The sequence below is a fragment of the Aplidium turbinatum genome, chromosome 11, assembly GCF_918807975.1.
Source record: "Aplidium turbinatum chromosome 11, kaAplTurb1.1, whole genome shotgun sequence".
In the NCBI taxonomy this organism is placed as follows: Eukaryota; Metazoa; Chordata; class Ascidiacea; order Aplousobranchia; family Polyclinidae; genus Aplidium; species Aplidium turbinatum.
The window spans coordinates 791434-1079791 of NC_137482.1; the positions used below are offsets into that span (position 1 = coordinate 791434).

Below are 288358 nucleotides of genomic sequence, written 5' to 3' on the forward strand. Positions count from 1 at the left end.
AAGTCCAACAAAATTGTTCAAAAACGTCGCAACGAAAAGTAGCCTATGCGAACTGCCAGGTACAACCTTTCAGAGGCTTAGTCCTAGGATCAAAGTTCAAAACCAATCATAAGGATTATTTGAGACGTGACAATAATTCAATCAATGGGATTATTCAGGACAGCAAAATCCGTCATTTTTACATTAATTCAACATTACAGATTCAACGGGTTTTGCTGTCTGGGATCACTTCTGCAACTCAAGTATCGTGGCGTCAAGAAGAAGCAGGGGAACCACCATGTTCAGTCGGGGTCGAGAACTTAGCCACAACATATAAGTTTACAAAGCTGGATTGTTGGTTTATTAGACTACAATATATCGCTCCAACACTCATCGAACTTGTTCATTCCACACAGTGCGTTGTAGGCTTCAATAAATACAAAACATTTAACAGGGGTGAGCACAGTGTCTACTAACAAAGTTGTGCAAGCAAAAACTCCAACACTAAAAGAAATCGCGCCATCTTTCAACAATACGTAATAATGTACAAAACTAAACATTGATTCCCTGACGAGGGAAGTCGTCAGTCATCGAGTTGGCACAGAATCGCGACGCCGCGGTTTACCCAATGGCTCTTTGGTTTGTCGGTTAGGAGCTCCATCATCATGACGAAGTTGGTGGAATGACCTACAAAGTTTTCATTGATTCAACGTTTGTAGACGTTATCTTTCAACGTTAACCAACGTGCGAGTGGCTATCACAAAAGAAACGCGGCGATCAGCGAATTTGCTTCAAGTGAGAAACAACCTGCGGATTTTGGGAGTTGAGGTGATGCAACCGCTCCTTGCGTCGGACTACTGGGGTTATAATCATAACGCTTGGTGTAAAACTTGTGTTGTTACATGGCGCTATCAAAACAAATAGATTAACTTGTTACAAAACGCTGTAATAAATTATTTTCGCGCACATGACAACGAAAGTGTAAGGTATCGATTGAAAGTTTTCGCTGATGACTCACGTAAATGTGACGTCACGCTGATCAACGAGTGAGAAGTGACGTACCCAGGGGTAGGCGACCAAAAAGCGCTCACCTGTGGTAGACAGCGTGCCACGACGCGCGCTCGTCTTGTAGACCGGACATGTGTACGTTGCCTTGGGAACGAACTTTGAACTCTCTCCTGGCTGCAACCACATGACTGGGAGACTGTCAAATAAGTTCTTGGGTTGTGACTCCCCCATCATCATGTTGCCACGATCCCATCGCGCCCCTTCCAGAAAGAGGCCACGAATGTACACCCCTGAATAGAAGAGAATCCGAGTAAAACCTCATCATTTGTTTTCATAAGATCCAGTGTATTGGCAGCAACAAATTTAAGAATCAGATAGAGTCGGTGGAATCGAAGCGAAAGTCGGATCGAGACAAAATTTCTGGCGTTTTTGGCGAAGCAGACACAACCCACCAATCAGCTCAAAGATCGGATGAACCAACATCGTGGTATGGAACAATCACTGACTTGTGACTGTAGATAATGGTGCAGTTGCACTTTAAGCTCGTGCAGTTGCACTTTAAGCTTATACTTGTTTCACATAGGCTGCTTGTAGATGTGTGAATCATCAACGCAGGCTTGATCACCCAGGCAGACACTGCAACGCTTTCCCACTTGTTGGAGGGTGCACTATTTCATCCACTATAAGGTGCAACTAAATAAGGAGACCCCGACTGGCCACAATGAGCACGCGGCTGTTACGATTGTGGACTAGTGACGTCATCATACCGTCATCCGGCTTGTCGTCAACTTCATCTTCGTTTTCAAAGGGGAGGACTTCGAACTCGAACCCGATATGGTCGATGGGGATGGTGTACCTGGGGAATTAGTTGAAGATCAAGCTTTCCATTGAGAGACAAGTTTTATTGTAAAATATAAAAATTCAAAGCTAGCTGGTTTGAATGAAACCTTGGTTCACTTTCATGAGTTCAGTGTGTGGATGGCTGAAGGGGAAACTGCATCGGTTGGTGAACCTGGGATCTTAAAGAATCGATCCAAATGTTGATTCAACGCTAAAACATGTCTAATCAATGTTCGAGGAGATACCGTATTTACTTGATTGAAAGCCGCGCTTGATTGTAAGCCGAATGTAATAGTGTTAAAAATTTAATGTAAGCCGCCCTTGAATGTAAGCCGCAAATACTGTTTACACGCAAAGCTGAAACTGTTTACTGTTAAGTACCATAAATAAAACTGACAACTCCTTTTTTTCTTTCGAATGCACGTCATAAATGCATGTGACAATTTAAAATGCACGTCACAACTTCACAATTGTCGGCATCAGACAACGCAGTACGGCAAAACATCTATGGCAAAGTCGACAAGGAAAAAGGCAAAAAGAATGTAAGCCGCCTTTGATTGTAAGCCGCCTTTCAATTTAAGCCGCAAACATGATGGAAAAAAAAACTTTATAAGCCGCGGCTTACAATCAAGTAAATACGGTACTCACTTCCTGGCGTAGTTCTGCGAGGCGCCAGTGAGGAAGGACTGAGTGAAATAGAATCCGGATATCCAGAAGACGTGAGGAATCCCATCCCTGATCCAATCGTTGAAGAACTGGAGACGGGCGAGTAAGTCTGCAAAGCAGAGATTATGGAACTTTGGACAATGTTCTGGTCCACAGCTCCTTGAAGAACCAGTGGACTGTGACGACAGAACACACGTCACAATGAATGACGAAGATACGTGGAATGATATTAATTATCGCCTCATAATCTAACTAACCCTAACGTCTACTCGCAGCCAACACACAATAGTCTACGTCACAATAAGCGACCCCACCTGTGATGTAACTTCCCAGGGGCTTCAAGGAGGGGTAGGACTTGGAGGCCCACATGACGGGTACTTTCCCTATCAGCATGGAGGTGAAAACCTCCTCGAGCTCGGAGGACATGACAACCAGTCCCTTGATGGCTTTGCGAAGGTTCACCAGACTGGAGCGGACCACGCTGATCAGACGGTTGAACCGGATCAACTCTTGCCTGTGATAATGCCAAACCATAAGGTAATGGGTTCGATACTCGATGGCGCTTCGACTGCAACTTAATTTGTTTATTATTACTTGTCGTAAATGATTATTGCTACTTGCAATTTAAATAAAAAAATCTTTTATAAAATGCTATAATTATTATAAATAAAAATAAAACACCACTGTATGGCGCCAAAGCGCTTTTCCGAGCAGATCAATATTTGTTGAAGTACGAGATTGACTTTGGTAGCAGCAACCGACTCAGTGGCATAGTGGTTTGATTGCCAGCCTCTGAATCGGTAGACATCGGTTCGACACCGCGTCGGGTCAAACCAAAGACCTTATAAAAATAACACTAAATCTCATTCCTGCCCAACAGTGAGCGGGATTTAGGGCACAAAATGTGCTCGGCTTGAGCTGGTACTGGTTCGCTGAATGCATTGTATGCCTTGGATATTAAACCCAAAGCAAACCCTATTTCTTCAACAATGATCGTTTGTGTGGCCACGGTCATGACAATCAAGTTGGATGATAAACTTTTTAATAGAAAACCAACCGAAGCACTGTGTTCATGGACTCGTCGTATACGACCGGATACTTCTTCATCACGGACTCCATGTCGAAGTCAGGAGGAAGCTTGGTCAGAATGTCGGCCGCTAGATCATCGATGACCTCTTCTGAAGATTTTCCTCCACCTCCGGATTGCCTGGGAAGAGTCAGGAGAATTCCATCAAAGAGCTGAAGAGTCTCCTGGTTGTCTTTGGTAATATCCGCGTTCTCATGGAGCCCAAACACCTGGATGGAAAGTCACGTGACCATCTGATTTTGTCATTATTAGTGACGTAATTTCGCGTTCACTTCGAGGATAAAATAATTGCGTCGCTGAGTCACCATCTACAAATACTAGACGGGCGTGAAAGAAGAAAACTCCTCACTCACTTCTGGGTGGGGTACAAGGGGTAATTCCCTGACATAGTCCAGGTAAGACTGGTAGGGGCCGTCTGGGGGGGAGTGCACAAATGCCTGCAGTTAGCATGCTTCCTTGATTACTTCTGCACTCCTTTTGTCACGTGTACTCCGCGAGGCAGTACTCTGTTTTATTCGTATCATTTCATTCTGGCAGGCTAGCGAACAACAGCTTCTTTTGTTCTAGTTCTAGTGTTGAGTTTAACAATCTTACGTTGTGTATTTTGTTGCAGAAATTGCGATTCGATCATTTTTCTTTTGTTAATACATTTAAGAAAAATAACCGTCTTTGTTCATGATCGAATCGCAATAGGATAAGGTTAATTTAAAGAAATTTGTGGAATGGTGGTGATAACATGCGCCTTTCCCAACTGTAATTTTGAAACAGCCGACGTGCCCGAAGCGGTTGCTTGTGTGGTGCTGCAAAGTCACACGTACAGTCATGCTGCTACGACGCGCAACGCTCCAGCGCCCGTAAACCTTGGCCCGAAGCTAAATCGACCTACTGTAGATATTGGAGTTTCTCCAGAAGAATGGAGCGTGTTCACCAGAAGATGGAAGGCTTTTAAAGAAGGTTGCAGCATTCCTGATGAAGCAGCTTCAGTCCAGTAGTTCAATGTACCGGCCAAGCCCTAGGGGACAGCCTTCTCCAAGCTGACGCTGAGACAGTGAGCAAACCTGTAGATGAACTTTTGCTTGCAATGCGACAACTGGCCGTTATACCTGTCGCCACAGGGGTGTTACGGTCGGAGTTTATGGCGATGCACCAAATGCGCGACGAAAAATTTCGCGCTTTTGCAGCTCGTGCTCGAGGAAAAGCGGATATATGTGCGTTCACTACGAAATGTTCCTGCGGGCTGAAAGTTAGTTATACAGATCACATGATCCGCGACACACTACTCAGTGGAATTTCGGACAGTGAGATTCGTCGCGAAATGATGGGAATGGACAAAGTATTGTCGATTCCCATCAACGATATCATCGCCCTTGTCGAGATTAAAGAAATGGCTCGCAATGCGGTACCATCTCATGACGTTTCGGCAGTGTCGACGTTCAAGCGCAAGAAAAGCCAAAGCCCTATTCCAAGAGACCGTGGACACATCCAGGCAGCACCTTCCTCTCCCAATTTGGTCACAAAAAACTCACTGCCCTAAATGCAATAGATTATTCAATCGTTACAGAGAAGGCCCCAGAGGTTGGAACACTACGCCTTATTCCCTTTGTCTCGAATGCTTTCGGTCATCTCGTCATAAAAACAAATGGGGCGCTCCTCCTAAAGATGCATCAGTCGGAGCACTGTGTAGCACCTACTGTACCTCAAATAGGCACATTTGCCTCAACACAAACTGACATCGCAGCCCGAGACCCAATGTTCTCAACAATTCGTGGTCCTCACCACACATTCCAAAAAGGGCATTGGACACCATCCCGCATGCGAGAACATCCCACAGTTCGGGTAGACATATCTATGGATGACTCATGTCATCAAGGCAGGTACACTAGCGTGATAGCACAAGTAACAGCAATCGCAGATACTGGTGCCCAAATAAATGTATGGTCACTGAAGAACTTTGTGCAATCCGGCTTTGGACAAGAGACCCTTGTACCCGCACCAAACCTAATAGCTGCAAATCGCTCTACTATTTCCATTACAGGAGCATTTCGTGCCATCATTCGGGGTACAGCGCACGGCTGCAATGTTGAACGTCGGTGCATGATTTACATCAGTCCAGACGTTGACAAGTTATACTTATCTCATGACACACTATTGCATTTAGGTGCCCTATCCCCGAAGTTCCCAACTCTAGGGGAACATCAGATCAAGCAAGAAATGGCGCACAATCTTATCGAACCAGAAATCAACGTCGTCAGACTTGTCAACGGTGGATGCACAGTACCCAGCAAGCAACTGGAGTCGTGCACTTGCCCTCAACGTGGTGCAGTTCCAGCTCCCCCAACCAAGCTTCCGTTCCCATGCACACCTGAAAACAATGACAAGATGGCAAACTGGCTACTCCAGAGGTACGCCGCATCCACTTTCAACACTTGCCCGCACCGCGCGCTACATTGTATGGCTGGTCCTCCCATAGAAATACATGTTGACCCCAACGCGAAACCAGTGGCCGTTCATACACCAGCGTCTATCCCCTTGCATTGGCAAGAAAAAGTACACGCTGATCTCCTCCGCGACGAGGCTCTGGGAATCCTTGAAAAAGTCCCCCACGGCGAACCCACCACATGGTGTCATCGCATGGTTATCACACGCAAAAATGATGGCTCACCACGCCGTACTGTCGACCTGTCCCCCTTAAACAAATTCTGCCAGAGAGAAACCTTCGCCTCCGAAGCTCCATTCCAGCTGTCCCGTCGTGTCCCCGGAAACACTTGGAAATCGGTGACTGACGCATGGAACGGCTATCACAGTGTTCCACTGCGTCCTTCTGATCGGCATCTCACAACTTTCATCACTCCCTTTGGAAGATGGCGCTACACTAGGGCACCGCAAGGATTCCTATCCTCTGGGGATGGCTACAATCGCCGTTTCAATACCATATTAACCGATTTTGTGCGCAAAGAACGCTGTGTCGACGACACAGTGTTCTATGATAGCCAACTGGAGGAACATTGGTGGCGAACCATAAAATTCCTCACTTTAGTGGGACGGGCGGGCATTGTCCTTAACCCGGACAAGTTTCAATTTGCCCAACGCACCGTAGATTTCGCTGGATTCCGTATCTCAGAAGCAATGGTCGAGCCCCTCCCTAAATACTTGCTCGCCATCCAAGAATTTCCAGTCCCGAATAATATCACAGACATACGCAGCTGGTTCGGATTAATCAACCAAGTAGGAAACTATGCTCAACTGCGTGACCTAATGGCACCGTTCAAGCCGTTCCTTAGCCCAAAGCATAAGTTCGAATGGTCTCAGGAGCTGGATTCCGCATTTGCCGCCTCCAAATCGGCAATCGTTGATGCTATTCGCCATGGGGTAGAAATCTTTGACCCCTGCCGTCGAACATGTTTGCGCCCTGACTGGTCCAACAAAGGCATCGGATATTTCCTTCTCCAAAAACATTGCGTATGTGCTTCCACTATACCGGACTGCTGCTCATCAGGTTGGAAAGTGACTCTTGCAGGATCCCGATTCCTCTCATCGGCCGAACGACGTTATGCTCCCATAGAAGGCGAAGCCCTAGCAGTTGCGTGGGGCCTAGAACAGACAAAGTATTTTACGCAAGGCTGTGATAATTTGGTTATTGTAACGGATCATAAGCCATTGGTAAAAATATTCGGTGACCGTACGTTGGACGAAATCACTAACACTCGCCTGTTTCGTTTAAAACAGCGTACACTAATGTGGCGCTTTGATATCGCACACTTACCTGGCACAACCAACTGCGCAGCCGATGCTGCCTCACGTCACCCAGTATCATGCGATCTCATTGCTGTAGCGTCGTGTGCAGAAAATAATGTAGCAGAAATGGCGCTGGTTACTGCCATACAGGCAGATGCCGCCCATGCCTTTTGCTTGCAATGGCCTGAAATCGTTCGGGAAACAGCCGCCGATCCAAACCTTAGCAAGTTAATGGTAGCTATTGAAACGGGATTCACCTTTCCCAACACCGGCGACATTCGCCCATATCTCCCCTATCGTGACGGGTTCTTTGTTGAAGACGACGTTATTCTATATCATGATCGTATTGTTGTACCACCATCGCTTAGGCCTAGAGTACTCTCAACGTTGCATGCTGGTCATCAAGGTGTGTCGGCCATGGAACGCCGGGCACGTGCTATAGTATTTTGGCCCGGTATGACTAATGATATCCATGCTATTCGTGACTCGTGTACTTCATGTAATCGTAATGCTCCATCTCAAGCAGCTCCTCCCCCGACGCCATGTGATCCCCCAGCTACACCATTTGAGAAAATTTTTGCAGATTATTTTGACTATGGGGGCCGTCACTTTTTGGTCATTGGGGACAGATTCTCTGGGTGGTCGGATGTATTTGCCACGCCATCAGGATCGAGTGCCGCAGGAGCAGCTGCTTTGACTCAACTCTTGCGCTCGTACTTTGCCACGTTTGGTGTTCCTGAGGAAATATCTACAGATGGGGGTCCCGAATTTACGGCTGCCGTCACTGAACTCTTTCTTAAAAATTGGGGTGTGCAGCACCGCATATCGTCATCTTACTTCCCTCAATCTAATGGTCGAGCTGAGGTGGCTGTCAAAACTGTAAAACGCTTGCTCATGACTAATGTGAGCCCAAACGGAGACCTGAACAACGATTCCTTCTTACGTGCATTGTTACAGTTGCGAAACACACCTGATCCTGACTGTGACATCTCTCCAGCAGAGATCGTGTTCGGTCACCCTCTGCGCGACGCATTCGGTTTTGTAAACCGCCTAGTCAAGTTCTCCAATCGTCACATTCGTCGTACATGGCGGGATACATGGAAGGCAAAGGAAGACGCCCTTCGCCTGCGAGCTGGTCGAACCGATAAGGCGCTGTCTCAGCATACTCGTCCTTTACGTACCTTACAATGTGGAAAACGCGTATTTATCCAAAACCAAAACGGCAACTATCCTCGAAAATGGGACAAAGTGGGAATGGTTGTCGAAACGTTGCCGCATGACAAATATGTAGTGAAAGTTGACGGGTCGGGCAGAATCACAAAACGGAATCGACGTTTCTTGCGAGTAATTCCACATACTAAAGCATGTGCCGATCCCATCCCTCCTCAACCAAACATCATTGCTCACCCACAGAGCCTCCCATCATCTTCTTTTGCCCAGCCTCCTGAAACGGACTACTGCCCTCCCCACCCTCCGCATCACGAAATAGGCCCTAGCCCAGAAATTGGAGAATCTCCGATGTTGCTTCTCGATGCAGATCACAGTCCGCCCGCACTCACCTGCCCGACACCAGCCTCAAGCCCGAAGCTTTGTGAGCCACAGCACTCACCTGAACCTCCAAAGCAGCCGCTACCTTTCGATTCAGTGGAACCAACCGAACCTACAAGTGGAGTCCCTCACATTGAAAAATCGCCTGTTTTGCGCCGTTCCACGCGGTCCCGACGGCCGGCATTGGATTTAGACGCATCCTCTGGTCAATGGGTAATCAAGGGGTCGAGCTCGTAAGTCTACAGTTTCGCCTTACGAGCTGGGGGGGATGCACAAATGCCTGCAGTTAGCATGCTTCCTTGATTACTTCTGCACTCCTTTTGTCACGTGTACTCCGCGAGGCAGTACTCTGTTTTATTCGTATCATTTCATTCTGGCAGGCTAGCGAACAACAGCTTCTTTTGTTCTAGTTCTAGTGTTGAGTTTAACAATCTTACGTTGTGTATTTTGTTGCAGAAATTGCGATTCGATCATTTTTCTTTTGTTAATACATTTAAGAAAAATAACCGTCTTTGTTCAGGGAGTAGTACATCTTGCTGGGAGAGAACGAATAGGTGTCGTCTGTCACTATCTTCTCCACGTATACCTTCAACGAACAGTAGGATTAGACTTAGTAGACAATAGATACATGCAGCATTACGTCATAATGCCGCTCGCTATTGCATCTTCTTGATCTGGAAGGATCCACATGCTATGTCGATCCTACCATCTTGAACAGAAACAACTTCCACAAAGTTGTCGATCACAAGATCTCTTTAAACAATAGACAAATAAAATTGACCATTGTTACACCATAACGCACAACAGGCAGGCAGTTCGTAATGACGTAGCAATGACGTCGTGTCAGTCGTTAAGCAACGAACGTGAGGGACTTACAATTGAAAGCAGCGAGAGAAGAAGTCTCCGATCCTTGTCGTCAGTGACTCTCCCCCCGTAGTTACACTCCCCCGTGAGGTAGGTTAGCGCCACTAGCGGAAGCTCTTCGTACTCGTTCAAAAACATCTGTAAAACGATTATGACGTCATTTAAGGGCACAATGGAAGATCTGTGGTGGAATCCCCCTCATTCTTCAGGGGAGCCACACGAGTTTTTTTTCATTAATTGCAGATTAAACTTGAAAAATGTTGTCAATCTAACCTAAATGCTCAACGTTCGTCATTGACTTGAGTGTAGGGGGTTCGTGGTAAGCATGGGAAACTCCCAAATGGAGCTATTTGAAACTGAAGAACTTCTTAATGAAGAACTCATCAAACCACAATCGTTTCACCCAACCACACCCCAGTATCGCACCTGCAACTGCCTCATACTGATCCTCAAATCCGACTCATTGAACTCGTAGGGAATATTCCATCCGAGAGGACCGAACTTCCGCCTCTCTTGCATCATCGCGTGGAAGAAGCACAACCCGAACAATAACTTTCGCCATTCCTGTCGATGACGTCACAATACACAAATGATCAGTTACTCGGAAAAATGCGTTGGACAATCACTGAAGCGGAACGCACAAAAGACACAAAGAAAACAATCAAAATATAACACATTGAATATGCCTGAGCTCACAGCAACCTGGCCAGTAACACGTCGGATGGTGAGAGCCTTTGTACGAAGCTCGGAAGGGCGCCGGTTCGACACCATGCAAGAGCAGGCGGTTGTGTCAACGGCAAGTCAAACAATGGCACGCTTGAAAATCGACACGGACTAGCTTCCTTGCCTTTCCGCTCATAACCTAATTATTCACCCATGGTTACCTTGGGTTTGTTGCAGGCCTCAAAGAAAGTAGGGTCGGATATAGGGTCGTTCAGGTAGGATCGAAGAAGGTTCGCTCTCAGCCCCTTGGGGGGTTCGTTTGTCATCTTCACGCCATTCTGTGACGTCACAATCACATATATTACACATCAATGAAAGTTGAATGAATCAAGACACGGATTGCTTATTTAGGGAAAGAGCATTGCACGATGTTAACAGCCAGCAGCAAGGAAGATGGAGCCTGGTGGGAGTTGAAAAACTTTTTTAAATAATATATTTTACATATTTCCAAATAGTTTTAACAGTCAAACGTTTTCGGCTTAAATTAAGCCCTCATCAGGAATCTGAAAATATTATAAGAAATGCAATAAATTTCAACTTCTTAGAATCGTAGTAAGTCTGTACAAGGTTTATTGGTAGGTTATAGTCCATGAGGGAATATATGCACAATCACTGACAGCTACTTGTAAGATCAACTTGCTAAGCGAACAGTCTTGTATAGTGTGGCAGATGTTTTCACAAAAAGTCTTGTGAAGCCAAAATCAATATGTGATTATCACACGATGGAAGCAACATAATCCAACTGATGCACTTCTTATGTTGGGAAGGTGGTAAAAGGAATAAACTATCGCAACTTCTTTTTGTGAAAGCGGGTTAAGATAAATGAAGGATGATTGTTGCTGATGTCATAATCGTTCTTCCAGAAACGCACTACAAGCATAAGGAAGTGGTATCGCGCTATATTCCCGACCCGAAGGTCCAAGGTTCGAATCTCTGACCAGGCGTTGTAAAACAACCCACCTGTAGAATGGGCACTGGGAACTTCTCGGATGGGTAGCTGGTGAGCCACAACCGGAAGTCCTTGTGTGTGTTCTCAGGGACAATCACTTCCTCACAAATCTTCTCAAGCACCGACATCCAGCTGGTTGCTAAGTGACAGTTCTGTAAGACGACCCATGTTCCCTAGGGAGGTGAAAAGTGAATTATTAATCAAAAGAATGACACTTTTTCCTCTCAACCGACCACGTCATCATAAGAAGCTGTACATTTGTATTGTTGCATTTGTAAACGTCACAAATACCTTGAGTGTTGCGTCATCAATCATCTTCTGTGCGATGGGGCCCTGTCCCTGCCCAAGTGATATGGTACCGATGCCGTCGCCCCCAAAGCCGCGGTCGTCGGCGAACTTCAGCAAACCTGGATAATAAAAGCGAGAGTAATTTCAACTCTGGGCTACACAGCGACTCGTTTATGATGTCATAAATTCAACCACGATCCAACCAGCGACTGGTCGCTTTCAACAACGGATTGATTGATGACGTGTTTAGTTGAGTTGCAACCTCGTGGGCGAGCAACAATCTGACCTCCGCGAAACGATAAATGACGATGGGAAATCAAGGAATGCTCAGCACTCACCTGCCATGGGATCAGCGCCGGGGGAGAGCACAAAAATCAAGGGGGTGCAACATGTGGAGTCATTGTATGACCCCGCCAGGTCAAAAGTTGGGGGTTCAATAAAGACCCTCCCCATTTCGTCGACGATGTAATCCTGCACAGCTGGTACAACCTTGTCTGGCCGGATGCAGCGGAGGACCACCATGCGATCTAGTCCGGTCAACAAATTCCACTTATCAGGGAGTCTGGAGGAAACATGAGAAGAAATTGATTCAGGCTCAAATCAGATTTTTTCTACGAGAAACTTAAAAATCATGTCATTCAAACGCAAGAGATCAACACCTTATGTCAATCAACAACAAACTGAAACATATCAACGAAAAATCGCTGACTTACGGATCGGAGTGAGGAGATGCTGAGTCATAGACTGCCTGCCACTTCCGGATGTTGGACTTAAAGTGATCCATCAAACCTTTCAAGTTGGGAAGGTTGGAGGCCCGAACCACCTCGGACCAGGCCTTGTCCTGCAGCCACTCAGGGGCGGGGTTGGGAAAAGGATTTTCAAGGGCCACTCCACCAGTGAGGAAGAAACGCCACACCTCATCATCAATTCGACCTGACGTAACAAACAAGCACGTGATCAGTCATGCATGACAAGCACCGAGCGGGTGCCATGAAGGCTTCAGCAGATTTCACCGCGAAGCCATTGTGACGCAACGCCAAACTATTCATTTTATCAAAGAATTTTCCAGAAACCATTCAGTGCAGTTCCGCGGATTATGTGCATGGACAACAGGTGAGCACGAACTCATCCCGTCTTAGTAACATCTCTCACCATCCACGCAGGTCATCATCTCTATGAGTCACCATAGATCGGCAATTCATCCCGGCACCAACACGATGAGTCATCAATTTGATCTATAGATTAAGTTGCTGACTCATCAGATCTGCGGCTACCTTTGCTCGTCTGCAGGGCGACAGTGAGGACGAATGAGAAGAGAAGTTTGTCCTTCTCGAAGAGAGATCTACAGACGTTGTTGTAGATGCTGACGGTGAAGTGCTCGTTCAAGTTCTCGATCCGCTCCTCCAAGTCATCCGACTTCTGGCTGTTCTCTATCGACTGTGACGCAACAATGGAAAGATGCAAATAACGATTGATGGATCGGGATGCAAATTTGTGTATTTGGTTTTTGATTTCTTGTGACATTATTTAAATGTTTATCGAAAAATGAATGCAACAAAAATTACAACTAAAATAACAAAAGTGAATTGCAAAAAGTTTCTTCAGAAAAAAATTGATAAAAACCAAACGATTTTTTTCATTGATCAGTTATGCTTGATAACTTCTATTTTTTATTTAGAGTTAGCTCTCCAGCGTCAACGTGGTTTCCTCAATATCTTATTCAAACAGAATCGATTCTTTGCTTGATTTTGGTTGGTAATTGTACAAGTGATGAAAATGTTTGGAAAAACCTGACCACCAAGTTATCCTCCTCACCATCAGGTAGAGGTTGATGAACCACGTGAGGGAGTACTGGTACATGGGCTCGATGTTGGCGAGGTCCGAGATGCAGAAGAAGAGGACGGCAGAGTGGATGGAGACAGGTTTGTATCCGTTGCGAGTTTCATCGATCTGTTTCTCCGTCTGTGGATGCAAGTGCGAAAGTCAATACGCGGTCGATCGGAAGGATGAAGACTGAAGAGGTACAGGATTGTGCACGTATGTACAGTACAATGGGGAGATACCAAGGCTTGGGTGAATCAGTGAACGAAACAACAAAATCTAAAACAAGTCAAACAATGGACCATGACATCTCTAAGGATCCAGTTTCACTAAAAGTCATTGATATTAATGGATATGTTCCTTGTGATGGAATCGCATATTTATCACGGATCCACAGTCACATCAACTGCTTGATGACGTCAGTTAAATGACAATGTTTTTGCAATCTGCTCGGGCGCACCATGCGAGCTGTCAATGGAAAGTAAACATCACTCATCGCGACTACGACGACAGAACGATTTATTTCTGAGTTTTTTTTTTAATTTATTTTCTTTTATTATCCGCAAATTTATTATCCGCAAATTTCTCTTAACCTCTGATGCAATCTCTTGCTTGGCCGAGATCTCCTTCGATAGGGTCTTGGAGGAAGAAAGAACTTGAATGGCAGTTTCATCCTCTAGGATGTTGCCCTCCGAGGAAGACAGAACCTGAACAAAAAGATGAAGTTAACAAGGAAGAGCAAGTGAATGAGAACACGCGTGAGAGAGAACACCAATAATGACGTCACAACAGTGAGCACTCGAGCCTCCCATGAGAATTACGCAACAACTTTACATCATTTTGTCGATATGCTTTTCATGTCACCACTGATGGTTCAGTGGGCTTTGCTACTATGCTTTCCAATATCATCGCAATCAGGGGCGCACACAGGAAAGTTTATGGGGGTGTTGCATGAGGCCACGCAAAGCTATGGCAGCCTACCTTTACTGGCAGAAGCGAAAGTAGGCCGATAATGGGCCACAAACATGTAGGCCTGTCATTGTACTATAATCTGAGCTACAACACTGCCAAGTAAGCTTCACCAACGTTACGCTTTAGAGTTAAACATCGTAAATTGTGAGTTAGTGAGCAATGCAATATCTGCAACCCACTGTCCGCAAATGTTGCACGCAATGTTTGGTCGTTTTTTTTTGTGGAGTATTATGTCTTTTCATAGGAGTCAGGCTAAGATTGACCTTCAAAACCCCTCATGTATTGGTAGTTGAGACTAGCAAATATCGTGGAGGCATTCTTGCTGGAAACAAATCAGCAAGATTGTATGCAAATGAGGTGACAATATGTCATAAACAACAATATAATATAGTCATAAACAATATGTCGCGCGCGTTGTGAAAATAAGTTCAGATTAGAAGTTGGAAGACAAACTGACTTTTAATATTTTGTCTTCAATGGTTTTCAATTGGCGCTTGTTCTCTGCTCCCTCCAGGATCAACTCGTTCTTCTTCTGCTCCAATTCTGGCTTCTCCTTGGCGGCAACGATCCCGAGGAGCTGATCTTGGAGTCCGAGAGGAGTGATCATGAAGTTGACCAGGCACACCTGTGAATGGGAAGTTGTAAGAGGAGCCGGAGGATCAAACATGGTCTCTTGGAGGATTTGTGTTCGAACACTGAGTTCAAATAGAGTCCAGCCTCGCACACACAATTCCACTCAACACGACAACTACACATTGGATTGGCCCCAGAGAGGATTCGTCAACAAATCGAAATTCTATATAAATTTAAAGGAGCCATTTCAGTTCAGTTTATTGTTTTGTTGGCGATAAACAAACAAAAAGTACATACAAATTGAGTGTCTATCAGCACAACAGGATGGCAACGAAAGACCTGTAAGGTCATCTATGTCAGCTGCCACCCTAGGCGCACCTGTGGAGCCAGAACAACGTTCAAGTAAAACAACTGAATCCAGTTGTGATATTGACTTTGTATGCTTGTGATCTCAACGAAGTGAACTCCCTGGTAAACCTCTATGGTCTAAAATCCAAAACTCCTACTTTGAAAGTAACTATTTGAAACTTTAAACGATTTACAAAGCTTCGTATAGAGGACGTTTCAGTGATCGTCAATGTAGGTTTGTGACCTTCATCCTACCTTGACGGATATCTCAGGGAGGTAGTGGGGATTCCTCAGACTGGTGGTCATGTAAAATTTAAAGTCTTGGGAGTATTCAATCGTGTTGTCCCCCAGCTTAATGTACTCCACCCCCTGCTGCTTGTAAGTTTGCTTCAGAAGAACAGTCTCCAAGATGGCGTCCAACTCCTCGCCTGGGGAAGTATGAATAAATGACGTCACCGTGTTTCATATTGTTTTTAGGTCGGATGCACTAGCAGCGGATCATTTAGGTGACCGGTTCAACTAACCGTATGATAAGTTAATCGAGGATTAGTTCGCAAGAAATTCATCGGTAATCGGCAATTCTAATCAGCGGATTACGGTAAATGCTTGAGCAAAGATCAGTTGGCGGATTAAGGTGCTTGATGTATCGACTTGCTTAATCAGCAAGTGATTCATTGTTAGTGGATCCAACCTTTAAAGTGAAAATCACGGTAAACAGCAACAGCAAATGTAACGATGTTTCATTACGATTACATTACATCAGTGGATGAGTCACAGCTTTATTTCAACCCCCCACCAGCCGGTACCTAAATTCTCCAGGAGCACTGGGTATCCAAACTGGATGCAGTTCTCCAGATTCCTGATGTACGTGGGGTCAGAGAGTTTGAGGACGGTGAGCCTGTTCCCCTTCTCCATGTTCTTGATCCACTTGTTGGCCTGCCCCTGGGGGTCGATCATGAGGGGCCAGCGACGGGAATTACTCACAACAATCCCTGAGGAAACAGGTCAGTTTTAATCACGTAACTTTTTACTGTTTCGTCACAGTGCAGGTAATTAGTGACAGAATAATTCGTAGTCAATCAATTTATTTTGAAAGTCTTTGAATATGAGAAATCTTATTAATTATTGTTATCCACTGCGTGCTATCCACCATACAATGACACAACTCTGGTTTGATAACTGATTGAACGGGATGGCAGACACCTCTCACTCACTTTGGTCACGAGTTTTTATAAAGTAAAGTATTTAGACTTTAGTTCATGTGCTCCACCAAGTGTTGGAGAAATTACTCCTATCCAATTACTAGGGGGCACCAAAGCATGTCAGCAAATACAATTTCATTGGAGAAACCGAATTCACGGGTTTCCTAATCAGTAATTTGTGGCAACATACCATTGTCCACTGAAAACGAATCGACTGGCAACCCTGCAATCTGCCAGTCCCGGATCTGGACCGGATCACCAAGCGTATTGGTGAGGAGGAAGGTATCGGAACATGGGATTTCCACACCACGACAGGAGCTCTGCCAGTTGTCCACGCAGTCATTGCGGAAGTCGACGGTGAACGGGCCGAGGTAGGCCACAGTGCCTGAAAATATACAAAATTGTTAATCAACGAAACTTCATCAGTTTTGTAGGTAACAGCTACACAGTCTCCTTGCACGAGTCTATTTGAAAACCGTTACACTTGAATTTCACCGCTTCAAGCAATGAAGAGGAAGAAGAGAAGTCATCAGAGATCAATTCAACATCAAACTCACCAGCAGACATGAGAACATCTCCGGTCAGGTTATGGAGTTGCTTCCCTAACCTCTCTGCAGCTTCGGTCCACCTGTAAGCAATGAACAACGTTTACATCTGAACTTTCCTTGGGGAAGATACAATCCACTTAACCACAACCACCAATCCGTTGTCTGACCATCATCATACTGAAGTGACAGAATCCATACCATAATAAGATTTTTTATTTCTATTTTATAATCTCCTTCAGGTTTTGAAAAAACTTAGCTGTAATACTAATGAGGTTGTTAACCACCCAGTTCACCCATATCCGCCCCTCACCTAGTTCTCCCACTCACCTCTCCTTCTCGCCTCCCAATCCACTGATCAGCTTCTCGGCGCGATCGAGCTTCTTGGAGCAGATGTCGATGTTGGTTTCAAGATCAATCTTCTTCGCGTTCATCGCATCGAACTGCGCCTGGAGTGCCTCCATCTTGTCCACGACCTGATTGTGACGTCAGCGATTGTAAGTGACATCGTACGAGACGTAGCATTGTTGCGTCACAAACAACAAAGTTTGAAAAATGCTCATTGAAAACAAACCAGATATGGCGATGTCATGTTGCATGATTTTGCCATAAAGTAAATATAGCTGCTATTCTTCTATTTGAATAAGAATCTTCTGAAGATATCTCACTGAGAGAAAAATACATGAAAGTTTAACCTGTGCCCTCTGGATCATTTGCGTTCTGTGAGGAAACTTGCCGATCTGCCGTGACGAAATTGTGACGTATATGCGGGGTTGTGAAGCATGCCTGACGTCATAAACAACGTTGATACGTAAAAACCTACCTCTTTAAGCTCAGCTCTCTTAGCGTTGAGCATCTTCATCTGCACTGCCAGCTCCGCTTCAGCCTCAGCTAGCTTGATCTTCTTGGGAGCGACAACCTTGGCGACTCTCTCATAGACCTCTATGGCTCGGACCCACTTGCAGAGACCTGAAGGAAGATTATTCGTTGCAAGGAATGTTCAAGTGACGTAATAACCGATGGCGCTACTTATGTTGCGCATGTCAAGACAATTGACATATTCGGACTGAAACGTACATGACATATCCCTGCTACAAAAACAAAAGTAAACATAATGGGGACACACAATGAAAAAGTAAATTGTGGTTTCAGAATGACTGGAGGGGACCAACAAAGCCACCGCAGCCATCTCACCTTCACAAGCTGAAGACACGTTCTTGATGGTGGCTGGATTGAACTCGGTGTTGGGGATGTATTTATCCCGAATCTTCTTGATCACGGGAGCTGCTATGTTATCCTTGTCGTATGCACGGAGGGAGTCCAGAAACTTCAGGTCGTTCAACATCTTCTTGCTCGGACCCCAGAAATCTTCAACCATCTTCCCTGTGGGAGAACGATGGTTGTCAAATGCTGATGTGAGATGATGGCGACTGCCAGAAATGTACAGACAACTTTTGATGATCGAGAAGAAACATTGAATTTTAAAACCCTACGGCGTGCCACTTCCGGCGTGGCGATCAAAATCTTCTTGAGAAGATCTCTCTTTGCACCTGTGTGGATAACGGCCGCAGCGCCGTCTGGCGGAAAGTAAGTTACTACAAAGTTTAGCATTAAGTGGCGCTACGCGAGAGTTGTTAGGTTCTCCATAAGATAACATCTGACAAGACCTTTTTATTACCTTATAATCATCAGAGATGTTCTGTGTGATTTGAGCAGTTAATGATCACATGATGAAGTCAACTAGAACCAACCTGAACCAGATGGATCTGGTTTCCTTTCCAGTTTGATGCCTTTCATGACGCAGACAGACTCCAGTACAAGCTTGACGGCGCTTGGAGGATTCTGCATGGACTTCACCATGGTGATGTCCTGATGGAAGGAAAATAAAAGGTTGAGAGAGAAAAGTCATGCCATGGAGGAGATACCGCTATGAGTTCTATCTGGCAACGCTAGAAAAAGCCAGCACTCCACCATGTGATGTACACAACTAACATGTTGGTCTTTCTCTAGGCCCCAACATGCCAAATATATGTAAACGTAAATGTTTGGGGAGTACATGATTGTGGAAGAGTAGAATGAATATTTGTGAAGAAAATGAAACAAAAAAATAATTTTAATTTGTTCTTCACAGCCCAATGCTGCAAATCTTAAAATTTCATTTTTATTGTTGGGCGCTACGGGAAAAAGAGAGCAAGCTTGCACGTGACAGACTCGGCACCAACCTGTGGTTTGAGGGTGTTCAGTGCTGACAGAGCGGCCTCTAGTGCCGGCATGGCCTCGGCTAGATCGGCCGAGCATTCGTCCTTGATGCCTTGGGCCACCTCGGCCGCTTGGTTGGCGACGCGCTCGTCGGCCGCGACAATCTGTAGGGAATGAAAACGTTGTAGTCAGTTGGGGGTTTCAAAGCATTCCCGATTCCCGTTCTGTCGTTTCCATCCTTCTTCAGACCCTTGCTGTGTTATGGCAAGTGTTTTCTTCGCTTTGATGGTTGGAAATAAACTGAACTTAGCTGAACATTTAAATCATCGAAGAAGATGTAGATGAACCAAGACCCGTCAAAGTTGGAACACGAAGATTGATGAAAATAAGAAACTGGTCATCCCTCATGGGATGTTGTAGCTAGTCTAGTGTCCACAGCCAGCAGTGTTCAAGTGGAAACCGGTGACTGCTCAAAGTGCTCATCTCGCATCAATCGTCACATGAATGTTTGACCCTAACGTAAATACCACTGACCGCCCCTGGTTAGAGGCTGTCATGAAACCATAGCAACCGCATCAAAAGAACAATGGACCAACCTCTTTCTTGGCCTCCACCTCAATGGAGTCGTGCTCAATCTTGACCATGATCTTCTCTGTCTCCTCCGATGTCTTTATCAGCTCCGGCTGGAGGTTGGTGAGCTCCACCTGCATCACTGACACCTGGATGAACATAAGAACAATCAAAGACTGCGACACTCTCAATGCTAAAAGCTGGCACATTGATTTAGGGGAGTTGCATCGTAATTATTGTATCACTTGGGGGCAAGCTGGCATTCCATGGGGGATTATAGAAAGGGGAGCCAATAGGAATGAAACTGTTGATACATTGTCGGGAGTATCCACATCGCACTGGACTGCCAATACAATATTCAAGATGAAGGCGAGGATGCTTGAGAGGTTGGTATCTCAGTGGGAAGTAAACGAATTCAAAACGAAGAAAGGAAACGAATGATAACTGGGAGCAGAACATTGCTTTCAAACGTGGTAAGCGATCAAATAGAAACGTCACAATGACAGTGACCGACCTGGGATGCGGCAAAACTCAACTTCTCGAGTCCGTTCAAGTAGCGATCCTGAAGTGTCTTCACCTCGTCCCTCTTCACTCCAAGAAGCGACTTGAAGGTGAGGATCAGCTCCAAGTATGACGTCGGCGTGACGTAATTGCGACGTCGCAGCGTGTTCCAGTATTTCTCAGAGAGCGCGCGGACGCTAGAAAGCACCGTTGTTTTTTAATCTTTTAGTCATCAACAATCATAAACCTACAATTACGTCACAATAAATGTGGGGTGGTGGCCTTGTCTAAGGGGGGGGGGGGTTAAGGGGGAAACCTCGCAACAGGATAAGGGGTCTATGAGTTAGATTGGAATACTATGCTTACAGTCATTTTAATTCAGTTCAAATCAATTAAACTTAAAATATAAACAATCGCGTACTTCTTGCCATTGGATTGATTGTGGAAATATTATCGGGCTGAGAATTTCTGTAAAATCGCGTTCGCCATATCGACCGGTTTGCTCGAGGAAGATATTTTCCGTTGAAACATTATTTTGTTATAACTAGCAGATGAAATAACTGCCCGTTGTCAAAGACAACAACATGGCCACCCGTTGGGGAGAATAGTTGTCACGGGAACTAAAATCTAACCAGCTTGCTTCATTGGAGATGTTCTCAATAGGAAGTGGGTGGCCACGTAGATAAAGATGGCAATGTGGACTGAAGGACTCACCTCTCATGGAAGTGCTTGCACATCTGGACACACTTCTGTCTGGTATCATCCTCTAAGTCCACATCCTCAAGGAACTTATTGGCGACCATCTCTAACGCATCTTCCGGCCATGCCTGGAAGAGGAGCCATGAGAAGTTTGCATCCAGTCACTCATACACCACATTCCTCCCATCGCACGAGAAGCATGGCGCCTCACATAACGCGTTAGTAATAAAACGTCAATGAAAAGATTTGGGATGTAGTAATCACAACGCCACTATGTTAGAGAATGGTAATTTGTTTGAGTTTCCCGTCTCTTAAACAGATTTAAAAATATTGTTATCAAAACCGAGATAAAATTTATGACATTTTGAATATTAATTACTTCATAAAGTCCGATGAATTCGAGCATGAAGTCACTATGCGCTCAGTGGCATTATGACGTCATGAAAGATAACCAGACTGTGATGATTGTGCATAAAAATAATAGTAGCCTACGTGTACGTACATACAGCGGAGATACCCAGAATTAGATAGAACACGGGGTGAAAAATACATAAGTCGGATGAATACATTTGGCGGATGAATACCTGGAACCAGTCGATGGTACAACAATTGATGAGCGATGGGAACATGCGCAATCGGTTGCGCAGTGCGTCACCAATCGGACTCATGGCGAGACACACGTGGAGGTTGCTCTTCACTCTCTCAATGAAGAAGTTGTACATCGCAAGAGGAGTGGACTCCACTTTCTTCCCGGTGGTGCGGACGACGTTCTGAGGAAGATAATCAGGAAACATCTCAAATTGCGCTTCACAATATGTATTTGAATAAGCACCACATGAAGCAAGTGAGTGATATCGGGCGTGATTGTTTTGCATCACAACAACGCATGTTCTACCTGCCTGCTTACACAGTACATGACCAATTGTCTTACATGGTTGCGTACATCAAAGGATTATTACAGGGAGTGACTGTTTCGACTCATTTGGGCCACGTCACACCAAGATGTCGTCACAATCTACCATCATAACTTGAATCCAACAACACTTAAAAGGTGAAATCCAGCAGGCGTCATGGTAACCATGGTAACCAGTAAACAAAAGATAGGAATACAAGAATACAACATGTGCTTCGGTAACCGACGTATGGAGAAACGGAGGCGAAGTTATTCGGGAAAGAAAGTGACATTGTAAGGATATGGCATTGTTACGTCACATTCTAATAAACAATGCTGAATTATTATTTAACCGAGACTCGTCAGTGCCGCCACAATGGCAATCCAGTTTGAATCACCTGCATCTTCTCAATGAGTTCCACCTTCTCATCAGGAGGGAAGATGTTAGGGATGTCGGCAGTATTAAGGAGCATGTTGATGTCCTCCACATAAGCTTCCTCCTTGATTTGCTGATCACTGAAGAGGAAGACAGTCTGCAACCCATCTGCTCCTGCCTTCAACATCATCTTCTTGATGTCCTCCCGCCAGTCATTGAACGAATAAGTTCTACAGAATAAATAATAATGATCATTGATACACGATGATAATAATCGACTTGGGAAATCAGAACAGAAAGATCAGTATCCACTAAAGTTTCAGTTTCTGCAGAATCCCGCATTTATTCGCTGCCACCATTCACCAATTGTTGAGAAACACGTTCTCGTAGTTTCTGATCGCGTCACTCGCGGTGCCAAGTGCCAATGAACACAAAACAGTATCTCTCCACATGGTGGCACTCTCCTACCTGGTCAGCTCGTAGGTCACGCAGCCAAGCGTGTCGCGCTCTTGCGCCCACTACCACCGATACCGATAAGTAGCACGTGACCGTTGTCCTGTTTGAGCACGCGCGCGACGCGGGAGACGTGCTCGATCGCGAACTTGAACATGACCAGAGACATCGGAGTTTTCGAAATCTAAAGAACAAAAAGTTCAACCGGAACGAGCCACTAGGGGTGTGCAGGGTGTCCACTTGCGGCGGAAAAGTGAGGCAGCAAATTCGATTGGATTAAACAAAATAGATACGTCACCAATGACGTCAACCATCTGAGTAAAGAAAGCATTTCGGAGATTAATTGCAGTAAATAAGATCGTACTGTGTTTTGATACAGCGTCATTTGACTTATCCCATGGTCAGTGGTCTTAGCATTACGTCATCAACCAATACATGTTTTCCTACTATGACGGCACTGACCTGATTATACTCGTCCAGATAGTGGTCCATGATCTGGGTCAGCTGTCCGAGATCTTGTATTTCGTCATACAATCGTGGGTTTGCGTCAGGGTTGATGAAGTCACCAAAGAACAGGTTACGTACGTGGTCGTCCTACGTCATCAATGCGTCACAATGAAATAGTTTTATCAATCAAGTTCAGTCATCAGGTAGGTCTACATTGTTGCAAGGTGTTCTGACGCTGAATCAACGTACAAGATTAAACGCACATCTCCAAGACAAGTGGGACTCGTAAGGTGGCGCAAAGGAGCCATGTGGCATGACGTCTATTGATATCCAAGCGGTTGCTCCCATCGCTGGGTTCGATTCCAGGGCGGGTCACGCTAAAGACCTTGTAAATGGCGATTGTATTATCTTGCGCTGACTGTGGGTCAGTGAGTCACATAGTGGACATGAAGCAAAGTTGTTATAGCCGCGATTGGACCATAGAAGTTTTGTAGTGAAGGCGAGTAGCTAATTTGTTTCATCAAGTCGTATAGTTACCGTGAGGGTCTTGGACTGGTAAAGATGACTCAGCACTTTGTCAAGGCTCTGCTTGAAGAAGTTGGAGCAACTCTCCTTTACGATTTGAAAGAACGTCTGTCTGTCGTGGTCGTATATCAATCGGTCGTAGAACACCCTGTGACGTGACAAGGTGTCATAATGACCAAAGTGCGATCACAATAGTTAGGAAGTTCATGTATGAAGGGAACAAATGAAAATAATGGTGAATGGAAAAGTAAATAGTCACAGGATGGTCCCAACGCGCGAAGGAAAAATATCAAGTTTGCAAAGCTGGGTACCAGACAATACCATGAAAAATACGAATAACCTGGAATATGATCGCTGCTGTTTCAGAAATGGTGCAGTAACTATGAAAAGTTTAGCAGCAGAAACAACAATTTGGCTTCGTGACTTTTCGCATTTGTCATCAGACCAGTTTGAACCAAGTGTCACATTATCGACTACCGCGCGGTTCTTAGGCTTCAGATGTCGCGAGGTAACAAGACGTCTCCAATGAAGCGCATGGAGCCTTCAGTGTACGGGACTTTAGGAACATTATGTCCATTGGACTTCGTACGTTTAGGTTGCAACTTTACGATAGCTTCCTTCTGCTAAATAAAACCTTCGACCAATCAAGAGACAAGCTTGAAACACCTGTACAGCTCGTGCACCCATAGACGAAGGAATTTGTCAGAATCGCTTAAGTTCGACGACGGGACCAGCAGGACTCCTCTGATGACCCTCGCAAAGTCTCGCAGGTTGAAGACATAGTGAGACTTAGTAGGGGTGGGCAGGAAACTCTCCATGGTGGCCTTGTACACCCCCATCGTCGCCTGCACCATGATCTTCCCTGAAACAAGAATAACAGTTGATGACTTCGCTGCAATTAGTTTTGTTTCAATTCTTTGCTTAAGCGAAAAACAATTTACTGTTATGACTAACTCAGCAAGGTCATGCCCTTCTTCTATTATCATCTGCCAAAATATTTAGAGTTCTATAACCGTAATATTATAGTTTCATATAAATTTTCAGAACTTATTCGTCTCGCGAATATTTTGCTTCATGTGCTGGTAGAAGACGCTGTTAATAAATGAAATCGATTTTCAACAGACCAATTACGTTAAGATATAAAAGTATAGTGGGAAATGTCAGCATTCATGACCAAAGATGGTCTCAAGCTAACAAAGCTACGCATGATAACCATGCCATAGCTTGCCTCAAAACATGCTCCGGTAGAATTTGTGTCACCAGTTCATGGAACAATAAACGAATTTATTGGTCTGTCATGTACAACAAACAAGCAATATCCTTTCCCGGGTCTACATCGGATGCAGGTGGAGGAACTCACCGAGACGGAGTATCAATGCATCGTATCCGTGTCCGAAGTGCCAGTCGGTAATCGATGCGAAGATCTTTATTGTTGTGTCGTCACTGAAGTTGTCAATTGATATGACGTTGAGATGACGTGTCAGACGATCAGTGATGTCATTCCTGCCCCTCCAGGTGGACCCATTGCCCTGTACGTCAAAGTTACATATCATGTTGTGACGCAAAAACATATTTGCCAATATCTGATGCGTTCCTCTTATTTGAAAAACTGTAAAACTTAAAATGTTTTTATATTTTCAGATCTGGAAACTCATGTCGGTCCTTCATCGATGATAGCGCGTTGGTTGTTCAATTGTCTGCTTGTTGAGGTGACAATATACTCACGCGATGAGGAGGACATCGGTCAGGTTGATGCGGGTGGAATCCTTCTTGTCGTACATGAAGCCATGGTCCAGCCAGGTCCGGAGGAGCTCGATTGGAGGTTGGGCCCCATAAACCTGAAAGGGAGGAATTCAACATCATCTACATCAAGTCGACTAAGTGGCTGAATAGTCAGGACAACTGTGACACACTCAGAGGATGCCTAAATCTCCAACCACGAGGCACTAGTTTGGCTATGACAAATCTACAATAGGGTGGCTCTTATTTGGCAAAAAATGAAAAAAAATTGAATTTTGTGTGGGACACCCTTTTAAAAGGTGAGGTTGTAAGAAAAAATAACACCTGTAAAAAATTTTTGAATTTCAAATTGATTTAGAGGTGGCCCTCCCCCCCTAAAGTTTTGCGCCCTCCTCCAAAATACAAAACCTGCATATCTCAAAAACTGCTTGAGCTAGAGATACGGTTTTTGTGTCAAAAGATGCAGAAAGCATGATTTCCTATCTGCTTTCTGAACAGTGATTGCGTCTATCTTGAGTAGAAAAGCAGTTATTTAGAAAAAACCTGTTTTCGGTATTCTAGCACAAAACAGTGCTAAACAAGTATTGTGGCCCAACCTATTCAATTAACAAAGTTCATAAACTAACCTGTAAAACTGGTAAAGCAATAAACGAAATAAGTATTCTTTAACTTTTATGCATTCATGCATAGCTAAAATAACCGTTTTTTATCATATTCCTTAGAGAAACTCCTGAGCGTGGAATCCGCTTTCCAGCTTCAGGTGCTATGCATCGCACTTGTTGGATGGCGAAGGCGATTTATGCAAAAAGCTTGATTTGCATTCATGGTATCTGTCCGAAGAAATGGTTGGACTAGCCTTGTTTGACTCTTGATTGTCTGTGGAAAGTAAAAAGCTAATGGTGGCAACCATGTTAGATGAAACAGGAGAACGTCCACCAAGGAGACCAAGCATCAAAGTAGATGCGTTTCTTAGCAATAAGGGTCTAGAACAGTATTACACCTCTAATTCAAAATGGCTTCTTCAGCTGTTGGGTGAAGATGAAGCAATAATTATACTTTCAAAGGATCTTGCTCATTGGACTGAAGATGGTGCATTTATTCAAGCTTTACACATGGCGAAGGGACTTTCAGTAGTGAATGACAGAGCAGAGAGAGGAGTTGCTCTAAGTCTAATCCAGGATTTTAACAAAATCTTAACTGAAGATGAGCCACAACTTCAGTTTCTTTTGCAAGTTGTTACTGAACACAGGAAACTGTTTCCAAATTCCAACAAGAACAATATTGTCGATTCTTCTTCGTTTAAACCTTCTTTGTTACTCCAGGGGTCAAGGGCTCTGTCTTTTACCACTCTTGGGCAGTGGCGATGCGGTTTAGATGCTTGAGCAAGTGTCGAGCAGCAATCCTTTGATTCGTCCATTTATCCATTGATTCGTCATCCAGTTCAAGCAGACCACACACCCCATTTGGCGCAGTTACAGATGGTGTGGTCTGTGGTTTGTTCCTCTTTGCCACACTCACAGATTGCGGATGGAGCCATCCCCCATTTGTGCATGTTGGAGCGGAATAGTCTGACTCCTGTAGGCTAGCCCAGTACGCAGGCGGTTGAGCCGCACCCAGGCCTTCCTTGGCAAATTATGCATTCCGGTTGGATGGGGGCTGGTGTCGGAGATCAACTTTAGAGTCTTGAGGAGTTCTTCTTCCACTCTGAGCTCCATTTGTTGTCCTCCCAGGTAGTCGCGCTGATGGATTGGTCTTCAGCGGTTTTCATCAGGAGTTGTGCGTCACATACAAATGGTTGTCTCGATTTCAGTTGCCGAGGATGCTCGATTGCTCGCTCATAGACTCATAGAGACTTGAGTGGAGCAAGTGGTTGGGGTTCGTAGTGCGGCGAGAAAGAGACAGGATGGCTTCTTCGCGACGAAACTCAGTTGGTTGGTTGCCTGCAAGGACAGGGAAATTGTCCGATGGTGTAGGTCGCAGACATCCTGTCACGATACGCAAGGCAATATGTAAAATATTGTCGATAATATCGCTTCTTCCAGTACTGACCAGAATTGCATTTTGAAATGAATATCGTTACCAGTGTTCCCTCTAAGGTGCAAAAATTAAGACAAAAAAACGAAATTTTGTAGACGGTTTCGTGGTCACAAAAAAGGTTGTAAAATCAAGATTTGGTCAAATGCGTTTTTTCTAAATAACTGCTTTTCTACTCAAGGTAGATGCATTCAATGTTCAGAAAGCAGATAGAAAACCATGTTTTCTGCATCTTTTAACACAAAAACTGTATCTCTAGCTGAAGTGGTTTTCGAGATATGCAGATTTGGTATTTTGAGGGAGGGCACAGAACTTTAGGGGGGGAGGGCCACCTCTAAATCAACTTCAAATTTAAAAAAAATTTGCAAGAGTTATTTTTTCTGACAACCTCACCACTTGAAAGGGTGTCCCAAGCAAAATTCAAAAACTCAATTTTAAGAGCCACCCTAAATCTACATCAACAATCAACATGGCTGTGAATGTGATTAAGGCAAAACACGTGCTTTGGGGCAAATCGACAAGGAAACAATCTTCGGAGTGCTTTGCAATGCTTCATAGTTAGAAGCAGTTTTGAACTTCCAAACTAGGTCCGATCATCAAGGGTAAAACTTTTCCTTTTACACATGAAGCAACGTTGTCATTACCACAATATTATTTTTCATAACATTTCTAAACAATGTGCATCGCATCCACTCACCTCCTTGGCTGGCATGTTGAGGTCGTCCACAAACACGATCCCACTCTTCCCCACCGGAGGACCGAAGAGACCCTTCCTCCTACGATCCAGCTTGGACATGATGATGTCCTGGGTCTGGAGGGCAGAGGTGCGGGCGGAGAAGTTGATGCAATTCGCCATGAACTTCTCCTTGGGAAGGTTCATCAGATAATCATTAGTGATGGCCGACTTCCCGGTACCTGAGCAAGTAAGGAACAAAACAGATGAGTTCCACAATCAGATGACGTCGTGGATGATAATTTCAATCCATAGCGAGAAACAAACGGCGCACATCATCGATGGCGCCAGCAAGACAAGAACAATAGTAAGTTTTATGACGTAGCAATGTAAATCCGGTTTCTCAGTACGGCAGGTTCACATACAATTATTATTTGAGCGACTGCAAAAAGTAACATTCAATATAGGTCACTAGGACAAGCAGGAATTATGCAGTGTACTGTATAGCATTGACCACACGCTCACGACACTTCACATGGTTTGTGGAGTAAAATTCGTCTAATTCGTCACACATGTTTCTAATCCACTTATGACGAATTAGGCGAATTCTACTGTATCTTGGTTTCGATCTCAATCTCCCACCTGTGGGTCCGACGAAGAGCGCTGGGACGTGTTGGGAGGTGAAAGTATCCAGGAAGAAGTTCTGCTGGGCGGTGTTCATCGTCTGCACAATGATCTCGCTCACCTGATGGATGACAATGTGAGGAGTTGATTGGAAGAGATCATGGAATGTCGGGTGGTTTGCTCGGGAATACAAAGAACAACAACAGAAGAGAGTGACAGATGCGTTTATTGCAAAGGCTTCTTCAATAGATACAACAGACTTCTTCAAGTGTTCATACGATCACAAGTTGAATTATGTCAAAGATATTACAATGTCAGAAATAGATCAAGCAACAACAGAATGGTGGCAACACTGAAAAGGATTGTATCCGATCTTAGGTTTCACTCAACACAAACAGCGCATGGCGCACAAGCATCGCGTGTCCAACTCACATTCGCGTCTGCTGGAATAGTCATTTTCGATTTGTCGATGTAGTCGACCCAGTTCGCCCAGGACCCGCTGGATACCTTCTGGAAGAAGTAGTCGTAGATGGAGCCTGGAGGAAGAACGAGGGCGTTTGTGATGAGGAAGAATCAGAGTTCATCGAAGCAACCATGAGGATTACATGTTATGATGAAGATCAGTGTTAATACTATCTCGATTGCAGGACTCAATGAATGGTATCCTGAAATATCTTCACTCTCCCAAACTTAGTTTCTCACGTTCTATGACGCTTCCATATTGGAAAACACTCGCCAGCTACATGACGCGATTCGCTTTTATGACGTCATCACACATCAATAAAAATCTTTGGACAAGATTGAAATTACGTCATCACCTCTCTCCGGGAAGACGTTACTCTTGGTCAGTTTCGAGGTCTTCGGCTTGGGATGGTTGACATCGGTTCCGCTGATGAGGGTCCGCACGAAGGTGTCGAACTTCGCGCGGCTGTCACCGTCTATAGTGCCACCTATCGACCAAACCAACGAGAAGAGGAAGAGTCCTTGCAGCCACAAGAAGATCTGGAAGAAAGTTTGAAGATGACGCAGTTGGTTGGTGGAGAACACTGCGCAACTGACCTCGTATACAACAAAATAGAACCTTCCATGCAAGCACTGTACGTCAGGTACAACCAAATAGCGTATTGCCTGTTGTTCCTATATAAACTCACATCAAGCTTGTCTCCTAATGATTTGTCTCGTTCATCTGCACATCAGGTCGCTTGGTGGGACTTGAAGTTACAACATAGCGCTTTCTATTGGTTAGAATATCAACGAACGGTGAGGTGTGCTTGAATGGTTTAACAATCGCAGAACATAACGAGCTGTGCATGTGGACCCATGTACCCCTCACCTGTTGGCTGCTCATGCCCTCCTCCCCATCCTTCCCGGAGTGCGCTATCTCAGTGAGGAGACTTTTCAGGAGCCGCATTAGGGTGGACACCAGGTGCATTGAAGAGGTCTTCAGCTGAAACGTCAAAGGTCAATGACGTCAGAGGTGTTCGAGACGCTATTGCGTCATGACGTTATTATCAAACATTTGCAAGGATCCATGCGATGACGTGTGAATGGATGATACTCACAATAAACTTGCAATGATGACGCAAGAAGTCCAAGCAGGGGTCAACTAGCCATTCGAAGAGGTCGTTCAGCATCTTCTTGTGGTCTTCAGCCAGGGTGTTAGGAAGGGTTGACATGTACGACGTCTGCAAATGTAGGTTGTTAAGGACTTTTGTGATGATGATGCAACACACGATGAAGCACATATGACTCCACCGATGGGCCCCTATTTGGGTCATGATTGGAAGTTGCTCCTCCTCACCTTGAAAGGCCTCCACCCTAACTGATGAGGTTCCAAATAGATCATCCCACATCGGGACACAGTGGCTGGGGAGGCCTGCTCCAGGTCCGCGGGTTCGAACATCAAGTTCATCTGGAAGTGAACACACTTGTGTCAAAATAATGCAACTTGTGTCAAAATAATGCAACTTGTGTCAAAATAATGCAATTTGTGTCAAAATAATGCAATTTGTGTCAAAATAATGCAACTTGTGTCTGGGCAAAAAAATGTGCTGAACAGTGAACCAGCGGTTCTAAATTATTGCTGATTTAAAATTCAAGTCTTAAATACGAATACAACTGTAGAGTAGGTTTCTAGTGTCAGTGAGTTGTAATTTTATTGTGTTTCAGTATCTTTGTTTTTAAGGAAAATTATGAACTTTCATAAGACCAGAGTGTAAGCGCTAGTAACTTGCTAAGCAAGAGGTGGGTGTGACGTGTCCTTCAATGATTGGACGCCAATTACTCATCGTTAGAATATTCAAAGATGACGTGATCAAGGAACGAACCTTGGAACTCATCTGGATGATCTCTCCCGACATGAGGCAGAGCTTCTTATTGTCATCCAGCACCGTGTTCATGTTCTCGATCCACACCGCGTCAACAGGTCCATCGAATATCAACCACTTCCTGATGAAGTCATCAGTTATGGAGGTGGTCAACATATTAAGGTAGACAGAGCCAACTCCGTAAATATTGACTCAGCTTGAGTTATCCATGAATATTAAAAGGACAATGATATTAGAATGAGGTAGAAGCGACCAAATGCTCGGAAATAACACTTCAATCACAAGACGGGTAAACACAGTGCCAGTTATAGCGCACGATATTCACTGGAGGTTAATAAATGATAGAACCAACTAACCTGTTCTCGCTGGTGGAGGATGCTTGCTCCCGATAGAGGATCGGGAGGACACCATCCGTCCACTCATGGGAGACGGGATCAAAGCATCCGTACAACTGACTCATCGAGATCGACTTCGGGTTGATCACTTTGTAGTCGACCCCGAACTCATCCATCTGTCCGGCAGCGTGAAGGTCTGTCAGCGCCCCAGCCAGTACCTGGGTGGAAAGGGGGTTCAACACAAAATCTACGTCATGTTAACTTGTTTGGGGGAAAACCTGTTCCTATAATTACCAGAACTTTATTTACCATAATTGAACACCACTCATGTTTGACTTTATGAGCGAGTACCAATGTTGAAGTTTTAAATGAAGCCTTCCGATACATTGTGACTAGAAATTTTGCTTTCTTTAGTTTACATCCAAATAAATACAGTGCTGCCAGTTGGCACCCCGCATTATATCTCAGTCTTGATTCTTGAAGAAACACAGCGGAAAATATTTTATAGCAGTTAATGGTTTCTAAAATATGTTGCAAATGCTCATTAGGGCAGGTCGATTTTATAATTTTTTTGGAATATTAAAGTGAATAATGTACCGGTAGTTAGATTTAGTTGAAAAACTTACTTCTGTGAATATCAGCCATATCGGATGAGAAATGGCTTGCGGAAATTGATTTGAATTTTTTTCGATTTTTGAAAGAAAACTGCATTACCGCTAGATGGCGCAAAACCAACTTCGAAAATGGCTGCTTATTTTTCGTTTAAACTGCTTTGACTCAATCCTTCGGGAACTCAAAATGAAAACGTTTATGTTCAGGCGTACTCTTCGAAGTAAAAAATTAATAAAAATGAAACAAATATTCAGTATACGCGAACTACAGTAAGTGAAAGTTGGTTAGCTGAGCTACAGCTCGGACTGCAATTCGTCGTAAGAGTGACGATAATGACCTTAAGACGGAAACGGCCGGCGTATAATTCTACTGAGAGCTTTGGCAACAATTGTTTTGTGACGATTTTCGAAACCGTAGGAAACTTGCGAAGCTTCCGAAACCAGTTTTACGCATCTCTCCACACTTTGCGAATGTGAAGGTAGGCTACATCAGAAATGTTCAGTTTCCGATCGTTGTCAACGAATGATTGAAGGTCCTAATTTGAAACTTGCTGTGTCAGTGTTGGGTTTGGGCTTTCAAGATCGCTGATATTCACTAATTCTTGCCACTCGTTTGCATTCCAGTTGACTAATGGAATCTTTTTTGCTGCCCTGTGCTCGCTAGAAAAATACAAAAATAAGTTAGCGACTGCTAAAATTTTTAATATCGACGCCAAGAAAAAAACAGTTCAGATTTTGCTGCTGTCTGTAATTTTTCGCCAATAACTTTGGTTTTTGCTTTGACTCGATCCAGTTTGGACTTATTCATAATAATGTGACGGAGATCAATTTCCGGTCTCAAAAGATGTTTTATGTCATGTAATAATGCATTGCCAAGCGATGATACAGTCACTCCTCAAAAGCTCTAAACGCAAAATTGGAAATTTTTCACGGTGCTGTATTCGCAGGCCGGCACTCTTGCTTGTCCTAAAATAAAACATGATGACATTAAAAAAAAGTAACTTACGGTAATAATAAATCTGTGATACAAATCAAATGTTACTGGCCTAAATTATAAACATTCAAACATCAGGGATTTATGGCAAACAAAGGTAGAATAGTTTCGGTAGGCTATATATATAAATTTTAAGGTTACTTATACTCTTTGTGCACTGAGCTTATTAAATAACATCAATATGATGCACGTGTGGATTTTTTCATTGTGGTACCAATCCATATGTAACCTATCACTTTCACTCGGCTAAATAAACCGTGCTTACCTTGTCTGACGCCGAACTTGACGTGCTTGTGCTACTTATCCATTCGGGTAGCCTAATTCTGATGGTCCAGGTATGTCGCCTTCCTCCTCGTGGAAGTCATGGGAAACTTTTTGTAGCCGTTTTTCATTATTTTGTGCTTTTGATACTGCTGATCGATCAACCAATAACATTTGAAAGATACCTTTAGGACCAATTTTTAGCGTTTGATCTATCAGATAAGCTCTTTCTTCCAATGGAATTTTGGTATTTGCAGAGAATACACAGAGAATGTGCTCTTTCTTGCAATCCAAGAGCTTGCAGTTGACTCGAGTATATATCCCTGCATGCCACAACTTCCAGCGAACAAATACATGCTCAGATTAGCTTTTGCTCGGCCTTTTGCGTGTATGCAGTTTTCAGTTTATATTCTTAACCAATTTCAATAAATCTTTAATTTTTCTGTTGATGGCTTTGTCAGAAATCAAACTTAGGCGAGGATTTAGCTTACTGCCTGCCAGATAGGCTACTAATTAAATCCTCGCTGATGCGCAAAACAATACCCCAAATATTTCTTTTAATTTTAGCATTGTTGAGGTGGTAATAATATTGAATTAGTTGTTCATAAGTGCTAGGTTTCGTTTTGGCAAGCTCGCAAGGGCAGTGCCGGTCTTAGAGTATTCAGGGCCCTGTGCGGAATATGCTTTGCGGGCCCCAATGACAATGATCCAATTTAGTAGTGTAGCTAGGTATTTTAAAAGAGGAGGGGGTGGCGGCGGCATGATCGCCGAAGGCGACACCCAGCGGCGGGGGATCTGGGGGGCCTCACCCAGAAAACTTTGAAAAATTACTTTGAATTTGGGGCATTCTGAGAGCATGTTCAACAAAAATTTGCGTATGAATATTACTGTAAAATGGTGCTGTCCGGTGGCATAGCAAAAGGATAAGATCATGTTTACTTTGGCATTTTTCGGAAATAAAGCTATGTCTCTATGTTGAATCTGGATGCAACCCATTTCGTCTCTTGAAAAATTCGTATCCGGATTTCGTACCCTGAAATTGTTTAACAAAATCAAATTTCGACCTATTTTGTCCCCTGAAAAGATCGAGGAAATTTTGAAATGTTTGCGGCAACTCCGATCGGCTATGTTGTTTTTTTTCTCGATCTTTTCAGGGTACGAAATGTTCAGGGGACGAAATAGGTTACACTCGTTGAGTCTCTATATTTTCTTGTTGCTAATTTCTTTGTTGAATTTTTCCATTGAAAATGACAAAATTACTGCATTTTCTCAATAAATTGCGGGCCCTGTGCGATCGCACGGTTTGCACACCCCTAGACCGGCACTGCGCAAGGGTCTCCTCCATGATGCTGTTCACTATGTCGTGTTAAACGCGGATTTTCTTTTGGCATGTTACAATAAGAGTTTGTAAACAAGAAAGTTTATCACATACTAGCTGTAACCACCACAGGTTGAGTTACTGATTCTATTTGGCGACCAATAGTTGTTATGCGGACCGCACATACATTAAACAGAGAGAATACAATAAAGGGGACCCAACACACAGCAAAACCTAGAAAACAGGGCTTAGCCCCACTGAGACCAGGGAGCTTGCAGGGCGTGGAATAAGAGGGCTAGTTAAGCACCATCCAAAGTCACGAATTTATAAACTGAGCGCTAGTAATGAACTAGGCCAGCATAGGGGTATAGCAGAGAAAAGGGATAAAAGATTTACTGAGCAGTAGCACCAGCAGCCATTTAGGTTTCACAAATCCAGTAGGCAATTACATCTACATTGATCTTTCAGTATGATACAAATCCGATATCAATTAGTTACTGATCCCTTATTCAAATAGAAATATAAACATTAAGTTAGTTGAAGAGTGTACTTACATACTGTATGACTTCCACGATAATAAATATTTAAACCCTAAATAAAACTGCTTTCGAATCTTCCGCCTCGCCATCAAAAATCAACGTCATCGCGGTGACAACATCCGGGAATGTGCATGAAGCCTATTTTGGGAAGGGCAACGCAGTCGACCGAAACTTGCCATGTAAACAAGGGCTTCGTAAAGGGTCAGAAAGCAGGCATAAACAATTATGATTAAATCGAAACTGAGCATGAGATTATGAAACCAACATACCGGCCTCAAAAACATTACTGGGGTAGAAGTAGCTGTTTTTCCCAAGAGAAAAATAATCGAATGCTCTTATTACATGAGCTTGTTCAGACAATACAACGTTTCAAATGTACAATGTCGCATAACTATGGAAAATATTTATGATCTCTGAAGTGGGTCCCCTGAGGTCGTTTGGAACACAAAAGCAAAGCTAGGCAAACGCATTGGAAACAAAACACAAGCAACGATACCATACACTTAGTTACGTAAATGTTCGCGTCGCGCGCGTAACAATAAAACTGTCTCTATCAGTAAGTCCAATCATCTAGGGAAATCGATTCAAACGTCTGTTTCCAAAAGACACACCTTTCAAACATCACGCCCATAGGTTGAAATCGCAGTCTTTAGACGAACCGTGCGTACAAAGTCGTCTTGAGCTGGAAACACTTCCGTCACTCTCGCTTTGGGCCACGACCCTCTGGATTGACAGTCATTTATTACCAAGACCACGTCGCCAACGGCGAGATTTCGAACTGGCTTCTGCCACTTGCTACGGGTTTGCAATAATGTCATGTATTCTGCAGACCAACGCTGCCAAAACTGGTCGGTAAGGTAGTTAACTAACCGCCATGATTTACGGTAACTGTCAGCAAATGTAAATATATCACATGGCATGCTTGCATCAAGCTTGGTTTGTAGCAAGCTATTAGGTGACAGAGCCACCAAGTCTTCGGGATCGTCGCTAACTGTTGTCAACGGCCTGTCATTCATCATGTGTTCTGCTTCGGTAACAAGTGTTATTAGGTCTTCATCCTTCAAAGTTCGGTCCTTGACCAAGGCATGCAGAATTCTCCTGGCAGATCGGGTGCATCTCTCCCAGGCTCCACCTCTATGTGATGCCAATGGGGCATTGAAAGACCACTTGATGCCTTTCTGAATATGGGAAAGGTTCCACCGTTTGATACCTTCAAATGTGCCGTTGTCACTTATGAGTTCTTCAACCATGCCTCTTCGATTTACGAATCTTTGAAATGCTTGAAGGAATGAGGAGGTGTCGAGGGAATAAGCAAATTCAAAATGTACAGCCCGAGAGGCCATACAGGTAAATACACACAAGTAACGTTTGGACATGCTTCTACCAGACTTGGTCAGAAACGGCCCTGCATAGTCCACTCCTGTGCAAGCAAACGCTGGTCTACCAGGGGTAACCCTACATTTTGGAAGTGGTGCCATGATTTGTTGACCCCCTGTAGCATCTCTCAAACGACACACTCTACACTCACGCAACACACGACGCACAGTAGAATGACCTTTAATCACCCAAAAAGCCTCCCTACACACACTAAGCGTATGAAGCGCGCCGCAATGGGCACTACAAACATGAAAAAACTCATGGCGCGTCACCAGGCGCGTCACATGGTGTCGGCTGGGCAAGATCATTGGATGTTTTTCCCTAAAGCGAAGCAAAACTTCAATCAGATTGCTTGTTTGGTCTGGGCCTTGAAGTAGGTCGTCATTTAAAGAAGTGCCCCTGAACTTAGACGCACAATCGAAGACAATGCGGAATTTTTCACCGGTAGCATGATGAGAGAGGTACCATGTTCGGTTGGTCTGAGGCAATTGATCATGTGGCATCTTTTGTGCATATCCGTTGTCTAAATATTCTCTAATCTTCTGACTATACATATCGAAGAACTCGTCATCCTTTCCAAACCTACGCCGAAAGTGCTTCAAGCGTTTTTCGGCAACCTTTCTGTTGCCAGAGAGTGTAGTTTCCTCATCTTTCCATGGTAGACCTAGCTGATAATGTCCCTCCACCTTTTTGACCGATTCTTTCATTAAAGTCAGCGCTTGTTTGTCATTGATGGACATGGCAAGTTCATCTGGATCACCAACATCATTGAAGTCATGATCGTAGGTTTGCTGCATGTGACGATGCAGTATGTCACTACCAGAGTGAATAAAATTAACATGCACCAAGGCCTTGGAACTATTATGTCCCACAGGACCACTCAATGTCCAACCCAAGCCAGTACGAATGGCATTTGGTTCACCATTCCGGCCTCTGCGAAACGCATGCATATAGTGTGCTTCCTGCACATCAGCACCAATTAAAAGGTCAACTGACTTTTCAGCCAGCTCTGGGATGTCCACGCCTTGCAATACATCTGGAAACATGCTAGCATCATCAGCATTCGGAATACTTCCATCCAGAGCAGGTAATGCCGGAACCGCCAATACAGCATCAATCTCCATCCCCTTACATTCTTTAATGCCACGTGTATACAGACCCTGCAGCCTGTAACCACGTTGTTGACTGACGCCGTTCATAGTTGAAATGGAGTAATCCACACTCTTGCCTGTCATCCCAAGCCGCTTCATCAAGTCGATTGTGCAGAGGGTGGTGTCTGAGCCTTCATCAAGAAAGGCATATGTGTCGACTTGTGACTTTCTATCCGGACTCCAAACTGTAACCGGTACCACCTTCAGACGTACCATATAACTCTTTGCACCACGCAGCCCCGAACTAGCGCAGGTTACTACAGAAGCACAATTGGGAGATGAAGAGGAGCCGGCCTCTTTGATGTCCTGGCCAGGTTTCATGGGTTCCGTGGCTCCATACTTTCTTCCACTCCTGTCATCTTGTGGGCGGTGAAGCAGAGTGTTATGTCTTCCTTTGCAAAGCTTACAACTCCTGTCCCACTTGCACTCTTGTACACGATGTCCAAACTCTAAACAGTTAAAACAACACTGGGCAGCTCTAACTGTCCGCTGTCGGTCCACTTCAGCCATGCGACGAAACTGCCTGCATTGCCACAATGGGTGTCCGTTAGAACACACAGGGCACTTCCAATCGCATGGTTCTGAAGAATAGTTTGCACCAACGCTACTCTTAGCAGAATGAGGTCCACCCTTTACTGAACCCTGTGATGCATATGACAGAACACCTTTACCTGACTTGGTTCTTCTTTCCTGGTTCGAATGAATCTTGTCTCTGTTGAGAGCCTGTGCCAAGTATCCACCTTGGACCCGAGTATACTGGTAAATATGATCAGCCAGTTGAGCAAATGTAAGCCCTTCAACAGAGACCTCAATCAACCGATCCTGCAACTTGGGCGGCAGACGACTCACAATACTTGTCAGGGTGTGACGTGTGTTCAACCCACAATCTAGTCTTCCCCCACAAGTCATTTCACAATCCTTCATCTGACGCGACAGATCTAATAATCCCTGCGTGTTCCCTTCCTTAAAGGCAGGGCCATTTATGATCTTTTCAATAAAGGCTGTGGTAACACTGTCGATCATGCCAAAGTTTCTGTACAGTGTGTTACGGGCATGGTGGTAAGCAAGGCTTGGTGGTTCCATGACAATGCATTGCTCGATGCTGCGTCGTGCCCTCCCAGTGCAGCAAGAGATCAAAAGGTCCAACATAGCAGCTGGATCGTTTACATCGCGAATGACATATTTCTCAAAATATCGGACAAAGCGATAATAATCTGTTGGCGTACCATCAAATTTACTCTCTTCTGTTACCCGACCACCCTGGGCGCGGCAGACTGCAGTTGCCATTGAATGCAATGCACCGACAACTTTTTCAATCTGTGAATTTGCCGAATGCAATGAGGTATCCAGACCTGTGGATTCATGCCTTACGGGCAAGTGCCTCCCAACACCTTGGTAGCCAGGCACAGACCTCATGTCTGCGCTGTGCTGACCATAGGAATCTCTTTGCTCTCCCATCATCATGGGTTGGTGTGGTGCTCTCCAGCCATTCCACTCTGCTTGGCACTCCACGTGAGCATCCTTAGGCTTGACTTCATAATTCACAAACGAATTCCAATGCGAAGCCGTGACGCGTTCACCGGGCAGCACAGACCGCGAATCCATGTCGGCATGGCTCCTGGTAATAAAATCCCTTTCGCTAGAAACATCTAGCCCTTTGTCGCTACGGTGCAGTTTCCCTTGACAAGATTCGAAGGTACTGTGGCTCTCGTTCCCAACGAGATTGACAACTGTCTCTGTTTTTGGCGGAAGTGCGCCTTTTGACAGAGGGACATCGCCAGTCACATGGTGAGATACAGATTCCTCACGGACTAAACCTTCCCCCTCACCTATTGCCTTTTCTGACTCAACCTTGCCATCGCCCGTCAGAGAAGATTTAAAACGTCGACGCTCCAGCTCCAAGGCCCGGCGCTCTAAAGCCATCTCCTGGCGTTGGAGCTGCAAAGCGCGACGCTCCAGTTCTAATTCTCGTTCCTCCAATTGGAGAGACAACTCAGCATGGCGCTTATCCATAGTGAGTTCAACAAAATTAATGAAAACAAATACTACCAGTAAGTATTAACAAAATAAAACAGCCGCAGTATACCCCTACAGTATATGTAGGCTACAGATAAGCCAGACAACACAACAGTAAACAAAAACAAAAAATAACCGGGGGAATTCCCTTCGGAAATAACCTACGAGTCAGCAGCTTACAACTAGCAAAGCGAGCTACAACTGATCACAACAGTAAATCAAAAATTATGTAAGTTGGAGTAGAATCAATTAATGCGCATTCAGCCACAATTAACCGAACTAGACTACTGCAACCTCACACGAGAAATTCAATGACTGACATTCAACTCACACAGCAAAAGCAGCCACTACACACATTCATGAATCAATCGTACCGTAGCCTACCAGGGTACGCAAGAAATCAATAATTGATATGATGTAACCACCACAGGTTGAGTTACTGATTCTATTTGGCGACCAATAGTTGTTATGCGGACCGCACATACATTAAACAGAGAGAATACAATAAAGGGGACCCAACACACAGCAAAACCTAGAAAACAGGGCTTAGCCCCACTGAGACCAGGGAGCTTGCAGGGCGTGGAATAAGAGGGCTAGTTAAGCACCATCCAAAGTCACGAATTTATAAACTGAGCGCTAGTAATGGACTAGGCCAGCATAGAGGTATAGCAGAGAAAAGGGATAAAAGATTTACTGAGCAGTAGCACCAGCAGCCATTTAGGTTTCACAAATCCAGTAGGCAATTACATCTACATTGATCTTTCAGTATGATACAAATCCGATATCAATTAGTTACTGATCCCTTATTCAAATAGAAATATAAACATTAAGTTAGTTGAAGAGTGTACTTACATACTGTATGACTTCCACGATAATAAATATTTAAACCCTAAATAAAACTGCTTTTGAATCTTCCGCCTCGCCATCAAAAATCAACGTCATCGCGGTGACAACATCCGGGAATGTGCATGAAGCCTATTTTGGGAAGGGCAACGCAGTCGACCGAAACTTGCCATGTAAACAAGGGCTTCGTAAAGGGTCAGAAAGCAGGCATAAACAATTATGATTAAATCGAAACTGAGCATGAGATTATGAAACCAACACTAGCTGAAATTCAATAAGATTTAAAAAAAACTTTATTTAGATCAACTGATTCACTGGCTTGTCAAATCATTGCTCAAAACGATCTGTAAGCTTTAGCCAGCTTACGGGCTGATTCTATTTGTTTCTGACTCCTAATAATGCAGCAAGCAAGCAATGTACTGTAGTCCTTTATTCATCCAGGTTAAACAATTCAATTTTATTTTAATCAACAAGCACATACACTTACTTAAATCTGATTACTACGTTTTGGATCTTATTCAAATAGAAATAGTTAAGAAATTGAATATCACATCACACTCATAAATAGTCTACAGATAAGCCAAGAATAACTAATCCCTTGCTAACATTACACTAGTTTGTAGAAACACAACAGTGCTGAAATTGCTTACAAACTCAACTGCTGATCAAAGTCCAATACACAATCCCGAAAACGTGCGACAGGTTTACATCGGTTCATGCGCATTAAATTCTACGAATAAAAAAGGGGAAAACATTATGATTCACATTCAACATAGCCCGCCCAAATAACTAGTTAAGAACAGTTATTTCAAATCTCCTGAATGTGAATGTTCAGGCCAATACAAGCAATTTGTTATCACAAATGAAAGGAAAACACCTAGCCCACTCATCGGGCCATCTAGCGGCTAGTGGATACAATGAAAATTCAGACGTACACACAACACAAGGGCGCTGTAGTTCCAGAGTAGCGTCGCGTAGACGCATATCGTAATGTCTCTCTGCAAATCAAACGTACGGTAATAGCATGTCCCTTACTGTGGACGAGAGCATGAAGGCTACCAGAACTTAACCCTAACCCAGAGTACGGTATTACAATTTACACATGTCACAACAAATCGATCAAATACAGAGAGTGTGTGGTATACTTAATCATGTTAGAAGTTACAGTAGAATTCGCCTATAACGGCACCTCTAGGGGATTTGCAAAAACTGACGTTATAGCCGAATTGACGTTATAGACGAACTACCGCAAACTATTCCACAACTGTCTTTTGATTAAAGAAAGAGGTGTATAATCCAATCAGGGTTACTGTGTAGCCTACCGGTACCACCAAACTGATAAAAGGCACGCAGAAAATACAGTAAACAAAAAAATTGTTTAAAAAAATAACCTACAGCGAAAGGTACAGGAAATTTGCGCAATAGGTTACAGCTCGTTGCATACAGTAGTAGAGAAGTTCATTGTTTATTAGCGAAAAAGGCATTGATCTTGAGCTGTTTCGGTTTTGACACGGATTTGACACACCTGTAGACTAGAGTGTAGAGCTGCTTTTTACACGTAATAGTTTTTCACGCGGGAAAAAACAGTTAATTAGTTTATACAGTACTGCACGTACAACTGTTGCTTTGAGTTGTTTAAAGGTCAGCTGTAGAGCTGCTTTTTACACGTGATAGTTTTTCACGCGGGAAAAAGGTTAATTCAGTTAAAGTCCCTGCTGAGAACGACGTAGCAAAATAAAGGGAAGACATTTTGCAAGCAGCAGCGCTAATTGAATTAAAAGACTGACCGTTCGTGGTGAAAGTGATGGCTTAAAGTGACGTTATAAACGAACAAAAGACGTCTGGGGACTAATAAAGGGTGCTGTTACACGCGAATTGACGTTATAGGCGATGCTGTTGTAGCCGAACTACAATGTATGTAAAAGATAGGAATTCTGCCGGGACCGAGCGAAATGTGACGTTATAGGCGAATTGACGTTATAAACGAAGCCGTTATAGGCGAATTCTACTGTACCTAGAGAGGAATTCTTACATGATTAACTACCGCAGTGGCGAGTACACAATACATATTAATCTTGTTGAGCCGCTTCGATGAAGCACAGTTTGCGAATGTCGCGAATTAATGATGACTCAGCAGTTTTAACGAGAACCTTTCTCACGATGCCATCATTGTCAGGATAAATGTCACTAATAATGCCTTTAGGCCAAGAGCCGCGTTTAGTGTTCTCTTGCAGCATTAAAACCAAGTCGCCAATTTTAAAGTTGTTGCGTTGAACAGTTCATTTAGAACGCGATTGAAGAACAGGCAGATATTGTTTTAACCATTGTGCCCAGAACTGGTCGGCCAAATGTTGAACCAATTTCCAGGATTTACGATACCAGTCAGCCATAATGAAAGCACCCGAGGTAGCGTCTGTGTTTATACAACCAGTCAACAACATTTTAGGAGTGAGGGGAGGTTCATCCTTAGAGTCATCACTCATGGCTGTAATTGGACGGTTATTGAGAATGTGCTCTACTTCTACTATGAACGTGTGCAGAGCTTCATCTTTAAGCAGTCTGTCTTGGACAAGGGCGTACAGAACCTTACGGACAGTTCGGATGATACGCTCCCATATCCCACCTTGATGACTTGCCGCAGGTGGGTTGAAATGCCATGCATGGCCACCTAAAGATACGGCCTGATTTGTCACATTTTGCAGAAATTTCCCGGTTTTTCTAACTTTGGGCGAACGTTTAAATAAATTTTTCTAAAAATTAGATTTTTACGGTTTCTTTTCTCTTTTCCCCAGATAACACAATAGGTTTTAACATCCTCATATGTTGAAAAACAAAGAAAATTTGAATTCGAAGATTTTAGTCAGACTGTTAATTTTCAATAACAGTCTGATTTTGCGTTTTTCAATTTACTTTTTTTCATTTGCTGCTGCTTCCCCAAGGCAACAAAAAAGTTTTATGTCATTAGGAAACCCCAAAAAGTAAAAACATCTCAAAAAATATCAGTCAAGCACTAGTAGTAGCCGTAATCAAAATCTGCAAAATGTGATAAATCAGGCCGCATCTCCAGGTGGCCATGTGCCATGCTATTTCCTGTTTCAACATAGCATTGTGCACAGTACTTTGGTTCCAGTCTTGAAGAGCGTTACGAAGCTCTCTTTCTGCACCAACAAAGTTGGTGCCATTGTCACTTCTTCTTCTTCTTCGTTTGAACCTTGTTCTTCGTCACTTCAAGGGTCGAGGGGCTCTGCCTTTTACCACCCTTGAGCAGTGGCGGCGACGCGGTCTAGATGTTTGGGCAGGTGTCGAGCAGCCATTGAATTGATTTGTCATCCAGTTCACGCAGACCACGCACACCATTTGGCGCATGGTAGATGGCGCAGTTACAGATGGTGTGGTCTACGGTTTGTTCCTCCATGCCACACTCACAGATCGCGGATGGAGCCATCCCCCATTTGTGCATGTTGAAGCGAAATAGTCCGACGCCAGTACGCAGGCGGTTGAGCCGCACCCAGGCCTTCCTTGGCAAATGCATTCCGGTTGGGTGGTGGCTGGTATCGGAGATGAAACTTTGGAGTCTTGAGGAGTTCTTCTTCCACTCCAAACTCCATTGGTGGTCCGCCCAGGTAGCCGCACTGATGGATTGGTCTTCAGCACTTTTCATCAGGAGTTGTGCGGCACGTACAAATGGGTGTCTCGATTTCAGTCGCCGAGGTTTCTCGTTCACAGACTCGTAGAGACTTGAGTAGAGCAAGTGGTTGGGGTTCGTAGCGCGACGAGAGAGAGACAGGATGGCTTCTTCGCGACGAAGCTCAGCTGGTTGGATGCCTGCAAGGACAGGGAGATTTTCCGATGGTGTAGGTCGCAGGCATCCTGTCACGATACGCAAGGCGTCGTCACTGTAAACATGTGAGGGCTTACATCGTCTGCCTATAAACCTTCGAAAGGCTTGCAAAAATGAATTTGTATCCATGGCATGGGAAACTTCAAGGTGTACAGCTCTTGTGCTCAAACAGGTAAAAACACAGATGTAACGTTTTGGAGTACTTCTTCCGGACTTGACATACACCGGCCCCATGTAATCAATGCCTGTCCAGTTAAAGGGAGGATAGTTGGGAGTGCCACGAAATTCTGGTAGAGGTGCCATAATCTGTTCACCAACCTTAGCATGTTGAAAGCGACATCGTATGCAGTGACGTAATGTTGATCGAACGGCAGACTGTCCGCGAATGATCCAGTACCTTTCTCTTATGGTAGAAAGAACATGTAGAGTTCCACTGTGCCCTTCCAGCTCATGATAATGTTGGATCAGCAATCTTGTAATGTGGTGATCTGGTGGCATGATAATGGGATGTTTTGCATTGAATGGCAAGGAAGTGCGCTGCAGACGACCACCCACCCGAAGAATACCACAAACCAAGATGGGACACAAACCTTGCAGCGGCTGCCACGTCGAACTGCGAAGTATTTTTTTATCCAATCTTGTGAAGACATTGGTTTTGTCGCTGTGATTATGCAATAGTTTGATTTGTGGGTTGAATCGCTGGTCTTGAACGAACTTGACAAGCTCTGATTCAGCAGTTTCAATCTCAGCAGAGGTGATCCGTGGTTCATGCTGCAACGGCTGTTTAAGTATAAACTTCGACTTAATATATTGCTGAAACCTCAGCAACCAAGCAACAGCTTTGCACAATTTGAACCAACTTGAGTAGCGAGTACACATTTCTTCAAGCAATTTAAAATCCTTCTTCACGTTTACAGCGAGTACCTTTACCTTGACTTCTGGATCATTGTTTGAAATTGGGTTCATTTCCACAATTTGGTTTTGCCACTCACTGATTCCTTTGGTAAGAAATTGTGGCCCCTCTAACCAAACCATGGCCTTTTTGTAGGCGTCTGGGCTTACACCACGTGAACCGATGTCAGCTGGATTGAGGTGTGTGTTGACATACCTCCATTGGCTTGTAAATGTGCAACCATGGATGAACTGTAAACGGTTTGCGACAAATGTGTGAAACCTTCTTGATGTGCAGGCAATGTAGCGTAGAACTGCTGTTGAATCAGTCCAGAAATACTCAGAGTTGATTGTGTATTCCAATTCACGTTTGATGAACTTGTTCAACTTAACAGCCAGCACAGCTGCGGACAATTCAAGTCGCGGGATTGTTGTCGGCTTCAAGGGAGCTACTCTCGACTTCCCCATCACAAAGGAACAGTGGACACGGCCATCTCCTGCTTGGAGTCGTAGATAGCTTACACTGTAACACTGTAAGCCTTACAGCCCCAAATCCAGTTTGGCTAGCATCACAAAAGCAATGCAACTGGATGTCTGTTGGAGTGAAACCCACTGGTTTGTAGCATCGAGGCACAGATAGCTCCTGCAGCTTGGGTAAATGATTTAGCCATGACTGCCATTTGACTTGCACATCTGGAGGTAATGGGTCATCCCAGTTAAGGTTACTACTGCATAAACCTTGTAACAGGTTTCTCATGGGCAAAATGAAGGGTTGCACCAATCCAAGCGGGTCATAGATTTGGCTGATTGTTGATAGAATCCCTCGTCGAGTGATGGACCTTTCTCCCACATCAACCTTAACTTTGAAGATGTCGTTTTCGGTGTTCCAAGTTACTCCCAGAGTGGTTTGACAAGGCAGTTTTTCAAAGTTAACATTTATCGCATTACTCACTGCCCTATCAGACTCTGGAATAGAAGAAAAAACTGACGGGCAGCTACTGTTGTACTTGGTGAGTTGAAACCCACCACTGCTCAACAGTAACCCCAGTTGGTTTATTAAATGCACCGCCCTTTCAGGGGTGTCCACAGATTTTAAGCAGTCATCTACATAAAAATTTTTATTGACTGTATGCAATGTTAGTTCATCAGCATTGGTAGCATTGTCCTTTGCTGTCTTCTTTAGAGCATATCCTGCACAACTTGGAGATGAAGTTGCGCCAAACAAATGGACCTTCATTTGATAATCCACAGGTTCCTTTTTCAAATCGTGATCTGGCCACCATAAAAACCGCAGAGCATTCCAATCTTTAGGTTGAACCTGTACTTGGTGGAACATCCCCTTTATATCACATACAAAGGCAACTTCCTCCTGGCGAAACCTAGATAGCACACCAACCAAATTGTTGGTGTGATCTGGACCTTGAAGTAGTTGTTCATTCAGTGAAGTACCACCAAACCTAGCAGCACAATCAAATACCACTCGGAATTTTGTCCCCAGTCGAATGATGAGGAATATACCAATAAAGGTTTTCAGATGCTTGTACATTATCATCAGGCACTCTTCTGGCGTAGTCATTGTCGATGTACTCCATGATCTTCTCTTTGTACTTGTTGAACAGCTCCGGGTTGCGTTGAAACTTTCTTTTCTGGTAGTCAAGTCGTTTTTCAGCCATGGGGCGGTTGTATGGCAATGTGACCTTATCAGATTTCCAAGGGAGGCCAATCTGGTAATGGTTTCCCATCTTCGTCACTGTGTCTTCCATAGTTTTCAATGCTATGTTGTCCTCAATGGATGGAGCCAGAAGATCTTCATCACCTCCACATAAGTCACATGCATACGGCTGGTTCAGGTGATTCACAGGATCTGCTTGCATAAAGTGCACCTGAATGCCATTACTTCCTTTAACATTTTCTCGACCAATGAGTGACCACCCAAGTCCAGTGTGCACAGCCTTCGGTTGTCCATTTCTACCATACCTTTCTTCGATGATGTGATGCGCCTGCAAATTGTCTGCACCAACCAGGAGTTCAATCTCTTTAATGTCGAGATCAGGAAATTCAATCCCTCTCAGGTGATCATACAATTTCGTGTCATTTTCAGTTGGGATGTCGCTGGTTAATTTGGGTAAAGACCGCACCGCATACACATTTTGCATTCGAATCATATTCCTTTCATAGACACCCTTTACATTCAGGTTTAGCATAGCAACATTCTTGTTCTGCTGGCCATTTACGGTCGATATCGAGATTGTCTCCTCCTTCCCTTTAGCCTTCAGTTTCTTAAGCAAGCTGATTTTGCATAGTGTTGCGTTAGAACCTTCATCAAGGAAAGCGTATGTTTTTGTGGTTATGTTGGATCCCTCTGCCCATATTTCAACAGGTACCACTTTCAGGCGCACCCTGGACATTACACTAGTTTGAGTGATAGTGTCTGTGCTTCCTGTTGTAATGTTTGATGAATGGCTTCCGGGTGGTGTTGGACTGGCAAGATTGTTCAAACCAGGCTTAGACACAGTCTGGTTATGAAGTAGAGTATGATGCGCTTTGTGGCATTGGTTTACTTTGCATCTCTGCTTGCTCATGCAATTGCAACTGAAATGTCCTGGCCGCAAACAGTTGTAACATAAACCATTGTGACGTACAACTTGTTCTCTGGATGGAATTGGTTGTTTGTTGAAGGCCTCACATTTCCACAATGGGTGATCTTCTTTACACATGACACATGTTTGAGATGCATTTCGTGTGGTTGCTTGCGTTGAGTGAAGTGCAGCTTTTCGATATGCAGGCGTGTGGTTTGGTACCCTTCCAGTTCCTTTAGCTGGTTCATTGTTGGCTAGTAACAGGCCAAACCTGGTGTTTGACAATGCAACATTTTCTTCCACAAACTCAAGTAAGTCAACAAAGCTTGGTTCCTCCCCGATGCGATAGATAGTTTTGGTTCGATGATGGAAATCCTTTTGAAGATAGACAGGTAGTCTAAGGAAAATGCTGTCGATTGTGCTATAGTTATTCAGCTCCATATCACAACCCCATTCTTTCAAAGTAATTACGCATATCAACACAAAGTTTGTTTAACGCCTCTACATCATTTACCTTTAGCTTGGGACCTTCCTTCAGTGGTTGAATATGAGCAGCAACTATCTTGAATTCTTGACCAAATTGATTAAACAAGATTTTTCTGGCAGTTTGGTAAGCCTTTTCAGGATCATTCAATGCAATTGTCATGCATGATTGAATGGAATCTCGTGCAGTCTCAATGCAGTTGTCAATAAGGTAGCTAAGTTTTGTTGTAGCGTCCAAAATTCTGTTTGCAATAAGCGAATCAAATTTAACAATGAATCTATGAAAGTCCTGAGGATCTCCAAAGAACCCTTTAACTTCACGTGATGGCAAAGGCCCTTGTGCAGAAGATTTAGCTAGGCTATTAAACAGACCTACCAACTCATCCCACTTGACATCTCTAGAATCGGGTGGAGTTTCCCTTTCTAACACAGGTGGAGAAGCCAGTGGTTCTGGTTTAGCAGTCTTTGAAGCAGGTTTTAATTCAGCAAAGGAAATAGATGACTCTGCATATATAGGAGAAAGCTGCTGATCAGGGTGACCCAAATATCTTGGTTGTTCCTTTAATTGAGGTTTGTTTGAGGGAAAGGTTTCTTCAGTCTTCATTTGTGGCAATGGACGAGGTTCATAGTTCATAGGGCTTTGCATCTGCACATCCAAAAGTTCTCCCTTTGCGATTGCCCACTCATATTCAGCTTCTAATGCAAGCTCTTTAGCCTTCAGAGTTTTGTACCGCAAATGAGCAATTTCTTCTTTTTGCTTGGCCCTCTGTTGTATAGGTGTTAGTGCCTTAAGATTTGGACCTGGTACTGAACACTCACTGATGTTTTGCACACATGGGCTGTCTTGTACCTGTTGCACTGGCAGGCCCAAGTCAATTAAGTCCTCCATAAGCTTTCAAGTCAGAGGATCACTTCGTAGTAATTATGTAAGCTTTAGCCAGCTTACGGGCTGATTCTATTTGTTTCTGACTCCTAATAATGCAGCAAGCAAGCAATGTACTGTAGTCCTTTATTCATCCAGGTTAAACAATTCAATTTTATTTTAATCAACAAGCACATACACTTACTAAAATCTGACGTTTACTGACGTTACATCTGACCGTTACACTGACTTAAATCTGACGTTACACTTACCGGTACTACGTTTTGGATCTTATTCAAATAGAAATAGTTAAAAAATTGAATATCACATCACACTCATAAATAGTCTACAGATAAGCCAAGAATAACTAATCCCTTGCTAACATTACACTAGTTTGTAGAAACACAACAGTGCTGAAATTGCTTACAAACTCAACCAGGGTTGCCAGATCCAAAGTAGCTTTGCCTGCCAAATGTTTTATAAAAACCGCCAAAAAACTGCCAAATTTTTCAGGGCTTCAAAAAAAACTGCCAAACTGTTAGTGTTAGTAGTTACTTGTCCTGTTAATCAGAAAGGTCATACACCATACTATTTGGTGCTACATATAGCTCTGTCTGATGGTGTATTGTCTTAATTTAACTTGATAGACCACTTAGTATGAATAATAATACACAAACTGCATGTATCAAGCTAAATTAAAACAAACTTTCAAAGGTTGTATGCAGCCATATAGTTGGAGCTATCAAGCATCAACCAAGCGCAACCAGACGAAGGTGATAAAAACCAATTGGCCTTGTAGTGCATGTTTTTACAAGTGGATGTGGAGCTATTCTGGCATCCGATGGGTTTTCACATGCAGTTATAATATCAAACAGCTGTCTAAAACTTTTGCATTGCAAATATTCTGTTTGAATAAGCTTAACTGAAGGTGATCTACAGTGGCGTATATAAGGAAGGGGGACCACCCCAGGCGGCACGTCTGGGGGCGGCACTTGCAGACTACAATTTTAGATTTTGATTATAATCTGAAGAATCTGATAAAAAAACGCATGTCATTTTCACATGCTTTTTTACATGCCATATATAATTGACTGCATGTACGCCTTGTACGGTAGCCTACTGGTGAGGAACTTCCGGTACCAATTCAGCAGCTCAAGTCAACGAAATTCCTGGTAGGCTGCACATTGACCGTGTGCTCTTCGAGACAGTAGCCTCCCGTAGGGCGTAGACTATAGGTTTATAGCCTACCTGTATGTCAACGTGTTCTGCCCAGCCAGCCATTCATACACAGTACAGCATACCGGTAGGTCAAATACGATCCGGTTCAAATTTCTACAAGATCTCTGGCCTAAGCTATGCTTTCAACTAAAACGATGCGATTGCGCATCATTAACCATACCCTGTTAACACTTACTATTGGCAAGAAAATAAATGTCAAAACCGCATCCCTCCAGCTGCCCAGCCCAACTCCAACTTTGGTTGGTGACTGGTGAGACTGGCCACGTAGGGTGGGGTGAACCAAAAATTTTGCTTTGTCTCGTTGATATTTCTTGTGGAACAACATAAAACGACCAGAAACCGAATTTGAGGAAATTTTGACCTTGGGAACCTACCCACTTTTTGGGTTGAAAATTCTGCCTTTTTCGAAAAATATGCTAAACATATGCTTATGAAAATAGAACTTTAAAGACACTTTTTTTGGCTATGTTTAATATACTATTTTACATTGCACTAATAATGACTTGTATTAGCTTCTAATACAAGTTTTGTTTAGGTTTTGAGATTCGATTGCTTTAATTTTTTTTGCAAAAACATGCAATTTTTTTCAAAAATCGAATACCATTGCATTTTAAAATCAGTTTTGGGAATATAAAATGACAGTCATGCAAAATCAATTGGATTCAACAGTCACTAATTCAATTGTAACACAAATATACTAGCACTTGATTTTAGAGTTAACAATATCTACAAATGTGCTTGGCTGTAGTGCGCCTTTGTATCTGCAGCAGGAATCCAGATTCCTGGAAGCTATACCAGCACGGATGAATCCATGTCTTCTATCAAACCCACACACTTTGTACGATGCATCAGTCACCATTTTCACAATTCTTTCTACTGATTGGGAGTGGTTGGGATAGCTTTTCACTTCTATTTTGCCTTCACGATATGAGATGATGTAATCAGATGTAATTGTGGTTGTGAAGATATGTTCATAACATAAATATACGGTGATGTCGAATAATGGTTGGCCTCATAATTTATCGTTGGAACAACAAACTTCCGAACGGATCTATCACCAATATTTGCACCATTACGAATTTTTAATATTGCCATGACTGCATTTTCTTGAACTTTTCTGGTGTCATCCGCAAGCATTGCCATTATCACATTTTCAGAGTGTGCTGCGGTCGTAGAAGTAACTACACTCCGTGTTAGGGATGCAGAGTGCGAGCGCCTCTACCAATCTTTTGTTAGCTCTTCAGATGGTCGAACAACACCTTCAGCCGCCAAGGCTCTTCTGGAATGACTCAATGCAAAAAAAAAGAACGCTGGACAGAGACCATCCAATCTCTCGCACTCAAGCCGTACAGCGTAGAGCACACTCAATAACCTTACGGACGATCAAGACAATCACCCCGACAATGTCCCATTCCTGCTAATAAGATCGCATCGCAGGTAATAAAAAATGGGATATATAAGCCGTGTAACCATATCTCCGATCGGTTTGTTACTAAAGAAGTGACAAAGCTTTGGGAGATCAACACACCAGACTAGGAGAGCATTTCTAGCTCCTTCTCACGGAGCGAATTCAATGCTGCCCTCAAGCACCTAAAACCTGGTAAGACCTCTGGTCCAGGTAGGATATGTCCAGAGCTTATCATGCACGCTGGTTATGTCCTAAAGTCCTGGTTATACAATTTCCTGTCGTCCTGCCTGTGCCGCCTCAAGATTCCTAAAGTATGGAGAAGATCTCTGGTCGTCGCAATCCCTAAGCCATTAAGCCAAACAAACCACTAGACGATGCAAATCGCCCCATTTCCTTGCTCTGCATCCCTTTCAAGATCCTTGAGAGACTGATCTACGCCCGTGTCGAACCAATAATTGACCCACTGTTTCCCAAAGAACAAGTTGGTTTCCGACACCGGAAGTCAACTGTAGACCAAGTCACACTACTAACTTAAGATATTGAGAAGAGCTTCTCGGCAAAAAAGAAAGCGGGGGCTGTTTTATCCACCTAACAGCAGCCTATGACACTGTTTGGCACCGTGGCCTAGTCTACAAGCTACTCCGCCTACTCCCTGACAGGCACATGGTCAAAATGATCATGGGACTCATCCACAACAGGAGTTTTACCCTTGCCACCGGAAGCGGAAAACCAAGTAGACTGCGGCGACTCAAAAACGGTGTCCCACAGGGATCAGTCTTGGCTCCCCTCCTTTTCAACGTCTATACGCACGACCTACCATCAACAACATCTGACAAATATGCATATGCTGATGACTTGGCCATCTTGTACTCTGCGAAAGACTGGCAATCATTACAAACGACGTTGAGCCAAGACATGACGACCATATCTGGATACCTTCATCAATAGAAACTGAAGCTCAGCGAAAGTAAAACTGTGACGGCAGTCTTCCATGTCAACAACAGGGAGGCAAAACGTGACCTGAAAGTGACCGTTAACGGCAAAATTCTGCCGCCCTGCCCAGAACCAACATACCTTGGGGTTACACTTGACAGGTCACTCACATACCGTCACCATTTACAGTCACTACGCAAAAAGCTGACATCTCGCGTCGCCCTGCTGAGACGTCTGGCAGGCACAACTTGGGGTGCAGGTGCTGACACCTTACGCACTGCAACCCTGGCTCTGCTTCACTCCACTGCTGAATACTGCGCCCCTGCCTGGTGCGCAGTGCCCACACCCGCCTCATCGACAGCCCAATCAACGACGCATTGCGAACTGTGACTGAAGACTGAATGCCTGCTCCCAACTCCAACAGAGTACTTACCAATCCTTGCAGGCATCCAACCTGCTGAGCTCCGCCGAAAGGGAGCCATAATACACCTGGCTCGCCGAGCGGGGGATCCTAACCACTTGCTCCATGCAAAACTCAACATCTCACCTCAGGAATCTCCCCGGCAACAAAAGTCAATACACCCCTTTGTGCCAGCTGCTGTTGAATTACCACATCTATTCAGCGATCATGCCATCAGCGCAGCACACTTCATGGAAGATACTTGGAAAGCAGCGTGGTGCGCCACCGACATCAAACTACATGGTTTTATACCCCACCCGGTGGCGCGCCCCCCTGGTATGGACCTGCCTCGGCCGACTTGAGTCAAGCTCAAAAGAATCCGAACCGGAGTCGGTCGCTTCCACTAAATCCACTCCAACATGCACAAGTGGGGTCTGGCTCCCTCATCGGCCAGCGAATGCGGAGCGGAGGAACAAACTGCTGACCATGTCGTTCTCAAATGTCCCATCTACAAGGCACCAAATGGAACGCATGGTATAGCAACGCTGGACGAAGCTACACTCACCTGGCTCTCCACCACCTGTCCTGAAATTTGATCTAGTTTCAAAAGAAAGAAGACCGACTGTATCAAATTGTCAGACAATCACAAAAGGGTAAACGGCTATTCGACGCGGCACTTTTTCGACGAGGAAATTATTGGATGCGGGAATTATTGGCCTATACAAAACTAGATAGTGTAACTTTTGACTTTGGTAAATTTTTAGAAAAATCCAAGATTTTTACACTTTTTATGATTCATTTCCCTACTTTAATTTGCATCTATTGGCCCCATATTGGGAAAAACACATAAGTAAACTAATAGTTTTAGGTATAAAAGAAATATTACAATATTATATCAACTTTAAATAATGCGAAAAAAACTTTGAAATTTTAGGGATATTTTGAAATATTATGAAACTTCAACTCAAAAAGTGGGTAGTGTAGCGATCCATTATTTCGTCATATAAATTCCCTTTCTTTAACTAAATGAACCATTTCAAATGATGCGTAATTTCCTAAAGAATTGTAATTTTCCATTTAAACTGCTCCCGAAGTAAATAAGAAAAAGGGAACACAAAATAAAATGGTTTGTTCGTCCTTTGACGAGAGCTCTATAAAATCGGACTAGCTCTATCACATCAAACCAGCTCAATTAGACAAAGAGCTCTATCAAATCGGACTAGCTCACATCAAACCAGCTCAGTTAGACCAGTTCAGCTCTCAGAAAAACATTAAATTGATTGTTTAAAAAAAATGTAATAACTCGTGATAATGTTTCACTATCCTGTAATTTCATTATTCTGTACTGTTTAAATTCAAATTGTGTTAGAGACCTACAATATTATATGAACACCTTCTGATAACTTAAAATTATAATTCGAATAACAATTGTGTGGAAATTAGATAATGGAGTCAGATAGCTAAATTAGATAAATAGAACTTTCATCAGGCAGTTAGACAGCCGTAAAATTCAACTCAACTTATAAACAAACCATTCTCATACTTAAATAATTAAAATGAAAATAATAAAATACAACCACATTGGTTACCCCGCACGTAAGTAGGTTTTTTTTAAAAAATAAAAAAATTAAGTTTACCAAGATCACCAAACTATGAAGAATCTGGTAAGTACATTATGCTACAAAACTTTTATTTCTACGTCAATAAAAAAAAAAAAAACACGAGCTCACAATTTATTTTGTAAAAACATGTCACCTTTTATGATTTCACGCGTCGGTTTTCCAACAATTTTTCTGCAGTTCATTGCAGACTACTTTTTAAAGCACCCTGCCGGCAATTTATTGCTTGTTAAACGTAACTGATTTTTGTTGTTGTTTGCTCAATAAAGCGAATCGTTCCGCGGCAGACAGCCCATTCAGCAGCCGATGTCGACAATTTATTTCAGTTTATGCCGAAGTGCCATTTGCCAATTTTTAATGTTTTTAAACGTTGCTTAGATAAAGCCTACTAATTGCCAACAAGTTGCCGTTGCAGGGAAATATAATCATGTAATTTTTTGTAGATTTATCGCAGTGTCAAATGTTACTTAAATCCTTAGCTCATTTTAATATATTTTTTTTTATTTTTGCCTCCCAACATGCAACTAGCATGCAAGATTGCCAGGTTCGTGCCTCAATCTCACTTTTTATACAGACGTACACGTGCAGGCACAGCTCTGCAAAGCGTTATGGTGTCGCTTCCAAGCAACCATCCGTGAGTTTGTGCGTCTTTTTACTCCGACAAGGAGCATCTCCAAATAGGAGAAATCATTGTGAAGACTTTGCTTCACAACTTTGCCACCCTTATGTTCTCAGCTGAAGCATCAGTTTGTATAACTCTGTGGCGCAAAGACAGGGGAAATTATGCGAAGCCACCCAAAGAGGTTGTACTTTTCGTGTGCCCCAATTTTTTTTAATATTACTAGGAGCTAACATGATTTAAGAAACGTTGTTTCTGTTTTTTGTTTGCATTGCACTACTGTAGATGCACAGTTTTTTTTTTACCCTGTAATGGTACTTTTTGTGTAAGCTTGCTTGGCATTTGGACATATATTTTCTTTTGTCTCTTGAGAAGGCAGAATCGCTGTCACGTGTTCTGGTGCTGAGATCGACAAAACAGCACTATCCATCACACTTAAACTTTTACTCAGCAAAACAATCCATTGATGACATCACTCGCCTCGACTCAACTGACACAATATAATTTCTTTCATTTGTAATTTTGTATCGAAATATGGCTGATCAACGTTGGATAACCGTTTTGTAACAAATCCCTGAAAATCTTCCCGACAACCCATAGGGTTGACTGCAAATCTTAGTGTTCAGTGTTCACGTTGCATGAACAGTTTTCGATGTTTTAGTTATGTTGATGTATAACGTTTTTTTCGTCAACAGTGCTATAATCGCCACCAATGATGTCACACGCTGTGAACAACAGTGATGGACCTTCGAACCCCGGAAATGTAGCTAAACAACAACCTTATCAATCAGTGACGTCATCCGGCGAACAGTCGACGGGCAGCTCATGTGATTCAAAGCTGCAATATCTTTCGTTTACGTTGTATTTTAATATTGTAATTACGTAACTTTTTACTGTAGTGTTTGTGTATTTTTAACAGCGCCAAGCTGTTGTGCTAAGACGAATGGTCTTAAGGATTGACCACTCCAGCATTCGTCCATTTGTTTATTTTGAAGTCTGCAGACTCGCAGCAATTTAGGTTATTTTTGTTTGTTCTAAATACATGTGACTGTTTAATCATCCTATGTAGTTCTTTGCAGGACAGTACAGCGTCTTCCTGTATAGCCATCTCAAGTACGCCTACTTCGGAAAGAGATGCATCTCAGCCAATTGGCAATTCTTTTTCAAGTCTCTTGTAGGCTACAAGCTGGCCAACCTGCTTTTCAAAAGCTCTTGCCTATACACTGTAGGTTATATAGCTTCATCGCAAGAAAAATGCAAATATTGCATTAATGCGAATTTGTTGTCTTTTTCTCCAACTGTCTGCATTTTTTCCAATGCAGACCTAGTGGTTGTCAATTTCAACCTTTCTCTCTTTATAGGTTGTCTGCTAAGCGTTTTTGTTTATTGTGTAGGGGTTGAATATGACTGCGAGTGGCATGCAAATGCGCGCATCTAACGGTTGGCATGGCATGTTACTAACCTATTTAACCTATGTTGGGCAAGCATGCATATGTCCACGAAACATTACTTTCCTTACTGCATGAAACAACCGCATGGTTTTGAATCATGTAGCCTACTGTATCTTTTTTTATTTCTATGTTTTGTTTGCAGTTGCTGAACGACTGTTCAAACTTATGCACATTTACGATTTTGTGAATGGTATTTAGACCTGTCGATGCCTATGTTCTTTTGTTTTAATTAGTTTTGTTCGCCTTTCAAATCGTATCTTTACATTTTGTACAGGTCGACTTATAAACCAAGTCGCTAAATATTTCAAAGTTGAACTAGTAATCAATTTGCTTTGCCTTTCTCAGAAATCATCATGAACAACCAAGATCAAAAACGCAAGTGTTCTGCCCTTTTCACCGCCTGCAACGAAAAAAGTGCTTCAGAGCCACTTGCAACCGACTCTCTAGCGCCTCACAGCGAATGCGAAAGCCAAATGCCAACAATTAAATGCTACGACTACGTCAATGATCTCCAACTGCGATGATCTCTAGCAAGCAAAAAGCAAGACAAGGCTACATTTGTATCAAGTCAATCGGCATGGTCTACTTTTCAACAGAAAGAGCCAGACAAACAATGAATGCCTGCTACGGTTTTCAACGGCGCTTACAAAACAATTAATGTTTCTACGAGGTGGACTCTTCAACACAGCACAAACTCAGACATTCCTTTGCGGAAGGCGGTGGAACCACGCAGAATCACTTCGCGACATGATATCACAAACACAACACCACATTATTATCATAAACACTAAACATACCTATTTCACACTATGTCTGTTACAATTGTGTTAACGTTTTAACTCCTTAAATTTGAGCTAAACGTGGTACCCATGGTTCCAATTTAGCCCAAATTTGGGGGGGGCCTCTGTAGCGATCCATTATTTCGTCATATAAATTCCCTTTCTTTAACTAAATGAACCATTTCAAATGATGCGTAATTTCCTAAAGAATTGTAATTTTCCATTTAAACTGCTCCCGAAGTAAATAAGAAAAAGGGAACACAAAATAAAATGGTTTGTTCGTCCTTTGACGAGAGCTCTATAAAATCGGACTAGCTCTATCACATCAAACCAGCTCAATTAGACAAAGAGCTCTATCAAATCGGACTAGCTCACATCAAACCAGCTCAGTTAGACCAGTTCAGCTCTCAGAAAAACATTAAATTGATTGTTTAAAAAAAATGTAATAACTCGTGATAATGTTTCACTATCCTGTAATTTCATTATTCTGTACTGTTTAAATTCAAATTGTGTTAGAGACCTACAATATTATATGAACACCTTCTGATAACTTAAAATTATAATTCGAATAACAATTGTGTGGAAATTAGATAATGGAGTCAGATAGCTAAATTAGATAAATAGAACTTTCATCAGGCAGTTAGACAGCCGGAAATTCAACTCAACTTATAAACAAACTAGAGATGTACCGATATATCGGTATCGGCATCGGTATCGGTGATATCGGCCAGTTTTTGAGTATCGGTATCGGCATCGGTATCGGCAAAATTTGGCCGATACTGTGGCCGATACTAAACATGTAAAAAAAGGCGTTTGCTGCGGATTTTCTGCAGAAGCAAAGATATAGATTTTTCAAAGTAGTAACTAACGTCACATTGATGTAGAAAAATAACAACCTGTTCAAATTTTTGATACCTTACACTCCCATGACTTCATGCGCGCACCTTTTGGCATTGTTTGCTTACAGTGATTCTTTCACTCAAACAAAACGTTTTGTTTCAGCAGTTTTGCGTTGTCTGATTCTTAAGTTGTGAAGGAGACTCAATTTCTTCAATATTTATCATTTGTGTTTCTTTTTTACTCTCAGCAGAGGATAAAACCAGGCCAATACTACCCAGGTTGCAGAAATGTATAATTTTGCATCGTTTTTGCGTTGCTGGGCGTTTGAGGGAGCCATGTGGCTTGGTTGTTTTTGGTGGGCTGGTTCTGTCAGTTTGTGATTTGGTTTCCACCTTTTGTTGTGGTGGACTCGCCGGGCTTGGGCAATGTCATGGCGGAGTGGGTGGGCTCGGGGTGGGGGCGGTGGGACTACGGGTCCTCGCTGGGCTGATCAATAAATGGTCTTGTTGCGCCTGGGCTGTCGGCGCGGGGCTGAGCACTCACTGGTGCAGCGAGCTGTTGCGGTTCGCTGGCCACAACAGTGTGGCTTCCATGCTAGCCATTTACACTATCCAATCAACTATATGTTTCTCAGCAGCCGTTTTGTAGCAAGAATTGACATCGACAAGAATTGAAGTGGCTGGTGTGGAAGCTGCACCGTTGTGATTGGCGAGTCGCTGTGCTGGTGAGTGCTCGGCCTTGTGCTCGGCCTTGTGCTGGTGGCCGGGGGGAGCGCTCCTTTCTTTGCGGTGGGGTTGTCGTCTTAGGCGCAGTGGGACCATTTTGATTGGTTTGGTGGGGATTCGTGGTCCCATTGCTTTCATTTTGAGCCTGCTTATTCTGCCATGACATTGTTTGGGCTTGGTGGGTTTGTTGCGGCGAGGGGTGGAAGTTAGATCGTGGACTGGTGGTGCCAGCTTACTGGGGGCAGCCAGGTTGCATGGGTTTTTTGGACGTTTGGCAGCGTGGGGGCGATGCAGAGTTGTACATTTTTGCTGCCTGGGTGGTCTTGGCCTGGCAAAAGCTTTTCAACCAAACGACAAGCGCCCTTAGGTTGCACATTACTTGTCGAATAATTTTTGTACGACTACACAAATCACTTGGTTTACATTTTACATCTTATCAATTATGATAGCCTATTTGGAGAGTTTGTGCAAACACTTTATTAATTTTCAAGAAACCCCAATTATGATGTCATGTTTCTTCCCTTATACCCCAGTCCTCAATTACGGTGGCCTTTCATTACAAAAACCTACTAGTATGACACAACAATGCGGTTGAGATTGGATTCTTGAATCTTTAATAAATTATGCCAATTGAAAGCTTTTTTTAATAGTTTTACGCAAATAAGGTAAAACTTAGCATTTGATATAATTCCTTGCAAATACCAAAATTGCTTCTTTTTGTAACACCAAAGTATCGGCCAAAATATCGGTATCAGTATCGGTATCGGCCTAAAAAAGTGATATCGGTATCGGGATCGGTATCGGCCAAAATATTGGTATCGGTACATCTCTAAAACAAACCATTCTCATACTTAAATAATTAAAATGAAAATAATAAAATATAACCACAGTAGGTTCCTGTTGTCAAAAATCGCTGAAATTTTTTGTGTGATGTTTTCTCAAACTTCCACAAGAAATATCTGCGAGAGAATGCTCAAATCCAAAATTAGTACTTTTTCACCCCACCCTACGAGTGGCCAGTGGCCTCTGGTCTGGAGCTTCCATTTCAATCAGGGTTGTCAGATTAGTTGCAGCCTTCCCTTCCAGATTGCATGTCAGTTTGATTCTAATTATTCTAAAGTTTATTCTAGACATTTCATTTTAAGTCTAGAACAAAATACCATTAAATACGCAGTGTACGTTGTAAATATACAAGTAATGGCAAGAATCTTCCTGTTGAAATGAAAATATCCCTGCGATAAGATGGTGCCAGCACATTTTTTTTATGAAGTTTGTCGCTTTTGTTCGCCCCATTTTTATATCTGTGCCTGCGTACTTGTTGAAAAAGTTTGTCAAATGATTAGCAGTGTTAAACGATGTATCCTAACAAATGAACACAGTAAGTTAAAGAGCAACTGTTTTTTCTTTGTATCATTAGAACTCTTGAAAAATGTACGTAGGGTTGCCTCCTGCTGAGAAACCTTGCCCAGTTTTTGCCCGTTCGTGTAAGAGCTACCTGTAAGTTAATAGCTGTTTATCTGCTAATAAATTTCATACGAATATTACCCTAAAAGTGTTTCCAGAAAGCACTATAATCCATTATTTGAATGTAACTTTGCAAAAATTTTCCGGGGGGCAAGACCTCGGACCCCCCTAGAATACGCGTACCTTCGGCACGTTATTACCCTCCACGAGTTTTATTGTTTCAACTTTCAATGCCTTGCTCAACCCACCAGGATACGCCACTGCGTAGAGCCATATTCTTCCTACAATAAACTTCATGTAGGCTACTCTTGGATTTTAGAACTTCTTATCTAACTTCTTCGATGCAACAAAATATGAAAATCAATAAATACCGTACTTAACAATAACTACGGTGTAACAACCTCAAAACATAACAGATTAAAACTAGTAAACTTAACATACATGGAAATATAACCCAGTGTTAGTGTGCGGAAAGTCCTGTCAGCTAACTGGGTTGCGTCACATTTCTCACAGACAGGCGTTCGCGCCAGAGAACGTGCAATTTAGCAACAAAGTTTCAAACAAAGTGCAGAAAGTTACCCGCACGCGTTGCAGCTACTAAATGCAATGAAAAAAAAGACAATTACCGAAACAATCTAGACTTGTCTAAACAATCCCAATTTGCTTCTAAAAATTATTCCAGATTCCAGACATTTTTTTTCCCTACTAGACAGTTCGTTTTGATTCCAGATCTGGAATTCCAGATCTGGAATCAATTATTCCAAACTGACAACCCTGATTTCAATAAATCAGGAATTCGGAGTTTCCACTCCATAAATTAAAGTTTTTTGATGGACTTTCATTAATAAAAGTTTTTGAAAAAACTGTAGAGGTGAGTTGTACCAGTACCGTAATAATTACAAAAAAATGCCAGACACAAAAATAAAAAATGCCAAAAAAATGCCAAACTGCCAAACGTAATTTTCTCCTGCCAAACGCTTTCAAAAAACGCCAAATTTGTGGAATTTGGCAGGAAAAACGCCAATATGGCAACCCTGAACTCAACTGCTGATCAAAGTCCAATACCGTACACAATCCCGAAAACGTGCGACAGGTTTTACATCGGTTCATGCGCATTAAATTCTAAGAATAAAAAAGGGGAAAACATTATGATTCACATTCAACACGATCTATTATATTCATGTAAGAAGCACATCTCCAATGCTGTAATGATAAGCTGATTAGGTTACGGTATTCAATCTAATGAATAGCCTAAGTATATAGAGACGCGTCAGGCTTATAACAAGCACTAGGCCTGCAGTTTATCACTGAATTAAGTGCTTAATTTCAATTTGAGCTAAACAACAACTTTTCACTGTTCAGGTCTCCTATTCTTATACAATTCCGCTCAGGCGCGGATTTATGGGGGGGGCCCGGGCCCCCCCGAAATTTTGTGAAAAATTGTAGAAATTGTATGTTTCCGCATCAAATGGTTTGATATGCTTCTAAACAGCTGATATTAGTCCCTCGGCATCACAATTGATGAAAATGGTTGTTTTAATGTCTATTTTATAGCATATCGTATATGTCGTAGTATCATTGTTCATATCTGTTTAGCTTTTTCTTTCTTTTTAATTGATTTTCAAATTTTCTGGCCCCCCCCGAAAAAAACTCTTAGATTCGCGCCTGATTTTCCGCTAACTTACTGTGATTAGGTAGGCCTACATCAGTGTTGCCAGATTTTTTTAAAAAAAAGAGCCCAAAAATGCGCCAAAGCAATCTAAAAGTAGCCCAATAGACCGGGTAGACACTTTAACCATAGATATCTTATATAAGATATCTATGCTTTAACGTAGGACAGTTTTCCTCACGAATCAGCTGATTTCAGTCATGTGACTCACGCCATTATGATTGTTGGCGCCGAAAATGCGTTGGTATTGACTTCCCGCTAAAAACGTCAGTTTACTTGTGTCCCGGGGTAGCCTTTGTAGGTCTGTGGAGGATTTTACTTTTTGGTGGTTAGTACGGTAACAGTGTAGTGAGTAGAGATGCAGCGAACCCAAAATTTTTATCCGCACACCGCACCGCAACTGACTCATCTATCCGCGCACCGCACCGCACACCGCAATTTATCTGGAACTTTGACACTGCACCGCACCGCACACCGCAAATTACAAAATTAAAAAAAAATATTTTAACGAGTTATTGTTTAGAAAGTCAATTGTAGGAAAAAGCATCCATGGCATATAACTGGTAACCTAGTACCAATACAGTTGTGCACTAATTGGCCAGGCTAACCAGATCATATTCTCTTATCAGCAATGCATCTAAGTTCTAAGACATAATACAAACTAAGACAAATAGAATGTTCCTGGATCCAGTATCAGGACTTTTGAACACTTTTTGTAAGCAATAATGCAATTATAATGCCAGTGGCTATATGAACTACACACACAAGAGTAAAACTTATAGCCTGAACTCACTGGGCTAACTGATATAGTAAATAATGCGGTAGTTGCGCTAGGCCTATAGCCTGGTAACTGAGCTTATCAGCTAGGCTACTAACCAAAAACATTCGTACAGCTTCCCTGACAAGCAAGCCCTAAAACCCTGTCAACTGCAAGCCATTTGCAATTTGCATTTGCATAGCTTTCCATCTTAGGGTTTCCGAAGGGAAAAATAACTGATCCGTGTTTCCAATTTAAATTTGAAGTTTCATAGCTGATTCTTGAAAAGTTGAAAGTTTACGTTTACGAAAGTTTAATTTCTTGAAAGTTTACGTTTACGAAAAATTAATTTCTTGAAAGTTTACGCGGCAAGCGGCGCGGCGCGGCTTTGTCATTTCAACCTTCCACGCGGCGCGGCGCGGCACGCGGCGAAAAAGTCAAAAGCGGCCGCGTACGCGGCGCGGCGCGGCGCGGCTTGCATCACTCAGTGCCGGTCTTTGGGGTGTGCAAACCGTGCGATCGCACAGGGCCCGCAAATTAGGGGGCCCGCAATTTACTCAGAAAAAGCAGTAGTTTTGTCATTTCCAATAGAAAAATTCAACAAGTGAATTCAACAAAGGAATTAGCAACAAGAAAGACTCAACGGGTGCAACCTATTTCGTCCCCTGAAAAGATCGAGAAAAAAAAACAACATAGCCGAAGTTGCTAATCGGAGTTGCCGCAAACATTTCAAATTTCTCTCGATCTTTTAAGGGGACGAAATTTGATTTTGTTACTCCGATTTCAGGGTACGAAATCGGGATACGAATTTTTCAGGGGACGAAATAGGTTGCATCTAGACATAACATAGCTTTATTTCCGAAAAATGCCCAAGAATGTATGATCTTATCCTTTTGCCATGCCACCTGACAGCACCATTTTACAGTAATATTCATACCCAAATTTTGAACATGCTCTCAGAATGCCCCAAATTCAAAGTAATTTTTCAAAATTTTTTGTGGGAAGCCCCCCAGACCCCCCGCCGCTGGGTGTCGCCTTCGGCGATCACACCGTCAAGCTTCGCCGCCGACCGTGAAACCCCCCTTCTCCTTTCAAAATACCTAGCTACGCTACTGAATTGGATCATTGTCATTGGGGCCCGCAAATCATATTCCGCACAGGGCCCGAAATGCCCTAAGACCGGCACTGCATCACTAGTAGTGAGGTGGTCACCTTGCGTTTTTTCTAGTGCTTTGACTAGAGGTTTGCTTACTTTTCTTTCATTCACTCGGACCTATTGGCACGGTGGCATACGGTAGTTTGTCATCGCGCAGTAGATCTGTTGTTTTTGTTTAATTGCTTTGCGTGGAAGCATACCGCACCATTCTGTTGTACGCTCTATTGTTGTAAGAGTTAAAAAGGTATTTCATTGTAAATTACAGTGTTTGACTTTTAGTCTCGTATTTTGCTTGAATTAAGCTGTTGTACAAATGACTCACTATTTCCTTTGATCAAGTGTAGCCAGTGGCGAACGCATGGGGGCATTGGGCTTTGCCTCCCAGGGTCCGTTTGTGATTCTGCAAAATTCGGTTGTTACCGTACATCATTTTAATTGTTGCATTTTGCAACGTCTGCATTGCAATGTTATTTTGTGCAGTGGTTTACAAGTGAAGCGGATACTCTTGAAGCTATCAAAGAGTTTGGACGGAAAAGTGGAGGGAAATTTATGCACAAACATTTTAATGAACTTCGTAAGTAGGCTTTTTGCTCTACTTCAGTTTTGTAAGAACAACTTTCTATGATACCAGTACCTAGACTTCGGCCTTTTTCAGCAGATGTTCCTGCCCTTGAGTGTGTGTTAACTCTATTACTGGAATTGCTTACGTGATTACTGACTCACTCTTTCAGTGAACAATGGGAAAAGTCAAGAGGAGATACATTGTCTTGGTTGATTGTGTGTTGTTTGCTGTCAACTTAACTGAAGATGGATGCAACCTAGTTCGTACCCTGAAAAGATCGAGAGAAAAAATTAAAAAAAGCGGAAGTCGCTGATCGCAGTTTTCACAAACCTTTTAAATTTTTCCCCATGAAAAAATCGAGAGAAAGATAGCACAAAGCCGAAGTCGCTGATCGCAGTTTCTGCTAACCGTAACCCTTCTACCCTAATGCTAACCTTCGCTCATCGCAGTTTCCGCGAACATGTTTCCGCTAACCCTAACCATAGACTAATCTATGCTCTAACCCTCGCTGATCGCAGTTTTCGCAAACATTTTTCCGTAGTTTCCGCTAACCCTTACCATAGAGTAATCTATGCTCTAACCCTCGCTGATCGCAGTTTCTGTAAACATTTTTCCGCAGTTTCCGCTAACCTTTACCCTAACTCTAACCATAGAGTGATAATTACTCAGTAATCTATGCTCTAACCCTCGCTGATCGCAGTTTCCGCAAACATTTTTCCGCAGTTTCCGCTAACCTTTACCCTAACTCTAACCATCGAGTAATCTATGCTCTCTAACCCTCGCTGATCCCAGTTTCTGCAAATATTTTTCCGCAGTTTCCGTTAACCCTAACTCTCGAGGTTGTTTGCGGAAACTCCGATCAGCGACTTCGTGCTTTGTGTTATTAAACTGCGATCAGCGACTTCGTGCTTTGTGCTATTAAACTGCGATCAGCGACCTCGGCTTTTTTAATTTTTTTTCTCGATCTTTTCAGGGTACGAACTGTTCAGGGTACAAACTAGGTTGCACCCACTGAAGATGGCCTAGCAAATGGAAGTTGATTTTTAACTGTATAGGCTAACACTAAAGTGACTTGCATGAAAATGATTTATTTGTATTAGCTTTGGCAAAACGTCGAAACATTTTCTGGGATTCCACAAAAACACCATATGTCATTATCCAAAGAGCTGACTTTGTCTCATCAGCGAAAGTTGGGTCTGTAAGTAGCCAAGTCTGTTGTTTTCTTTTGAATTTAAGTACACATGAGCACCTAGTTATATATAAAATCTTCACTGTTCATGCTTTATTAAGAAAGAACATGTTTTACTTTATACAGCCTTGTATTAACATGGGAAACATTTTGATACTGTCATCATACTGTTTTTACACTGTCTGACTAGTTTTGAGATTGCTAAGCCTTCTACTTCTTTGCACCAAGAAGTTTTGCTAGTACAGAAAAGTGGGGACACTTTAAATGGCGTTGCTTTAAACAGAATGTTTATTTGTTTGAATAACGTCCGCCCTGTTAGCTTAGTGGTAACACGCCCAACTCAAGATCAAGCAGCGCTGGTTCGGTTCTCTTGAGCAACACATTTCAGGACTGCTATCCATTCAGCGGCACGACTAATTTTCCAGCAACAACAATCCAAAAAGTTCACTCTGCCTATGTCGGTAACTGCCCCTGCGTCAGAAGCCTCTGCAAGAATGAAAAACTACTAGAAATAACCTATCAAAGGCTTTGTCAGTCTGAGGATAAGCAATCAAAAACCAGCCAACCAAACCAAAATTGTGCAAAGGCGGCGCTTCTATTTTCTACCTTTTTTATGCAATAACTTTGGAATACAATATAAGTTTCATAAAAGTTTATTTACACTTCCTTTAATTCTTGTATGTAGCAGTTAAATTTAGAAAATGTCTTCAAAGTGTTCCCATCTTCCCCTATATTGTCATTATTGTGAAACATCAATCTAAAGTAGGCCAAATTGTACAGTATTAACTTTCTTATTCCTGTCTGCATTTCAGGAATGCACTGGAAAAATTAGCAAGTATACAACAATTCACCTATCAAAAGTGGTTAAGTTTCCTGACTTTCAAGTAAGTATCATTGTTTGTATTTGTCGGGAATGTGAATTATTGTTTTGTTGAAAAAACATCCATACAAGACATAACGGTGAGGTTTCACTACGGATTGCTCTGCGTGAATGAAAATGAATGCAAGTTTCATACAGTTTGGTGAAATGTTGTGCTGCAGCTTTCTCTTTATTTGGCAGGTGTCAAATGAGGTTCTTTCAGAAGATGCGAAATTGAAGATACAACCTGTTCTTCGTGCACGTTGTGCTGGCACCAATTCTTTTCAGATGACTAAGAAGATGAGTATAGAGTCAAGTTCCCTGCAGTTGACAAGGTCTTACAGTAGTAGCGTACTTACAATACGTACCAGCTCAACAATTCTTTTTTCCCCACTCTACTATAAATGTGTTACTTACACTTATGGTTAACCTTTGCAATGACAAGTGTAACTCTAAAAGTTTCAAAGACAATTGAAATTGTATTCATAGTTACAAGATGCAAGACAAAAAGAGAACAGTGTTGGTGAAACATTTCAACACAATGAAGATGGTGAAGACATCACTCAAAATTTTGATGTAAAGGTGAGTAAATTTGTTATCGTCGAAAAGGTCCAACTTGTATTGTTCCAGATATTGTGATCATCCAATGAAGTGATTGCCACTCATGTATCCTACAACGCAGCAAACACCGGATTGCCTTTTCAGTCTTGTAAAGGAAAGGTCTGCAAATAGTGGGTTGCAACCTAAACTTTGGTCACGCAACTTTCAGCTTTGGGTTGCAAAACAATTTAAACTAGCAACGAATAAAACTATTGTACCTGTAAACTGTAAAGGTGTTTGCTATACTTTGTTGTTATTGCATTGCTATCCAAGGAGGATATACAACATGAACTAGTTTTTAGGATTGTACCAAAAGTGTTTGTAGACTCCTGTTCTAGATACTATCAATACATTGTTTGCAGTGGTTTTCTTCATGGGAATGTGCGACTAAAAGTGTTGAAGAATTTGAAAAAGAAACAACAAAATTTATAAAGGGAAAGAAAAACAAAGCTGGTAATGTGATGCAGTAAGCTTTTGGCTTCGGCTTCAAGTGGCACAAATGTATTGCTTATATGAGATAAGTGTGCTGTATCATAATCTCTGCATATATGTCCATTGTTCATGTATTAGGTGGTTTAAAGAGCAGACTGCAGTGGGACGAAACATCAGGAGTTCTTTTTGTCATTGCATGCACTCACTACTGGGGATGTCAGCATGGTAGAGTTGCCAATAAAGCAAGAAATGAAAAGTAGAGACTCACACAACCACATGTCAGTTAGTTAAAAAAAGTGAAATTAAAGATATAGCGTACATCGATACTTTATTGCATGGGTCACCAAACTATCTTTCATCAAGAGGAGCATAAGTAGTAGGGTGGGTCACGAAACGGACTTTTTCACCAAATCGAAAAGCAGTTAAATTTTTTCTCGTATTTCTTTTGCAGATTGTTTAGTGCTTCTGTGCGATTTCCATAGAGAGTAAGCTTGGGAAAGATGGACTAGAAGAAGCGACAATGGTGTTGGTGACAACAAACCAGCTGTAATGGGTCATTTGCGCGAATTGGCTAAAGCCGCTTCTGAGCAGTCCTTCACAGATGCACTAAATGATTTCAAAACCAGCAAGTGCTGGATGAATAACCCCAAGCTTCAAAGATACATTGAAAATGCTTGGCTTCCAGAAAGGCAGGTTCGTTGAATGAGTAACTCAATGCAAGCATTCACAGCATTAATTTTGCAACGTTCACTGCTGGATAAAATTGCAATGTACTGAGCTAAAAATATTTGCAGCGTTGGGTGTGGTTTTATCGAGCCAACAAGTGGAGCGTAACCTTCCACACAAACAATGGAGTGGAACGCCAAAACAGAACACTGAAGGAGTCATACATTCGAACACGGAGGGATAAATCTTTGTCAGCTCTTGTAGCGATAATTCGTAAAGAATTCCTTCCTGACAACAAGCATCGGTGAGTGAGAATTACCATGCTGTGTTATTGTGGTACAACTGCAATTACAGTACTACCATTTATTGTAAGCCTTGAAGGGTTAGAATGCTAGATATTAAATTTCAAGAATGCCTAAACTGTCATGTCATTTTCGAATGAACGTGCGCAACTGCACATACCGTCCTAAACAATAACCATACTGACATTATTAAGGCTGACCGTACTTTTGCGGGGCTACTTTTGTAGTCCGACCTATCAGCTATAAGATGTTGCTTTTGAGCACTGTTTGCTTGCTTTACAGGTACGAACAACAAAATCTTTTCTTCGGAATTCTATCGTCAGTACAACTCCTCCATTCCAGAGTATTTGTACAATAGACCAAAAGAGGTGATCGGTAACTTTCTGAGAAGAATTGCTTCATCGGATGAAATTCCATACACCTCCATTTCTCAAGTTGGAGATGCATTTCTTGTAAGAAGTGCTTCGTCGGAATTAATCTATCGCGTAACGTTTGGTGGAGAAAGTACCATCCCCAATTGTTTCTGCGATGATTTCCAGAAGCATCTTCTTCCGTGCAAGCACATGTTTGCGGTTATTCAACACGTTGCCCATGTGTCTTGGGAGACTTTTCCTACTTGGTTACGCAAATTCCCCTTTCATTGTTCTCGACCCGTGCGTAGTTGACAGCTTAGCAGTTAGGCCTGGGCGTGAGCGCCCACCAGACTCTGCTGAAGTGTGTGACTCAAGTTGTTTTGCGTCTGACACTCACATGGAACAGATTCTTCAAGACGTACCCGGCCCAAGCAATATTTTAAGCAACGCAAGACTGAACACCATAAAGGAAATGCGGACTGTTGTCAATGAAATGTTCAATGTGTGGTGTATAATGTGGAAGAAGACGCAGACGTGACAAATGCACTTGGTCAATTGTCCACGATGAGAGATTATATTGCATCACGTTGCAATTCTGATGCAGCCTGCAGGATTAACAATTCGAAAGGATGTGAAGAAATTTCTTAAAGTTGTGCGGAAGCGCAAACCTGGCATTGCGTTTGCACGTGATCCATTGCCTAAGCGAACAAAACCTAATGCATACGCGCATCGTCATGGGGAGAAAGCAGATATGATGAAGTCTGCGTGTGCAGTGTCTTCCTTAGATGAAATGAGGAAGCAAACCTTTTAAGTGCTTATCATTTGCATTGTCAACATTTTCCGCTGTAAGCCTTTTGGAATTTTCAATTAAGCTGTGTATAGCAGTGGAGATGCTCTGTATAGAACAGGCTTGCTTGTTCTTTCTTTCAACCCAGGCGACAATGAGCGGCTGGCAACCGTGAAACCCCCCCTTTTTAGGGCTAATATACGTGTTTGTTACCGCAGGGGACCTGGAGCCAAACTTGTACTTATATGAACAGTGAACACAGCATGCAATGTGTCAGTGAAGGTGGATTGTGTAAATATCTACCATTATCAATCGTCATATTAAATATCCATCTACCATATATCTACTGCCATTTCAATACAGTCCTGCTATTAACTCTGCTCAAATCTCGTGAGTTAAAATCATTAGGATTAGATAGCAATAATAGTAGCTTAGGTAATATGTTTCTGGTAAGATTTTGAAAATTTTTCGACTGCTTCTAACCAACCAAATCAGTTGTTGAAAATTTAGTTGTGTGGCCGTCGACCGCCACTGCATGTTGGCATAAACACGTAAAACCATTATGCGTGTCCCCAGGCCCGGATTAAGATCAAATGGGGCCCCTGTGCTAATGAATTTTATGGGGGCCCTTACCAGCTTACGTGGAGCGTAATGGAAGTAGGCCTAAGCTGGTTTCGCTTGCAGAGGAAACCGAGCCTTGCTTAGGTAAGTTTGGTAACTTTGAAATAGCACGTGATCGATGATTAAATAAGCATGTGCAAATTAAGTCAACAATGTTTACGTTATAATGGATGCAAAATCACACACATTTAATCAACGAAACCGTGCAAGGAAAAACATTGTAGCAAGGGACCACTGTTAGTACTGCACACTACACTGCAAAGTGCAATGTAAGGTTATTCTGAATTTTTTTTTCTAAACTGCTCTTTCATTCACTACGAACTACCAATAGGATTTAGAAAACTAACATGAAATTCAGTCGAACGACTTTTTTCTGGCTATTGATAAATGTGTTACTTTTTTTAGACAGAGGGACCCCACTTTTCTTAATTTTTTGAAATTTGGACCAATGTCAAAATTTCTTGAAAACTTTTTTCAGGAAAAATTTGTTATTATATTTTATTTATTTTTAGGAAAAGTGGGGCCCTTTGTCTGCGGGGCCCCTGTGCTTTAGCACACCCTAGCACAATGGTTAATCCAGGCTTGCGTGTCCCTCGTAAGCAGCTAAGCACAATAAAGAAAGACAAGATCTACTGATTGTGAAAATATGCTCAGACTCGCAAAACAAACAGTAGTTTTTCATAGCTTTGATGTGTTTGCCCAATCTAGGGTTTGCACGTTGTGGAGTGTAGACAACCACCAGTCTTCTGCTTTTTAAGGTTAGACTGAGCTATTCAAGATTGATTAAATCAGGGAATCACCTAGCTTGTATGCTCACATTACTTTTAAGCACTGAGAGAGTTAGATCCAGTGAAATTTCAGATAGGCTACACAACCAAGGGCGTAGTCAGCAGGGGCAATTGCTCCCCCGAAATATTTTTATACATACGACTGACCAACCGACTTTTAAGCTATTGGCCTATAGATATTGATAGACTGTCAGTGTCAGCTCTCGTGATGATGCAAATAAACATAACAGCAGTCCCAAGAGAACCCGAAGCCTACACCTCAGACCTAATGTGAACATTAGATAGCGTACGTAGGCTACTGTGCTGTATTTTGTGCGAAAGGTATTCATTCACAAACTGAAGTCTACCATTGCACCAACCACTAGCCTATATTTACTCTTACAAATGTGTTTTATGTAATTTAAATAAACGTTTTACCCTCTGTTGCAGCATCACTTGACAGAGTTTTGCCATTGATTTCGACCGAAAGTACTCTCAGAATGCCCAATTTTGGGATATTTTTTCAAAACAACCAAATGCTGCAACTTTGTTTATTTGAAGATTTAGTAAATTCCGAGGATTTTCGCGGGGCGTAGCAGGCCGATTCTTTAAAGCCTCTGACCTGGCTATGTTTATTGTGTTCTTTTCGCTGTGTCAATTATTTTGTACTCGTGCGTTGTTGATCAAAATAAAACAGTTTATCACCTTGTTATTTTAACTGTGCAATAATGCCGTAAAAGCTCAGCCTGATGGTTTACACTTCAAAATTTGCTTTCGATTGTTACGCATTTTAGCACCTACAATCATAATGTGCATGAGTCACAATGACTGCGTTCACCTGGTCCACAAGGAAATGTTTCATCGGTTAAAATGTCAGCCATTTGATACATGTTAATACTCAGAAGACACTTCTTTCTTTTTTTTACCGCTGGATACCTACTTTTTTTATGTACCTTTTTTGTATTACCTTTTATTGCAGAAAAAATGTTGGCAACACGATTTGTGAATCAGCTGATTCGTGAGGAAAACTCACAGAAATAGAATAGATATAGAAGGCTCATTCCCATTCACGCTCCACACACCGCGATGGCACCACTCGAGTGCGCCCGCCGCCATCTTTGTTAGCACAACCAATCGTGAAAGCCTATTCAACCGGTACCTCTAAATACCCATTGTCAGGCATTGTCGGGCATTATCAGGTATTGTCAGGCATTGTCAGCTTTTTGGGGGTTGTGGAGCATTTTCAGGGGTTGTCAAGCATTTTCAGGGGTTGTCATGTATTGTAGAGTAGTCTAACTACTTTCAGGAATTGTTGGGAATTTCCAGGCATTGTCGATCATTATCAGTGGTTGACAGGCTTGTGAGGCATTGTCGAACATTTTCAGGCATTATCAAACATATTCAGGGGTTGTCGAGCATTTTGAGGGGTTGTCAGGCATTGTAGAGTAGCTACTTTCAGGCATTGTCGATAATTTCCAGGCATTGTCTAGGATTTCCAGGCATTGTCGCTCAATATCAGTGGTTGGCAGGTTTGGTAGTCATTATGGAACATTTTCAGGCATTGTCGAACATTTTCAGGGGTTGTGGCGCATTTTCAGGGGTTGTCAAGCATTGTAGAGTAGCTACTTTCAAGCATTGTCTAGGATTTCCAGGCATTGTCGATCATTATCAGTGGTTGACGGGTTTGTTAGGCATTATGGAACATTATCAGACATTGTCGAACATTTTCAGGGGATGTCGAGCATTTTCAGGGGTTGTCAGGCATTGTAGAGTAGCTACTTTCAGGCATTGTCTAGGATTTCCAGGCATTGTCGATCATTATCAGTGGTTGACAGATTTTTTAGTCATTATAGAACATTTTCAGGCATTGTCGAACATTTTCAGGGATGGTCGAACATTTTCAGGTGGGGGGGGGGCGGGAGGGGCGGACCGCCCGGCGGCACGTCTGGGGGCGGCACTTTCAGACGACGATTTTTGATGTTGATTATAATCTGATAAAAAAACGCATTTCATTTTCACACAGGGCCGGATTTAGCTGATGGGGGGCCCGGGGCACTTTTAGATCGGACGGCCCCCGTTCAAAAAAATTTTCGCGAAACACCCCCTCGACGTCTACAATAGCATTAATCCACCACTGCACAGCATTTTTCAGAAACTACAAATCTAAAAGAAAAAAAAAATAACACAAAATCACACTTTTTTCACGTATGGGGGCCCTTTAAAATTCGGGGGTCCAGGGTACCTGCACCCTCTGCCCCCTTAAATCCGGGCTGGTTTTGCATGCTTTTTCTTGAAGGGGCGGCAAAACCTGAATCCGCCCCGGGCGGCACATTCCCTAGCTACGCCACTGCCGACAATGCCTGCCAGAAAGAATCTAAGGTACTTTACAATGTCTGAGAACCCCTGACACCTAAAAATGTTCGACAATGCTTGATAATTTCTGACAATGCCTAACAACAAGCCTGTAAACCATTCATAATGATTGACAATGCCTGGAAATTCCCAACAATGCCTGACAACCCCTGAAAATGCTCGGCAACCCCTGAAAATGTTCGACAATGCCTGAAAATGTTCTATAATGCCTAACAAACCTGTCAACCACTGATAATGATCGACAATGCCTGGAAATCCTAGACAATGCCTGAAAGTAGCTACTCTACAATGCCTGACAACCCCTGAAAATGCTCGACATCCCCTGAAAATGTTCGACAATGCCTGAAAATGTTCCATAATGCCTGATAAGCCTGCCAACCACTGATAATGATCGACAATGCCTGGAAATCCTAGACAATGCCTGGAAATTATCGACAATGCCTGAAAGTAGCTATACTCTACAATGCCTGACAACCCCTGAAAATGCTCGACAATCCCTGAAAATGCTCGACAATGCCTGAAAATGTTCCATAATGACTACGGTACCAAACCTGTCAACCACTGATAATGATCGAAAATGCCTGGAAATCCTGGACAATGTCTGGAAATTCCCAACAATCCCTGAAAGTAGCTACTCTACAATGCCTGACAACCCCTAAAAATGCTCGACAACCCCTGAAAATGTTCGACAATGCCTGAAAATGTTCTATAATGCCTAACAAACCTGTCAACCACTGATAATGATCGACAATGCCTGGAAATCTTAGACAATGCCTGAAAGTAGCTACTCTGCAATGCTTGACAACCCCTGAAAATGCTCCACAACCCCTGAAAATGTTCGACAATGCCTGAAAATGTTCCATAATGACTACCAAACCTGCCAACCACTGATATTGAGCGACAATGCCTGGAAATCCTAGACAATGTCTGGAAATTATCGACAATACATGAAAGTAGCTATATACTCTACAATGCCTGACAACCCCTGAAAATGTTCGACAATCCCTGAAAATGCTCGACCATCCCTGAAAAAGTTTTCCCTCAGCCCTTTTTGAGGCGATTTGTGCAGTTTATAGCTGCACAATAAGGCATTTTGTAAACAATTTGTAGCACGTATATCAACTTGAGAAAGCTCCAGCGGTGAATACCATGTGCTAACAAAGATGGCGGCTAGCAAGTTGCGACGGTGCCATATAAAGCGCTCTATGAGCCTTCTATATCTATTCTATTTCTGTGGGAAAACTGTCCTACGTTAAAGTGTCTACCAATAGACCGATCCATCGCCTAGCAACGTTCAGCCAATCAGAGCGCATGAGAGCAAGCTATCTTCGCTGGCCAATTATGTAGCATTGATTTTATGCAGTTTCTGTCACATTTATGCTGTGATTTTTTAGAAGTAGAATTTTCTTCTGCGGTACTTGCAGATTTGACAACAAATACCTATTTGAGATGTCTTAAAAAACTTAAAATCGGAAACTTGCTGCAAACAATGCTTTCTAAGACACGATTTAACTGGGTTGTTAGAGCCATAGCCATGCAGTGTTATCAATGTTTTGAATAGTTGATCATATTTTTATAGAAGAAGTTACATAGCCTGGATGGTGTCCTGTGCTGCAACTGCTACCTTGTTTGTTTGATTTGTTACAATTCAGTGAAAAATTAAATCTATAGGCCCCGATAGCTCAATTGGTTAGCGCGTCACTTCTGGAACGAAGAAACTTCAACATCAATAGCGGCGCTGGTTCGACTCTCGGGGTGTGCGCTTGAGCAAAGCACGTTAAGGACTGCTCTCCATTCAGCGGCATCTAATGGATGGAATAATTCCCCAGCAACAAGACTTCAACAATCGGAAACTTCACTCTGTCAATCTCGGTGACCGGGCCTGCGTCAGTGATTCAAAAGCCTCTACAAGTATGCAAAACTGCCAGGATTAAGCTCTGCAAGAAGCTTTCCCAGTCCGAGGATAAAGATTCAATCAATCAATGAAACCCATTTCTTAGCCTGCAAAGAGTCAAAAGTGGCTGATTTTACAAAGACAATTTCAAACATTTTTCTTTGCATTCTTTGTATTTAATGGCACTTGTGGCATTTTGCGTCAAAAAATCAAACAGGGTTTTAAATTGCACGTGACTTAAACCAGTACAATATGCAAACAATTCATTAACAGGAGAATTTAAAATGGAACTTACACTAAAAAATGACCCTTCTTGCAATTGTAGCAAAAGAAGAGATTGCGATTCATATTGCACTTTTAGAGCACAAAGTTCTTTCAAAGCTTGATTTTGAGTTACCAGCTTGCATGATTCTGCAATAAATAGCATAGCCTGTAAACTATGGTTGTTTAAATAAATAAATTTAATGGTTGCATAAGATAAAAAAAGGAACCGAAACATAGCCTATAAGTTAATACCGATAGCCTAGTATAGGCTACCGTAACTACCAGTAGCCTAATTAATTCATACAAATCAAGAAATAAACCAGTTAGCCTAACCCATTGCAAAATGACTAATTGAGATGTAATGGATAATCATAAACTATCATTGTTTTGTGCTTCTAAAATATTTTTTTGCTTCTTTTGTACATGGTCATCTTGTTCACTGTTCATTGCATCATTGTCATGAGACATATCTGGCAGAACTCTTTTTCGGCTCTTTCGAGTTGTTCGTAGGCTACTTTCATTCCATCAGCTGGAATTGGGTCTGGATGTATGTCAGAAGGTTTTCCATCCACAAAATGCTAAAAATGGTAATAACACTTCATGTATTTATTGTATTTTAATACATTGCAAAACCACCACCACAAATAAACATTAAAATCAGTCTATCAGTACTAGCCTACCCCCCAGCAGAGCTAATAGATTGTTTAGGCAATTGATGCAGCATTGTAAGACGGTTTCTGTTTTGATAAGATCGCAAACAATTTCAGATTCTAGATAGTATAGTTACCACCTACCTTTAAACAAACGTATGAATGAAGGTTAATTCTTGACACGTTTAGCTGTACATGAAGCCGACCATATGCTTTGATCCAACGTAAACAGTCTTCCAATCTTGTTTTTGGTTTAGGAAAGCAAATGAAAGTGATATCTTTGCATTTCTCTGGATATTTGTTGTCAAAATTGCAAGTGCCAAAACTAAATCTCTTATTTACCACCACGAAAACAGCATAAACATGACCGAAACTGCACAAAATCAATGCTACATAATTGGCCAGTGAAGATAGCTTGCTCTCATGCGCTCTGATTGGCTGAACGTTGCTAGGCGATGGATCGGTCTATTTGTCGTTGCGACATCGACGGTCGAGCGACGAAGGCGCAAGCTTTCTAGGGGGGTTTTGGGGCATGCCACCAAGAGTCATGGACAAAGCAACATCTTTGTCCATCATGCTGATTGTGTACATACAAAATGCATACACTGTTACAACATACAAGAACAGGCCTCGAAATTTGTACTTTTTTCCGGCTGTCAAGCATATCCTACCGGACTGGCCCTTTCAGCGGACATTTAATATCTCAACCGGACATATTTTTTGCATGTAGATTTTGCGCAAAATCACACTACAGTATTGTGTAGTGACTGTAGTCATGTTTGTAGAAGAAGATTTTCTACAACAGAATAACTCTGCAATGGTTGATGGCTTAATTAACCGACCCTAAAGTATAGCCTACTGGAGCAGATTGCTTGTAAATAAATCAGTGCGTTTTGTTTTGACAGTCGTGTAATGACGCAATAAACACAATTAAAAACAACAATCCAAATTTCCTTATTACAAAAGCAACTACGATCACTTATTCCGTGGTTTTCGCGTTATAGAATCGTTGTGCCAAGCGATTACAACAGACAAATGTGTCTACCACTCTCCCTTCTGTGCAGAAACTCTATTTCTATCAGTATCAGCGTGACTAAGGTCGCCACATTCGCCTAAGCACGTGCGGAACCCAGCTGAGACTTGCTTCTCTGTGACGTTTCTTTTTAACAAACGATCAACGTAACGCAATAATCCTCATTGTTAAAATTAGAATGCATATCCTGCGGAAAAGTTCAGACAACTTTATTTCAAGGCAACATTGCAAGGCGTTGAAATGATGTAAAAATGGCTACTTTTGCCATTAGCTCGTTAACCACGCCACTCTAATGTGATCTTTAAAGCAATTACCTGTACTATTATTGTTTCAGCTCCGTATTTGTTCGCGTTAAACAAACAATTGTAACAATTCAAATTTAAAATATATTTTTGCTGCATTAGCTCTATTTTTGTCAAGAATTTTGCGGCGGTCATTTATGACCGACCAATGAGTCGGTTTCGGAAGACATTCGAGGTCATTCCGGAGGTCATGACCGCCGGATATTTCGAGGCCTGCAAGTAGAATGTTCAATATTGAATCAAGCATTGTTCAATAGAAAAAAACTTAGACGGGACAATGCTATACAGACTTCATACAAATTTCTATTTTCAAATTCAAGATACAAATGGTTCCATAGTAGATGCTAACGCATAGCATAAGCCCGTCAACTCAGATGAACTACCAAGAACCAAGACCCGACAAAATTCTATCATCAACTGCTGAAGCTTCATATTCATAAATAGAGCTTCATACTTCAGCATTGATGACCGGTGATCATATGACCAACAGCATTTTTCCAATTGTTGCAGCAAAGTTCTGATCCACAAAATCGCTGACAAAAGCTGAGGTCCCATACGATTTTGCAGTTTGGTTTTGATTGCAGAAACTCTCGAAAAGGCTCGCTCAACCAATGCATTGCTGATTGGTAGGCTATAGCCTACATTGTTAGTGCCAATTGAGCAACTTCTTCAAATTTATACTCCCCTGCAGCATTTCTGAACTCGTACACCTTGGTACAAAAAGTACAACAATCCATCAATTTTTTTTCATCATACAAGGAAGATAAAGCTTTGGTAGAGAGTTTGCTTTGTTAAACCATAGAGATCTATGGTTTAACAAGGAAGACCAGTTTACATTCAGTAAATTTCTCCACTGACATTCAATTTTTCCCACTTTAATTTATAGCTTAGACACCAATAACTGCTTCAAAAATTATGGTACTACTAAACCAAGATCATAACTATAATTTCCGATATTCGATACAAGTGCAATTTCGCTTTCGCCACTCGCCAGTCAGTCCTTCCGTTTTCCCGGATGAAAATGAATACAGCATTGCTGTAACAACAGTCAAAGTTGCTAATGGTCAGCGGTAAAATCAGTCCTCATGCCGAATCAAAAAAATAACGTCATTTTTTCTGTAATAAACCGAAACTTTACCAACATTTTCAAAGGCTTGTCGAATTCTACCAATTATTCAATTCTGCCAACTCAAAATTCACTGCCAAACAACTTAAAATTCTGCCAAATTTAAGCGCCGTATCGCGCCAAATAAGAGACTGAAAGTAGCCCAAAAAAGCGCAAGTCGCAAACCAACATTTTTTGGCGCCAAGCCCAACTAAAAGTAGCCCAATTGCAGATAAATCGCCCAATCTGACAACACTGCTACATCGTCTATAAAGTATGGAGAAAATCATCGCGCGTTTGCGGCTGTTACGACGACTTCCGCTAACGGCGCTACATATCCGCGCTTTTCAAAAAAAACGCGGGGAGCAACTTTTAAGAATTTAATCGTATTTCCGCAAGCGATCGTTGCACTTTAGGCTACTTATTTTTTTTACTTGCAAAAGATGTTTTTCACTTATTGGCAACTACCGGTACTTTATTCCATATCAAATTTTAAAATCGACCTGCCCTAGTACCCAGGGGTAGCGGGTAGGCGACCAAAAAGCGCTCATCTGTGGTAGACAGCGTGCCACGACGCGCGCTCGTCTTGTAGACCGGACACGTGTACGTTGCCTTGGGAACGAACTTTGAACTCTCTCCTGGCTGCAACCACATGACTGGGAGGCTGTCAAATAAGTTCTTGGGTTGTGACTCCCCCATCATCATGTTGCCACGGTCCCACCGCGCCCCTCTAGGAAGAGGCCACGAATGTACACCCCTGAATAGAAGGGAATTTGAATGAAACCTCCTCATTTGTTTTCATAACAAGATCCAGTATATTGGCAGCAACAAATTTAAGAATCAGATGGAATCGAAGCGAAAGTCGGATCGAGACAAAATTTCTGACGTTTTTGCCGAAGCAGACACAACCCATGAGCTCAAAGATCGGAGGAACCAACACCGTCGATGAAAATGATGCCAGCACACACACATCTCTCATGTAGCCATCTATATCCTCGGATTGAGAAAGTGGCCGCTTAAGCTTATAGGCTACTTGTTTCGCATACTTGTAGATGTGTGAATCATCAACGCATGCCTGGTCACCTAGGCAGACAGTTCAACGTTTTCTCACTTGTTGGTGGGTGCACTATTTCATCCATTATAAGGTGCAACTAAATAAAGAGACCCCGACTGGCAACAATAAGCACGCGGTTGCTACGATTGTAGACTACTGATGTCATCATACCGTCATCCGGCTTGTCGTCGACTTCATCTTCGTTTTCAAAGGGGAGGACTTCGAACTCGAACCCGATATGGTCGATGGAGATGGTGTACCTGGGGGGATTAGTTGAAGATTAAGCTTTGCATTGAGAGACAAGTTTTATTGTAAAAAGTTAATTTTATATACCAAAGACAGGCAAGACACAACAATAACACAGGGTTGAGCATTACAACAGTATATTACATATTTACAAATAGTTCAACATTCAAACGTTTTCGACTTAACTTAAGTCCTCATCAGGAATCTGTAAATAATTATAAACTACAATAAATTTCACTTCTTGACAGTGACTACCGTAACTAACTGACTAACTAAAAGCATCGAGAAACACGCACGATTAAAAGCACTGGAGTGGAAAACATACAGACAGACGAAAAATTACATTAAGAAAAGGCAACTGCATGACTAAGTTACAAACGAATTTGCACCACGGAGTACGTGATACAACTAGGCTAATAAAGATTGAGGAGAATGGAGGCGCCTCCATTCTCCTCAATCTTTATTAGCCTAGTTGTATCACGTACTCCGTGGTGCAAATTCGTTTGTAACTTAGTCATGCAGTTGCCTTTTCTTAATGTAATTTTTCGTCTGTCTGTATGTTTTCCACTCCAGTGCTTTTAATCGTGCGTGTTTCTCGATGCTTTTAGTTAGTCAGTTAGTTACGGTAGTCACTGTCAAGAAGTGAAATTTATTGTAGTTTATAATTATTTACAGATTCCTGATGAGGACTTAAGTTAAGTCGAAAACGTTTGAATGTTGAACTATTTGTAAATATGTAATATACTGTTGTAATGCTCAACCCTGTGTTATTGTTGTGTCTTGCCTGTCTTTGGTATAAAAAAGCAAACTCTCTCCCGAAACTATAATTTTATATAGGCTACCTATATAAATTCCAGGGATATCTTGACACTACGGGAGCGAAACTCGAAATCTGCGCGTCCAACTGAAGGGCTAACTATGCTGTCTACACTGTATTGAACTACGCCGTGTTACTGCATGAGAATGTTTGATTTGCACTGGCTGTTTTCACTTGGTCGTTTCATTAATGCTATTTGTTATGTTTTTACGAAAGTATTACCGTAATATTTCATATCAAGTTTATTGCCTATTACACAAAAAAAAATTACATGAACGGACAAAACAAAAATAAAACAACGACTATTGCCGTATTGTGGATTAACTTGGCGAGCATGTACACAAAACAAAAATAATGCACATCAATATCATTGGACGATTAGATATTATAACTACAAACTGTAACCACAATCAAGTGATGACAAATTCAAATATTCGCAATCTTGCGTGAACTACCACTCGTAAGCTTGCGAACTGTTCGAACAGTCTTCGCGGGTTCCTCGCCCTGGAAGGGTTCAAACGTTTAATCAATTCAAAGTTATAGTGGCATATGGGACAAGCTTCATCAGCCTGCAAGCCGAATGACGTCTTTGCGGCATTCTTAACAGCTCAAACAAAAGCAGAGCGTGGGTTTGGCAAGGTGAACACTTTCATAGAATAAACGTGCATAATACGCATATAGTCGTTGTTTTTCTTGTTTTGTCCGTTCTCCATGCAACTTTATTATGTAATAGGCAATAACCTTATGAAATATTAATACTTTTGTAAAAAACATAACAAATACCACTTTAATGAAGCGATCAAGTGAAAACAGCCAGTGCAAAACACATTCTCATGCAGTAACATGGCATTGTGCAATACCATGTAGACAGCATAGTTAGCCCTTCAGTTGGACGCTAATGGACGGGCAGATTTCGAGTTTCGCATCCCGTATAAATTCAAAGCTAGCAGGATTGAATGAAGCCTGGGTGCACCTTAATACTGAAGATCAGTGTGTGGGTAGCTGAGGGTGAATTACATGGGTTGGGGAACCTGGGATCTTAAAGAAATGATCCAAATGTTGATTTAACACCAAAACACGTCTAATCAACGTTCGAAGAGATACTCACTTCCTGACGTAGTTCTGCGAGGCCCCAGTAAGGAAGGACTGGGTGAAGTAGAACCCGGATATCTAGAAGACGTGAAGAATGTGTCAGTGTTAGAACGACTCACGAGGGATTTGGGGGGGCTAAGCCCCCCAGAAGTTGCAAAACATAGTTTCCGCGCCCCTCTGCTATAAATTGGGCTACTTTGGGAGCAAATTTGCTACTTTTTTAGCTACTTTTTTTAAATCTGGCAACCCTGTGCAGATTGAAGTAATTCTTGATGAGGACGCACGTACGTGTCGAAAACATTTGAGTTTATTTTAATTATGTTATATTTTTTGTGTGTAATAAATACCTTATGTTAAATCTGCTAAAGTTACTCTGTTTTATTTCTTAATGTATGAAATTGAAAGATGAATTAGCATTCTGCTTTACAACATCTCATATGTTATTATTATTAATTTATTAGCATTGTATAGGTTCATAATAAAATGTTTTAAAATGGTATTTGAAATAGCAAAAAATTTTGATGTATTTTTATCCACAATCTTCTGTCTTTGCTTTGCTGATGATGCTCGAAGAGAATGGAAAGATATTTGTTGTTCTGTCATAGAACGTGTCAGGGATAAACTGAAGAAAGCATATGAATGTGTCGTAGTTGAGCATTTCGAGAGAGGTTCAACTTTACAGGATCGTTATTTGGCTTCTTTGTATCTGGCATCAGTGTCATCTCCAGCTAAAGTAGTTGAATTTCTCAAAAAATGTAACTTGGGAAATGTGCATTTAGATGTGTTAAAATCACTTTGCTTTCTACTGAAAAGGGGGGATAGCAAATACGTAAAAGCCATAAAGTATGATGCTGACACTGATGCAAACTGGGGTACATATGTCAAGATTAAAAAGAAAATAGTTTTGGACTTTGTTACGACTGATTTGAAGCATTTCCCAAGGGAGAAAAAAAATTTGCTGCAAATGCTGAATGTTAAAACAACAGATGATTACAATTTTGTGATAAAAAAAGATGATGTGGTAACTTGCAACATGACAAATGAACAGCTTCGACTGCTCACCTTCATTCATTGCAAGTTTTCTCCCAACAGCTTCAGCCCACGCTTCCTGGCAAAGAAAGGTCTTATATACACCGGGACAAATGACGACAAACTGTATAAAGTTGAATGTGCAGTTTGTAACTGGCCAATGACTGTTTACAGAAATACACCATATGCTAGTGAATATTTTCACAGAAATTGTGAGACAATACCACAACCAACTCAGCGTCTTGTGTCAATTCCTTTGAGCAACAACTCTCCCAACAAAATACTTCGTGATAAACTTGGTGATGCATTTACTTCTCTTCGTGGATACTTGTATCCAATATGTGAGGGTGTTGCCAAACAGATGCAAATATGCTTGTTTGGTGTAAACAACCTTGTGACGATCTCGGAAGAAGATGTTAAAGCATTTTCTAATTCAATAGCCCACACCAGGTACAATAACACTAGTCCAGGGTTTAGCCTGCTTTTAGAAGCGGAAATAAAACTTAAGGAAATGTTTGATTTTGTTCCGAGTCGTCGCAGCTTGGGTGAACGAAGCAATCTCACCCTGTGGAACAAAAGAGGGTGGCACTGGGAGGTTTGCAAACCTTTTATGTATGATTATAAATTGGTTGATAACTCTCTTGGTGTGACAAGAGATGAAATTTGCACCACTGCTGACAAATCTGACTATGCCATGTTGCTGCAACTCATGAAGTGTTTGAAAAGGCCTAGAGTTGTTCAACAGTCCTCGATAGTGGGAGATGTTTTTGGTGGAGGGTATCTGTATTGTCATTTAACAGGGGTAATCAATGACGAGAATTACCAGAAAATCTTGCACTCAATCCTCACGTTACTTGATGACGAATCACTGCAAGGAGAAGCCAGCAGGTACCTATCCCTTGACACAAAGAGCACTATCGAAAGAATTGAACAGCTCCAAAACGTGAACTTGAGATGTTAACTCGCAGTTTGAAGTTTGGTTGGTGATTACCATGCTGACATCAAGTGCTCAAGTTGTTTTAGCATCAAATATGTGTTTTTATGAATGACAAGTATTGATATTATTAGGAATGTTGAGTTTAATCATGTTTTCAGAAGGATGAAATGTGTCCAGAAAAATACTATTGGCTTGCTTGTATACAATAATATTATCAACACTATGAAATAGTGCTCAATACCAGGCAAATGCCCAATGCCTACCATGCAGAGTGAACCAAGCAAACGTAATATGATAAACTATTATTTAATGTAATGTATATAGTTGCAATTCTGAAAACCTCAATAGCAGACCTAACCAGCTACACCCTTAATGAGATCCTTAGAAGGTTCCCACTAAAATTATATTTTCCAGGTTTTTAGAAGAATATCAACTATGTTTGTTTGATCATGCATGATCGTTGCTTACTTCACAATGCAGATATTAACGACCAGTTTTAGCCTTGATGCTGCGAGTTCGCTGTGGTAGCAAGGATTTGTGCTAGCTTTCAGAACACAGTTCCGTAGTCATGTGCTATGAAGAATGGTGCTGAAGTCAGTGAGTCGGCGTTTAATGCGGCTTTTTTGTTTGGCTTGAGGCTGCTGGCTGTTGAGTATCTGTGTTGTTAGGCATTACTGCTGTGAAATTTTGTTGGATCAATTGATTAATTATAGGTTAGGTGACGTAGTTCTTCCCTTTCGACAGGGTTGTTAAGCTTTGGACTCTGTCTAGTTATGAAAATGGCCTCTTTGAAGCACAATTGTTCCGTGTCGTTTTCTCTGGCAATGATTGTAAATTCAAAGTTCTAAGGCACTGTTGTTGATGATCAAAGACTGAACTTATATCTTGTTTCTTTAGCTTAATTTTACACATGTTTAAGCTTTCATGTTTATATGGGTGCATCTTGCACAAGCGGTACTCGTTGGCACTTTTTTATTTTATTTCAGCTTCATATATAGCCTATATTTTTTACTTATTTTTTAAGCCCTATCCTATTCATATGACTGTGTTACTTCTTTCCTCATGTAAGCTGAAAGGAAGTTTAAGCCTGAAAGTGCCTAGGAGTTAACTTTTCCGTCTCCACATCACGAATGCCAAGTGTTGTGGAGGGCTATAAGAATATGTTACCGCATTTTGAAACAGTTATTTTCTTCAACGTTAACTTCATGTAAAACTCGCATCATTCAGTGTGTGCCCGCTTTTGGAATATGTATCGCATTTCTCATACAGTTAGTGGTGGGCAACTCTTGTAAACTGCACGTTAGTCCAAGATACAGTGCCACGTTGGTTGTCACCAATGTGGCAAAACAAGTATGTTGAAAAGAAATTTGAACTCTTCCTAGATTGTCCATTGTGTGAGCTCTATTAAGAAATGCTTTTCGGACAGTGTTTTGTGAATGATTTGTTATTTTTGACTCAGAATCGTAGACTACATCTCGAGACACCTTCAAAACATGCAGCATTCATGCACCAGTTCGATTGTAAAATTGTCTTATTTGTACCTCTGTGTTCCGTGCTTAACAATATTATTGGAACTGTGATTTTATAGCTTTTACTGTGAAAATAACCTTAAGAGTTGAACATTGTGCAAGTATCGTAGGTGTGTTATGTGAAAATGATGTGAAATATCGATGTGAAATGTTCATGAATGAAGTTCTTTTGATTATGTGCGATACATTCTATCACAACTTATGCAATTTTTACTCGTTATTAAGTCAGTCATCACTTCCAAACCATATCTGTGTTGTTGCTTCAGCTTGCCTTGTCAGTTTGTTTATCTTGTTCCTTATTGTTCTAACCAGGGGCTGGAACTTGTGCATGAGCAAGGTGGACAAGGTCGATTCCTTGCTCAAGCTTCGTTTGGTTTTTGTAGTTGTGTGCTTTTGAATAAATCTTGTACAGTAGTTGTCTGTGTGTTCTCGAGATAGGCGCGACACCAGCGAGTGAGATGCATATCTGTTGCGAGCCAGGTCCATTATCGATGCAGTGCCGCTTTTCACCATGAATATTCTGACAACTCTCGCTCCTCATCCTTGTTTGGCGCAAGGTTTGTTTCAACGTCAAATACGGAGACGGCCGCCGGCGACGTCATTAGGGATTTGATAGGCCCGAGTGTTTTAAGGTTTATGCACAATAGTTTAACCTCCGGATGTTAGATGCTGCCACTAGAGCCGCCCGATAAGTCAGTTGCTGAAGCGCCCGACTTTGTGCACGAAGAAATCTTAAAATCAAACGGCGCTGGGGTGTGCGCTTGAGCTAGGATTGCATTCAGCTGCTCCCAGTGGGCAGTGGCGGCTGGTGAGGTGTGAAAGTGGTGGTGCTGCGGACGGGCGCGCCCCGCCCGCGTCTTCGCCGAAGGCGAGTCGAACGGAGGGGGGTGTGGGGGGGCCTCCCCCAGAAAATTTTGAAAAATGACACTTAATTTGGTGCATTCTGCGTGCATCTTCAGCTCTAAATTGTAATGATAAGATAAGGCTTTTGCGGTTTGAATATTTTCTTTTTGTTGGTTTCGTTGCTGTGTTTTATTTCCACTATATCGTTTCTTTTGTATTTAGACAAGGAAAAATAAATTGAATTTCTGCAGCCATTATTGTGACAGAAAGCGTTGCTAAATACTTTTGCAATGTATTGTTCTGCAACTAATGTAGGTTGGGAAATCGTCAAAGACAATTAATTAACCTTAATCGGTTCTAAAAAACAGTTAAAAAAGAACCAAATAACCAAACCCCAAATATGTAGACAAACATCTTTAAAAATGGACAAATTTTTTGAATTTAGCGATAAAATCACTAATATGGCAACCCTAGGCGCACTGTTCAAGACAGCGCCAAAACCACGAACGTTAGCATTGCCAGACTGATAAACTACGTCATTGTCACGTGACTTCGACTTGGTTTGTTTGCTTTTATGACGCTCGCGCTCAGGCGCAAGGAAAATCACAGCGCCTCGCATAGCGAAGTCATAGCGGTCAAGCTTGAGTAGAAGTCATGTGACAACAAGGTAGTTTCCCTCTTTGAGAAGGCGTCAAGAAAGCGAAAAAGTTGGAAAGGTCTGCTAACTTCAACAAATTTAATTAAAAATCACGACGTGTTTTACGGGCAGAATGAGCCCAAAAAATTGGTGGAGCTGCAGCGCCACAGCACCATTACACGAGCCGCCACTGCCAGTGGGTACAATAATCCAGACAAGATCAAACTTCTTGCCAATCTCGGTAACCGGGTCCAGATCAAAGCTTCTACAAGAATGTGAACTGCTAGGTACAACCTTTCAGAAGTTACTCATTCCCAGGATCAAAGTTCAAAATTAACCAAAGGGATTATTTGAGACGTAACAATAACCAGTGGCGCCGCCAGACCTTCAACATTGGGGGGGCAAAATATTGACAGTGCAAGACAGTAGCATATTCAAAAATTGTGAAAGGAGGGTGTTGACAGCCGGCGGGCAAAGCCCGATAGCGTGTTCGCCGAAGGCGACACTTAGCGGCGGGGGGTCTGGGGGGCCCTCCCCCAGAAAATTTTGAAAAATTACTTTCAGTTTGGTGCATTCTGAGAGCATTTTCAACAAAATTGTGGTTATGAATATTTCTGTAAAATGGTGCTGTCCGGTGGCATAGCAAAAGGATAAAATCATGTTGTCTTGGGCATTTTTCGAAAATAAAGCTAAGTCTCTATGTTTTCTTGTTGCTAATTCCAGACTGAGATATTTGAATGTTTGGTATTGGCAAAACTCGCTCTTTTAATGCAGTTTCGTTTAAAATTAGGCAAACTTTGTTTTAGAAACATACAGGTTGTAGAGGACATACAGACATGTAGGTTGATTGCTTTTGTTTGCGAGATTATTACAGTTTTATTATTTATCAATTTTCTCCTTGGTTGATTTAAAAAACGATCTTATTCCGGTAAGTCACTAACTTTTATGCTCTGAAGTCAACCCAAAGTTTAGAAAATGTAACCTCATAGAGGTCATACATCTTGATGAGTGTCAAACAAAAAGCTTTGAGACAATGAAGTTACTTTAGGCTATTTTTGATATATTCAAGTTTTGTATAACGAATAGCTGTTTAGATATTAATCTAGATCGAACAAGCGATCTCAGCAGTTGCAGATGGCTTGCATCCTTGCACAGTTTGACGAGAAACTACATCATAGGCTACAACATTTCTTGTAAACAATGTATTAACATCCGTAAATTCAATTTGAAAGGTTGAAACCCCCGAACCCCCCTCCCTTGGCTACGCCACTGGTGCAAGACATGCAAGACAGTGGTATATTATTTAATTTTTCTTGTTTTTTACCAGGGCTGGAAAAAATGTTTAGCTTCCCGGAAATCTGTTTTTTAGAGAAAAAATTTCCCGCGGCTTACAATCACGATAATGAGAACCTTATATTTTACTGATCTCCGGAGCTGACGTAAACCTTAAAAGTCATGTCGACATATTCTTGATGCCCCCCTTATCGAAAATTGTTCTTTGTAATACCGCTTTGAAGGAGGATTACGACTATGAACAAAAGAATAAATTTTAAACTTCATTTTGAATTGAAAAGACATGACGTAATGTCTTCCAACCTTAGTTATATATTTTTTCATTACGTAACGCCTTGTAGGAATAAATTGAAAATCAGTATGATCACTCAAAATGAAAGCAATGGGACCACGAATCCTCACTAAACCAATCAATCAATGGTCTTGTTGCACTGAAGATGACAACCTTATATTTCACTGATCCCCGGAGCTGACGTAAACCAGGCATAGATCTGTTGACTCAATGCAAACCCTTTGAAGGTTGGGAGGGGGCTGTCAATTCAACTTTTTTGTATCAACAGTTGTATCTCTAAAACCACTGAGGCTGCGACTACGAGATTTCTTGACTTTTCCTAACTTTTTTTCACCTCTATTGAGCTGAAATTTTGAGCGAATAAAGGTTATAAATTGAAGATATAAGGCATTTCTCAGCATATCCTCTGAAATATTTCATATTCTATTGTGAAACATTTTCCCACCAGCTGGATGAAAGTAGCCTAATTAATTTGGCCCATGTCTAGTTAATCCTAACTGTTTCACAGCGTGAAGGGCATTGGCTGTATGTAAAATAATGTAAAAAAAATTAATCACAACATTACTATGCACGTTCTTCATTACTCTACCAAAAAATAATGTGTAAACTCACGCTACAAATTACATTCATAAGTGACCTCAACATTTCAACGTATATGAGCAGTCCTAAAATTCACATAGTTTTAATTTTCGGATATGCTCAGCGTGAATAATTTTACAAAGTGAATCCCAAATTTTGAAACCGTGCCAAAAAGATATCACTCCTAAAGCATAAGAAGAATTGACAGCCTCCCCCCCCCAAACTGAGCAAGACTCCAGGAGCCCAACCTTCTAAGGGTTAAAAGTCATGTCGACTTATTCTTGATGCCCCCTTATCGAAAATTGTTCTTTGTAGTACCGCTTTGAAGGTGGATTACGACTATGAACAAAAGAATAAATTTTAAACTTCATATTTGTATTGAAAATACATGACGTAATGTCTTCCAACCTTATCACATTTTTTTCATTACGTAATATTTACCACCACCAAACCACTTTTGACAATCGAATTTGTTAATTTATTATTCGGTAAAATGTTTAGACGATGTCACGTCATTACGCTGATTTGAGATATAATTTCATTCATGACGTCGTATGGATCAAAAACTTTTACAAGTTTTATACTCTGCTGAGATTAAAGAAGAAACATAAATGATAAATATTGGAGAAATTGAGTCTCCTTTACAACTTCAGAATCGAACAACTCAAAACTGCTGAAACAAAACGTTTTGCGTAAGTGAAAGAATCACTGCAAGCAACCAATGCCAAAATGCGCGCGGAAGAAGTCATGGGAGTGTGAGGTATCAAAATTTTAACAGGTTGTTATCTTTTACATCAATGTGACGTTAGTTAAAACTTTAAAAAGTCTATATCTTTGCTTCTGTAGAAAATCTTTTAATTTACTGTACAATTTAGTCATAAGGTTTTCCATACTTTTTTTAAGGAGAGAGCTTTTACCCCCCCCCCCCCCCCCTTGCAACTTGACTTGACTTACTTGAGGTTGGGATCCAAATATTAAAAAAAAAAATTAATATGTATTAATAAAAAAAAAAATTAAAAATATGATGCCCAAAACATTGGGGGGGCAGCTGCCCCGCCTGCCCCCCCCCTGCCGGCGCCACTGACAATAACCCAATCAATGGGATTATTCCAGACAGCAAAACCCGCCGTTTTTACATTGATTCAACAGATTTTGCTGTCTGGGATCACATCTGCAACGCAAGTATCGTGACGTCAACAAGAAGCGCCATGTCCATTGTTCAGTCGGCATCGAGAGCTCAGAAACTTAATCACAAAATATAAGTTTACAAAGCTAGATTGTTGGTTTATTAGACAACAAGATATCGCTCCAACACTCATCGAACATGTTCATTCCACACAGTGTGTTGCAGGCTTCAATAAATACAAAACATTTAACAGGAATGAGCACAGTGTCTACTAACAAAAATTGTGCAAGCAAAAAACTCCAACACTAAAAGAAATCGCGCCACTTTTCAACAATACGTAATAATGTACAAAAACTAAACATTGATGCCCTGACGAGGCAAGTCGTCAGTCATCGAGCTGGCACAAAATTGCGACTCCGCGGTTCACCCAATGGCTCTTTGGTTTGTCGGTTAAGAGCTCCATCATCATGACGAAGTTGGTGGAATGACCTACAAAGTTTTCATTGATTCAACGTTTGCAGACGTTATGGTTAACCAACTTGCGAGTGGCTATCACAAGATGATTTCACATGCAAAGGTAAGAAACGTTGGGACCAGCGAACTTGCTTCAAAGCAAAACTCTTCGGATTTTGAGAGCTGAGGTGATGCGACCACTCCTTGCGTCGGACTACCGGGGTTATAATCATAACGCTTGGTGTAAAACTTGTGTTGTTACATGGCGCTATCGAAACAAATAGATTAACTTATTACAAAACGCTGTGACAAATTATCTTCGCACTGATGTCAAGTCAAGTCAAGTCAATTTATTTTGTTTTAACAGCGCCATATATTAACAAATAATCAGAGTAAAATGTAATTGTCAAAACAATGCATTGTACAACTGTTGGTTAGATTATGGCGCAATCAGGATGGTAGCGAAAGACCATAAGCAGTCATCTAGTCAGCCACCACCCCATCACAGTAAATCTAACTACACATTCATACACACTAGTGTGCAGAGGCAGGCACACTACTTCATTGAATAAAAAGAGTTCGCCACTGAGATTGAAAAACAACTACTGTTGGTTTGAATCTGCATTCTCAGACTGAGTAAGCCGAGGATGAAGATTCAAACCAACGAGCAACGACCAAGAATTGACCAACCACCAATAATTAGTGATTGTGTGCTATAATAGGCTACAGCACTTGCGAAAGTTTTCCTGAAATAACGAGGAAAAACGTGGATACCACCACCGAATTGCAACAATTTTTATGTGAAGCATACAAAAACAGGGCAATTTGATACTAATAACTGTAGAGAACAAATATTAATAAGTAACTTACGATATGATGATATAGGCCTACTGTAAAGGTAAGTTATCCTTTGTATTGAGCACTTAAGGTACGCATGTATATTCATGTAACAGTTGGTTTTTGAGATTTTTTTTAAAGCAATGGAACGGTAAATCTTTTACATCGTGTGAAATTTCACTCCACACTTGCACACACAAGAAATGGAGTGTTTTTTTGCCAAAGTTTGTTTCAAACCTGGGAAGAAAAAATCTGGTTTTAGCAACAAAAATGTAAGTTATTGAAAGTTTGCGCTGATGACGCAAAGTAAATGTGACGTCACGCTGATCAACGAGTGAAAAGTGACGTACCCAGGGGTAGACGATCAAAAAGCACTCACCTGTGGTAGACAGCGTGCCACGACGCGCGCTTGTCTTGTAGACCGGACACGTGTACGTTGCCTTGGAAACAAACTTTGAACTCTCTCCTGGCTGCAACCACATGACTGGGAGGCTGTCAAATAAGTTCTTGGGTTGTGACTCCCCCATCATCATGTTGCCACGGTCCCACCGCGCCCCCTCTAGGAAGAGGCCACGAATGTACACCCCTGAATAGAAGGGAATTTGAGTGAAACCTCCTCATTTGTTTTCATAACAAGATCCAGTTTATTGGCAGCAACAAATTTAAGAATCGGATCGACTCAGTGAATCGAAGATACAAAATTTCTGGCGCTTTCGCCTCAGCAGACACAACCCACCAATGAGCTCAAAGATCGGAGGAACCAACATCGCCGTATGGAACAACCACTGACTTGTAGAAAATAATGTCAGCACACACATCTCTCATGTGGCCATTTATATCCTCGGACTGAGAAAGTGGCCCCTTAAGCTTATACTTCTTTCGCATAGCCTACTTGTAGATGTGTGAATCATTAAAGTATGCCAATACCAACACCGTCGATGAAAATGATGCCAGCACACACACATCTCTCACGTAGCCATCTATATCCTCGGATTGAGAAAGTGGCCGCTTAAGCTTATAGGCTACTTGTTTCGCATACTTGTAGATGTGTGAATCATCAACGCATGCCTGGTCACCTAGGCAGACAGTTCAACGTTTTCTCACTTGTGAAGAAAGGGGCGTTCTTCCCGGCTATCAGCACGAGGCTGAGCACTCACTAGTACAGCGAGCAGTTGCGATTCGCTAACCATAACGGTGTAGCTTCCACGCTAGCCATTCAGACCATCCAATCAACGCTGTCAATTCTTGCTACAAATCGGCTGCCGAGAAACATATCGTTTTCTCACTTGTTGGTGGGTGCACTATTTCATCCATTATAAGGTGCAACTAAATAAAGAGACCCCGACTGGCAACAATAAGCACGCGGTTGCTACGATTGTAGACTACTGATGTCATCATACCGTCATCCGGCTTGTCGTCGACTTCATCTTCGTTTTCAAAGGGGAGGACTTCGAACTCGAACCCGATATGGTCGATGGGGATGGTGTACCTGGGGGGGATTAGTTGAAGATCAAGCTTTGCATTGAGAGACAAGTTTTATTGCAAAATATTAATTTTATATTATAAAAATTCAAAGCTAGCAGGTTTGAATGAAGCCTTGGTGCAATTTCATGCCGAAGTTCAGTGTGTGGATGGCTGAGGGGGAACTGCATCGGTTGGTGAACCTGGGATCTTAAAGAAACGATCCAAATGTTGATTCAACATCAAAACACGTCTAATCAACGTTCGAGGAAATACTCACTTCCTGGCGTAGTTCTGTGAGGCCCCAGTGAGGAAGGACTGGGTGAAGTAGAACCCGGATATCCAGAAGACGTGAGGAATCCCATCCCTGATCCAATCGTTGAAGAACTGGAGACGGGCGAGTAAGTCTGGAAAGCAGAGATTATGGAACTTTGGACAATGTTCTGGTCCACAGCTTCTTGAAGAACAAGTGGACAGTGACGACAGAACGCACGTTACAATGAATGACGAAGATATGTGGAATGATATTAATTATTACTTCATAATCTACCTTGACCTGATGTCTTCACGTGGCCAACACACAATAGTCTACGTCACAATAAGCGACCCCCACCTGTGATATAACTTCCCAGGGGCTTCAAGGAGGGGTAGGACTTGGAGGCCCACATGACGGGTACTTTCCCAATCAGCATGGAGGTGAAAACCTCTTCGAGCTCGGAGGACATGACAACCAGTCCCTTGATGGCTTTGCGGAGGTTCACCAGACTGGAGCGGACCACACTGATTAGACGGTTGAACCGGATCAGCTCTTGCCTGTGATAAAGCTAAACTATGAAGTCATTGGTTCGATGGCGCTTCCACTGCAGCTTAATTTGTTTATCATTACTTTTGTAAATGATTTGCTACTTGCAATTTAAATAAAAAAAAATCTTTTTATGAAATGCAATAATTATTATTAAAAACCTTTCCGAGCAGATCAATTTGTTGAAGTACGAGATTGACTTTGTTAGCAGCAACCGACTCAGTGGTTTGATTGGCAGCCTCTGAACCGGTAGACATCGGTTCGACACCGCGTCGGGTCACACCAAAGACCTTATAAAAATGGCACTAAATCTCATTCCTGCCCAACAGTGAGCGGGGTTTAGGACATGTGCTCGGCTTGAGCCGGTACTGGTTCGCTGAATGCATTGTATGTCTTGGAAATTAAACCCAGAGCAAACGCTATTTCTTCAACAATGGTCGTTTGTGTGGCCACGGTCATGACAATCAAGTTGGATGATAAACTTTTTAATAGAAAACCAACCGAAGCACTGTGTTCATGGACTCGTCGTATACGACCGGATACTTCTTCATCACGGACTCCATGTCGAAGTCAGGAGGAAGCTTGGTCAGAATGTCGGCCGCTAGATCATCGATGACCTCCTCTGAAGATTTTCCTCCACCTCCGGATTGCCTGGGAAGAGTCAGGAGAATTCCATCAAAGAGCTGAAGAGTCTCCTGGTTGTCTTTGGTAATATCCGCGTTCTCATGGAGCCCAAACACCTGGATGGAAAGTCACGTGACCATCTGGTTTTGTCATTATTAGTGACGTAATTTCGCGTCCACTTCGAGGATAAACTGTTTGCGTCGCTGAGTCACCATCTACAAATACTAGACGGGCGTGTAAGAAGAAAACTCCTAACTCACTTCTGGGTGGGGTACAAGGGGTAATTCCCTGATATAGTCCAGGTAGGACTGGTAGGGGCCGTCTGGGGGGGAGTAGTACATCTTGCTGGGAGAGAACGAATAGGTGTCGTCTGTCACTATCTTTTCCACGTATACCTTCAACGAACAGTAGGATTAGACTTAGTAGACAATAGATACATGCAGCATTACGTCATAATGCCGCTCGCTATTGCATCTTCTTGATCTGGTAGGATCCACAATCCACATGCTATGTCGATCCTACCATCTTGAACAGAAACAACTTCCACAAAGTTGTCGATTACAAGATCTCTTTAAACAATAGACAAATAAAATTGACCATTGTTACATCATAACGCACGACAGGCGGGCAGTTCGTAGTGACGTAGCAATGACGTCGTGTCAGTCGCTAAGCAACGAACGTGAGGGACTTACAATTGAAAGCAGCGAGAGAAGAAGTCTCCGATCCTTGTCGTCAGTGACTCTCCCCCCGTAGTTGCACTCCCCCGTGAGGTAGGTTAGCGCCACTAGCGGAAGCTCTTCGTACTCGTTCAAAAACATCTGTAAAATGATTATGACGTCATTTAAGGGCACAATGGAAGATCTGTGGGGGTCTTAGAAGGAAAATCTCCCTCATTTTTCAGGGGAGCCACACGAGTTTTTTTTCATTGATTGCAGATTAAACTTGAAAAATGTTGTCAATCTAACCTAAATGGTCAACGTTCGTCATTGACTTGAGTGTAGGGAGTTCGTGGTAAGCACGGGAAACTCCCAAATGGAGCTATTTGAAACTGAAGAACTTCTTAATGAAGAACTCATCAAACCACAATCGTTTCACCCAACCACACCCCAGTATCGCACCTGCAACTGCCTCATACTGATCCTCAAATCCGACTCATTGAACTCGTAGGGAATGTTCCATCCGAGAGGACCAAACTTCCGCCTCTCTTGCACCATCGCGTGGAAGAAGCACAACCCGAATAATAACTTCCGCCATTCCTGTCGATGACGTCACAACAGACGAATGATCAGTTACTCGGAAAAATGCGTTGGACAATCACTGAAGCGGAACGCACAAAAGACACAAAGAAAACAATCAAAATATAACACATTGAATATGCCCGAGCTCACAGCAACCTGGTCAGTAACACGTCAGATGAGAGCCTTTGTACGAAGCTCGGAAGGGCGCCGGTTTAACACCATGCTAGAGCAGGCGGTTGTGTCAACGGCAAGTCAAACAATGGCACGCTAGTAAGTTGGCACGGACTAGCTTCCTTGGCTTTCCGTTCATAACCTAATTATTCACTCACGATTACCTTGGGTTTGTTGCAGGCCTCAAAGAAAGTGGGGTCGGATATCGGGTCGTTCAGGTAGGATCGAAGAAGGTTCGCTCTCAGCCCCTTGGGGGGTTCGTTTGTCATTTTCACTCCGTTCTGTGACGTCACAATCACATATATTACACATCAATGAAAGTTGAATGAATCGAACGCGGATTGCTTATTTAGGGAAAGAGCATCGCGCGTTGTTAACAGTCAGCAGCAAGGAAGATGGGGCTTGGTGGGAGTTGAGAAACTTTTTAAAAAAATATATTTTACATATTTCCAAATAATTTTTACAGTCAAACGTTTTCGGCTTAAATTAAGCCCTCATCAGGAATCTGAAAATATTGTAAGAAATGCAAAAAAACTCAACTTCTTAGAACCGTAATAACTCTGTACAAGGCTCATTGGTAGAGATGCGGTCCATGAGGGATTATGTGCAAAATCACTGACAGATACTTGTAAGACATATACAACCAAGCAACCACACGGCATTTAACATAATGGATTAAAATTGAACATAAACTATAAGCTACAAACGTTTTCGGCCATACACACGTTAGCCCTTATCAAGTAACAAAAAATAACTGCTTATCATATCTACAATGAAAATGAATAACTGATCTAAACACTGAATTGAGATACTTGAGATACTGAATTGATAAAAATTGAATTGAGATACTTGTAAGACCAACAACAGTCTTGTATAGTGTGGCAGATGTTTTCACAAAAAGTCTTGTGAAGCCAAAATCAATATATGATCATCACACGATAGATTCAACATGATCCAACTGATGCACTTCTCATGTTGGGAAGGTGGTAAAAAAGGGATAAAATATCGCTACTTCTTTTTGTGAAAGCGCCTTACATAAATGAAGGATTATTATTATTGATGATGTCATAATCGTTCTTCCAGCAACGCTCTGCAAACATAAGAAAGTGGCATCGCGCTATATTTCGGACCCGAAGGTCCAAGGTTCGAACCTTTGACCAGGCATTGTAAAACAACCCACCTGTAGAATGGGCACTGGGAACTTCTCGGATGGGTAGCTGGTGAGCCACAACCGGAAGTCCTTGTGTGTGTTCTCAGGGACAATCACTTCCTCACAAATCTTCTCAAGCACCGACATCCAGCTGGTTGCTAAGTGACAGTTCTGCAGGACGACCCATGTTCCCTAGGGAGGTGAAAAGTAAATTATTAATCAACAGAATGACACTTTTTCCTCACAACCGACCACGTCATCATAAGAATCTGTACATTTGTATTGTTGCAGTTGTACACGTCACAAATACCTTGAGTGTTGCGTCATCAATCATCTTCTGTGCGATGGGGCCCTGTCCCTGCCCCAGTGATATGGTCCCGATGCCGTCGCCCCCAAAGCCACGGTCGTCGGCGAACTTCAGCAAACCTGGACAATGAAAGCGAGTTAAACACTACGCAGCGATTCGTTTCGGATGACATAAACTTAATGACGATCCAACCAGCGATTGGTCGCTTTCAACAGCCGATTGATTGATGACGTGCTTAGTTGAGTTGCAACTTGCTTAGTTGATGGGAAATCAAGGACTGCTCAGGACTCACCTGCCATGGGATCAGCGCCGGGGGAGAGCACAAAAATCAAGGGGGTGCAACATGTGGAGTCATTGTATGACCCCGCCAGGTCAAAGGTTGGGGGTTCAATAAAGACCCTCCCCATTTCGTCGACGATGTAATCCTGCACAGCTGGGACAACCTTGTCTGGCCGGATGCAGCGGAGGACCACCATGCGATCTAGTCCGGTCAACAAATTCCACTTATCAGGGAGTCTGGAGGAAAGATGAGAAGAAATTGATTCAGGTTCAAATCAGACTTTTTCTAGGAGAAACTTAAAAATCATGTCATTCAATTGCAAGGGATCAACAACTTATGTCAATCAACAACAAACTGAAACATATCAACGAAAAATTGCTGACTCACGGATCGGAGTGGGGAGATGCTGAGTCATAGACTGCCTGCCACTTCCGGATGTTGGACTTGAAGTGATCCATCAAACCTTTTAAGTTAGGGAGGTTGGAGGCCCGAACCACTTCGGACCAGGCCTTGTCCTGCAGCCACTCAGGGGCGGGGTTGGGGAAAGGATTTTCAAGGGCCACTCCACCAGTTAGGAAGAAACGCCACACCTCGTCATCAATTCGACCTGACGTAACAAACAAGCGCGTGATCAGTCATGCATGACAAGCACCGAGCGGGTGCCATCAAGGCTTCAGCAGAATTCACCGCAAAGCCATTGTGACGCAACGCCAAACTATGCATTTCATCACAGAATTTTCCGGAAACCATTCAGTGCAGTTGCGCGGATTATGTGCATCTTGTCTTAGTAACATCTCCCACCATCCACGCAGGTCATCATCTCTATGAGTCGCTATAGATCGGCAATTCATCCCGGCACCAACACGATGAGTCGTCAATTTGATTTATAAATTAATTTGCTGACTCATCAGATCTGCGGCTATACCTTTGCTCGTCTGCAGGGCGACAGTGAGGACGAATGAGAAGAGAAGTTTGTCCTTTTCGAATAGAGATCTACAGACGTTGTTGTAGATGCTGACGGTGAAGTGCTCATTCAAGTTCTCAATCCGCTCCTCCAAGTCATCCGACTTCTGGCTGTTCTCTATCGACTGTGACGCAATAAGGAAAGGATTCAAATAACGATTGGTGGGTTGAGATGGAGTTTAATTTGTATATTTGCCATTAATTTTTAATTTCTTGTGACATTATTTAAATGTTTATCGAAAAATGAGTGCAACAAAAATTACAACTAAAATAACAAAAGTGAATTGCGAAAAATTTCTTCAGAAAAAAATTGATAAAAACCAAGCGATTTTTTTTATTGATCAGTAATGCTTGATAACTTGTATTTTTTATTTAGAGTTAGCTCTCCACCGTCAACGTGGTTTCCTCAATATCTTATTCAAACAGAATTGATTCTTTGCTTGATTGGTAATTGTACAAGTGATGAAAATGTTTGGAAAAACCTGACCACCAAGCTATCCTCCTCACCATCAGGTAGAGGTTGATGAACCACGTAAGGGAGTATTGGTACATGGGCTCGATGCTGGCAAGATCCGAGATGCAGAAGAAAAGGACGGCAGAGTGGATGGAGACAGGTTTGTATCCGTTGCGGGTTTCATCGATTTGTTGCTCCGTCTGTGGATGAAAGTGCGAAAGTCAATGCGCGGTCGATCAGAAGGATGAAGAGGTACAGGATTGTGCACGTATGTACAGTACATAGTAGGTCTGGGTGAATCGATGAACGAAGCAACACAAACTAAAACAAGTCAAACAATGGGCCATGACGTGTCTAAGGATTCAGTTTCACTGAGAGTCATTGATGTTAAAGAATATTTTCATTGTGATGGAATCGCGTATTAATCACAAATCCAAAGCCACATCAACTGCTTGATGACGTCAATTAAATGACAATGTTCTTGCTATCTGCTCCAGGGCGCACCATGCGAGCTGTCGATGGAAATCAAACCTCACTCATCGCGACTGACTATGACAACAGAATGATTTATTTCTAAATTTATTTTTTTTAATTTATTTTCTCGAGATGCGACATTTTCTCTTAACCTCCGATGCAATCTCTTGCTTGGCCGAGATCTCCTCCGATAGGGTCTTGGAGGAGGAAAGAACTTGAATAGCAGTTTCATCCTCTAGGATGTTGCCCTCCGAGGAAGACAGAACCTGAACAAAAAGTTGAAGATAACGAGGAAGAGTAAGCGGATAAGAACACGCGTAATAGAGAACACCAATAATGACGTCACAACAGTGAGCACTCGAGCCTCCAGTGAGAATTACGCAATAACTTTACATAATTTTGTCAACATGCTTTTCATGTCACCACTGATGTTCAGTGAGCTTTGCTACTATGCTTTCCAATATCATCGTAATCAGGGGCGCACACAGGAAAGCTTATGGGGGTGTTGCATGCGGTCACGCAAAGCTATGGCAGCCTACCTTTACTGGCAGAAACGAAAGTAGGCCTATAATGGGCCACAAACATGTAGGCCTGTCATTGTACTATAATCTGGACTACAAAACTGTCGCTTAAGCTTCACCAACGTTACGCTTTAGAGTTAAACATCGTAAATTTGTGATTTAGTGGACAATGCAATATCTGCAACCCACTGTCCGCAAAGACTGCATGCGATGTTTGGTCGTTTTTTTTTTTGTGGAGTATTATGTCTTTTCATAGGAGTCACGCTAAGATTGACCTTCAAAACCCCTCGTGTATTGGTAGTTGAGACTAGCAAATATCGTGGAGGCATTCTTGCTGGAAACATATCAGCAAGATTGTATGCAAATGAGCTGACGTCACAAACAATATGTCGCGCGCGTTGTGAAAATAAGTTCAGATTAGAAGTCGGGAAGACAAACTGACTTTTAATATTTTGTCTTCAATGGTTTTCAATTGGCGCTTGTTCTCTGCTCCCTCCAGGATCAACTCGTTCTTCTTCTGCTCCAACTCCGGCTTCTCCTTGGCGGCAACGATGCCGAGGAGCTGATCTTGAAGTCCGAGAGGAGTGATCATGAAGTTGACCAGGCACACCTGTAAAAGTTGTAAGAGGAGCCGGAGAATCAAATATGATCTCTGGGAAGGTTTGAGTTCAGACACTGAGTTCAGATCGAGTCCAGACTCGCACACACAATTCCGCCCAACACGACAACTACACGTTGGATCAGCCGATTAGCCCCAGAGAGGGTTCGTCAACAAATCGAAATACTATATAAATTTAATGGAGCCAGAACAATGTTCAAATAAATAACTGAATCCAGGTGTGATATTGGCTTTGTATGCTTGTGATCTCAACGAAGTGAATTCCCTGGTAAACATCTATGATCCAAAATCAAAAACTCCAGTGTAGGCTACTTTGAAAGAAACTATTTAAACGATTTGCAAAGCTTTCATATAGAGGACGTTTCAGTGATCGTCAATGTAGGTTTTGTGACCTCCATCCTACCTTGACGGATATCTCAGGGAGGTAGTGGGGATTCCTCAGACTGGTGGTCATGTAAAATTTAAAGTCTTGGGAGTATTCAATCGTGTTGTCCCCTAGCTTAATGTACTCCACCCCCTGCTGCTTGTAAGTCTGCTTCAGAAGAACAGTTTCCAAGATAGCGTCCAACTCCTCGCCTGGGGAAGTATAGAACAATGACGTCACCGTGATTTAATTGTTTTAAGGTCGGATACACCAGAAGCCAATCATTTAGGTGACCGGTTGAACTAACCGTATAAGTTAATCCAGGATTTGTTCGTAAGAAATTCGTCGGTAATCGGCAATTCTAATCAGTGGATTACGGTTAATGCTTAAGGAAAGATCAGTTAGCGGATTAAGGTGCTTGATGTATCGACTTGCTTAATCAGCAAGTGATTCATTGTTGGTGGATCCAACCTTTAAAGTGAAAATCACGGTAAACAGCAACAGCAAATGTAATGATATTTTATTACGATTACATTACATCAATGGCTGAGTCACAGCCTTCAAACCCCCACCAGCCGATACCTAAATTCTCCAGGAGCACTGGGTATCCAAACTGGATGCAGTTCTCCAGATTCCTGATGTAGGTGGGGTCAGAAAGTTTGAGGACGGTGAGCCTGTTCCCCTTCTCCATGTTCTTGATCCACTTGTTGGCCTGCCCCTGGGGGTCGATCATGAGAGGCCAGCGACGGGAGTTACTCACAACGATCCCTGAGGAAGCAAGTCAGTTTTAATCAGGTGACGTTTGACTGTTTCGTCACAGTGCAGGTAATTGGTGACACAATAATTCGTAGTCAATGAAGTTATTTTGAAAGTCTTTGATGACGACAAACCTTATTAGTTATTGTTATCCACTGCGGGTTATCCATTATACAATAACACAACTCTGGTTTGATGCCAGATTGAACGGGATGTCAGAAAACTCCCGCTTACTTTGGTCACGAGTTTTTATGAAGTAAAGTATTTAAACTTTAGTTCATGTGCTCCACCAAGTGTTGGAGAAATTACTCTTATCCATCGACTAGGGGGCACCAAAGCATGTCAGCAAATACAATTTCATTGGAATAACCAAATTCACGAGTTTCCCGATGATTAATTTGTGGCAACATACCATTGTCCACTGAGAACGAATCGACTGGCAACCCTGCAATCTGCCAGTCCCGGATCTGGACCGGATCCCCAAGCGTGTTGGTGAGGAGGAAGGTATCGGAACATGGAATTTCCACCCCACGACAAGAGCTCTGCCAGTTGTCCACGCAGTCATTGCGGAAGTCGACGGTGAATGGGCCGAGATAAGCCACAGTGCCTGAAAATATACAAAATTGTTAATCAACGAAACTTCATCAGTTTTGTAGGTAACAGCTACACTACTATGCAACTTTAAACCACGAAACCGTATGATGCAAAGTTTCCTTGCACGAGTCCATTTGAAAACCGTTGCACTTGGTTTTCACTGCTTTAAGCAATGAAGAACATGAAGAGGAGCCATCAGAGACATCAATTCAACACCAAACCTACCAGCAGACATAAGAACATCTCCTGTCAGATTATGGAGTTGCTTCCCTAACCTCTCTGCAGCTTCGGTCCACCTGGAAGCAATGAAAAATGTTTACATCTGAAGTTTCCTTGGGGAAGATACAATCCACTTAACCACAAGCAAAATATGTGGAGACCAATCCGTTGTCTAGCCGCCATCACGTTGGTCACAGAATTCAATCTATGTCATAATAAGTTTTCTGATTTCATTTTCTATTTTGCAATCACCTTCAGGTGTTGAACTGAGCTGTATTGAGCTTGTTTACTACCCAGTTCACATTTCACTCTGTTTACCCATATCCGCCTCCCACCCATTTTACCCATTATCCACCCTTCACTCAGTTCACTCACTCACCTCTCCTTCTCGCCTCCCAATCCACTGATCAGCTTCTCGGCGCGATCGAGCTTCTTGGAGCAGATGTCGATGTTGGTTTCAAGATCAATCTTCTTCGCGTTCATCGCATCGAACTGCGCCTGGAGTGCCTCCATCTTGTCCACGACCTGATTGTGACGTCAGCGATTGTAAGCGACGTCATACGAGAAGTAGCATTGTTGTGTCACAAACAACAAAGTTTGGATGCACATTGAAAACAAACCAGACATGGCAATGAAATGTTGCATGACTTGACCATAAAGCAAATGTAGTTGCTTTTCTTTTAAAGTCCTTAACATTTCACCATTGGTTGGATATTCAGAAGATTCTTATTCAATTAAATCATTATTCTAATATTAATTATTCTATTTGAATAAGAATCTTCTGAAGATCTCACTGGTATTGAAACACATGAAAGTTTGACCTGTTCCCTTTGGATCACTTGCGTTCTGTGAGGAAACTTGCCGATCTAATTAGCAACCGTGACGACATTGTGATGTATATGCGGGGTGGTGAGGCATGCCTGACGTCATAAACAACGTTGATACGTAAAACAACCTACCTCTTTTAGCTCAGCCCTCTTAGCGTTGAGCATCTTCATCTGCACTGCCAGCTCAGCTTCAGCCTCAGCTAGCTTGATCTTCTTGGGAGCAACAACCTTGGCGACTCTCTCATAGACCTCCATGGCTCGGACCCACTTGCAGAGCCCTGAAGGAAGATTCTTTGTTGCAAGAAATGTTCAAGTGACGTAATATCCGATGGTGCTACTTATGTTGCGCATGTCAAGACAATTGACATATTCGGAATGAAATGTACATGATATACCCCTGCTACAAAACAAAATTAAAAGTAAACATAATTAGGCCACCGCAGCCATCTCACCTTCACAAGCCGAAGACACATTCTTGATGGTGGCTGGATTGAACTCGGTGTTGGGGATGTATTTATCCCGAATCTTCTTGATCACGGGAGCTGCTATGTTATCCTTGTCGTATGCACGGAGGGAGTCCAGAAACTTCAGGTCGTTCAGCATCTTCTTGCTCGGACCCCAGAAATCTTCAACCATCTTCCCTGTGGGAGAAAGATGGTTATCATATGCGAATGTGAGATGATGGCGACTGCTAAAAATGTACAAAAAACTTTTGATGATTGGGAAGAAACATACAATATTAAAACCCTACGGCGTGCCACTTCGGCTTGGGGATCAAGATCTTCTTGACAAGATCTCTCACGTTCAAACCTGTGTGGACAACGGCCGCAGCGCCGTCTGGCGGCAAGTAAGTTGCTACAACGTTGGGCAGTAAGTGGCGTTATGCGAGACTGGTTAGGTTCTCCATAAGAAAACATCTGACAAGACCTTTTAATTACTTTGTTGCCATTTAAACTATTCGACAAATCATCGGAGATGCTTTGTGTGAGTTGAGCAGTTAATCACATGATGAAGCAACTAGACCCAACCTGAACCGGATGGATCTGGTTTTCTTTCTGGTTTGATGCCTTTCATGACGCAGACAGACTCGAGTACAAGCTTGACAGCGCTTGGAGGATTCTGCATGGACTTCACCATAGTGATGTCCTGATGGGAAGGAAAATAAAAGTTTGAGAGAGAAAAGTCATGGAGGAAATACCACTATGAGTTCTATCTGGCAACGCTAGAAAAAGCCACCACTCCACCATGTGATGTACACAACACAACCAACAGGTTGGCCTTTCTCCAGACCCCAACATGTCAAATATATGTAAACGTAAATTTTAGGGGAGTACATGACTATGGAAGAGCAGAATGAATATTTGTGAAGAAAATCAAACAAAAGAATGATTTCTATTGGTCCTTCACAGCCCAATGTTGCAAATCTTAAAATTTGATTTTTATTGTTGGGCGCTACGGGATAAAGAGAGCAAGCTTACATGTGACAGACTCGGCACCAACCTGTGGTTTGAGGGTATTCAGTGCTGACAGAGCGGCTTCTAGTGCCGGCATGGCCTCGGCTAGATCGGCCGAGCATTCGTCCTTGATGCCTTGGGCCACCTCGGCTGCTTGGTTGGCGACGCGCTCGTCGGCCGCGACAATCTGTAGGGAATGAAAGTGTTGTAGTCAGTTGGGGGTTTCAAAGCATTCCCGATTCCCGTTCTGTCGTTTCCATCCTTCTTCAGACCCTTGCTATGTTATAACGAGTATTTTCTTCGCTTTGATGGTTGGAAATAAGCTGAACTGGGCTGAACATTTAAATCATCGAAGAAGACGTAGATGAACAAAGACCCGTCAAATTTTGAACACGAAGATTGATGAAAATAAGAAACTGGTCATCCCTCATGGGATGTTGTTGCTAGTCTAGTGCCCACAACCAGCAGTGTTCCAGTGGAAACCGGTGACTGCGCATCTCGCATCAATCGTCACATGAATGTTTGACCCTAACGTAAATACCACTGACCACCCCTGGTTAGGGGCTGTCATGCAACCATAGCAACCGCATCAAAAGAACAATGGACCAACCTCTTTCTTGGCCTCCACCTCAATGGAGTCGTGCTCAATCTTGACCATGATCTTCTCCGTCTCCTCCGATGTCTTTATCAGCTCCGGCTGGAGGTTGGTGAGCTCCACCTGCATCACTGACACCTGGACGAACATAAGAACAATCAAATACTGCGACACTCTCAATGTTAAAAGCTGGCACATTGACCCAGGGGAGTTGCATTGCAACTATTGTATCACTTGGGAAGCACGTTGGCATTCTATGGGAGGTTATAGATGGTGTGCCAATAGGAATGAAACTGTCGATACACTGTCGGGAGTATTCACATCGCAGTAGAATACCAATACAATATTCAAGATGAAGACGAGGGTACCTGAGGGGTTGGTATCTCAGTGGGAATTAAACGAATTCAAAACAAAAAAAGAAAACTAATGATAACTGGGAGCAGAACACTGCCTTCAAACGTCGGAAGAGATCAAATAGAAACGTCACAATGAGAGTGACCGACCTGGGATGCGGCAAAGCTCAACTTCTCGAGTCCGTTCAAGTAGCGATCCTGAAGTGTCTTCACCTCATCCCTCTTCACTCCCAGGAGCGACTTGAAGGTGAGGATCAGCTCCAAGTATGACGTCGGCGTGACGTAATTGCGACGTCGCAGCGTGTTCCAGTATTTCTCAGAGAGTGCGCGGACGCTAGAAAGCACCGTGATGTGTTTTAATCTTTTTAGTCATCAACAATCATAAACCTACAATTACGTCACAATGTGCGTGGGCTGGTAGCCCTGTCTAAGAGGGGATGGTTAGGGGGCAACCTTACAACAGGATACATGGTCTATAAGTTGGATTGGAATACTATGCTCAGTCATTTCAATTCAGTTCAAATGAATTAAACTTAAAAATATAAACCAATCGCGTACTTCTCGCCACTTGATTGATTGCGGGAATCTTTATTATCGGACTGAGAATTTCTTTAAAATCGCGTTCGCCATATCGACAGGTTTGCTCAAGGAAGATATTTTCCGTCGAAAAATTATTTTCAACGATTGTTTTAGCTAGCAGATGAAACAACTGTCCGTTGTCAAAGACAACATCATGGCCACCCGTTGGGGGGAATAGTTGTCAAGGGAACTAAAATCTAACCAGCTTGTTTCATTGGAGATGTTCTCAATGGGAAGTGGGTGGCTACGAAGATAGAGATGGCAATGTGGACTGAACAAGGACTTACCTCTCATGGAAGTGCTTGCACATCTGGACACACTTCTGTCTGGTATCATCCTCTAAGTCCACATCTTCAAGGAACTTATTGGCGACCATCTCTAACGCATCTTCCGGCCATGCCTGGAAGAGGAGCAATGAGAAGTTTGCATCCAGTCACTTATACACCACATTCCTCCCAGAGCACGAGGAGCATGGCATCTCACATGACGCGTTAGTAATAAAACGTCATTGAAGATTAGGGATGAAATAATCACAACGCCAATACTTTAGAGAATGATAATTTGTTTGAGTTTCCCGTCTCTTAAACAGATTTAAGAATATTATTAGCCAAACCGAGATAAAATTTATTACACTTTGAATATTAATTACTTCATAAAGTCCAATGAGTTCAAGCATGAGTCACTATGCGCTCAGTGGCATTATGATGTCATGAAAGATAACCAGACTGCGATGATTGTGCATAGAAATAACAGTACGTATAAGGACATACAGCACAGATACGCAGGATTAGATAGAACACGGGGTGAAAAATATATAGGTCGGATGAATACGTTTGGCGGAGGAATACCTGGAACCAGTCGATGGTGCAACAATTGATGAGCGATGGGAACATGCGCAGTCGGTTTCGCAGTGCGTCACCGATGGGACTCATGGCGAGACACACGTGGAGGTTGCTCTTCACTCTCTCAATAAAGAAGTTGTACATCGCAAGAGGAGTGGACTCCACTTTCTTCCCGGTGGTGCGAACGACGTTCTGAGAAAGATATTGAGGAAACATCTCAAATTCCGCTTCACAATATCTATTTGAATAAGCACCATATGAAGCAAGTGAGTGATATCGGGCGTGATTGTTTTGAATCACAACAACGTGTGTTCTGCCTGCCTGCTTACACAGTACATGTCTATTGTCTAATGGTCTTACATGGTTGCGCATATCAAAGGATTATTACAGGGAGTAACTGTTTCGAAACATTTGGGCCACATCACACCAAGATGTCGTCATAATCTACCATCATAACTTGAATCCAACGACACTTAGATGAAGTCCAGCAGGCATCATGATAACTAGTAAACAAAAGATAGGAATACAAGACTATTACGTGCTTCAGTAACTGGCCTATGGGGGATAGGAAGGCGAAGTTGTTCGGGAAAGAAAGTGACATTGTAAGGATACGGCATTATTACGTCACATTATAATAAATAATGCTGAATTATTATTTAACCGAGACTCGTCAGTGCCGCCACAGTGGCAATCCAGTTTGAATCACCTGCATCTTCTCAATGAGTTCCACCTTCTCATCAGGAGGGAAGATGTTAGGAATGTCGGCGGTATTAAGGAGCATGTTGATGTCCTCCACATAAGCTTCCTCCTTGATTTGCTGATCGCTGAAGAGGAAGACAGTCTGCAGCCCATCTGCTCCTGCCTTCAACATCATCTTCTTGATGTCCTCTCGCCAGTCATTGAACGAATAAGTTCTACAGAATAAATAATAATGGTCATTGATACATGGTGATGATGATCGACTTGAGAAATCAGAAAAGGGAGATCAGGATCCATCAAAGTTTACGTTTCTGCAGAATCCTGCATTCGCTGCAACCATTCCCCAATTGTTGAGAAACACGTTCTCGTAGTTTCTGATCTCGTCACTCGCGGTGTCATGACAAGTGCCAAGTATCAATGAACACAAAACAGTATCTCTCCACACAAGATGGTGGCACTCTCCTACCTGGTCAGCTCGATCTGGTAAATTTCTTGGTCAGCCATGAACGCAGCCAAGCGTGTCGCGCTCTTGCGCCCACTACCACCGATACCGATAAGTAGCACGTGACCGTTGTCCTGTTTGAGCACGCGCGCGACGCGAGAGACGTGCTCGATCGCGAACTTGAACATGACCAGAGACATCGGAGTTTTCGAAATCTAAAGAACAAAAAGTTCAACTGCAACGAGCCACTAGGGGTGTGCAGGGTGTCCACTTGCGGCAGAAAAGTGAGGCAACAAATTCGATTGAATTAATGAAAAGAGACACGTCACCAATGACGTCAACCACTTGAGTAAAGAAAGCATTTCGGGGATTAATTGTCCAAAATAAGATCGTGTTGTGTTTTGATAGCATCATTTGACTTATCCCATGGTCAGTGGTCTTAGGATTACGTCATCAACCAATACATGTTTTCCTACTATGACGTCACTGACCTGATTATACTCGTCCAGATAGTGGTCCATGATCTGGGTCAGCTGTCCGAGATCTTGTATTTCGTCATACAATCGTGGGTTTGCGTCAGGGTTGATGAAGTCACCAAAGAACAGGTTACGTACGTGGTCGTCCTACGTCATCAATGCGTCACAATAAAAGAATTTTATCAATCAAGTTCAGCCATTAGGTAGGTCTACATTGTTGCAAGGTGTTCTGACGTTGAATCAACGTACAAGATTAAAGGCACATCCCCATGACAAGTGGGACTCGTAAGATGCCGCAAAAGAGCCACGTGGCAATACGTCTATTGATATCCAAGCAGTTGCTCCCATCGCTGAGTTCGATTCCAGGGCGGGTCACACTAAAGACCTTGTAAATGGCGATTGGATTTATCTTGCGCTGGCTGTGGGTCAGTGAGTCACATAGTGGACATGAAGCAAAGTTGTTATAGCCGCGATTGGACCATAGAAGTTTTGTAGTGAAGGCAAGTAGCTAATTTGTTTCATCAAGTCGTATAGTTACCGTGAGGGTCTTGGACTGGTAAAGATGACTCAGCACTTTGTCAAGGCTCTGCTTGAAGAAGTTGGAGCAACTCTCCTTTACGATTTGAAAGAACGTCTGTCTGTCGTGGTCGTCTATCAATCGGTCGTAGAACACCCTGTGACGTGACAAGGTGTCATAATGGCAAAAGTACGATCACAATAGTTAGGAAGTTCATGTATGAAGGGAACAAATGAAAATAATGGTGAACGGAAAAGTAAACGGTCACTCGATGGTCCCAACGCGCGAAGTAAAAATATTAAGTTTGCAAAGCTGGGTACTAGACAATGCCATGAAAAACACGAATAATCTGGAATAGAATCGCTGCTGTTTTAGAAATGGTGCAGTAACTTTATGAAAAATTTAGCAGCAGAAATAACAATTGGCTTCGTGACTTTTCGCATTTATCATCAGACCAGTTTGAACCAAGTGTCACATTATCAACTACCGCGCGATTCTTAGGCTTCAGATGTCGAACGTCTAGGTTGCAACTTAACGAAAGCTTTCTTCTGCTGACTAAAACCTTCGACCAATCAAGAGACAAGCTTGAAGCACCTGTACAGCTCGTGCACCCATAGACGGAGGAATTTGTCGGTATCGCTTAAGTTGGACGACGGGACCAGCAGGACTCCTCTGATGACCCTCGCAAAGTCTCGCAGGTTGAAGACATAGTGAGACTTAGTAGGGGTGGGCAGGAAACTCTCCATAGTGGCCTTGTACACCCCCATCGTCGCCTGCACCATGATCTTCCCTGAAACAAGAACAACAGTTGATGACTTTGTTTCAATTCTTTGCTTAAGCGAAAGAAATTTACTGTTATGACTGACTCAGTAAGGCCATGCACTTCTTCTATTCTCACCTGTTAAAATATTTAGAGGCCTAGAACCATGATATTATTGTTTCAAATAAATTTTCAGAACTTATTCGTCTCGCGAATATTTTGCTACATATGCTGGTAGAAGACGCTGTTAATAAATGAAATCGATTTTTAACAGACCGATTATGTTAAGATAAAAAACTGTAGCTGGAAATGTCAGCATCCATGACCAAAGGATGGTCTCAAACCAACACAGCTGCGCATAGTAACAACGCTATGACTTGCCTCGAAACATGCTCCAGTATAAATTGTGCCACCAGCTCATGAAACAATAAACGAATTTATTGGTCTGTCGTGTGCAACAAACAAGCAACATCCTTTCCCAGATCTACATCGGATGCAGGTGAGGAACTCACCGAGACGGAGAATCGATGCATCGTATCCGTGTCCGAAGTGCCAGTCGGTAATCGACGTGAAGATCTTTATTGTTGTGTCGTCACTGAAGTTGTCAATTGATATGACGTTGAGATGACGTGTCAGACGATCGGTGATGTCATTCCTGCCCCCTCCAGGTGGACCCATTGCCCTGTAGTCAAAGTTACACATCACTTTGTGATGTAAAACATATTTGCCAATACCTGAAGCATTAACCTTTAGAAATTCAAAAGATTTGAAAAACTGTAAAACTTGAAATTTTTGATATTTTCAGATCTGGAAACTCATGTCGGTCCTTCATCGATGATAGCGCGTTGGTTGTTCAATTGTCTGCTTGTTGAGGTGACAATATACTCACGCGATGAGAAGGACATCGGTCAGGTTGATGCGGGTGGAATCCTTCTTGTCGTACATGAAGCCATGGTCCAGCCAGGTCCGGAGGAGCTCGATGGGAGGTTGGGCTCCATAAACCTGAAAGGGAGGAATTCAACATCATCTACATCAAGTCGACTAAGTGGCTGACCAGTCATGACAACTGTGACACACTCAGAGGATGCCTAAATCTCCAACCACGAGGCACTAGTTTGGCTATGACAAATCTACAATAGGGTGGCTCTTATTTGGCAAAATTCAAAAACTCAATTTTAAGAGCCACCCTAAATCTACATCAACAATCAACATGGCTGTGATTAAGGCAAAACACGTGCTTTGGGGCGAATTGACAAGGAAACAATCTTCGGAGTGCTTTGCAATGCTTCATAGTTGGCACTAGTTTTGAACATCTAAACCAGGTCCGATCACCAAGGGTGACAGTTTTCCTTTTACAAATGAAGCACAGTTGCCATTACTACATTATTATTCTTCATAACATTTCTAAACAATGTGCATCGCATCCACTCACCTCCTTGGCTGGCATGTTGAGGTCGTCCACAAACACGATCCCACTCTTCCCCACCGGAGGACCGAAGAGACCCTTCCTTCGACGATCCAGCTTGGACATGATGATGTCCTGGGTCTGGAGGGCAGAGGTGCGGGCGGAGAAATTGATGCAATTCGCCATGAACTTCTCCTTGGGGAGGTTCATCAGATAATCATTAGTGATGGCCGACTTCCCGGTACCTGAGCAAGTGAGGAACAAAACAGATAAGTTCCACAATCAGGAGATGACAAGTTGTGCAATTTTTGTAGGGAATGACGTCGTGGATAATAATTTCAAACCATAGTGAGAAATAAACGGCGCACATCATCGATGGCGCAGCAAGACAAGAACAATAGTAAGTTTTATGACGTAGCAATGTAAATCCGGTTGCTCAGTACGGCAGGTACACATACAAATATTATTTGAGCGACTGTAAAAAGTAACGTGAAGTAACATTCAATATTGGTCACTAGGACAAACAGGAATTATGCAGTGTTCTGTATAACATTGACCACACGCTCAGGAAATTTCACATTGTGCAGTAAAATTCGTCACATATGTTTCTAATCCCCTTATGACGAATTAGGCGAATTCTACTGTATCTTGGTTTCGACTTTAAATCTCTCACCTGTGGGTCCGACGAAGAGCGCTGGAACGTGTTGGGAGGTGAAAGTATCCAGGAAGAAGTTCTGCTGGGCGGTGTTCATCGTCTGCACGATGATCTCGCTCACCTGATGAGAAGATGACAATGTGAGGAGTTGATTGGAAGAGATCATGGAATGTCAGGTAGTTTGCTCGGTGAATACAAAGAACAACAACAGAAGAGTGACAGATGCGTATTGCAAACGTTTCTTCAATGGATGCAACAGACTTCTTCAATTGTTCATATGATTACAAGTTGAATTATGTCAAAGATATGACAATGTCAGAAATAGATCAAGCAACAACAGAATGATGACGACACTCAAAAGGATTGTATCCGATCCTAGGTTTTAATCAACTTAAACATCGCGTTTCCCACTTACATTCGCGTCTGCTGGAATAGCCATCTTCGATTTGTCGATGTAGTCGACCCAGTTCGCCCAGGATCCGCTGGCTACCTTCTGGAAGAAGTAGTCGTAGATGGAGCCTGGAGGAAGAACGAGGGCGTTTGTGATGAGGAAGAATCAGAGTTCATCGAAGCAACCATGAGGATTACATGTTATGATGAAGATCAGTGTTAGTACTATCTCGATTGCAGGACTCAACGAATGGTGTCCTTAAATACCTTCACTCTCCCAAACTTAGTTTCTCACGTTCTTTGACGCTTCCAAATTTGAAAACACTCGCCAGCTACATAACGCGATTCGCTTTTATGACGTCATCACACGTCAATAAAAATCTTTGGACAAGATTGAAATTACGTCATTACCTCTCTCCGGGAAGACGTTGCTCTTGGTCAGTTTCGAGGTCTTCGGCTTGGGATGGTTGACATCGGTTCCGCTGATGAGGGTGCGCACGAAGGTGTCGAACTTCGCGCGGCTGTCACCGTCTATAGTGCCACCTATCGACCAAACCAACGAGAAGAGGAAGAGTCCTTGCAGCCACAGGAAGATCTGGAAGAAAGTTTGAAGATGACGCAGTTGGTTGATGGAGAACACTGCGCAACTGACCTCGTATACAACAAAATAGAATCTTCCATACAAGCACTATACGTCAGGTACAACCAAATAACGTATTGCCTGTTGTTCCCATGTAAACTCACATGAAGCTTGTCTCCTAATGAAGTCATTCATCTGCACATCAGGTCGCTTGGTGGGACTTGAAGTTACAACACAGCGCTTTCTATTGGTTGGAATATCAATGAACGGTGAGGTGTGTATGAATAGTTTAACAATCGGAGAACATATCGAGCTGTGCATGTGGAGTGTGGAGCCATGAACCCCTCACCTGTTGGCTGCTCATGCCCTCCTCCCCATCCTTCCCGGAGTGCGCTATCTCAGTGAGGAGACTTTTCAGGAGCCGCATCAGAGTGGACACCAGGTGCATTGGAGAGGTCTTCAGCTGAAACGTCAAAGGTCAATGACGTCAGAGGTGATCGAGACTCTATTGCGTCATGACGTTATTATCAAACACTTGCAAGGATCGATGCGATGACGTGTGAATGGATGACACTCACAATGAACTTGCAATGATGACGCAAGAAGTCCAAGCAGGGGTCAACTAGCCATTCGAAGAGGTCGTTCAGCATCTTCTTGTGGTCGTCAGCCAGGGTGTTAGGAAGGGTTGACATGTACGACGTCTGCAAATGTAGGTTGTTAAGGACTTTTATGATGATGATACAACACACAGTGAAGCACATATGACTCCATCGATGGGCCCCTATTTGGGTCATGATGGGAAGTTGCTCCTCCTCACCTTGAAAGGTCTCCACCCCAACTGATGAGGTTCCAAATAGATCATCCCACATCGAGACACAGTGGCTGGGGAGGCCTGCTCCAAATCGGCGGGTTCGAACATCAAGTTCATCTGGAAGTGAACAAATTTGTGTCAAAATAATGCAACTTGTGTCAAAATAATGCAACTTCTGTCAAAATAATGCAACTTATGTCAAAATAATGCAATTTATGTCAAAATAATGCAACTTGTGTCAAAATAATGCAACTTGTGTCAAAATAATGCAATTTATGTCAAAATAATGCAACTTGTGTCAAAATAATGCAACTTGTGTCAAAATAATGCAATTTATGTCAGAATAATGCAACTTGTGTCAAAATAATGCAATTTATGTCAAAATAATGCAACTTGTGTCAAAATAATGCAACTTGTGTCAAAATAATGCAATTTATGTCAAAATGATGCAACTTGTGTCAAAATAATGCAACTTGTGTCTGGGCAAAGAAATGTGCTGAACAGTGAACCAGCGGTTTTAAATTATTGTTGATTTAAAATTTAAGTCTTAAATACGAATACAACCGTAGAGTAGGTTTCCAGTGTCAGTGAGTTGTAATTTTATTGTGTTTCAGCATCTTTGTTTTTAAGGAAAATTATGAACTTTCATAAGACCAGAGTGTAAGCGCTAGTAACTTGCTAAGCAAGAGGTGGGTGTGACGTGTCTTTCAATGATTGAACGCAAATTATTCATCGGTAGAATATTCAAAGATGACGTGACCAAGGAACAAACCTTGGAACTCATCTGGATGATCTCTCCCGACATGAGGCAGAGCTTCTTGTTGTCATCCAGCACCGTGTTCATGTTCTCGATCCACACCGCGTCCACAGGTCCATCGAATATCAACCACTTCCTGATGAAGTCATCAGTTATGGAGGTGGTCAACATATTTAGGTAGACAGAGTCAACTTCGTAAATATTGACTCAGCTTGAGTTATCCATAAATATTAAAAGGACAATGATATTAGAATGAGGTAGAAGCGACCAAAGGCTCGGAAATAACACTTCAATCACAAGACGGGTAAACACAGTGCCAGTTATAGCGCGCGATATTCAGTGGAGGTTAATAAAGGATAAAGCCAACTGACCTGTTCTCGCTGGTGGAGGATGCTTGCTCCCGATAGAGGATCGGGAGGACACCATCCGTCCACTCATGGGAGACGGGATCAAAGCATCCGTACAACTGACTCATCGAGATCGACTTCGGGTTGATCACTTTGTAGTCGACCCCGAACTCTTCCATCTGCCCAGCAGCGTGAAGGTCTGTCAGCGCCCCCGCCAGTACCTGGGTGGAAAGGGGATTCAACACAAAATCTACGTCATGTCAACTTGTTTGGGGGAAAACCTGTTCCTATAGTTACCAGAACTGCATTTAACATAATTGAACATCACTCATGTTTGACTTTATGAGCGAGTACCAATGTTGATGTTTTAAATGAAACCTTCCGATACATTGTGACTAGAAATTTTGCATTCTTTAGTTTACCTCCAAATAAATACAGTGCTGCCAGTTGACACCCCGCATTTTATCTCAGTCTTGATTCTTGGAGGAACACAGCGGAAAGTATTTTATAGCATTTAATGATTTCTAAAATATGTTGCAAATGCTCATACATGTAGACAGATGAGCAACCTTGTTTTCAAGAAACGAGCGGCCGTGCCAGTGACTACAGTCTACCGCTCTCTACCGACCAACCTTATAGTTCATTGTCTTGCCGCCAAGTGGCTCCCCAACTATCATGAAACCGTGACGTACCAGCATCATCTCGTAGACCTGTCAATCAAAAGCCATAAATTCAGCTACAAACCATCAACGTATTCATGGGGGTGCCTCTGCAGTGTGGTGCGCACCCGGGAGATTATATGGATTATGACGTCACACTTCATGGAAAACGAATGGCGAGTATTGGCAACATTAGAATCATGACCAATAAGATCCCATCAATCTAGAGTGGGAGATCATGCTCATGTGAAAGGTTCGAAGAGAACATTACTGGCTGACGACAAAGGATTCAAAAATGTTGGGAACAACAGCTGCCTCACTTAGTTGCTTACCATCTGTATGCTCTCTATGACGCAACAACGCACCTGTGTGATCTTGTCAATGTACCATGGGACGGGTTGGAGGTTGAACTTGCGCAAGTTGTCCTTGAGGGCTTGCAAGAACACGTCATAGTCGGGTGGGGGAAGCACCACGCCCGGGAATAAATCAGAAATTATCCCTGGAATGCAAAACATGATGATGTCATCATCGACAGTGATGTACTACCGCCATCTAGCGACTTAATTGACAAAATAGAAAGAATATTTTTGCAACGGCAAGTGATGACGTAAAATAAAAAGGCATCACGGCTGAGATTTGAACTGCTGTCCTATCGAGTGGAGCCCATGCGCGGTACCACTCCGCCACACAGGCAATCATAAACTCGACACCTGCCCAACCATCTAGACTAGACCGAGTCGCCGCCACTGCTCAAGGGTGGTAAAAGGCAGAGCCCCACAGCCCTTGGAGTGACGAAGAAGATAAAAGTTCATACGAAAAAGCTCACCGTTAAAAAGTGGGACATCTTGTGCCAAGAACTTGGCAAGATTGACGTCCATCAGAGCGCGTAACATGAGAACTCTTTCGTCCTGCTCCGGGTATTTCAACTTGAGGTTGCCTGCCGCCGTCAGCACCGTCTTCACAGCGCGCATGCCTGGAAGAAGCAACGATGAGATTGAAGCAGCAACTTAACGTTATCTGGTCAGTTATTTCAAAACTTTTAAATAATGAGTGATAGCTTGACTTTTGGCTAAACTAAAGCTGCTTTCAATATTCTTAAGTTCTTCTTGAAAGCCTGGTGGTACAAACCAGTCAAGGAATCATCGGCCTATGGTTTGATGCATTGGATTTAACGTGGCAATGTACAGTGCACCAGATTATCCTCATAACAATAGTTGACGAACAAAGTTGAATTCAAACATTGATTACAATCTGAATGTTCCTTTAAGATTAAAATTATTCCAACACTGAGTCGAAGAGGTCACGTGACACTTTCATGCAACGACGACAACAATCGGCTGCTATGAGACTACCGTAGTCATAGTGATGTTGGGAGGAGAGCTGCTCGGAGCAGAGTCTGTAGGTGGCTACGATCTTCTGAGCAAGACTTCTCGCATCCACGAATCCCATGGAGTAGAGGGAGATCTCTCCGATCATCGCGTAGTCCGGAACCATCATGGCGACAGATCGGAACAACACCTGGAACAATGGGAGCAGGTGAAAGTTTGTCGTTCATAGAGAGTCGTGTCATTGGTCAAACAGCTTCACTAAATGGAAAGCGGGAACAAGTAGAAAGCGGCAAACCTTGAGATTATCCGGCAATTCCGTTCTCCCGGCGTATCCGGGGTTCATTGTGATGAAGACGGCACATGTCCAGTTCAGTGACAGGTCCGTACCTTCGAAGAGGAATCGCTTCAACTTTTGAACGATTCCGTTCTGGATGCACAGGATCTGTTGCGCCACAACAGACAATACTTCGATCTGTGACGTCACAAACATGATCAATCGATAGCCGAAGGGAAAGCAATTTTATTTTATTTTTCAAACAGGAGGCAAGAAAAAAATGCAATTTTGAAAAAGTTACCATGGTCTTCACACATCTTCTTTACTAAATGAAACGTCATGCATTATGAACAATTCAACGACATCATTATGTCACGGACACCACAATTTCTTCCGGTTCATTCGAAGCCTCCTCAATTTCCTTAAATCAATAAACTTACTTCAATTCTATTGAACTCATCGAAGCAGGCCCAGGCACCACAAGAAGCCAGCCCCTTGAAGAACTTTCCCATGGCCTTGTAATCCAGGCCGTCCGAACAGTTGAAGACGACGCATTGCTTGGCCAAAGCTTTTGCAAGATCCTTAGTCGTTTCTGTCTTGCCAGTCCCTGCAGGGCCCTCGGGGGCTCCCCCAAGGTTCAATTTAAGTGCCCCCATCAGCGTACTGAAAGAAAAGTATTTAAAACAATGATTTTATCAACACAAAAGCATTTCTTACAATGGAATAATGATCAGCCCGATAATCATGATAATTATGTTTTCATTGTGCATCCAGAGAGAGGCTTTATCAATTTGAACAATCGTTAACTAACACATCGGAGATAAGGACTAAGGCTTCAATAGAAGTCCGTGGAAAGCCGCCATTAATCCGGATCGAAATTTGATGACGTCCAACCCTCGCAATACGGGAACAAAGGAAGGAAAACCGTGAAGTAATCAACTAAACCTCTGTTGTCAACCATACGTGCCATGTACATCCTCCTAGCATCCACATACCGATAGCATCTGTCAGTAAGCGGTGTGATGACGAGTCTCCCCGAGTTTCCGAGGTATTCGTATCCGTAGTTATAATCGGTGTTGATCATCTGAACGAAGAAGTCCTGGGGATCGTGGTAGTAGCGAAGCTGGGAGAGCCACTGGAAGTCCAGGGTGTTGCTGATCCCAGTCTTCACCAGCTCAACAATCGTATCGCGAGCTGCAACGACAACCGATTGTTACCAGATAAAAGGGAAGGAGATAAGCAAAAAGTTGCTTTCGTAATTTTTTCTAGGTGTTTGAAGCCCATTGAACTTAACGACCCAACTTTCAGTTTTAAGTGAAACGAACTCATCCCCTCTGTCGTACCTATCGGAGAAACACACCACTTGCTCTTGAACGGTGTCGAACCGGCGCCCTTTCGAGCGTAGCACCAGGGCCATCACCGCTCGCCCATGCAGCCGACAACTTCTTTGTTGTCAGGAAAATATGCGTCTGACTTTGGTTTGTGCTAAAACACCCAAAGAGGCCTATCCAGTGGCGGTACTCAAGTAAATACAAACATCATCTCACCGTGAACATCAAGGACAGTTAGAGCCCCCAGCGTGATCCGAGCCCCCTTCCCTAGCTTCCCACGCACCAGTTCAACGATGTCATTGATTTGAGAATTCAGCTGCTTCAGATAATCCTGCATTGCGACGTCACAATGAAGTTAGGCGTGAGCTAACTATAGGCATAATTGCAAATAAAAAAGCAATTTGGGTTGAGACAAAAATGAACAAGATTGCAAAAAGCTTCATGGCAAAGTTTCTTATGAACAAACCACGACCCACATCCAATTACAACGTCAACAACACGTAAACAAAAACAAATGTGACATCACAATCATCATCATTTACCGCGAGAGATCCTTCTTCTATCGCTTCCGCCACCTCGGAAGTCCAGTAGGTTTGAGAGACGCACAGGACAACCTGGCCGGGCCACTCCAGAACCCACTTCTTTCTCGGGTGCTCTGCGTACGCTGTGAAAGACTTGAACAGTTCCTGCTTCACGCTGAGGATCATGTTAGCCTCCACCTCTAAGAGCCACTTCTCCACCATCCCCTGATCACATGAAGAGTCAGGAAGATGCGCAAGAAGTCAAGTTATCTGAAGCTGAGGAGCTACTATGAAAGCACCGGCAATGCTTTGTTTATATGGTATCGCGTTTATTAATTTAACGTTAAGTGATATTGCACCACCATCTACCAACCTAGGGATGTGTAGGCTGAGATAAAAAATATGTTGAAGCAATCTTCTCTTACGACTTTATTTGTCTCAATAAAAGTCAAACATATTAACCAGTGGTATCCGCTGAGTGGCGCACATAAGACATCCAGGTACAGTTTTTCCCAGTGACATCACGAGCAGCACAATTCTCAACTGGTGAGAATGCACACACTGCGGTGAAATGTTTTGAAATGAAAAGTCAATGAATTACTTTCGCTTTGGCCGGGTAGATCTTAGTAGCGAACGGAACAATCTCTCCCTCGGAACTGATCATCCCAACGATCTCCAGCTGATCGGTGAAGTTGAGTTTGTTGATTCCTTCGAAGCACTTCTTCAGATGAGGCTGCACACGAAGCGGATCCTTCGTCTCCGAGAGGATCTCCAGAAGTTCGTCGTTGGACAAGAAGAAAAATCTAGAGATTAAAAGCAGATTGTGAACGAATAATTTAAAGCAGAGAAAGTAAAATTGCATAAAAGCCAGTGTTGCCATTTCCTATTCCCCATTTCTTGACGCTTCCACAGCGGAAATACACGGTAGGTCGTGCAACGATTAAAATATTCTGCTTCCCAGCAAAAAATGAAAAGATCTTGATTCAAGCCATTTAAAAAACATCTCAGATGATGATATCAGATGATCAATCGAAACATAGTGGGTTCTTTGTTCACGAGGTACAACAATAAAAGATATGATATAGTTCTGTTGCAATTGTATAAACAAATCAATTTGTAAAACTAGTTTTCTCAACAAATGGGCCCACCATCCAGTCAGTGACCAAATTGCAAAACATTTGCTTCAAATCGCTACAAAGAAACGACATGTTTCTTTGCAGCCATCAACCGCAACTCAGGTTATAAAACTGAGGTTGTTGGTCTCCGGTGATATATAAAACTAGTTATTCTAAGTGATACCACGCGTAGCAAAGTCTGTAGGAACCTTTGTGACTATAAAGAACTTGAATCAAACCTTGGAAAGAAGATTCTCTTCTTCTCGAGGTAGTCATTGAGGCCTTTCTGTATCTCATCGAGCAGCTTGTTAGACTCGTTCAGTCTCCCCAACATGTTGTCCTGGCCGGTGGCAACTAGAACCTTGCAGTCCTTTACCTGGAAAGGAAATGACGTCACGACGACGGCCATCTGATGCTGACGTCATCACACACAATCGTGTCTAAACTCAACTCCAAAAAAGGGTTTCAATCATTCATTTACAGAAATATGAGTGGCTTATCCATAAAAAAGTTAACTTTGCACGTTAACTATGAGGGTGTTTAGTAAGCTTCAAAACATTTGTAAGAATTGGTCAAACATGGGATGCTTCTGTCCAACGTAATCCTGAGTATGTACCGCCTCTCCCATAATGTCTCTCCAGTAAGAATCCACGATCCCAAACTTCCTCCCCTCTTCCGGCATCTGTGCGAGGATGTCCTCGGAGCTGAAAATCGGCTCCAGGTAGAGCCAGGTGGCCTGGCACTTGAGCCACGCATCAAGGATGTCCTGCATCAAGATCAACTTCTCTTCCCATTCCTAGAAGAGACAGTGAAGATCAACTTCGAAAATGATTAGAACTTTAGATAAAATGTTACAAAACACAAAAATATTACAGCTTTGGGAGAGAAGTAATTTTATAATACCATAAACAGATGACTGACAGTAACTTGATGGGATTGAGTAGCAGTATTCAAAACAAATACAATACACTAATAAAATAACAAAATACTAAACTCAAACGCTTTCGGCAAGAACTCTGCCCTCTTCAGGAAATAGCTAATACATCTACACAGAAGACAAATAAACAAATACCTGTAAATAATGGTAGTGATAAGTGACTGAAATAAATAACTGCAATATGCACTGAGCTAAGTGCAGTACAACGTACAACTGTAGAACATATACCAAAGAAGTTAACATGTTGTTGATACGTATGAGTGTAATCGCAAGACAAGATAGTGAGCGGCAATTAGAGACAATCAACTTGAAGCAAACGTTATCTAATACAAATTCATTCATTCTCAATATAAATTTTTAACATAAAGATGTAAAATTCACTGTGGAAAAAGCTAGGGATCCAACCATTATTCGCTAGAGGGCATCTTTCCTACTGAATTTGTATTAGATTACGTTTGCTTCAAGTTGATTGTCTTTAATTACCGCTCGCTATCTTGTCTTGCGATTACACTCATACGTATCAACAAAATGTTAACACCTTTGGTATATGTTCTACAGTTGTACTTAGCTCAGTGCATATTGCAGTTACTTATTTCAGTCACTTATCACTAGTCACTACCATTATTTACAGTTGTTTGTTAGTTTTCTGTGTAGATGCATTAGGTATTTCCTGAAGAGGGCAAAGAGTTCTTGCCGAAAATGTTTGAGTTTATTTTGTTGTTATTTTATTAGTGTATTGTATTTGTTTTGAACAAAAATAATAAATTACATGTCAATCTAAAAAGCTATTTATAAATTTTAAAGCAATTGATTTGAAGTGCAGATTGTCATATCGTAGACATGCTGCTCCCTTTAAAAAGCTTACCCATCCAAATAAGATCAGGTATAAAACCAAATTAAGCTCGTTGTGTCTGTTCCAAGGGTTATGGGCCATTGCACTTCAAGAATACCAAGTGTCACATATGAGGAAAGTGTTTTCCAATTCAACAGTTTCGTAGAAAGTTTTCCAGGAAGCGTTTACCCCGATTAGAGAACCTCAGTTCGTTCTGTCGCTGTTTGTGTAAACTAACCCACCTTCGCCTCCTGTTCGATCGGGGTGATGAATGGCGATCCCTTCATGGTCTGAGCTTTGACGATATGGTCGTCCAGGAGAGCTTGGATGTCGTCAACGGACGACAGAATGTTCAACCCCTGTGTTCACAATGAGATAATAACTACATGCGGCAGAACTTGGAACATAAACTACATGCGGCAGAACTTGGAACATACAGTGACCGTCAGATAGAGCCCAAGAGTAAGATGGGTAGAAGATTTGCCAAAAGACGGGAAGAAGCGAGTAAGAGCTTACTGAGTTTTTTGAGATTTCCAACTGGCTGCACTTCGATGGTTTCCTTTACAAATCTCTGCACATCAGTTTGTCGCTGTCATGAATTTATTTGTAGCTTCAGTCCCTGTAGCTTTGTCTTGGAATCAAACTGTTCATGATATTCATCCAACTAAGGACACTAACTAAACATCCTCTTCTGGACACAAGGAAGACTGAACGGAAGAAACTTCCTCTTAACAATTTTGGTGTTCTGTGTTTAAATCTCAAACTATCCAACAAAATATTTTCCACCATTTCCTGGCGAGAATCTCAAACTGTTGCTATTTCCTTCCCTGACGAAGCTTCCAGTTATCAGACACTTTTACCACCGTTTTATTTTGATCTTGTTACGTAATCTAGTGCATTTTCTACGTAGTTCAGTTCAGCTTGAAAATTGCACGGGAAACGCAAGACCTTGCAGCAAGTTTCACGCCGAAAAAAACTGTCTAGAAAAGAGAGAAAGTTTCGGATACTGCTGCTTTTCCTTGCCGATTGGTAGTCCGCTTGTCAGTAGCAAATTTCACTTTATTTGTCTGTGAAAGTGCAACACCATAGTTTATCATCTTGAAAAGGTTACTTCTCCTATATTTTCCTCCTCATCCTCCAGAGAAATCCACCGCACTGACAGCAATCATCACCTTTCCTTATTGTTATCTTTAAACTGTTTTGAATTGAACTCACCTTTACTAAAAGATGCAATGAAAGTAACTTTGTGTGAGAAAACTAAACCTGCCGATGTGTTCGCGGTGTAGTGATTGTTGGGGAATGAACCCACCTGACAAACACCTAGCTAGCTTCTTTCGCAAGATAACTGCGATGAGTCCCATCAACTTGGGAATCTAACAATAATCTCATCTACCGTTACGTTGGTTTGGACTCGTCCTTTGTTTTCTTATATTGGAGTCTGTGTCTGCAGCTGGAATATATATTTTAAATAGCTTTTTTTCTCACCATTTGAGCTTTTTTCTGCCCTCAAGTGACCTCTGACCCGACATGACCTACGACACTGGCTGACCTCTGACCCTGTATGACACCTGCGTTAACTCCTCCTTACCATGAACTCATCTAAGAAGGGGGCAATGTAGGGTGATCCTCTCATGGTCTGGCACTTTATGATGTTGTCATCTAGCATCATCTGACATTCATCAGAGCTACCGACGATGAACAAGCCCTGGAAGAACAAGGAAACAACGTCACAATCAGTCAATATTCCTCTACAATCTCTATTGGTCAGCCCTACCTCGAAATAAACGTCACTTCCTGCAAATAATTGAAATGTCGAAACGTAACACATTTTAAGGCGTCAGTCTCTATATGCTGTCACTAAGTGACTACACAATTACACATACCTGCATTAATGGCTGTATATCTACTCAGGTGGCAACATATCTACTCAGGTATCTGTACAGGCGGCTAGTGCATATCTGCAAAGGTGTCAACCTATTCTACAAGTGACTATTAAGTATATACTTGCACCTATGGCTACATATCTGCCTGGATACCTAGCCAGGTGACTGTGTACCTACAAAGGCGGCGGCTACACACTTGCATCTTCTGACATCGAGGGAAGGTGACAGGAAAGCATAAGCAGGTCGATCATTACATTTAAAACATATAAATAGAATAACAGCAACAAAAATAAGTCAAATTAAAAAAGGGGGGGTTTGCGACACTTTTTAACCTTGAATGGGCGTAAAGTCCACAAGGGATCCACGTAAAGCAGACACTTAAAGCATCTAAATACAGTGAAAAAAATATTTGAATCAATTTTAAGATATTAACGTCTACCCTTTAAAGTACGTGTTAATTTGAAGAGAAGGAGACATTATTTATGGTCTCTGTTAAAGAAGGACCTTTAGTGCAAACTAGCACACGTTAAAATTATTTGGATTTGAACAGTCAATTCAAAGGCGTAAAGTTCAAATTGAATTGACTGTTCAAATCCAAAATAATTTTAACGTGTGCTAGTTTGCACTAAAGGTCCTTCTTTAACAGAGACCATAAATAATGTCTCCTTCTCTTCAAATTAACACGTACTTTAAAGGGTAGACGTTAATATCTTAAAATTGATTCAAATAATTTTTTCACTAAAAATAAGTCAATTGGAAGTTTGTATGAACCATGGGCTACTTGTTATTGTTGGTTAAAATAGAATGAACCACAACACGAAGCAATCTGTCGGCATCACACATCATCAACAAGTTGGTGTGACATCATGCATCACCATGAGTAACATTGCCATCGATTGTTGGGGCATAGAAGCACTGTCAATCGGAATGGCTGATGCTTGTATGCCCCCAACCAAAGACAATGTACAAACGCTCACAAGTGGTAGCATTGTCAAGCCGCGTAGGTAGCCACCGAAACTTCTCGCCAACCGAAAGAAAGTAAGAGCACACAATCAACCTAAGGAGATTAGTTGGTCACAACTGTCTAGTTATCGGAGAGGATGCAAATCCTCCACAACAGGCAAGCTGATGTTAGTCCACCATGGGCTTACAGTGTCTCTGTATGGGAGCATGACTAACTCCATCTCTGACCATTCCTGCTTCATCTTGGCAAGGGCGTTCTCTAGCGACCATTCCTTGCTGGCCCGGGCCCCTATCGCCTCAATGCTGCGGATACAACGTTCAACTTAACGGAGGAAGTAAAAGCATGCCAACATATCTGTGGGTCTGTGGGAGGAGGCAATAATGTAACCCGCGTATGAGGATCAATCGGGTAATATCATTACACCCAGAGAGCAAATCAACCGTTTTTTTTTACATTGATTTTAACGTCTCCTGACGTTTTCAACAAAACAATTGATTTGCTGTCAGGGGAATATCCGGCACAAAAACAAAGTTTGGTACAAAGATGCCGCTTCGGAGTAACAGCTTCCTGGGATGAACAATAGACATGGTCGGGTTAGTGTCTTACCGAGTCGCGATATGGAATGAAGAAGAAGCACATGTCATCCCACTCATCCTTCATCTTGAAGAGCGACTTCTCGAGAGCAAATTCCTTGGCAGCATTTTGACCGATTAGTTCTAATCTGAACACAAGATGTCAGTAGCACGCCACAGCAACAGTTAGTGAACAACTGCAACCCACACGAACAAGGACGAACCTGAGTTTCAAACCAGCCTGTTGCGTATTATAAGTTTATGCTACATTGCATTCAATGTTATTTTCGATTAATCACGTTTTTATTCTTTGTGACTTAATAAAAAAAAAACAACCCGGTGCTGGTTCGAACCAGGGTCCTGTGGATCTCCATAAGTATGAAAACATGAATCTAAACGTGAACAAGAAGATACCAGAAGATCATGTTATTATTAGATTGTTATGTATCGCACAGGCGATAGCCAAACGGTCATTCTAAGGTGAACAGTTGTAGAAAGTATATTGGGATTTAACGTAAAGACAACAGGATTGATGTTGACGGATGACAAGAGAATCTGGGAATTTATAAGAAGAAAAGAATTGATTTTCATTCATAAACAAAGAAGCCGAGGAAGCCATAGAACATTGTGCGATAACATAAACGCACAGCGTTGGACGCACATTACGCATGCATGGAGGGGGTCTCTTAGCGCCTCAGCTGGAAGAATAAATATTTGCTGATCCACAACATAATTATTGAAACCAGAGGTTAACAATACGAGGTATTGCGGAGGTCCAAAGAAAAAGAGAGAACAAAAGTCGTTTATCTCGGGAGAGGCAATAAAGGCAATAGCAAATGGTTAAAATTGCTAACTTCGGTTTACTTCCATAATCCTGTCACACAAACACAACAGGGTTGTCGTTAAGCACACCAGCGCCACTAGTGGTTAGTTCTATCAAGAGAAAACAAAAATATCGAGATTAGCAAACTCCGTTGCGCGTACAAAGCTCACTGAGTTCCACAACCTAATTTGGAGATCATTAAAGGAGCCAATGACGTCAGAAAGCTACAAATGACGTAGGCGATGACGCTGAATTGTTGCGGGTAGCCAGAAGCAAAACATTCATGAAACCGCCTCCTCAAAGTGTAAACTACATTGAAGATGTTGGCGCCAAGCACCGACTCACGCATCGATGTGTTTGTTGAGTCCGAACTCGAGCATGTTGAGCAGCGACGTCTCCCCGTCAGGTTGGATGTCGAAGCCGACGATGTCGCTGATCTGGAATGACATTGCGGCGTGGTGGGGTGAGAGAGACACACGTTGGAAGTCACTTTCAATGAAGTGAGCACTGGCAACTAACTATAAGTGGTCTATTACGTCACACACGACACGCGATAGATGTTGCTCAGCAACAATGAGGGGCATGATCGTCGCTCAGTAGCATGTTGCAATCCTTGAGAGGTTGAAACTGGATGAAAAGCATCTTTCCTCCTACCTGCTCCCAATGTCTCTCTTTGATTCCGGGATTGCAGATGGTGGTGAGGATGGGAAGATGCTGCTTAAACTTATCAATCTTCGTCCGAACTGCCTCCGCTATCCTCCTAGGTCCAGGAGCATCCGAGAAGGACTTGGTGAGCTTGTAGACGGTCCTCCACATGGTTCCGATTTCTTCGGTGATCTGTTCGGAGTTGAGATCCTGGAAAGGTCCTGGAAGACAATTGGAAGCAGCATCTCAGTGAGCAGAGTCGTAATTTGACGGTGCAAATAATTTTTGTTGCTTCATTACAAAGTAAGCACCAAAACTACAATACCAGTGCTGCCACTCGGCACACCTGACTCGTTGCGTGTGTACCAAGGCAATTATTGCAACATACATACGGGAATTATTGCAACATACCAAGCACGGAACCTTATTTGTTAATCTAGCCAACAACGGGGCGTCTACCTCCTAGCCAATGATGCCAGGATACGACAGGCATACGTCATCGGTGATGTCATAAAAAAGGATTTAATATCAAACGAGCAACAAATGCAAACATGAGATGTTGTCATGCATGCCACGGCATGGAAGGATCTTCCGAAGAAGAAAAAATGTTTGAAACAATCAAGTATTGTTTGAAGACAAAAGAAATATTGTTACGAACCACTGAGCCACTTTTCATTATTGGTGTTCCAGTTGAGCGCGGTGTTCCACAAGGAGTCGTATGGTTGCTTGTACTGGAACATCGCCTGGAGGATCGGGAATGAGCTTTCCTCGAATTCCAACAGGCGTTCCTCAGCGTTGATCGCCTGGTGGCGCCATAAACATATAAAATTAAAACAGCCACAAAACGCTTTCCTTCTGTTTGTACAAAAATTGTTAAAAGCCAAACTTGAAATCGCAAAAAATTATACAAAACTTTTGAATCAAAAAATTCCACGTTTTAGTCTCAGCAGATGATGAGAATCCCAAGTTTTAAAACCAATTCACTTTATAGTTTTGTGACTAGATGTGCATTGTGCAACTAAGTGGTGGCCAAACTTGGTCTTTTGCATACGACCACACCAGCAAGGCCACATTGATAGATATTCTAAGAGTCAAAATGAGTATGAAACATTTTCATTTTAATGTTTGATGTGACGTCACGACGGAAGCACAGGAGATCGTCATCAAAATAGAGAGGCGCGATATTTGATGACGACAACCATCGATGCTGCCTCGTCAAACAGATTATCCGTCTGGATGACTCGTCTCGTCACCTCCAGCTCTTGAGACGCTTCTTGGAGGAGCTTTTCTAGCTCCGCAAGTTTTTCCACATTCTTCTGCATCTCATCCGGACTGGCCAGCTCTTTTTTCTTGAAGCTTTCAACCTCCTTGTTGTATCCAGTTAAAGTCTCTTCAAACTCTTTGGTTCTAAACAAAAAACATCACAAACCAACGAATCCAAACGACAAAACAATTAGATGAATCAGACAGATGAATCATTCTCAACAAGTCAATTGATGCTGCGTAGGTTCTTGGTTCGAACCCCCGGTTTTCCTTGGATATAGAATCTCAGGGCAGATGCACTCAGAGAGGATACTGTCGCCCAAAAGGAGGGTGTCAACGTTGAACAGCAGTTATGGACCAGACTCTGACCAGTCGCCAGTTTCCAAAGCAACTCTCACCTCTTCCTCAACTTTTCCTCCGCTGTGTCCCTCCTGTTCATCAGCCTACTCTTGTTAATCTCGAAGACATTCTTTATCTGATCCGGCCAATGGAAGACGTTGCTGTTCAATTTGATGTCTTCATCTGCAAGGGGACATCTTTCAATTGCGAGACAAATAACGAAAACAACCCACAAAGCTAAGAGACGACAAACCAAAGAAGGTTCAAAACGTCAGGAAACCTTTTGCTTAAAATTTATATTTAAAAGTGAGAAAAACTAGTCAACAAAATCTCTCTCTAAATTCTTAGATCACAGAATGGATTATTACAGAACCATACACGGCAACGTGGCATGGTCCAGGAGGAACGCCAGGCGCTCGGCTGCGTGACGTATCTCCTCCTTTAGCTGGTGGATTGTGATGTCATTGGAGGTCCTGAGGAAGGAGACCAGCTCCACAAGCTCCACAGTCGTCTCAGGCATTTCAGACACACGATCCGCTATTACGTCATACTGATGACAAATTCTGGAATGCAAAAACAATACAATCAATATTTGGACAGGGATGTCTACTTTTCCTGAACAACGGATCGGCCAGTTCTTAGATATATCACTGAGAAGTATTATGTCTGATGTCACTCTTTGAAGTTGGGTCTCAAAATCAATGGAAATATTGAGGGGGAGGTATTTTTTATGTTTAGAGTTGAAAAAAGTGTCCATTTTTTTCAGGAATTATTTAGAAAACACTGAAAGGAATCGCAAAAGCACAAAAAGCAAAGTTTAAAAAAAATAGAGTTGGACCCTTTCTGAATTCACGCATTCAATTCCTACGTAAAAACGACCTTTGTCCCTCACCCTTTGTTGAGATCTCTGTTCCTATCGATCTGGAACGAGATGAGGCGATCTTTCAACTTCTGCGCCTTCGTAGCGTGATCTTCATTCACCTCCTGACAATCCAGAGAGAACAAGCTCAGTGGCACCCTCAAACGGAGCTCTTGGATCTCGGTGCGAAGTTTCTGGACAAATTTTCGATAGAAAAATCCAGTTAAATTAAACATCGATTAGTTGACTGAATTGTTGCATCATCGGAGCCATTGTTAATGACGCACAATACCAATGACATCACTATCACGTGACACAGCTGACAAGCTCCTTGCCTGAACCCACCTCGTGCTTCAATATCATTTGAACGTATTCATTCAAGAAGTGATCCTCCTTCAAGAAAGTCAACACCTCAACCTCTGCTGACTTGTTTAGTAGGTCCACATACTTCTTGTAGACGTCCAAGTATCTAAACACATTGATGCCAATAAGCTCCCAAGTTTGAAAAGAAATATGGAGCCAGCCCAATCGTAATCACGTGACGCACCTTTGTTTGTTTTGTCACGTGATCTATTTTACATATTTTCAGCTGAAAACGTTGCCAGTTGTTTCTTTTGTAAAATGATAAACAAATTGCTGCTGGATTTTGTTTGTTTAGTCATAATAAAAATCTAAAATGATGAATGCCTCGTATGAGAATAGATGTGACACTTAGTTTGATTGGAGCAGAGTGATCCACATAATGTAGAACAAATAACGAAGTTTGGAGCTAAAAATAAAAAAGCATCCCCCATCACCGATATCTGGAGTGCCATGTATGGACAAGACATGGACATACAAAACTTCATGTGCGGATATCGACAATTGGAGATGATAAGATCAATGCAAAATTATCCGGTTTCTGCAACCAGCGATAATACACCAGGTATGAAGAACATGTGACAACTTTTAACAAATTTCAATGAACATAAAACTCGGTTGCTCAAAACAAATACATTTTGACTTACTGTTGTGGACCGACAGTGTTGGCTTTGAATATCGCCATGGCCTCCTCGATAAACACCTTGACCAGGTTTTCCTCAGGGGCGACGGTGCGTAAGACGAGGCTGGTATCTCTCATCTCGGGAAACAGGTCGCGCTCCACCTAGAAGTTAAAATGTTTAACAAATGTGTTTCTACATCGGATGAACGTTTATTTCATTGAAACAAGTGCGACTGTCAGATTCAGGGGAGACTAGGAATGAGCTTAGGAAACCCCAAGACGACAATCACAACTTGACACTGGAAGTGGTCAGCACAAAACAACGTTTCAAAATTACAATGAATGAAGAAAACAATCTGCCATATGGTTGGCTTATTCAAATAGAATCATTGTGAACAAAGAGATCGAGACAAGTGCTCAACTACATTGGTGAATTAACTTCGTTAGTTTTTACAACAAATCTTAGCTCGCACACGATTTAACCATTACCGCCCCCTAACAAAGCCCCACTCACCCTGGGTATGTTCTCAGCTGCTTGGGTGATGGCGGAGAAACAGTTGAGCATGACGTCACGGCAGTGGGTGAAGGGCGGATTGAAGAGAATCTTTCCCTCTCTGACTTGCAATTGAAGAAGCATGACAGACTTGGAGCAGAAGCGTAAGTCGGTGTAGGCGGCTCCAAACTCGTTCCCAGCCTGGGAGTAGATGATGATGAATTATTTGAGTCATCGAGTTATGGAATGACAGTTATGGGATGACAGTTATGGAATGACAGTTATGGAATGAGAAACAAAAACTCGCAGAAGCACTTAATTCCCACCGCGTTTCAAGAAGACGAAGCGCTTTGAGGTGATATAGTTTCTCTTCAATGAGCGAACGTGAGTAAGGTTCGCAAAGCTGACATTTTAGCTCAATGAAAGTTGTGATATAATTATCATTGTAGAAAATCCTTAATAATATTCGGCTGAATAAACTTGGTCGCCTATCAGATGGCGTCGGTTCGTACAGTACGGTCGCACTTGTTGGCGATGGCCGCGTTGCTTCGAGATGGGCAGGTCAACTGTGTCAGTGACATCACTGAGACGTGCAAGCAAGCCAGAAACATGAAGATGGACACACGCGGATGATACACCCCAATGTGACGTCATAGAGTCTCACCTCATGAATCTTAAAGAAGTTGAGGAGATCAGAGAGGGAATTGATCACCATCTCACGGAGTTGGTTGGACATGAGGGAGGCGGCGCATGCGAAGAACTCTTGGACCTGTACCAGATTATCAAAATTAATAACTGCAACCGCAAGGGGTCGCCAGTACCTGGCAAGCTAACCTTTGAACTTTGAAAACGTTCAAATAAAAGTGTAGAAGGTTCAGACACATTTGAAAAACAATGTGGAAATTAACACAAACATTTGGTGCGTCATTGCCAGCACGTAATGCGCAAGTTTGTTCGATAACCACGAGTCCACTCAAGTTGCAACTAGTCAATGAATTAAAAACTTTGCTGGGATCAAATTTTATTTGTAGTGAAAATTAATTCAACTCAGTATCGTCGTCGACGCTGCGTGGAGTCGGGGATTTCACCTTTGATTACCCCGTTCTCTCGAGATGCAGCGACAGAGCGAGGGTGAAAACCAAAGTATAGCGTCATAATCCAAGTGAGTTCTGTCCCAGTGGGAGAATAGAGAATGTTGCTATTGATGATAAGTTGAGCATTCATGCGCAATATGGTGTGAAACTTTGCAGGATTATAATGCGACCGAGTAAGCTAACAACAACACTTTAAGAAAGAGCGAAAACTTCATTGTCAATCTCGGTGTCTGGACCTCCGTCAGTGGTTCAAAGCCTCTACAAGTATGCAAAACTGCCTGGATTAAGTTCTCAAAGAAGCTTTCCCAGTCCGAGGATGAAGATTCCCAGTCGGAGGATGAAGATTCCTAGTCATAGGATGAAGATTCCCAGTCGGAGGATGAAGATTCCCAGTCGGAGGTTGAAGATTCCTAGTCATAGGATGAACATTCCCAGTCGGAGGATGAAGATTCCCAGTCGGAGGATGAAGATTCCTAGTCATAGGATGAAGATTCCCAGTCGGAGGATGAAGATTCCCAGTCGGAGGATGAAGATTCCCAGTCGGAGGATGAAGATTCCCAGTCGGAGGATGAAGATTCCTAGTCATAGGATGAAGATTCCCAGTCGGAGGATGAAGATTCCCAGTCGGAGGATGAAGATTCCCAGTCGGAGGATAAAGATTCCCAGTCGGAAGATGAAGATTCAAAGTATGAGGATGAAGTTTTCCCAGTCGGAGGATGAAGATTCCCAGTCGGAGGATGAAGATTCCCAGTCGGAGGATGAAGATTCCCAGTCGGAGGATGAAGATTCCCAGTCGGAGGATGAAGATTCCCAGTCGGAGGATGAAGATTCCCAGTCGGAGGATGAAGATTCCTACAATCAATAACTTTCGTACCTGGACTGTGCTGTCACCATCATGATGTGGCACCAGGTAGGTCCATGTGTCCTTGTAGAGGAGGAAAAGCTTGACAGCGGATGGAATCCACTCCTTGACCAGAACATCTCGCGCGTCGTCGCACTGACGCTCCACCTGTGACGTGTTAATTACATGTTATGACGTCAGTGCTTTAGAGGGTAAAGTTGAAATAATTTAATCAACAATAACAAGTTGTTTACATCGGTAATTTTGCAGATAAATGCGCTTAGTGGGATCGAAAAATTAGTTTGTAGTAATTTCAGTTTCATTGTAATAAATGTATTGCAAAGAATTTTTCATCATGGGAAGAAACTATTCAAATGCCAATGATTAAAAAAATAACATTAACTATAAATTTATTGGATTCACCTCTTTTTCGAAGTCGTTGGGATGCAAAGGGAGGTCGGATTCAAGCAGTTGCTTGACGTTCACAAACCTCAAGTCTAAAAACCTGCCAAATAAATATTGCTGACGTTGAGTGTACGCGTTGTTTTTTCTCCGTGACGTGGTCTGCCTGAGGACCCAGACGTTTCAATCCTAATTGTCGCTTTTGCAGCGAGCCGGGAGCCGTTGTGTGTGGAGAGAGCATTTAACATTTTGTCCTAAAATTTAGTATCAGTAAAGCGAGCGAGAGGGAAGCCAGGACAACTTTGTGGTATGTGTTTACTTCAAATTTGAACCGTTGTGAAGAATCATAAGCGTGCAAACATCAGGTTTTTATCCCCACTTCAGACTCCATGAATCAAAACAAACAAACGATTGCAGTTATGGTTGTGACAGGAAAAAGGAGCGATTGTAGGCAAGCATTGAGCTCCTACTACATTAAGTTCCTACTCTAACTAAACACATTTCGCTTAACCGCAAGCAGTCGCCCACGACCCTTAGTGTGGGGACGTGAGCTCGATACCAAGACAAAGCAAAAATTTTCAACGTCTACAACTTTAATGTTTTTGAAAAATGAAATTAAAAAAATGAAGTTATGACATTTTATGAAAATAAAAATCTTTCTAGCGTTTAAGTGGCAGAAGGAAATTGATTAAGAACTTTCAAATGTCATCAACTCTCAATCTAATTCACACTGTCACATGATATGATCATGGAAAACTCTCAGCTTACCTGTCGAACCATAGATTCTGCAGATAGGTCATGAGGGGGGCCACAGTAAATAGATTCCTCTTGCAAGCCTCCCTCGCCTTGAGGGCGGCCGCACGCCAAGGCACAGGGGCGCGGATGGTTTTGGTTAGAAAAGGTCGGGGCATGGCAGAGACGTGAACCCGAAACCTCTCGTTCTCGTCGTTGAGGATGTAGTCGACTGGGAAAAGAGGAAATAAGAAACTTTCAACAGACCAGAAAAACTAAATTAACGTCATTAGTGTTCTGAGGCACCACCACTGATGTGAGAAAGTGCTCATTCACTTCTCCCCCAATTATCGGTCACTCACCGGTCACCTCAGCTTTGACCCCAATCTCTCCCCAGCATTGACCCCAATGTCACCCCAGCATTGACCCCAATGCCACCCCAGCATTGACCCCAATGTTAACAACTGCCGATATGGAGGTATATACAAGCTCAGGACGAAGCCAGTATTCTGACCCAACCGAAGATCTATCGTTTCATTGATTGACAAGCTGCCGCATTGATCGGCGTCAACAAGTTGCTGCATCATCTGTCAGTGGCAACCGGCCAGATAGATAGCACCAGTGAAAAGCAAATAAATATCTTACAGTTCTGAAGAAAATAAAACACTTCGCCAAAGCAGAAATATTCTATGTCTTCGGCCAGTGCAGGTTTAGAGTACAAATCGGTTTTCCATGTTGGAAATGTGCAACACAGTGGAGCAGATGACGACACCACGATTGCCGGCGGCTTGAACATCGCCGACATGATGTTTGCTCAACAACTCAACTTGTTGACTTAACAATCAACTTAAATTTCGTGACATTCCAAGAAAAGTGCCGAACGTGAAGCAAAGAGAAGGAAAGTGATGCAAAGAAGTAGAAGCCATTGATATATGTCGCAACAGTGGCACCATTGTCCTCGAGGGTTGTGTTACAGATACGAGACAATAGAACAATATGCGACCACATCGCAATCATCGGGCGGCAAGCTTACAATTAATTTCCATCTTCAAACGTTAAATCAACGTGAATACAGAAGATGGAGCGAGGTGGGTGTTGTTACAAAACAATTGACAGGATTGCTGTAAAACGAAATTAAACATTTTATTTGTTTAAGTTCTTGTGTTGTTTCAGCGCTTTCTTTAAAACCCCATAAAACAAACAACTTTCCTTCCTGATCCCAAGTTCTGCGGAGAGGGGGGCATGGTCAGATCCACCGCGCGTGGCATCAAGCGACAAGGAAGAGAAACGTCACCAACTAATCTAATCCAACAACAAATGCTGAGTCCGAAACAACTAAAGACCTCAACTAATTGAACTCTTTGAAATCGTACAAATAAAAATCATTAATGTATTGGATTGACAAGAAAAGGGGAAGGTCTGAAGGAAAATGATGATGGTGATGATGATGGTGATGTAGAGTTGAAGATGAAAATTGTTCAGTTGTCGAAGCGTTTGTTGACATGAATGAATTTTCGGTTTTGTGGTTGTTGCTTCGTCCAGATTGGTCAACCGCAACCAATTTGTTGCGAAAACCGATCCAAGTGCTCAAAACCAACTTTCGTTGCACTCCAGGCTTAACCTGCGGAAATACCTCTGCAGACCAACACAATACAAATCGTGAACTCTTAACATTGAGCCAGACAAGCACTTGAAGAAACACAGCCACTCAGCAACCACTTGATGTCCTACTTGTGGTAAGACAAGACGAAGAAAGTTTAAAGAAATCTCTTCTTTCATAATTCTTCGAGCTTGGGTTGTTATGTTACAACAACGTAACCCTGACTTCTGAAAGACGTTGAACAACCAGCTAGAAATTGGAGGTGAATATGAACATCATAAATAATATAAGGCCGGTTTATAAAGTCCGACAGTTATTCAATTAATTGGATTAAAAATAGAACCACATTATAAAAATGTTATTTTGCAACGCAATGATGTCCCCAGTAACTGAACAGTTTAGTATCAGGATTATTCCTATAAATTAATTCCAAAATCATAACTTTGGTAGAGAGATAAGTCTTGAATAACATAAACTGACAATTGATAACAACTTGATAGGATTGAATTGCACAATTCAAAAACAATACATATAACTAACAATAATATGTTATTAGTTTTAAAACAATGAAAACTATTAATACTACAAAAAATGCTCAATGCTAATCAAAGCAGAGCGAATTAAATCAAATATAGTAGCCTCATAACTATATTTGATGTTATTAGTTTGATGTCGTATTTTTGAATTATACGATTCAATCCTATCAAATTGTTATCAATTAATTCCCAACTCTCGACAACTCCACCAAGCTCTAACCAAACCACAAGTTAGATGGAGATGGGGAACTTACTGATGGCCCTCCTGTAACTGAACTCGTAATCCATCAGAACCTCATCTTTCAGATCAGCAACCTCCGACTGGAGATCAGGATTCTCTCTCAGCTTCTCCGGGAGGGAGGAGTGAATGCGTTCCATCTGACCAGGAGGAGGTCCAGCGACTTGGTTCGCACTGATGCCTTGTGTGATGTAATAATGGTAGCGCTGCATGAAGAATATTTAGACATGATGAATGTCTAACAGGAAAAGTCGAAACTTGCAGCCACAACCTGACAGCAAGATATCGAAGCTAAGCCACAGAAGTGTCCACCGCATGATGCGATGACAATGCACGGGCTGCAGCAAACAATGGCACTCCAATCCCAAACAGCAAAATTCGTTCTTTTTACAATGATTCAACGTCTGCAAACGTTGAATCAATGTAAAAATGATGGAATTTGTTGTCGGGGATGTAGCCAGTGATTTCAACTCCAGGCAGGAAGGAACTCGGTGCATTCCTCAAGTTACCAACACATTCTTCTATAAATCAAGACGCCTTTATGAACACAGTGACGTCACACAGAATGATGACGCAGCGAGAGATTACGTCACCGGTACCATGGGTTGTGGGTAAAAGCGCGACTCTCCATTAAAAAAATACTGTATTAAAAAGCTGAAAGCGAGCGTGGAGTTTCCTTGCATTTCAAATCGCGCGACACTGCCAGGCTCGAGTTGGAACGTTCAAACTTCGATCACTCCTCATCCTAACAACAAACCTCCAAGTCTCTTTCTGATGGTTCTTGGGCATCTCTGTTTTTCTCTTGCTCACGGTAATGGATCATAGTGATCTGCTCCATGGGGGAGATTGGACGACTTGGAGGCAAGGCTTCAAACTCCATGGCAGCATCCTCATATACCGTAGTCTTCCTCAACTCTCGAGGCGTGGAAGAGTCTTCAATGACATTTTGTCTCCTACAAAAAGGATGAAGTTTCACAAAATCATCGCCCAAGTTTTTCTTGCTAAGGAATTGGTAAAAAAATACAGAACACCGAAGCCTAGCGCAGGAGAGCACGCTAGATCATAAGCGAAGTGGCACTACTCCCTGAAATTGTAACGAACTTGAAAAAGTTGGCAAGTTTAGAGAGCAAGAAATATTTTAGCAAGCCATACTCACTTTTTATTGGGGGAAGAAGTTTTGTCCGATTTCGTCCTTTTTCTCGGCGTGGTCATTGATACTGGAACAACAATGTTTGTTGTAATGGAGCAGTGTTCGTAATTCAAGTGGTTGAACTTAAAACCAACCCAGGATGGTTAGAGTTTCGAACCGGTCACTTTGATGACAATTTTCAGTTTAGCGACCGGTACCTAACGGGTTGAGTGGTGTACAAACAACTAAACTACAAAGTAAACGAGGAGTTCTAAACAATCGTGAAAGGCCTCTACAAATGGTAGCATCAATATCCAATTCATCCACACTGCAGTTATAGCGGATGGCGCACGATTGGATATATATATCTATATACCAGGAATTCTGATGAGTAGGGTCATCAGTAGTAAGGTCATCCGGTACATCGAGCTGCTGTAAGCACAGGAGTGATTAGTTTAAACACAAACTGCAATGGTTCAAAAACTTGAGTGTTCTGTCTATGATCGTTTTCTAGCGAGTTTTCGATCATTTGTTTGTTGTTCACCCGGTTTATTACAGTAGTTAATGCCAAGACATGGTGGATTGGTAGTGCACAAAATCCAGTGACTCCCCCAACGAATAATGCGGTTCCTAGACCAGAGAGTTTCCAACTCAAAGTCAACGATATTCCTAGTAATAAGCACTAGCAATGGGTACCAACGTACTTCCCTGACGTTGTTCGCAATCTCTGAGCATTCTGCTCTCGGGATACAAGTCCGCCATCCCATGGGCTGAACAAATTTCGTTCAGGCAACAAGGAGGACTCCTTCAAAAACCCGACAGTTGACTGTAATTCAAGACGCCCTCAACGTTAGTTCTGAGAAGGAGCCCAAATTGCTCAATAAGCAACAAGTCCCAGCATTGACGAATTATGTTTAATTGGTCAAATCTGGAGAGTCGTCGATAAACAACTATGTCACTTCTACCAAAACCTCTACCTGGCTTCCTGGGTGACTTGGGGGGTGCAGGGCCATACGACCGAGGCTGTGACCTGCTTCCGACGTTTGAACGACGTACGTTTTCATTTCTAAACAACAATTTATATTATAAGGAAACTTCTTTACAAACGGATTTACGTATTTCAAACAAAGAAGAGCGAACAGGTTTGAAAGATAAGCAAGGAAGGATCGCGAGTAATGCGTAACAGCTAACATTGTTGGAAGTGCTGTTCTGCTTCATGAAACAGACAAGTTTTGTTTCACGCACCAAATGATGATATTCGTGATAACTGAGAGATTTTCATGTTGGTGTTTTATAATCCAACTTCCTTCCATGAAACTCTTTAGCGACAAAACAATTGGTAAACTTTTTGATTCATTTACCGAGCTTGGTAAATATAAATACCAATAGCTCCCAGAGGTGAATGGAAGATTAAAAACTAATGACGCCAGTTTGAGTCTCGAATATTTTCTGCTCAACATCACAAAATATTCTCTTACTTGGGTAAAATGTCCTTCATCTTTATGTCTGCAGCGGTAGGAGTGTAATTGTTAGCGATGGAATCGCTGGGGGACCGGTAGTGGCGCTGTTCCTTGAATGGTGAGAGCAACGTCCAAGACATCCCCTGCATTATGGGGGGGTGGCAGCTATTTCTTAGCACAGCCTGAGTGAAGAAAGGATAAAGCTAAATTCATGATTGTAGATCGGTGAATGTTTGAAGTAGCTACATTACAAATATTTGATCGCACTATTATATTGCTTTTCGGAATAGCTCATTTTGGGGTCAATCTACGGTTACAACTACTCAGTTCAACAGATGACAAAAGTCACAGAAATTGAAAATTCATTGCAACACCACAAGTCGTTTGCCTTTCTTTAAAAGTTGCAAAGCACGTTGAAGATACATGTTGAAGCGCAAACATTTGATGAAAGCAACAAATCATTGGAATACGATATATTATACCTTGTACAAATCTGATTCGCTCGCATCAGCAGGAAGTGGGGGTAAGGTGGGATATCCCCTTTCTCTGGGGCTGTTTAGTACCGTTTTGTCCATTATCTGTGTATATATGAAAGTAAATCAATGCAAACCTTTACGAAAGATGATGCACTGATGGATGTGTTGCACTTACAACTTACTTATTTTAATAGTAGAAGCCCGATATGTGGGAAACATTATATACTTATTAAGCGACGGTACAAGCAAAAATACATGCATAAGCAAAGATTAACAGAATAGAGAATATGTAAATTTAGTATAGTAGCTACAGATATACAATGGTAAGCTCTTAAAAGCAGTGACCTAAGTAATAATAATTATAACAGCATGCACATACATATTTATTTACAACATATTTACAACAAAAAAGCCACAATTTAGCAGACGACAAGATGTTCAAACTTATGTTATATGCACATTGCACAGCCAACAAACATTAGAGACCACAACAGCCAACTTAAATTATTTTACACAAAAACACTTTATTGAAGTTGAAGTTGGAAAACAAGAAAGACTACAGCATCATTTACCTTGTTTTGGAGAGGGTTGCCAGTTCAAATTTAAAGTTTCATTTTACAGCAACCTTGAAACCTACACTAAAATACATCATTTTTTACATTGTAATTCATTTACCTGTAGAAGTAATATATCATATGTCAGCAATGACCTGCTGTCAAATCAAGGCAACAGCCTCAAGCCGATGAAAAGAACCTTATAAAACAACAACACACTGACTCAAACACCATTGCACATGACTAGGGAACTGTGTTCCAAAAGCTAGTGCAAACCGCTATTCCCACAGGGAACTTACAGCATCAGGATAAAAGAGATTGTTAATATCTACATTGTGAAGTAAGCAACGATCATGCTGCTAAAAGTAAAACTCAATCTATTGTAAAATATATCAGCTGTGCAGTATATAGCCAATTGATGAGATAATCAATAATCAGCTATAGCATCTTCAAGTAGTAGTAGTAGTAGTCCAGTTTTAATCCGGTGATGTCCCCGTTACCGAGGGTGGCCGGATTCACCTCCAAGTGCCGCAATCGTCTTCACACCCTGCCTCCACATCGATCTGTCTAGCGCGTCCTCTCTTGTCAAGCCCACCTTGCTGCTTTCTTCCTCAACTTGCTTTTTCCATGTTTTCTTTGGTCTTCCTTGTTTTCTACGACCCTCCACTCGCAACTCCAGCGCTCTTCTCAAAACATCATCTTCATCCCTTCTCAAAACATGCCCATACCACCTCACTCCATTCGCTTTTGCCAACTTATCAACACTCTCATTCAACCCAAGCAAGCTCATAAGTTCTTCGGTATTCCTTTTGTCCATCAGCTTTACACCACACATTGCTCTCACCATCGCTCTCTCAGTTCTTCTTAAAATCGCCAATTCGTTTTCCCGTAAGCACCATGTCTCACTTCCGTACAGCATTGCAGATCTCACACAACTAATATAAATTCTTCCTCTCATTTTCAACGGAAATCTTCTACCACATAACAACTCTCGACACTCTCTGAATTTCACCCAACCAAACCTTCCTCTTGCAGTCACTGCCGCTTCACAACCACCACTGGCATTCAATCTATCTCCTAGATAGCAAAAGGCATTTACTGATTCAACTTCGTCATTCAGCTTTTCAACAGGACCAATCATTCCTTCCTCAATCTTCTTGCATCTTTCACATTCAAAACCATCTCCAGATCTGCATGTCACTCTCTTCATCTTTGCACATCTTCCATGCACCCATTTCTTGCATTTCGTACATGTAACAGAATTTGCCATCACTCTTCTTCCGCAGACGCCACATGGGTCAATTTTGCTCATTGTGATTTCCCCTTCCGTTCCGCTTATTACGACCTTTGTCTTTTTGATGTTCACACGCATACCTTTACATTCAAACGACTCCTTCCACTTCTCAAATTTCCCTCTCAGATCTTCCATTGTGTCACTCAACAAAACCAAATCATCGGCGTACAGTATCTCCATTAATGAATCTTCTCTTACACATTCGGTAATCACATCAATCACAATGGCAAAGATTAGAGGAGAGAGGACAGAACCCTGGTGTACACCAACCTTCACCGAAAACTCATCTGAGAGGGCAGATCCAACGCGAACTCTCGTCCTTGCACCGTCGTAAAGACCCATTACGGCTTGCACGAGAGCTTCTGGCATTACTTTTTTTCTCATTGCCCATTCCATCACTCTTCTTGGAACTCTATCAAACGCCTTTTCCATGTCCACGAAACACATGTACAAGTTTTTACCCTTGTCTCGATATTCCTCTTGCAACCTTCTCAAAATAAAAATAGCATCTGTCGTTCCCTTCCCAGGCATAAATCCACACTGCATCTCGTCCAGCTTCACCACAGATCTTATTCTATTCTCCAACACCCTTTCCACTACCTTCATTGCATGCTCCAACAGTTTTATTCCCCTATATGACCCACAATCCATTACATCACCCTTTCCCTTGAAGATGGGTATCACCACACTCATCTTCCATTCATTTGGCATTCCTTTTCCATCTAACACACGTTGACTGATTTCCTGCATTGCTTTCAGTCCTGTCTCTCCACTTGCGCGTATCATTTCCACAGTGACTTCAGATAGTCCAGGAGCCTTCCCCGATTTCATTTTCTTCATTGCTTGCGTTACCTCCTCTCGAGTAACTCTCTTTAATGGACTTGCTACCACGTCGGCTTCCACATTTTGATCCCAATCGTTTTCCTCGTTCATTATCATCTCCATATGTTCTTTCCAAATTCTTCCACGATCTTTCTCACTGAAACCAAGTTTTCCATCCCTTCCTTTAATACATCGTCCACCATCTACATCTTTCCCATCCCGCTTCATAACCTTCATAAACTTATATACTTCGTTAGGACTGTTTTTTAATTTGGTCAATTCCTGCTCAGCTTCTTTCTTCATAGCTTTTGCAACTATTCTCTTTGCCCGATTTTTCAATTGCTTGTACTTGAGCTTAGTTTCTTCTGATCTATTTCTGCACCAAGCCTTGTATGCGACTTTTTTCTCCCCAATCACTTCCCTCACATCTTCATTCCACCACCACGTATCTCCTTGATCCATCCTGCCTTTTGTTTTCCCACAAACTTCATCGCAAGCTTGCAAAACTCCATTCTTGAAGGATCCCCATACATCATTCACATCGTTGTGAACAAGACTTTCAACTCTCTTTTTAAACCTTTCTCTTGTGTCGGCATCTTCTAACTTCCAAACTTTTCTTTTGATCACCCTTTTTTTATTTACAGTTTTCTTCAGACCTTTCTTGTCCAAATCGATAACCACCAACCTATGCTGAAGTTCGCATGGTATCGCTTTCACATCTTTGATCAGTTTTCTGTTTTTCCTGCATACCAACCCAAAGTCAATTTCGGTTTCATTTCCACCTGCACTGAAAGTCACTTTTCTTCCTTCCTCTTTCTTAAACCAGGTATTTGCAACACACAGGTCCTTTTCATCACAAAACTCAAGTAGTCGCCTTCCATCGCGATTTCTTTCTCCCACGCCAAACCCTCCATGAACACCTTCAAACCCATCAATTTGTTGGCCAACGTGGCCATTAAAGTCCCCAAGACATTAAAGTCCCCAAGTCAACAACAAGATAATCTATTTTTGATTGGTTGTCAGTTGTCATCAAGTGGTGAGAGCGCTTGCAATACGCTGACAAAACGTTTGCTTGAAAAAAGATCACAAGGACGTTGAAATGATACTTTTCAGGAGTGTGTGGCTTTGTTGCAGCACTTAATGGGATGACACCAGACTCATGCTTAGATAAAAGCTTTCACTGGTTCCAGCTGCATCTATCGGTACCCCATACCAGCTGATAAAAGAATGGATCAACATCAGTTACTATTCACTGGTTAATATAATTCAAAAATAATTACAGCAAATATTCCTACCGTACAACAAGCCTTGAAGTGTCAATTACATCAATATATTTCAAATTGTGGTTTGCTTAAATTCGACATTGATTTGTCTGCTTTTCTATGAACCATTGATATTATCACATGACTTACAACAATCTCAAACTATTTTGAAGTTTCTTTATCTGTGGCACAATAAAATGAACTCTCTTACAAAGTTCTATCCTGAAGTTTATACAACATCAAAAAATCAAGTAAACTCGCAATGATAGAAAGTGAAACTTACAAAATGTTTGACATGAACTGTAACCATAAGCTCTGAGACTATAAGATACTAAGCCAAACTTTAAAAAGCTATTTTGAAGTTAATGCTCAGTTTCTTCATCATCATCATGTGCCATCTCCTAGCCAAGTAGCCAAAGGTTGGCTGTCAATTGCTTCCACAAGTCACGTTCTTCCGCTACTCTTTTTGCTTCTCCGATGCTTAACAAGTCAGCCCACTTTTTCACATCATCTCCTCAAGTTCTTCTCCTTCCCCTGCACCTCTTATCTTCCACCATGTCTTCAATACCCAATTGATGCAGTTGTCCTGGCGATATTCCTAAGACAGGTGCCGCGAATTTCATCTTTTGTTTTGCTAAATTATTAGCCCAACTGTTTTGCACTCCAAATCTTTGTCTAATTGCTTCATTTGTGGTGTGTTTTTATATAATAATCTTAGTATTGTTCTGTACCACCCAAGTTAAAAAGCATTCAGATTTTTGTGCTTGCTTTAATTAAAACAATCACTGGGCATTGGCTCAACAATTTTTTAACAACTTGAAAGTCATACATGAAGTTTTTCTAAGCAGTGTTCATCTTTTTTTTCATACACCCTTACACCCAATGGCTAAAGATTTAGATTAAGTGGACGAGAAGACAATCTTCATGTTCACTAAGATACCTTTTAAGTGTCCTGCCAAAGACATAGCTACATGAGCGATGTCGAACCGGCACCCTTTCAAGTGCCATTCCAGGTCTCTCACTACTCTGATTAGCGATTTGATTTTGTTTAGTAGGCTAGCAAAATGCAAAATTTCAATTTTTTATTGTTTCTATGCATCTTCAACAGAAATCCAAAACTTTTGTTTAGAACTGACTTTCTTTGAAAACTTTTGTTTTGATCAAACAATTTTTTTTTAAAAGACTAGTTACAACTATCTGATTGCAACACAGTCTCTAATTCAATCTTCCCAGTTCTGAACTTGAGCAAACTGGTAGATTTAAGTGCCATTCCACTGAATGACTATATATATATACATCACTTAATGTGAAAATACATTAAAAAAATGGCAAACTAAATCGAAAATGTTGACAAACTCAATATAATTTTTCTCATCAGTACAAAAGATCACTTTGACTAATTTTGTCAGCATAAATCAAAAAGAAATTATACCAAAAGCAAGCACGATAAATAATAATAATAATCGTGTTTTTATTTGTGCCCATTGCGACAACATACAGTCCACTGCGATCACAGATGCGATACAACAAACGACAGGAAGCAGCGAAGTGTCATATAGTCTTTGAATCAGCTGCTCCCTTTATTTTGGCTCCTTATTTTGGCTATAAAGCTGCAGAATAGAATTAAGTATTGCAATTAATATTTTTACATAGGCCTGAGACAAGAGTCCACGACCTTTATTACATGAGGGTCATTTTAACAATAATAATATAATAATAATTGTGTTTTTATTTGTGCCCATTGCGATAACATACAGTACATTGCGATCACAGATGCGATACAACAGACTACTGGAAGCAGCGAAGTGACATAATAATAGTCTTCGAGTCAGCTGCTCCCCTTATTTTGGCTGCCATTAAGTGTCTTTGCCGAGACACAGCCGCGTGCTCTTGAGTGGTGTCGAACCGACATCCTTTCGAACATCGCGCAGACGTTCTCACCACATGACTACGCAGCCGACAACAGTAAGAAAAGTTGTAGCAGGGGGCAATAAGAAAAATGTCTGTGGTAAGTTAGTTTTCATCCTAGGAAAACACATTTTGTACCCAGTACACTACCCAACACTATTCTTGTGGCACTGGTTACCATGGTTATGATCAAAAAGCTTCGTTTCTGCATAAGTGTTGCCAAAGTTACCGTAGGGTTAGAGCTAAGATGGTTTTGCTCTGTGCCTAAGACTTCAAAATTTCCCATATTACAAGTTTTTGTCTTGAACGGCTTTGAAGTTTTCTCAAATTAGGTAAAAATTCCTTATCTGGCAACACTATTTCCGTAAACATAGTCTCGTCTCATTTTTATTAATATTGAAGCCTTTTTGATAACACTTTTGACTTTTTCAACAATGCTTAATCAACGATGTCATTTGCTTTGCGCTCTTACAGCGTTTATCGTACTTACCCAAATCAACAATTTTGTTTTTATTTCGACAAAAATCTTTCACTGCACACCAGCATTTGCACAATAGGTCTATTGGTCACAACTAAACTAGACTATATCATTTCATTTCAAACTGCGTCATTACCGGGGGCCATGACAAAAAAGATACTAATAGCCATAATACTCGATGGTATACCAGCACATCCATGAATTAGAAAAGGAGGAAAAACTTTGCTTTTAAAAGCTAATTCGACTTTGGTGGGTCAGTTGGTTCAATGGTTGGTTTTGAGTCTTTATCCTCATACTGACAAAGCCTTGATTGTTTATTCCTGGTAGTTTTGCATACTTGTAGAGGCTCTTGACGCAGGGCCAGTTACCGAGATTGGCAGAGTGAAGTTTTTTTATTGTTGAAGTCTTTCTACCGGGAAATTATTCCATTCACTAGGTGCCACTGAATGGAGAGCAGTCCTGAAATGCATTGCTCAAGCGCACACCCCGAGAGTCGAACCAGCGACGCATGATCTTGAGCCAGGTGCGTAACCACTGAGCTAACGGGGCAATGTCAGACTTTGTGTACAATTTTGCACAAAAAGTTGTTTTTATTGCGTATCGAAACATTTCATTGCATGCTTTAAAGCTTCTATATTTCATTCTGAACTTTTGACTCAGTTTCCATGTTACATCTTGGCTGGACCTGAAGCAGAAATCTGAATTCGTGGTTATCAGGCTAATGTTGCTATGGTGACAGCGTCCTCAAGCGGTTGGAATTTACAATTTCACAAAAGAATTGATTGACAGATTAAATCCTTATCCTGATTGATTGATTGAATCTTTACCCTCGGACTGGGAAAGCTTCTTGCAGAGCTTAATCCTGGCAGTTTCGCATACTTGTACAAGCTTGAATTACTGACGCAGGCCCGGTCACCGAGTTTGACAGAGTGAAGTTTCCGATTGTTGAAGTCTTGTTGCCGAAGAATTATTCCATCCATTAGATGCCGCTGAATAGAGAGCAATCCTTAACGTGCGTTGGTCAAGCGCACACCCCCAGACTCAAACCAGCGCAGCTTGATCTTGAAGTTTCTTCGTTCCAGAAGCCACGCGCTAACCAACTGAGCTATCGGGGCGGACTGAAAAAGCTTCTTCGAGAGCTTAATCTTGGTATTTTTGCATAGGCCTACTTGTAGAGGTTTTGAACCACTAACGCAAGCCCGGTCACCGATTTTGTCAGAGTGAAGCTTCCAATAGTTGAAGTGATGTTGGCAGGGAATTATTCCATTCATTAGATGCCGCTGAATAAAGAGCAGTCCTTATAATGCGTTGCGCACATCTCGAGAGTCGAATCAGTGCGGCTTGATCTTGAAGAGTTTTGTCAGGTTCAGAAACTTGGTATAGTTTATCAATAAAGCTTTCGCCACTTCATTTTTAACCCTGATTCATGCCCTTTTTTTCGTCCGCCCAATACTTCAGTTTAATAGTTGTCTGACTTCATAAGCGATGAAGTGGAATTGGTTCGCATCTCGGGGTTATAAAATAAGTTACTTTCACTATATACGGTACTTTATATATTTTAACACAATTTTGGTAAAGAGGTGACTTTCTTCAACCATAGATAGATAAAATCAAGCAACCACACGGCATTTAACATGATAAGTGCTAGGCTTATCTCCAATTAAAAAACAACTTCCTGACCGCTTCAGCTTCTGTGTATCTGCCACCGGAAGTACCTTGTTGCGACGACATGTGTCGTAGGTTATTGTCTTTCTTTAAATTTAAAAAAATATCAAATTTGTTTCTGCACTTAAATATGTCATCACTGACAGCCATTTGTGCCGAAGGCGAGTGCAAGATACTTATTTTTGGAACATGGACCGGTGGCGACTGGCGAGTGATTTACTATTTAGCCTACTGCAGTCTGCAGTCCTATCATAAACCCAGCTATTCGTCCTTGTTCCGTTGATTTAATGTGAAAAGGATTGATTTAATTATATAGAAAAACACAATTACCAATAGCAGTCAGGCTTAGGCTATAACAAAAATTAATCTTTGCAGCTATAAATACTTCACTTGAATCACAGGTTAATCAAAGTGCTTGAGATAGACAAGATGGTTTTGTTGGTGCAATGCATTTAGGTGGGCTGTAAACTTATGAAAGTTTTTCAGTAAAAAAAACAAACAATTTAAATATTTGTCATATTTGTCGCCTCCATCAAGGAAATCTGGAACGTAGCCATCTCTACTTTCTGTTTGCAGCTCACGTCGCAAAGCTGAGTATTCTTTGGAAGGAAGCGGGACTTTGGTCATTGAAAGCGATGAGAATGGAGACCCTTTCGGTATGTGGTCGGCTGGTCGCACTTCACGCCCAACTGTTTTCAATTCTAGAACACACCACATCTAATACCGATAATAAACAAACAAACCTTGACATCTGGACTCTGAGATCGCAAACTTTGCCAGCATTCCCGACAAATCAAAAATTACTAAATTTGCAAAGTACCGTATTCTGAACTTTCTTGCCAACGATTTGCAAGTCTCCCATTAATCAACTTCATTGCTGCATTTGTAACACAGTTGACAAGAGCTCCCCGTCGGCAAATCAGTCATTTTATTATTGCTTTAACGTCTAAAGACGTAGAATCAATGTAAAATGATTGATTTGTGGCTGAAAATGATAATTTCTTCTGTGTGCAATTATGTCATCACTGTACGTTGAACTTTTTCGTTGTGATGTCATCGCGTTCTTGAACTTGATAACGCGTGTTGTGTGGATGAGCAGAGCTCGTTCTTATCGTCGAGAGTACCGCAAACAAGAGTTTGGAAAAAAAGGTTTCCTACGTTTGTATAAAAGGATGTGGAATATTTTTAGATCCCAATGGGCGTGCCGAGGAATAAATACTCTCCATCTTATTATTACTGTTGTTATGTTAAGAGAGCACTTGTTGGTCAGTTTCAGCCGAGAAAAAATTGTTAGAACAATAATAAAGTTCGTATGTTTGCTTTGATGTGACTGATCAAGCTTAGGTGATTTCGACAGTCCAGCAAAGTATGTTTTCTTCTTTTCAAAGTCGATTAGCAAATAAACATTTCCCATTAAATTGACCGAGTGGGAAATTATTAAAGAATTAATAACCAAACCAACTTATGCTTAACATATTACAAAACTTCTCAGCCACAACATCACAACATTCGAATTGCTGCTCGATTTGTAGATCTTATTATGACGTCATATCATAGTCACATACACAATGGAATCATTCGAAATCTTCACCGGATTAATCTTTTGGTTGATATCGAATTTGAGAGAGGGTTGGTGGTGCTGCCATAGTATCCATATGCAACAAATGAAAATGCCGGCGCAGAACGAAGCCAATTGTTCGCTTACTCTCGAGCGCGATGATTTCAGTGTTGATTGTCATGGCAGCCATGACATCACTAAAGATGCCCGGCGGCGGACCGTCTGAAAAACGTATCTAGGCTTCTAGAAGGTAGAAGCAGTTTCTGTAACAGCTACAAGTGCTGAAAGCTTCAAGCTTCAATATAATAATTTCTTCGAATCACCGATTTGTGCAATCAATCCGCTCCATAGCTCCCCAGACAGCAAACCAACTGTTTTTTGCATTGATTCAACGTCTACAAAAGTTGGATCAATGTAAAAATTGATTGAATTGCTGTTTGGGTCAGTAGTTGAAGCCCGACTTTGTGCACGAAAAAAACATAACATCAAGCGGCGCTGGTTCGACTCTCGGGGTGTGCGCTTGAGCAACGCATATCAGGACTGCTCTCCATTCAGCGGCACTTAATCTATGGAATAACTTCCCAGCAAGAACACTTCAACAATCGGAAACTTCACTCTGTCAATCTCGGTAACCGGCCCTGCGTCAAAAGCCTCTACAGTCTACAAGTATGCGAATTACCTATCAAGGCTTTGTCAGTCCGAGGATCCAAGATTCATAAAAACAAAACCAAACCAATCCCAGTAGGCTACAAACATTGAAAAAGTTTCACTTTATAACAGGGGAACATCATGTGACTTTTCTTTGAAAAACGATGGGCTTTGTTTCCAGGAGCAAAGGGCTTGACAAACAAACAGAAGTTTAAAAAAACCTTATATTTTTTGTCATGCTACAATTCCTTGAGACGTCTGTTCAACCTTTGGGTTATTTGTAGGGGAATCCCCAGTGGGGAGATATGATACGCATGACCAAGAAGTGGCATTTTGTTATTTATAACTTTGCAGCTGAATAGCCTACAACGGAGATTTTAATTTTTGCAAATGGATTTAAGTTTTACGCTTGTTTTCGTTCTTTTTGAAAGGGTGTAGCCTAGTTAGCAATTTGAAGTAGTTTGTTGCCAAAATTGCTTCTGTCGAGAAGAGCAGCAAAAGAAACTGAATGTAAGTTATTTGATTTGAAGATTTTGAACAGAGCGTTGGAATGTGCAGTAGTTTAATCACATAACCATGCGCGACAATGCAGAAAACCTGCTTGTTTTCTATAAAGATTATGACGCATGAATCTTTACAAATAAGATTATACTTTGCTCGGTGCTGGTTTAGGATCGGCCGCCTTGGTTAGTGACGTCACAAAAATCTGTGACGTCATGCAAAAAAACGCAACTACTTTTAGGAAGGGTGTAAAAACGCGGAATAGAAGTAAAAGCGGAATGCCTATTGATTTTTAAATATTTGTAGGCATTATTATTGATCTAGCGCTAACTTAAACTGTTACTATTTTGTACCAATTCTCAGCAATTCATTTTTACAATAAAAATACTTGCTTTATTAACGTAACAACTTTCACGTTTATATGTTATATACAAAACGAGCAATCGTGGTTCAGTATAAGCCGCCCACAGTTTGCTGTGATCGATGAATACTGCCTCCACCAAATATGCTGTAGCTTTCTCATTTCTGCTCGGATTTTAACAATTTTACTATCGTTGGATGGCATTATGCTTCATCTACCCAAATGGATTAATTGCCAATCTAAAGTAGGCACTATATTTATGTAGCGCTAACTTAAACTTTACTATATTGTAACAATTCTCAGCAATTCAATTTTTACAATAAAAATACCAAACCAACACAAATTAAAAGAGTATGTCTTGTTTTATTAACCTAACAACTTTCACGTTTATATGTTATCTACAAAACGAGAAATCGTTGTTCAAACGTAACCGCTCAACGAAGCGTTTTTCCAATGCATTTTTCAAGGCGATTCGATCATGGTTCAGTATAAGCCGCCCACAGTTTGCTGTGATCGATGAATACTGCCTCCACCAAATATGCTGTAGCTTTCTCATTTCTGCTCGGATTCTAACAATTTTACTGTTGTTGGATGGCATTATGCTTCATCTACTCGAATGGATTAATTGCCAATCTAAAGTAGGCATTACATTTATGTAGCGCTAACTTAAACTTTACTATTTTGTACCAATTCTCAGCAATTCATTTTTTACAATAAAAATATCAAACCAACACAAATTAAAAGAGTATGTCTTGGTTTATTCATATGTTAACTTTCACATTTATATCTAATCCACAAAACGAACAATCGTTGTTCAAACGTAACCGCTCGACGAAGCTTTTTTCCAATGCATTTTTCAAGGCGATTCGATCGTGGTTCAGTATAAGCCGCCCACAGTTTTATGTGATCGATCAATATTGCCTCCACCAAATATGCTGTAGCTTTCACATTTATGCTCGGATTTTAACAATTTTACTATCGTTGGATGGCATTATGCTTCATCTACCCGAATGGATTAATTGCCAGTTTAAAGTAGGCATTATATTTATGTAGCGGGTAACTTAAACTTTACTATTTTGTACCAATTCTCAGCAATTCAATTTTTACAATAAAAATACCAAACCAACACAAATTAAAAGAGTATGTCTTGTTTTATTAACCTAACAACTTTCACGTTTATATGTTATCTACAAAACGAGAAATCGTTGTTCAAACGTAACCGCTTGACGAAGCTTTTTTCCAATGCATTTTTCAAGGCGATTCGATCGTGGTTCAGTATAAGCCGCCCACAGTTTGCTGTGATCGATGAATACTGCCTCCACCAAATATGCTGTAGCTTTCTCATTTCTGCTCGGATTCTAACAATTTTACTATCGTTGGATGGCATTATGCTTCATCTACTCGAATGCATTAATTGCCAATCTAAAGTAGGCATTACATTTATGTAGCGCTAACTTAAACTTTACTATTTTGTACCAATTCTCAGCAATTCATTTTTTACAATAAAAATACCAAACCAACACAAATTAAAAGAGTATGTCTTGGTTTATTCATATGTTAACTTTCACATTTATATCTAATCCACAAAACGAACAATCGTTGTTCAAACGTAACCGCTCGACGAAGCTTTTTTCCAATGCATTTTTCAAGGCGATTCGATCGTGGTTCAGTATAAGCCGCCCACAGTTTTATGTGATCGATCAATATTGCCTCCACCAAATATGCTGTAGCTTTCACATTTATGCTCGGATTTTAACAATTTTACTATCGTTGGATGGCATTATGCTTCATCTACCCGAATGGATTAATTGCCAGTTTAAAGTAGGCATTATATTTATGTAGCGGGTAACTTAAACTTTACTATTTTGTACCAATTCTCAGCAATTCAATTTTTACAATAAAAATACCAAACCAACACAAATTAAAAGAGTATGTCTTGTTTTATTAACCTAACAACTTTCACGTTTATATGTTATCTACAAAACGAGAAATCGTTGTTCAAACGTAACCGCTTGACGAAGCTTTTTTCCAATGCATTTTTCAAGGCGATTCGATCGTGGTTCAGTATAAGCCGCCCACAGTTTGCTGTGATCGATGAATACTGCCTCCACCAAATATGCTGTAGCTTTCTCATTTCTGCTCGGATTCTAACAATTTTACTATCGTTGGATGGCATTATGCTTCATCTACTCGAATGCATTAATTGCCAATCTAAAGTAGGCATTACATTTATGTAGCGCTAACTTAAACTTTACTATTTTGTACCAATTCTCAGCAATTCATTTTTTACAATAAAAATATCAAACCAACACAAATTAAAAGAGTATGTCTTGGTTTATTCATATGTTAACTTTCACATTTATATCTAATCCACAAAACGAACAATCGTTGTTCAAACGTAACCGCTCGACGAAGCTTTTTTTCAATGCATTTTTCAAGGCGATTCGATCGTGGTTCAGTATAAGCCGCCCACAGTTTTATGTGATCGATCAATATTGCCTCCACCAAATATGCTGTAGCTTTCACATTTATGCTCGGATTTTGACAATATTCCTATCGTTGGAAAGCATGATGCCTCACCTACCCGAATGGATTAATTGCCAGTTTAAAGTAGGCATTACATTTATGTAGCGCTAACTTAAACTTTACTATTTTGTACCAATTCTCAGCAATTCATTTTTTATAATAAAAATACCAAATCAACACAAATTAAAAGAGTATGTCTTGGTTTATTCACCTAACAACTTTCACGTTTATATGTTATCTAAAAAACGAGAAATCGTTGTTCAAACGTAACCGCTCGACGAAGCTTTTTACCAAAACAATGCAAACACTAAGCGATCAATTTCGAGTGTTCATTGTTAGCCGCCCACAGTTTCATGTGATCGGTGAATACTGCCTCCACCAAGTATGCTGTAGCTTTCTCATTTCTGCTCGGATTTTAACAATATTCCTATCGTTGGAAAGCATGATGCCTCATCTACCCGAATGCATTAATTGGCAGTCTAAAGTAGGCAATACATTTATGTAGCGCTAACTTAAACTTTACTATTTTGTACCAATTCTCAGCAATTCAATTTTTACAATAAAAATACCAAATCAACACAAATTAAAAGAGTATGTCTTGCTTTATTACCCTAACAACTTTCACGTTTATATGTTATCTACAAAACGAGAAATCGTTGTTCAAACGTAACCGCTCGACGAAGCTTTTTTCCAATGCATTTTTCAAGGCGATTCGATCGTGGTTCAGTATAAGCCGCCCACAGTTTGCTGTGATCGATGAATACTGCCTCCACCAAATATGCTGTAGCTTTCTCATTTCGGCTCGGATTCTAACAATTGTACTATCGTTGGATGGCATTATGCTTCATCTACTCGAATGGATTAATTGCCAATCTAAAATAGGCATTACATTTATGTAGTGCTAACTTAAACTTTACTATTTTGTACCAATTCTCAGCAATTCATTTTTTACAATAAAAATACCAAACCAACACAAATTAAAAGAGTATGTCTTGGATTATTCATATGTTAACTTTCACATTTATATTTAATCCACAAAACGAGCAATCGTTGTTCAAACGTAACCGCTCGACGAAGCTTTTTTTCAATGCATTTTTCAAGGCGATTCGATCGTGGTTCAATATAAGCCGCCCACAGTTTCACGTGATCAATGAATACTGCCTCCACCAAATATGCTGTAGCTTTCTCTATTCTGCTCGGATTTTAACAATTTTTCTATCGTTGGATGGCATTATGTTTCATCTACCCGAATGGATTAATTGCCAGTCTAAAGTAGGCATTATATTTATGTAGCGCTAACTTAAACTTTACTATTTTGTACCAATTCTCAGCAATTCAATTTTTACAATAAAAATACCAAACCAACACAAATTAAAAGAGTATGTCTTGTTTTATTAACCTAACAACTTTCACGTTTATATGTTATCTACAAAACGAGAAATCGTTGTTCAAACGTAACCGCTTGACGAAGCTTTTTTCCAATGCATTTTTCAAGGCGATTCGATCGTGGTTCAGTATAAGCCGCCCACAGTTTGCTGTGATCGATGAATACTGCCTCCACCAAATATGCTGTAGCTTTCTCATTTCTGCTCGGATTCTAACAATTTTACTATCGTTGGATGGCATTATGCTTCATCTACTCGAATGCATTAATTGCCAATCTAAAGTAGGCATTACATTTATGTAGCGCTAACTTAAACTTTACTATTTTGTACCAATTCTCAGCAATTCATTTTTTACAATAAAAATATCAAACCAACACAAATTAAAAGAGTATGTCTTGGTTTATTCATATGTTAACTTTCACATTTATATCTAATCCACAAAACGAACAATCGTTGTTCAAACGTAACCGCTCGACGAAGCTTTTTTCCAATGCATTTTTCAAGGCGATTCGATCGTGGTTCAGTATAAGCCGCCCACAGTTTTATGTGATCGATCAATATTGCATCCACCAAATATGCTGTAGCTTTCACATTTATGCTCGGATTTTGACAATATTACTATCGTTGGAAAGCATGATGCCTCACCTACCCGAATGGATTAATTGCCAGTTTAAAGTAGGCATTATATTGATCTAGCGCTAACTTAAACTTTACTATTTTGTACCAATTCTCAGCAATTCATTTTTTATAATAAAAATACCAAATCAACACAAATTAAAAGAGTATGTCTTGGTTTATTCACCTAAAAACTTTCACGTTTATATGTTATCTAAAAAATGAGAAATCGTTGTTCAAACGTAACCGCTCGACGAAGCTTTTTACCAAAACAATGCAAACACTAAGCGATCAATTTCGAGTGTTCATTGTTAGCTGCCCACAGTTTCATGTGATCGGTGAATACTGCCTCCACCAAGTATGCTGTAGCTTTCTCATTTCTGCTCGGATTTTAACAATATTCCTATCGTTGGAAAGCATGATGCCTCATGTACCCGAATGCATTAATTGGCAGTCTAAAGTAGGCAATACATTTATGTAGCGCTAACTTAAACTTTACTATTTTGTACCAATTCTCAGCAATTCAATTTTTACAATAAAAATACCAAATCAACACAAATTAAATGAGTATGCCTTGCTTTATTACCCTAACAACTTTCACGTTTATATGTTATCTACAAAACGAGAAATCATTGTTCAAACGTAACCGCTCGACGAAGCTTTTTTCCAATACATTTTTCAAGGCGATTCGATCGTGGTTCAGTATAAGCCGCCCACAGTTTGCTGTGATCGATGAATACTGCCTCCACCAAATATGCTGTAGCTTTCTCATTTCTGCTCGGATTCTAACAATTGTACTATCGTTGGATGGCATTATGCTTCATCTACTCGAATGGATTAATTGCTAATCTAAAATAGGCATTACATTTATGTAGCGCTAACTTAAACTTTACTATTTTGTACCAATTCTCAGCAATTCATTTTTTACAATAAAAATATCAAACCAACACAAATTAAAAGAGTATGTCTTGGTTTATTCATATGTTAACTTTCACATTTATATCTAATCCACAAAACGAACAATCGTTGTTCAAACGTAACCGCTCGACGAAGCTTTTTTCCAATGCATTTTTCAAGGCGATTCGATCGTGGTTCAGTATAAGCCGCCCACAGTTTTATGTGATCGATCAATATTGCATCCACCAAATATGCTGTAGCTTTCACATTTATGCTCGGATTTTGACAATATTACTATCGTTGGAAAGCATGATGCCTCACCTACCCGAATGGATTAATTGCCAGTTTAAAGTAGGCATTATATTGATCTAGCGCTAACTTAAACTTTACTATTTTGTACCAATTCTCAGCAATTCATTTTTTATAATAAAAATACCAAATCAACACAAATTAAAAGAGTATGTCTTGGTTTATTCACCTAACAACTTTCACGTTTATATGTTATCTAAAAAATGAGAAATCGTTGTTCAAACGTAACCGCTCGACGAAGCTTTTTACCAAAACAATGCAAACACTAAGCGATCAATTTCGAGTGTTCATTGTTAGCTGCCCACAGTTTCATGTGATCGGTGAATACTGCCTCCACCAAGTATGCTGTAGCTTTCTCATTTCTGCTCGGATTTTAACAATATTCCTATCGTTGGAAAGCATGATGCCTCATCTACCCGAATGCATTAATTGGCAGTCTAAAGTAGGCAATACATTTATGTAGCGCTAACTTAAACTTTACTATTTTGTACCAATTCTCAGCAATTCAATTTTTACAATAAAAATACCAAATCAACACAAATTAAATGAGTATGCCTTGCTTTATTACCCTAACAACTTTCACGTTTATATGTTATCTACAAAACGAGAAATCATTGTTCAAACGTAACCGCTCGACGAAGCTTTTTTCCAATACATTTTTCAAGGCGATTCGATCGTGGTTCAGTATAAGCCGCCCACAGTTTGCTGTGATCGATGAATACTGCCTCCACCAAATATGCTGTAGCTTTCTCATTTCTGCTCGGATTCTAACAATTGTACTATCGTTGGATGGCATTATGCTTTACATCTACTCGAATGGATTAATTGCTAATCTAAAATAGGCATTACATTTATGTAGCGCTAACTTAAACTTTACTATTTTGTACCAATTCTCAGCAATTCATTTTTTACAATAAAAATACCAAACCAACACAAATTAAAAGAGTATGTCTTGGATTATTCATATGTTAACTTTCACATTTATATTTAATCCACAAAACGAGCAATCGTTGTTCAAACGTAACCGCTCGACGAAGCTTTTTTTCAATGCATTTTTCAAGGCGATTCGATCGTGGTTCAATATAAGCCGCCCACAGTTTCACGTGATCGATGAATACTGCCTCCACCAAATGTGCTGTAGCTTTCTCATTTCTGCTCGGATTTTAACAATTTTACTATCGTTGGATGGCATTATGTTTCATCTACCCGAATGGATTAATTGCCAGTCTAAAGTAGGCATTATATTTATGTAGCGCTAACTTAAACTTTACTATTTTTTACCAATTCTCAGCAATTCATTTTTTACAATAAAAATACCAAATCAACACAAATTAAAAGAGTATGTTTTGCTTTATTCACCTAACAACTTTCACGTTTATATGTTATCTAAAAAACGAGAAATCGTTGTTCAAACGTAACCGCTCGACGAAGCTTTTTACCAAAACAATGCAAACACAAAGCGATCAGTTTCGAGTGTTCATTACAAGCCGCCCACAGTTTGATGCGATCGGTGATAGTGCCTCCACCAAACATGCTGTAGCTTTCTCATTTCTGCTCGGATTCTAACAATTTTACTATCGTTGGATGGCATTATGCTTCATCTACTCGAATGGATTAATTGTTAATCTAAAGTAGGCATTACATTTATGTAGCGCTAACTTAAACTTTACTATTTTGTACCAATTCTCAGCAATTCATTTTTTACAATAAAAATACCAAATCAACAACACAAGTTAAAAGAGTATGTCTTGGATTATTCATATGTTAACTTTCACATTTATATCTAATCCACAAAACGAGAAATCGTTGTTGAAACGTAGCCGCTCGATGAAGCTTTTTTGACAATTTTACTGACGTTGGAAAGCACGATACTGCATCTACCCGAATCAATTGGTTGCATGTCCATTGTCCAAGGCAGTAGCGTATTTAGGGGGGAGAATAAAGGGCGATGGCCTCCCCCTAATGATCAGGTAAAAAAATAAAATACAAATTTTGCAAAAAAAAAAGTTGTAGCGCAATAATTGCTTGGATGATTCATCCTAGCGCGGGGGGCGGGGTATACTTTTTGCAATGTAATTTATCAACAGTTTTTCTTCCTTTTCTTGACAATTGCATGGCACAAATTCACGATAGATTCAATGAGCACTGCTCAGCTTTTAAAGTCAGCACATTTCTGCCTTCATTGATTCTTGAAGATGAGGACTGCACGATCGACGAGATTTTCGACTTCTACCATGGAATGCTGGATGTTGAACCAAGCAATTGCTTTGCAGCTACTATTGAATTGCGAAGATGGAGAGCGAATTGGCTTGCAGTTTCTGTGGATAATCGACCTGCGACTCTTGTGGATGCGTATCAAGCGGCTGAACAACTCGGCACTTATCCGATTATCCATAAATTATTACTTCGAATCTTTGCTACGCTTCCAGTTACAACTGCCTCCAATGAGCGATGTTTCAGTTCAATAAAGTACCTGAAAAATTATTACCGCACGACCATGACCGAGCCACGTTTGGATGGTCTAGCTCAGATGTATTTAAATAAGGATATTGTACTCGAGCATGATGCAGTCATTGATATATTTGCCAAGCACAGCCATCGCATTAAAATGTAAATTGTCATTGCGAATCGCAGAGAATGTTCAAAAGGTATTCGAGGTCGGGAGGACTAACTTATTGTTTATGTTCTGAAGTGTTTCATATCTTTTGTTGGTTCATTGATCGGAACAGTAACTTACTTCTGCGGATTCGCTCTTGATTTTGGACCCTCTCTCCCCTTATCTGACAGTTTCAGCTAACCCCCTCCCCCCGTTCTGACCCATCATATGACATTTTGATATACCCCACCCCTATTTAAAGGCTCAAACAAGTCTAATTTCAACCCAAGTAGAAAAAATTTAAACCAATTAACTGCCATTTTCATCAAGTTTGAGCTTTCTGTGTAGTACCGTTGACTACCCCGTGTGTACTACCCCCAGACCCCCTTTGGACTCCAGCCGCCGATTCAGCCGCTGCGCGGCTGACTGACTGTAGATGAAGCCTAATGCCATCCAACGATAGTAAAATTGTTAGAATCCGAGCAGAAATGAGAAAGCTACAGCATATTTGGTGGAGGCAGTATTCATCGATCACAGCAAACTGTGGGCGGCTTATACTGAACCACGATCGAATCGCCTTGAAAAATGCATTGGAAAAACGCTTCGTCGAGCGGTTACGTTTGAACAACGATTTCTCGTTTTGTGGATAACATATAAACGTGAAAGTTGTTAGGTTAATAAAACAAGACATACTCTTTTAATTTGTGTTGGTTTGGTATTTTTATTGTAAAAATTGAATTGCTGAGAATTGGTACAAAATAGTAAAGTTTAAGTTAGCGCTAGATCAATATAATGCATACTTAAAACTTGCAACCAATGAATTCGGATAGATGCAGTATCGTGCATTCCAACGATGGTAAAATTTCTCAAATCCGAGCAGAAATGAGAAAGCTACAGCACATTTGGTGGAGGCAGTATTCATCGATCACAGCAAACTGTGGGCGGCTTGTAATGAACACTGGAAACTGATCGCTTTGTGTTTGCAATGTTTTGGTAAAAAGCTTCGTCGAGCGGTTACGTTTGAACAACGATTGCTCGTTTTGTGGATTAGATATAAATGTGAAAGTTAACATTTGAATAAACCAAGACATACTCTTTTTAATTTGTGTTAGTTTGGTATTTTTATTGTAATAAATGAATTGCTGAGAATTGGTACAAAATAGTAAAGTTTAAGTTAGCGCTACATAAATGTAATGCCTACTTTAGATTGGCAATTAATCCATTCAAGTAGATGAAGCATAATGCCATCCAACGATAGTAAAATTGTTAAAATCCGAGCAGAAATGAGAAAGCTACAGCATATTTGGTGGAGGCAGTATTCATCGATCACAGCAAACTGTGGGCGGCTTATACTGAACCACGATCGAATCGCCTTGAAAAATGCATTGGAAAAAAGCTTCGTCGAGCGGTTACGTTTGAACAACGATTTCTCGTTTTGTAGATAACATATAAACGTGAAAGTTGTTAGGTTAATAAACCAAGACATACTCTTTTAATTTGTGTTGGTTTGGTATTTTTATTGTAAAAATTGAATTGCTGAGAATTGGTACAAAATAGTAAAGTTTAAGTTAGCGCTACATAGATATAATGCCTACTTTAGATTGGCAATTAATCTATTCGGGTAGATGAAGCATAATGCCATCCAACGATAGTAAAATTGTTAAAATCCGAGCAGAAATGAGAAAGCTACAGCACATTTGGTGGAGGCAGTATTCACCGATCACATCAAACTGTGGGCGGCTTGTAATGAACACTCGAAACTGATCGCTTTGTGTTTGCATTGTTTTGGTAAAAAGCTTCGTCGAGCGGTTACGTTTGAACAACGATTGCTCGTTTTGTGGATTAGATATAAATGTGAAAGTTAACATATGAATAAAGCAAGACATACTCTTTTAATTTGTGTTGGTTTGGTATTTTTATTGTAAAAAATGAATTGCTGAGAATTGGTACAAAATAGTAAAGTTTAAACCATCAGTTATTGGCTCCAGTGTTTATTTGTGAATTAGGATTAACTGATTCGTATAGATGAAGCATAATGCCATCCAACGATAGTAAAATTGTTAAAATCCGAGCAGAAATGAGAAAGCTACAGCATATTTGGTGGAGGCACTATTCACCGATCACATCAAACTGTGGGCGGCTTATACTGGACCACGATCGAATCGCCTTGAAAAATGCATTGGAAAAAAGCTTCTTCGAGTGGTTACGTTTGAACAACGATTGCTCGTTTTGTGGATTAGATATAAATGTGAAAGTTAACATATGAATAAACCAAGACATACTCTTTTAATTTGTGTTGGTTTGGTGTTTTTATTGTAAAAAATGAATTGCTGAAAATTGGTACAAAATAGTAAAGTTTAAGTTAGCGCTAGATCAATATAATGCCTACTTTCAACTTGCAACTGATGAATTCGGATAGATGCAGTATCGTGCTTTCCAACGATGGTAAAATTTCTCAAATCCGAGCAGAAATGAGAAAGCTACAGCACATTTGGTGGAGGCAGTATTCATCGATCACAGCAAACTGTGGGCGGCTTGTAATGAATACTGGAAACTGATCGCTTTGTGTTTGCATTGTTTTGGTAAAAAGCTTCGTCGAGCGGTTACGTTTGAACAACGATTGCTCGTTTTGTGGATTAGATATAAATGTGAAAGTTAACATTTGACTAAAGCAAGACATACTCTTTTAATTTGTGTTGGTTTGGTATTTTTATTGTAAAAAATGAATTGCTGAGAATTGGTACAAAATAGTAAAGTTTAAGTTAGCGCTACATAAATGTAATGCCTACTTTAGATTGGCAATTAATCCATTCGAGTAGATGAAGCATAATGCCATCCAACAACAGTAAAATTGTTAGAATCCGAGCAGAAATGAGAAAGCTACAGCATATTTGGTGGAGGCAGTATTCATCGATCACAGCAAACTGTGGGCGGCTTATACTGAACCATGATCGAATCGCCTTGAAAAATGCATTGGAAAAACGCTTCGTTGAGCGGTTACGTTTGAACAACGATTTCTCGTTTTGTAGATAACATATAAACGTGAAAGTTGTTAGGTTAATAAAACAAGACATACTCTTTTAATTTGTGTTGGTTTGGTATTTTTATTGTAAAAATTGAATTGCTGAGAATTGTTACAATATAGTAAAGTTTAAGTTAGCGCTACATAAATATAGTGCCTACTTTAGATTGGCAATTAATCCATTTGGGTAGATGAAGCATAATGCCATCCAACGATAGTAAAATTGTTAAAATCCGAGCAGAAATGAGAAAGCTACAGCATATTTGGTGGAGGCAGTATTCATCGATCACAGCAAACTGTGGGCGGCTTATACTGAACCACGATTGCTCGTTTTGTATATAACATATAAACGTGAAAGTTGTTACGTTAATAAAGCAAGTATTTTTATTGTAAAAATGAATTGCTGTGAATTGGTACAAAATAGTAACAGTTTAAGTTAGCGCTAGATCAATAATAATGCCTACAAATATTTAAAAATCAATAGGCATTCCGCTTTTACTTCTATTCCGCGTTTTTGCACCCTTCCTAAAAGTAGTTGCGTTTTTTTGCATGACGTCACAGATTTTTGTGACGTCACTAACCAAGGCGGCCGATCCTAAACCAGCACCCTTTGCTCTTGAATCAAACGTTGTTGAAACTTAAATTGGGAATTGCCTTTCCTTCCACAGTCTGCTTAATCTTCAACAATCAGAAGGTATGAGCTTGGAACGGCACCAACCCATTACGTGACCGTCGCTGTACATAAAAACTATCACTTTTTGACGTTAGTTTATCAGGGCCGATAATATTAGGGCCCATAATACCAAGGGATCAAGTTACCGGCAACTACGCTGTGCGGTGTCCTCAATATCCCACTTGACAGATTGATTTGGATTTTAACTGATTTGAACTTTCTCAAAGTTGGTCACATTCATAAAACCGTAATTTAAAAAGGGTGTTAACTGTAACGGAAGACTGGCAACGATTAATATTACAGCACAACAAAATCGACAATTTTACAATCTTTGGTTATGTTTTCGTACTGACACATGGCTTGCGTGACAGCTTATAGAGCTCGTTTAAAACCAGGAACTAGAGCACTCGAGTGAAAGACGTCGCGTGAAGTGATTGATTGGAAATAGAGGATGGTGATTAGAGTTGTAAATGCAAAAAAAACGAACCGCTTTTTTTAAAAAAAAACGTGTTTTTTTTCAAAAAAAAACTTGGGCCAAAAAAAACACGCGTTTTTTGTTGTTTTTTTTTGTTTATTTTCATATTTTTCTGGAAAAGTTGCAAACTTTTTACAATTTACAGCTTGGTTTCATTATAGTGCTCTTGAAAAACATTAAACTAGTAAAATTGGTTTTATTGGTGTGCTGAAATTCCTAAGTGTGTGTGCTTGGCAGCAGCATATGTTTTTTGCATAGCCCTATAGCCTACGGTTGTTTAACTTTCTTTTTCATTCTCAGGCATGTTTGTGGCAGTAGACCTGACAAACATTGAATTAATGCAATTTGATACATGACATAATGTAGATAAATTAATTTCTTTTTCCTTTTATGGAAGTGCCCTTTATGGAAAGTAGCCTACGATGTTAGTATACCGGTAGGCCTACTGGTTATTCTTGTAAGCTACACACTCAATGGGTTGACGAAATTTTGGCAAAAACAAGATGGCAGTATTCAGAACACACATTACTGTACCTTGTTTGTGGTAATTTACTAATGCAAGCTATTGCCAATAGCTTGTTTAAAGCTATTGCCAATAGCCATGTTGACTATTGCTAGTAACTACCAACCATGAATGAAGAAATTTCCCCTTTAAAGTGGAGTTTTTCAGCACTGCTCAGTGTTCACATAGTGAATAAATGCTTCATAATACTTTTCCTGACAAGAATAAAGTTTTACCCATATTCCCACAATGCAGGATAAAGATACAAAACAAACATCAAAGATGAAAACTTATTTTATTTGGGAACTACGCTGGAGTAGAAAGGAGTGAGAATTGATCTCTTGTCGTTACGCACCAATAAAACTATGATGCGTAACTTTGTTTTTATTGGGTAGAGGAAAGATTGATGAAAAGTTTGGCAAAAACAGAAAAGTGCTAAAGTCTCAAAGTCCTGAAAACTACAGTACAGTAGTTCAATTTGGATGGATAGGTGCAACCATACTTCTTTTAAAAATGTCTATGACAGCACAATGGTGTGATTAAGGAAAAACAAACATGACTATGACATCACAAAGGAGTATTGAACCTCTTCAGGGAAAATAAAAAACATCAAAATGTTTCCATCTTTCATTACATTTAAATATGATTTGGGCTAAAAGTTGGGACTTTAGCACTACACTGCTTTTGCCAAACTTTTCATCAATCTTTCCTCTACCCGATTAAAAAAAAATAATTTTTTTTAAAGTTACACATCATGGTTTTATTGGTGTGTAACGACAAGAGGTTGATTTCTTTTTATCTGAAAAAGTAGTCGCCAAAACTTGTTTTAATGTTCATAAACAGATAGCCCACCCCAGAAAACATGGGGTAGAGCTAAAAATTATCCAAATATGTTGAGCGGTTCTTGAGATATTGCCATTTTTCTATTGCTCCTTATCTAGGATGCCACCTAGTGGCTAAGGCTACTTTACTTGTAACTCGAGAACCGCTTGTGTGATTTTCATCAAGTTTGCACCAAATGCACATCAACTGGAACAACCTCTTGACGTTGTACTGGAAAAGGTGTGGAGTGCTGGTCAAAAGTGCCTTTGTTAAGTAGAAAAACAGGACACTGACCACCTGGTCCTAACATGCCCATTAACCAAAATCCCAGGTGGCTTCGAAACTGTACACAAGTGTGGTACTGCATTTAACAACTGGCTGGACCAAATTACAGACATTACTTGAGATGTGCCAACCATAGGACACTGTTACTACTATTTGAGACAGTGAGAAATCTTTATGGCTCGTGTGTTGAGACTTGGGATCTACAAAATTGCAATAAAAAAATAGGCCTATACCAGACATATAGTCTGATTTAAAGTAAGTTATACGAGTTATGAGACTGTTTCTTTGTTGAAAGAGACGCTATTGCAATAAGTTTACCCTAATTGCTGCATATTGTGACATTTAATGTCAAAATAGGTAAAAAAAACAAAAAAAAAGAATAAAAACAAAAAAAACAATAATAAACAAAAAAAACGAGCTCGTTTTTTTTAAAAACAAAAAAAACCGTTTTTTTTACATCTCTAATGGTGAATAATGGACCTTACCCTAACCCTTACCCTAATAATAACCGTTACCCTTACAAGAATTTCTCACATAGAACATATTCAAGGGACGTGTCTCGAAATACGGACAGAAAGATTTTGGATTTAACAGTGTATCACAATTTGCTTTCCAATTCAAGCCCGAATTATTTGATAAGCTTTCCTATTGTTAAAACCTCACCCAGGAAAACCGTCTGTCTGTTTCAAGCGCTTGATTGAACGGTCTCCAAAAGTTATTTAATGTTCAAAAATTTAAAAAATCTTTAAAAGTTGAAACACAAGTTTTTCAAAATTCTAAATTATTGGCAAAATGTTTGTTTTATTCCACTTAACTTACTCAGAGCAACTACTAATTGTTGACCGGATACGAATAAAACCGCCTTTAAGCAGTTCCCGCGTTCAGCACTGAAACGTAGGCTACTGTCTACAAAAAACAGATTGATTTTTAGATATCAATTGTCAAAGACATGATAATGCTGTTGAAAAACTTTCAGAAACGTCAACCCGCAAGATGGGAATGGTTTTGAGGAAATTTATTGAAGGTGAGTTTTCGAAGTCAGCTCATTTTAGATACGATATTAATTTTATAACTAATAGTTCGATATAACTTTAACGCATGTTGTACAAAACAATACGAAAATAAAGCGCAATTCATCTTCTATGTCCTGGTGTATTTAAAAAGTCCATGCAGTAGGCTATGTGTATTGTGTATCCTGCAGTAAATCTACAAATCCTCGACCATTAACATTGCAGGGTTGCCTGCATATTTTTTAAGGTTCATGATGTTTATTAAAACAACATTCAACGCAGACTTAGCCTACTTTTAATTAATTTGTAAAGGAATTAATTTTTCTTCTACAACACATAGACGCCCTTACTTGAAAGTTAAAGTGCTTTGGTGCTTTGCCAGTTGAGGCTGCAGGTTTCAATCACCCTGGAATCAGAAAACAGTCTAATTATGAGCAATTTGAGCATGATCTGTCTTAACGGCTGAAAGTAGCGGCCATTAGGCGACGAAGGCCCATGGTCTGTAACATTGACCAAGGGTAAAATTGAATCCATCTGGAAATGATTTTAGGAGTTCAGAATCATTTTAGGGGGTAAGAACTGCAAGGAACATTACAACGTTAGAAGTGTTTTTTTTTGGAGAATTAAAAGTTTTCATTAGTAGGGGTCCCAAATTATCCTCTAAATGGGCCTGTCTGCAGTTTACATTTTGCATGTCTCTTATAATTCAATTGTACTTCAGTATTCAGTTGTGAAGTCACAATCAACATCTCCATTACCACAAAGGAATCTACGCGATCCTCTGATATATCCTACAAAGGGCCTTGTTGTGGAATAAGGGATGTGCTTACAAGTGGTGTTGTGAAGGAGCTCATAAACCATGTGGCGAATGATAGCAGTGCGGGAGCTGTGGTAAATATCATGAAAAGCAACTGCTACCTCCAAATGCAGGCCTGAACTCAATGAAGGACTTGATCACCTACTATCACAGTAGGTCGCCTGTGTGACTGTATGACGAAATATTGAACTTTTTAATTTTCTTGTAGTTTTAGTAAAAAAAACATATCGACCGTTAGGGTCATAGTCACTCTATTATTGTATATTTACTCGTTTGACGCTTAGGCCACTTCAACTTTATATTGCTGTACAGCAGATGCCCAGTTGTCTTTGGAGCGATGAACGACCTCAACTGTGTTGACATTTCACATTGTTTCAGGCTTGTTGCGTCACCAGAAAAAGGCAATGGCGGCACCAATAATTTGTAACGTCTTGCAACTTTGTAATTTTCCTAATTTTTTCTATAATTTGTTGTATCTTTTATGCCTGAAACAAACAAAAACAAACAAGTTAGAAACTGATACGGAAACACTGTGATTCAACTAGAAGTAGGTGGGAGAGAGGTTGGAAGGGCGCCATGGCAACGCTTTTTGCATGGTTGAGTGCACACCATGACATGCGTAGAGTGAGCTCCATTCGGAGACCTATTTGTTTTCTGTCGCATAAAAATTTGTGACAAGATTTTTATCGTGAAACTTCATTATTTGTGTTTACGTCATCATACTTTGTTGTATGAATGAGTAAAACGAAAATGTTTTCGCCACAGTGTTAAATGGCACATGGCAAAACTACGAGCATTAAATATATTATGCTCTATTTAAAAAGTTTATGTTAGGCTATAGTCTATACAGTATTTATATTATAGCCTATCTATGTTTCACATTTTTATCCTAATCGGATAGTGAGCTACTTGCTCAATAATGCCTCTATGGAAAGTACACGGTAGCATAAAAAAATTTGCTATCGCCGTACAAGTACTGGGCTACAATGCCAATGAAATATTTATCACATCGGTGAAACGTATCGGCCCAATTTAATGGCCGAAATTATTTTGAAATCCCTTTTATGATTATTGAAAAATTGTTCTTATCTTTTATATTTCACGGCAATTTAACGTCAAAAGACGCTAGTGGTCGGTTTTATAGTTGGTATTATTATTATTCCGAGTCATTGAAGGATTTCATCTTTCACGCTCTTGAAAGAAAAGCGTTCTTGCTGTTCAAACATTGTTTGATACAACACGTTCTAAATACTATGTTCAACTTTACAGAGTGATCATTGGCTCAAAAGCTTCAAGCTATTATGCTGTAGTCGCATAGAAGTGTATGGCACATTGGCCAAAGTAGTGTGTAATTATTACTTAAATTTTTAGTAATTTTACACTATTACTGTATATAAAAAAAAACTGTTGCTACTGTGGTGTAGGCCTAGCCCTACTACAAGTCTACAACCACTGCGAGCTTCAATAAAAATATGTCAGTGCAATACGACAAAAGTTGCAGCTTTGTCTTTTCCAAGCATTCTTCCATTTTTTTCTTCTTGTTGAATCATATTTTTACCTTTTTGCATTTTGTTATTCTACAAGGTGATGCCAGCTGTCAAACTGCCTCTTTATGTCGTAATGGTCGAGTTTCATGTCGCATTTAAACATTTCTAATATACAGTACGTCATAGCTAGTTCCTGTAGTACTTTTGTATTTGAACTACTAGAGTACTAGACCTACTATTCGTTCATGAGTTTGCAAAATGAGACATGCAAGGCATAACAAACCTTTTCTTTCTGACACAATCAGTTGTCAACAAAAGTTACATTACCGTGTTACTGTACAGCAATATATTTCACCCAACGCTCTTTGGAAGTAGGCCAAGTGTGAACTTTTAAAATCTGAATATTCGAGTGTTTTTTCACAATCCCGCCAAGTTATTTCACAATTACCGCTGTAAACATTATGAGCTTACAACTTATGCATTTTTGTACTTTTGAAAGAACTGAGGTGCTAAGTTCGTGTTTTCCATGCAATTGTTGGATTCCATTGTTGTCTGTTGCTATTGTTCATTATATTGCTGTATTGTTATGTGAGGTTAAATAAGGAAGCCTATCTCAGACAGCTAAATCTGTCATTTTTACAACGTCTGCACACGTTGAATCAATGTAAAAGACAGATATTTTTGTCTAGTTACTTACTTTATTGGCAAACAATGATGCACTATTTTGTAACAGGCTGCAATGACGCGTGAATGCTCGAAAGAGAAAATATGCTCCCATCTGCTCGAAGTTCGATTATTTGTCTTAGAACATTTTATGCAGAATTGTAAAAAGCGAAAATTTCGCTTTTGTTTCTTGCCGAAGTGATATGAGTTGTAAAAACATGTTTTCATTTCTGTATTTACGATACAAAAGCTTCTTTATACTTCATCAAGGATGTACGTGCAAGTATCATTGTAACTGGTCTTCTACGGTATAATATGATATTAATCGTTTTCAAGATTATTAACACAAATAAATAATTGATATCAAAATAAACAGCTTTTGCAAAGTTGATGCTAACGAAGAATTCATCCCAAAAAATTCACGTCTCTACGAGTCCTCCTTTGAGTATATGGGCCAAGGATTTACGTCTTTCGCACCAAGCCTTCTGCCATGTTGGATGAAAGAAAATACAACCAATGATGATGTGGTCTGTGGTCTATTTCGTGGCACCACACTGGCAATAAAAGGAAGATACCATTTGTCATTGGTGCACGGTTGAGCAGCAAAGCGTGACACCTGTACGAAAGATTGTTGAAAGGTCAATCACGAAAGGGACTGATCAGGGGAGAGGATATTTGCGTCGGGGACGAAGAAATGGAGTTTACTTGCATTGGATCTCTAATGCGCTTTCCACTTGCGGTCCACTCTTTATTCATCATAATCGCTGAGCAGAAGTTGAGCGTTTGAAAGCGTGAAGGTAATTCTTGAGTTCCTGCATGAAATCGAAAAGAAACTCAAACAGCAAGATGAAGACAATGCAGCATTGATAATCTAGATGATGATTGTGAACGAATAATTCCGACGAAGTAACTTTTCTTCCTCTTTGAAGATGCTTCAGTAAAAGAAACCAGACGTCAATGGAGTTGTACCTACTGTCTTTGTGCCATATCGCCATAGGCCTCGCAATCACGTCTCTGTTTCAAACCTTTCATACTTTTCAAGTGTTTTTCAACTTAATTTTTTTTCATGTTACTTGATTGCGAGACTAACAGCGCCAGATACGTGTGATCCATCGTATTGCATTTTGTCATTTACAGTTCCATGTTGTGTTTATCGCCTGCAGTTGGCCAATAATGTTGTTGCATAATTATCTGGCATGATGAGAACATAAATTGGCAAAATTCGAAGCAGAGTTTAATTTGACTTCTTCTTGGTGTCTATTTTGTAATTATCATCGTTATGTTTTGGAAGTGGCTGAAGTAAATAAGTTAAATAATAGACAATGATAACTCCACACAGGTAATCGCACTTTCTGGTGCTCATTCTACTTATAATATATGTTGCACTCTGTAGACAAGGTTAGGATTGTTTGTAACAGTACTAAACTGCTGAATAACTGAAATAGTGACGTCACAAGAAATCCAATTGTTTGTCCACAAAAGTCAAAGAAGTAAGGTTAGTTTTATAATTTAAAAAAATATTACAAACTTTTATTTTGAAGATTATAAATTTAAAAATTAATGTTGTTTTCAGACCTTCTTTAGTTTTTTCAAGTTTGTTAAATATTCTTGAACAGACGAAGAACCAACCTCTGACATGTAAAATTTTGTTTTCACATTAGGAAAATCCTGCAGGCCTAAATTTTATTTAGTTCTTTATCACAGCTGTTGCATTTATTTTTATCGCTTTTAAAAAACAACACAAAGTTTTATAACATGTTTTGTTTCAAAACAGAAACGATTCGTGACACAATGGACATCCATCTGTGTACGATCATCCGGGTAACAACGCTCTTTGGAAAGTCTCGAATCATTGATGTGGCCGACAATCTATCATACATCGGCCCGCCAGACGGCGCTGCTGAGTATTTGCAATCGGACGAGTTCCAGAAGAGAGTGGAAGGAGCCATTCTCAACGCCAAGGTTGGAAGAATCAGATCAGTACAATTGGTCATAAAGCACAAAGAAGAATCGATTATAAAATAGAGAAGATGGTGACGAAACAAATGGTGGCAAAAGACTTTACAGCTAAAATAGCTGTACGTTATAAAATCATTGCCTGCACTTGCAAACAAAGTCTGTAATGCAATTTGCCGCATATTCACTGAATGAATGAGAATGGGAGTTTTGCGTTAAATCCAACAATTTCGGACAAGAATGATTTAGTTTTTGGAAAGATTGAAATCAAATAAAAAAACAAAGATATAAGAAACACAATTGACTCAAAGAAAGTTCAAGTGTTGTGCAACTATGTTGTTTGTGACGTCACCGCTAAATCTAATAATCGATGTTTGTATCAAACTTGAAACTAAGTTATTGTTTGTATGTGTAGCATATACTTGCGACAATATAAGCTAACTGTATCTATCTTGTGGTTTGATTTTACCTTTTAGTGTTTTTTTACGTGAAGATCTGTCGCCTGTTTATGGAAATAAGTGGGTTATAACTTAATAGCCTATAGACCCATTGCCAGGGCTGTTGAGAGAACTTCGGAGTCCGGACCCCAAAACCTTTAAAAGGCAAGGTAAGTAATCGCAAAACGACCTTGTATGACTGTCACTGAGACCTGAAATGTCCTTCCACAACTTCAATGCTTCATTAACAGCGTTAACTATTGTCTTTCCGGTAGGTACAAACAAATTCAACAAAACTTAGGTGTAAATAGACACCAAGACTTTTATATATTAATCTGAAGAAATGACGAACTTCAGAAAGTCTGAAAATTATATTTTCTAAATAATTTGTCAGCCTACCCATCAGTCAAACTCAATTGCAAACACTTATTAATTGTAAAATGCTGCCACTACATGAACTTTATCCAAATATCTTTATGTTATAACTAGAGATGTAGGCCTACCGATACCAATATTTTGGCCGATACCGATCCCGATATCACTTTTTTAGGCCGATACTGATACCGATATTTTGGCCGATACTTTGGTGTTACAAAAAGAAGCAATGTTGGTATTTGCAAGGAATTAGGCTATATCAAATGCTAAGTTTTACCTTATTTGCATAAAACTATTAAAAAAGGCTTTCAATTGGCATAATTTATTAAAGATTCAAGACTCCAATCTCAACCGCATTGTTGTGTCATAATAGTAGGTTTTAGTAATGAAAGGCCACCGTAATTGAGTATTGGGGACTGGGGTATAAGGGAAGAAACATTACATCATAATTGGGGTTTCTGAAAAATTAATAAAGTGTTTGCGCAAACTCTCCAAATAGGCTATCATAATTGATAATAAGATGTAAAACAAGTGATTTGTGTAGTTGTACAAAAACTATTCGACAAATAATGTGCAACCTAAGGGCGCTTGTCGTTTGGTTGAAAAGCTTTTGCCAGGCCAAGACTACCCAGGTAGGCTCAAAATGAAAGCAATGGGACTACGAATCCTCATTAAACTAATCAATAATGGTCTTGTTGCGCCTAAGATGACAACCTCATTGTGAAGAAAGGAGTGTCCTTCCCGGCTATCAGCACAATAAAGGCTGAGCACTCATTAGTACAGCGAGCTGTTGCGATTCGCTAATCATAACGGTGTAGCTTCCACGCTAGCCATTTAGACCATCCAATCAAGCATATGTTTCTCGGCAGCCGTTAGCTGCTGTTGAATTACTACATCCATTCAGCAATCATGCCATCAGTGCAGCACACTTCATGGAAGATACTTGGAATGCATCGTGGTGCGCCACCGACACCAAACTACATGGGTTTACACCCCACCCGGTGGCGCGCCCCCCTGGTATGGACCTGCCTCGGCCGACTTGGGTCAAGCTCAACAGAATCCGAACCGGAGTCGGTCTCATCCATTCCAACATGCACAAGTGGGGTCTGGCTCCCTCATCGGCCTGCGAATGCGGCGTGGAGGAACAAACTGCTGACCGTGTCTTTTTCGAATGTCCCATCTACAAGGCACCAAATGGAACGCATGGTATAGCAACGCTGGACGAAGCTGCACTCACCTGGCTCTCCACCACCTGCCCCGAAATTTGATCTAGTCTCAAACGAAAGAAGAAGAAGAAGGCAGCCGTTTTGTAGCAAGAATTGACATCGACAAAAATTGAAAGGTAAAAACGATGCAAATAATTATTCATTTTTGCTACCTCGGTAGTCTTGGCCTGGTTTTATCCTCTGCTGAGAGTAAAAAAGAAACACAAATGATAAATATTGGAGAAATTGAGTCTCCTTCACAACTTAAGAATCGAACAACGCAAAACTGCTGAAAGAAAACGTTTTGTTTGAGTGAAAGAATCACTGTAAGCAAACAATGTCAAAAGGTGCACGCATGAAGTCATGGGAGTGTGAGGTATCAAAAATTTGAACAGGTTGTTATTTTTCTACTTCAATGTGATGTTAGTTAGGCTACTACTTTAAAAAATCTATATCTTTGCTTCTGCAGAAAATCTGCAGCAAACGCCTTTTTTTACATGTTTAGTATCGGCCACAGTATCGGCCAAATTTTGCCGATACCGATACTCAAAAAATGGCCGATATCACCGATAACGATGCCGATATATCGGTATATCTCTAGTTATAACTAAAAAAATGTTGTTATTTGGTAGTTGGGCCTCCAGAGTAATCAACATGCAACAATTTAGAAAAGAGAACATATGGTAGCCTTTATAAATAGGTTTGTTGGTTGATTGAAAAAACAGGTTATTTTCAACCTTTTCTAAACCTTTGCTGCGTTAGCATGCAATATTTTCTCTGCACTGATCAGAAATAAAAACAGACCGAGCAATTTTTTCTCTCAACATTTTGTAGCATGCCATAATACGACTGATCATCTCTCTTGTCGCAGATAATCCACAGTTTCTCGATGTCTGCAAGGTCTGCAATGCATCCACATGCATTAAAAAAACTCAGAAACAGAATATGCATTAGGCTATATTTTGCGTGAACATTTGAGTGAACAGAGTTTAGGTTGAAATATTACATCATTTTGTTAGTTTTTTTTTAGACACAAAAAACTTTTCTCTCCCTTAATCCCAACTATGCTTGCCCAATATCGCAGAGATGAACGAAATATGGCGGAGAGAGCGAAGCGAGCATAGAAAATTTATAAAAATTGGAAAAAAAATTGTGAAATTACCAGCCAAAAAACGCTGCACAAGCTAATAAATATGAGTGGGCCCCTAATTAGAAGTCGGGGTTTGGAAAACAGTAAATAGCCTACGGCCTTTCAGAATTTATTTAGCTATTGATTATCGAGTTTCTACCTTTTTTTATTTTTTAAACGGTTAAAAAACTAGAAAGACTAAAATTAGTTTTTTTTCAACAGTGCTCCCTCTCATCGATCCGGGAGTACGGCCCTGATCAGGGGCGCCGGAAGCGGGGGGGGGGGGGGGGGGCAGGGCGCTAGCCCTCAATATATATGTAGATGGAAAGGTAGGGAGAAAGGTGCCCTTTTAAGGTCATATGTAAGCTAGTGCACATTTTGCAATACAATAATTTCTGCTATTCGCTTTTAGACTAATTATAATCTTTCATTTTTGCCTCAAAATATTATTCAGGGCACAAAATTCTGCAACACAGTAGGTTACATCATTATAACATATAGCATGATTCCCTTCTTTGTATACCAGACACCTGTAGGCTCTCATTTCTCAATAGTGAGCTGATAGAAGAGCATTAGGCTATAACTAAATCTTATCTTAAAACTTTTAAAAATATTGGCTTTTTACTAAACAAAACTGCTCTTTTTTTCATAATCCTGCCTCCCCAGTCAAAAATCGTTCCGGTGCCCCTGATCATGATAAAAAAGCAAGTTTTGGCTACTCTATTTTTGAATATTTCATGCGTCCCCTGCACTTTCAACAAAATTAAGGTAGCTCTGCTGCCCTCAGTGGCTTAAAATGGTTACTAGGCAATTTGCTCATGCCAGTCAAGCTTTTGATGTCTTTGTCAAAATTTCATATCAAATTCGTTTAAGTGTTGTGCCAATGGTAATTTGATATCATTGATAAATTAGGTGGCGTAATTAAAGTATGTTTGTTGATGTAATTTAATTACAATTAATGGATTAGATACAAAAAAGTAACAAAAGACAAGATGACGCACTTTCTAACTCATCCTAACAGTGATATGTTTGATCCAATTACCAAAAGATACATTTGGCCAGAAGGGATCAACAATACTGGTCGTCGAATGCTCTTTAGTGGTAAATAATTAAATGTGAATATCCTTCATAATAATCAATATTTGATAGTGATCCAAATATTAACTTTAAAAAGCATCTAATCTACATTTTTGAATGTGATAGTTCTGTAAGAATGTGCGCCACAGTAGATGTGGCAATGTTTAAACAGTAGCCCATGACATAGAGTTTACAAAATTGTATTTTAAAGAAAGCTAACAAACGTCCTATAAACTTATTATGATTAATAAATATTAGTTATGCAAAAACAAAGAATATGAGACATATAAGTTTAATTTTGTCCCTCATGAAATCGGATTGTTTCTTGCTGTCATTGTTTCATGAACACTACAAATGAACAATGTATCTCGTATACATTACCTTATTACCTACCTTACGTAACCTTATTCTGAAAATATACGTCTAACACATATACTTTTTGATGCTAGCATATATCTTAGTTATACTGTAGTGCCTGTTGTATGCAAGTGGATTTGTTGAATTGTTCTCTTTACTTCATATGAATCGCAAGGTTTTAATAATAAATTAATAATTATAATAAGTTTAATAATAAATAAAGAGGCTATACTGACCACATATGGTGACAATAGCATCTGAGTCTACTGTATGATCACTGTATATCACTCGAACATGACATATGTACTTAGACATATCTTGTGAAATTTAAGATCGGTCATGCATGGTAGATGCATAAAAGTGGCACCAATAAAAAATATAAGAAAACCAAAATGCTAAAATTATTATTTTTATTTGTATGCATTAGAGAAGAATGTCCATGTACTTAAATCACAAAAAATAAAAAAACAAAAATTGAAGATACAGCCTATAGTTGTATACAGACAGCAAGGCGCAAAAGTATCTGAAATGAAATTATGAGCTCATTTTATCCAAACGACCAACCAATAATATTTTACGTTATCAAACAATGACTGTTGAAATCTTTGTGCCATAGCAGCCATCAAGGCTAAGTAGCAGCATGCATACATTGTAATGAAGACATAAGTTCAATTTATGATTGCCGTCACACCTTATCAGGGAGGCAACAATATTTGCAACACAATTAAAACATTCATACGATGAAACTTTATTACTCACAATTGAAAAAGCATGAAAATTTAAAATCAAGTTTGTGAAAAAAGTGTTTCTGATCTGTGTCGAACAAAAGTTGTATATATGTAATCTCACTCATAGTCACAAGGGATTATGAACCATATCAGCAGACAAGCAAATTGACGAGTTCAAAGATAATAAACTTTTTGTTGAAGAAAATGCAAAAGAATAAGATATCCCATGCTTGAGTAACTTACAGTGACTATAACCAGGGCCTCCAAGAGCCCTGTTGGGCCCGGTGCAGATGTTGCTGCCGGGCCTCCCAGCGCGACATGTCGCGTGATATCTCACCAATCAAAAGCAAAATTTGCGGTGCGCGTTCTTACAAAGGATAAATTAGGTTAAAGTATTAACACTCCATTATTTCACAAACAATGCACTATTGTAAATATATCTTTAAATTTACAGATACACACTAGTTATACACAAAGATAAAATGCTGTAAAATGCTAAAACACTACATAGTGTAAATATAGCCTCAATAGCGTTGTCAGATATGGAATTCTGCCCTAATTTGAGGAAAAGTTTATATCATAGCTGTTGAAAACAAAAACTTGTATCTTGGATATTTTTTTTAGTCCTGGACAAAGATCAAAACCCTAACCTTTCCTAACTTTAACCCTTCCTAACTCTGGCAACACCTGATTGTAACCATGGCAACAAGTGGGAAAAATCAGCCATTTCGAAGATAAAAATTGAAATACTATCCGACATGGCTGACATAGCATTGCATACGTGTGCTTACAGCTTTACATTAACATACAATACCATTTCTGACCTTGAAATCTGCAGAGACTAGGGCAGCAAACTTAGGATGAATGCATTGCTATTGTTCATGACATTAAGAAATATTCTTCATATAAGAAATACCAACTTCAAAATATTAAAAAAGTTTTATGCAAAATTGACCTTATCAAACAAATTTAAACATTATATTGGCCCCCTGAACGCAAAAAATAAAAATATTGTTGTTCTAAAAAAGGGCATACTCATGAGGGGGCCCATTCAAAATACAAAACTAATATATATTTATATAAAAAACAATATTTTATGCAAAATCGACCTGAGCACACAAATTTAAACATTTTGTCGAGCCCCTCTAAACTCAAAAAATTGAAAATTTTGTATTTTTAAAAAGGGCATAGCCTAGGCTACCCATAAGGGGGCCCCATTCGACATACGGAACTAATATAAAAACAATATTTTATGCAAAATCGTTGAAATCAATCTTTTTATCGCGTGAAATTAGACATTTTGTTGGGCCCCCTTGAACTCACCGGGCCCCGGTGCAATGCACCGGTTGTCCCCCTCTCTTGTGGGCCCTGACTATAACCTCAGACACTATATATACCATATACGGTACTGGAAGAATAGCCACTGCGATAAATAAAACCAAAGCTTTGGTAGAGAATTGCTTTGTTGAACCATAGATAAACAAAACGAAGTAACTTTAGTGGAGAGATATAACATAATTACAACATTAACTAAAACGTTTTCAGCATGTACGTGTATGAGATGACACATGAAGATGATCCTGATGAGGACACACGTATGTGTCGAAGACGTTAGAGTTGATTTTTTAATTATGTTATATCTCTTTGTAATAAAACATGTTAAACCCACTAAAGTTACTTTGTTTTGATTACATAATATGACATATATAATATAAAAACAAAAAGTGCTCAATGCTAAGCAAAAAAGCAAAGTAGAGCGAATTAAATCAAATATAGTTATTACTATCTGAATCCTTAACAGCCTGTTTCACCTTTAACGGATCATCAGAAGTTCTTATTCAAATAGAATCTATTGATGGTCAAAACATTTGTAAGCGTCATGTCAACACAAAGCTTTGCAAGCGCATAACAAAAAGTTTGGGGACAAGTCAATCAGTGTTCACTGTTTCCCACTCTGAGATAGTGCCCATATGGACATGTATGGTGATAATTCTATTTGAATAAGAACTTCTGATGATCCGTTAAAGGTGAAACAGGCTGTTAAGGATTCAGATAGTAATAACTATATTTGATTTATATATGATATAAATAGTTTGAATAATTTATACCAGCTAAGCTCACAAAAATTCCAAACCATTGCATAAACATCTCCAATGTTTTAACAATTTATTTGTGACAATTATTTCAACAATTAAAATGCACAGTTTATTCAATTCATGTTTTTGAAAAGTCGGATTTTATAAATGTGTTACTGAGATCATTTCCGCAATTTTCTGAAAAGATGAAGATTGTAAAATGACAAAACTTTTTTACTAAAGTTTTCAAAACAAATTCTGGTATGTCAAGCAAACCTTTTCTTTTATTGGTGATCTGCATTAAAAGATCAATGCTTTGAACAATGACATTGAACTTACATATTTCTTTAGCCAAGTCCAATTGTAATAACTTTATTTGATTTATATTTGCATTGATTTAACATTGAATCAATATAAAAATTGGTTGATTTGGTGTCTGAGAGAATGTTTGTCATTTCATATTAGTTAACTATTGCCCAGATACATAATACATTTACAGAAATAGAAGCATTTTTAAGTATGACGTCTCAGGAATCTTTAGTTTAACTTACAGTTTGTGAAATGTTTTAATTTCTTCATTTTAACGTATTTGTGGAAACCAACATTTACCGATTTTGCTAGGCTGATGAAACTGCTAGTTTTTGTTTTTAAAATGTTTATATACATACAACTTTTACATGACCTCATATTTTCTCGGTGCCACAATTCTGTGTTTACTTTCTTATTCTCGACATGTTTGCAACAGCAATGAAAAAAAAGAAATTGAATTTTATTTACATTTAGCTTCTCAATAAATATTTTACGGAGACGTTTTACTAGTAGGCCGACACTGCGATGAGAATGTACCTAACTAACAGACAATTTGAAGCAGTAAATGGACATATAGATATAAACATTGAGTCAACTGCACCCATTATTTTGGCATAACATTTAGTGTCTTGTCAAGACATTGCTTAGTGCTCTGGAGTACAGAGCAGTGTCAAATCGACATATTTTTGTAGTATTGATCAGATTCTTTCACCCCTCGACCATGCAGCCATCATAGATATTACTTTATAGGGATAGAAATTTTATGAAGACTCAGGATTTACTTGAGATTTGATGTGTTGCTTTATCTTAACAATTTGACATATCCTTCAGGGCCGGATGGGATTAGAGATCAACGGGTTTACGTGGAGGAAGAGCATAGATATGTCGGAATTGGCACCATGTCACATGAGGGGACTAGTGAGCTGGCATATTTATGCAGGTCAGTGACGTCATGGTCTGTGCTTTAATTTGATATTTTTATTGGTTTAAGATCATTGTGGTACGGTACGTTTAAAAGCAACACCCAGAATACATTATATATACTTTTAAACGTATTATACTAAGAATTGCAGCCAGGGTCACATGTGGCATTCTGGATGGAAAGATTGACATGGTTGATTGACACTAACAACAGGACATAAAACCCTCTGGTGCTGAAGATCTTTTTGGGGTAATAAAGTTATTAGTCAAATCATCAAATATGTGTGCTTATTTTCATAATCTTAAATCTTGGTCTACGAATTTACAGTAGATGGCCTAGCCTTGACAATTGCACATGCCTTCAGAACTGAAGACTGAAGTTGCACAGTCCATTGCAGATAAAAAGGTGTTTGGGATCTGCATTTGCTTGAAATATTTCTTCAAACATTTAGTGTCCAGTGGCTTTTATCATCTTGCAACCTCAACGTGAGCACATTGGTAGTTGATAAAGAACTTCCCGCCAATCTTGTTTTCCCGGTTTTATTCCCGCTTCAAGTGAGGTTGCCGGTGCAGATTGCAGTCCTCTTTCCCACTATAACAGTAGTTCCCGCCAATAGGCTAAATATTATTAAATCTCAATGGCATATAAAAAATTCCATACAATGCTTGAAAGAATGAATTGTGTTTACGCATTGCTTGATAAAATGCTTTTTTTTTCTCATATTTAAAGATTTTTATAGAAAACACTTTTGAACAATTGAATAAAAACACTTCAAGAAACCTTTTAGGCAAATATAGGACCCATTTAAGACTAAATAAATTACACTAAGAGGTTAGATTGTTGTGCAAACGCCAGCATTTGATGAATGCAAGAAGTAACATATTATCTGCAATCAGTGTTGGGCGCGATAACTCATTTTTCAGTTAAGCGATAACGATAATCGATCAACGAAAAATGCCTAAAGCGATAACGATAAACGATAAATCAAAAAAAAGTTAGGCTAAGCGATAACGATAAACGATAAATTATTATCGCCGATAATGTCCGATAACGATAATTTTTTTTTTTCTTGATTAGCGCTGCCCCATCCCATGCAGCACAAACTGTTTTCATCAACATGCCGAAAAATCGAACATAATATACCTACTGTAAAGGGACAAAACTTTTTGTAAGTTATGCATAAATAGAATCGCAATAGCGGCACTGGGTATCGAATCTTCAACCTCTTGATCCAGAATCAAATCACTGAGGTAACCGCCGTGCTTATAATTATACCTTCAGATACCAGTTGGATGCTTTTATCAATTGAGTTACACTGCCGCTTACGTGCAGTAGGCAAAATAATTAAATCAAATGAAAATACCATAAAAAATTCCAAACTTTGTATTTTGCTTTCTGCTTAAAGGGCTGTTTACAGCAAAGTCAGCAATAATTGAAAAAATTCCCAAAAACGCAAAATGCTTGAAAATTTATCAGTAATCTTATGCGTTATTGGTAGTAAAAATGTGCATACTGTGAAATCTATCAAGCTTGTCAAATTAGTCGTGTTTGTTTAAGAACAATAACATAATTATTGTAATTTACTGATAATTTCAGATATTTTTTTTGTTTTCTTTGTGAACACCATCATTAAAGCAATAACAGAACGCTGAGTTGTTGAGATAAGAATTACAATGTAGGCATTGTATTAGTGGGAATAAAAATATTTGATTGAGGTAGGCTATGTCGCATAGGTACAGTAAATGAGAAAGGTTATACTGTATTTAGCATAATTTTACTACGCAACTCGATGCGCCTATTGTCATGCAAAAACTACTACAAGATGCAAAAATGCAAAAAATATGATGTCGGTCTGCATGTCAAATGCTTCAAGCAATATCATATTCTGCAATGACTTGTTTTAGTGATGTTGTGTTACTTTGCTAATTTTCATCTTCATATTTTTTGAACTTTCATTTCAATAAAATGCTCGATGACAATAATGACATGACAAGACATGAACAAGACGTTTCCCATTTATCACTTTGAGCGATAAGTAAAATGTAATAACGCTTAAGCATTACGCACAAGAAACTTGTGAAATTTGATAACGGATTTGCCTAGCGTTTTATATATAGGACGGCTTTTTTCTCAAAAAGTACAAACACAATTAGGAAAAAAATAATTGTGATATGTTTTTTAGGTCATAATTATGCAATATTTAAATTTTCCGAAAAATTTTTTAAGTACTTTCACTTTCGGCACAAATGGGTTAACTTTTTAAGTTAAATGGCACTTATGCATTTGGTTATTATGTTTGGATTAAAGTTATATTGCCAAGCTAGAAAAAAATCGATCTTACAGTCTATAACCGATCTTGTGTTGTTATTGTGTGTGAGTTTTGTCTTTTAACCTGAGTTTGTGACGTAACCGCACGTCTCAAGGCAAGTTCTTGCAATTTTAGTTAATCTACTCATCTAAAGATTTAATGTGCTTAAACCAGTAAGTTTCATGTTTTGACGAGAGAGATTTTATTTTTTTACGACAATTACTAAAAACTAACACTTCCAACGAAAAAAGAAAACACAAGAATAAAATAGTTGATCGTGAGGTGGCGCGAAAGACCATGTTTCCGATGTAAAAGCGGCCTCGTATTGGGACACTGTCACAAACCATTTGCCAATTTCTTTCGCTTCGCTTCAAAGGAAGTTGTGCCGCCTGTGCGCTTACATTTTAATTGTAAAATTCACTCGCGATTGCCCATTGCAGCAAAACAACAAGAGACTTGTTGCATTCATTGCATTGCAATTTGCAACTCTAAAAATTATTGTGTTGTCGGAGCCGTCGCTGCAGGGGGGCGTGTCCCCTCTCCTGATAACGACCTGTGCACACATACTTCAGGCACTGAAGAAGAACTGATTTTAATTTTAGTTTCATTAACTAGGTGGCTAGTAAAAATATTACTTTTCATGGTCTTTCCACTTGTGTGTTGATCCGAAATAAAATTTATCGGCGATTAATTATCGGCGATAATCAAATATTGCCTTTGGCGAGAACAATAAACGATAACTGAAAAAATAATTGAGCGATAACGATAAGCGATAAAAATTTATCGCCGATAATTATCGCCGATAATGCCCATCACTGTCTGCAATCCACTTCTGCTTTCAGTTCTGAAGGCTTGTGCACGGTGTTTAGGCTATCTATTCTATTTTCGTACGCCACTTGCTAGATACATTACTCTACAGACCCGACTGGAAGAATGCACCGAAACTATATCGCAAACACACTCGGGTGGGATCTATAGGATGGGGAGTCCCTTTTTATAGCGACCCTGCCCCGCCTTTGACGGGATACCAAATCAGAGTGAGTAGTATTTTACTTCATATCAACGTGATGTTCTTTGCTGTATTCCTCCTGAGTCCTGACATGGATTGCTTGGTCTCCACTCTACGATTTTACAAATCTGCTTTCCCGATTTTTCTCAACTTTTGCCATTCTTTTAATTTTACTGAAGATTTTGTCACTTGATGGCGTACCCTCATTATATTGTTAAAAACTATTTTGTATATTATGTTTGTCGCATCCAGGTTTTCAAACGGTGTTTGAAGATTTACATTAAGTAGACGGTAAGGCAAGGAAGCGAATCTTTGTGTCCACTTTTGAGTAGGCTGTGTCATTAAGTGTTCTTCCAAAGAGGCAGCCGCATGCTCATGAGCGGTATCGAACTGTTGTCCTTTCGAGCGTCATACCAGGACTTTCGCCACTCGGCTATAGGAAGTCAGTTAAACATTGTGCAGCACGCGCTTGCTGTAAGGTGGTAACGCGAAGGTGGAAGTAGTTTTGTCATAGTCAGAATGTCGTCGACTTAATTGCGGCTTCTTACTGAAGTTGGTTTGGTCGACTTCATTTGACGATAACCACTTGAAAAAAAAATCAAACGAAAAGTCACCATCATTTGGTCATTCGATGTTGACTCTTGGTTACTTTGTAAATCACCTTCCTCCACTGCTCTCGATTTCTCTCAACTTCCTTCAGCCCTTTCATGCCCATCCAACTGTCATTCGTCATTGTGTTGAGCCATCTTGTTTTGGGACAACCCTTTCCTCTTCCTCTGCTGATCAAACCAAGCACGATGCTTTTTCCAGTGATTCTCATTATGTGGCCAAAATATAAAAGTTACCAATAAACCACCTTCTCGCCATCTTCCAATTCTGTACAACTAACCTAATCTACATTTGCTTCAGAGGGGAGAGTTCAGGCGGAGAGCTGAGGACAAACACACTCACTTATACCAGAATCCCTGGTCTCCAATGCCTTTGTCCATGAGACCCGCTTCTGCACCGCCTAGGTAAGGACATCAATTAGGCTGCGTCAAGTTAGTGTGGGCAATGCAGAGTTGGGTTTTCATTGCATTAAAATTATGTTATTCAAAAACGTTTTATTTTTATAAAATCTTATCAGCTCTACCTCATCAGATATTGTCTTGATTGTTTCAATTAATTCTAATAATTCGTTCTAAAATAAAAACGTTTTATAAACACTACCATGTAATGCATTACTTTGTGATCAGTTTAAGAAGCAAAGCATAAGTCCATAGTTATTGAAATGCGTTTTTAATTAAACGTCAGGAATAAGCGTGTTGAGCAATGCAGAAATATCAGAAGATAAAGAAATGTATTTACCCATTTCTTTAACAATTTGATTTAGATTTGACAATGATCCATAAAATGTTCAGGGGTTTTTGGGACCAGCCGAAGTGGGTGGAAGGAGCACACGCATACCCCCCTGAACTTGCTGCTCCTGAACTTAGCTGCCCCGTCCCTGAGGAAGGTGCCCAACCGGAGAGTGGAGAAAGTGAATCGTCGTCCGCGAGCCTCCATTCATCCCAACGAGATCAAAGTAGCTGATATCTGACCCGCAAATCGGGTGTTGGTTCTTACAAATTTTGATCAGGTTTTCTCGCTAGTTTAATTTTTTAAGCAGCAAATTTACGTCAATTTGATCAGCGTAGGGTCCAGTGAAATTGCGTGTTGCGTATGATGCGTTACGTTGCAACGTATTGTGTCAGTTGCGCTCACAACTTCACATGAACAGGTTGGAAAACACCTTCGCCATTTTTCTTCAGCTACACGAAAAACTTTTCACAATATTTTGGTTTGTAAAGGACTGAAATGCTCTTCTTGTAATGGTTCAATTTGTGAATTGTTTGTATGTTTTCAAAAGGAATTCTTTCTATGTTCTGAAGCTCAGCTGGAAAATCAGTCCTTTTTTGATCATTCCTACAAAAGTTGGATAAATATACAAAAAGGGATGATTTGCTAGCTTGGCATAGTTGTGAGAGATTAAAACTGTGTAGATTGATTTGTTTTCAACGTATCTGCCTTAGATGTTAAGTCCGGCAATCGTGCACTGACGTGGCAATAGGGTGTGGCTGCTGGTTTGAGAGAGCTGCAAGTTTTGACCACTAAAGTGAATCTTGAAAAAAATTAAGTTTCAAGCTTGTATAACTTTTTTGACAAACAACAACTCTGTAGCCACAAGTCATCTAGAAAACTAAATGGGTGCCTTTCCTCGTGTTGTATTTTCTTTCTCCAACTGACGGCTCTGATTCACCGAAATCGGAGCGAAACTTCTTGCTTTCTCACCAGGCGGCAAAACCCTTTCTACGTCATCACCTTTATGTGCTGAACTGTGACGTAATAATGAGACGTCCCTCGTGATAACACATCACAAATATCCCGCTGCCACTAATTCCACTCACCACGTTACTGCCTGCGCGTAGAGATTCCAGAGCACTGCTTCCTAATGCCGTCCGTCTTACGTCGACCAAACATGTTGCGAAAGCCTTTGCAATCGTCACAGTAACTTAGTGTTCTTTCGATCTCGAAGCGAAAACTGAACCCCACTATTACACTTGTTGGAAAGGATGCAGTGATGTGAATGCTTTTAGAAGGAACACGTCGCGTCGTCGCATTTCACAGCTTCGGACGAGTTGCGCTCAGAAACACATATTGCTGAAAACGCAACTTTTACGAAGCGTGAGAACTGCGAGTAAATTTCATTTCTTCTGATGCTCAATAAATGCTTCATTGCAAGTTTACGTCAACGCCTTTTCCCGCCTGCAAACTTCTACTTTTTATCACCGTTGGCATTGAATCGTTGAACAATTGCCACCCGAGTACATATCGCCCAATTTATGTCATGAACGGGGCTGTTCAAATATCCTGTGACGTCATCGACCAAGCAAATGACGTCAAAACAATATTTGAACAGTATCTCGCGCTTTGTTGTTACCAGAGATTCGTGATGCTCGCAAGTCAAGTGCAATTACAAGAGCTCAACCTTATTGCTAGTAGTTTATTATTATAGCATGGAAACACTGTTGAGTTGGAATGAGTTCGATCGGCAGTCGTGTTGAAGGACCGGGTTCTGTACCAGGTAGAGACAGTTTCAAATAGCAATTAATTGGTCTCAGCTGTAACATGACATGGAATACATATAGTTGTATCAAGCAGCGTTGACAGGGGGGCCCTCAGGGGGCACTTTTGGACCCGGGATAATTTTAGGGAAAACGTTATATACACAGAAACCACCGCGTGTATTCTTTGGACGTGGGGCGTATTTCTTAAATACCATTATTTGGAGGCCGTAGATTTCATTGGTACCGGGCCAAAATTATTCTCTCAATGGGAACTTCCTATTGACCGACCTATAATGGTTGAGAGGAATAGTTTACAGGTGACAATGCTCAGTTTAACTACTTCGGTTACCGGGCTTGCGCCAATGGCACCATCGGAAGTGTTATGGCTCATACTCACATTACATTGCTTGGGCGAGATGTGGTTTAATAGCGTTATAAAGCTGCACAATAACAAATTTATGAATTGGTAACATGATGAACATTACGGGACGCTGATGGAAGGATATAAGAATGGCAGTGCATGGGCGGTCGGTAGGCTGTGTGGTACACAAGAGGCACAAAGAAGGTTCAAAATACAAAAATCGGTCTTTGATCGCCATAGCAACTGCACACTGGCAACATGCACAGATATAAAAGATGAACAGCAATACAATGACGTCATGTATTGGAATAGACCAGCGGTTGTTCAAATACGGTACGACTCCCTAGGCGGTGGGCGTAAAACGTCACATAACGAAAGGTAAACAAAAGTCAAGAAATGACGCAATACGATATTTGAACAATCCAATCGGCATATAGTCAATGGAGTAGGCAAGATCAATAAGTTGGTGAACATTCCCATGCACATCGCAACAACATTTAGTTACTGCGTAAAAAGTACGTTTGTTTTTTGCCGCTCCATGGAAGATAACCGATGAGCAAGGGTCTCGAAAGCATCGTGTCGTTTCGTTACAATGCTCATGGCGATGTTTCCAACTTGTTTTGGCGCAAGTGGTCACTAATTGGCAAAATGGTCAGGCTACATAGTGGCGACATAAGCTTCACTCTCGCTCAGATACGGTCGATTGAACTTCATGAAAAGATGCGATATTTGTAGCAAAATAATGCAAAGACTTAACATAAGAAAAAAATTAGTTAAAATAACACCACACAAATAATTAAAAAAATAAGTAGAGTACGTACAACAACACTTGGACAAAGCTATTTTTACAATCAAGTCAATAATTTCTAATGCAACAAAAAAACAAATATCGTAATAACAAAAACGTATTGAAAAACAAGTTTGTGGCTTTATGGTAGTAAGGCACTGCCTGGGGCAACACGCCAAAGACGAAAGTACTCGGTGATGTGGTATTCAGAAACCACAAAGCTGTGGTCGCACACAATTCGTGCACATTGCAATGTGATGTAAAGTCTAAGACTATGATTGCTACATCATCGCTAACATTGTTTTTCGCAAAGAAATATCCTCGTGTAAATATTAAGTTATCAACTAGACAAAAACACTGCATTTAGATCAGCGCTACGAAGTGGCAATAGGCTGCTGAGTGCTGACTTTAAGGAGAAGAGGTAGCAACTACATTCAACTAAACGGTTGCTTCACTACACTAGATGGCTGGATTGTTTCAAAAATCGCCGTGGAACGAAGTCGAAATCATTGAATGATCATTTCTTGAAAAAGCAACGACGAATTCATAAAAGTTAACAACATTCAAAATGGAAGTAAACAAAATCAGTCCGGTTGGGAAACTTGTATAATTTATTGATAAGCTGTCGCCACTTTCGCCTTCTTCAGTATCTAAAACAGCTCAAGTACATAAAAAGGTAGCAACAACTTTTAAATCGCTATGTTTTCATTTACTTGTGCATTTGTAGATACTAAAGAAGCCGTCTTCACAGCACGAAAGCTTCATTTGACACAAGTTTTCGAACCTGACTGATTTTGTTTACTTATTATGTTTAATTGTTCGGTTGCACTGTAAATGAAGGATACTTGTATAACTTTTCATCCTCAATAACATCGAGAAATCAGAGCAGAGGTTGAGAGACATCAGCGTCTATTTCTTTCAAAATGATGATTACCTTTCAGAAACTTCCATCTCTTTTCAAGAGCATTCCACAATATGGGGAAACAATGCAATGCCTCCACTTGGCTGAGCAACAAAAGCATTGCTTAAAACTAACCACACACTACACATTGTTGTGTCTTGCCTGTCTTTGATTTGTAGTTTTGTAAACATTCGTCAGCATTTCGTTGCAAAAGCATAAAATTTAAACGGTTCATGTACAATTGTACATTCATACATCTTGTGAAGAATGTACGTGTGTCGTGTGGGCTTTTTTCAGTATGATGATTTCAAAAGATGTAGGAATTGACTGCTGCTCTATCTTCTGAGCTGATTTTCTCATATTTGTAACCCTTGCCATGGCGCCTCCTAGAGGCTGACACTTTGGCTTTACTTCTTTTCACATACGATTTGATCTGTAAGAAGAAATAATTGACAAAATGTGATGTAAAGTATGGCCAGAAGTGTAACAGATGGATATTGTGACATCAAGCCACATTCACTTTACTTCAGGGTTTCATTTTAAAAACGACTGCGAGGTGCAAATGCGAACAAGTAACCACCTCACACTGATACATGAAGTGGTTTGTGCAATAAAAGTTAAAGTTACATGTGCTTGCATAGACAAGGAACCAATACAGGAAAGATTCTTCGAAGATAACAACGTTTATATACTTTTCAGATTGTTCATTGTTATGAGTTTCGTGTTACAAACCAATAAGGTTTGGCAAATAAAGCAATATACACTATTACTAGGTGCAATCTCTTTCTTCATTTTAGTTTAACGACTTCATCCTGAAACATCAGGGTCGACCACGACCAGTTGTCTGCGGTGACTCCTCTGTTTCTCTCTATTTTTGGCAGTAAACAATAGGCACATTTTGTATTGAAAACAAAAGTTTACTTGTAACCATCCGTAATAAAGTTAAGATCACTTGAAATATAAAATTGCCATGTCAAGCAACTGCAGCTCAATGATCTTCAGAGATGTCCAGAGGAACCTACATAAACAAACACCCTCCATTCTATTTGCTCCCAACAGTGATGAATGCAAGCAATGGCTTATTGGCAATACATTGAAGCTAGGGGGAGCATTCACTTGGAAGTTGGATTGATAGGGGATCAAGTGTCGGAAAGCCCAATCTTTATGGAAAAACATGAATATTCTCATAGCAATTTTTGTGGCCAAGACAAAAGATATTTTATGAAACAGCACATTATGTCAACTTACTCTTTTTCTTTTTTCATACACAACATAAGTTAGAATGACGAGACTGATGATGGCCATAAAGAAGAAAAACACACTAGTACCGGCACCTAAAAATATGAATTGACAATTGAAATTTGAATTGAATTTTTCCAATTTAATTTAACTTTCCACAGCATTGCGATTTCTGAACTTGGCTACCCTCTGCTATCAGCCTGTTCCTTTATTGTTTTGAGAAAGTAATGTTAGGTGTTTTACGCTCATTTTTAAACTATGCAAAATATCACTTCTACACTTAATGAGAAAAAGTACAGGACATATCAAGCTATGAAATCAAACTATTGTGTTACATACACATCATACCTGGTTTTTTTTTTTCGGTCATTTATCGGTCATTGACCGATTTTTTAGCAAAATGTCCGAAAAAAAATATAGTCAATTTGGTCAAAATGTCCGAAAAAATATATAGTCAATTGACTATATATGACCAAAAATGACTAAAAATGACCAAATTTTTTCAAGTCATTTCGGACAAATGACCGAAAAGTCTCGGCAAAAAAAAAAACAGCATCATACAATACACTTAAACAAACACCTCGTAAAATCAAACCCTTTGTCGATCAATGCCTTATCAAAAAACTATAAAAAAAACTTAAATAACCACATACCATTGGTGTATAACATCAGAGTATTATCCTCATTTGTTCCATCGATTTTATCCTTTTCCGCTGAGTTATTCATTTCATTATCTTCATTGCCTTGTTTTGAATCGTTGAAAATATTATATTCAGGTGTGGTAATGCTGCTACCATTACCACTCATAACATCTTCAATACTTTGGGTTGAATTGTCAAAAACATTATTTTTAGATCCAGTGACATTGTTACTTGGATCCATCGCGCTTCCCTCAGAGGGGTCTTGCATAATCTGGTAAATGATTGAATTCATAGTCGGTGTCTAAAAAAACAAAAAAAAATTAAGTTGAACTGATTTATTTCATATATATATATTAGTTAAAGTCTATTTGTATAAGGACCTTCTGATGATCCCCCTTTTGGAGTGAAACATGCTGTAGAGGTTTTAGAAAGTAATAACTATATATATTTGATGTAAGTTAAACTTACGTTATTTTACAATTATATTTCATGGCATTTTTATGACTCACGTTTGCAAGGGCATTACAAAACAAAATCTTCATACCACATTGGAAAGTTTGGCCTGCGCGGGGGATAAATCCCCCGCGCACTTCAATTTCCAGCCGCGGTGTCAGCCGCGCAATTCACAAAAAATCACAAGCGCAGCCGCGCAATTCTCTAAAAATCACAACCTCAGCCGCGCAAATCGCTCCGGCCAGCCGCGAGAATGCAACTAAATAATTGCAACAATTCTATCGTTTTATGCAAAAACCACTCCTGAGTTTTTGTTGAATCGAGAAAATAAACAATTTATGTTCCATTGTTTCACCTTATGTGACGTAACAACGAAAATTGCCCACCCCTGCACGCCTGCAGTGCTTTCACTTTGAAGGATTTTATCCCGAAATTGGGATTTTTCAACGCTTCGAAGGATAAAAAAAGGAAATGAAGATCGGAAGGATTTTTAACAATTTTACAAGGAAATTTTGTCTTAAAAAGGGAATTGTTGTTTTTAGCAATTTTAAACAAAATATTATTAACATTTCCTTACAAAAGTTCTAAAAATGACTGGAATAACGATGATCAGCTAGTTTCCGTCGTCACTCGCCACCAGGAACCCCTTTTCACTCTCTTTCCCATTCGCGCCTTTCTGTCGCTTGATTTCTATTTTCGCCATTTTGGGAATTGGACGTGAGTGCAGTGAGTGAGTTAGTTCTCAATTCTTTTAGTTAAAATTAGGTAATCCGTTGATTTACAGTTGAACTTGAGTAGCAATGACAAAGTTCGCTGAGCTTCGACGTACAGTTAGGCATGATAAGCTTAGGCTAGTGGTATCCTTCCGGTTTAGAAAAGTTAATTATAGCCTAGCCTATGTTAACCTATTACGTTGTCATAATAATAGAGCTAGCTAGGCTGTGTATGTGTAGGCCTATAGCCTACTAGGCCTACAGCATAGATACTGTACGAGTGTAGGCTACACAGACTGAGTCAGTATCATGAATAGGCCTAGTAGCCTACCTTGAAGTTTTTCACCAGTCTCAGATCATTGTGAAGACGTTACTGAAAAAGAGAAAATTTTGGGGAATATTTGCATCCCCCCACCAAACTTTTAGGGGGAATAATTCTCCTCTCTCCGGGATTTACGCCTATGATGGCTACCCATTGACAAACTGGTGTCGTTATTTAATGATTTTCATATTTTTCAGACGTACTTAAACGGCGATCAAAACAGGATATTTGTGGAGGAGTAGGCCTAAGTAAAAAAAGAACGAAAAGCGGACATAAAAAACGCCGATGTCCTTTTGCTTAGTTTGATTTGAGCAAAGCAAAAGTAACTTTTGGTTCCAGGAAGATTCAATACTTCAACATCAAAAACACACATTGGTTCTGTTCACAAGAATTGCAATGTCTCAACGGACAAAATTGTCTCAGAACACAGCCCGCTAGCAAAAGAGGCGTTGAACGGTTGAAGGCTTATCAACGTAGCCTACCCTCACTTCCAAGTAGCCTAAGTCTGGTAAAATGCCGTACGTTTTTCTGCTGAAGTGTGGTCAAACTATGTTTCTGATTTCAACTTTGTTTTAGCTTAGCCTTGTTTCTAACAAATACTTTTTGGTCTGTGCCGAACCATCATTTTCTGCCCCGCAGCGCAAACTGTTTTTTTGAACAGGACAAACTCAGAGAAACAAGACAATTTAATTATGTAACATTCACGAATTTTACAGTAATATAGGCTAATAACTCGACGACCAACGTATAACTGTAACTTATAGATTTATAGAATGTATCTTGTATAATAGTAGTCTAACTTAGATAATGATAACAACTTTTTAGGAAATTGATTACATGTCGTGGCTGATTCGGTTAATGATTTCGTGTCTACTTCCACTTTTTAGGAAAGTAACAAACCCGAAAACAGCAACATCCAAATCCAATCCGGCATTCATTGATTTATCGAAATCACCAACGAAACCACTAAAGAAGTTACCACCGCCTGATTCAAACAACGTGGATGATGCCTACCAGGATTTATCGATGCAAAACATGAATAGCCTGCCGCCTTCATATCTGGCTCTTGAGTGTTTAAATAACATTAGACATAATTTTTTTGCTATTATTGTGATCTCCCTGTGTAGGCTACAGACTGTAGGCTACCAATTTCATTACCGTACTATACTCTACCAGTTACAATTACAGTGTAACCAGACGCAGTAAGTTATAATATAATGAAGATGATATTTAACAGTGCATTTATGTAAACGTAAATTTGCAAGTTATAATGCCGGGTCTGGCAATGTAAATAAATTCTTTCGTGTATTATGTTTTGTAATTATGTGATTGAAGAGCACGTCATTAAACCTATTGTACCTGTTTTATTAGAGTAACCTTTTGCTACCACACTGCCATTGGCGTAGCCAGGATTTTCGATTGGGGGGGGGGGGGAAAGTTTGAAGTACAGATGCCAAGCAAAATTTGTCTTCCCCGAACATTTTGACCAAAAATAGCCCTGTTTGGTAGTCATTTTTGAACCAACAATGTCAAAATTTTTTCTCAAAATTGGCATGATGTTAAATAATACTGGTTTTACTTCGTAATCAGCTAAATTATTGTTAAAGTGAATTCAATTAGCCGCAATTTATTGAAAAATTTGTCCAAAATGTACAAAAGTTGCTATATATCTCTCATAAAGTTGTTGGATTGGGTGGCGGGCCCCCTAGCTATGCCCTTACACATTGCTCAATATTTAAAAAAGACTGTAAGTTACTGTGCAGTGTGCATGTCACTCTTAATATTTTATGTAGCCCCTTGTCTTGCGCACTGGTCGAATCATGCAAGAGCGCTGCAGCACATTTAAATTACCGAACCGCAATGAAAGTACGTGCAAAATAATGTTTTCTACTGCAACGCCTAACGGTCGTCGGTCGCGTTGTTAAAAAAAGCAGAAAAAATTTCATTGTTTTCAAGAAACAAAATTTAGTTTTGGATAGAAAGTTCAGTTCAGTTGTTTTTATTTCTGACCATCATATCAAAATTTTACGCATTTAAGTTAAAAATTGTTTTGTGCCATGATACGTAGCCTAGATTAAAAATAAATGATGGAATGAGGATGGAAGACCTTCTTCCATCCCATCATCCAAATCTTCTATTCCATCCTTGGATCTTCCATCCCAAAATATGCCTTCCATCCAGTGTTGTACGCGTCAATGAAATAAATTGACGGCGTCAGCGTCAGCGCAAATTGCCTAAAAACTTTACGGCGTAAAGTACTGCGTAAGCTCGTAAAGAAATTGACGGCGTCAGCGCTAATTTCTAGCGCTATTTTAGCCAGGGTCTCACAAAACGAAAGTATTTCAACCAAGTTTAGGCTAACAATAGCTATAAATAAAGAGCAGGTTTTATGTTTTGAGACTGTATTGTAACTACCTGCTTTAGCTTATTAGTTCTTTCCTTGTAGAAACACAAGCATTTCAAAACGTTTGTCTGACAATTTGCTGCGTTTGGGACGCATAATGTCCTTTCCAAGTGAAAACATGAGTTCCACAGCAGCGCTGAATGGTATTGGTGTGTTGTATTTCAAAAACAAGTCTTGAAAACGTTTACTCGGAAAGGTATCACTGTTCCAAGCGTGCTGCGATGGCTTAGCATATATAAATCTTTTAACGAGGTCCACTGCACCAGCATCGCTCTTTTCAAGGGCATAAAGCTCTTGAAATAAAGTATCATCAACCATCGCGATGACATTCATTGATTTTTCGCTTTCTCTCTCTGATCCCTCGTTCTCGCTACTGATCACGATATGAGTATCACCTACCATTTGGCGAGCTTCTTCCGCTTGCATTCCAGGTAGCTATTCCAACCAACGCGAAATCGGGTAATTCGTATGAGTCGCGCTGGCCAGAACACATTGTGAAACTCTTATTATGTAACGAGATTTTCCATGAAAACAAAAAATGACGCATAGCGCTTGACGCTTAAAATCGGCAAAATATTTGACGGCGCTATCACTTACGTCAACTAAAAAATAAACTGACGGCGCTAGCCTTAGTTGACGCCGTCAAATTGACGGCGTCAACGTACAACTCTGCTTCCATCCCATGCCTTGCTCCTATGGCACGTTAAATCAAGTCACAGCTTATGTTATACCAGTGGTTCTCAAACTGGGGTCTGCAGTCCTTTTGGGACCGCGAGACAATTTTCTAGGACCGCGAAGCACCTTCCAAAAAAATGACACAATCCCGAAGAAAAAAATTTTGTGGAAAGTAAAAATTTTCAGGCAACTTGTTTTCCAAACCAAACTTAAAAGATATATTTTAGTAGCCTACGCTGGCTTGGCATCCCTACACACAGTTTTTTAAGCCTGGCCTTTTGTTTGATTGTGATAGCCTTTGTTTCGTTTCTATCCATCGCCTTTGTGACATCAAGGAGTGCAAAGTAGTGACGTGCTCCTACAACACTCGTGTTTACCAGATCAAGAACAGAATTACGAAATATACTTGACTAAAAGGAAGTACGGTAGGCGAAGTTGATTAAGGCTGGTTATTTTTATTGATTTAAGGTTTGAATTGAATGCTTTTCCGAACTTTTAGCTTTTTTAGCCTTATTCAGATATCAAAAAATGTCGTAGTAACCTATGAAAAAACCAAAAAATGCACGTACACAACAAGTTGTCAGTACTCAGTAGGCCTACAATAGCCTACGTAGCCTCCGCACAAATCAGTCATGTCACGCATGATAGCGCTACCAACATCAGTGATGTCATATGTCACGCATGATTGCGTCGACCAGTGGGATATGTTAAAGTGCCTACCGTGGAATCACAGTAACTGTGGTCAAGATTAGCGCAGTTATTGAGCTTGAGCTGTTATGCTATTTCCAAAAAAAGCTCAGCGAGGCAGGACAGCATTGCAATTGCAAAGTTAAGGTTTCAGTAAGCGTTTTCCTTTACGTTTTTGTGAATAATTTTCAAACGCGCAATTTCCAGCGTTTGATATTGACAACCGCGCAATTTCCAGCGTTTGATGTTGACAGCCGCGCAAATGCAGCAGCTGAAACTCTTCTCCCCCGCGCAATGTTCAAACTTTCCAATCTGGTCTTCATATACTGTACAACACTTGTTCTTTTTGTCAACCTCATTTGTATGGAATGATGTTTCAAATATATAATTAAACTATTTTCTATAATATTATATAGTTTCAAGTAAAAATCAAGAAATGAGCTATGACAAACAGAGGGTAGCTTAACTTAATGAAGTCTGCAATTTATTTGCAATTGGAAAGCCAAGTTTCAAGAAGCAACAAGTATAATTTCAAGAAAAGTAACATGGCACAAAAAAATGTTATTACAGGTAACAACCTTTCCTACAATACCTTGTGATAACCACAAATTAGACTTTAGAAACCTTTTGAATCAAATACTCACAACATCACTTCCATTCATTGCAAGTGCTAACATTGACTCTTCCACTAATGTTGTGTAAACAATGCAAAGCATTGACAATGCTAATTGTGTCTTCATTATCAGCGGCAAGTAAAGTATGGTATCCTTCAACAGAGTAATGACATTTGGCAATACAAATCACAGCATTTTAATCAACAAACACTGAATTCTGTAATCAAAACATAGACAACAATGTGCATATGAAACCAGTTGTATTATACGTTGGAGAACATGTAGATCTGTAGGATCCATAACAGTATATATATGGTGGTTGAATAACATACGTAACCTACCGGTACTTGAGATTTTTAACCTCAAGTAAGGAAAGTCTGGTCAAGCAAGCAAATTTTGAATGACACTTAATAAGTTACATTTCCACAGGTGCCTAATGCCTAAGTACTATAGAACTAAAATAAAAATTACTTAGTGAGATATAAAATCTTACTAAAAATGTCAGCAATAAAAGACTTTCGTTTATAGTGAGCAATGAAGGGAATGCAGGCCCACTAGGATTATAATTACTTGAGAAAAAACGATGCAGATGCAACTGGTTTTCATGACAGCTCCAAACGGGATTTTGTCGAACCACTTGAAGAACACAACCTAATTCGTACCATGAACAATTCGTACCGTCAGTTCGTACCTTGAAAAGATCGAGAAAATTTTTTTTAAAAAAGCCGAAGTCGCTGATCGCAGTTTCCGCAAACATTTTAAATTTTTCCACAAACAAACAAAAACTCTTAGGATCATTACCAGAAATTTTAAAATGTTTGCGGAAACTCCGATCAACCCTAACCCCTAACCTTTTTAAAATGTTTGCGGAAACTCCGATCAACCCTAACCCTGAAGTTCACTTTTAAAATGTTTTGCTGAAACTGCGATCAGCGACTTTGGCAAACTCTTAGGATCATTACCGGAAATTAAAAAATGTTTGCGGAAACTGCGGAACCTGCGATCAGCGACTTCGGCTTTGTTCTATTTTTTTCTCTCAATCTTTTCAGTTTGTTTGTTTGCGGAAACACCCTAACCCTAAACCCTATCCCTTTTAAAATATTTGCAGAAACTCCGAACAACCGTAACCCTTTTAAAATGTTTGCGGAAACTTCGATCTGCGACTTCGGCAAACTCTTAGGATCATTACCGGAAATTTTAAAATGTTTGCGGAAACTGCGGAAAAACAAAAACTGCGATCAGCGATGTTCTATTTTTTTTATCTCAATCTTTTCAGTTTGTTTGTTTGTTTGCGGATACCGATAGCTAACCGATACTCCGATACCCTAACCTTTTCAAATGTTTGCGGAAACTGCGATCAACGATTTCAGATTTTTTTAATTTTTTCTCTCGATTTTTTCAAGGTACCAACTGACGGTACGAATTGTTCATGGTACGAATTAGGTTGCACCCCCACTTGAACATGTATGATACACTATGGCTTCCGTGTCACTTAACTCACTGGAATTACGGCGAGACCCAGGGTTGCCAGATTGATAAAACAAAAAAGGCCAAATGCATCCCCAAAAAAGGCCAAATTATAGAAAAAAAGGCCAAACCTGAGGTTTTATTCTCTTTGTTGAAATCAGTGGTGTTTTTGCACTTACTTTAAACAACAAATTATATAATATTTATCCAGTTTCTATTGTTTTACATGTTATCTGTTAAAGAAGAATCGCTTAGTAAAATTCCTGAAAAAATGCAATCCATAAAATACAAACAGATAGGTATGGAAACAATTACAATACAACTGAAATATGCATACAACATTAGGCTAAGCATCATCCTGTTGACTAAAAAGCCATTAACGTCCACCAGTGAGACCCTAGTGACTAGTGAGAAGGAGTTAATATTGGCATATCATTTAATGCAATATGAAATAGTACACCCAATACAATTACTTGCAGGCTACATTAAACACCCAACACTGCAAAATCAGAGAAATCAATTGCATTTATCATGTCCAACATCCTTCCACAATAAACACTCCTTACTATTCTAGGAATGCTAGCGCCTCTGCCATTTCGTTACTGCTAGTTTTACCATAAACAATATCAGATGTGAAACGCCTTATCATTATGGCACTGGCATCAAAGTTTGTGCAACATTTTCCATTCAGCAGCATGTCCATTTGTATTCGCAAAATCGTTTCCAAAAGCTCAGTCTGCATTTTGTTTCGCGTTTTTTTTTCACTGCAGTAAGTAATGAAAAATCCTCTCTACTACTGCATTACTGACAGGGATGCAGAGACATGTTAAAGCATAGCTAGCAAGGTCTTTGAAATGAGCATGATGTAAAACGCTACACCAAAACTTTTCACTGTTGCTAGAGATAACCAAAAGAACTATGTAAACCAAAAGAAAAAAAGGCCAAACAAATGCCAATCGGGAAACTAAAAAAGGCCAAAAAAAGGCCAAGCGGCCAAACAAAAATTGTCCAGCCAAACACTTTTCAAAAAGGCCAAATTTCTGACATTTGGCCGTAAAAAGGCCAATCTGGCAACCCTGGCGAGACCTAATGAAAGCTGCTGGTGTGTTTTAAGACCAAAGCATAGAGCATGACAAGGATCTCCAACATCGAGGCTGCCGGATGCAACCTAGTTCGTACTCCCAGTTTGTACCCTGAAAAGATCAAGAGACAAAATTAAAAAAGCGGAAGTCGCTGATCGCAGTTTCTGCAAACATTTTTAAGTTTTTCCCCTGAAAAAATCGAAAGATACTGTAGCGCAAAGCCGAAGTCGCTGATCGCAGGTTCCACTAATCCTGATCGTAACCCTAACGCTAACCCTCGCTCATCGCAGTTTCCGCAAACATTTTTTTGCAGTTTCCGCTAACCCTAGCTCCAATCATAGAGTAATCTATGCTCTAACCCTCGCTGATCGCAGTTTCCGCAAACATTTTTCTGCAGTTTCCGCTAACCCTTACCCTAACCATAGAGTAATTTATGCTCTTACCCCAGGGATATCTAGAACAACGGGATTGCTGACTCTGTTTTGAAGTGGACAATAGGAGGGTTACTGCATCATTACTGCACAAACTAAAATGTGGATTTCTCAACATACAACCCATTTCTTGTTTTTAAAATGATGCTTGAAGATAAAATAATTTTAAAAAAGCAAAAAAAAAATTGAAAATGTGGCCGTTTTCCCCAAACCGCCACCAAGTGGTGAAAAATGCACAAATTTTAAACACAAATATTTTTAATACCACTTACTGGATTTGAATCAAATTTTAACAGAATGTTTATAAGTATCAAGACTGAAGCTCTATGGAAGGAAATGAAGATATTTTTAGAAAATAAAAAGTTATTCGAATTGTTGCATTTTTTTAAAATTTTTGATCCTCGGACATGAAACAAATGGGTGCTGACAGCATCATGGACAAAATTGCCAAAATTCTTTGATCAGAGGCTTTGCATGTTTACTCTGTCTGATAGTGTTAAAAATTTGAAAGCGATTGGCAATAAATGAAAGAGATATTTGGGATTAAAATGTGGTACTTGGTTAAAAATCACATTTTACGAAAAACAACAATAAACATTTTCAACACCTTAAAGCCTCCTTTATCATAAGTAGACCCTTTTTTTGTCTCTGCTTGGGTTTGTAATTTTTTCTTAAGTGCTTTTAATGTTTTTCTCCTGGCTTTGGATGTGTCAAAGCTTCTTTTTCTTGATTTGTCAAGTCAAAACTTGTCGAGTATCATATTTGGCAGATTTCTGAATATGCAGAGATTTTGCCACTGTCTTGTTTTCTTAATTTTTTTTGCTGAAGTAGAAGGTTGGCAAAAAGGGCTTTGATCTTCTGTTGTTGGATGGCTTTCTGGTGTTACAGGAAAGGTTACACTTATGTTACAGTAACAGTTCATCAAATCTACCACCATTGTTAGACTTACAACCAACCTTATCCAACTTTTTTTGTTTAGCAATACCACGAAATTGAATTTTCTTACTTCTTCTCATGTTTTTTTTTATTTCCTATTTTTGATGACTAAAACTTGCCCAAAAGTGATGCAATAATCAATTAAATATGAAAACTAAAGCTGTGTTCAATACTCTATTGAGTCTTATATGACTAACAGCAAAAGTTTGCTTTAAAATGATGATCTTAAGTTATAGACAAGGCCAGCCATTAGTTGTTGCTATGGGCGTTGCTAGGGAAGATGCCTAGGAGTGCCCACTTTCAAGACCTTATTTTAGCTTCACAGCAGGGATATCTAGAAAAGGCGACTTCTCAACAGCGTAATTGACACGCGCATTCGCCTTTTTCATTTTCGAGCGTTCACAGCGCTGACCCTAGGGATTGTAGATCATAGGGATGCGAAACTTCATCCGCTTTTGCCTTATCCGCAACACTAGAAGGGTTACGTTTTTTTGTAATTTACAAAATATTTTACTTTTTATGGGTTATAGCCTATAAGAAGAGTGAAGTTGGTTTTAAAGTAATTTAAGGTTTTTAGTTGAAAGCAAGCCAGCAGTAAAGCGTAAAAAAATGTCAAGTTGGCAATTGACCCTTCTAATGTTGAAGGAACAACGGAGTTGCGCGTCCCGTAATGTACCGTCCCTAGCTGACCCTTCTAGTGTCCATCGCTTTATCGAAATTTGCAAAGTCAGCAATCCCGTTGTTCTAGATATCCCTGCTCTTACCCTAACCATCGCTGATGGCAGTTTCCACAAACATTTTTCCGCAGTTGCCGCTAATCTTTACCCTAACTCTAACCATGGAGTAATTTATGCTCTAACCCTAACCCTCGCTGATCGCAGTTTCCGCAAATATTTTTCCGGTTTTGCAGTTTCCGCTAACCCTAACAACAAGTTTGTTTCAAATTTTTTGGGGAAACTCTGATCAGCGACCTCGGCTTTGTGCTATTAAACTAGAACGAGAAAGGAAAAAAGGACTGAAGAATTGTTGGATACGGTCCCACGAATTACCCATAAGTACCCATAAGCACCATAAGTACCCATAAGCTTCATAAGTCGCGTCGAATTACCCATAAGTACCCATAAGTCGCGTCGAATTACCCATAAGCCCCATAAGTCGCATCGAATTACCCATAAGCCCCGTAAGTCGCGTCGAATTACCCATAAGCCCCATAAGTCGCGTCGAATTACCCATAGGCACCATAAGTAGCATTGAATTACCTAGAAGTAACGTCGAATTACCCATAAGCCTGTATAGTGTAGAGTGTAGTCTATAGCCGTCTAGAAGCCTAGTAGTCGGCTGCATAGCCGAGTGGTGAGGAGCACTGGCTGGGCGTTCCAAAATATAGTTCGACACCGCTCAAGAGCAGGACACTTGAAGGCATGCCTAAAGGTGGACACGAAGATTGGCTTCGTTGCCTTCCTGTCCGCTTATGTGTAATCTGCAGTTTGCTGCAGCAGATGGAGTGTTTTGTCCGATAAAACACCTTAACATTGGACAATTTTCCCTATGAACCAGGTGACTGCAGCATAGCAATCGTTCTCGCACTCAGCCAGAGACTTAATTCTTGCTTTGAACTTGATAATTAAAGAAAAAAAAGAATAATGGCAAGGGTGGGAATCAAACCCGTGTCACCAAGTTCAACAGCCTTTGCCTTAAACACTCAGCCACGCAAGCGCTCGTGAAACCTTCGCTTAATTTGTTTATATGGGTAATGTTTCGAGAACGCTCACAATATTATCAGTTTAGTTTGTTTTTATTTCTGACCATCACAACGAAAAAACAATACACGACAAACTTAGCACAGATCTATAAAAGGTAGAAGCGACAAAACGCGGACGTTATAACGTGCACGATACCAAAGCCTGCAGATTACATATACGCTGACATGAGGCGTAAGTACATTCGACGCGACTTATGGGGCATTTGGGTAATTCGACGCGACTTACGGGGCTTATGGGTAATTCGACGCGACCTATGGGGCGTCGAATTACCCATAAGCAACGTGGAATTACTTACGCCTTCATGTCAGCGTATATGTAATCTGCAAGTCGCTGTTGCGACTTGCGATCGTGTCACTTAAACTGATTGTCCTGCTTTGGTATCATGCACGTTATAACGTCCGCGTTTTGCCGCTTCTACCTTTTATAGACCTCTGCTAAGTTTGTCGTATATTGTTTTTTCGTTGTGATGGTCAGAAATAAAAACAAACTAAACTGATAATATTGTAAACGTTCTCGAAACATTACCCATATAAACCAAATTAAGCGAAGATTTTACGAGCTCTTGCCTGGCTGAGTGGTTAAGGCAAAGGCTATTGAATTTGGTGACACGGGTTTGATTCCCACCCCTGCCATTATTCTTTTTTTCTTTAATTATCAAGTTCAAAGCAAGAATTAAGTCTCTAGCTGAGTGCGAGAACGATTGCTATGCTGCAGTCACCTGGTTCATAGGGAAAATTGCCCAATGTTAAGGTGTTTTATCAGACAAAACACTCCATCTGCTGCAGCAAACTGCAGATTACACATAAGCGGACGGGAAGGCAACGAAGCCAATCTTCGTGTCCACCTTTAGGCATGCCTTCAAGTGTCCTGCTCTTGAGCGGTGTCGAACTATATTTTGGAACGCCCAGCCCGTGCTCATCACCACTCGGCTATGCAGCCGACTACTAGGCTTCTAGACGGCTATAGACTACACTCTACACTATACAGGCTTATGGGTAATTCGACGTTACTTCTATGTAATTCAATGCTACTTATGGTGCCTATGGGTAATTCGACGCGACTTATGGGGCTTATGGGTAATTCGACGCGACTTATGGTGCTTATGGGTACTTATGGGTACTTATGGGGCTTATGGGTAATTCGTGGGACCCGTTGGATATGCTAGAGATGAGAGAAACCATAGACCAACTGGCAAGGGCAAATGGAGTAAGATGGTATGGACATGTGATAAGGAGGGAGGAAGGAAGTTTTTTTAGAAAGGCACTAGATCTAAAGGTGGATGGGAAGAGGAAACGCGGTCGTCTAAGAAGAACGTGGAAATAACAAGTGAAGGATGAATTTAAAAAAGTCGGACTGTGTGAGGAAGATGCAAGGGACAGGGTGAAATGGAGAAAAGAGATTAAAACAATTGCTGCGGGGAAACAATCGGCCACCCCCACTAGTGGGGAACAAACCGAAGATGGATTATGATGATGATGAAACTGCGATCAGCGACTTTGGCATTTTTTAATTTTTTCTCTCTATTTTTTCAGGGTACGAATGGTTCAAGGTACAAACTAGTTTGCACCCGAGGCTGCCAACTTTTCAGCATTGCTTTGCAAACTGAGGTTTCTGCAACTTCCCGCCATTGTACTTGCTAGTGCTGGGGGAAGTACAGAAAAGATGTCTACCTTTAAGTTTGTGCACAGTTGACTTGGAGAATATCCACTGACAATCTGGCAACTTTGTTCGGACCAAGTCATCCCGTTATATGACAGATCAAAGTTTCCACTAATTGCTGAAGTAGTAGTTATGTTATGTCGCTTCTACCTTTAATAGACCATTTCCATGTGAGGAAGGGATGTTTTACTATGCTGGATTGCTGGTCTGGTGGTCACAACTCACATGGTCAGATTGGTAGTAAAAACAATTATAAGCTGGAAACTGGAAAGCTGTTGTGTTGCCAGACGTCTGTTGGTGAACTTCCTTTCCTTTTTCCAAAACAATTCAAAACAACTGCAATAAATTCTTCTCAACTGCAAACTCACGAAAGTGTATTTCCAAAAATCTAAAAGTTTAAACCGATAGTTTGTTTTAGATTACCAAATAACCATGATTGGAATTTTATTTCTCCAATAATCTGATTTTATTTACTTATATAAAACTCCGAAAAGTTCGAGTATTCATCAGAATAATTATCGGTTCTAACACTAGTTGCAACGTTCATCTGATGAGAATAAAAGCAAATCCAAGCAAGCTTTTGACTTGTTCGACCAGCATTCCGTCAATTGTAATATTTAAACTTGGTGCATTATTTTTTCTTGTGTCGACATAAAAAAAAAATTATTACTAACTTACAATGTCAAGTACCGGGGCTGATTCAATCCCACGTCTACTCATGCGTTTGCAGTTTCACTCAAAACCAATGCCTATGAGAGGGGGCTACGGAGGGTACGGCGTACCCTTGAGAGCCCAGGCTTGTGTTTGTTGGGGGCCCGAAACTGTGGTTTTATAGTTTACGGACAAAAATGTTTGGTTAAAACCATCTTAAACTACTGATTTCAAGCATAAAAGTTGTTATTCTTTAGTCCTAGGGGCCCGTAATCTAGCAAAAGGGCCCAGAAAGTTAATCGAGTGTTTTGCGAGCCAATTAGGGGCCCAAAGTGGTAATTTAATGCTTTACGTGCAAAAACGCTCTGTAAAAAGCACCCTAAATTAAATCATAAAAGTTAGTTATTATCCTGTCCGGGGGGGAGGGCATAACGTAGCAAAAGCAGATTTGAGAAAAAGCAGGGTTTTTTTTTTTTTTTTTTTAAAACTAAGTTATTTGAAAAAAAGGTAGTTTCACAACTTATTTCACTTCAAAATGAATTTTGGAGTAAGAGCAGGAGCCGGAGAATACTTTCGGAGCAAAACGAGAGCCGGAGTCAAAAAAGTGACTTCTCTCATTCACCTCTGCTAGTGCTGGGTATGTGGTGAATGCAAAAGTTAATGAAGAGTAGTTAGGTTTGGTCAGATGATTAACTTGATTATGTTTTAACAAGATGTTATGTTTGAGCCTTGGTAGAGAGCTTGGCTTGTACCAGACACATAATATAACACTCAGTAACATTAACGGATTTAACATTAAACACACAAAAAAACATGAAAAAACTACTAAATCCAATGTTTTCGACACCACATAGTGTCCTCTTCAGAAATAATCATAAGCTATAGGCCTACATCTAAGAGAAATAAAAAAATGAATTTAAAAAATTTACATTAAAGATGTACAATAAGCGACACCTCTCAACAGCAGTACAGCACCATCAATAACTGACACACGAATTCAATGCAGGATACAGAAATTGGCGAGGGACAGATCACATGATATGCACAACACAAAATAATAGTTTTCTTGCAGCCTGATAGGCTACTATTAGGCCTATTGCGCACAGATGTCTAATTCTGCAGTAAAATGTTGTGTGGTGTGTAATAGGCTACGCATGGCCACCTAAAGATACGGCCTGATTTGTCACATTTTGCAGAAATTTTCAGAATTTGCTAACTTTGGGAGAATATTTAGATAAATTTTTCTAAAACTTATATTTTTACACTTTCTTTACTGTTTTCCCCAGATGACATAATAGGTTTTAACATTCTCAGATGTTGAAAAACAAAGAAAATTTGATTTCGAAGATTTTAGTCAGACTGTTAATTTTTCAATAACAGTCTGATTCAGTGATTTTCAACTTACTTTTTCTCATTTGCTACTGCTTCCCAACGGCAACAAAAAGCTTTTATAACATAAGGAAACAACAAAAAGTAAAAAAATCTCAGAAAATGTCAGTCAAACACTAGCAGTAGCTGTAATCAAAATCTGCAAAATGTGACAAATCAGGCCGCATCTCCAGGTGGCCATGGGCTACGCCTAAGCAAACATCACACTTTTTGCCCAAGACAAAAGGGGCCCTGAGTGAGAGGGGGCCCGGAATGACTCTTCGTACCCTTAGTGAAAATTTCTCTCAGAGGCCCTGCGCCAGTATGCTGAACTAAGTTTTGGTAGTGGAGTTATTAGTTGTTCGGTGTTTTCATTTTGGTGTGTTTGGATTCTGTTCTTCGGAAGTTAGAAGCCGAGTTAATAAATAACGCAGCCTTAAAGAACTCTACTTGTGATCAAGCATTACTCTGTTAAGTTCTGTCGATAAACAAGGTGCTAGAAAAGACGACTTTGTGTCCCGGTCATTCCTTGCCAGTTATGCCCAGGAATGTCGCCGCCTCTCTGACGGCTATATATGAGCGTGCGTGTTGACTGCCGCGTCCGCTGCAGGGCCAACAGTTTGGGACAAGCTTCCAACTACTATTAGAAATCCGGTTAGAAATGAATGTAAAACTGTAAAAGGCTTTAAATCAAAAATGAACAAGCTAAATCTTCTTTGAAATAATCCTATCTAAGTATTTTTTGTTTTGTTTTAGTTTTTAGTGTTTCTTGTCCACAGAAGTTCTACAGAGTCTGCAGAAGTTTTTCCATCCTCCTTGACCAATCGCCATCTTTCAGTGAAGCGGTGGCCATGTGCTCCAACCAGTTGTTTTAGGCCTATATCAATATATTGGACTGGATCGTCATGCTATTGTCTGTTTGTTTATCTATTTTTCTAACGTAGCCTAATATGCCGAATTGTTTTTTTTTACTTCTATTATGGTTTAACGTGTAAAACATACGTTAACCCAAATTTCTCATATTACTGTGACATGCCACTACTACATCCCAGGTAGCGATGCCTGTCATTTTTGCATTAATTCAACGTTGCTAACGTTGAATCGGTGTGGAGGTGACGAGTTTAGCTGACTGGGGTATAAAATTATCGCTTTATCAACGCAACTTTATATCAAAGCACGCTTGATATCTTCGAGACATAATTCTCTGGGTATAACTGAATTTCCGCAAGATGATGATGTTGTTTTTGCTAGTTTGTTTTGTCATTGTTTTCATGTCGTCAAGTTATAACCTATCTATTTTGTGAGTCGTGCAAGGCCTGGTGCGTTGTGCTTGAAATGGCTTTGCCTGTGGTAGGATTTCTTTGTGGTTTTTTTTTGCCTGCCTTGCTCTTCTTTGCTATGAGCTAAACGCATCAAGACGTGTACCCCTCACGACCATCAGCACTCTTGATAACGCACCATGGCCGATCTTCATACCAACTGTCCATACAAATCTTAAATACATCAGCTAAAGCTAATAAAGCTATATCCTAAATATATGTTGTTTATTTTTAGTTGTTTTTTTTTGTAACATTTTCTTTTTTTTATTTTCCCTTTATATCTTAAATTTTTCTGAAGGTGTTACGACTGTGCCAAATTTCTCAACTCAATAACTTACTTCGGTCACAAGCACGTTTTAACATTCGCGTTTTGTCGCTTCTACCCTTTTCTCGACCTTTGCTATGTTGACGTGTATATTTTTTGATATGATGGTCAGAAATGAAAAACAACTGATCTGAACTGAACCATCAAGTGGAACCACTGATACAACAAACTTAGCAGTTATAGAACTTATACAGTTTATATTTTAGTTTTACTACGGTAAGTTATTTAAACACTATCTAAAGAGAGTTGTGGCATGTGGATAGCCTAATCCGATTTCAGATCCTGCTCAGCTCTAAATCGAATTCCACTCAAATCGGGTAAGATTCGATTCCAAGAATCCAGATCTTGATTATATTTGACATAGCAAAACATCGTCCGCCCCGATAGCTCAGTTGGTTTGCACGTGACTTCGTGAACGAAGAAGCTTCAAGATCAAGTGGCATTGGTTCGACTCTCGGAGTGTGCGCTTGAGCAACGCATTTTAAGGACTGCTCTCCATTCAGCGGCACCTAATGGATGGAATAATTCCCTGGCAACAACACTTCAACAATCGGAAACTTCACTCTGTCAATCTCGGTAACCGGCCCAGTGCCAAAAGCCTCTACAAGTAGCTACCAGGAATAACCTACCAAGACTTTGTCAGTCAAAGGATAAAGATTTAACAACTAACATCAACTATTGCTTTGTTCAATTTGGAGAGCCACATATAGGGAAAGGGCAGCGTCCTAAATACAGCTCCGTCTCATTATCTCGCTGCTAGTTCTGTTGACTTGGTTAGACTCTAAGTATAAGTAATGAGAGCATTCCACATAGGCTATGGCTTTCCAGAAAAGAGTTTAACGCTTTCCCTGCCAGTGAGGTAATATCTGTTAATGTTGTGTAGTTTACTTGTTATATTTTCATGACTCTCTACAACACAGTTTAGCGCAAATAAACGTAGATTTTTTAAATTTATTTTTTAATCGTGAAATTTTAAATTTATTACGTAGCCTACAATCTTGTGGTAACTTAAAAACATGCGGAATAACATAAATGTCTTGTTTGAATAGATTGATTGAATCTTAGCCCTCAAACTGGGAAAGCTTGTATGAGGCCTTGATCCTGGCAGTTTCACATACTCGTAGAGGCTTTGAACCACTGACGCAGGGCCGCAGCATATTTACAAAAGGTTTCTTATTTGGTGCCTATCTCGAAAACTGACCAATTAGAAGCCGTGTTGCTCTCTTGTCACATTTCATTTGCAAGGTAGGCACTTTAACGTAACACACTCTTCGAAAAAACGTATACCGGTACGCGAATCAGCTGATTTCAGTCATGTGACTCAACACGTGATATTCTTTATCGAAAGGTTTTAATACAAAGAAATTTAACTGAATGCATCGCCACAACCTGCGTGGTCTAATGGGTAATTAGGGAAAAGAATTGCGTGGGTTCGATTTCCACCCTCTGCTAATACTATTTTTTCTTCTGCAACTGAACTGAGTGCAAGAAGGATCTTAATAACTGCAATCAATGGAGTTTATAAGGAAAATTGTGACTGAAACACTAGTACCATACGTTACGCATGATTGCGTTATGAATTCAGACAGTGTGGTACGTTAAATTGCCTACCCATTTGCAAAGTTGCTTCGCGTGATTGCGTCTAGTTCGCTGGTTTGTTTTAGAATTACCAGTTCCGTTGTTTTTTCAAGGAACTGGCTAATTTTTTTTTGAAGTCGTCGGAAAAGTTTAGCAATCACGTTTTTTTTTGGTTCATTTTCATCAAATTTGTTTTTCGATATTGATTATATTTGTGCGAATTCGTCATAGGCTATTATGACCTACATTTCGGCTTGTTTTATCACTTTTGACGATTGGGCTACTTTTCAGTAGCAAGTAGACTGGAAATTTAGAAATATCTGGCAACTTTTGATTTAGTGGCTGCTTGTAATGGTAAGCACTTTAACATAGGACAGGTTTCCGTGCGAACCAGCTACCACCATTGCGCCGCGGCGCATTGGTTAAGAAAGGTAGGACAATTTTCCTTATAAACTCAATTGATTACAGTCATGAAGATCCTTCTTGCACTCAGTTCAGTTGCAGAAGAAAAAAGAACAATAGCAGAGGGTGGGAATCGAATCCTTCTTCTTCAATTGCCTTGCCTGAACCAGGCATCGACGACCTCAGATGAATAATTAGACCAAATATTCCTATTGTATGTTGCGTGGATGATTGTTTCTGTTTTGTCGTTAAATTGTTCCAGATGTGTTTGTCTTTGTCTGCCAGGTGCCCGGTTTCCAAAAATTTTACCAGTTAAAGAGAGATGCTCCAGTTTTTGCTTTCTTATTACATGGCCGAGAAATTTATATTGTCTGGTTTTCATACTTTTTAACAGAGTTCTGGTTTGGCTCACTTGGTGTAGAATTTCTTTATTTGTTTTCTTTGCCAGCCATGAAATGCTTTGCATTCTACGGAAGCACCACATTTCAAAAGCATTAATCTTTTCTGCCATTTTTGTTGAAATATTCCAGGTTTCAGAGTTGTAATGAAAAACAGGATAAATATAGCATTTTAAAACTCTAGATCTTGTTTTGAAAGAGATATTTTTTATTGCAAAGAATTGGTTTCATTTGTTGGAAGCTTGCTTTTGCTTGGGCTGTTCTTATGTTGAGCTCTGTTTCGTCTCTTGCATCCCAATTCACCATAGTACCGAGGTATTTGAATTTTTGGACCTGTTTAAGAATTGTTCCATTAACTGATAAATTACAAATAGGAGTTTCGGTTGCTTTTTTCTTTGTTATGACCATTGTTTCTGTTTTCTTTTTATTTAATTCCATGCCAATTATCTTGCTTTTCGTACACACAATATCTAATATGTTCTGCAGTTTTACGTCCGAGTCGGCTATCAAAACGGTGTCGTCAGCATATCGTATGTGGTTAATGTTGTTTCCTCCAATAATCGAATCCACGCAATCGAAATGACTATTCTCTTGCCCTAACCTTAACCCATTAGGCCACGCTGCTTGTGGCGATACATTCACTTAATTTTCTTTGTATCAAAAATCTTTCGAGTAGATCGGTCTGAATATCACGTGCTGAGTCGCATGACTGAAATCAGCTGATTCGCAAGAAAAACTGTCCTATATTAAGGAGCCTACCGCTTGTAATAACTGGGCATTTCACACTAACTGTGGTATAACAATAAGAAGGGTTGCCATACCGTCCTTATTTCTAAGATTTGTTCTTGTTTTTGACTTGACTCCTTATTTTGTCTTTATGACTCCTTATTTTCAACAACTATAAAACTTCTATCTTTTTTTGAAAAATATTAATAAGTGGTGTCAATTTGAGAAGCATCCAATGCACATCAACTGGACCCTGCTAAGAGATCAAACAGTTGAGTACGAGAAAGTTAAGAACTTGGCAAAGCAAATTGATCAGCCAATAGCAACAAGGGTGAGTTGTTCGATGAGATCTCGGCTGTTAATGCTTTGCTGAAGAAGATTCCAGATGATGTGATCAGCAAGGATGAACCTGACAAATGGGTGAAGATCTTTATTGGAGACGACTCTTTTCTGTTGCTCTACAAGCTGGTTAGCCTCATCTTCTCCCTTCCGGTCAGTGAAGCGTTTGTGAAGCAAGTGTTGTCTCTAGTTTCGGCTCAGTGGAAGAAAGTAACTGGCATAGTGAAAGGACGATCAAATCCTTGCGGCAAGTAAAAACAAACCAATAGACCTGAGGTGTCGTGAGATGCACGAAGTTTTTTTTTACAAACAAAGAGTTGCTAAAACAGATTGTTTCTGGCAAAAACTATGACATGTGATATATCATGGCTCATATAAATGCAAAGGTTTGTTCAAAAAGGTTTTGCATGAAAATTTAATTCGGTTGTCCTTATTTTGGGGTCTATGTTGATTGTAACCCTGACAATAAAATTAGAAGTGTTTAGCGTAGGCTATTTCAATTAATTTCAATCACACAGATCAAAGTTTGCAAAGTACTGTTACAGACTTTCAACTGCAGCGGTGTTTATTGTCTGAGTTTGTTGCTGCACGAGAACAGAACCAAGTTTGGTAAGCAAAGTGATGACATAAGCAAGTACAGTTGCAAGTGGTCACAGCGGTAAACCATAATCTCTTCGTGGGAAAATTGTAACATAAGATTCCCAGATCCGTTCGTCTGTATGTAATGACCGAAAAGAAACACTCTTCAGGAAACGTCTATTCGAGAATTGTATTTCTGTAAAAATAGCCTCAAAGCTGTCGAAAATGGAGTGCAACGCGATACACCACTAAAAACTTGTCACTACAGAACAAACTACTTAGATAAAGACGGAATTTTTGTCCAGTTAGCAAGCACTAAGCAAACAGTTAAATGTGCGACTAACTCTCAAGCAACCATTTCACGAATGACCAGAATAGATATCAATATCTCAAACTCACGTACGCAGTACTGTGACGCAATAGTGAAAGACATTGTCACGCAATTCAAACAGGTGTTCAAAGGTGGTGATGCCATGTTTCATGTTTAAACAGGTTTGACACAAGTCTTACGAACGATGGTGCAATTTTGGCTCATTTTTAGGAAAAATTCCATGACGTAATATGCTAAGATTCAGTAGACCTGAACGGTTTTTATATGACGTTTGATTAGGTGAACCATTGTCGGGAACAGCAAGTATCATTCAGCGAAGATGACATACAAAAAATTACAGGATTTCAAAATGCAACTAAAAGTAAAATTTATAACGTATTCAAACAGACAAAGGAAAAGACAATTGGAATTATCGTTTCATAGTAACGGATAAGAAAAAAAGAAACAAAAACTGCCGGCTGCTCTCTGGTAACCAATCAATCAATCAATCAATCATTTTATTTTTCGTCATTAACGCGTCCGGGACGAAAAAGATACTAACTACAAAAATCGATATAAACCTACCAGCACGTTAACGAACGGGAAAAGATGGCAAGACCTTGAAAGGTTTAAAACGTGCCTGAATGAACAATTATTTAGCAGGCTATATATCAGTAGTTAGCACGGCCACAAAACCCAAAAAAACAAATAGCAAAAAATAAAACAAAAACAGAGAAGCACACATGTAGTAATGAATGACAGCCTAATGAAAAGTGTTGTGGATTGAATTTGCCAGTTCCAATATTGATGTGGATGAGCAGTCATAATAATAATAATAGGATGGAGAAAGAAAACCGGACATAAAATAAACCCATCCTCAGGCAAAAGCCCGTTTCAATGTGGCCCAGGAGAGCAGGTGTTGAGCTCTTTCTATGGTTAGACTGCACATCACACAGTAGCCTAAGACGATTGAGGTTTGATATCCAGTGTAAATTATTGTTTCTTGTCCTGGTGGGTGATGGAATGGATGAGCTGGTAGATGATGATGTCCTGATGGTATTGATGAAGCTCTCATCCCCTTTTGCGACGTGTCGTGTTGATTATGGAGTATTGCGTATGCTGTTAATATCTACAAACATAAAAGTACAGCACAAGCAATCGATATTATTGTTAGGTTAGCCTAATCTTTTGTAAATAATTTCGGATTTCCACTAAAATCTTCACAAGAATGCAAGAAAGCATTTCTACGTTGTCTTTCTATTGCGTTTCCGTTTTGCTTAAATGTTGTTTTAGGTTGTGAATAAAAAGTGACTTTGTATCAGTCTTTCTAATTGAAGAAGGAAATTCGTTCCATGTTTTCGCACCTGTGAATTCTATTGAATGTTGAGTAAGCGTTTTTGAGAAGTATGGAATGTTTAGAGAATCATTATCATGGTTTCTTGTAGACAGGCTGTGAACCTCTTTGACAAATTTAAAAAGGTTGGTGAAGCAATCTGGTAGTAAATTGTTGTGAAATTTAAACACGATAACACCAATTTCCAGTTTGAACAATTGCTCAATTGTTATCGGGATCTTGCTACAACTATCATTGTTGGGACGGAAAATACGATGAAATTTGTCACAGATTTTTTGAAGTTTTCGTATAAGTCCTTCGTTGCCATATTTCCAAGTCGTAATGCAATACCTCAGGTTACTTTCAATTAAAGAATGGTACAAGCAGATCAAATTTGACAAATTAAGACAGGGTCTAATCTTGGTAATTATGCCAAAATTTCTTCGAAGCTTTTGCAGCAAATGTTGCATGTGTGGTTTCCATGAAAGATTTTCATTCAGAGTCAGGCCAAGGAAACTGATGATTTGTACTCTCTCAATTGGTTGATCATTTATACTTAAGATTTTCTTACACTTATTCGCACGTAAACTGTTAGTATCAAATACCATGTATTTTGTTTTGTTTACATTGAGTGATAATTTATTTGCTACAAGCCATTTGACAACTTCTTGCATTTCTGTATTGGCCGCTTCATGCAATTTATCCACACTCTTTCCTGACATCAGAAGATTTGTGTCATCCGCAAAAATGATAGAATCAGTACAATTTAAACAATTTGGGAAGTCGTTAATGTAAATTATGAATAATAGGGGGCCTAAAATAGAACCTTGGGGCACACCACACTTTGTCTCTAATGGAGTTGAAACACTACCAGAAATTTCTACTGTCTGAAAACGATTCTTTAAGTAGCTTCGAAACCACTGGAGTGGTGTTCCTCTGATACCATAGTGATAAAGTTTTGTCAGAAGTATCTCATGATTTACTGTGTCAAAAGCCTTTGATAAATCTAGAAAGATGCCAAGGGTTGCTTCTTTATTTTCCATTGCTTTGTAGATCTTGTTGGTTAGCAGTGTAGTAGCCTGGTTCGTGGAGTGGTTATGTCTAAAACCAAACTGCTGGGTGTAAAAGAAATTAAATTAAATTTTAACCTAAACCTAAGAAACCTAAGAAATTAAATTAAATTTTAAATTAAACCTTTCTACTTAGTTCGGGAACATCGTGAATCTGAGTCGTAAAAGCATAGACCCTCGGCCCCAGATGCATACGCGACCATAAAGAAGGATGAGAAAAATATTCTACAAACAAGACGTAGAATCACAAAACAGTCTCAACAATATATTGCGCTAAAAACGCACTGATTTATAAGAATTCAAAGCAACCTGCAATGGTTGTACACCATGATGCTGATCCAATATTCCATTAAGTCATTCCTTGGAGGTGAATTCAATTTGCATTTCAAATACAGTATAAAGGTTTAAGAATAGCTCAACTCTGCAAGATTGATTGTGGGCAAGCGAATATAATATCTGTTAGACTTGTAAGTATTGATAAAAATGCGATACTATCTTTAAATGATGATATCTGCGTAAATTGACAAATATGAAACTGAAGCCTCGGGCGGCACGTCTGGGGGCAGCACTTTCAGACCACGATTTTTGATTTTGATTATAATCTGATAAAAAAACGCAATTTTATTTTCACATGCTTTTTCTTGAAGATAATATGAAACCAAGGAACTTTCAGAAATAATTGATTAAACTACCATTCAACGTTTTATAGGCAGAGAAAACTTTTTCTCGAACCGTAGAAAATTTCATTATCAGATCACCGCTTCAATGCGTGATGGAAATCTACAGATAAATCTGCATCAGGCATTGCAGAGTGCAAAAAACAGTGTTGCAGAACGCGTTTTCGAATATTAAATTCTCATCAGTGCAACTACGTTTATGAACGCAATAACAACGGTTAAATTTAAACTCAATACAATACATTACAAACATTATAAGGACATATTCTCAGTGTTCAATTGAATATTAATAAATCCAGAGACATCAGAAAATCACTTCCCGCATGCAATTCATAAACGCAGTTGCACTGATGAGAATTTAATATTCGAAAACGCGTTCTGCAACACTGTTTTTTGCACTCTGCAATGCCTGATGCAGATTTATCTGTAGATTTCCATCACGCATTGAAGCGGTGATCTGATAATGAAATTTTCTACGGTTCGAGAAAAAGTTTTCTCTGCCTATAAAACGTTGAATGGTAGTTTAATTAATTATTTTCTTGAAGGGGCGGCAAAACCTGAATCCGCCCCGGGCGGCACATTCCGTCACATTCCCTAGCTACGCCACTGCATATACATAGAAACAATGAACTGTGATTTAAGACGTAACAACAGATGCAAACTCCAATGGTTTTATAAAATATTGTTTAGAAAGTAGCGACTATCATCACTTCAACAGCGATAATGAAATTATGTGACGTCATCAATGCTGAATAGAGTTCAAATTGATGTTGGAAGATGTTGAAAAGCAAAATGTCAATAACCTGTCATGAATTGTTCGCACAAACGTCATACATTCAAACTACAACAAGTGAGTGACAATATAGCCCATCTTCAGTTTTGCTAATAACTTTCCAGATATCAAGCAGTGGATCATAATATTCTATTTCTTTCACTGCATGTTTCTTTTCATCAAGTCCTCCAACTACAAATATTCTTCCTTTCAAAACACAAGCTGAGCAATCAGATCGTTGAAAATTCATCTCACTCACGTAACTCCACTCATCACTTGATGGATCGTATCTTTCAACACTCTTCAGTGGAGTATCATTACTTACACTAGATGTCCCACCGATTGCAAATATGAAACCTTCACAGCAGACAGCTGCCAACACCGCTCGTGGAGATTTCATTTGTTTGACGTTCGTCCATTTTGTTTCACCACTGTGCAAACATTCGACAGATGAGAAACATTCATTACCACAAAAACTCCCACCAATGGCATATAAGCGATCTTTGCACGGTACAAGTGCATTAGCACACCTCCTTTGTTGCAATGGAGGCAAGTCTCGCCATGAGTTGAAATCTGATGAATAGAATTCTCCTGGTTCTCGTCCACCAACAACAACAAGATTGCCATCAAACACAGTTCCTCCCATTACAGGCCTTTTCTTGTTCATTGACTTCACTTCCTTCCATTTCAATTCCTGATCAGTTAAATTCATTCGCCAAACAGTTGAAGTTTCTTTGTTTTCAGGTGTTTTTCCTCCAACGTGATACAAATAATCATTCAACTTCATAGAGCAGCCAGCAAATCGACCATCTGGAAGATCAGGATAATTCTTTGCACATTCATTCAAACAATTATAAACTTCAATTACTTTGGTCAAGGTCTTTTCACCACCAACACTCAATATCCTGGTACCACGGTCATGCTTTTCCAACTTCAATTCTTTCATGTGATGAGTCAATGCATTCAACAACATGTTTGAACAAGTTACATTGTTCACAACCATGTCTTCAGTTTTCACAACATTTTCCAAAAACTCAGATGGAAGTTGATCAAGTTTGAGGAGTTGCAACAAATCAGGAAAGTTGTTGACACGATTTTGTTGATCGTGCTTGATCCAACCAACCACAGCATTGTAGAGAGATGTCATCGCTGTGTTCTTTTCCTCTTGCTCTTTGATGCATGTCTCCAATTCATCTTTAGTCAATTCATTGAACTCAACAGATGTTGAAGCTTGATCGAAGTTTTTATTAATAATATCAACAGCTTGAGTTTTTAACGAATTGTTTTCGTAATAATTAGCTATGCCAAGCATGACAAAAGAATTATCTGGTGTTAGAGCTTCAGTGAGAAAACCAAAGCAAAATTGTTTGACGTCATCAATTTTCAAAACATGTGACGCTGATAACAAATCACAAACGTTGTCCTGGTTAATTTTGATGTTGCCAGAATAAATGAAATCGATGATGCCTTTCACGGATGGGCCATCCATGTTTTCAATCTGTACAGATTCCTGATATTGACCATTGTTTTGAGCCTTGAACAAGTTTTCAAAGAACTTTGAATAACAAGATAACACCATTCGGTTGGCTTCGAAGTTGTGATTCCCGGCGTAAATGTGGACATCGTTGAAAAATCCCAAATCTTTGTTTGTGTGAGCGTAATGAAGTAGATTAGCGGTTGGTTTTCGTTTCCTTAAAACCTCTTTTACATTCGTTCTATCTTTTACACTAAATGCCATTTTGAATAAAATATAAAAATATTTTACACTAAATAATTATTTCAAATAATGAATTAAAAAGCCTAAATATAAATAGTAAAATTAACTTGCAGATTATACAATGCGAAATTTTCTACCTACATTGTTGTAATGTCGAATTTACACATTAGCCACTTATTTAATATTTTTTTGCTACAATAAATGTTCCGCTTTTGTGTGACTTCATCACCAATGATGTCATGAATAGTGTCGAATGGTTGTGAATCACTTACATCAAGAGTCGTTTTAGTTATCAAAGAATAATTTTGAAGTTTTGAGGCAGCTAGTAACTATCCAACAGTCTTTTACAGAATACAGTTTAATTTAGGCTTTTCAAGCGTACATTTGAGCCAAGCGAGAACTTAGCCTTTTTCTGAATAAGTCTTTCTGACTAGTCCTCGCCTGACAAGTAGCTCTGACTAGTCCTCCCCTGACATGTAGCTCTGACTAGTCCTCCCCTGACATGTAGCTCTGACTAGTCCTCGCCTGACATGTAGCTCTGACTAGTCCTCCCCTGACAAGTAGCTCTGACTAGTCCTCGCCTGACAAGTAGCTCTGACTAGTCCTCGTCTGACAAGTAGCTCTGACTAGTCCTCGTCTGACAAGTAGCTCTGACTAGTCCTCGCCTGACAAGTAGCTCTGACTAGTCCTCGCCTGACATGTAGCTCTGACTAGTCCTCCCCTGACAAGTAGCTCTGACTAGTCCTCGCCTGACAAGTAGCTCTGACTAGTCCTCGTCTGACAAGTAGCTCTGACTAGTCCTCGCCTGACAAGTAGCTCTAACTAGTCCTCACCTGACAAGTATCTCTGACTAGTCCTCGCCTGACAAGTAGCTCTGACAAGTCCTTGCCTGACAAGTAGCTCTAACTCGTCCTCACCTGACAAGTAGCTCTGACTAGTCCTCGCCTGACAAGTAGCTCTGACTCGTCCTCACTTGACAAGTAGCTCTGACTAGTCCTCGCCTGACAAGTAGCTCTGACTAGTCCTTGCCTGACAAGTAGCTCTAACTTGTCCTCGCCTGACAAGTAGCTCTGACTAGTCCTCGCCTGACAAGTAGCTCTGACTAGTCCTTGCCTGACAAGTAGCTCTAACTAGTCCTCGCCTGACAAGTAGCTCTGACTAGTCCTCGCCTGACAAGTAGCTCTGACTAGTCCTCGTCTGACAAGTAGCTCTGACTAGTCCTCACCTGACAAGTAGCTCTAACTAGTCCTTGCCTGACAAGTAGCACTAACTTGTCCTCGCCTGACAAGTAGCTCTGACTAGTCCTCACTTGACAAGTAGCTCTGACTAGTCCTCACTTGGCAAGTTGCTTTGACTAGTCCTCGCCTAACAAGTAGTTCTGACCTCGCCTGACAAGTAGTTCTGACTAGTCCTCGCCTGACAAGTAGCTCTGACTAGTCCTCGCCTGACAAGTAGTTCTGACTAGTCCTCGCCTGACAAGTATCTCTGACTAGTCCTCGCCTGACAAGTAGCTCTGACTATTCCTCGCCTGACAAGTAGCCTATATGTAACAATCGTGTTTGGAATGCCACACGAGAGAAGGTTTATTGTAATTCGATAACTCATGAAAGTGATGGTGACGTAACAAAGAAGCTTTAGTTTGCTTTTGTAATAATAAAAATCTGAATGCAATTGTCCAGCCAACAATAGGAGCGTACAGCAATAAACGACGACAAAGGAACCAATGCGCTTCTCACTCAGTTGTAGACATTGTGAGGACATTAAGTCATCATCTTAGGTTACTTGTTCCTGAATGTTTTCAAGTTACAACAAAACGTTGATCTTGGGAAATAAAAAACTTACAACTTACCATTTAACCCTTTGCTTTTCAACCTTTTTTCGCAAGTTAACTGCTCAAGGGGGGGGGGGCATTTTTGGACCAAATTCAACCAGCTGTTACGTGTGATCTGCTGGTTCTTTTTGAACAGAATTTTAATAATGTGTAGAAAAATCACTTGTCTGTAAGTTTGAAAAATTAATATTCTGACATTTTGTATGCTTAACTTGATATTTCATTTTTTGCAAAGATACCCAAAAACGCTTATTTTACTTTATCTTGCCGCGTTTTAATTACCGTGCTAATCCGATTTTACGCAAAGCGATGCAAAACAATGAGCTGCTCCAACGCAATACGGAGTGTGTGTGCCAGCGTATTATATTAGATAGCTTTGCGTGAGAATCTTACATCGTGCTTTACTTCTGAAATCGTCGATGCAAGAAACCATAGATACTTTAGTAGTTGGAAAATCTGGCATTATTTACATTATGTTACAATGTAAATGATGACTGAGATTTTCAGTAAATAATAACGGTTTACATTGTTGTGCAATGCTAAAATGACTAATTATATCTGCCTGATATCAATGCTTTCTATTGTTTTCAATATCAAATTGAAACAAAAATTGCATTTGTTTTTCAAAAGCCAATGCTTTCCGAAAGTCATAATTTCTATATATTTTGGAACCAAGCATCCCTTAGCAATAGTACCTAAATTATTGGCTTTTTTGTTTGTGTGGTTTTGGCTTACAATCATGGAAAATTGATAGACAACAAAGTAGCCTAATTGGGTTGGAAAACACTAATCAATCCCAATTAGCCTACTTTGTTGTCTATCCATTGTCTATCTATGGTATTAGCTAAGTGGAAAACGAAACTTGTATAGTAGCCTACGTCACGTTATAATTTGAAACCTTTTTTTCAACGCGATTTAGCAAAGATTGCGATATTATGAAAACGAAAAGAGCGAGTTTTCTATTATTCAAACATATCCTGCACACATAAAACGTAGTTGAATCTTTATGGCAAAACTGGCAATCTGACATGTGGAGTAAAGAAGCGATCACATTGTGTTTACATCATTTACGTAATATGTATTTTTTAATAAATTGTAGGAATTGTGTGAGAAAGCCAATGTCATGAGATCATAAAAATACAAAAAATAAACATAAAATAAAGGTTGATAAAAAATAGCCTATATAATTTCATATCAAAATCCATTCATAGCTATGTGAATGGCTTTTGATGTGTGGTGAATATGAATTGATATGTGATGCAGTGGTGAAAATGTGATGAACAAAACAATGACAAAAAGTAAATGAACATCGAGTTTGGTATCTGCCCACCACCTAACAAACACAGTGCAAAGTATCAACCTTGAATTTCTGAAAACCCATAGCCTACTATATATCGCTAATTAGGCTACACTAATTGCAGTTTCATGATAGATTTTCTCATGTTCTAAATGTTTTTTTTTTTACTCAAGCATGAACACCTGAAAGTTGGTCTTCACCCATTTCTTTTTTCGAAAGAAGACTACATTTTATGTTTTGCAAACACTGCTGGTATGAGAATGTAATTTCGAATAAAATGTTATGATACAAGGCTCTCTGCAACAACAGCACAAAAAAGCTCTATCAAAGACAACAATTTGGGTAATAGATCTACTAAAATACATGAATAAGGAACACGTTTGTGGAAGTGTTTATAGCTACATATGCCTTCAAATCTAATCAGGCACATTTACGGCAATTTTTGCTCATTTCATAGAATTTTGATTCATAGCCTATTGGTTTTACATGTCTTTCGTACAGTAACGTATTGTATACACCAATGGATATTTGTTGGATCGAACTTCTACTGCTTTCAATAATTTATAGCCTATGTGAACATTTGGTAGTGGGTGACTATTTCTCGAGTCGCTAAAAATAAAAGATAGAACGTATTCTTTTTGATGAGCAACTGCGTGCTCACTGGCTGGAATATTATAGCACAAGAAATGTTTGGGCATTGTGCGATTTTTCGATGCAATGCTGTGGAAAAGGAGTAAAATGGTCTATTGTCCACCCAATTAGAAAATCGTTTGTGTTTTATATTGGTTTCACGTCTTGAGACGTTGAATCAATATAAGAAAGAAGTGATTTTCTGACTGGACTGCTCCGGCCATCAGCTCGGGACAAATTTAGGTCAAACAAAACAATAATGGAAAACTCCGCGATTTGGTGGTGGATTACTATTTCTCGAGTGGCTAAAAATAAAAGATAAAATGTATTCTTTTTTATAAACAACTGCGTGCTCACTGGCTGGTATATTATAGCACAATAAATGCTTGGGCTTTGTACGATTTTTCAATGCAATGCTGTGAAAAAGGAGTAAAATGATCTATTGTCCACCCAATAAGAAAATCATTTCTGTTTTATATTGGTTTCACGTCTTGAGACGTTGAATCAATATAAAAAAGAAGTAATTTTCTGACTGGACTGCTCTAGCCATCAGCTCGGAACAAATTTAGGTCAACCAAAACAATAATGGAAAACTCCGCGATTTGGTGGTGGATTACTATTTCTCGAGTGGCTAAAAATAAAAGATAGAATATATTCTTTTTATAAACAACTGCGTGCTCACTGGATGGTATATATTATAGCACAAGAAATGTTTGGGCATGTTTGGACAAATTTAGGTCAAACAAAACAATGCATAACTCCGCGATAGTCTCTCTCCTTGCGCATGTTGATTCACGGAGCAATTATGAGCTTATCGTTTGTAAGCGTAAAGAAATCGATTTCATGCTTTGCCAAATATCTGCCAAAAACAGCAAAAATTCACCAAAATCTTGAATTTAAAATCAAACTACACAACTTTTGCTATCAAACTTTATATTATCAGATCCGCCTTGCAATTTTAGATAAAGGCAAGAAAAAACAAGTGCATGGCATTACTCTGCTTCAAGTAATTAAAGGAAATGTGAGGGGGGGCCAGATCTGGCCTCCTTTTGAGGATCAAAGTGTTAAACAAATGTCTCCTTGTTTACTGTTAACTTATGGATGACGACCCAAATTTGCACCGTATAAAAATTTCCGGGTCATTTTCTTTCAAACAAGAAGAATATTCGGTTTAAAGTAGGTGTTTTTATTATAATGGTAGGCTAGTTCCTTTCAGTCGTATTTCATGTTGTCTGACAAAACAAAAATCTTCTTAAGATATTGTGTCATGGCAAGGCAAAGTTTTGGACACCGAAGTTCTCAGTAAAGCGAACATGCCCAGTACTTTCACCATTGCAAAAAAAGCACAAACTAGATGGGCACGCCACGTCCACCGGATGCCAAACCATTAGGCTACATTCCAAAACAACTGATGTGAGAAGAACGCCGCAGACGCCAAGTGGGAGGTCAAAAAAAAAACTCTTCAAAAATACTTCAAAAGCTTCCACAAAGTCATCTTCTAGCGATGTTGATTTATCGCACAAACGTTTACACGCAATCTGATGTCCAAAAAAAAAAAAAAAAACAGCGCATGGCCGGAATCTTCAAGAATTCTAGTTAGACATCCTTTTCGTGTCGATGTTGCAGCAGAAGCTTCAATACACAGATACGCTCCTATCAGTCATCTTCGCATCTTTGCACGCCAACCCACATACTCATGCTTAATTCAGATTTGTTGGTTATCTTCAAAGACGAAAGGTGTTATTTATATTGAACATCTGAATCAGTGCCGGTCTTAGGGTATTTCGGGCCCTGTGCGGAATATGATTTGCGGGCCCCAATGACAATGATTCAACTCAGTAGCGTAGCTGGGGAGGCCTATTTTGAAAGGGGAGGGGGTGGTTTGACGGTCGGCGGCGAAGCCTGACACCCAGCAGCGGGGGGTCTGGGGGGCCTCCCCCAGAAAATTTTGAAATATTACTTTGAATTTGGGGCATTTTGAGAGCATGTTCAAAATTTGGGTATGAATATTATCCTACTGTAAAATGGTGCTGTCCAGTGGCATAGCAAAAGAATAAGATCATGCATTCTTGGGCGTTTTTTGGAAATAAAGCTATGTTGAGTCTAGATGCAACCTATTTCGTTCCCTGAAAAATTCGTACCCCGATTTCGTACCCTGAAATCGGAGTTAACAAAATCAAATTTCGTCCCCTGAAAAGATCGAGAGAAATTTGAAATGTTTGCGGCAACTCCGATCAGCAACTTCGGCCATGTTGTTTTTTTTTCTCGATCTTTTCAGGGGACGAAATAGGTTGCACCCATTGAGTCTTTCTTGTTGCTAATTCCTTTGTTGAATTCACTTGTTGAATTTTTCCATTGGAAATGACAAAATTACTGCATTTTCTGAGTAAATTGCGGGCCCCCTAATTTGCGGGCCCTGTGCGATCGCACGGTTTGCACACCCCAAAGACCGGCACTGATCTGAATATCACGCGTCACTTATAGCCTACCAGTAGGCTTTTGCAGCAATAAAAAGGTCCAAAATAACTGCACAAACTGTTAAATTTTTTTGTAAAATATGCGAACTCGATTAAGACCACACATTGACCGTTCCAATGCTTCGGTAGAGTACATGATCATGATGACTACACAATTTCATGACGTCAACTAAAATGTTTATTCAGAATGATGTTAATAGAAGTGATTGCTTGTTTTGTTTGTGTTGTGGGCTATATGACTTTACAATAATCCGAGTAGATCTGTGCTTTGATTTGATTTCACAACAATTCATTATCCTGCGAAAGCTGCTTCTTGCTACAAAAATCATTTTCAAAAAGTATTTATTTACAAAGTCACATTATATTCATATTAAAATATTTTTTATGCACAGCCTACTTTACTACGCACAGCCAACTTCACTACGCACAGCATACTTTACTACGCACAGCATACTTTACTACGCACAGCATACTTTACTACGCACAGCCTACTTCACTACGCACAGCCAACTTCACTACGCACAGCCTACTTCACTACGCACAGCCTACTTCACTACGCACAGCCTGGTAAGTTTCACTGTCTCATACAACGTACGACGTGTTTTTATATTTTTCTCCAGCCAATCCTATCAATCCACCAAGTAGTTGTCACTGTTTGGTCACAGCGGTCAACCATAATCTCTTCGTGGGAAAATTGTAACATAAGATTCTCGGATCCGTTCGTCTGTATGTAATGACCGAAAGAAACACTCTTCTGGAAACGTCTATTCGAGAATTGTATTTCTGTAAAAAATAGCCTACTGGCTGTCGAAATTGGGATGCAATGCGATACACCACTAAACTTGTCACTACAATGCAAATTACTTGGATAAAAAACGGAAATTTTTTCCAGCTGGCAAGCACTAAGCAAAACAGTTAAATTTGCGACCAACTTCTTCAAGCAACAACTTTAAAATGACGAGAATAAATTACGATATTTCAAACGCACTTAAGCAGTCACTGTGACGCAATAATGATAAGCAATGATAAGCCATTCAAGCACCTGTTCAAGTTTTGGCTTACACCTGTTCAAGCCTGGGCCACACCTGCTCAAGTAATTAAAGATTTAACGATGATGTAATGTTATGCTGCAGCTGCAAGTTTTTACAGGTCTTGCAACGATTCTGCAATCTGCTCATTTTTTAGAAATATCCCATTACGTAATACGCTAAGATTCAGTAGACCTGAACGATTTTATATGACGTTTGATATGAAAATTGTCCGTAACACTGTTCTTTCTATCTTTTACCAGGAAAGAGACTTGGGAAAGATTAATGACGTAGTTTAATGGAATATCAACAAAAAGCAATAGATGGTCGATAAATGAACATTCTTGAAGGACTTTAACGAAGTGCTCAACACTTCCAACAAATAATAGGCTAATTAAAGTAACAGAGAATAGCAATAGATTCCAACGCTTGCAACTCTTAATCGACTTTAATCTAATCGACTTAACTCACAGCTTCTCATGCAACTCTAATCGCGATAACAACTTTATATAATAACACAACTCTCATCTAATCGTATTCAATAACTTCAACTTCAATGCAACTTTCAATCAACAATAATCTCACTATAATCCGTACATCTATTACTATATCAATTACGCAAATTACGTCACTATTTATAGCCGGCTTGTTTTGTCTAGTAACTTCGAGAAAGTACGATAATGTTACGTCATAAGAACGCATTGTTCTGGTCAAGTTTTACTACACGTAAACATCTTTGTGACGTCAACCACAACCTCACAAATTGTTCGTTCAAACCCGAGAAACTTCTAGACTTGCACGTATGCAGAACCTTTTAGAAATACGTCACATAATAAGGATTTGCAACCAAAGGTCACTATAGGACAGTAACCGATAATAACATTTCGTAAGAATTATACAATTAAAAGAGTACGCTTGGTCAAGACACATGATGTTTATGGGCCTGTCGCGAGGCTTCGCATATTGATTGTGAAAGTAATCTTTGTAAGCTACAATTGCATTACCCAGTTTACTTACGCTTAGTTAATAATATGTCATACATTTACAATTATTGTATGACATTTCACATCATGATCGGTCACTGCTTTCAATGCTTTTGTTAAATGGCAACAGTTGCAAGGCAAAAATAACAGCGCAGCAATCAACATAAAAGAGAAGAAAATTTTTGATCTAACTAGAAAAAGAGCTTGCTGAAATATCAGCTTCGACTTCAACATCAGCAAGACATCTAACTTTGCAACAACATAAATGCAACAGCTGCTGAAGATAATACGCCAAAATCAAAGAAGGCTAAATGCTATCTTTGAGAAAGACACAAAGATCGAAAATGCACACAATGCTGTACTATACTTGCAAATTCAACGTTTGCCAAGAACATTCGCAAATCATTTGCAATCAATGTGACAATAAATAAACTCACAATCTTTCTTAATTGTGAACTATCATGGAGGCCTAATATGCGTTTCTTTAGCCAAATCTCTCAATAGTTTGACCATTTCTCGAGAATAGATCAATTCCGTATCAGCTTGGTTTGCTTATGGAGGGGTCCCCAACCTTTTTACGATCTGGTACCACTTGGACGTTCTGTACTGCCAAGCGTACCACTTCTTGCAAAACAACTAATTTGATTGAATCATATTTTATTCAGAAGAATAATTTTGGCCTACTAAAATAACACTAAAGGTCTAAAGCCCAACAACTAAATTTAATGAGATTTTTGTTTTTGTTTACTGTCCACCAATTGGTCGATGCGCGGTGTAAATTTGCTAACAGCGCATCGAAAGTCATTTCCGGGCGCTCCTAGTCGGTTTTGATTTTTTGACTTGATGTTCATCATGACTGAAAATTCCTGCTCGCATTCCCACGTGGAAGGGAAAATCAGTAGCTGTGGAACAGCATGGTAAGCTAGCGGTGAATATGAAGAGGCCATACTGAGCCAGAAGTTTATTGGTTAACATTCCTTGTAATTGCAACCGTAATTGAACATTTTATTCCGATCTATTTTTAGCATGCAACTAACATTATTCAACGCTATTTGTAGATTAAGCTATAAAACAGTAGATGATATCTATTAAGAGCAATCATTTGACATAATTAACGCCCACTGTCCCACAGCGTTGTAGGGTTTTCAAAGCAACTGTGTTCCTTGTTGGCAATTGACATGACCTGTATTTTGAAGATTGTAATGATACGAAACAACACGAATAGGTTTCGGGAATTTTTTTTTTTTTTTTGTAAATAAAACCAGATAAACAAAATATAAAGTTGTGAAACCAGGTTTTTGTGAAAACAATGGCAGCTACTCGAGTACCACTAATGGTACGCGTACCACAGGTTGGGAACCCCTGGTTAATGGGCTACTGTATGACTAGTTCGTATTTCGTACAGTTTTGGTTTTTCTGCAGCGTTTGTAAGTTATAGGCTTTGAAATCTGCTACGTCCTTTCCTGTTGAGCTTTAATTTCATCATTGGAGCTGATTTTTTTTGTCCAAAACAAGTAGTTTAATAATTGGGGTCCATAGGATCGCAATAGTAAAACTTACATTTTTTTTCGGTAAACAAAGGGTTTAAAATTTGGTGGGCATTAGACAATTCGCAACTGCTTTGAAAGAAGAGTAGTACATGCAAGACTAACGCACTGAAAAAGCACTCGCAGCACGTACTGAATCATAAGAGACTTAACTTTCCATAAAATATTCAACATTGATACCAAAGGAAACAATGAAATATGATTAAAAATTCATATGACGTCATTAACCCTGAATAGAGATCAAACTGAAGTTGAGAAATGTTGGAAAACAAAATTTCAATAACTGGTCATGAATTGTTCGCACAAAAGTCATACATTCAAACTACTACAAGTGAATGACAACATAGTTCATCTTCGATTTTGTCAATAACATTCCAGATATCAAGCACTAGATCATAACATTCAATTTCTTTTACCACATTTCCTTTTTCATCGATTCCTCCAACTACAAATATTCTTCCTTTCAAAACACAAGCTGATCAAGAACTTTGTTGAAAGTTCATCCCACTGACGTAACTCCACTCATCACTTGATGGATCGTATCTTTCAACACTATTCAGTCGAGTATCATTACTATCCCCAGATTTTCCACCGATTGCATATATGAAACCTTCGCAGCAGACAGCTGCCAACCATCGTCGTGGAGTTTTCATTGGTTTGATGTTCGTCCATTTTGTTTCACCACTTTGCAAACATTCGACAGATGAGAATCGTTCATTACCACAACCCCCACCGATGGCATACAAGCGATCCTTGCAAGCTACAAGTGCATTACTTTTTCTCTTTTGTTGCAATGGAGGTAAGTCTTGCCATGAATTCAAAACTGGTGAATACAATTCCCCTGGTGCTGGCCCACCAACAACAACAAGATTGCCATTAAACACAGTTCCTCCCATTACAGACCTTTTCTTGTTCATTGACTTCACTTTCTTCCATTTCAATTCTTGCTCAGTTAAATTCATTCGCCAAACAGTTGAAGTTGATTTGTCTTCAGATCTTCGTCCTCCAACGTGATACAAATAATCATTCAACTTCATAGAGCAGCCAGCACATAGACCATCTGGAAGATCAGGATAATTCTTTACACATTCATTCAAACAACTGTAAACTTCAATAACTTTGGTCAAGGTCTTTTTACCACCCACACTCAATATCCTGATACCACTGTCATGCTTTTCCAACCTCAATTGTTTCATGTGATGAGTCAATGCATTCAACAACATGTTTGAACAAGTTACGTTGTTCACAACCATGTCTTCAGTTTTCACAACATTTTCCCAAAACTCAGATGGAAGTTGATCAAGTTTGATGAGCTGCAACAAATCAGGAAAGTTGTGAACACGATTTTGTTGATCGTGCTTGATCCAACCAACCACAGCATTGTAGAGAGATGTCATCGCTGTATTATTTTCCTCTTGCTCTTTGATGAATGTTTCCAATTCATCTTTAGTCAACTCTTTAAACTCAACAGATGTTGAAGCTTGATTAAAGTTTTTATTAATAACATCAACAGCTTGAGTTTTCAATGAATTGTTTTCGTAATAATTAGCTATGCCAAGAATGACAAAAGAATTATCTGGTGTTATAGCTTCAGTGAAAAAATCGAAGCAAAATTGTTTGACGTCATCAATTTCCAAGACATGTGACGCATATAACAAATTACAAACGTTGTTCTGGTTAATTTTGATGTTGCCAGAATAAATGAAATCGATGATACTCTTTATTGATGGGCCATCCATGTTTTCAATCTGCACAGATTCCTGATATTTACTATTCTTTTGAGCTTTGAACAAGCTTTCAAAGAACTTGGAATAACAAGATAACACCATTCGGTTGGCTTCGAAGTTGTGATTCCCGGCGTAAATGTGGACATCGTTGAAAAATCCCAAATCTTTGTTTGTTTGAGCGTAATGAAGTAGATTAGCGGTTGTTTTTCTTTTTCTGGAAACTTCTTTTATATTCGTTCTATCTTTGACACTAAATGCCATTTTGAATGAAATTAGTTTACACTAAATAATTATTTCAAACAATGAATTAAAAAGTCTACATGTAAATCGTAAAATTAACTTGCAGATTATACAATTTTAGAAATTTTCTACAAACATTGTTGTAATGTCGAATCTACACATTAGTCACTTAATTTATATTTTTGCTACAATAAATATTCGGCTTTTGTGTGACTTCATCATTAATGATGTCATTACCTCGTGTTACCTAGTCTTGGTGGCTGCCATGGCTCAAAGATATCAATACCGGGTATTCATCGTTTGATAACGTTAAATTTTACTGGTTGGTTGATCAAAATGAGCTCGTAATTTCATTTTGAATGCTTTTGCGTTGCTGCTGTTTGTATGCCTTTTATTTTCATACTTTCTTTGTGCTGTTTCTTTCGTTATTCAAATATGGGCATTCTTGTCTGATACAAATAAATAAATAAAAATAAATTGAGAAAAAACATGGTTTTGTTTATCAACCGTTGCATTCACTCCTCAAATCGCTTTACATCAGACCTGATGTCATCTGATTGTTTTTATCGTTCTGAATACTTTCAATTCTTCTAACTTGTAACACTACCATTGTATGTAAACTTGTAACAGTAGATAGTCTATTTAGTAAGCTCTTAAACTGACAACATCCAAAGTGCCTCTCTGTGACCTTTGTGCATTTGCAGTTTGTGTATTATTTCGTTGTTTTGTTTTGAATATGGACAGCTTTGTCTGAGGCAAATAAATAATATAATATTAATATTATCGATTAAAATTGAACATAAACTATAAGCTACAAACGTTTTCGGCCATACACACGTTAGCCCTTATCAAGTAACAAAAAATAACTGCTTATCATAACTACAAAGAAAATGAATAACTGATCTAAACACTGAATTGAAAAACGAAATGCAAAATGAAACGGCAGAACATAGGAGAAAGGCACATCACATGGCGTTTAAATTACACCAGGCAAAGACGCATCATATGACGTATCAAGAAAAGACGTTGAGTAAATAAGAACATCCAAAGAACATTCTAAAGAACATTCTTATTTACTCAACGTCTTTTCTTGATACGTCATATGATGCGTCTTTGCCTGGTGTAATTTAAACGCCATGTGATGTGCCTTTCTCCTATGTTCTGCCGTTTCATTTTGCATTTCGTTTTTCAATTCAGTGTTTAGATCAGTTATTCATTTTCTTTGTAGTTATGATAAGCAGTTATTTTTTGTTACTTGATAAGGGCTAACGTGTGTATGGCCGAAAACGTTTGTAGCTTATAGTTTCTGTTCAATTTTAATCGATTATGTTAAATGCCGTGTGGTTGCTTGGTTGTATATGTCTGTGGTTGAAGAAAGTGACCTCTTTACCAAAATTGTAATATTATCGAATGATTGTGAATCACTTACATCAAGAATGTCAGCTCAAGTACAATGATTTTCTGAAGGTCGAACCTGACAGTGAATCAATCCAAAGAGCAAATAACCTTTTTTTCATACGAACGACGACAATGATGTCATTAATAGTATCGAATGGTTCTGAATCACTTACATCAAGAGTTATTTTAGTTATTAAAGAATAATTTTTAAGTTTTGGTCTTTGAGCTGGTAACTATCCTTCAATCTTTTACAGATTACAGTTTAATTTTTGTCTTTTTAAGCATAGATTTGAGCCAAGCTAGAAATTAGTCTTTTTCTAAATAAACCTTTTTGTCTAGTCCTCGCCTGACAAGTAGCTCTGACTAGTCCTCGCCTGACAAGTAGCTGACTAGTCCTCGCCTGACAAGTAGCTCTGACTAGTCCTCGCCTGACAAGTAGCCTATATGTAACAATTGTGTTTGGAATGCCACACGGGAGAAGGTTTACTGTAATATGTTAATTAAAGAAAGTGATTTTTCCGTCAGCAAGAAGCTTTATTTTGCATTTGTAATGATAAAAATCTGAATGTTGTTATCAAACAAACAATAGGAGCGTACAGCAATAAACGACGACAAAGGAACCAATGCGCTTTTCATTGAGTTGAAGATTCTGTGTAGCCAATGTGTCATCTTAGGTTACTTGTTCCTAAATGTTCTCATTACGCAACAAGACTTTGATTTTGGGAAATAAAAAAACTTACAACTTAACTTTTAAACCAATGTTTCCTGGCTTACACTGTTAACTTGTGGATGACGACCCAAATTTGCACCGCAAGGAAATTTTCCTGGTCATTTTATTCAAACAAGAAAAATGTTCGGTTTAAAGTAGCTGTTTTTATTATTTAGTAGTTCTTTTCAGTCGTATTTTATGTTGTCTGACAAAACAAAAATCTTCTCAAGATATTGTACCGTGGCAGGACAATGTTCTAGACACCGAAGTTCTGAGTAGAGCAAACATGCCCAGCATTTTTACCATCGTAAAGAAGGCACAAACAAGATGGGCAGGCCACGTCCACCGGATGCCAAACCATCCCATTCCAAACGACTGATGTGCGAAGAACGCCGCAGACGCCAAGTGGGAGGTCAAAGAACACGCTTCAGAAATACTTTTAATGCTTAACTGAAGGCATTATCGATGTTGATTTATCTCAGAAGCATTTACACGCTATCTGATGTCAAAAAAAAAAGAACGAGAACAGCCTGTTGGGCATTAGGGTGGGCCGTATTTAACTTTTTTTCGAAATTCAAAAACGGCTAGTCATAAAAAGTGGCACATGCATGAAAAAATTACGTGTGCAAAATTTCATCAGTTTGGGGGTGCATCTTCTGCCCCCGCAGGGGGGTCAAACATTCAATTTTTTGAAAAAAAAAAAAAGGGAAATTACACTTTCCGTCTTAACATAATTTTTTTTTATAATTTTTCTACTGGCTAGTTATAAATTGTAAGTGGAATGTACCCAGAATTTTCGTATGTAAAGGCATGTTCGAAGCTTAAGGTTTACTGCCCCCGCATCGACGACCAAAATGCTGAATTTTCACCAATTTGAGATGCTATTTTGTTATTGCTCAATAAACAAACTTGTCGCAAAAGAGCGAGATGGTGTTAACGCTGTACGCTCATTTATGTTCTGTCCATTAACTTTGCAGGATGATACGAATGAGGTACGAACATCAGTACATATTTATGATAAAGAGTTACAAAAAAAAAATGAATAACCTTTTGAAGTCAAATTCTAGAGGTGGGCCTAAATTTCAGTAAAATTTGGACCAAATTAAAGAATCTGCAAAGTAAAAATATTTGAAATCGGTTGTTGTAGCCTAAGTGTTCCAATTTTCTGCAATGTACTTGCCCGCAGGAAAATCGTGTCCCTGTTACAGAACAACAGTTCCTTCTTGATCAAAGAACAACTCGCATAAGGGTGATTGATAAACATGATAAATCGGCCACAAAATCTAATTTTAAAAGTTTCCTGAGGAGAGTCTCAAGATCAGAACAATTCCGTTCTTTACGTGAAGACCCAGGAGCAGGCACTAGTAGCGCTTTGGTTAAAACACCTTTAACTTATTCAAGCTCAGAAACTTTGTCATCCAATGAAGAACGCTGCGAAGATTTTGATTATCAACCCAGTTTTGCCTCGAAAAAACAAGGTTACTTCCAGTTTAGTAGTATTTCAATCAATCCAATCAATCATTTTATTTTTCGTCATTAACGCGTCCGGGACGAAAAAGATACTAACTACAAAATCGATATAGACCTACCAGCACGTTAATGAACGGGAAAAGGCGGCAAAACCTTGAAAGGTTTAAAACGTGCCTGAATGGAAAATCATGTAGTAGGCTATATATCAGTAGTTAGCACGGCCACAAAACCCAAAAAACAAATAGCAAAAAATAAAACAAAAGCAAAAAGCACACATGTAGTAATGAATGACAGTCTAATGAAAAGTGTTGTGGATTGAATTTGCCAGTTCCAATATTGATGTGGATGAGCAGTCATAATAATAATAATAGGATGGAGAAAGAAAACCGGACATAAAAGAAACCCATCCTCAGGCAAAAGCCCGTTTCGATGTGGCCCAGGAGAGCAGGTGTTGAGCTCTTTCTATGGTAAGACTGCACATCACACAGTAGCCTAAGACGATTGAGGTTTGAGATCCAGTTTGTCAGTGTTTCTTGTCCTGGTGGGTGATGGAGTGGATGAGCTGGTAGATGATGATATCTTGATGGTGTTGATGAAGCTCTCATCCCCTTTTGCGACGTGTCGTGTTGGCTATGGAGTATTGCGTTTGCTGTTAATATCTACAAATATAAAAGTACAGCACAAGCAATCGACATTATTGTTAGGTAGGCCTAATCTTTTGTAAATTATTTTGGATTTACACTAAAGTATTTGCACTAAAGTATTTGCTGAATCATGCGATCGTACTGGTATTTCAGATATGTCTGCAGCACTTATTGCTTCATTATTTCTACAAGATGCGGGAGTTGTAACGGATAGCGAATCTCAATCAGTCATAGATAAAAGCTCAGTGACAAGAGCGAGAAAAAAAGAGGTTTACAACTCAAATGGAAAGTAGGCCTATCATGTGCATAAATTTGCAAAGCATATATTTTGATGGCCGAATAGATTAAACCATTAAACAAAATGAAATTGCTGAGGGACTTCGAAAACATTTCGCAGTTGAAGAACACATTACTTTACTTGAGGAGCCAAGTTATCATTTCATTGGTCATTTTACTGCAGCCAACTGATCTAATGTGTCAATAGCTACCGGATTCTTGAATATCTTGGATCCAATAAAATTAGCTACGATAATGTAATGGCAATTGGATGCGATGGAACCGCAATAAACACAGGTCAAAAAGGGCATCGTGATAAAGCTCCTGGAAGATCATTTCCAAAAGCCACTTCAATGGTTAATATGCCTACTCCATAGTAATGAATTGCCTCTTAGACATCTTCTAAAAGATATGGCAATACTAGCAGACCTGATAGCTTCACTGGGCCCATTATAAAGCAGCTAGCCACCGTCAAACAACTAGATGTTGTAAAATATAAAGCAGTTCCTGCACCAGAGATTGAAATTGATGAAAATGACCTCAGCACTGACCAAAAATATCTTCTACACATGCACAGAGCAGTGAAAATTGTAGATATATCAACTCATTTCGCATCTTGGAGTCCAGGTATGATGAACCACTCAAGATGGTTGAACACAGCCAATAGAATTCTACGTTTATATGGTGCATCTAACGCGTCAGCTGTATTGGTGGAACGTGTGGACTGTATTATAAATGTTTATATTTCAGTATAGTTTGCCATTATAAGGGAAAGCAATTTCACTAATGGCCAAAAACATTTCTTTAAAATTCTACACTCTGCTCAGAAGCTATCGAATAAACCCCCAATATCCTCAACAAAGTAATATAGATTAATGCGTTGTATGCCCATCCTGAAAACATTTGTAAATGTTTGTAAATGACAAATTTGTGTAAACAAAATCATGATAACAATTCACGTGGAACTGTACAGTACATTCCATTTACGAAACCTGCAGATCATATTACTTTTACGCTATTCTGAAGTTATAGGTTGCGTTTTATAGCTGCCACTGATCAAACGTAGGCTACTATTGCTTTTAGTTTAAGCAAGACTACGTCTTGCATACATTACATTTACATTGCATTACATTGCTACATTAGTTTGTCAGTTCGTATCATCCTGCAAAGTTAGTGGACAGAACATAAATGAAAAATGAGCGTACAGCGTTAACACCATCTCGCCCTTTTGCGACAAGTTTGTTTATTGAGCAATGACAAAATAGCATCTCAAATTGGTGAAAATTCAGCATTTTGGTCGTCGATGCGGGAGCAGTAAACCTTAAGCTTCGAACTTGCCTTTACATACGAAATTTCTGGGTACATCCCACTTACAATTTATAACTAGCCAGTAGAAAAATTATAAAAAAAATTATGTTAAAACGGAAAGTGAAATTTCCCCTTTTTTTTCAAAAAATTGAAAGTTTGACCCCCCTGCGGGGGCAGAAGATGCACCCCCAAACTGACAAAATTTTGCACACGTAATTTTTTCATGCATGTGCCACTTTTTATGACTAGCCGTTTTTGAATTTCAAAAAAAAAAGTCAAAAACGGCCCACCCTACTGGGCATGCCCGGAATCTTGAAGAACTCTATCCAGCCATCCTTGTCGTGTCGATCATGCAGAAGAAGCTTCACAGCACAGATAGGCCCAACACTCCAACAGTCATCTTCGCATTCATGCACGCCGACCCACATACTAATGCTTAATTCATATTCGTTGGTTATATTCGGAAACGAAGGGCAAACAACTCTTCATGTTGCTATTTAGATTAAAAATCAGAATTTCGCACGTTACTTATAGCCTACCAGTAGGCTTTTGCAGCAAAGAAAGGTCCAAAAAAACTGCACAAAATGTTAAATTTCCTTGTAAAATATGCGAACTTGATCAAAGCAAGACCACGCGCTGACCGTTCCAATGCTTCGGTAGAGTACATGATCATGATGGCTGCACAATTTCGTGACGTCAACTAAAAAGTTTATTCAGAATGATCTTAATAGAAGTGGTTGCTTGTTTTGTTGGTGTGGGCTATAAGACTTTACAATAATCCAAGTTGATCTGTGCAATAATTTGATTTCACAATAATTGATCATCCTGCGAAAGCTACTTCTTGCTACAAAAGTCATTTTTAAAAAGGTTTAATTTACCAAGTCACTTTATATTCACATTATTTTTTACGCACAGCCCACTTTACTACTCACAGCCTGGTAAACTACGTCGTTTCATACAACGGTTAAATTTTTTTATATTTCTCTCCCGCCAATCCTATTAATCCATCAATGGCATAAAGGTAATCTTTGTAAGTTACCATTGCATCACCCAGTCTACTTAGGCTTAATTAAAAATATGTCACATTCATTGGTATGTCTGTCAGAAATTTGTTTCTAACTAGCTCCCGTATTCTTGTGCAAAGTGCTTGGTAGTAAAAGTTAACAATGGCCGGTGTCCTTTTACGGTTTGATTAATATTATATTTGACACCAATATATCGTTGTGTTCAAGTTCAGGAATCAAATTTGTATTCAACCATATCCGCATAGCTTTTCCATGGAATGAATTTTTCATCACTCGGAATGTTGCCATCATGCAAAATTTTCACTGCAGGCCTTCAAAATAAAATACAAGGCTCATGCTGGGTCGTCAAATTTTGAAAACTTTTATTTTAATTTGGGTTGCTTTAAAAAAGGTTTGGGAATCACAGGGTAGCACGTAATTGATGACGTATCTTTACTGCTCTCTAGCAGAAAGATATGGCGTTTTGTTTCTGTGAATTTGATACAAAATAAATTAGAGACAGCTTATCCAAAGACTTCAACAATAAACAGTGTCAGTATGACATCAATTTTGAGTTATATTGTCAGATGAGTGGCTGAGAGGCGAGCAAATGGACATCGGTTCAAAGTCGTTCCGGAGCATCTGGTTGTGACTGGCAAAACATTCATTGATATGCCAAAATGTAAGCAGCTGACTCGATGACTGCAAGTTCGTTTGCTATTTCCAGTTGTCTGTTATGTTGCACCTGGATTCGCAGTGTGCTGCATGATGTCGCAATGGACCTCAAGTAAATCATGAATACCATCATTAAAAGTCAACCATGTTTCCAAAGTAAATTGAAAATAAATATCTGTATACTTTTAGCCAAAATCGATCCTGAGAAGTTTTCGATAATGCAATAAGGCATTTAATATGTTTTGCATTGCTCTGTAAAAGCAATTACTGTAACAATGTTGTTTTATAGACTAAGCCAATATGAAATACATGGCCCAATCCACCTACCCCACCCCAGGTATGCCAATGTAGCTTAGGCCTAGTGTTCTGTAAGCCTATTATAGTGATTAGTGAGAAAGAAATGGATAAAGTCTAAACTAAAACCATACTGGGATATCATAAAGACGTCTGGGATATCAATGGCCAGTGGCATAGCCAAGGGGGGGTGGGCCTTGGGGGTTACAACCCCACTTTGGCACGCGTGTGACGTCACGATATTGAGAATGATGCTTTCAGTTTCTTTATGCTTGGGAATGATGGTTTCAGTCTAAAAAAAACTTGCCTACCATTAAAAGAGCGAGTTTTGCCAATACCAAACATTCAAACATCTCAGCCAGGAATTAACAACAAGAAAACATAGAGACTGAGCTTTATTTCCGAAAAATGCCGAAGAAAACATGATCTTATCTTTTTGCTATGCCACCTGACAGCACCATTTTACAGGAATATTCATACCCACATTTTTGTTGAAAATGCTCTCAGAATGCACCAAATTCAAAGTAATTTTTCAAAATTTTCTTGGGGAGGCCCCCCAGACCCCTCGCCGCTGGGTGTCGTCTTAAGCGAAAACGCTGTCGGCCTTCGCCCGTCGGTCGTCAAAACCCCCCCTTTCAAAATTACTGGCTACGCTACTCTCAATGGCCCCTCCCTTGAGAAAATCCTGCGTACGCCACTGTCTCCACGCATGCCATGACGTTTTACGTGTAGTCGCTTACTCGCTTTTAGCTTTTCTAATTTCTGTCCATGCGACGCTTGTGATTGTGATTGTGGCTGCAATTGGTGATCACAAATAAGATCAAACTGATGGAAGTAATCAGTTAGGTGGCGCTAGAGATAGACATAAAAAGTCAGAAAAGCGCGAGACCATTGTGACTCATTTGTTTCTCACATTTGTTGGGTAGTTTTCCTCCGTTCTAACAGTCCATACCTTTCCTTAGTTATACTGATGGTTGCTCAGAACGATGCTAAAATTTAATCAGTGAATACTTTTGTCTGCATAAAAAATATTCATTTTTAACTTGACTTTAATTTCAAACTAACCTTTTAACTTAAACTTCACAAGTTTTCGGATTGATTCAATGATCATGATCAAATATAAAGCGTGACAACAACAAGCACTATAAGAGCCAAAAATATAAAAAAGTAAAAAAAAGTATAAACAAAAAATAAGGAAAACATTTCTGAAGGTGGTTCTCTCCTGCACCATCCTGCCCAAGTTTTCTCGTAGAACTTAAAATTTTATGTTGAAAAAACTTTATTTTACGATTTTTGTTTCGACGTAACTATGATGCACTACCATGACCTCTGAAGTAGGCTATGCGTCCTCCCCATAGTTTCTCGACCGATACCCGACTTTCTATTGGTTTAATCGTAAACATGTTTTGAGAGCCGTGAGGATTACAGCTACGTATATAATCGCTACCACTGCGTTCGTATTGAATTATTATCCGAATAAATTGCTTGCAGGTAATTCCAAAGCGTTTTCAGAAATTTAATAAAAAAAATTAAAGAAAAATTATGACGTAAAATTGTATGACGTCAATTGTGTGAAACATGTGACCACAACCAAATCTCATTTTTTCAATGTAATTGCGAAATAAAAAAATTGTCCTGTAAGTAAAATTCTTCATCTTTTATTAACTATTTTGTAGAAGTAGTTTTGATTTGTGATGCTTGGAAATCTAGAAACTTCAAAATCACTTTTTCACATTCATTTTTGTAAGTTAGCCTACAACTGCAAAAATATTTGTAAACTATCCCAAGCTAAAAACATGTTAAATAGTAAATGTCAACTCAGTACTTTCTCAATTCTCATACTTAATAAACAAACGCTTAATTAAAGCTACTAACACAAAATATTTAATTTTGATCTCAAATAAGCTTGTTTTACAAAATAAAATAATATCCTTGTGTAAATTTATAAACAATTACCGCTCTCAATGATAATATGATATTTGTTGATGTCAAACTTCACTCGAAATTCAATTTTTTGTTTTTCAGTGTAAAAATTTGATATTCGTTTGTTGGCGTTAATGACCTGAGTCATCTGTGAAAATATAAAATATTTCGTATTACTGAAATATTATATCATAATAATTTCTTTGAATCTTCGTGCTTGTATGAATGTCATAATGGCCTCACAATATATTTGTAACAAACATTAAAGGAGGTAAATCTATTAAAAGGTTTATGAAATAAACAAATTAAAAGTCTGTGGTAGAATGCCTATGCAATAAATTTGTACAAAATATTACTTCATGGTTTTAATGAATCGAGTAAACTGTAAATCAGATGAATGCAAGGAGGGTGCTCTGGCGCTGAGTATGACAGCAATTACAAAACAAAGTTAAACAAATATATTTGTATATGATGACTATGGTTAAAAGAAAAAAATTAATGCTCAATTAAAAGCAATAGCTACAAAACTTGGCTGGCCGTGAGACATCATAATTAAACGTATTTTTTACAATAGATGGTCTTATTTAGAACAATCACAGCTAAACATTACCATGAACAAATATGTTTATAATGATACAATGATCTAACAAAATTAGCTAAGTCTGCTAACAATGACGAAAGAGTTAAATTATGTGAAAACTCAGAAACAATGATAATGACCAGGGTGAAGTAAAGCATTCTTGAAACAATAAACAATGTTTATGTAATTTTCTCAATTAAATAAACATGTAATTTAAATAATAATCTTTAGTATTTAAAAGTAAATCAAGAAGCAATAGATAAGAATTGGGCAATAAAGTATGGGAAAGTGACAATCATTGCGTCACACTTACAGAGAAAGTTTTCGGCAATCTAACGATAATCATTCTTTCAGCATGGATAAGAAATTGTCATGTTGGCAAAGAGTGGGCTTTATGAAACACACATAGCTGCTTATAAATACGTTGTGGAATAATTGCAACAAGTTGTGTCAAACAGTTAAACACACCACAACAAATAACTGGGCAAGTCGGCAGAGACAGTCACAAGCAAATACAGGCCGAAAGTATCATTTGACATGAATGAAATTATGCTTAAAAAATACGCAATAGAAACCCACCTACTGTATTTTTACAAGAGAAACTATTTGTGCAAAAGTTTCAAGTTAATCGTGTCGTGGACTAAGAAAGTCTACAATGAAACTATAGAGAAAAATGTTATAAAAAAGCTTCTGCTCTTAACCACCTGGCGAAACGGATTTACCAACGGCTTACTTTCGGTGTCGGTGATTAAATTACTTGGAATATTGATGGAGCTTAGTAGTCTCTGTTCAAATTAAACCTAAAGCTAATTTTTTTATAAAAGGATTCTTTCGAAAGAAAAGAAAATTGATAGAAAGAAAGTGTTCAAAAATAGCCCAATCAAATGGTTATAAAACACCTCAGGTATGAAACAGGAAATTAAACAAGTGAGGATCGGTTCATTTGGAGCTCGATAGTGATGTTACGGGATTTCATATCGTCGATAGCCGACTCGTCAGGCATTGCAGCATGCGCTTTAGGATGTGGTGTTGTAGAGCAGTGACGGTACCTCCTGACCCGTGAAATGCAAGGGTTTCCGGTTTGAAACCCCACAAAAGCACAGAGCTGCTCGGTAAAATTTTAAGATATTCTTGAATGTGAGCACGATGATTACGTTCTTTGTCGTTTTATCCAGTTGGAAACTTTTAACCATTTTAAGCTTGAATTTAATTAAAATAACATGAAGAAATGACAAGGACACCACCAAATGGCCTGTATTTTTGATAGTATCGAGCTTCACTGACACAATCTGACTTGAAGAAGTGTTTCTGTTCCACACATTGTATTACTAACACTAGATCGAAAACGCATTTCTTTTTCAACTAAGCATCCAAAGTATTTCGGAGTCTCAACCAAGATTTCTGAAGATTTGAGTTTGAAGGTTTTATTATACAGTATATAAAACTTCTATTGTATTTAAATTCTGAATGTTACCAACTTGCCAGAATAGCGATTCGTTCCACATGACGTCGACACCGCCAGCAGACCACTTGATCCAATGTTAAAATGACGTTTTGTTTTGTCTGGGATAGTTGTTTGTAAGCTATGGCAAGATAAAAACTGCATAGTAACTTTAACAAAAATTAATCATTAGGCTACTAGGCTAACAATTTATCAAAAGTTTGTGTATAAAGGTGATTTATTTTTTTCTGTTTCTTCCAACAATTTAATACTTCGCGTCCCTGGTTTGATTGATTGATTGATTTTATTTCGTTGTAGGTAAATATAATACAATAAATACAGCAATAAAAAGGAATTTTCCAGCAACGGGAATCTGCGAAGAGACCATGGGTCTTCGAGTCAAGCAGATACCCCCTGGTACAAGCTTGCACTAAAGAATTCACTTAAATACCACTTATCAACGTAATAGAAAAGTCAACTTTGTAATTTAGTTGAATCAACGGCGTTTACAGTGTCAAGCAATTATTATATGTATCAGTATGACGTCATAAATGCAACCATGAACATTCACATGAACGATTAGGTACATGAATGAAACTAAACAACCGGTTAGAATCAGTTGGGTGTTTTGTTTACGACGATGCTTTAAATGCACACTGGCATTGAAAAGGGGGAACACTTTATTTGACTGCCCACGATAAAACTTAGCTGTGCAAGAGCTTCCTAGCATGTTACTCATTTTGCAATAAAACGAAAAATTACGATGGTTCAGGTTAGTCTCTCATAATCAAGATTGCAATGTTGTTTACATAGATAGAAAACTATACTAATTGTCAGAATAATACATCTGCATTTTTTTTTTTATCACATAACATTTTTGTCTCATTCTCAAAGCTTATCAGCAGACGTATCAGCTTCTGAACAAGTGATACCAATTTTAACAAACGCTTTTTTCATTTAGACACAAAAAGTATTTTAGAAAAGTTAACAGACAACCAGCAATCTACATTAGTAATTTAAACGTTAATTATTTTTTAATTCTTTCTTTAATGATGACATTTTAGCCTTTTATTTCCGAAGTTAAAGTACACTTGCGTGCGAATGTTTCATTGAAACCAATTAAATCTTTTAAAGCAGCAATTTTGAGCTAGGACGCATAATGTATTAAATTTTTGTTTTGCAGCATTTCAATAAAGTGCTAACATTTGTTAAGACTACGGTAGATCATAGAAATCGATAGAAAATGAGAGAAAGATATCAAACCGTTCTGTTTGGATATTGGGACAGTATTAAAGACGTTTCAACTTAAACCAATTTTCCACAATTGTCAACTTTAATGCAGGGGACAGAGCTTAATGCAAAATTTGATGTGTTTTGCTCTAGACTTTGTAAACAGTTACATAATTTCACTTATATTTGAAGCAAAGAGATCTAGATCTTATTGTTCGGCTTTGGATGTTTTCGCGTCCAAAGTATCATAAACCTCCTCCAACATTAACTATATTTGCTTACCGGTAGTAAAGCTTGTTCGCACAAAGCATATTGGAGGTTACATAAGAACAATAAAGTCAAACATTTAACTTGTATTTTGTCATTTTGGTTGTGCGGTATTCTACAAACAAGTTGTGTCCGAGATTTCTATTAAATTCTATATAAAACCTGGTGAGACCGAGTGGCGGCTAATTTAATTGGTGCAAACTGATAGTGCATGATGACAGATGCAAAGCAGTAAAAAAACACAAAGAAATCGTTTCCAGTAACATGGTTGGAACAACAGCGACAGTGTTGGAGACATTTGTTCAGTTGCTTTGTTGTGTGAGTTGATGAACACTTCAGGTAGATCATGGCAATAAATTGCTGATATCCCTCCCAGGCAACAAACCAACCGTGTTTATATTAATTCAACGTATGCAGACGTTGAAGCAATGTACAAAACGATGGACGTGTTGTCTGGGTCTGATGTTTCATTGAAAATTGTTCAGATGTTTCTTTAAATATTTAATTAATTTAAGCATGCACGGAACATCTGTTGAATGATGGGTCGATGAAAAGCAATTATGGATGATAATGAGAATACAAACCTGTACGTAAGGCAACTCTCATTAATCTTTTATTCAACAATTACCCAAATTGCTTTAAGCCTGAAAAAGTGGCAGGAGCACATGAGATACCGAGCTTAGATATCACCGAGTCTTCTAGTCCAGAATGTGAGAAACACGCAAATGAGTAGTCGAAGCCTTTACGTAAACAGACAAGAAGATTTGCGGATCGAACTTGACAATGCAACACCTGCTCGGCATAGCTGCGTACTTCAGTCTGTAACCTAGTCAGGAACGGATGTAAACAACCCCTTATACTGGAGATGTCAGTGGCGTCACTATATTTGGGCCTATAAATATAACAATATTACTTATTCATTTAGATTAATTTCATGATCGTGACGTCACACGCATATCCAGCTTGGTTGGACTTCAGGGTGGAAGAAAATTAAGTTGAAGTTACAGATAGATCGGTTGAAACAACAACAGATGTTTGTCACTTTCTTTCCAACGATAGAAAGCAGACAGAATATGAATAAGCTCTGGCAACCCTGCAGAGGTGGTGTAACGGGCAAGGAATAATACCCTACCAATTAAAGTGTTCACTGGACAAGAACAATTGAAACGATGCAACTTTGCACAATTTTTTTTATTTTATTACGCATTCCATTGTTCTTTATGTCGTCATACACGTAGGAACTCCTGGAATTTCCAACAATAAAATGACTTAGTATGTTCCGTTTGCAGTGCAAACCTCAATGCATTGCATATGCACGTGCTAGTCCACTTTGTCTACATAAAAGTAAAAGCAGCGCAATTGTCTAGTGATCTGCACCTATTTGCCGATATACTTGTGACGTAGGAAAGAGAAAGTGATTTGCACTTTCTCTCAATGGAAGGTGATGACTCGGGCACCACGTCAGATCAACTCGGTCTAAGTTGAAAATGCCTCTTCGGTCATACAAGTTTTGATGCAAACAGGTTGGAATGTTTTTAGGGTTACGTAACTTGGTTGCAATTCAACGTCAGTATTGCAGAAATACTTGACTCTGTTTATTGTGCAGACGCCCCACGTGTTGATGGACTCCAGAACAACATGGAGGGAAAGCAAAAGTCCATCCCACTTAAGTAATCAATAACTTGATAAGATTTCCCAAAAGGTATGATTTCATCTGGCCAGATGTTGCTTGATTAAAAGTCTGTGTACTCAGCTACATCCTTATCAAGTCAGAAAATACATTACCTCAGCAGGTAGAACTGCCCTTATTGCGTTTGAGTCGTCATCGGACAGCCTGTTCGCCGAGTCTTGTGCTCACTGGCTTTCAACAAGCACCCTCCAGAAGTATTCAAATTAGCTCGTCATTAAAAAAGAAAACATTAAGGGTAATTTTGGGCATTTTTTGTGTCATATCAACGTGATAGAACGGAGAAGGTGCGCTATAAAATCCCAGTTTATTTAGTTCAAGAAGTGAGTGAAGAAAACAGGAAAGTATTCAACTCTTGAAATTGCTTTCTTTTCTTAGTTTTTTTTTTAATCGCATTTCAAGATAATTTAATTTTCAAGATTTTTACCTTTGAAGAATTTTGTTTTTAAGTGCCACCATCGTCGTGGGAGATGCGATACATTGCTTGAGGTCAGGATTTGTTATGCAGAAAAAAGCAGGTCAGCTTGAAAAAAGTCCATCTTCAATATAAATCACAGTATTCGTAGCCAATCAATGGGGAATCGCAGGTCTTGTATTTGTTTTACCCTGTAGCAGGGGAAGGGTTGTTGCAAAGAATTCGGTGCAACCACAGCCAGGACTACAGCACAATAGTCTCTACGAAAAGGCACCTTGCAAGCTAGGAATCATTAAATGATTGTTTTCACGAGAAATGTTTAGCTAACTACATTGAATGTACAATATATTCGAAGCTGTAAAATACATTTCTGCTCTGTTTACATTTGTATAATTGACGGAAAAGTTATAAAACGTGTAGTTTGCTTATTTACTTGAGCTCATGCTAACTTTTCTATTTCTGTCACATACAGTTTGAAGTTAATGCCGTGTAAAACAATTTGCTGGTTTTATCACACTGGGCCTTGCAAATCATGGAAAAGTTAACCTCTGGCATGCCAAGCTTCGGGAATGCTTGGATATTTTCCCAACTGAGGAAAGGAAAATTTGGAACACAAAGAAAAAACAGAAGTATTTCAATCGCTTCTTCAACGGAGTTGATGAGCGCAGATGCAGAATTGTTCCTGGGCACCTCCAAGTGCAAGTATGGAACATGGGGAATCACCGAAGCTCCAGAGAACAACACAAGCGATTTCGAACAACCGCGAAACGACTTAGAAGAAGGTAACACGCATGCATAGCGTGTACGTCATCACGTCTCATGTTTACTACTCGAATCCTTCATAACTGTGTGGTTTGTTTGCCGCGGTTTTCTTTTGATCATAATTTTTTACTTGTTCGAAAAAACAACGCTTATTGTAAATGACAGCACATTACGTTTTCTAACCAAAAGCCTATTTCTCATAAATTCAATCTATTACAGCATTTGGTTTCGTGGTCAAAATGTCGCTTCTACCTTTTTCGAGACCTCTGCTATTCTTCTTCTTCTTCGTTTGAACCTTCTTCGCCACTTCAAGGGCCGAGGGGCTCTGCCTTTTACCACCCTTGGGCAGTGGCGACGACGCGGTCTAGATGTTTGGGCAGGTGTCGAGCAGCCATTTAATTGATTTGTCATCCAGTTCACGCAGACAACGCACACCATTTGGTGCATGGTAGATGGCGCAGTTACAGATGGTGTGGTCTGCGGTTTGTTCCTCTTTGCCACACTCACAGATCGCGGATGCTATGTTTGGCATATATTGATTTTCATTGCAATGTTCATATATAAAAACAAACTGAACTGAAACCTACAGATTAAAAAAAAACTTGTTTTGTTTTATTGGCAAGTAACTGCTGTACCTCAAATGGGGTCTTCAGTATTGAACTCTTAAAGCGTGCGGTCGTATCCCAAGAAAGGTTTACAACAAAGTTTCCTGTTTAACATTTAACCTTGAATGCTACCACTTGCACCTTCACCAAGACAATGAAGAAAAACAAAGCAATACTAACCGGAACGTCACCAATGAACCAGCCCGAAGTTCACCATACCTCACAGAGGCCAACACCACACTTGATGTCATCACTCATCAGTACATAGCGATCAAAACGCGTCAACACAAAGATGTCACCGCAGACACTGCTTAATCATGACATCATGCGCTGGCATTTTTGATGACGTCATCGATTGAAATTGGTTGTTTAAAAAAATAATCGCCTTTAGATGTAGAAACAACATAACAATATAAAAACTGCTTATAAAATAAACTCGTCGCCTGGATCGGTAAACAAAGTCGCTTTCCAAGAAAACATTCAGGTAAAAAAATGTCTGCTGCTGGAAAACCAGCAAAACAATTTTGCGGAATCTAGAAAACATGTTTAATTGACGTTGATTAACGTTGTTATTACGACGTAAACTTGCACATTAACTTGCTTCCGTTCAATAAGGTTTTTATTGTGATTCATAAATTTTGATTACGAAGTCAAAGTTGTTTTAATAGACGCTTGCTCGCGCGTTAGCGATGCGGTTGCTAAGTTAAGCTGTTTCTGAACGATAAAGTCTGTGTGACCAATTGTGTTGACCGCCTGGCTTCGGGGTTACATTTGGACCCGGTCCGGAGTGGGGAGTGGTCCATGGGTTCGAAATATTTTCAAGGGTCCGAGAAGTTGAATAAAATGTCGCGTATATCTTTGTTGTAGTAAATTATTTTAGTGGCGTCTAGTTTTGGGGGCCCATTGGTACCGGGCCAACCTAGCCTCTCAACGGACCTGTGCGATTTTGGGAGTTTGTGATAAAATAATATTTTTTTTCTCTCAACCATAACCTGCGTAGACCGGACATGTTAATTGTTGTATACAGTTAAATAAATCAAATCCACTGTGTTGAGTTACCACCACAAGTTGCGGGCTGTAGAACTAAATGATTATCCCACCCGCGAGGATCTTTTCTCACAACCATCGGCTGTTTTCTCGAATCAGTTTGTTGACCTCTGGATCTTGGGAATAGCTTTGCAACTGAGAGGTGCAATGAGTTGAATTCAAAGTTGTTTACTAAAGTATTGCTCCGATGACTGATAAGGTGGCGGGTTTAAAAAGAAGCGTGATTTGTGACGTCACAGACCGCTATCATTCGCGAATATGCTTTTCACTAGAGACAAGTTAATCAAGTCACATCGATTGAAAGCGACAACACTTTGCAGATACGTCGCAGCTTGGGAAGGCAAAAAGTCCAAATGTTTATGTAAAGCTTTTCTTGTTTTTTTTTTTTTTCAAATGTCTTTTATAATAAAACACATTGGTTCTGCTCATGTGTCATGTTTTGTTTACGTCATCAGACGTCGCACAAATGTCCCCATCCACAAAATGACTTTTGATTGAGCTGAAAACAAAATTATCAAAATATCTGATTTCACTGGTTTGTTTGGTGACGCAACGGGCCCACATTGCTTTCACATGAACTTGCATCTCATCTTTTCTTCCATTAGTTCTTTCCAAGACAAGTTTGTGTTACTCAACTGAACAATGGCAACGACAAGTCATCGACCGTTGAATTCGAGGAATGGATTGTTTACAATTGAGATAAGATTTGCCCTGAGCTAAGAGGCTGATGTTCAGCACGATCATGAAATCCATTCTTTCGAGTTGAAGTCGATTTCTTTTTTCACGTTGTGTTTTATCAATCACTTGGTAAAAAAAAGCAACAGAGAAGAGAAAAGCAATCTTGTTTGAAATTTGTGGCACTATATTTAAGATTGTTGTTATCAAACAGTTACACCCTGTTCTTTGAAGTTATTCGCTAGTCAACAGAAAGGTATCGCAGACCAAAAGTATAATTGTGGAATACAAACTATAGTATACTGTACATAGTTTTATTACTAATGAGTTAGAATAAAACTATTCTTCTTTGTTGTTGAGGTTCACTTTGAATGAGGCAGTCATAGACTGAGGTATGGGCAATGGAAGATGGTTATTGGAGAGGAATCATAGGCTACTAGCGTAGCCTACTAGCAGAGACCGCAAATTTAATGATGCAATAATGATAACGGCCCCTGTGTTGGCTATAGATTATGACTATCCTGTCATCTGAGTTGCTTGCAGTAGGGTTGGATTATCGAGTTATTAGAGCTTCTTTCAAACCAAAGAATCATACTAATGCAGAGGTGATCTGATCCAGTGGCGGATTCAAGGGGGAGCAATTGAAGCGATCGCCTATCCCAAAACACAGAAAAGTAACTTTTTTCACGGTTTATTAGCAAGGTCAGTTTATTTTAGACCACACATCATTGTGTTGTGTTGAAATGGTCTCCCCCTCTTAAGGTCACTTGCTGGGTCCCCCTGACCTGGTCCGGACATCAGACAGACATGGGGCACTATGGGGCAGCTATTGTGGTATTCGCCATGAAGATCGCGCGTCGCGCTTGATACGCAACAATTGGTGAAGTTGGTGATGGAGTTCGTCGTGTTTGGAAGCATGGGCACTATCCAGACAGATAATCAGCCATTTTTACATTGTTTCAACGTCTGCAAACGTTTTATCAATGTAAAAAAGTTGATTTGCGGTCTGGATAATTGAGGCCCCAAGCAAAACAAATGCGCTTGCTCAGTAACCTACAGACACTCAAATCCATTCAATCATTCATGTTTTTTTATATTTCCGACCATCAAAACATATTACTAGCCATAACATAGCAGGGGTATGTAAAAAGGTAGAAGCGACAAAACGCGAACATTAAAGCGTGCTTGCGAGAGAAATCATTTAATAAATGCAAGGATTTTGACACGGTTGCAATACCTTGACTATCAAGAAAGCATGAACATGATAGGCTATAAACTTTGTAGTGGCAACTACTACGTCTGCAAACGGGTTTTGCTGTCTGGATAACTTTAAACTGTGTAGGCTACCACCGCAAACACGTTGCAAGGTTCTCTCCCCATGACAATAGCACAATACGAAGCTGTCAATCAATTATCATCATTTGAAAAGTTTGGACTTTTTCCTTATTGGTTGATGCAAATTTGTAAGTAAAGCGTAGAAATGGAAGTGACGTCACAATAGCATCAAGATTCGTCCGGACATTGGCAAGAGTTGAGGTTTAATCAGTGACAAGCCTCAACCGGTACGGCCAACTTCAATTATATGTTGTGAATTTCAGATAAATAGTTTAAATTAATAAAGCATCAGAAGTGATTGTGGAAGTTACTGTCGTTCAAAGTTTAAGAATTGACTTTGCAGTTTTATACTTTATAACATGGCCCAAAGCGAACATTTCCTGGGAACAGGTATGTCGCCATCCATCTTGTACAATTCAACTGAACAAAATATGTGAATTTCATTTTTTGTTTTAAATATCTCGAAAAATGGGAATTGAAAAATTTCGTTGAATAAAACAATTTTTTTCTCCAAATTAACTTTGTTTTACAAGACAGAAAATTCTTTATTGTGTTCAACAAGTCAATTGAATTCTGTTTTAACTTCAATTGTGATTTACTGATGTAAATTGTTCATGCATTAATATTTCCTTTTCAGAAATGACAACCCTGAGTACGAGGAGGTACAACTTCATGAAGAAGATAACGCAATCGTCCGCCAAAGAACGGCAGGTAGTACAAGAACAATTTAGTTTCAAGCCGACAGTTTCTTCCGAATATAAATTCGTGTATCAAAAACATTTGAATATTTTTTATTTTTTAAATCTAAACTACTTTGTCACAAATAAGGCACGCCCTTTGTGTCTTGGTGGCACCAACGGTGAAGGATTTCAATAGTGCGGAACGTTTGATGGTACGATTGACCTTTTGTTACAAGTGACCTTTGGAGTTGCAATTATTATTGTTATGGTCAACGAGTAAGGGGATTGTTGGGCTCACTTTCGCAATGCAACAATCTCTTGCTTCAGGTTTGCAAAGATTTTTCGTCTGTCGGTAAACAATTTAATTACTTTTGCAGAAATGGCTTGTGTATGATGACGTCACAAACCGAAAGATGACGCTTCATCGAATATCAAAAGATCAACTTCCGGTTACAGCAGAAAGTTTTCATGGAGAGTTCTCCAGAATTCCTGGTTCCCAGGACACCGTAGGAATGAGCATGGCTTTGTTCCGAGAAGTGGTTCTGCTCAGGTGCTCTCGCAAATGTCAGTACATTCTAAGTTGCCAGGGGTTCGCACTGGACGCCTTTTCCAATTTGTACATATCAACAGGTATGCACCTAGTACTTGTTGTTGTCATAGTTACAATGCAATTGTGATTCGACAGTAATATAGATAGGTCAAGCACTACATTGTGTTCAAACCACATTTCCTGTACTTGTTATCGAACAGTTGAAGATTGCATTGTCGTTGTTACGGTCGGAAAGTTCTGTTCCTTAGAGCAAAGTGCACCGGTAATTTTTCCCACAAAATAAATTCTTCATTTTGTGAAACACGGTCGTTTTAATTAAGTGTAAGTTCTCATTAGCGAATTGATAAATCGTCCAAACGAAGAGGTTTGAAATAGACCTACAACCGACTGCAAGATATAATCGTATCAAACTGACAAACGATTATGCGAATAAACTATTGGACTATTGAAGATCGTTGTTTAAATTAAGAAACTATATGGTTTAATTTGGAAATGTTTTTAATTTCAGAATATTTCCATGGGGAAACACTGAAGCTTTTCCTTGCCAAACAACCGGAGAAGTCTTTGACAATTATGAAAGGAGTTTCGCGACAACTTTTGAAAGCTTTAAATTTTCTTGATTGTCACAAGATTGTTCATAACGACGTGACCAGCTCGAACATTTTAGTACGTCACAATGATGTCAGCAGCTCTCGCGGCGATAAAGAATTTCAATTAAAACTAACAAACTTCGAACACGCCAGGGACAGCGGAACTTCTGTTCAGAGAAGAGACGATTATTTTTGTAAAGATTGCCACTCGGTGGAGCACCAGTGCGTTGCCTCTGACGACATGACGTCATTTGGGTATTTACTCTTCGCAAGCCTGCAAGGTTGCCGGCCTTGGGGAACGTCATGCAGTTGTGACTTGCATTACGTAAAGTTTTGCAAGAAGTTGGCACACTTGAAACACGAGAAAACACCAGAAGAATATCGAGCCATTCCGACTAACAGGTTGGTTTGCAAGCTTCTGACAGAAATCTATTATTATTTTTTGATTAGGCCTACTTGTCAAGCTTAAGTAAGATCTTGCCTAATTTCTGGCCGGATGAATGCAAATGTTCAAGCATTCGTCTTTAAAATTATAACTTTTTCACTTTCAAGTTTATTATTAGGTGAAATACACAAGGTAAAACAACTTTTGATGAGCTAAAATCAGTTTAAAAAGCTCTTTCTGCACTTATAGCTTAGTAAAAATACAAACTAAAACACAAACAACTCAACCGAAAACAAATCTGCAAATCATCTCAATAAAACAGTACATTTGTGAGATTGAAAATAATGATAGTAAACAATAGGGTAGGAAGCTATCAAGCTAACCTAAGCAATAACTAGTTTTCGCTTTGAAACAATTAGGCCACCTTAGTAGGCTTATAGTGATTATCGCATTGCGCTGATATAACTTAACAACAATCCAGTAAGTTATAGGCCTACACGAACAATTCGATATCCGCGTATTGTTCGCATTAATCCATCTAGGAATCTGTTATGATAGAATAAAAGATCCATTCTCATAAATTACTGCGCATAAACACCGTAATTTATGACGTAACAATTGCATTACAGGCTGAATCACGGAAAAGCGAAGAAGAATCTTTCATCTCGTACATCAGAAGGAAGCTCAGTCTCAAACGTTCGCCCTTGGGGTTGCAAAAAAACAGATGCGGGTAATTAAGGCATTGACGTTTGTAGGCCTATAGCTCTGTTAATATTTTATTCTTTATTTAAAACAATAAAAACTATTAATGCTACACTACATTATAATTAATTCATGACGCCGGGTTGAAATAAATATAAAAATTTGTTTTTCATTAAGAATCTTATTTAATTCTATGTCTGCACTCACTCAGCGTTGCATAAATTATGTGCTTAACTTCAGGAAAGTAAAGAAATGACAAAGCTATTCCAAAGTCCATTTCTTCTTTGTTGCAATGAAACAATGCCCCAATGATTATGTTTTGATAAGCTTTTGGATAATAACGATTTGTAAATACATGGTTTAATAAAAAATATGAGTATTGCACGCCACTGAAAGATTTCCTTATCAAATCTCAAAATTAATTCAACGTCTGATGTTGTTTTCTTCTTTAGAAACAAGCAATCTTAGAAATAAAAGATGGCAACACATGGACAAAAAGTTTTCAAACTGCCTCATATTGTTGCTTTCCCCCTTCCCATCCGACAAGCCCACCGCTTCAGAACTACTATCCGGATCAAGTTATCAGGGATTGTTTTCAGAAGACAATAAAATTGTTCCATGGACAAAAAAGACTTTTACTTTCATGTTTTCCTTCACTTGCGTTTCACCACGAAACTTTATGACGCAATAAATGTCTTATGACGTTACACAATATATTGCGATGCTACATTTCCTTTGGCACCAAACCATAATCACTTCGTAGTTGTGCGTCTGAACCTTACCAGTGTTTAACAATCAATCATTTCCCATAGCAGTATTGGTCCTACTCAGTTGGCATAAACGGTAAAGGAGCAAAAAGTATTTTAAAACAACCAAATAGGCCTAGGTTACACAATATGACCACTTTTTTTTACATAACAACCTACTGTAACAATCTACACTCGAAAATGGTAGAACGAAGTTTTCTTGATCAATTACCATTTTTATTTGAAGCGCTCATTCTTGTTTCTCAAACCTGAGCAGTGAACAATGTCACAGCAGCTATGCAAAAATGAATCAGGTACGCCATCAAGCGACAGAAAAATATCATCTTCCAAAATTGCATCACAGCATGTCGAGGGATGAAAACGCGACATAAAAATTTCTGTTCAGAAATCTTTGTCAGTTAGTGTGTAGGCTATGTTGTAGTATGAATTGTGTCTGTGCAGATGATTGTACGTAAATTATTTTGAATAAAATTCGTTTGTTTGACAGTTCGAAAGGAGTCTATGGTTCGAGAGGTTAAATCTGTAGTGGACAGAAGGAAGGCTAATAAGTTTGTTTCTGTAGTTAGACGATTTTAACTTGGTTTGGTTTTGAATCTTTATCCTCGGACTGACAAAGCCTTGATAAGTTATTTCTGGTAGTTTCGCATGTAGGCTAACATGTTTCCAACTGACAAATTTCAATTAACTTATTAGAACATTTGGCCGAAACCTATGAGAATTGCAACTGTGAAAATTCAAAAGTTAAATTCTGCTCTAACGGAATTTTGGTCACGCTTCTGTGTTTTGGAAGCGACTGTTTCAGTTTCATAAACGCTTCCCACCGTGATGTTACTATTAAAAAAGCATCATTATGATATAAGGTGGGAAATTGAAAATTACTCGTAACGTAGCCTATATGAAACGAAAGAATTTCTATTTTTAAAAGGACAGAAGAAGATTCTCGAACAGGCGGGAGTTGAGTGACCAAATTGAATGAAGATAAACCTCACGATGGGAGAATGTGAATGGAATAATTGTCCGGTAACAACACTTCAACAATCGACAACTTTACTCTGCCAATCTCGGTAACCGGCTCTGCGTCGAGCCTCTGCAAGTAGGCCTATGCGAAACTACCAGGAATAACCTAATTAACCTATCATGGCTTTGTCAGTCCGAGGATGAAGATTCAAAACCAAACCCAAAATGCATTTCATTTTACTGTATCAGACTAGTTTAAATTGTAGGTAATTTTACCCCAGACAGAAACATTTTAAATTAACCACAACTGGGGACTCAGAATATCTTAAAGAGCAAAAAACCTACACGCATAGTCAGGCCCGGATTAAGGTCAAATGGGGCCCCTGTGCTAATGAATTTTATGGGGGCCCTTACCAGCTTACGTGGAGCGTAATGGAAGTGAGCTGGTTTCGCTTGCAGAGAAAACCGAGCATTGCTTAGGTAAGTTAGATAACTTTGAAATAGCACGTGATCGATGATTAAATAAGCATGTGCAAATTAAGTCAACAATGTTTACGTTATACAGGATGCAAAATCACATACATTAAATCAACAAAACCGTGCAAGGGAAAGTGAAAGGTTATTCTGAATTTCTATTCTAAACTGCTCTTTCATTCACTACTAACTACCAATAGGATTTAGAAAACTAACATGAAATTCAGTCGAACGACTTTTTTCTGGCTTTCTTTGCTGCAAAGTCTTAAAGAAAAAATACAAGAACCATATTTTTATTCACGTGAAGGGGGAGATATATTGATAAATGTGTTACTTTTTTTAGACAGAGGGGCCCCACTTGTCTTAATTTTTTTTTTAGGAAAAATTTGTGATTTTATTTTTAGGAAAAGTGGGGCGCTCTGTCTGCGGGGCCCCAGTGCTTTAGCACACCCTAGCACAATGGTTAATCCAGGCCTGCGCATAGCCTACTTGCAGAGGCTTTTGACGCAAAACCGGTTACCGAAATTGACAGTGTAGAGTTTCCCGGGAATTAATCAATTCAGTAGATGCCGCTGAATGCGTTGCTCAAGCGCACACTCCGAGAGTCGAACTAGCGCCGCTTGATCATGAAGCTTCTTCTTTTCAGAAGTCAAGCGCTCTGTCTTCGGACCGGCGATCTAATTTCATAATTATACCAGCGCTTTTGTTCATCATCATAATCCATCGTCGGTTTGTTCCCCACTAGTGGGGGTGGCCGATTGTTTCCGCGCAGCAATTGTCTTAATCCCTTTTCTCCATTTCACCCTGTCCCTTGCATCTTCCTCCTTCAGTCCGACTTTTTTAAACTCATCCTTCACTTGTTGTTTCCACGTTCTTCTTGGACGACCGCGTTTCCTCTTCCCACCCACCTTTAGATCTAGTGCCTTTCTAAGAAAACTTCCTTCCTTCCTCCTTATCACATGTCCATACCATCTTACTCCATTTGCCCTTGCCAGTTGGTCTATGGTCTCTCTCATCTCTAGCATATCCTAGCTTTTGTTGGAGATGGCTATCTAAAATAAAAAGCCGATTTTAAGCAGCAGTCTTGGCGAGCTTAATTTAGTCTACTCTAAATGGCCACAAGTGCTCGGTACCATACAAACATGCCACAGCCTTTTGGGAAAACATCTCGAAAAAATCGTTTGTCTGCGAAAAGTCGAACACCAAGAGAAGGCTACCTGGTCTATCCAACAACACACAAGGTCTTTCATAGAAGGAAACAGGTGTTTTTCTCATAAAAAACCAAGGCCTATCAACAGAAAAAAACAACGCAGTGTTTTGCAGAGTTTACATTTCCGGTACATCGCACTTTTTTACCATAACTATGTGGGGTCCTGATTCAAACGCAACCTACCCTGGTAGATATTCTGCATTGGCTTACCATAATAGACCACCATTGCGATGGTTTGCTTTTCCCATACGTTCAAAATATCACGCCGCAAATGGGTGGCAAGTGACAACATTACTGTATTGTTAAAGGCCTCTACTTTGTTACGGCAAGTGTTATGTTTCACGTTGATGGTAGGAAATAAAAAAAATGAAAATTAAATCTGTTCAGAAATAACTGCCACCAGCCTAAGAGATATCTTTAAAAATGGCGTTGAAACGTCCTACTTTTTTTCTGATCACAAACTTTCTGGTCAACAGCCTTCTACCAGCTCACAGTAAACTTCTTCAACCAACTGACAGTGGTCTACTAGAAGCATACTTTGGCACCTTTGTGAGAAACAAACACCACACAAGCAGCGCCGTTGAGAGGATATCTTAGCCCCGGTGCCAATGAGATCCTTGGGTCTCAAATCAAGACAATTGTAAGAAAAAATGCGCTGCATCCCAAGAATACGATGCGGTTTCTTCTTGTTTCCAGGCCCATTAAAAAGGTTTCGGGTCCCTAAAATTATTCCTGACCCGGGCCTAAAAGCACCCCTTGTCAACGCTACTGCACATAAGTGAACCACTCTGCAACTGCGGGCAACATTGCGCTTGTTTTATTGGTGGCCGACGGTCTAAGATGGACAGTAACACAATTTCAAGTGGAAGATGTCTTCACCATTATTGAATGTGGCTTAATCATCAATTTCTTGTCTATGTTTGTTCCAAGAATAAATGTTTTCACCAAATTCCCACCAGGAATTTGCGGCACCACATCAAAGAAGTTTGAAGCTCTCGCGGTTTCGACAATCAAGCTGGGAGGAGCCCGGAATTCATGACGCTTTGGACTTCTGCAAGAATTTGCATGTTGAGGTTTAGTGACATTGTTGTTGCACTGCAAATCTCTAAACAACTGTGTTCATTGTGGAAATATTTATCTTCGGACTGAGAAAAAAATTTGATAGCTTATTGGTAGATTCACATTCTAGTAGAGAGTTTGTATCACTGACGAACACCAAGATTGAAAGAGCAAGCCTTCTACTTGTTAAAGTATTGTTGTCTGTGAATTGTTTTATCCACTTGATGCCGCTGAATGGAGAGCAGTCATTAAAATTGCTCGAGCGCACACTCAGAGTTTAACCGGCTACTTGATCTTAGGATTCTTAGTTTAGAAAGCCGGGTGCTTAAACAACCGAGCTATCGGATATTGTCTTTGAAGCAGCGAGTATTTTTGGTTCGTATAATCCTCGCTTTTCACTTTGAACAAAAGCTATTTGATGGTGACTGCTCAATTCTAAGGGGCTGGTTTGTTTAGTGGAAATCTATTAATTTTAAAGCAAGTAGGAGTAGGCGGCTAGTTAGTTCACAGTGCAGTCACCGTACATTGCTAATAACCTACGACCACATTTGGTACATTGGGTAGGTTGAATACGAATTAAATATCCCGCCTAGGGTAGCAGAGAAGTTGCAGCTTACTGTCAAAGTTGACTTTATCAACAATGTTCTTTGACTTGACAATCTCTTCCTGGTTCGTGACGAATACAAGATCTTCATCTTTCATGGACCAATCAAACCTTCGCATCCACTCTTCCATCTGTTCATCCTCAATCTCTCCAAGCAGCTCCCGGAGCGATCGGATGTTGATGGTCTGGTAGGATATCGATACGGAACGGCAGATGACTGGAGCAAAAAATACAAAATATTGTGTTGTTATTGGCAAACCTTTTTGACCACTCTGTGTTTAACGTTTTGCAAGATGCCAAAATCAAGCTCAAGGGATGGAAGTGATGCCCACTTCTGGAAGGATGGAAGAAGTCCACAGGATGAACTTAAACAAAGGCCAGTCAAAGATTTATAACTACATGCCAGAGATATTGTAGTGAGAGTGAATTGCAATAATTATAATAATGAAGCAAATTCTGTTTTTGTTGCATTGATTGAAACTCTGCAGACGACGCTGTCCTTCTTCTTTTGCCGAATTAGATATCAGGAAACCATCAGCGTGGACGTTCAGTCAATGTAAAAAGGAAAGATTTTGTCGGTTGAGAAATTAAAATAAGACAGCAAAGTCACAACCTTACATTTGCGTACAGCTTCTTCAAATCCTACGACGCCTTCTATGAGTTCGGGTGTAGCTTTTAATTCCCTCTGTACAACGTCCAAAGAAAGTTAGCACTGAATATCGAAAAGCTACAACAATTGGCTCAATAAACGATGACGTACTGGGATTACAATTCATATTGTTGAGTTACTATTTATCATAATTTTAACACATGATGGTTGACGTTGCAAGTTTCAATAACAGTTGTAGCGGGAGCTGTGTGGTCTGGACTACCCACATATACATTAGCCACTAACACGATGTTATACAATCCTACACGATGTCAAATGTGATGCAGCTCCATGACCATCACACTGCTTTTTGAGAATCACAATTGATATTGTTGTGCTGTTAATATGTCTACTTACATGTAATCACTACTTTTTATATCAAAATATACTATGCTGTAGCAAACAATTCAAAATAGTTATGACCGCAAAATAATTTGAATAAGATTAAAATGACAGTCGGGCACACGCTTCATGTGTCTTGGAGCCAAAGTAAACAAGAGAAAATGTGCGGCAAAAGACTAAGATTCTAATTCAAAACTGATTGTCAAATATTACCCAAAACAATCTGAAGTCACAGGTTTCCAAAAGTTGATGAAGAAATATTAGTCGACCGATTTGTGGGTTATCATGCTGGTGTTGGTCAATCAAACATTCACACAAGGTAAAGTCTGGACTGGGCAAAGATGCTATCGCTTTCAACAAGATGTCACAAACAATTTCTTCTCGGAAATAAACAGGATTAAACTGGTATCTAGAAAAAAAGACAAAGAGTTATACTTATGTCCGATATAAACTAACCAAGCAGAAAATCTTCAAAATCCAATTAATCCTGAATCCAATTAATCCTGATGCTCTTCATTAACTTTGATGTCATAATTCAAATGTCATAATTAACTGTCATAATTATTATAACTGTCATAATTCAAATGTCATAATTACTGCTTTGTTGTTACTTTCGCCGAACAACCCAACAAACAATATTTAGACATCGCTGAAGATAAATGGCTACATAAAATTAAAGCCACCATTAACATACAAAAATTAATTAGACCAACCACTTAGTCTGCTTTGTTACTCCCATGTTATCAACAACCTCCGACCCCTGTAGTGTAGATTATTCAACCATGCCCATCCACAAGTTATTCTTTTTGGCATTATATCAATGTAAACTTATGGCAGTGGACTGTAATCTAAATTGCGTTTTTCTTTGTATTCGTCTGGTTGAACGATTGTAATTTACTTGATGGATGACAATGTTAATGTGTTCTTGAATTTTGTACCAGTATAGTGTTGAAAATCGTGGCAGAACACCAGTTTAAGATTTAGGCTTGCAGGTTTTGATTTTAATTTTAACTTTATGTAACCATCTATTTAGAATAGAATTTTATGCATGTTGATAATATCGGAGTTTGCTTTATTTGTTCGTTTTACGTATTTTCAAATTTTCTTTTTTACATGTGCTAGCTGAAGATGCTATTACTATAGCGAAATCGATTCTTATTTAATAAATAACACTAAGAGGTTAGATTGTTGTGCAAATGCCAGCATTTGATGAATGCAAAATAGCAGTACCATAATTCAAAGTAATCAGAATTTCTCATCTTTAAATTATAAAAATATAATTTTTCCTTGCTATCAGCATCTAGCTGAGTGAGAAGTAACACAACAAGCATAATATACTCTCACATAACACGGGGGCTTGTTTCAAAGTGATGTGTACGAATTAAATTGGTATATATATATATATATTTGTGATATTTGTAAAATATAAAAAGGACATTAGAATGACTATTTCTCAACTTACAACTTTAAGACGGCTAAGTTGGCAGATAAGTCACAAAAGTTTTCAGAAATTTGCTTCTTCACATACGGTTCCAAAATTGAAAGGTTTTCTGGATTGTATCTGAAATGTTCAAGAAACGTTCATTCACAAATAGAAGACAGAACTTGAACTGAAACAATCAAATTGAAATCATGTGTCGTACGGTACTCTATGACTTGCATTGAAATATACAGGGAAAAAGCAGAAACAAATATAACTAATTTAACAAGTTTTGAAGTTTGTTTAATCTTTAGTTTCAACCAACCTGTCAATCCCTTTTAGTATCCCTTTGATCCCAGCAGCATCAATTTCAGCCATGTTGCTCTAACACACAGTGTGCTACATTCATTCAATACAAAACATGAAAATAGAGTCAAATATAAAAGCATGGCTAGTCATTCGTGTGCATGCAACAAACTAACATTCAGTGCCAGCTATCAGACAAAGTATGCTGAACACAAAATTGGCCAAACATGCAAAATCACACAAAATGGTGCAAAGCTTTATCTACAAAATATAAAAAATTCTAAATCTGGTTTATTTTAATTGTTAACACAGTTGTAACTTTGGGCCAATTCAAGATCATAAAACATCAAATCAATTGACTTCATGAACAAAGAAGTTTCAAGATCAAGCCTCTACAAGTATGCAAAACTGCCAGGATGAAGCTCAGCAAGAAGCTTACCCACTCCCAGCCTGAGGATAAAGATTCAATCAATCAAATCCTTTCAGAAAACTTGCTACCAATTCCTACAAAACCGCAATGCTTTGATCAGAAATCTTTTGACACATAAAAAGTAACACTACTTTTTCTTTATAGAATCAATTTGCATTGATTGTGAAAATGTTTATTTTCAGCCTCTTTGGTTGCTCAATCCTGGCAGTTTTGCATACTTGCAAAGGCTTTGAACCACTAACTAACACAGGCTGGTCACCAAGATTGATAGAGGAAAGTTTCTGTTGAAGTGTTGTCCGTGAATTATTTCATTCACTAGTAGCCGTTGAATGAAACACACACCCCAAGAGTTGAATCAGTGCCACTTAGTTTGAAGTTTCTTCCTTTATTCAAGTCAAGCTCTCAACTACCGGTAATTCGGTAATTGAGCTAAGCTATCGAGGCAGTTTATTTAGTACCGGTACCTAATAACTTTTAACATGAAATCAAACTGTAAAGTAAAGTGCACGGCCCAGGCCTGTTAAACCAATACTAAGCTGCTCTATACTGTTTCGTCTTCAGCCCTAGTACTAGGGTTAGGGCTGAATTAGGGCAGTACTTGGGCTGAAGACGAAACAGTATAGAGCAGCTTGGTATTGGTTTGTGTGGTGTGGCACTAGGCCACAGTCACTGTGAGTGTGATTAGCAAATATTAACTGGCATTTCTGGGATTCTGGCAACTCTGTGAAACGCATCTGCTATTCAATCTCACACCGACTCATGCATTCCTACAAGAAATTAAAATAAAAATTAACAGAATTGCCAAGTGGCATCTGTTATTCAATCTAATTCGGACAGAAAACGATAAATTTTCCTAGTTTCATATGGGCTGCAAGATTTTAAAGATATAATTAAAAGTTGTTTCAAGTTTGTTCGGTAGAAACCACGTAGAAACTGTCACTTTTAACACAGTTATTTTATTGAAAGTATCTTCTACCTTTTTCTAGACCTCTGCTATGTTTGTCATATATTGTTTTTTCGTTGTGATGGTCAGAAATAAAATCAAACTGAACTGAATTCAATTCAATTTATTTTTCTTTGTCGGTAAACAACAGCAATGATAAAGTTACCAATAGAATAGTTTACGGGAACAAAACCAACAAAAGAAAGCGGTTGAACTGAACTGAATTGTTGAAAAGGTATTATTTTCAATGTAATGTTTTTCGCAGGGTAAACAAGGTGGGTTATTGTAATATTGCATTTACAATAATGAACATAAACTTCTCATTTTCACCGGAATTTTCTTTGCACCCTTATAAAAATGTAATAAAATATTGATTGGAAACTCTGGAAAGTTTTAAAGGAGAAGAGTTGCCAATTCTTATCAAATCGAGAAATCTTGCAGTTTTTCTAGGTGGTGTCGTTGGTGAAAACGGTGTTGTAGCCACATTTCAGCTTTGAAACGCCATTTGCTTGTTTTACAGAGGTTTAAGAGTAATGGTGGAGAACAAGGTTCGGAGAAAAGGCAACTTTAGATCTAGGCAATTTCTTGGAAAGATCTTGTTTTTTTTCCAGTGATATGTACTGTATCATACTGTAGAGATTCAATTTCATGTTTTATTTCCAACCATTAAAGCGAAAAAAACAAAACAACACCACTTTGCATAACATAGCAGAGTCAGGAAAAAGACAGAGAATGTTGAGGCTTTCAAATTAAGAAGTCTGAAATCCACACTTGGCCACATGCTCTTACTTTAAATAATTTAATGTAAATCAACATAATTATCCAATTTCAGTATTTGAGATATCACAGTTTAAGAAAGTCTGATAATAATTAGCATAAAGGCTTGCCAGAATTTTAGAAAATACCAAACAAATCAATTCTGTTAGTTAACCTACTCTATCTAAAAACAAGAAAAAATGATTTTGATTACAAACTTTCCGGTAACTACAGTTGTTTTTAACCAAAACGTTTGAATGCAACTGCTACTGTACAGCTAGCTTGATTACTTGGCCTATGGATTACTAAGCTGTAAACATTAATCGTATGTTTAACAAACCAGCCATAAGTTGTGAACATTATTTGGAGAGGAAAAGACCTTCCAATACCAGTTCAGTGGCCTAGTAGTTTCGGCTAGAAATAGAAATTTGACTAAAAAATAAAGTGACAAATCTAGTTGTTAATATAGATAATGCAAATCACCTAACAAAACCAAATCTCTATAACAAGCAATTAGAGAGCAGAAGACATGACAATAACCTCATGACAATAACTAAGATCATTTTATAATGTTAATTCTGGAAGTTGCATCTATTTACTGTCTAGCGCACAACTAATGCATATGTGCAATTTTATTGATGATGTTTAAAAACAGGTTTTGCAATTTGCATCACTGTTAACTATTTTTTCAAGAAAATTTACATAATATTGCCTTGAAAAGACAATGGCTGTAAGTTTGTAAGAATATTTCAAGCCTGTAATTTTTGTGTATCGAAGACCCTGTTGTGGTTGTTCACTCAATGTTGTGTGCTGTACAACAGATTTAAACGACACTGTATAAATAATAACTGTTTTGTCTATATATAATTACATTATTCTATTTGCTCAATGCTCACCTCTTTGGTACACGTTACTGATTAAAAAACCTCTTTGGATTTTTACTGATTAAACTTGTCAATTGATATCTCTTAAACTCCACAATTAATTCATGCAGTAGCATGGTAGTAAACCTGCTTAGGTTTTTAGTTTTTTTGCTTCATAAAAACATGTGTATCTATATCAGCAAATGCTTGATTTTTTGTATGATTGTTTGTGTATTTATTGTGTATCATGTTATTTAGACTTACATCACCTTGCTTGAGGTGGCTGCTGACTAGATGGCCGCTTGGTCTTTTTGCAGTCTCCTCGTCATATGACACACAGCAGATTATTGCATATTTTGTATTCTTTTCATGTTTGTGACAAATAAACAAACTGACTGACTGTTGGTTATGCTAAAATTTTATTTAACTTGTTATAATGTGTAGGAAGTGGTAAAATTGTTACCATGACTTTGATGCCCAAGACTATTTGCAATTGTGGATACCTTGCTATGTACCAGTGTTGTGTTATCTACCAACGTTGAGTTTGCGTTGTGTTAAGGGAACGTTCAAATATTACGTAACGCTTTTTTTCCGAATTTTTGACCCCCCCTCCCCCATGTAACGCCAACGTAACGCTTTTTTCAATCCCCCCCTCCCCCATGTAACGCTTTTTCACTACGATTTCAGCACAAAAAACTACCATTCCGTACTCGAAAGCGTTACGTAATGTTTTGCTTGAACCCCCTCCCCCCCGATGTGACGCTAACGTAACGCTTTGCATAAACCCCCCCTCCCCCTCGAAGGCGTTACGTAATATTTGAACGTTCCCTAACTTAGCAATTATATCATGTTAGAAACACAAAAATAAGCTATTATCGTTTCTAGCACTAGTTGCAACGTTCATCTGATGAAATTGAAAGTACAATTAACAACAAAGTAGTAGCAGTAGTCCAGTTTTAATCCGGTGATGTCCCCGTTACCAAGGGTGGCCGGATTCATCTCCAAATGCCGCAATTGCCTTCACACCCTGCCTCCACATCGATCTGTCTAACGCGTCCTCTCTAGTTAAGCTCACCTTGCTGCTTTCTTCCACAACTTGCCTTTTCCACGTGCCTAACAAACGTGATGGTTTATTGCTTCAACTAGTGCTAGAAACGGTAATTGTCCTGATGAACACCCAAACTTTTCAGTATTCAATAAGCTATTATGTTAGGGCACTGGGTAGTGGTATATTATTATAATGGGGAATGTAAGTATATATGCGAAATGTTTGTGGTAACAAAATTACTTGAACATAAAGTTTACAACAGAGTGTATGTACTGATGCATTTTTGACTGAATTGCCGGCTAATTAATCACACCAATTGGATTATCCATTATAAAAATCTGTTGGTACAACTTGGTAACATTCCTGATGTAGTCCTGATGGTAACATTTTTATGATATTGTTTTGTAATGGCCTACAGTAATAAGAATCATATCTCATGTTGTATCAAAACACTAAATTTTATTGAAAAATATTTAATACCCAACAAACTTCTAGATTCTGTAAATCTGTTGACAGATTGAAACACAACAGATTGAAACAGACTTTGTTTTTTCCTTAACATACACTTAGCTTGCATTCAAAGTTGGTTCAAAATGCAAAAATCAGTTAAAGATATGCATAATGAATTCCGCTTGATTCAATATTTCTATTGCAGACAACACATGAGTTCACAGTAGAGATGACTTGCGAAGGATGTTCTGGTGCTGTGACCAGAATATTGACAAAAAAGCTTGAAGAGGGTGAGCATTATTATTGTACATTTGCATCAGACCAACAGGTTCTTATTTATAAGCAATCTGCTAACGCAAGTAACTGATGCAGTAACATGACAGTAAATTCTGCATTAGACTGGTTTTAGTCACAATTGAACATTGAACAACACTACACAAAAGATTGAAAAGTTTGTGGCAATGTAAATATCTCTTGTGAACCGTGTACTTTGCGTTTGATTCAATGGTTGTGCCGTACCAGTGCTTTTTTTCCGTCGCATCCCAGCTTGCGCTCGGTGATTGAAGATTCATATTAAATGGACTGGTATTCAAGCCAATCTTCGTGTCCACCTTAGGCATGCCTTTAAGTGTCCTGCCAAAGATACAGCCGCATGCTCTTGAGGGGTGTCGAACCGACGTCCTTTCGAACGTCGAGCCAGAGTTCTCACCATGCGGTGATGTAGCCGGCAATTCTAATGTCTGGCAGCGGAGTTGTGCTTGTGGGAAGAAGAATGGTTAGGAACTTCACTTTACGGAGTGACGTTGTGAAAACCTCACATCCAAATCAGACGGAAGTGCTTGCTCGCAGATAGAATTACCGAGTTAGCTAGGTAGCTGAGGCGACAATTCGTTAGACTTTGTGCGCGTGCAAACAACATGTTTCTTACTACCTCAACAAGTGTTCACTTGAATTAAATTTAAAGGTTACAAGGATTTTACCACCTTTCCCTGTTAGTTTGTGTGCTTGTATATAGCATAATCACTTTGCTGTGGTAGTTGCTTCCTTCATGACGATGACTTCGTAAAAGTAGCGGTAAGCATCACGAACACGAAGTAAAGCTTGATATGACGTTATAGGTTCAAAGTTCAACGTGGATTTAGGAAGCAAGAAAGTGACAATTACGTCAGACAAATCCAAAGAAGAGTTAACGACGATGCTGGAGAAATCCGGCAAGGCAGTTACTTACATCGGTTCCCATTGAAACACTGGAGCATCACTCATTCATGAAGACACTGTCAATGTGACCTATCGTCCTCATTCATTCGTTTGTTTTAGAGATTATCATCAATTCATCATTACCACGCGAAATTCTTCGCGCAATGGAAGGTTTTACTTCAATGATTAATTATTACTCATCGAGCTTGCTTTCAACAACTAATCTTAAGCTTCAAGCAAACCTCACTGGTGCTAGAACATATATATATTACACTTAATTTTTGGAATCATCATGGTATATAGTTCACATTAGTATTTGTATTCCATTATTACACGCTATCTTTTTTTGCTTGTGTTAATGCGCTTTGTCATGACAGCCGTGCTGCAGTGAAGCAATAAAGTTTATATGATGTCACAATTTGTGCTTTGTCTTTCGTGTCGAGGGTTCATCATTTGTCATCAGAACATCTGCATCGAGAAGAAAACTATCACGTAGATGACGGAATAAGAGATAGCTATTGTTTCTGCCGCGTTTCCTGAGTTATCCGCTCTCCGTCGTTCCTATCCATCCGCTTATCCGCGCCCGTCATCTATTTACATGCAATATCGATCCGATTTCATTTTAGATCGCCTGGAACATGTTAAGACTTAAAACTCTGCAGGGAGTGCGTTGTATGTCTTAATCACAATAAATAAAAACGGATGGAATTTTAAAAATACATGCAGTTAACCACAAGACAATTGCAAGTAGTTATCGGTGGCAAACGAGCCAACCACCAGGGCCCATGGCAGCCATCACTTCATCAATGGTTAAATGAACGGGTTAAAGCTTTTACAATACAAGTGATGAACCTGGAGATTCGGTTACTACCTTGTCCTTGTGCGATAATAGTAGGTTACCGTAACGATACCAATTGGCTGCTGTAAATATTTCCGCCAGTTTGGTTGGTTTTGAATCTTTGTCGTCGGACTGACAAAGCTTTGATACGTCATTCCTGGTAGTTTCGCATACTTGTAGGGGCTCTTGGCGCAGGGCCGGTTACCGAGATTGACAGAGTGAAGTTTCCGATTGTTGAAGTGTTGTTGCCGGAGAATTACTCCATCCACTAGGTGCCGCTGTATAGAGAGCAGTCGTGAAATGCGTTGCTCAAGCGCACACCCCGAGAGCCGAACCAGCGCCGCTTGAATTTTAGTCGGGAGTGCAACCACTGAGCTAACGGGGTTTAGCACTCGCGTTTCTGAAATACATGCCTTCGCAAATCAACCAGCATGGGTTAATGCGAAACACGCAGAAGTTTGAAAGGCGTATAACCGTTTCACCTCTCAGTTTTCAAAGCGACTGTTTTGAAAACTTTCAAATGGTAAATTATTTTAAAGTGAAATCTAGATCAGGAATTCCCGTTGGGGTTGAAGTGCTCGCACGTGGGACTACAGTTCAAATACAGACCTGTCCAACAGCGTTTCGTGTAGATTTCCCGAATCCTTAGCGGAATCCAAACCGCTCGTTTCCGCTTTGTTGACGCGCAGCTTGTGATCCTGAAACAACGTGACGTCACATTATCAAACGTTTTACAAAATGAACCAATCAGCCGATCAAGAAAAGCTTGAGACTCCGTACGACATGGACAACGCTGGAATAGCTCAGCATCTAGTTTATCAAAAGCCGTATCAACACGAAGACGATGAATTTTATCCCAGGTGGACGCTATACATGCGTAAATGTGCAATGTACAGTACATAAATATCTTTGTCCAAATTTTGTTCCAATCGATAAACTCATTAAAAGAATTTCGTGTTGTTAGTTATGCGATGTCGTCAAATATTTCCGTCACAATATTATTTAAAGCGCCACACATCGCAAACCTAGTTATGGAGGCTCCTGGATACAGGCAAACATGTTTTCAAGTCTTCGATTGGACTCAAAGTGTTGTTTGTAAATTCATCCACCTAGTGAGTGCAGCTGCTCAACAGCACGCATTAGAGTTGGGTCAAACCAGAATAAAGCGATTAAAACACCAGGTCAAGTTGGTAGCATAAGCGAAGTCATTTGTCTCAGACTGCCAGAAGGGTTTGGTGCGAGAACAAGGGCGGCAGACCCCCGTTTAGCTCCCCTCCCCATGCACACCTGCCAACTCTGAAACTTCTTCACATAGTTAACTTCACACTCTTTCATGTTGTTTGCAGAGGCTTCTTCTGTGGGTCTGTCGTCTTTCTTTGATGCTCTCTCGCTGTTGGAACGAACCTAAACAGACAGAAGAGTTTGCAGCCGCGCATCGATAGTCCACTGTGACAGAAGTGACAGTGGACATCTTGTGCTGTGCCACCTCTACTTTCACCATGATAAGCTGATAATTTGACGACAATCTCGGCCAGGGACAACTGCTGTGGGAAGCTAACACTGAGATATCAATGTTGCTACAATGGCTTTTCATCAGCACGTCATTATTATTTGTCATCAACGGGTTACGTAGCAAAAATCAAAACGCAAAAATCACATCGTATAGAACAGTGCTCTTTAACAGAGTTTTAAAGAGGGCTGCTCGTTTTTCAAGAAAATTGATTTCGTGCGTTATTCTAAATTCTTAGATCACCGAGCGCATTCACACTCTAAGCCAGTTATGCAATAAATTGACTTTCGCTTTTGCATAATCGTTGCTAGTTGGTTAAACAAGAAGTTGAGTGCAGTCAATAACCGAATAACAAACATTGGTAGTTGTTGCGTCTCTTGTTCATTGTTGTGCCATCAACATGAACGTTGTTGGTTCAATCTAAACTTTTGTTATTGGGGATTCCGCGATGGCAGAAACGTTGAAGAACGCTGGTCTAGAATTCATTTCGTCAATAAAGTCAATTTATTTAAAATATAAAGTTTTTTTTGCATTTTTAGATCAATAAAAACTAGTAATTAATTAATTATATTTGAAAGTAATTTTGTAATTTTAAAACAATGTAATAGTACGGTAATATAATTAATAATTTTCATGGTGAAATTGAACTGAAATACGTGTAATTGATCCAGCTCTGGTGGACACCAAATCGACAAAGTTTGGCCTGTAGTGACGTAACATGTAAGTTATAGGTTCATTGGTCCAGATCAGTTCACCTGAACCATCTCGTCTTTTCCAGCACTTCGGCTGGTAGCTTCAATGTCGCCTTCCATGTTGCAAGTAACGAAGCACCCATTCGGTCCCATCAATGCCAACTTGCCCTGACAAGAATAAAACCACAACTTTAAAATACTTCCAGGCTTATTTCCTAAAATGCATCTTCTCAGAAAATCGTAAGAAAGTCGAATTGTAGGCCACGTCGTTACAAGTGGCAGCAGTGGCCGAGTGGTTAGCGCGTTGGGCTCGCATTCGAGAGCCTGCATGTTCGACTCCAGCCACCCGCACTTGCTGTTGTTTCTCTGGACAAGAAACTTTACGATAATTGCCTATAATTACGATAATTGCCCAGTGATCGATTTCGAGTAATGGGTAGTACCAAATTTAAGTCATAAGTTTTATGATGAAGTAGAGTAGACAACCGGAAACAGACATTGCCGTCGGCTGCAGCGTGGGTCAGCTGTACGTCGGAAGGCGTACACCGATGCATAGCGCTCAAGTCCGCTTTCCCGCAATGCAGGATAAAGATAATAAAACAAACAAAAAGTCGAGCAGTGAATTATTTACTATTTTCATTTGCATTTAATGATAAACCAGCTAAATTTTGAGCCAGCAGGAATAATTGCCGTTTCCAACGCGTAGATTCAAGCAAATCCTCGTAGATGTTTAACTCTCATCTCATCGATCCAACTCTCACCTCCTGGAACACAGGCTCCCATTGTTCCTTAGCACTGATGGCGTCGCTGACACCAGTCACTTTATTCTGTCGATTCACCGTCAGGTATTTATCAAACCCGGTCTTCAAGGCTATCCTGCAATGCCGATAGTCAGTTGAAAGTTGAAACAATACCAATGTTACACAACTGTATTCAATATTGCGTAATAATGCATTCACAGACAAAGTGAAAATCATCCGAGAATCAATTGTTGTAACGTGAAATGTGGTAATGCTATGGAGATAATTATCATTACGTCACTCATTCTAAAGCTAGACGAAACTTGGTAAGATTGGAGTAAAAAATTAATCGGTTAGTGGTATGAGTGCATTCTTATTTCATACTTGGAATCGGATAGAACAATGCAAGTGAACTGTTCTGGTAAATCAGGGCCTTCCCCTTGGGGTCGTGGGGCGCCAAGGGTGAACATTCCATTATCCATGGCGGAAACATAAACATGCTTTCCCATCTCAATGGCGATCGTTCCTGAATCAACAAAACACAAAACCTGTGACTATACCACGCCGCTGGATATACAGGCCGACTAAACAATGATGTTCAGCATTCCCGCTTTCCAGTGCCCCCTCAACATGGAATTATGCACATTTTTGTTGATTTATTGGAAATTTAATATTTCAAATAAAATAAAAATTAAAAAAGAGGGGTTTGCGACACTTTTTAACCTTAAATGGGCGTCAAGTCCACAAGGGATCCACGTAAATATCAAATAAAATAGTTTGTTAAAATAGTTCGTTAAATTTATTAAAAATGAAAGTATGAAGATGCTGAAAGCCAACATCGTTCTACACAAAGGCTCATGGAAATAATTAGTGAGATGGTGTCAGAATTATAAATTTATTCAAGTTTTGTCATTTACCAAAAAGCAACTGTTTAAAGAAAAAACACAGACAGCAAAAGTTGTTGTAACACTTCACTGACATTTCATGTGTCACAAAAAAAATGAAAATGTTTACTTCAGAGCAGATAATGTCCAGTTTTATGTATGCTATATAGTTACACAGCACTACAGCTATGACAAAACGATACAACTCGCCACGTCGCAACCTCACCTTTAAACTCTTCAATTTTTGAAGCTTTCCACCATCCTCCATGGGATTTTGTGTCTTTCTCGTCTTCTTCTCTTCTCAACTTTTCTCCTTCGTCTAACTTCTGCTTCTTATGCTTCTTTTTATCTTTGTGCCTGGAAGATCAAAATATTGATGAAGGGATATTGGATCTTAAAGTTAAATCCACCATGGACATCTGTTGCTGTCGGGAATTGCATCATGGAAGTAAAATTCAAAATTTCAACAAAACAATTCAACTTATTCAACTATGAAAAACAAACTTTAGAATTAATTTATCATGCAATGTGACTGAATATGTGAGCTGTTCAAAGGTATAGGCGTCAAACTTAAGTTTCAAACAAAGTTTTCTCACAGGTAGCAATGTTTTAAACAAATTAATGATAAGAAATCCATTGGTATCTGTAGTGGGTTGTAGTGTGGGTATCTGTAGTAAAAGGTTTGCTGTACATCATGTCCCTTCGGTGTGCTTACTTTTTTCTCTTTTCTCCTTTGAAGACCAGTTTTGCAGTCTTTACTTTTTGATAGTCACTCATTGAGTTTTAAGATAGTTTCACTTGAAAACAAATCTAAACTATATATGATAACTTTTTAATCTATGCAAGAAATGTAACAAAAGTTATTGACCGTATTGTCACCGCTATTATTCGCTACATGTGTCAGTATGAAAAACACAGCATTTGTAAAATACACTTGGGGTACTGTATTTCCAACAGCCACTGCATTATTTTTTATGGAAAATCAGTCAATGCAACAATTTAAACAACATCATCAATAGTAAGACATTTCACGTTCTTCAGACGCTCGCCAACCGTGCAGTCAGGCATGACTAGGATACTCTTGATATAAGCAGGTTTTATCACTGTATTATACAATAGACAAACAAAAACCTATTGTTTATCAAACATTGTCATAAAAGCATGTGCAACTGTTCCATAGCAACAAAACATTTGTATTGTTATTACAATCTACTTCTCCTATGGAACTACTAACTAATCTACTATAAGATCTAACATGGAAGAGTTAAAATAAACAATGAAGATATTTAATGCAATGTAAAATCAAACTCTTCTTATATATATCATACAAGAAACTGCCAAAATAATCTTTGGGTTGTGTAAGAATATCGCGCAACATTTATTATGACCATTTCCATTCTTGTATGGGAAGTTTATTACAATTAACTTTATAAACCAGGAAGTGACAGAAATAACAAAGTTGCATTACAGGTAAACTCACGAAAACATAATGTTTGTAAGTAAACTCATTAATTAAATATCAAACCTCAGGAGAATAAACATATATTGAAAGTTCTTGAGCAAAAACATCAATTATTTTGGTACAACTCAAAAATACAGAAATGACTAAAAAGATTTTCAAATTCCAATTGATAGATCTAAGTGTAAGCATCTGACATCACTGGTCTAAAAGTTACAGGTTTAACAGGTTCCTAATGGTTTTGTCAAAAACTTATTAAGGGGACACCCCTGATGAAAATAATTTTTTTATCAATGTTTTTTTTGTATATAATATATCATAGGCGTCGAAATAGAGTGGGCAAAATGTTTCGCTCACCCTGTTTTCATGACACTTATAAAGTGTTTGTTACAATTATTTCCGTTTTTCTTAAACGCTGGATTATCCAACCAACTGCAGCGCAACTTCTTTTTTTACGCTATGTCTCTCGCTAGGTATCCGACAGAACAAAGCAATTCCGCAACAACGCTGCGTTGAAAAAATGGGGTACTCACTACATTGTTGTTGTTACGGCAACTGCCACAGCTGGCAATTCCTAGTGAGAGAAAGCCACGTTTGATCTTTTTTCCGAATGGTCTCACTTTGGTTACGTCACAATCAAACTTCAGTTCCCGGTCAGCGTAAGAGAATGTGAATATGACATCATAATGAACATGACAATAAAATAACTGATACAAACTAAAGACGTACTGACACAATTGCTTTTACAAATGAAAATGCAGCAAATCCGAAGGCGCCACTTTAAAGATAACAGGTCCCGAGTCACGCGCTTTTTAGGTCGCAAAGGAAAACAAAAAAGAAGTTTGTTAATAATTTAGCAGCGCTCATAAGATCACAAGGTGCAAGAAAGAAAACATCCAACCAATTAAAGCTTAGCCTAATTGCTGCGGCGACGCTAAACGCAGTCTTTGTGAGAAAGACTAACCAGTAAACCACACTCTTCGAAATTACCGTCGGCAATTACCGAGGTGATTGTAAGGACCACAAGAAAAAACTAATTTTCTTAGACTACACCAGACTAGGATGTTGATTCAATCTTACTATTGCTGGATGTTTTATTTAGGTTACTTCCTACTTCGCCGGCGCTTAGAAACGTGCCCAGCTGGGAGAATCTTTTATAGAAATATCACCCTATTTGCATTGATTTCTACGTCAAATTATTGTAAGCATCTACTCCTTGTTGCGCCTCGCTTTCTGTTATCTTGTCCAGCTGATGCAGCATCTGATGATACCGATTCTGACTAGTTTATCACACAGACTTTGTGTTGCTCGCAGTGTCCCAATTGTGCCGAAATTATGTTGGCTTATAAGCTTACGTAAATCGAGGCAGTCTTCTCGCAAGGAGCTCTTGATATGTTACCTGTACCTGGTTGAGCAATTAACGTTATTTTATGATAATTCAACGGTACTAGATGTCGAATTAATGTAAAACAAGCGTAAATTTCTTATTGAGCATTGTTGTTACGCAATATAACCCGCCGAGAAAATTAAATCGATTTGTGCTGACTCGAACGTTGAATCAACCCAAAATTAACTTACTTTCCTCCTCCCCGTGAGTTTTTTAACGTGAATTACGTAACAGCGTGCGTATCGCGTTGCTCGCTTTATCACTACTTTTGGTATCATTACATCACAACAAATCAAACAATGCGTTCGTGATAGACTACTCTAGTATATTTTTCGCTTCTCGTTTTACATCTTTTAGTATAATCTTTTCCTACTAAGTGTTCACAGCAATTGCCGAGGCAATTTCAACTTTTGCCGTTTGGCCTAAACAACGTTTTTGCCGAAGTAAAAATATGCTAATTTCGAAAACTGAATCATTGCGAATTTGCAAACATATACAAAACTCATTCAATGAAATCTGTTTGAAAACTCTCGCCCACCCAGAATTCCTCTTTTCTAAGAAAAAATCGATGCCTAAGTAATATATCATATATATATATATATATATATATAATACTGTAATTATATATACGGTATTATTCCTAAAAAGTAGTAAATTTTTATCAGGATTCCAAATATGGTAAAATTTTGACTCTATTCAATGTCTTTCTGTCAAAACTTACAGCACTGATAAATGTGAGTTATGTAGCTTGTGTTTTAATGGGTGATTTTAAATGCCGTTTTCTTTGAAAGTCATTTTTTGATGTTTTCGACTATAGGCAAGTGGGGAAAAAAAAATTTTTTTCACAAAGGTTGTTCTAGATTTTTTAGCTTATCAAGTATGGTGTACGGTCGATTGGTCGACAGACAATTGGTCGACAGGACAATTGGTCCACAAGACAATTGGTCGACAGGACGTTAGGTCGACAAAACGATTCATTTTAGGGTTAAGATTAGGGTTAGAATTAGGGTTAAGGTTAGTTAACTAACCCTAACCCTAAAATGAATCTTTCTGTCGACCTAACGTCCTGTCGACCAATTGTCTTGTCGACCAATTGTCCTGTCGACCAAATGTCTGTCGACCAACTGACCGGGTACCATCAAGTATGACCACTAAAGTTGGTCACAATATACAGATCATGTATGTCTATCATCCCCCAATGAATTTTTTTAAATCCATTAACTGGTTTGAAAATTATGCACAAAATACCTGAATTTTTTTTACCCCAGCTTTGGGGTAGAAAAAAACACTTGTTAGTATAGCAGCTTCTTCTTCTTTATTATTATAATATTGATTTCATATGTTTTGCTATTGATTTCATATGTAATGTAAATGATTCTCCACCATAGAAAAGAAGCTTTGTGTAACTCAAGAAGCTTTGTATATCAAGGACTGTGAGAGATGCTAAACCCATAGTCAAAACTGACCGGATGGGTCATGACTCATGATGATGATGTAAACGATTTTGCACACAATTTTTGTATGCACTTTTTATTAAAATGCACATTGTAAAATCGCGAAGTCTCATTTCTGCAATAAAAACAGCAGCAAGACAAAAAATTGTGTCTAGCATACTTATGCAAGCCATCCTGAATTTTATCTGCAGCTCTAGTTTGAACATGCGAGTGGGCGATGAATTATTTTGCGCATTGTGAATCCTAAAAAGTCAACCAGCAGTTTGTGAATAAACATACAACTAAAAAACAAGACAGGAAACAAAACAACAGTTTATATATGTATGATTGTATATGTTGTGCACTATCCATCGATGGATCACTCTGTATTCTCAATCTGCGCTATTGATCGACTAACCCGCAAAACTAACCTTAACCTCGGACCCCCAATTCCAACAAACATCAATTGATTGTGCATAACACATGCATACATTGACACTGATGCATCCAGAAGTTTGTTTTTGTATTTTTTGGTGATATACTGCTTGGCAGTTGATGTAGCACCAATACAAAGTCAAAACATTCCATAAAATACACTGTTTTTTTTACCTCAAATCAACGAATTTTATTGGGGTAAAAAAAAAACACCGCAATAATAATTTACACAAACATTTGGAGGCCCCAGTCTTTGTTGCATCTAGTAGCCTCACAACATAGTACTCACAATATAACATTAAAACATTCATACTACCTATCACTAAAATTTAGCAAAAACCGTTACCTAACAAACTCCTCCGAACCATTTTTGCACCCTTTGCTGGCCATATTTTCTCTGTTTAACATATCTCTTCTTCGTCAAATCCAATCTTTTTCCTCTACCCCTCAAAGTAATCACCAGAGACGACTTAAACAGACACCAAAAAGTTGAGTGAATATCTACTCATTTAGATGTGAGATGGTAAGTGTTTTTTTTTACCCCAATAACCCTACTATTTTTTTTTTACCCCACTTGACTATACTCGTTTATTTTTTGTTAGAATGGCATGAAATTTTGCAGGCATAATCACAAGGAAAAGTAATCTATGAGAGGATTTTGCTATTTCAGTGTAGTTTCACTTAAAATTAAAAAACAATTGCAAATATGTCAAGTTTTTCAAGTACATTAATTCAAAATTCATTTATCTTTTAAATATACACCTGTGGAAGAAAATCTTTCATCATTATATGGGTAAGGGATAGCGACAACGCCAGCAAAAAGTTAGGAATGATATAAGTTCTCCCTTGAGACTTATTAAATTTTTTACCGGTGATAAAAATTTAAAAAACTGGACAAAACTTTTGCATTTCTTTGACACTTTTTTTTCACAGAAACGTTATTTATCTATTTAATTTAAGTGTCATCTTTTGATTCCAATTTTCATAGTCTTTCCAAAGATATGTATCATGTAGGGTTTTCTACAAGTTAAGCACATTTTTCAACCAAGTTATTAAGGGTGGTGCTGAAATTGATATTCCATCAGGAGTGTCCCCTTAAACTGAAAAAAAAAAAGTAATAGCTTATTCCCAGTACAATACATATCCTTTGTTAATTTATTTTCAAATAGCCATACTTCTTGATTTACCGGTAGCCTTCACAGTATAAAACGTATATACATCTGGAATTAAGGAAATAACTGATTTGACTGCAATGAATACATAACTTCTAGAGTGTTGTACCAATACTAACGCAAATGCGTTCATGCATATCAACATGACCAAAAGAAAACTTGTGCACTACTCAAAACAAAACGTGAAATAATAAAACAAAACTATATCTTGCTGAAACCACAGAACAAACCTATATATAAACAACAATATAATAAACCAACAACAAATGCAGGTATTGAATCTTACACACACTCATGTCAAACAGATGAAAATATAGTAATTATTAGTAGTATTAAAGATAAATAGTTGAAGAGCAAAGTAGCTTAAGTCAACAAAAGACATGCAAGTCATTCTTTGGGATTAAACTGCCATTGCAGATTGGAGTTAAATATGGATTGAAAGTTGGAATCACTGACAACACAAAGTTTTTGTGGAATTGTCACTTGTAGAGCATTTGGGTGGTTTGCAAATTGCAATTGTTGGTGTGCATATGCAACCTTTCTTCCTTCCTTTTCATGTTTGCGGTTATGTAGACGAAGCTCAATGTACTGCCTAAAACCTTTGCCACAAATGTCACACACGTATGGTTTTTCACCAGTGTGAATGCGAGAATGAACAAACAAGTTTTCTTTCCTATTGAATACTTTGTTACACTGTGAACATGGATATCTTTCAAAATGTGTACGTCGATGAACAGATATTCGCTTTTTAGTAATTCCTTTTCCACAAATGTCACAGGCAACTTTAACATTCATTTCCTTTCTACATTGCTGAGACTCGTGACTTTTCATGTGCTTCAGTAAATTGCATTTAAAAACAGAGGTACCACAAATTTTACAAGTTTCTTTTTCATTACCAGTGCTGTTGTTCAAATGGTATCGAGACACATGTTTTGTGAGAAGTAAATACAATCTAATTGGTTTCTCAGGAGTGTCATGAACACTTTGACAAATTTGACATTGATACAATAAGCACCGGTGAATTCTATGCAACGCAACATGTCTTTTACAGACTTTGTTCATGGCCAAGTCCAACTGTTGCTGCAAATGTTCCACATACTTTTCAATGGTCATCCTAACATGACAGCCAACACAAGTGGTGTATTTCTGCCATAAACTAGAAGAGGTCGCTTTTTCTAATCCAAAATCAAATGCTTTTAGATCAGCCGAGTTAATGTTGGAATTACATTCCATATCAGAACTAAGCTCTGCCACATTATTGTAAATGTCCACATTTGATTTTGCAAACATTTCTGCTTCAGGACTGTCATCTATTGGTTCACCTGCTAAACTAACATTGGGAGCCGTAGCAAGGCTAAGTGATAAAGTGTTTTCATTTTCACAATCACTTACTTGACTTTCTTCTGAAGTTATTTGTGCAGGGTTTGTGGGAAATGGACCAAATTGATGTTCAGATTGATAATGTTTAACAAGGTCTTCAAATGGCATAAGAATCTTGCATTCCGAGCAATCAACACATGGTTTTGTATGGTGGTGAAGAACATGAACTCCGAGCTTAAATTGATTATTGAAGATTTCCCCACAACATTCTGCAACTGAAAGTTTTTTTTTGAACCCATGTCTGGATGCTCGAACACCATGTATGTCAACTTTTATTAATTTTTTGACGTTTTTAGGTGGTCTTCCCCGCTTGCGCTTTACAGTTTCCTGGAAGTGTTCATTTCTTATATGCTTCACGAGTTGAGCCCGGAGTGGAAAAATCTCTTTGCAAATTTCACATTGCATGTTAGATTTCGAAATGGACATGCTTCGAGTGGTTGGTTTTAAAGAAGTAGAAACTTTTATGTTCAATTTATCATGTGCATTAAAATCAGAATCATATTCTGTTCCGGATACAACATCTTTGTCTTCTGACAGCTCACTTGTAGGCCAGTCACCACCACACTCTTCCTCGATATCTACAACAACACTACGCAAATTGCGTTCAGTATCCACATTGTTCTCAACAACTGTTGCATTTTCTTCAACCGTGTGAAACCCACTGATATCACTACCGCTTGCGATAGGCGACAGCATGTCATTCACAGCTTGCCTAATATCACACTCTTCATACAATTTTTGCAACATCTGCTCTTTCATTTCAGGATTATCTACCATTTCCTCAATAACTGAAACTATATCTTCTTTGTAACGAGGGTCAGAAGGAAATGATAAAAATGATCCAGTATAACAGTAATTAACTAAACATTCAAATCCAGCAGGAAAAACCAACTCGAGTTTTGTAGTTAAACTCTTTATTTTATTGTTCTCAAAACAGTTATTAGTGAGCTTGGCGGTTTCCGTTTCTTTATTTTCTTCTGCCGTACTCATGAACTGCTGCAACTTTTGGTCAAACTTTTTTCCAAGCAATGCCACCAGAACACAGCTGTGTGCAGAAATAGATGAATCTATGTTATCTCTTTGCAAAACCTTAAACAACAAATCACAGTACGAACTGTTACTTAAACGCTGTTCATTCAAATGGGATATTACTGAAGTCCTTTGTATTTCAAAAATATCGGAATTTTTATTTGTTGTTTGGCTTTCTCTTGAACTTGATTGGGAGGAACTGATGTTATTTTTACAATTTTCTAACAGCAGACCCACAAACTTTTCTTTTGGGAAGTTAAGCTTGCCACATAAAGCTTTTAACTCATTCAAAATTGTTTCAAAAGAGCTGCTTGATTTTTTAGTTATATGGTTTACATCACTAGACATGCTTAAGTCTAAAACAGAAACTTGATGAATGTAGACACTAAAAAAGTAACTTCAACATTACGGGTTACATCCACTCTATAAATAAGCAAACGTGTATTTAGAGTCTCCTACAAGTAAGCTGTTGTCAACTGAGCAAATGGCAGTTGAGCAAGCGACAACTGAGCTAGCACCATTTCTGCAAGTGGCTGAAGTTGGCAAATGATGAAACTAACTAAGCGGAAACTTGGCATGTCACAAGTCAGTAAATTCAGTTTAGCAAGAGATACCAGTAACCAAACAAGTTGGACGCTAGCTGAAAATCCCATTTGCTGACTTTGTGGCACGAAGCAGCTAAATCCGTTTTCGGGATTTTGCTGTACTTCGTTACGTACCACAAACCTAAGTTGTTTCTGATAGAACACAAGGGTCGACTTGCCTTCGCTGAGAAACCCAACATCGGGAGCTCCCACTCTCGCATGTAAGGCAACGTCGACCAACGGGGGAGGGTCGCTAATCCTCCTCCGTTGGTCGACGTTGCCTTACATGCGAGAGTGGGAGCTCCCGATGTTGGGTTTCTCAGCGAAGGCAAGTCGACCCTTGTGTTCTATCAGAAACAACTTAGGTTTGTGGTACGTAACGAAGTACAGCAAAATCCCGAAAACGGATTTAGCTGCTTCGTGCCACAACTTGTTGCATGTTGAGTGGTCTGACAACTGTGTAATTCTATTGTTTGATACTATAATTATATCAACTAATCTGGCTAATCATACAAGTACTGCATTCTATATCAGAACAAATAATTATGCTAGCTTGTATTCATGCCAAAAAATATATCTATGGCACTTTTATTGAGTGTGCAATGTGCATGAACAAAGGTGTATGTATGTATACTCGAGGTCAGCAAAATCTGCAATAAAGACTGTCATAACGTAAATAAATCGTATAAATCAATAAATCGTAGACACAGAGTAACAATTCACAATGAGTTTTCTGACTGGTCTAATGTGACAAGTGGAGTCCCTCAGGGCAGTGTCTTGGGCCCATTGCTGTTCATAATCTATATTAATGATTTGCCTCTTGGTTTGAAAAGTTCGGTTAAACTGTTTGCTGATGACACTAAGATGTATAAGAGAATTCGAGACCATACTGATTTGGAAGCCTTACAAACTGACTTGGATCTTCTGACAAAATGGTCAAAAGTATGGAAACTAAAGTTTCATCCCGACAAGTGCTGCTTCCTCAGAGTTGGAAAAGAACATCAACACATGAAATCACAGTATAATATGGTTACAGAAAGCGGAGAAAAAGTTGTTTTAAAAAGTGTGAGTGAGGAAAAGGACCTTGGAGTGATATTCGATAACAATCTATCCTTCTCATCTCACATTGACAAGATGGTATCTAAGGCAAATCGTATCGTTGGTGTCATAAAAAGAACCTTCACTTTTCTTGATGTAAATATGTTTCTCCTTCTATACAAAACGCTAGTCAGAACAATATTGGAATACAACAACATCATCTGGTGGCCAAATTTCAAACATCAAACTGTAAAAGTAGAAGCAGTTCAACGAAGAGCCACAAAACTTGTGTTTGGATTTCGAAAACTAACTTATCCAGAAAGGCTGAAAAAACTTGGTCTGCCCACTATAGAACACAGAAAACTCCGAGGTGACCTCATCGAAACATTTAAATACATGCATGGCTTGTATGATGTCAATGTCAACAATCTATTCACACTGGACCTGAAAAACATTGCTACAAGAGGACACAGCCTTAAGCTGGAAAAGCCAAGGCCCAAGACCAGAAAATTTAGTAACTTTTTTACTTGCCGTGTGATCAATGGGTGGAACAGTCTCCCTGAACATGTGGTTACTTCGCCAAGTGTAAATTCGTTCAAAGCTTCGTTAGATAAATTTTTCCAAAACCGGGATATTGTGTACACCCCACAATGTTTCTAATTTTTATGTTGTGTTTTGTGCAAGCTTACCACAGTAAGTTTTGTTTCCAAAATTTTTAACGTTACCTTCTATTTATACTGTTGTTGCCAATATCTAATACTGTAGTGTACTATTTATTGTTGTAATTGTGTAGCCTACTGTTATTACTGTACCAACACTAGTGTTCAATTACACTGTTAGCATTAGGCATTCCAGTAGTCACTGCCTAATTGATGCATACCAATATTGCTTTAGTACAATAACAAAAATTTTGGTATTGTTTTTGTGTGTCTTTTTACCTTATATAGCTGTTTACTTTTGCGTGTGTATCACTGTTGATACCTCTGTTAATCTTAATATTGTTATTATCCTTATTAGTTGTTTACTGTACGTGATTGAAAGATGAATAAGCACTCTGCTTTACAACATCTCATATATTATTATTATTATATTATTATAACATTTTTGTCAACGCAAGTTGAAGATACCTGAAGTTACTACCCAGACAGCAAATCTGGTGTGCCATTTACAACACTCTGGGGTAAATCCGCTGCCACTTCATTCATGAAGCAACAAAATGAATTAAACCTCAATTTAAAAAAAAATCAAATACTTTGCATTGAAATAAAAGCAAGAAAAAAAAAAGGTTTTGAGGATATAAGTGCGACAAAAAAAGATTGATGCAAGTTTAGCATTCGAATCCCGTTTCTTTCAAAAACACTTCTTTCAAAAATCAGGATCAACGGATTACCGGTACCTCATTTTAACTGTAAAGAATTGAGTTGAAAACTAACTCACTCACTGCCAGGGTTGCCATACCGTCCTTATTTCTAAGATTTATCATTTTAAAGAGCCAGGTCTCAGAAAACTTAAATGTCCTTATTTTCGACTTGCGTCCTTATTTTGTCTTATTTTCAACAATTACAGAACTTCGATCGTTTTCCTTTAGTATCCGGTGTTGCATAATATTCTAAATTAGTCTAATTTGTTTCCTCTATTCATCAGATTCTTCAACGCCAAAGTTGGAGTGCGAGTGCGTCTTCTTGACCTGCGATCGATGCCAGGCGAGATCTCGGCACAGATCACGAACTCTATTTTCTCCTCTAGGCTATTCAAGCCCCGATAGCTCAGTCGATAGCTCAGTTGGTTAGCGCGTGACTTCTGAAACGAAGAAGCTTCAAGATTAAGCGGCGCTGGTTCGACTCTCGGGGTGTGCGCTTGAGCAACGCACGTTAAGGACTGCTCTCCATTCAGCGGCATCTAATGGATGGAATAATTCCCCGGCAACAAGACTTCAACGATCGGAAACTTCACTCTGTCAATCTCGGTGACCGGGTCTGCGTCAGTGATTAAAAGCCTCTACAAGTATGCGAAACTGCCAGGATTAAGCTCTTCAAGAAGCTTTCCCAGTTCGAGGATAAAGATTCAATCAATCAATCAAGAGAAAGGCCTAGACATGAAACAGCTGTCATCCTTTTGTGCCGATAATGCACCAGTGGATTTTGGAGGATCACAGCATAGTGCAAAAAACAACGTCTTCTCTCGTCTCAAAGAGCAAACATTGCATCTGATCCCAGTCGGCTGCCCTGCTTATATTTTGCATAATGCAGCAGAGAAGGGATCAGGGCGCTTCACACTTGGCGTAGAAACAATCGTGCTGAAGATTGGTAGCCACTTCAAAAGCCAAACTGGTAGAACGATGCGGCTCAAGCATTTCTGTGAGGAGTTTGATAGCAACTACAAGATTCTACCAACACACACACCGACTCGATAGACCACACAGTGTGGTCCACATTTGATGCTGTACCCGCACAACAACGTGTCGTTGGTCCAACGTTAGACCATCGGAAACGTCCCGTGGGCCCTCCGTTGGTATCCGACGTTGGCGCGTAACAAATTTGGCCATCGGGCCACCTTGGGCGAATCGTCAGTCACAAAAATCGGTTGGTTAAACGTCGATCCCCCGGTGGCACACTGTTGGCCAACCCTTTCCCGACCATTTGCCACCTGCGACCAACCTGACGACCAAACGCTTTCGTCGGTTCGACGTGGAATCCACGACGCAATTTACAACTATCCTCACTGTGGCGAAAAAATGCTTGGCTAATCGTAGACCCAACATTGATGCACTGTTGGCCAACCCTTTCCCGACCATTTGCCACCTACGATCAAACGCTTTCGTCGGTTCGACGTGGAATCCACGACGCAATTTACAACTATCCTCACTGTGGCAAAAAAAAAATGCTTGGCTAATCGTAGACCCAACTTTGGTGCACTGTTGGCCAACCTGACGACCAAACGCTTTCGTTGGTTCGACGTGGGATCCACGACGCAATTTAGCCTACAATTATCCTCACTGTGGCAAAAAAGAGTTGTTTAATCGTAGAACCAACGTTAGTGCACTGTTGGCCAACCTACGACCAAACGCTTTCGTTGGGTCGACGTGGAAGACACAAGTTACTATCATCCCCTCTGGCGAAAACGATTTGGTTACTCGTGGGCCTAGCGTTGGCCATCATTTGCTAATCTACGACCAAACGCTCACGTTTTGCTCTGACAAGGGTTAGACATTACGACCTCAATAAACCGAAAACGTTTCTTAACTTTGACCACATGGTGGCGTGTTGTTAACTCACTTTTTTCGAGTTAATCTGTGCTGAAAATGATGACCACGAAGACGTGGGATCGAGGCCTCAATTCGCAGTAAACCTTATCACTTACCATACTAGCATTCCACTCGGTACAACATTGCTAGAAAAGGCACTCATACAAGCAAAGAGTAGGACAGATGGCAGTTAAGTTTGTTTTTATTTCTAACCATCACAGCAAAAACAAAGAACATGCTAAATATAACAGCGGTCTAGAAAAGGGCATGAGGCAAATTAAATCAAATTTCCTGTCTTCCTCTTCTCAAACTTCTCAGTCCTCATCTCTTGCGTATTTCAGCCAGTCTGAAATAGCGGCATGGATATTTGAATTTGTTGCTGTGGACAAGTTATGGGTTCTTCGTACTCCATCTAAAAATAATAATGTCATTGGGATAAATTGCCAATAGCTGGTCCAAACCAATATGTCTAGTGGAAAAGGTTGGTTGCTGAAGCCACGTAACTAACTCTAACAAGCAACTTTTTCCCATAAAGCAATGAACTAATCACACTGAAAAAGTTCTGAAAGTATCTCCCATGGATAAACTCAGAATTACATTGATTACAACAGTCTGGAAAAGAAAATGAGAATTATCCTGCTACAAATAAACTTTGAAATCATTTCTTCAAAGATTTTGCGAATTACTTCTATTACAAATACAAAATTATGATTTTTCGTCACTGTAATAAACACCTTTTTCATGCAACCTTGCATTAAATTAACTACAGAAGCTTTGTCTGTAGTTATTATTCATTAAAAACTGAGAGTTTGTTGAAAAAGAAACATAAGGTAAAGGGGTAAATGCTTAAGCTGACCATGCTTGTGCTTGTAGTGAAAAAGGATTATCGAAATCTGATGTAGCCTCATCATCATCCGTCATCACCATCATCCATCATCATCAGCCTATTCCTCACAAATAGAGCAAGTTTTCATCGACCTGAATATTCAAAACAATTTACTTTAAAATGTGAAAATGACCTTAATGACCTAACAAAAACTTGACCAAATAATTTAGTGTTTTTTTAAATTTTATGTTAAAACTAATTGCTTTTAATCAATTAGATCGTACCAAAATTGCAAAATTGCGATACAAGACAGTAGTCTGAGCCACAAAACTGGTGACATCAAAATAAACAAATTATTGAGGGTGAGCTTTTTTTATCAATGTAGGAGGAAACATTTTGCTTACCAGTGTCCATTTAAAACAAACTGACTTAAAATAAGTAATGGTATTGAATTGACTTTTCATTGATCTATTAAACAAGCATCTGGAACCTTTTCCTTACTTTCAGAATCCTTACAAAAAACGCACCGCGCAAGCTTGCTACAAAAAGTTGACTTCATCGAAAAAACAGGAGATAAGCTATTTAGTATTATCGAAACTAACACAAAAATCAATGCACTGCACAATACACACCCAGGTGTGTCCTAAAATCTAAATTTATGAATAATTATGTATCGGTATTGCATTATAATTAATTATAGTAGGTTACTACATTGAACTAATTGAACCATCTCATGCTTTATCAAAAATGCTAACAACAATAAAAACAGCGATATGCAGTACCTAGTATACACTCACCAATGCTTTTCCAGGCGACTAATGATAGTATTCGAGGCTGGAGCTTGTAGGCTTAAAATCTTTCGCAATTTCATTGGATGGACCTTGCTGACATACCAAAGCACCGCAATATTATCTTTGTAATTCGTACAAGCCCTCAAGCCGTCACAACTCACTGTGAATAAATTTGAAAGCAGGGCAGCATGGGAAAAAAATGAAAAAAGAAGAGGATGACCTAATTAACACCAATGCATGACCTAATTAACAAAAAGCTGTTTATTGCCAGCCAGCAAAGCATGCTTTTGTATCAACATCTGTGAACGTTGAATCAATGAAAATCAATTTCTGCTCTGTTGTCCGGGTGAATCTAGTAGTTAAACTTAATTCAATTCAATCAAACTTTGGATTTAATTAAACCACAATTCTATTTGGGTTAAATCACTGGCGAACAAAATCAGGCATTTTACATTGATTCAACATCTTCAAACATTGGATGAATGTGAAAAAATTGGACTTTGCTTTTCAATAGAAACTTTTAGGTCGAAACGAAATACTTCGAAAATTCGAAGCAAACGAGATGAGAACAACAAGTTTTGTGGCTAAAGGAAGTAATTTGTATTGAACACTCGAAAGTCTGAATGGTTGAGAAATAGTTTTGCCCACCACAAACATTCATATGATCATTTGTAGGCTACTTTATGGGGGATATTTGCGGTTACTGTAAAAACATGATGAAATCATTTTTTTGGTCCAAATTAAATTATTTTATTTTGATGTAGTTAATTCTAGTCAAACGTTAAATACGGCAGATGTAGGCTAACGAAAATCCTTATCCTCAAACAAGACAAAATTTTTGCATTTTGAGTTTTCTTGGTTGTATTTTCAACAAAATATTATTTTTATATGAATTTTTGGCGACAGCTTATATTTCATTTTCAAAAATTTCCGATATCCAACCGATTTACTGACTTATAAACTATTGAAAAGCTGTAAAAACGTTTATCAAAAGAAGATGAATTTCTTTAATCAAATTTATGCAGCATTTGGTCATGCAACATTTTAATATAGGCTATTTGTATGAGTGATTGTAACACTTTGTTTCGTGAGACTTGTGTTTTCTCTAATTGAAAACTATTTGATTCAATTGCGTAGGCTAAGCATTTTGAGTTCTATGGACTTTGAGTCTGATTGCAAATAAATAAATAAAATAAAATTAAGATTTTTTGGCAAAAGGTTTGCTCACAACCGAATGCCCACGGCGACGAACGCGCTGTGGGGCCCACCATTGGCTCAACGCCGCGTCAACAAAATATTTTTATATAGCGTTTTTGTTAGAATAAACCTTTGTTCACTTTAATTTCGTCAAATTGTAGCATATACTGGCCAATGCTTCGAATTATTTTGTTGTGAATACGAAAAATGATATTTGTCGTAGAAAGGTTGATTCACAACCGAATGCCCACGGCGACGAACGCGCCGTGGGGCCCACCATTGGCCCAACGTCACTTCAACAAAATATTTTTTATATAGCGTTTTTGTTAGAATAAACCTTTGTTCACTTTAATTTCGTCAAATTGTAACATATACTGGCCAATACTTCGAATTATTTTGTTGTGAATACGAAAAATGATATTTGTTGTAGAAAGGTTGGTTCACAACCGAATGCCCACGGCGACGAACGCGCCGTGGGGCCACCATTGGCTCAACGTCGCGTCAACAAACTATTTTTTACATAGCGTTTTTGTTAGAATAAACCTTTGTTCACTTTAATTTCGTCAAATTGTAGCATATACTGGCCAATACTTCGAATTATTTTGTTGTGAATACGAAAAATGATATTTGTTGTAGAAAGGTTGATTCACAACCGAATGCCCACGGCGACGAACGCGCTGTGGGGCCCACCATTGGCTCAACGTCGCGTCAACAAACTATTTTTTACATAGCGTTTTTGTTAGAATAAACCTTTGTTCACTTTAATTTTGTCAAATTGTAGCATATACTGGCCAATACTTCGAATTATTTTGTTGTGAATACGAAAAATGATATTTGTTGTAGAAAGGTTGATTCACAACCGAATGCCCACGGCGACGAACGCGCTGTGGGGCCCACCATTGGCTCAACGTCGCTTCAACAAAATATTTTTTATATAGCGTTTTTGTTAGAATAAACCTTTGTTCACTTTAATTTCGTCAAATTGTAACGTATAGCCTACTGGCCAATGCTTCGAATTATTTTGTTGTGAATACGAAAAATGATATTTGTTGTAGAAAGGTTGATTCACAACCGAATGCCCACGGCGACGAACGCGCTGTGGGGTCCACCATTGGCACAACGTCGCGACAACAACTATATTAGTCATATTAAATTTTTGTTGAAATGAACTTTAAAAATTCTTCATTTCACAGAATTATAATACATACTTGCCATATCTCTTAATTCGTTTGCCAGAAACACCAAAATTGAGATTTATTCTCAAAAGGTTGGCTGACAACCGAATGCCCACGGTGACGTACGTGACGTTGGTTCTTCGTTGGTTCAACGTTGTGTTAACAACCTATTTATGATATTGACGTTTGTTGAAATAAAAATTTATAAAAGCTTCAATTCACAGAATTGTAATGGGTACTTTTCATTATGTAAGATTATTTCACCCGGAATATCAAAATAAACAATCGGTGGCTGGAGGTTGGTTTTCAACTGAATGCCCACGACGACAAATGCGACGTTGGCCCACCATTGTCTTAGCATTGTGTCCACAACCAAGTTTTACACAATATATATTTGGTAAAAAAAATGTTTTATGTGGTTTATATCACCAAATTATAACATGTTGTACCCTTTTTTACTGATTCTTTGTCCAGTTAAAGAAATAATGTTAGTTGGCAAATGGTTGTTTTGCGGCGAAAAGCCGACCGCGACGTTCGCGACCGTTGGCCAACGATCAGCCGACATTGTTTGCTGTGCGGGTAGGCTACTCGAGCGAATGATCGATCTCTGGGAACAACTCAAAGCGCATTTTCTTTCGCTGAAACATCCACTAAGAATATTGGAGGATTTGTTTAAATCAGAAGAGTCACTGATCATCCTATCATTCTTCCACAGCGCTTTATTACTCTTCAATAAACCACTGTTAGACTACTCCTTCAAAAGTTAGCTGCATCTGCATTGTTTCCAGAATTGGCAAAGATAATTGAATTTTTCAAGATCAAAATATTGGCCGAGTGGTTAGCGCGTTGGGCTCGCAGTCGAGAGCCTGCATGTTCGACTCCAGCCACCCGCGCACTTGTTGTTGTTTCTCTGGGCAAAAAACTTAACGATAATTGCCTCTACCTTGTGATCGATTTCGAGTAATGGGTAGTACCAAATTTAAGTCATAAGTAGAGTAGACAACCGGAAACAGACATTGCCGTCGGCTGCAGCGTGGGTCAGGTGTATGTCGGAAGGCGTACACCGATGCATAGCGCTCAAGTCCGCTTTCCCGCAATGCAGGATAAAGATAAACAAATAAACAAACAAATTGCAACGCCAGTGGACAGGGTTTTTCGGAGCAACAACAGACGAACTACGGTAGCCTACTAAGATCAGTCGATGAAGAGCATGCTAAGGTTCTCAAAGCGAGCTTCCAGAAGTTCTACACCATAATTTTGGAATATATCAACAAGTGGTGTCGATTTGAGAAGCATCCAACGCACATCAACTGGACCCTGCTGAAAGATCAAGCAATCGAGTACGAGGAAGTCAAGGGGTTGACTAATGACTAAGTATCCCTGAAGTTGAAGAAGCAAGTTGATCCACTAATGGCAATGAAAAATGAGCTGTTCGATGAGGTCTTGGCTGTTAACGCTCTGCTCAAGAAGATTCCAGATGATATGTTCAGCAAGGATGAACCTGAGGTCAAGTGGATGAAGATTTTTATCGAAATAACTCTTTTCCGCTGCTCTACATGCTGGTTAGCATCATTTTCTCCTTTCCGGTCAGCAATGCTGTTTTTGTTGTATTTTTTGCTATTTGTTTTTTGGGTTTTGTGGCCGTGCTAACTACTGATATATAGCCTACTACCGGTAGGCTAGATAATTTTTCATTCATGCGCGTTTTAAACCTTTCAAAGTTTTGCCACCTTTTCCCGTTCATTAACATGCTGGTAGGTCTATATCGATTTTTCTATTTATAGTAGCCTATCTTTTTCGTCCCGGACGCGTTAATGACGAAAAATAAAATGATTGAATGATTGATTAGAAAGAGTGTTCTCTCTTGGTTCGGCGCAGTGGACCAAGGAAAGGAACAGACTTAGTGAAATGACAGTGGAATCCCAGCTACAACTAAAGATAAACCTATGATACCTGAGCTGCCGTGAGATCTATGAAGCAATTTCTAATATTTTATTTAATAACAAGGAGTTTCTGGAGCAAACTATTTCTGGCAAAAAGTATGGAATGCGATATAACTCGGTATAAATACAAAGTATGCCCAAAAACATTTTTTAATTGCTAATCTAATGTTTCGGTTGTCCTTATTTTTGGGTCCATGTCGAT

The 288358-nt window shown here is 39.8% G+C and overlaps 15 protein-coding genes, 2 long non-coding RNA genes and 1 pseudogene across 23 annotated transcripts; 6 read left to right on the forward strand and 12 right to left on the reverse strand.

The window, feature by feature from the left end:
* Nucleotides 1-355: 355 nt before the first annotated feature.
* On the reverse strand, nucleotides 356-32188 carry LOC145779663 (dynein axonemal heavy chain 3-like). The gene is given in 50 exon segments (XM_082591301.1): nucleotides 356-666; nucleotides 1071-1277; nucleotides 1755-1843; nucleotides 2476-2602; nucleotides 2808-3007; nucleotides 3551-3789; nucleotides 3934-4007; nucleotides 9389-9449; nucleotides 9740-9865; nucleotides 10154-10291; nucleotides 10612-10728; nucleotides 11411-11572; nucleotides 11691-11806; nucleotides 12026-12249; nucleotides 12401-12620; nucleotides 12962-13124; nucleotides 13503-13649; nucleotides 14102-14215; nucleotides 14938-15105; nucleotides 15657-15829; nucleotides 16208-16393; nucleotides 16794-16988; nucleotides 17161-17231; nucleotides 17479-17624; nucleotides 17972-18117; nucleotides 18343-18531; nucleotides 18900-19017; nucleotides 19371-19511; nucleotides 19944-20066; nucleotides 20432-20615; nucleotides 21133-21245; nucleotides 21702-21887; nucleotides 22408-22696; nucleotides 22874-23022; nucleotides 23301-23432; nucleotides 23823-23958; nucleotides 24477-24672; nucleotides 25171-25320; nucleotides 25323-25339; nucleotides 25536-25648; nucleotides 28282-28499; nucleotides 28900-29002; nucleotides 29314-29417; nucleotides 29700-29883; nucleotides 30215-30328; nucleotides 30444-30566; nucleotides 30683-30793; nucleotides 31209-31329; nucleotides 31565-31790; nucleotides 32170-32188. Coding segments are annotated over 50 exon segments (7272 nt in total). The 3' UTR covers nucleotides 356-562.
* A 10744-nt stretch (nucleotides 32189-42932) lies between these two features.
* LOC145779665 (uncharacterized) lies at nucleotides 42933-48405 on the reverse strand. The gene is made up of 4 exons (XM_082591304.1): nucleotides 46863-48405; nucleotides 45908-46804; nucleotides 44572-45789; nucleotides 42933-43321 (listed from the first exon to the last, which is right to left on the reverse strand). Exons 1-4 carry the CDS (start codon nucleotides 48403-48405, stop codon nucleotides 42933-42935), a joined length of 4047 nt encoding a protein of 1348 aa, XP_082447430.1.
* Nucleotides 48406-61811: 13406 nt separating this feature from the next.
* LOC145779666 (uncharacterized) lies at nucleotides 61812-68920 on the forward strand. The gene is made up of 8 exons (XM_082591305.1): nucleotides 61812-61991; nucleotides 64849-64942; nucleotides 66031-66128; nucleotides 66932-67003; nucleotides 67180-67313; nucleotides 67468-67560; nucleotides 67941-68703; nucleotides 68805-68920. The coding sequence occupies exons 1-6, from the start codon at nucleotides 61812-61814 to the stop codon at nucleotides 67556-67558; spliced, it is 669 nt and encodes a 222-aa protein (XP_082447431.1). The 3' UTR covers nucleotides 67559-67560; nucleotides 67941-68703; nucleotides 68805-68920.
* Nucleotides 68921-77152: 8232 nt separating this feature from the next.
* On the reverse strand, nucleotides 77153-82637 carry LOC145779667 (dynein axonemal heavy chain 3-like; annotated as a pseudogene).
* Nucleotides 82638-90682: 8045 nt separating this feature from the next.
* Nucleotides 90683-140382, reverse strand: LOC145779443 (dynein axonemal heavy chain 3-like). 2 transcript variants are annotated; one of them, XM_082591035.1, is made up of 82 exons: nucleotides 140278-140382; nucleotides 139712-139807; nucleotides 139248-139411; nucleotides 138747-138835; nucleotides 137797-137857; nucleotides 137398-137593; nucleotides 136657-136846; nucleotides 134303-134498; nucleotides 133556-133637; nucleotides 133166-133300; nucleotides 131862-131966; nucleotides 131219-131398; nucleotides 130730-130866; nucleotides 130068-130191; nucleotides 129756-129916; nucleotides 129242-129426; nucleotides 128923-129046; nucleotides 128515-128668; nucleotides 127920-128064; nucleotides 127271-127482; nucleotides 126962-127053; nucleotides 125828-125942; nucleotides 122617-122733; nucleotides 121222-121401; nucleotides 120845-120981; nucleotides 120092-120293; nucleotides 119512-119715; nucleotides 119186-119300; nucleotides 118634-118832; nucleotides 118079-118301; nucleotides 117660-117836; nucleotides 117389-117554; nucleotides 116863-117009; nucleotides 116402-116535; nucleotides 116010-116087; nucleotides 115402-115598; nucleotides 115046-115166; nucleotides 114280-114390; nucleotides 114041-114163; nucleotides 113812-113925; nucleotides 113294-113477; nucleotides 112908-113011; nucleotides 112511-112613; nucleotides 111865-112082; nucleotides 111322-111434; nucleotides 110945-111114; nucleotides 110267-110462; nucleotides 109694-109829; nucleotides 109171-109302; nucleotides 108704-108894; nucleotides 108245-108452; nucleotides 107545-107730; nucleotides 106984-107096; nucleotides 106268-106451; nucleotides 105780-105902; nucleotides 105216-105356; nucleotides 104744-104861; nucleotides 104168-104356; nucleotides 103848-103993; nucleotides 103268-103413; nucleotides 102895-102965; nucleotides 102488-102682; nucleotides 101902-102087; nucleotides 101359-101531; nucleotides 100779-100946; nucleotides 99968-100081; nucleotides 99395-99541; nucleotides 98850-99012; nucleotides 98312-98531; nucleotides 97937-98160; nucleotides 97648-97763; nucleotides 97368-97529; nucleotides 96352-96468; nucleotides 95897-96034; nucleotides 95471-95596; nucleotides 95039-95173; nucleotides 94656-94894; nucleotides 93966-94165; nucleotides 93633-93759; nucleotides 93292-93380; nucleotides 92271-92477; nucleotides 90683-91090 (listed from the first exon to the last, which is right to left on the reverse strand). In XM_082591035.1, exons 2-82 carry the CDS (start codon nucleotides 139802-139804, stop codon nucleotides 90987-90989), a joined length of 12207 nt encoding a protein of 4068 aa, XP_082447161.1. In that variant the 5' UTR covers nucleotides 139805-139807; nucleotides 140278-140382; the 3' UTR covers nucleotides 90683-90986. The 2 variants fall into 2 exon arrangements, with proteins under 2 accessions (XP_082447161.1, XP_082447162.1); XM_082591036.1 differs by lacking the exon at nucleotides 122617-122733 and adding an exon at nucleotides 123963-124079.
* Nucleotides 140383-140425: 43 nt separating this feature from the next.
* On the reverse strand, nucleotides 140426-149436 carry LOC145779668 (uncharacterized). Its single transcript, XM_082591306.1, has 5 exons — nucleotides 149394-149436; nucleotides 148189-148389; nucleotides 142401-143295; nucleotides 141824-142040; nucleotides 140426-140458 (listed from the first exon to the last, which is right to left on the reverse strand). Exons 1-5 carry the CDS (start codon nucleotides 149434-149436, stop codon nucleotides 140426-140428), a joined length of 1389 nt encoding a protein of 462 aa, XP_082447432.1.
* Nucleotides 149437-150325: 889 nt separating this feature from the next.
* On the forward strand, nucleotides 150326-171244 carry LOC145779917 (uncharacterized). 3 transcript variants are annotated; one of them, XR_014290577.1, is made up of 4 exons: nucleotides 150326-150404; nucleotides 165840-165887; nucleotides 166595-170335; nucleotides 170615-171244. It is a non-coding gene; the product is annotated as an uncharacterized LOC145779917 (long non-coding RNA). The 3 variants fall into 3 exon arrangements; XR_014290576.1 differs by lacking the exon at nucleotides 150326-150404 and having other exon boundaries at nucleotides 164535-165887; XR_014290578.1 differs by lacking the exon at nucleotides 150326-150404 and having other exon boundaries at nucleotides 164535-165887; nucleotides 166595-170330.
* Nucleotides 171245-174791: 3547 nt separating this feature from the next.
* On the forward strand, nucleotides 174792-185738 carry LOC145779461 (protein SPMIP2-like). The gene is made up of 5 exons (XM_082591056.1): nucleotides 174792-175043; nucleotides 179320-179428; nucleotides 182638-182755; nucleotides 183637-183740; nucleotides 184128-185738. Exons 1-5 carry the CDS (start codon nucleotides 174935-174937, stop codon nucleotides 184297-184299), a joined length of 612 nt encoding a protein of 203 aa, XP_082447182.1. The 5' UTR covers nucleotides 174792-174934; the 3' UTR covers nucleotides 184300-185738.
* A 488-nt stretch (nucleotides 185739-186226) lies between these two features.
* Nucleotides 186227-195758, reverse strand: LOC145779889 (uncharacterized). The gene is made up of 4 exons (XM_082591561.1): nucleotides 195641-195758; nucleotides 189755-190043; nucleotides 189111-189196; nucleotides 186227-188295 (listed from the first exon to the last, which is right to left on the reverse strand). Exons 1-4 carry the CDS (start codon nucleotides 195734-195736, stop codon nucleotides 188170-188172), a joined length of 597 nt encoding a protein of 198 aa, XP_082447687.1. The 5' UTR covers nucleotides 195737-195758; the 3' UTR covers nucleotides 186227-188169.
* An 18747-nt stretch (nucleotides 195759-214505) lies between these two features.
* LOC145779670 (kelch-like protein 25) lies at nucleotides 214506-216533 on the reverse strand. The gene has a single exon (XM_082591308.1). The coding sequence runs from the start codon at nucleotides 216531-216533 to the stop codon at nucleotides 214860-214862; it is 1674 nt and encodes a 557-aa protein (XP_082447434.1). The 3' UTR covers nucleotides 214506-214859.
* A 10251-nt stretch (nucleotides 216534-226784) lies between these two features.
* Nucleotides 226785-228293, reverse strand: LOC145779671 (kelch-like protein 25). The gene has a single exon (XM_082591310.1). The coding sequence runs from the start codon at nucleotides 228291-228293 to the stop codon at nucleotides 226785-226787; it is 1509 nt and encodes a 502-aa protein (XP_082447436.1).
* A 15776-nt stretch (nucleotides 228294-244069) lies between these two features.
* On the forward strand, nucleotides 244070-252179 carry LOC145779567 (uncharacterized). 3 transcript variants are annotated; one of them, XM_082591184.1, is made up of 6 exons: nucleotides 244070-244375; nucleotides 248655-248728; nucleotides 249075-249327; nucleotides 249756-250239; nucleotides 250852-250952; nucleotides 251377-252179. In XM_082591184.1, exons 1-6 carry the CDS (start codon nucleotides 244126-244128, stop codon nucleotides 251613-251615), a joined length of 1401 nt encoding a protein of 466 aa, XP_082447310.1. In that variant the 5' UTR covers nucleotides 244070-244125; the 3' UTR covers nucleotides 251616-252179. The 3 variants fall into 3 exon arrangements, with proteins under 3 accessions (XP_082447310.1, XP_082447312.1, XP_082447311.1); XM_082591186.1 differs by lacking the exon at nucleotides 244070-244375 and adding an exon at nucleotides 247106-248244; XM_082591185.1 differs by lacking the exon at nucleotides 244070-244375 and adding an exon at nucleotides 248279-248407.
* Nucleotides 252180-255127: 2948 nt separating this feature from the next.
* On the reverse strand, nucleotides 255128-258844 carry LOC145779883 (eukaryotic translation initiation factor 3 subunit K-like). The gene is made up of 6 exons (XM_082591554.1): nucleotides 258732-258844; nucleotides 258449-258547; nucleotides 257200-257395; nucleotides 256614-256680; nucleotides 256009-256212; nucleotides 255128-255383 (listed from the first exon to the last, which is right to left on the reverse strand). The coding sequence occupies exons 1-6, from the start codon at nucleotides 258782-258784 to the stop codon at nucleotides 255343-255345; spliced, it is 660 nt and encodes a 219-aa protein (XP_082447680.1). The 5' UTR covers nucleotides 258785-258844; the 3' UTR covers nucleotides 255128-255342.
* Nucleotides 258845-261462: 2618 nt separating this feature from the next.
* Nucleotides 261463-264817, forward strand: LOC145779228 (copper transport protein ATOX1-like). Of its 2 annotated transcripts, none has more exons than XM_082590765.1 (3): nucleotides 261463-261571; nucleotides 263408-263492; nucleotides 264321-264817. In XM_082590765.1, exons 1-3 carry the CDS (start codon nucleotides 261566-261568, stop codon nucleotides 264443-264445), a joined length of 216 nt encoding a protein of 71 aa, XP_082446891.1. In that variant the 5' UTR covers nucleotides 261463-261565; the 3' UTR covers nucleotides 264446-264817. The 2 variants fall into 2 exon arrangements, with proteins under 2 accessions (XP_082446891.1, XP_082446890.1); XM_082590764.1 differs by lacking the exon at nucleotides 261463-261571 and adding an exon at nucleotides 262388-262953.
* LOC145779227 (protein FRG1-like) lies at nucleotides 264650-269902 on the reverse strand. The gene is made up of 8 exons (XM_082590763.1): nucleotides 269779-269902; nucleotides 269290-269420; nucleotides 268564-268705; nucleotides 268201-268315; nucleotides 267503-267607; nucleotides 266525-266641; nucleotides 265847-265935; nucleotides 264650-265030 (listed from the first exon to the last, which is right to left on the reverse strand). The coding sequence occupies exons 1-8, from the start codon at nucleotides 269838-269840 to the stop codon at nucleotides 264994-264996; spliced, it is 798 nt and encodes a 265-aa protein (XP_082446889.1). The 5' UTR covers nucleotides 269841-269902; the 3' UTR covers nucleotides 264650-264993.
* A 4896-nt stretch (nucleotides 269903-274798) lies between these two features.
* LOC145779226 (uncharacterized) lies at nucleotides 274799-277131 on the reverse strand. Its single transcript, XM_082590762.1, has one exon. The coding sequence runs from the start codon at nucleotides 277104-277106 to the stop codon at nucleotides 275337-275339; it is 1770 nt and encodes a 589-aa protein (XP_082446888.1). The 5' UTR covers nucleotides 277107-277131; the 3' UTR covers nucleotides 274799-275336.
* Nucleotides 277132-278806: 1675 nt separating this feature from the next.
* Nucleotides 278807-279640, forward strand: LOC145779672 (uncharacterized). Its single transcript, XM_082591311.1, has one exon. The coding sequence runs from the start codon at nucleotides 278807-278809 to the stop codon at nucleotides 279638-279640; it is 834 nt and encodes a 277-aa protein (XP_082447437.1).
* A 2774-nt stretch (nucleotides 279641-282414) lies between these two features.
* On the reverse strand, nucleotides 282415-283922 carry LOC145780126 (uncharacterized). Its single transcript, XR_014290605.1, has 3 exons — nucleotides 283848-283922; nucleotides 283081-283202; nucleotides 282415-282636 (listed from the first exon to the last, which is right to left on the reverse strand). It is a non-coding gene; the product is annotated as an uncharacterized LOC145780126 (long non-coding RNA).
* Nucleotides 283923-288358: the final 4436 nt, after the last annotated feature.

Bases quoted from the DNA above. Each gene is read 5' to 3' on its own strand.
- LOC145779665 (XM_082591304.1), bottom strand. From the start codon at position 48,405: ATGGAGCTGAATAACTATAGCACAATCGACAGCATTTTCCTTAGACTA. The intron at 46,805-46,862 runs GTATTTGATTGT...AACTACTTCAAG, and splicing joins TGGGGACAAAATTCCGAGTG to GTCCAGATCACACCAACAAT. The intron at 43,322-44,571 runs GTAAGCCCTCAC...CCGTATCTTTAG, and splicing joins AAGGTTTATAGGCAGACGAT to GTGGCCATGCATGGCATTTC.
- LOC145779666 (XM_082591305.1), top strand. From the start codon at position 61,812: ATGGCAACCCTGAACTCAACTGCTGATCAAAGTCCAATACCGTACACA. The intron at 64,943-66,030 runs GTAAGTAGGCTT...TATTTGTATTAG, and splicing joins CAAACATTTTAATGAACTTC to CTTTGGCAAAACGTCGAAAC. The intron at 66,129-66,931 runs GTAAGTAGCCAA...TCTGCATTTCAG, and splicing joins CATCAGCGAAAGTTGGGTCT to GAATGCACTGGAAAAATTAG.
- LOC145779443 (XM_082591035.1), bottom strand. From the start codon at position 139,804: ATGGACAAAACGGTACTAAACAGCCCCAGAGAAAGGGGATATCCCACC. The intron at 113,478-113,811 runs GTGAGGGGTTCA...ACTTTCTTCCAG, and splicing joins AGGGCATGAGCAGCCAACAG to ATCTTCCTGTGGCTGCAAGG. The intron at 95,597-95,896 runs GTGCGATACTGG...ATCATTTTACAG, and splicing joins TCAGTATGAGGCAGTTGCAG to ATGTTTTTGAACGAGTACGA.
- LOC145779668 (XM_082591306.1), bottom strand. From the start codon at position 149,436: ATGGCTGCCATGACAATCAACACTGAAATCATCGCGCTCGAGA. The intron at 148,390-149,393 runs GTAAGCGAACAA...GGTGTGTTCTAG, and splicing joins TGAAATCATCGCGCTCGAGA to AATTGAAAACAGTTGGGCGT. The intron at 143,296-148,188 runs GTTTGTTTTTTT...ATGGGTTTGAAG, and splicing joins ATATGACAAATATTTAAATT to GTGTTCATGGAGGGTTTGGC.
- LOC145779461 (XM_082591056.1), top strand. From the start codon at position 174,935: ATGACGCACTTTCTAACTCATCCTAACAGTGATATGTTTGATCCAATT. The intron at 175,044-179,319 runs GTAAATAATTAA...CATATCCTTCAG, and splicing joins TCGTCGAATGCTCTTTAGTG to GGCCGGATGGGATTAGAGAT. The intron at 179,429-182,637 runs GTCAGTGACGTC...ATTACTCTACAG, and splicing joins GAGCTGGCATATTTATGCAG to ACCCGACTGGAAGAATGCAC.
- LOC145779889 (XM_082591561.1), bottom strand. From the start codon at position 195,736: ATGAAGACACAATTAGCATTGTCAATGCTTTGCATTGTTTACACAACA. The intron at 190,044-195,640 runs GTGAGTATTTGA...TTGTTTTTTTAG, and splicing joins CAATGAATGGAAGTGATGTT to ACACCGACTATGAATTCAAT. The intron at 189,197-189,754 runs GTATGTGGTTAT...TCATATTTTTAG, and splicing joins TCTGATGTTATACACCAATG to GTGCCGGTACTAGTGTGTTT.
- LOC145779670 (XM_082591308.1), bottom strand. From the start codon at position 216,533: ATGGCATTTAGTGTAAAAGATAGAACGAATGTAAAAGAGGTTTTAAGG.
- LOC145779671 (XM_082591310.1), bottom strand. From the start codon at position 228,293: ATGGCATTTAGTGTCAAAGATAGAACGAATATAAAAGAAGTTTCCAGA.
- LOC145779567 (XM_082591184.1), top strand. From the start codon at position 244,126: ATGGAAAAGTTAACCTCTGGCATGCCAAGCTTCGGGAATGCTTGGATA. The intron at 248,729-249,074 runs GTAGTACAAGAA...TTACTTTTGCAG, and splicing joins CGTCCGCCAAAGAACGGCAG to AAATGGCTTGTGTATGATGA. The intron at 250,953-251,376 runs GTAATTAAGGCA...TTTCTTCTTTAG, and splicing joins TTGCAAAAAAACAGATGCGG to AAACAAGCAATCTTAGAAAT.
- LOC145779883 (XM_082591554.1), bottom strand. From the start codon at position 258,784: ATGGCTGAAATTGATGCTGCTGGGATCAAAGGGATACTAAAAGGGATT. The intron at 258,548-258,731 runs GTTGGTTGAAAC...TGAACATTTCAG, and splicing joins ATACTAAAAGGGATTGACAG to ATACAATCCAGAAAACCTTT. The intron at 256,681-257,199 runs GTAATATTTGAC...GACGTTGTACAG, and splicing joins GTGACTTCAGATTGTTTTGG to AGGGAATTAAAAGCTACACC.
- LOC145779228 (XM_082590764.1), top strand. The intron at 263,493-264,320 runs GTGAGCATTATT...ATGACGTTATAG, and splicing joins GACAAAAAAGCTTGAAGAGG to GTTCAAAGTTCAACGTGGAT.
- LOC145779227 (XM_082590763.1), bottom strand. From the start codon at position 269,840: ATGAGTGACTATCAAAAAGTAAAGACTGCAAAACTGGTCTTCAAAGGA. The intron at 269,421-269,778 runs GTAAGCACACCG...TTGATCTTCCAG, and splicing joins AAAGGAGAAAAGAGAAAAAA to GCACAAAGATAAAAAGAAGC. The intron at 266,642-267,502 runs GTGAACTGATCT...CTGTCTGTTTAG, and splicing joins GAAAAGACGAGATGGTTCAG to GTTCGTTCCAACAGCGAGAG.
- LOC145779226 (XM_082590762.1), bottom strand. From the start codon at position 277,106: ATGGTAGATAATCCTGAAATGAAAGAGCAGATGTTGCAAAAATTGTAT.
- LOC145779672 (XM_082591311.1), top strand. From the start codon at position 278,807: ATGTATAAGAGAATTCGAGACCATACTGATTTGGAAGCCTTACAAACT.